This window comes from Anas platyrhynchos, chromosome Z, assembly GCF_047663525.1.
Source record: "Anas platyrhynchos isolate ZD024472 breed Pekin duck chromosome Z, IASCAAS_PekinDuck_T2T, whole genome shotgun sequence".
NCBI classification, from domain to species: Eukaryota; Metazoa; Chordata; class Aves; order Anseriformes; family Anatidae; genus Anas; species Anas platyrhynchos.
Window position 1 is genome coordinate 29,168,057 of NC_092621.1, and position 247,483 is coordinate 29,415,539.

At 37.1% G+C, this 247,483-nt stretch overlaps 2 protein-coding genes across 15 annotated transcripts; both read right to left on the bottom strand.

Annotated features, from left to right (window-relative positions):
* Positions 1-2,661: 2,661 nt before the first annotated feature.
* Positions 2,662-73,056, bottom strand: LOC101797104 (histone-arginine methyltransferase CARM1). 7 transcript variants are annotated; one of them, XM_038171130.2, is made up of 13 exons: positions 72,746-73,056; positions 59,634-59,759; positions 40,948-41,054; positions 40,638-40,715; positions 33,037-33,147; positions 20,111-20,288; positions 13,809-13,899; positions 10,622-10,703; positions 9,247-9,332; positions 7,688-7,777; positions 5,849-5,986; positions 4,019-4,108; positions 2,662-2,851 (listed from the first exon to the last, which is right to left on the bottom strand). In XM_038171130.2, the coding sequence occupies exons 1-13, from the start codon at positions 72,909-72,911 to the stop codon at positions 2,842-2,844; spliced, it is 1,353 nt and encodes a 450-aa protein (XP_038027058.1). In that variant the 5' UTR covers positions 72,912-73,056; the 3' UTR covers positions 2,662-2,841. The 7 variants fall into 7 exon arrangements, with proteins under 7 accessions (XP_038027058.1, XP_038027056.1, XP_071887416.1 ...); XM_038171128.2 differs by having other exon boundaries at positions 40,638-40,742; positions 72,746-73,054; XM_072031315.1 differs by lacking the exon at positions 72,746-73,056 and adding an exon at positions 56,552-56,667.
* A 9,703-nt stretch (positions 73,057-82,759) lies between these two features.
* RFX3 (regulatory factor X3) lies at positions 82,760-208,839 on the bottom strand. 8 transcript variants are annotated; one of them, XM_072031664.1, is made up of 19 exons: positions 208,539-208,666; positions 155,235-155,327; positions 146,552-146,676; positions 141,356-141,397; positions 138,614-138,711; positions 126,747-127,005; positions 117,633-117,707; positions 113,366-113,547; positions 112,660-112,779; positions 105,457-105,578; positions 104,123-104,235; positions 103,250-103,365; positions 102,604-102,758; positions 100,411-100,508; positions 99,942-100,091; positions 93,516-93,724; positions 91,292-91,445; positions 87,994-88,036; positions 82,760-87,134 (listed from the first exon to the last, which is right to left on the bottom strand). In XM_072031664.1, exons 3-19 carry the CDS (start codon positions 146,666-146,668, stop codon positions 86,896-86,898), a joined length of 2,292 nt encoding a protein of 763 aa, XP_071887765.1. In that variant the 5' UTR covers positions 146,669-146,676; positions 155,235-155,327; positions 208,539-208,666; the 3' UTR covers positions 82,760-86,895. The 8 variants fall into 8 exon arrangements, with proteins under 8 accessions (XP_071887765.1, XP_038026168.1, XP_038026170.1 ...); XM_038170240.2 differs by lacking the exon at positions 208,539-208,666 and adding an exon at positions 157,108-157,203; XM_038170242.2 differs by lacking the exon at positions 155,235-155,327 and having other exon boundaries at positions 208,539-208,839.
* Between the last annotated feature and the right edge of the window lie 38,644 nt (positions 208,840-247,483).

The following is a 247,483-nucleotide window of genomic DNA, read 5'->3' on the forward strand; positions in this document are numbered from 1 at the left end:
AAATTGTGACTCACTTGCATAATTGTGTATTATTCCTTGAACATGAGGTTTCCAACTTTATATCACGAACATGGTTTCGGGTCCCTTGGAAGATGTGTCAACACACTTGAACTGCCTTTCAAATCATTATCTCTCTCCACACTTCCTCCAGAATATAAAAGGTGGTTTTTTTGTTGTTGTTGTTTTTAGTCTTTCTTGCCATAACAGCACAGAACTCTGCATCACAAACACACTTGTTTGCATCTCTGCTTCTCCATTTGCAGTATGCCAAGGACCTCTTCTCTGGACCATTTTTAGGCATTGTAGGAAGAATTGAGAAGGGGGAGGAGGAGGGCAGGGCAGGGAAATATCATGTTTCTACCCAGAAAGTTCTGTAAGCTGAAAACAGTGCATTGTACAGGTTAAGGGTGGGTTCCTGAACACTCAAAATCACCAAAGCTTCAAAGCAGGAAAGAAGATACTGGAGATATTCAAAAGCTGTCTTGAAGATACTCAAAAGTCATTTGGACATGGTACTGGACAAGCAGCTCTCGGTGGCCCTGCTTTAGCAGGGAGGTTGGACCAGATGATCTCCACAAGTCCCTTCCAACAAGAAACTTGTCCTCTGCTGTATTAAATGCTACTGGAAATGTCTTGTTGAGACTGTTGAGACAATTACATTCAGACGCTAACTTCAATGGCTTCACAGTCTTAACCATGAAGTTCATGTTGCATTTAAAAGTTTCACAGTTTTAGAGACTACTTTTGATAATCTAATAAACTATCTTTAAATGGCTATTGTCTTGGAAAAATGAGAAAAAAAAAAATCCTAAACTGTTTCTTAATTACTTTCAGCAGGGCTCCTTAGCTAACAAGGTCTTTTGATCAATGTTGTGTATTACTTCCCAAAAGAAGGGTCAGCCTTGGTGCAGCTTTTCATTCAGACCAGCCTTGCATCAGCACGTGAAGGGCTAGCAGGTGATTATGTTTTGCTAGAGGTATCATGGCAGTTATGTTTGTGGTAGTAAAATTATGTATACGTTTCCATAACAGTTCTCACAGAGATACAAAAAAGTGAAAGTCTCACATTCTATCATACTTTTTCATTTCACTCTATGCTGAATTAATTTACGGATATGTCCTGTTACACATCTATATGCTTGGAGGAGTCTCAGAACATTTGCAAAGTGTATGCAAGATGATTTCTGGTTCATGGCTCAAAATGAAACAAATTAAAAAGCCCATATATAGAGAGAAAATTGAAATATTTAACACTACTCTGGTGAATGAGAATAAAAATGCCTTGAAATTTCTGGAAATACATGCTGAATTTTTAAAGCATGGACAAAACACACTGCTGGCAGATCTTCTGATATATATATCATCATGAAGTAGGTTTTGTTTAATAACCTAGCATGTTGTTAAGAATATATATATATATATATATATATATATATATATATATAAAGAACAAATGTCAGCTTGCTATAAAACAAATGAATACAAATTAATACTTTTTGATCTTTGCAAAAGATAAAGTCCCCCAGGTGTTGGTACTGGGGCCAGACCTCTTTAACGATGATCTGGATGAGGGCATTGAGTGCACCTACAGTAAGTTTGCAGATGACACTAAGTTAGGTGTGTGTGTCGATCTGCTCGAGGGCAGGAAGGCTCTGCAGGAGGATCTGGATAGGCTGCACCGATGGGCTGAGGTCAACTGCATGAAGTTCAACAAGGCCAAGTGCCGGGTCCTGCACCTGGGGCACAACAACCCCAAGCTGAGCTACAGGCTGGGAGATGAGTGGTTGGAAAGCTGCCAGGCAGAGAAGAACCTGGGAGTGATGGTTGATAGTCGGCTGAATATGAGCCAGCAGTGTGCTCAGGTGGCCAAGAAGGCCAACGGCATCCTGGCTTGTATCAGAAACAGTGTGGCCAGCAGGGCTAGGGAGGTGATCGTCCCCCTGTACTCGGCTCTGGTGAGGCCGCACCTCGAGTACTGTGTTCAGTTTTGGGCCCCTCGCTACAAGAAGGACATCGAGGTGCTTGAGCGGGTCCAGAGAAGGGCGACGAAGCTGGTGAGGGGTCTGGAGAACAAGTCCTATGAGGAGCGGCTGAGGGAGCTGGGCTTGTTCAGCCTGGAGAAGAGGAGGCTCAGGGGCGACCTTATCGCTCTCTACAGGTACCTTAAAGTAGGCTGTAGAGAGGTGGGGGTTGGTCTGTTCTCCCACGTGCCTGGTGACAGGATGAGGGGGAATGGGCTAAAGTTATGCCAGGGGAGTTTTAGGTTGGATGTTAGGAAGAACTTCTTTACTGAAAGGGTTGTTAGGCGTTGGAACGGGCTGCCCAGGGAAGTGGTGGAGTCACCATCCCTGGAAGTCTTTAAAAGACGTTTAGATGTAGAGCTCAGTGATGTGGTTTAGTGGAGGACTTGTTAGTGTTAGGTCAGAGGTTGGACTCGATGATCTTGAGGTCTCTTCCAACATAGAAATTCTGTGATTCTGTGATTCTTTGAAATTCTATTTTCTATTCTATTTCTAATTCTATTCTGGAATAAAGTTGTAAATGTCATAAATGTAATAAAAGTAATCATTGTGAGTGCAAGCTAAATTTCAGTTAAAAAAACACACACAAAACAAAAACAAAAACAAAAACAAACAAACAAACAAACAAAAAAACCCAATATTCCCTTATTATGCCAATCACTTTTTTATTATTGTTACTATTACATACGTGTACAGTTACAGGTTGATTTTACACGAAGACCAGTAGGTGTATTAGGTACTGAACAGATTTCACTGTTGTTGGTTGCTCAGCTTGGTGAGAATCTCATTTTTGTTTTCATGTGCCATATTATACTATGTTCTAGTCATATCTAAAATGGATGAAAGAATAAGATATTTATAATAAAATACACAGTTCTTTGAAACCTGACAGAATTAGCTAAATTAAAAAAGTGAATAAATTCTAATACAGCTTTTCTTACTTTACTCTGAAGAAAAAAAAACTATTGACAGCTTTATAATATTTAATATGGGTTTTTATGAAATTGGAAGTATTGTAAACATAACACTCAGACAATGCATGGCAGAGAAGTCTCATTGGAGTAAAAACATGTGCTTGGAATAAAACTTTGTGTGGTTATTGTATTAAATACAGTGTGTTTTCAAATTTATATTGTAACTTTTCATCTATATCTGCAGCTGTGCCACAGGTGTAAAATGCTGCCAAATCCACAAACAGCTTATTTTACAAAGGCAGTGACTTTTTATCTGCTTACATGTATACCAGTTCAGGCCACTGGTTTACAGAAATAAGTCTACTCTAGTTTATTTTTGCCCTATGTTATAGAATTTGTATGGAGTTTTTCCGAGTGAGCCAAAAATGGTACAGAAATAAGTATTTGAATCAGGCACACTATGAGGCAGTGATGTAGAAAAGCATTGGGCTGTTTGTGTCAGCTACGTACTTCCTTCCCCCTTGAAGAAGTTGTGGAAGCTTTCACCTGAGATCTAAATCAAGTATTTCCCACCATGCATGACAATTTGCATGTCCTAGTCTAAAATACAGGTTATACTTTATTTTTTTTAAACCTTATGAATGCTTTTAAAGCTATGTTTATAAATAAGCACTTATTTATGTTGATAAATAAGCACTTTTCTTTGGGGAAGTCTGTCACTGCTTTTTCAGCTCTTCAGCTGAAAAACTCAGCTATGGGAAGGCAGGGACAAAATGAAGAACGATCAGTAAACAAACAAGCAAACAAAACTATAATGAAGACTCACACGGGAAACCCTGTGTTTTCTATTTTTCTATGTGTTTTTCTATTTTCTATGCAGCCTAAATAGAATAATGATTATATAAATAACTACTGCTAACACAAAACAAAAATATACTCACACCTGTAGAAATTAAATAAATCACAAGTTCAAAAACTTTTTTTATATAGTAAGTGTGTTTTGCTTTCTGTCACACAAGGTCTGACAACTCTACTTTGATTCATTAAATACAATGTTGTATTTTAGTCAAATGCATTTCTTACCTAAATAATGGATTCTTTAAATCAAGAGTGTTACCAGATTTAAATCCTGTCTGGTCCACCACTGCCACAATGTGAATATCATAACTTTGTCTGCATCAGAAATACAAGTATAAAATGGAGATAATGGAAATAAATTATAGTTAAAACTGTAATATCTTATGTGAAAAATATCAGTGTAGTCACTGTCTGAATAATGACCATTTAGTATTACAATCAAACAAAATTACCATTTAGTATTACAATACATTTATTTATTAGTGCCAGGGCATGATTTTTTAACCATATCTAAAGAAGAATAATTTATAAGATGCGTAACTGGTATTTAGTGTTTGCATATGAAAAAACACCATCATTTTACATTACGGTATTCAGTAGTGAAAGTTCTTTTTCTCTCTCTCAAACAGAAATGCTATAAATTTCTAAATTATCTGAGTAAGTCTTCATGATCAAAAATATCTTATTGGCCAAACACCGTTAGGTTCAGTCTTTTTATAATCCCAGGTTTCATCTGAAAAGATATTCTTCGCATACCTTTTTGCAAGAAACCAAATTTCTGAAATGTAAACAGGAGTGACTGAGCAATGGAGAACATACAAAAAGGCTGAAGCTGACCAAAGCTTCTCTTACACAGAACTGCAAGTGCAGAATTACATAAAGATGATATCTTGATTCTAGAAGCAAATTAGCTTTGTAGTGGGTTTTAGCTCTGTGCGACAACTTGGTTTAACTGCTCATTCTAAATCTGACAAGGTCAGTAGTGCAGGTGTCTCTGAGCCATGCTCAATTGTAGATATGCCTTACATATTGACATGTTTACAGCAGTGGCTGTGTGATCATTTTGTGGCATATAGTGTTTCTTTTGTATATTAAAATACTGAATAATTTACTTTTGAAAGAAACATATGAAGACCTGTATTTGTTATTTGTTCCATGAGGAGTTCCTAACCAGATGTTGACATTTGCCAAATGTCACATAAAGCATTAGTTGCTTGCATGACTGAAGAGCCTTTGAATATTTCCTTCTTTACCCTCATCCCTTCCCCACCTCTGCCCACTACCCCCCTTTTTTGGCGGAGGTGGGGAAGGGGATTCACCTCTCTGTATAGAGAAGGTTTTGGTTTGTTTTCTATTAAACCCACATATATATGTAAACAAACCAGGCTGCAACTTGTATGGTACAGGCTCTTGACAATAACTTTCAAAGCAAAGTATTTGAGTGGAGTTTCCAAATGCGATTGATAGCAGAAGCAGAAGAGAAGCACTCTGGTGAGGAAATATGCCCTTCCAAAAGCAGTCATTGTCATTAGACTCAGTGGAAGGACTAAGAGCATGTGAAAGCACTATTAAAGAGGGCAGCTTGACTATAGGATTTTTTTTCCCCCTCAGAATTACAAAATATCATGGATTGGAAATCAACCCCACTTCTGCTTATCTTGCATGGAACTTGGTGGGAGCTGAGGGATTATGTCAGGGCTTCAGGCAAACAACTAGGCTGATGACTTAGACATAACGCTAACTGAAAAAAAGGTGTGGAAAATGATTGGACATGACCTAAGAAAACCGTTGTGTGTGATAAGAGAGCTGGCAAAAGTTACAGGTAGCATTGTGAGGGACAGCAAAATTTCACAGGTGTTTGTGGAGGAATTATGTGAGAAAAAATATTACACATGAGACCTTTTGGTGAGTAGAGTCTTGCAAGGCCAACAGTGCTTATGTGGATTTATCAGTTGGATTGATAATAAACATGGGTACAAGCGTGCTGAAAATTAACTGTTATTGCTTGTGTACCTCTAACACTTCAAAATCTGCTTAGGAAGCTTTTACACTTACCGTTTATTTGCAACAAACAAGATGGTGCCTGAGAGAGTTTCCCCTTCTTTAGCAAAGAGTGGCGTCTGAAGAAGGCAGCGTACCTGATACCAGTGAGTGAGAGGTTCTGTTGGTGCAGTTGACAACCAAACAGTTACCCTAAAACAGAAGAGAGGAACTATGTAGAATGACTCTCCAATCTTCTTTCAGAAATGATTATGTGCATGTGGCTTTTCATAACTGCTCAAAATGAAGTTTAAACTCTAGTACAGGCAATAGGGCAAGCAATTCTATGGAATCACTCTGTAGTGAGGAAATAGTGAGGAATTTGTCTGGAAATTAATACATTAGGCCTTAATTTCTTTCTTAGCTCATGCTGTGCACATCAACACAAGACCTGGGAACCAATTATGTAGATTAAAAAAGAGACTCTTCAGACTCCTATTCTCTCTTCTTTCTATGCTCCCAGGACAGGAAATACTGATTTTTCTCCCATTTCACCACTTAGATCGTAGAATCTTAGAATGGTTTGTGTTGAAAGGGTTTCAGTTAAAGATCATCTAGTTCCAGCTCCCCTGATGTGGGCAGGGACACGTTCTCCTGGACCTCGTTGCTCAAAGCCCCATCCAAATTGCCTTTAAACAATTCCAGGGACGTGGCATCCGCAGCTTCTCTGAGTAACCTGTTCCAGTGCTTTACTACCCTCTGAGTGAAGGATTTCTTCCTAATACAAATCTACCCTCTAAGAAATTACAGGAAAGAAAGGTTTCTCCTGAACATGGCAGTAGAATTCTTTGCAATGGTAGTTTTACCCTTAAAAACACTACCCAAGAAGCTTCTGTATCTAGTTTTCTCTTGGAAAACATATTACAACAATTTTCCTGAAAGGTCTTGTAGGTGTATAGAAAAGCATAACACAGGTCCTAGTGTTCTGAGTCTGATCCACTGAGATTTCAAATAGTAAGGCAAAGAACTTCTAGAGTTCTACCAACATGAAAGAGATGCTGTTTAATCAATTTTCTACTGCAAAATCGAGGCCTTCTGACCTAAGGATTTCAGTTAGTTCCTGTAAGTCTGCTATTTTGTCTTTTGTTTTACATCATGTGGAGTTTCTAGAGTTTCTTTTAGGATTAAAACTGTTACTATCAGTTGTTAAAATAAATATAAATGCCATATCATTTTTCTCTTTTAATGGGTATACTATTCTGAATTCTTGTAAAACCTTATTTCAAAGGCTTATAAAGGGCATTTATCAACACAAATAAATGAAAGTGTATTTTAAAATATTTTGAAAAAAAATACCTCATCTAAAACTAGACCTATTTAACTGGAATATCAATAAATCTTATCTAAAAGCTAAATATAGTTAACAGAAATCTATATACTGACTCTAATTTTAGCTATTTTTCCCTTACTTCCTATACCAGTTCTCCGCATTTTGAAATAAGCACCTGGTGCTGCAATGAAAATTTTCCCAAGACTGGTGAAATTCTCTACATTTCCATTCTGTCAATTGCAACTTGCAATCAGCTCTTGTTTTTGCCCACAAACAAGACCAGCACAAATAAGAAAAAACACCTCATATTTGAATGCTGCTTCTTTACTTACAATGTAAAATATAACATAATATATAATATTATGCAGAAACAGTACTGTGTGGAACAGTATAAATACATGCATTTTGACCCTCAACAAAATCACTACCATCTGAGTTTTGCTGCTCAGAGTTACCATATTTCTTGTTACCTCTAGAAGGCATTATCTTAAAATAACAAAGGGCATGGGTAATTACATTATAAACCAGCTCTGCAACAGATAAACTTCTCATTATGGCACATATTGTATGAAAGAAGTACTCACAGTGACCCTACAAATGCCACATCAAACCAGAAGGCCAGGCCGTGTATTAGTCCAGACTGCATCATTTGGAAAACGAAAGGGATTTCCACTCTATAGGAGGAAAAAAAAAAAACAAAAAACAAAAAACAAAACCCAACAACAACAAAAAAAAAGAAAATCAGAATGCTGCAAAAGTAATTTCAAAAAAACAAAAAGTACTGGAAACAAAAATCCATCAGAAATATGTTAGTGAAACCTACCCTATATTAATTTATATATTACCATTCGTAATCAGTTTATGTCTCAATTTTCCACATATTAAAAAAAAAAAAAAAGTTTTTTTTCTCTATATCAATAGATCTAACCAATGGCACTGATTTGGCCTTATTTGCCCATAGAATCAAAAATGTCAGTATGTATGTGTTACTGCATCATTTGTTACATCACTGCAGGATGTTAAAATTCAGCAGTTCAGTCTTTCCAATGGAAAAAATCTTATTCCCAGTGAGGGATTTGAATTTAGTTTTGAACAGTAAAATGCTCCACTACACATTTAACAAACAGGTCTACTACTGGAATCAAAAGCTAAAAACTGAGCTACCCAAACGAGCTGGAACATTTTCACTTCCAAAAGAAGTATTACTGGCTATGCAGTTTTAGCCAAATCTCACTCACTGTTGCAGAAACATATAAAAACAAGCATTCAGGTAGAACATATTAGTCCTCCTGAGAACGACTGAAATAAGTCAACACTAGCCAGCTGAAACTGGAAAGCAGATCTCCAGCTGTCTTCCCCTCTCACAACAATTCCTTTCCTTCACTAGACCATGCAATTAGTTAGGAGTCAGGTTGAAAAATAAGCAGTTCAGAGGTTCAAAGACAGTATATGATATCTTCCTCTGATGACGATGTCTTGCAAGTACTTGTAGTACTCCCTCAAGTTCTCCCATAAGATACATTTTATTTCTCTAAGGTACCGAGGACGAAGCTTCTCTCTATAACTCTTGGACACAATGAATGTAGGTCAGTGCAAATATAAGACCTTCCAAGTAAAGATTTGAAGGATCTCTGGAGGGAAGAAAAGAGGTGCAACTGGCCCCTCTTACACAATAAATGTTATAAACAAAAAAAACCAACAACACTCAAACAAACAAACAAACCAAAACCAACAGAAAACACACACAAGCACTCAGCAAAGTGGCTTGTGATGACCATCTTATCCAGAATATTTGAGGTCTTTTAGGATGTCTAGCTGGAAAAACAACTACCTTGCCACTGTATCCTAACAGACAAAGCTTGGCAGCAAACTGACTTCTAGAGTCCAGTTTATCCCTTTCAGTAAGAATCTTCTAAACTTCTTTACTGTTTCACAGACTCACAGACTTCTCTGCTAACAGTAGACAAACCATCCTGCAGATGAATGTTCTGGTACATTACCAGAGGTGTACTAACCATCCTGGCATGCCACCTTCCCTCCTCCACACCCTCCGCTAATCAAAACTTTCTCTGTCTCCCATCATTAACCATCAAAAGCCAATCACAAAAAGGAAAAAAAAAGTAGGTTGCTGGTGTCTGCTAACCTACGCAAATCTTCCTCTACAGCTTCTTTGAAGTTAATGGTGTACTTCACTGTCTGGGCCATCAGAATTCTCATGTCAAAAGTATCCTAATGGGGGAGAGAGGAGAGGAGGAAAAGGTAGTATGTATTACCATTCAGTTTTGTCAGCATATACTTGTTATCTGTTAAACAAAATGGGAAGAAGACACAAATCAAACTTCACCCCAATAAACCCATTGTAAATGTTTTTTCATTTTTTTTTATAAATTATTTTAATTGGCCATGAAAACACTGTTAGATGTGAAAACTCCATATCATCATCAGAATTCAATATACTAGATATCTTATGTTAGCTATTTGATAGCAAAGAATGTTTTATTAAGCCAGAAAACAAACAAACAAACAAACAAACAAAAAAAAAAAAACAAAAAAAAAATCTGTCCTCACATTGCTTAGATAACTTATAAAAATGCTGTGATGTTTTTTTGTTCTTATTTTTTATTTCATTAAAGCACACAGTTTGATGTGTTCTTATGCACCACATAGTTGGATAAACCGAACTAAGAGACTATGAAAAGACTTGAAAATTCAATAGTGAAGTATAGGAAGCAAAATTAATGCAGACTGCCTTCTAGAAACATGTTAAGAGCAGATAGTCAGCAAATGAAACATTTCCCTACATTTTTCTTTCTTCAGTCACATGCACTCACCCTTATTTTAACCATTACTGTTCACAACCAAGTAAACAACTTGACAAGTAAAGCAAAGCCTTAACATAAATGCTTATATCATATCCTGCTGAATGAGAATTGAAATATATCTATAGAATAAGAGGAAACCAAAGAGATGAATGATTATTTTAAAGAAAAAACAATTTAACGAAGCTTTTATTGATACATAACTTCATGATCTTCAAGGGAAGAAAATGCCAAAAGCCAATTCTCTAATTGAAAGCCAAAGAACCAGCACTGAGATGACCATGCTATAATCAAAGATATGGCTGAAATCTATGAATACAAATGAGAGAGTTTTCTTATTTCACATAGTAAAAGCAAGAGAGTGCAAAAGATGGCAGCAGTAGGCTGATTATCTTTCCAGATTCCTTCATGCAACAGCAGTTATACCTCTATCATTACTTAAACTAGTTAGCATAAATCCAGCCCAAATTTGCTGCAGTCAGATTTCTGAGAGAAGACCTTTACATTGTGCCTACACTAAAGCACTAAACTGGGCTGTGGTGGTGGGGTAACTGTTTTGATTTGTGGGTGTTTTGCTGGCTCACTATTCAGCAGCCACAGAGCTCTGTTAAACAGGGAGTCTATGGTACATACAGGATTTTGTGGAGAGAATAAGAGAGGGGAAAATTTAAGAAGCACCCCCCAGACAAACAAACCTACCACAACAGGTTGTCTGAAATATTCTTCCACAGCTGTACTGCGTAGACTGGACAAATTGATCCCATAAAAGCACTCTTGGTACCTAGAAACAGTAACACATTTTAAAATTTTTAGTGGAAAAATGTTTTTTCGGGCTCCAACCAGACCCAGGAAGAGTAACTGTAAACAGCAGGTGAACTACAGCTGGCCACATCTTTCCCTTTTTCCATTTTGCCAAGAGACAAAATAGCAGCCCTCCTCAGTTTACTTTCCCTATGATACAGGCCTTCTAGCCAGCACAGTTAGGTGACCTGACCCCCTCAAGTGGACATTATGTAGACATTTCACACTTCATTTCTGAAAAACAAACAAACAAAAAAACACACGGAAACAAAAGAACAGGAATTAGACTGTCAGTTAGGCAGTTTAAAACTACTTTTGCAAACTTGATCTATTCCAGAAATGGGGGTGGACCTCATGCAGATAAAAGTGGTGCTCAGTTTGCCTATATTACAGGTCCATTCACTTTTATTGATATAAAAGGGGAAAATAAAGACCATCTGATATCAACTGAAAAGAGGAAACAAACAAACAAACAAAATCCTATTTTTATTTTACAAATTTTTCAACCGTTCATTTAATGTACATACAGGCTACTCCCAGTGTGAACTTTGAAATTAAAATGTACATGTCTGCAGAAATCATACCAGACCCTGGGTCTAATCAACTCACTGAAAATTTTAACAGGTATCTTTAACCCCAGATAACATAAACAAAATGGAATAGAAAGGGGAAACAGAAAGAGAGCTCAATTTCTTGTGATGGAAGTATCATAAAACTATGGCAAACCTTCTTCTGAGTCTTCGGAAACACATAAAAAGGAAACCTTGAAAGTCTGTTCTCATGGTTAAAACATCATACAATTCCTAAGCTATCATCACTTTTTCAAAGTGGATGAGGAAGTCTATACTAATCTGGCAACACCCATTTAACACTAATAAATTCTACATTCTGTGCTAATTGCATAAATGGGAAATGCTTAGGTGACTACGGCTGATAAAGTATCTTTAAGGAAGGAACTCAAATAAGCCCAACAGCAGAAATCACCTGACACCAACTGCAAGTGATCTTTTATCCATATGTTTGCTGCACTTTGTAATTGAGTTGCATATTTATTACTGATGAAAACCAGACAAAATGCATGTTATTTTTAACCCCTTTTATATTTATGCTTTGTATCTTTCTATCTTGGCAAGATTTTTCACAACAAAAATAGCAGTCTGCTCTTCTATGGTAGACTATATACATGTATTATAACACTTCTAAGAATGATTAGTGGTAAATACAAATTAAAACACAACTCTGAAGGACAACAGTAAGCCAAACTACAGGCCTGAAGAGGAACAACCTACTTACGTCATAATTTTTATTACAATAATTGCAATAATTCTAAGAGTATGAGAAATATGTAACCTTTCCTTTGTACAGTAAACAGGCTAAGCTATCTGCTGCACCTAGCATTAAATCACACACTATGATTTTTCAGTATTATTTTGAAGATTTTTCCAAGGTCCTGGTGCCTTTACCACAGGCAATTTCAAACTGCAAATCCAGATATTTCTTTCAGTATTTTGGCAACTATTATCATCCAGTTGGTCCCAAAAACACATCCAGTCTTTAAGACACAGGGATATGCAGTTAGCTATATAAGAAATCATTTGTTACACAAAAATACATCTTCTGTTCCAGGTAATAAAACTGGACAATGAATTGAGGCTGTATTTTGAAGACTGGAATTCACAGCTTACAAAACTTCCAGGCCGTCAACAACTGGTTCCTGACAGTACACTTCAAACACCCAAGAAAGCCCAGAAAGTGCTGTCCGAAGTAGGACTTTTATAGTTTGGGATCTAGCAACATTCCCAGTCTTTTTAATATTAAGAACATGAATGTCCTAAAGTGGTGCTGAAGCAGAACTGCTGCACTCTTACTCAAAAAATGTTGATCCCACATTTGCTTGAAGACACTAGAAGCACTAATATTTTGGTCTGTAGAGCACTCACTGGGCATATATCCATCCAAAACTACAACCATATGGGATGACAGAAGGATAGATAGAAGGACTGATAATGTAGTCCTCTGCATAGGGAACATTTCAAGACAGCTATAAATTATATTGTGAGTGCACAAACTAGGAATATATCAAACAGAACCTGATATAAAAGGAGTATCACTACAGGTAATTGTGTCACACTTCTGTGATTAATTTGGTTGATCCATTCTCATCAAAAATCAAATGGAGGTAATGCAAAGATCTATAAAAAATGAGAGACATCCTTCTGCAAAGATGGGTGAAGGGGAGACTGCAATACTTTGTGATTTAGATACCAACCTGAATGCTCTCACAATTATGAAGTATTACTACAGTTTGTGATAATAATGATAAAAACATTGTTGGTGTGAAGAGAAAGTAGTTACTAGGGAAGACTTGAGTGATCCGTTTTCCCCCTTCCTCAGAAAGCCTTGCAGTAGTTGACAGATAATTCATCTGATTAAATGCAGAATACTGGAGATGCTTAGAAGGCAACTGGAATTTTGCTGAAATGTTATTATTTTCCTCATAAGAATATCACTGCTAATGTTTTCCCCTATATACAGCATAGCAACAGCTCAACAGTGGAGAGTTGCAGTGGGACATTTCAAGGGAAAAAAGAGTGCAACTGCTCGTTGAAGCTGAAAGAAAAGTTCAGGTGGACAAAGTAACTACCAAACTGGAAATTGCTCAGGACACAGGAGTTAATATTTGTTCTCTGTGATGACACCCAAGGAGTTGTGGCCATGCTCAAACAGCTGGGACTTGAAGAAATAAAATAATCACCATCTACAGCATACTCTACTCTGGTATAGCAAAGGAAATACCAACAACTGATTTACAGACAACAGTTTCTCACAATAGATGCTCCATAGAGTTAATTTCTTTTTCAAGAAGAGACTCAGACAGCTCTAGCACTTTATGAAAGATCTCCCAGGTTTGCACAATAAACAGTATGGCTCTAGTTCAGAGAAGTAATGAAGGAAAATATAAAAGTATTCTCTTCCAATACTGACAGATACTATGAACCCCTTAGGCTGAATCAAATAACTGATTGATTTTTTAACCTCTACTGAACCCTGGGTGATAAAACAAAAAAACATAAATAACCATTACCAAAAATTGGCTCTGGAGTAGTATTCTGTGTACAGCTGCTCATCAGAAAAAGGAGCCAAATGAATTTCACTAAACGTTGGAAACATCATTCCTAGTAAACAAAAGACAAAATAAAGTAGCAAGGCATAGTCCCACAGGCAACTCTATAGGAATGTCTTAACTGCTTAAAACCAGCAGTTCAAATATCTTAACATTTAGTTTTATTAGTACAGGGATTACTGATGTATGAATATGTTCAAGCATTAAGTAAAACAAACAAACAAACATACAATACTTCATAAAGTCTTCATAATTTATGGTCCTATATTAATTATTTGAATATTTTAACTCCCTTCAAATGAAGCAAAATGCTAGCTATTATATAGCTTCTCAATGTTCTCTACAGGAATTATAGTGGCTTACTCAATAGATACAATATTTGTGTGAGGGACTTTCATTATAGTTCAGACCTGATCTCAAATTAAACTGAGGATGGTGGTTCATCTGGCTTGGAGGCATCATCAAGGTTGTCGGCCTATGCTCTGCCTCAAAACAGCTTACACAACGAAAAACAGATAGGTCATTATCATAGCAGACTCCCTCCCAAAGAAAACAAGAAGCCTAACATGCAGACCCGACCCACTTCATAGCTAAGTCTGCTGCCTCCATGGGGCCTGGGTTAGACATGTGAAGAGAAGCCTTCCTGCCCTGTTGCTACCCTTAGATTATTATCCATTATTGATTTTTCAGGTAGACAGCAATGAAATTCCAAAAAGTCCAAGGGCAATCAAGAGAGACTTCAGGGCCATGGTACAACTGGTTAAGGGATCAGGAGCACAAGTAGTGTTCCCCTCTAACCCTCCAGTTGCAGGGAATGAGGAGGGGAGAAAGAGAAAGACCCACCAGATGAATACATGGCTCCAAGCCTGGTGTCACCAGCAGATCTTTGTTTTTTTTGATCATGAGTCGTTTCAAACAATAGCAGCCCTACTTGTAACAGACAAGGTATACCCGTCTCAAAGAGGGAAAAGGAGTTAGCAGGGCTCACTGAAAACTTGAAACTAGATTTGAAGGGGGAAATGTGGGGCCAGAGGTGTATGCGAACTTGGACAGCCACCAAAGTCTTATCGCTTTGGTAGGCAGAAAGCCCTGGGAACATGGCAATTAGGAGAAACTTGTGAAAGCACCGAAAGACTGTTTTTGTAATATAAGTGTTACCGTGAGATTGCTTAACCTTTGGCAGTGAGAAAGTAACTGAGAGCACATAGGCTATATTCTGTTGCTAGGAGGTTTCCATGGTATTGTGCTATCTCTGGACGGATATAAAAGAGCAGAGGTAGAGACAATAAAAAAAAATCTTTTCCTTTGCTTGAAACGTGCATCAGAGTCTGCACATTCATTGCCACAGGGAAAGGGATAAAAACAGGCTCACTAAATATAAGCCTGGGAGCAGTATGCCAATGGTTGTGGGACGGTTTGCTAGCAAGGTCCTCCTGTCTGCCATCCCAGTGAAAGTAGGTGATGGAGAAACATGCTACAGCAAAGACAAGAGGGATATTGGTGGGTTAGAAATCACAGAAGTGCCTAAGAACGGTCACATAGGAATTAGGGTTTCTACCCCCAAAAAGTTGATGGGATCATTAGCCAAACTGAAGTGCAAACCAATGCATGCAGTGTGGGCAGCAAAAAGGAGGAGCTAGAAGCCATTGCACAGCAGGAAAATTATGACATAGTTACCATCACAGAAACATGGTGGGATGATTTGCACAACTGTAGTGCTGCAATGGATGGCTTTAAACTCTTCGGAAGGGATAGGATAGGAAGGAGAGGTGGTGAGGTAGCCCTGTATGTTAGGAGTATTTTGATTATCTTGAACTTAATAATGGGGACAATAGGGTTGATCCTTTATGTGTAAGAATCAGGGGGAAGGCCAACAAGGCAGATGTCATAGTGGGAGTCTGTTATAGACCACCCAATGAGGATAAACAGACAGGAAAAAATATTCTGTAAGTAGCTCAGAGAAAGTCTTATAATAACCAGCCCTTGTTCTTATGGGGGACTTCAACTTACCAGATGTCTTCTGGAAATACAGTACAGCAGACAGGAAACATTCTAAGAGGTTCCTGCAGTATGTGGAAGATAATTTCCTGACACAACTGGTGAGTGAGCCAGGTAGGGAAGCAGCCCTGCTGGACCTCTTGCTTGTGAACAGAGAAGGACTTGTGGATGATGTGAAGGCTGTAGGCCATTTTAGGCATGGCAATCACAAATGAATAGAGTTTTCAATTCTTCGAAAAGTAATGAGGGATGTTAGCAGAATTGCCACCTTGAACTTCAAGAGGGCAAACTTTGGCCTGCTTAGGAGAGTGGCTTAGAAAGTCCCCTAGGAGGCAGTCCTGAAGGGCAATGGAGTCCAAGAAGTCTGGACACTCTTCCAGAAGAAAATCTTAAAAGGCCCACAAGCAAGCCATTCTCATGTGTCTAAAGGTGAGCTAGTGAGCAAGACGATTGGCCTGGCTGAACAGAGAGCTTTAGCTAGAACTCAGGGAGAAAAAGAAAGTTTATGACCTTTGAAAGAAGAGGCAAGCCAGTAACTAGGACTACAAAAATGTCATGAGGCTATGCAAGGAAGAAATTAGAAGGGCCAAAGCCCAGCTGGAAATTAGTATGGCTAATGCCATTAAACACAATAAAAAGGCTTCTAAAATTACATTAGCAGCAAAAGGAGGACTAAGGAGAATCTCCATGCTTTATGGGATGTGGGAGAAAACTCAGTAAGAAAGGATGAAGAAAAGGCTGAGGTATTTAATGCTTTCTTTGCCTCAGTCTTTACCAGAAAGTACTCCATGTACTAAGCCCCCTAAGCTGAAAGATAGGGACAGGTAGCAGAGTGAAGCCCCCATGATCCAAGAGGAAATTATTGGTGACCTGCTAAACCAATTAAGTGCACACAAGTCTATGGGGCCAGATGGGATCCACCCAAGGGTACTGAGGGAGCTGGCAGAAGTGTTCACCTAGCCACTTTCCATCATTTATCATCAGTCCTGGCTATCCAGAGAAGTCCCAGCTGACTGGAGGCTAGCAAGTGTGATGCCCATCCACAAAAAGGGCTGGAAGGAGGACCAAGGGAGCTACAGGCCTGTCAGTCTGACTTTTATGCTGGGGAAGGTTATGGAGCAGATCATCCTGAGTGCCATCAAATGGCACGTACAGGACAACCACAGGATTGGGCCCAGTCAGCATGGATTTATGAATGTCAGGTCCTGCTTGACAGTAACACACTCAGTGGACGAGGGAAAGGCTGTGGATGTTGTCTACCTAGCCTTTAGTAGAGATTTTGACACTGTTTTTCTTAGCATTCTCCTGGAGAAACTGGCTGCTTATGGCTTGGATGGGTGTATGCTTTGCTGGGTAAAGAACTGGCTGGGTGGCCAGGCCCAAAGAGTTGTGGTGAATGGAGTTAAATACAGTTGGAGGCCAGTCATTAGTGGTGTGCCGTAGGGCTGAGTGCTGAGGCCAGTTCTCTTTAAAATCTTTACCAATGATCTGGACGAGGGCATTGAGTGCACCCTCAGTAAGTTTGCAGATGACACCAAGTTAGGTGCGTGTGTCGATCTGCTCGAGGATAGGAAGGCTCTGCAGGAGGATCTGGATAGGCTGCACCGATGGTCTGAGGTCAACTGTATGAAGTTCAACAAGGCCAAGTGCCGGGTCCTGCACCTGGGGCACAACAACCCCAAGCAGAGCTACAGGCTGGGAGATGAGTGGTTGGAGAGCTGCCTGGCAGAGAAGGACTTGGGAGTGATGGTTGATAGTCGGCTGAATATGAGCCAGCAGGGTGCTCAGGTGGCCAAGAAGGCCAGCGGCATCCTGGCTTGTATAAGGAATAGAGTAGCCAGCATGACCAGGGAACTGAATGTCCCCTTGTACTCAGCTCTAGTGAGACCAAACCTCAGGTACTGTATACTATTTTGGTCCCCTCAATACAGAAAGCTTTATACATACTGGAGCATGCTGGAGCATGTCCAAAGACGGGTAACGAATGTGGTGAAGCGTCTGGAACACAAATCGTATGAGAATTGCTGAGGGAACTGGGGTTGTTTAGCCTAGCAAAATACACGTCAGGGGAGACTTTATCACTCTCTACAACTAACTCAAAGGAGGTTTTAGTGAGATGGCAGTTGGTCTCTCCTCCATCTCTTCACATGTCCTCTATCTCCTCACAACAAGTGATAGGACAAGAGGAAAAAGCCTCAAGTTGTGCCAGGTGAGGCTTAGGCTGAATATTAGGAAGAATTTCTTCATTAAAAGGGTTGTGAACATTGGAACGCGCTGCCCAGGGCAGTGGTTGAGTCACTGGAGGTATTTAAATCACATGCAGATGCGTTGCTTTGGGACCTGTTTTAGTGGTAGACTAGGCAATGCTAGGTTAACAGTTAAAGTTGATGATCTTAGAGCTCTTTTTCATCCTAAATTATTCCATGATTCTATTCTATGATTCTAAATTGCTGGGTATGCTTTTTGTTGAGATCAGAACTGCTGTTAATGACTGAGATGGTCATGTATATATCACTCTGAAGCCTTTATCCAGGAAACTGATAGCACTTAGGAATAAATATTATACATAAATAAAAATCCTACTATCATAAAAAGTCTTTTTTTTTGTTCTTTTTTCCCTCCATAATGAAATTGAGGAATGGAGAATTTTATTTACAGTGTGGCAAATTATTTACAGAGCAGGGAGTTAAATCCTGATCTATCTTTTTGCAAGAATTCATTTTTATTGGGAACTCAAACTCAAATGGCTCAGAAAACCACAGGAACTATTTTCCATTATTTTCAGTGGACAGTGATTCAGACTAACTAGCAGCTTTAATAGAAGCCCTTGTATTCTACAGTGTATTCTAATCATCTTGTAGCTTCTATAAATGTGGTTGTTTTGAACTACATTTGAACATACTTCATCAGCTGTTTGTTTACCTGGTACAAAACATGATGTATACCTAAAGGGGAGGACAAGTAAAAGATGGTAGGGAAAAGGAAACAGCTTTTCTGTATTCAGTACATACAGGAAGAGACCACAGGAATTCAAATAAAGAACAACACCCACTCACAAAAAAGATGTGCATTTTAAAACTGGTCATAGGGAGAAAATTAACAAGTTTACAGATGAAAATGTAGGATAGAAAGTTTACAAACTTAACTGTTTGGAATAACTAAGTATTTGCAACTTAAACAAAATGTCAGGATTTCATCTCACTTCTTAGATAATCATTAAGTTTAATAATCACTATGTAAGGTGATTCATTCCCATTGTGCAAGAGAGTAACCAGGAAATTTGTAAAATATGGAAATCTTTGTATTCATTCACTCATATTTTTAGCTGAAAATTAGATGCCTACAGATCAATTTTCAGAAGCCTCTTTGGAAACCAAGTCCTAACAATGTAAGCAGGAGACTTCAAATCAGTGGCTGACTTTTGAAAAATACTACCTGAATGTGATTTGCAAGTTTGAAACAAGCAAAACCAGTAGCTTTCTGCCTTGATGTACAGATTCACTCCATACTTCACAAATTTCTGATCTAATAATTTTACTTGAGAAAGAAGTCTTTTAAAGAGAGACTTCATAGTTCATTTTCAGCAATTCACACAGATTTCTCATTCAGCAAATGGATGCCCAGATTCACCTCACAAAGAAGATTCGCAAGAGGCCCAGGAACTCATAGATTCCCTTCAAAACTCCTCCAAACACAGGAGAAATGAAATAAAGAGTACCAAATGCTCTGAATCTCTGATATGTCTCTGAAAAGGTAAGATTTGAGTATGAGAATAAGGTATCTGGCAGAAGCCCAGTGAAAGGATTTCAAAACAATTTGAATTTCAGTTTTCCCAAGCAAAATATAATAATTTTCCACTAAAAAGCTCATCCTATTTGACCATTCTGCTCTCATCCACTTTCTTCTGTGTGGCATATGAGGTTATTGTGCCATCATCTATTGTTATATGTTGCAACAAAGATGCAATCATACAATATACAATGTCACGTTAAGATTAAAACACAGGAAGAACTTGGCAATGCAACACCAACATACTCAAAAACTATTTCCACTGTGAAACAGCAAGAAGTCACAGCATAGTACAATAGCTGTATCATTATTTTTATTCCCTTGGTCTGTCTAGATGTTGGTGCTAGAGCTAGAACCATAGTGTAATACCAAACTATCAATATCTAGGACTAATAATGCAGGTCTTTGATTTCTCTTTCAGAAGCTTTTTATTTTCCTTTCTATATGCAGTGGGGTAACTGTGGTGGCACACTCACCATTTGACTTCAGCCATTTCTTAGAATGAAGGTAACTTTCCAACATCCTTTCATTGAACAGCAAATAACCCATTGGTTCAGAAATTACCACATCAACACTCTCAGGCAGGGAGATCTCCTCAATTTTCCCTGTCAGGATTGTGATCTTGTCAGAAAGGTTGTTACTTCTCACCAACAGCTAAAGAAAAAAAAAAAACAAAAACACAGAAAGTGTTGACTCTTTTTACTAACAGACTTTATATCAGAGATTTTTAATTAACATGGAAACCCCTACAGTGTAAAACAGCTACGTAAACCTGATAATCAGATTAAAACATAAAAGTAAGATATTTTTCCTTGCTGCACCAAAATTTCCAAAGATTGGAGCTCACTAGAGCAAACTCAAAGAAACGTATCGTGCAGGATCAGAAAGCATCATTACAAGAAAAGTCACATAAGAAATAACTGTAAAATCTACAAGAATAAGAGAACTACCAGGAATAATAATAATAAAAAGTGGGTATTTTATGACAATCAGAAGATTGCAAAGAAAGCATTTTCTGACTTCTCCAAGTTGTTAAAGACAAATAAATAAAAAAAAGCAACCACAACTGTTCATGAATAAGTTATTCAGTTATGAAAGAAGAAGTAACTCTATAGCTGAAAAGTTTGAGGTGAGTCATTTCTAAACGTAAGTGGAACATAGCTTTACATTTGTATAAATGCATTCAAATAGCTAGTAGTTACAACCAGTGTACTGGAGACTTATTCACTTCTATTTGTATAGTGAACCTCAGAGCAAAACATTTAATGAACAGGAGAGATGGACCTCAAATTTCATGTTCAATATAGCAAGTTATTAAAGAAAAGAATACCTTTTCAAACTCTCTATACATCTACACATCGATGTATATCCTACCTAGCTGTGCTGTAATCAGACATACAGAGAAGTAGCTAAACCCTCAAGTTCAAATTACGAGTAGAATCTGGTTTTGGGGGGGAACAAATGTATAAAGAATCACTTATTTTGCACTAATCTACTCTAACAGAGGGAGGTGTCTACGAAGAGACTCTTTAAAATGAAATACCCTTTGCAACAGCACAATAGGAACATAGAAACATTAAGGTTGAAAAAGACCTCCAAGATCATCTGGTCCAACCATGCCTCTACCACCAATATTACCTCTCTAAACCATGTCCCTAAGCACCACATCCAACTTTTCCTTAAACACCCCCATGGACAATGACTCCACCACTTCCCTGAGAAACACTTTCCAATGCCTAGGTATCGATTCATACTGATGTCTAGAGATACCAGGAAAACCAAGCATACACTATTCAGTAAATACTAGAAATCATTTCCTCACAGACGTGCATGCATTGGTATAACTATAACATCAGTACAAGTGCATAATTACTTCAGCAAACCTTTTCCAACACAGTCTGGGCCCTAGGTAACAGATACGAAGCTTATACCTCATTTTAACTAGGGAAAGAAAGACTAATACTGTTATTAGGTACTAAGGGCTACTAAGATGATTACAGGACTGGAGCACCTGTTCTACGAGGACAGGCTGAGAGAACTGGGCCTGTCTAGCCTGGAAAAGAGAAGACTGAGGGAAGACCTCATCAATGCATATACATGTAAATATCTGAAGGGAAGTTGTCAAGGGGATGGGGCTGGACCCTTTTCTGTTGTGCCCAGTGACAGAACAAGAGGCAATGGGCACAAACTGAAGCACAGGAGGTTCTGGTTGAATATGAGAGGGCACTCCTTACAGTGTGGGTGACAGAGCACTGGAACAGGTTGTCCAGGGAGGTTCTGGAGTCTCCTCTGGAGACATTTAAAACCTGCCTGGATGCCATCCTGCACAATGTGCATCTTGCTTGATCCTGCTTGGCAGGGTGATTGGACTAGATGATCTTCAGAGGTCCCTTCCAACCTTGGTCATTCTGTGATTCTGTGATTAGCTAAACCAATCATTTTAATGAATAATAAAGTTAATTATTTTCAGCCAAAACACAACACTATATACATGATAATGTGGTAATTAAACTATTGAATAACCCCCAAAAAAACATCCTACACTGACACACTAACAATTAGGCACATTACACTGCTTCTTCTTTTAGTCTCAAGTGTTTTTGTAACCATTCCTTAGAAAAGGTTGACAAAAAAAAATACTTATTTTAAAATTCTTTAGACTGAAGACTATGCCAGAAAACATGCAATGTGATTTCATTTTGGAAATGTAATTACCTTTTTACTCACAGGTGAATTCTTCATCTAAGAACAGCTTGGCAGCAGCATGGATGAATAAAGGAAAGAAGCCTAAATCATTTCAGACCATCATAGACTGTCATAGATACCTCACAGTTGGCTAGAGGGCAGCAGAATATTGCAATACCTCTCATATGTGGTGGAGATACTTAAGTTGTGAAAATTCTTACTTTTACTGGAAATAAGGCAGAGAGACAAGTAGAATAGAAAAGGCTTTTCATTGCTATTCCATGTTATTATTATGCAACTTAAAAAAAAAATCGCCACTGTTTATTTGTTTTCCTACCCTCGTATACAGCAAAACCAAACAAAATACCAAGAAATATTGTCAGTACTAATTCTGTCCTTCAGAGTGGAGCTACATCTTGGGAAAGCTAAAGCTCTCTGTGCATTCAGTCCTCCAAAGCTTAACAGAGGCAAAAATTGCATTATTTACAATGAGTTTAAATGCTGTAGGAAGGTTTTGCCTAGAGAGTCTCAGGGAACAGAAACCTCTTCTTGTCACAGAACATTCTTCTCCATGTTCTACCAAACATGCTCTGACAGTACTCTGAAGAAGTAAAGCAATCCTGCATCCGACAAATTCTAGTCTGTGTACCTTGACTTTCAGGATGCCAGTGAATACAAGTTTAAGTATTCTTTACAAGCATATCTGAGAGAGACTAGAAAGCTAGTTTTTCATTGTTTCCAACATTTGCTGCATTTAATTACTATTTTTTTGTTTAAAAAACAGGTTATTTTTCTGAAACTAGAATTTATCATGCATTGATGAACTACGAGTAGTAGCTCATTATCACAGAAACAGAAGCAAAAATCAATTAATTGGCATTAAGTAGTTCAGCGCTACAGTTTGCCACAAATATCTCTTTTTTCACATGATGAAGATTCTACAGAGGTTATTATAAATAATTTAAAACAGATACACAACAGAAGCGGGAAGTACAGAAAACAGTGTTAATTTCTAATCCCACACACTATTAGTCCAAATCAGATTAAACAAATAAAAGGCTACAATTAGCAGCTATAAACTAATGCTTTGTTCTAGCAACTCCGACCTTGTTTGAACTGACCTTACTTTTCACAGAATTATTAATATTACATTAACACAATCTCTGCTGCACCTTCATAAATTGAAAGTTTTAAACATGAGAAGTTATTTCTGCCATCACCAGTATGACTTGCTCAGACAGGAATATCAGCTATGCCTTTTAAACACATCAATCTTTCATCTCTTATACTGAACCCCACAGCACATATCTTATCTCCGCAGAAAGGGATCATAGAATCATAGAATATCCTGAGTTGGAAGGGACCCAAAAGGATCACTGAGTCCAACTCCTGGCACCACACAGATCTACCCAAAAATTCAGACCATGTGACTAAGTGCACAGTCCAAATGCTACTTAAACTCAGACAGGCTTGGTGAAGTGACTACTTCGCTGGGGAGCCTGTTTCGGTGTGCGACAACCCTCTTGCTGAAGAACCTCTTCCTGATGTCTAGCCTAAACTTCCCCTGCCTCAGCTTGACACCATTCCCCAGGGTCCTATCACTGGTGACTAAAGAGAATAGATCGGTGACTGCCCCTCCACTCCCTTTTGTGAGAAAGCTGTGATGAGGTCTCCCCTCAGTTTCCTCTTTTCCAGGCTAAACAGGCCAAGTGACCTCAGGCACTCCTCATATGTCTTCCCCTCCAGGCCCTTCATCTTCATTGCCCTCCTCTGGACACTCCAACGGTTTAATGTCCTTTTTGTACTGTGGTGCCCAGAACTGCACATAGTACTCGAGGTGAGGCCACACAGCGCAGAGCAGAGCGGGACAATCACCTCCCTCGACCAACTAGCAATGCCGTGCTTGATGCACCCCCGGATACGTTTGGCTCTCCTTACTGCTGGGCACACTGCTGGCTCACATTCAACCTGTTGTCAACCATAACCCCCAGATCCCTCTCTGCAGGGCTGCTCTCCAGCATCTCGTTGCCCGGTCTGTACGTAAAGCCAGGGTTGCCCTGTCCCAGGTGCAGGACCCAGCACTTGCCTTTGTTAAACTTCATGTAGTTGGTGATCGCCCAGCTCTCCAGTCTGTCCAGGTCTCTCTGCAAGGCCTTTCCACCCTCATTCGAGTCCACAACTTCTCCAAGTTTGGTGTCATCAGCAAATTTGCTCAGAACACCTTCTAGTCCTACATCCAAATTGTTTATAAAAACATTGAAGAAGACTGGCCCTAAAATGGAGCCTTGAGGGACCCCACTGGTGACCGCCCGCCAGCCTGACGCAGCCCCATTTACCATAACCCTTTGGGCCCTGCCTGTTAGCCAATTGCTCACCCATCTTATGATGTTTTTATTTAGCTGTATGGTGGACATTTTGTCCAGTAGGATCCTATGGGAAACCATGTCAAAAGCCTTGCTGAAGTCCAAAAAAATCACATCAGCTGGTTTCCCTTGGTCCACCATACGGGTGATCTTATCATAAAAGGAAATCAGGTTAGTTAGGCAGGACCTACCCTTCACAAACCCATGCTGGCTGGGACCAATGACTGCTTTGTCCCCCAGGTGCGCCTCAGTAAGTTCGAGAACCATCTCCATGATTTTACCAGGCACTGACGTGAGACTGACAGGCCTGTAATTGCTGGGGTCTTCTTTCTTGCCCTTCTTGAAAATTGGTACATTTGCCAGCTTCCAGTCTACCGGGACCTCTCCAGATTCCCAAGATCTTTGAAAAATAGTTGAGAGAGGACCTGCGGTGATGTCAGCCATCTCTCTAGGCACCCTGGGATGAATCCCATGTAACTCATGAACTTGTATAGATCCAGATGGAGCAGCAAATCCCGCACACATTCAGGGTCAGTTGGGAGTTTATCATTCCCACCATCATGGTCCTCCAACTCAGGGCACCCTGAGTCCTGAAGCCCATCATCAGTGTTTAAGATGGAGGCAAAGAAGGCATTAAACGTCTTTGCTTTGCCTATGTAATTGTGTGTGAGGAGACCTTCCCCACCTTCCCCATCAAGTAGCGGACCTATGTTTTCTTTGGTCCTCCTTTTTCTGTTCACACATCTGAAAAAAAAACCACTTTTTTATTGTCTTTCACAGACCTGGCCAGCTTCAACTCTAATTGGGCTTTAGCCACATGAATTTTCTCCCTACAAATGCGAACAGTGTCCCTGTATTCCTTCCATGTTGTCTGACCCTCCTTCCAGGAGTTGTACATTTTATTTTTTTCTCCAGCAGAAGATCCCTGGTCAGCCAGGCCGGCCTTCTGCCCCACCTGCTTGCCTTCCAGTATTTTGGAATTGCCTGATCTTGTGCTTTTAGGAGGCAGTGCTTAAAGACTGACCAGCACTGATGGGTGCCAATGCCCTCAAAAGCAGTTTCCCGGGGGACCTTGCTAGCTAGTTCCCTGAGCAGCCTGAGGTCTGCTTTCCCAATACCCAGGGTTGAAGTTTTGGTGGCAGTTTTCCTTCTGTCACCAAAAATTTTAAACTCAACCATGTCAAGGGCACTATAACCAAGATGGCTGCTGATTGCCACATCCCCCAAAAGACCCTCTCTGTTCTCCAGCAACAGATCTAGGAGAGCACCTTTCCTAGTTGGCTCTCTTAGCACCAGCACCAAGAAGTTATCACCTAGGTGCTTCAGGAACCTCCTGGACTTGCTTGTGTCAGCCCTGTGGTAATCCCAGGATATGGGAGTACTCATTAACAGCAGGCTCAACATGAGCCAGCAGTGTGCCCTGATAGCCAGGAGGGCAAACCACATTTTCAGGTGTATTAAACGCAGCATGGTCAGCCAGTCAAAAGAGGTGATTCTCCTGCTGTATTTAGCATTGGTGCAGCCTTACTTCAAATGTTGTGTGCAGTGCTGACCTATGCAACACAAAAAGGATATTAAGTTGCTTGAAAGCATAAAAAAAAAAAGGCAAAAAAAGCAAAAAAAAAAAGCTGTGCAAGATATATGTGCTGGGCAGAGGCTGAGGACACTTGGATTGTCTTGTTTGAAGAAAAGGAGGCTGAGAGAGCCTCATTGCTCTCTGTAACATCCTGAGGAGGGGAAGCAGAGAGGGAGGTGCTCATCTCGGCTCCCTGGTGACAGGATGCATGGGAACAGCACAAATATTCACCAGGGGAGGTTTGAACTGGACATTAGGAAACATTTCTTTACCATGAGAAAAAGAACAAGCTTCCTAGCAAGGTGCTTGATACCCCATGCCTGCCAGTGTTCAAGTGGTATTTGGATAATGCTCTCAATAATATGCTTTAATTTCTGTTTAGCCCTGAAGCGGTCAGGCAGTTGGGCTAGATGACCTTTGTAGGTCCCTTCCTATTGAACTACTCTATCCTATTTTATGATATTCTTATCTTGACAGTGTGTTGTTTTTAGAAATATCACTAAATAGAAACTTCTTTTATAAATATAACATTATTATTATTATTATTATTATTATTTCAATTTGACTGACTGGTTAATGAAAAGCTAAGGGTGATGGCAATAGAGCTTTTTTACTCAGTGCCTTGGGGAATCTTTAACAAATCTGTGGCAAAAGGAAAGGAGGTATATCTGAGTGGGTGTGGTGACAATGTTTTCACTTCCTACAAAGTATTTCATAATTCCTCCAATCATCAAGTTACAGTCAGCACAATGTGCTTGAAGAAAATTATGTGGCTTCAATATTTTATAGTGTAATTTTTATATTATAGTGAAAGAAAAAAAAAACATCTTGAAGAGGAAACAATATTTAATTCCACTGGTGTCTTATTTTGTCGATGATTGAAAGGAACATGTTTTCAAGAGCCTCGCTATTTCATGATTCTCCTCAATTTCAGAAAACTTTGAAAGCATGGCATGATTACAGTGATGGAGGATAAAATACCTTACATACCTTAAAACAAAACACAAGTAGTTAAATTTGTATCTGGAGTATGCTCTCACTCCAGAAGAGTTGCATCTGACTGCCACCAAATGTGGCTATATTAGTGTTCTGTTTTTTTTTTTTTTTTCTTTCCACTTTTTGCGTGTAGCATTGACAAAAAAATAACCTCTCAGAGTCTTTTATGAAATAGTAAGGGTTTGTTTGACAAAACCCAGATCAAAATTGATCTTTGCAATATATGCATGTAAGCATATACATGTATACCTCACAAAAGCCAAATCTATATCTAGATGTTTCAGATCTCTCACCAAATTAAACAGACACAGAAAGAGGCCCAACTGTTCTGTTCATATCATCATATGCCTTATATTTTTACAATGGAATCCACCTTCAATGAAAAGCAAGAGTCTATTGTATTTGGAGATCAAATAAAGCTTAGAAATTTCTTCATGGAACAAAAATAAGTTATTAAGCCCCAAAGACAGCAAACAGATCAAAGCATTTCACACAGATATAAAAGCTGATCTGTGCGTGTGCTGCTGTATGAACACTGCCAAAACAGTAAATACCATAGCAGCATCCTTAATACTGAAACACAAGTAGTCAAATGGCTACTTATCTAATGGTGCAGCTACATACTTTCTAGGGATGCTTAAGAACTACATATTTGAAAATACTGTTGTAATTAATATAATACTAATAATATATAATATAAATACTAATATAATATAAATAATAATAATATTAAAAATAATATATAATGTAAAATTACAAATACTATAAATAATATAAATATATTTATTTATATATTTATATATTTATAAATATATTTATTTATATATTTATATATTTATAAATATATTTATAATATAAAATACTGTTGTAATTAAACTTTTTATTGAATGCTGATGAATATAGAGAAAACAGAGTAACTTCTCTGTAAATAGAAGACTCTGAGAAGGACTAAATTTATTGAGAACGTACATGTTAAAAACATGTCTTTGTGTGACACTTCAAAAAACCCAGACAGAAAAGTAGAGTTAATTTGATATACACATTCTCTGTGCATTTTTTCAAGAGTTGACAGTAAGACTGACAGATGGCTCACCCAAAATCCTAACCAAAAGTGTGGCAGAGGCTTTAATTGGCTGTGATCATCAGCTGTCATAGACAAGAGCACAGTTAGTCAGCTGCAAAAGAAATTTGACAATCTGTAGAGTTAGTCTATCAGGAACTATTCTAGTACTCTCTGCCTGCTCAGATTTTGCACCTTAGCAGCAGCTGCACTTATCTAAGCATGCAAGTCACTTCTCTGACCTCTCTTAACAGAGTCAAAAGGAGTAATTACATAATTATATAAGAACTTAAAATATAAGGTCTATATCTTAAAGTTTATCTGAACTGCCAAGTCCATTAAATATTGAGGAAATCTAAGAGTGTCTAAACAAAATGTTTGTTCTCTGTTAATTCCAAAGAATACAAACTTTGTGTTCTGTGATGGAGAAGCCTTCTTATGAAGCTTTGTACTTCCATCACATTGTTTCTGAAGACTATCTCACCAGATTCTCAGCAGAAATTGCTGAGTTTATTTGAAATGGCTAACATTTATATATATGTATATATATATATACACATATATATGTATATATATATATACACATATATATATATATATATAAAAATATACATATATATTTATATATGCATTCAGCTGGACAGCTGACATACATCTTCCTTGACAGAGAAACTGCTGTGCTCTCATTTTTTTACACAGTTGCCCCTCGCAACAGCAGCATCTAGCCAGTGTTTTCTTTTCCTCTTTTCAATGTATATCATCACCGTACTATATAAAATCCATCATACAGCATCTGGCAAACCAGATAAGATAGCAGGCACCTTACCACATAATTAAATGCAGTTAAAGCCTACTAATTTAAAAACAAACAAACAAACAAAACAAACAAACAAAAACAACAACACAGAAACAGGTGCAGTTTGTTTGTTCCACAGAAGACAGCATGGTGCATACAAATATCACCTAAACACTACACAGCAAACAGGTGCAAACATTGTGGTGACTGAGACAGAATCTTTGCAAAAGTAGCTGTCCTAAGAGCATGTCAAAATGCCTGTCCAAACTCCTGTATATGTCTTATATGCAGCCTGAATCCACACATAAATGGGCATTCTCACAGGAGTTGTCATTCAGTCTGCTCAAGGCTAATTATCTTTAATTAAATCTATTCCCTTGTGTTTGGCTGTTTCAACACAATAAATGGCAGTTTTATATATTGCTATGCACAATTTATGTCCCTTATCATGGCAGACTGACAAGCATTTCTGGGACATTTGTAGGGTTATTACTAGAGATTCAATCATACCATATGATTGAATATGCATACATACTCAGCAGTTTGTCAGGCTGCACCAGTACTGCTGCACCTAGTTCTGGTCTTCACAATTCAAAAAACATGTTGACGGGCTGGAGAGGATCCAAAAGAGGGCCATTAAGATGATCAAATGGTTCAAGAACCTGCCGTGTAAGGAATGACTGAAGGAGTTAGGTCTTTTTGCCCTGAAGAAGTCCCCAGCAGAATACGAATATGTATTCCAGTATGTATTCTAGAGCAGCTACAAAGAGGATGGAGGCTCACTCTTCACAAGGAGCCATATGGAGAAGACAAGAACCAATGAGTGCAAGTTGCACGGGGACAAGTTTTGTCTCGATATAAGAAATACTTCTTTAAGCTGACAGTAATCAATCAATTATGGGAAGAACCTCCCCAGGGATGTGGTAGAATACCTGTCACTGGAGGATTATATATACATACAAACATAGCAGAAACTCATGTCTGTTTAGGTTTTCTGAACACCATAATGACACAATGGTACAACACAGAAATACAAACATATTGACTTGCAAACCAATGAATTGCAAACCAATGACTGATGCAGACATGAAGTATTTTTTATTGAATATCTAAAACAAATGAGTGACTAAGCACAGCCAGTATGTTTCCTAATAGAGCAGCTGCTATAATTTTTCCTTTTAACATAATTTTCAAATGTTCTGCCACTGCACATCTGTTCACTGTACAGTTTTCAACACTGTCATTTTTTTAAAAATATCATTCTTTCAAAATAAACCTCTAACCATAAAGAGGAATCTATGTAATATCAACAAATTTCTTAGTAAGTAGTACTACAATATTAATTTTTACTGCTCAAGTATAATTTCACTTCAGTCAGTAGTTCATTGTACTGGAATACTTGCTTTGTACTAAAATATAAAAAAATGAAAAAGACTCATTAATCTCATATTCAGCTTACTATATAGTATATATCTGAAACAGATGTTAAATACAATAAATCCATACAGAAACGAGAGAAGAAATCAATGGAAAGTAACATTCATTTTATAATCCAGATACTTGATAAACCATACTAATGAAATCCCATTGTGGAAGATGAGGAAATGACAAATAGTATACTGAATATGCAGTATAGGAATTTAATTGACTGATCCAGCTAAGCATCCTTTTTTGAAAAAAATAAATAAATTCTTAAAATATGCTATGTGTTAATAGGTCATCTGATCTGCAATACAATTCATAAGAGTGAACAAGTTTTCATAAGAAATGATGACCACAGAAATCTATTATACTTCTTATGAAAACTGAATCCCATGTGGGGAAGTAGAAGGAGAAGAAAATAACCAAAAAGCTACGAATTGTCAAACTAAAAATAACAATTTAGCCAATAGTCCCAAGGATCTACAGCTATATAAGGTTCTTCACATCTCTATCAATCCTAGTTTTTATCATTTTAGCATTTTATCTGCCCCAGAAGAAAAGCAATTCAGTTCCCAAAGCCAATGGTTTCATGCTGTTTCTCTGTCAAGAAGTTGACATATATTTTACTCATATTTATATTGCAATATAGTTACATACTTGATTTGATAGACTACAGATGCAACATGTACCCTATCACAACTAGTGATTTTGCTGACTTCTGACTTGGGCCAAGTTTTGAGTGAACAAAGACTCAGTGAGTGAGCCAATACCCACTACCTGCTAGGATAAGCAAGTTGTCTTTTGCTATTTTTATTATGTTTTTGTAAAACCTGTGTCTATTATGAAACAAAGATACTGGACAACATTGCATCTATTTACAAAATCCTACGTGAACTAAGAACCACTCTTCACCATTCCCCCTGATAGACACCTTCCATATATTAACCTTTGCTTAATGTTGTCAATCAACACCAAAAAAAAATCCTTTTAATTAGGTAGATTTTTCTAATTATCCAAATTATAATAAAAACCAGAAATCTTCTTTTAGTACTTAGCAGATAAGTCAGGCTAGTGCTCCCTAACCAATACCGAGAGTAACAAACACATAATAATAAAGCCTTTTGTCAGCAGCAACATAAATAAGATGGAAGTAGGAAATGACCATATGAAATTTCTCAGGTGAATTCTATGTATAATAGTATATACACATATCTTAGAAATAGAAAAGAGATAGTTGTGCTACAATATTTTATTCAGTATATGAATTAATGAAAAATGTATATGGGGAGATTATTAAGAGTTTTGTATTTGAGATGGAATGAAAAATGCATAGAATTTATACATTTCTGCCTGGAGAGAAATAAAAATGTCTAGTATCTACATTTTCTTCCTTAAAATCTAAATAGATTATCTCAATTCCAATAACAGTACATTTCCTTTACAGTATTACAATTAATAATTGGTCTTCACTAGCCTTTACCAGGAGGCTGGGTTGCTGAAGGAGCGTAAGGGAGGAAGTTCCACTGAACTACTGCATACTCTTTGTGTGGGCTTTGAAGAACTGTTGACTCCCAATCCTGCTTATGGACATTTATAATCTACATCAGCAAAGCAAAAAGAACAATGGACATCTGGATACTGCAACTTTTTTCTAGGTGTGGGATGAAAATTCGTTCACTTCTCTACTTTTCACCCTCTTTTACATTAAAGCTATAGTAAAAACTCAGATGGAGGTGATCAGCATTAACAAAATTTGTAACAATAATGCTCTCACTCTCCCCACACATTCTGATTTTCACCTAAACAAGCAGAGACAGCGAGAAAAGACATGGAGATTTTTGCTGTTGCTGCTATTTAGAATTAGCGCCTTATAGGTACCGGACTTTTCCTAAGGCATTTAGTTTTCTATACCATTTTCAGTGCTTAACTTACTTTGACTGATATTATAATACTTTGTAAAAGCAATGCCTGAAAAATGTCTTTTAAAACTGAATACACTCTACAGACATGCCTTTTGTTAACATAAAAACATGTTTTTTCATGAGAAGGCTGAATGAGTAAAACGGTAATGCTTATCAGAAAACTCAGTTAACTACCTGATCACATGGATGTTCAAGAAACTCAGGAAAAAACACCCTGATATTTTTGCACAGAACCCTTAAAAACAACATCTGTTTTTTTTTTTTTTTTCTGTTGATTTTTTTTTTTGTTCTTTGTTTCTTTGTTTTGCTTTGATTTTTGCTTCTGAAAGTAAAAAACTTAATCACAGTTAGAACAATGAACACAAGTTTTTCACAAAACCAGTGATGCTATGTTTTACAGACCTGGTATAATATTTAGGTCACCTTCAAAAATTACCATCCAAGACGTGTTGCCACTAAGATCTGATTTATTAGAAAAATCAAAATCAAATTTTTGACATTAGCCTTTTAGAGGCAGAGTACTAGATCTCTAATGTTTTCACACTATACCATTCTATCACTTGCCTCAAATAAAGCACTTACCTCTGCATATTTTGTCACTGAACTGGCGTCAACTGCATAGACTTTTCTAGCTCCAGCCTGCACTGCAAAAAATGAAAGGATTCCTAATCCAGAGCCAACATCTAGGACCACCTTGAAAACAAAAGGCACACTGAAAGAAATGAAGTATTTAAAATTCACTTTTTGACACTTCTTTTAAGCAACAACATTTTTGTTTGAATTTGACATGAAAAAATGACGTGAAAATTATGAATTTGACATGAAAAAGTCAAAAAAAATAGTTTATAAAGAATCTGAATACCCTTGATCTGCAACAGCAAATTGAATTCTAGCAGCAACAGCATATTTTTAAGAGACCATAGACTATTTTCAAGTGTAACTACATGCGTATATTTGGACGAAATAGGTTTTTCTATTAAACTTTCCTTGGGAAGACAACTTCAATACTGAGCCTAAGCCAAATACAGGGACGGAGGGATGACATGACAGCAATTATTATTGAATAAAGAACTATGTATTTTCAAATGAAAAATCACTCCATGATGTGGAAGTATTTTGAATAAAACTGAATTATATATCTTTGTTCTTATTATAAATAAGAAGAATTATATATATCAATTATATACTTGTTCTGCTTACTGGATTTTTTCCCATTTTGCTTATTCAATTACTTTGATTTTTACATCTATTTCACATCTCTGGAATGAAAATGGAAAAAGGAAATGGGCCATCAGACTAAAAAAAGGATTCCAAATGTAGTTACAAGATGTCCACTGGAGAGTAATGAACCTATATGCAGGTCAAATTAGATCCACTGTTGGATGGCCTTTGGGCACACGCTGAGGTGCTACGTGTTGTGACCTGTCCAAATTCATACACTTGTACTACTTTTCTCAGGAAGCCAGCTACAGAAGAGCTGATGGAAGATGAAGATGTCTGTGGCATCCCTGGGGAGTGGGAGGATTTGCAAGAATCTTCTGTCTAATGCACTTCTAGAAATGAGGAAGAAGAAGGTAGAGTATCCCCTCACTTTACGTATTTAAGAGGATGACTGTTAAGATTAAATGAACTATATACTCATGACTAGATTGATCATTTAAATCTCAGCAAGATGTTTCAACTATCACACACTTGTGCTGTATGTTAGATTACATTTATTTTTTGTTTATTTTCAATTTAGTCATTACTGGACAGATAGCTACAGCATTCAACAAAAGCCCTCACTTCTAAGAAAGTTAGAAAGAAGTAAGCTGTCGATTTCTTTATTTGCTCTCCAGGTAACTTACAGATCTCCCTTGTATTTCTCCAATACTCATCCAAACTTTTTTTTTTTTATTTTAACTACTCAAAACAGAGGTTTCAAACCTAGGCACCAGAGAAAGAATTTCCACTGTTGATTCTTCATACTGAAATTTCAGACATCCCTGTGTCATGCTACACATGCATGAGTTTAATGTAGAGGAAGTTGCATGAAAAATGCACATAACAAGGTCATAGTGACCAGCTATATATTTATGATTTTCTTTTTTTTTTTTTTTTTTTGTCTACTTCTATTAATTTAGATATCTTATTGTCTTATAAATATACTGTATGCCTTCTCTGGATGAATGTATATTGTCCTGTGAGTATTTTATGTATTGTGCGTGTTTCTTTACTGGATAACTTTCTCAGAAAAGCTTTCACAAACGACTCAACCTAGTCATGCAAACTTCATAAAGATATAAAGATAGTATCAAATTTCAAAAGTCCTGGTCTCAAAAGTCCTGACTTTTCAACCTCTGTTAGTTTTCAGTAATGATTTCCAGGTCTTTCTTGTAGTTCTTGAGAATTCTTAATTCTAAACGAATGAAAGAGTTAATTAAGACTGATCATACCATCTTGGCAAAACTAATAACCTTTGAAAAGTTCCATAAGTTCACTAAATCTTTCTTCATTGTATACTGAAAATTTTCTGTAATTACTTTGTGAGTATGTAAAAATTGTGTGGAGGTTTGAAAACTTTTCAAGCTACATATAATATTTTTCACCATGTGTCCTGACTCTTTCATCCCTCTACTTCTTTCATCCTGTAATTCAGAGTTTGGTTTATCTGCTCAAGATGGAACAAAAATGCATAAACTCTGTATATGTAATGTTTTGAGAATAAAGGAAAAAAAAAAAGAAAAATATGAAGATGTCATGTTGGTTGCTACAGAAATGCCTTAAAGTTTTCAAAAATTCAAATGTCTGGAGACTGCATCTGAAAAAAAAAGATTCCTCTTTGGATAACCAAAAATATATAGAGGTGCTGTACTGCATTTTCCTTCTTCTTGTGCTACTGCAAATCGTACAGCAATTAAAATCACCTTTTTAATTATTTATTTATTTGCATTCTATATAGAATTATATACAGAAAACATCACATGGGGTCAAAGTAGAATGGAAATTGTTTTAATTCATGCAGATTAAAGTTGAGTTTACTTTACTAAACTTTACTACTTGACTTTACTTACTTTACTAAACTTTACTACTTTATTTACTAAAGCAAGATTTTTGTCAGAACAAAGCCAAGTTGCTGTTCTTCAAATAATAAAATAAGTCTTTGATGGAGATTAGATGAATGATACGTGGATCCTGTTAACATTAATGACAACAGAAATTCTTGCTGAAAACCTGTTTCATGTTAAGCATCAGAAAAAAGTTTTGTTATATCTGTCCTGCCAGGAGTATTCTGTTGGGTTAAGATCCCCCCTTTTTTAACTGTAATTACTGATATTTTTTACTGATATTTTGATGTGTATACATTAAAAATATGGATCATTTAGAGTATAGAATATATAGAAAGATGAAAGAGGTGAAAAGTATTGAACAATATTTTTTTGTCTACCTGAAGGCCCTTAATAAAAAATGATTATGTTCTTTGTTTTGTTCGAAATCCTTCAAACTTTTTTATGATGTATGACTTAGCCTTCACTTTATTATTTTAGCAACTTGAATTGTCCTAAATAAATTCAGTCTTTTGTAATTACAAAGCATCTTATTTAAAATGCATGGATTACTTAATTATTTATTTGGATGATCTTTTTCTTCTTTGTTCTTTTCTGATTTTTGAAGATTAACTCCTGGGCCAAGCTCTCCTTCTACTTTGGCTCCAGGCAGAACACAGTCCTATATGTTCAGCCTTTAAGATTCTGAAAAGCTTGTCATCATCCTCCTGTGGATTCACTTCATGAAGACCTGTTTTTCGTTTGTTTGCTTGTTTGCTTGTTTTTCCTTGAGAAAGAGTACATAACACGCCTGTAATTCTTAGTTGCTGGAGAAATTCCAGCAACTTCCCTTATCTTTTAATTCCTAATTATAGTAAGGTCTTTCCTTTCAATTAATTAGAAAGGCATTTTTACATCTATAAGTGTCCTCTGGCTTAGGATTTAACATCTGTGTCTTCCACAGTCCACTTCATGCTTTCAGTGAGAATTTTTAATATTTTCTAGAATGTTTTCTTTTAGAGACTGAACTGGTTGCTCACAGAGTGTGGAATCTCTATTCTCAGATCCATTCAAAACGTGACTAGACAGATCTCAAGCACTACGTTTGTATTAAAGACCTCCAGGGGTCCTTTCCAAAGCAAAGCACTACAATCCAATGATGCTATACCACACCTTACTCCCCAACTGGCATTGCTGCAATCATTGCCATGTCCTACAGAAAGCCTTGCTTGCTTCACATAGGAAGAGCATTCTATCACCATACAGAAGAGAAGGCTCTGGGGTGACTTCACTGCAAACTTTCAGTACTTGAAGGGGACTTATAAAAAAGATGGAGAGATAAAGAGTGACTCTTCGCTCAAACAGCATGAAGGGTAATGGCTTTAAACTAAAAGAGGGAAGATTTAGATTAAAGGTTAGGAGGAAATACTTCACTCAGAGGGTGGTGGCATTGGAACAGTTTGCCCAGAGAAGCTGTGGATGCCCCATCCCTTGTATTCAAGACCAGGTTGGATGAACGTTGAGCAATCTGATCTAGTGGGCTATGTCCCTGCCCATGGCAGGGGGGTTGGAACTAGATGATCTTTGAGGTCCCTTCCAACCCAAGCCATTCTAAGATTCTAATTCTATGATTCTAAGATCAGAGCTGTAAGAGCAATCAAGATGAAATACTGTGAAATTCCGTATGTTGTACTAACATACACATTTCTGAAAAGTAAAATTTTAAGATAGGTAAGAATTTTAAGATAGGTGGCTGGGGCATGATAGTGTCATTCACATTTAGAGTAAAGGTGGTAGATTGTATGTGTTTCGGTATTTACTTTGAAATCTGAATGCAGCTAATTCAGTATTACCAGAAATCGTAGTCAGGAATAGAGGATACCTTACCCTCCTGAACACAGTTCAGTACTGCTCCTCTTTCGCCTGCACAGATGAATAACATGCCAAATGTGAATTTAATGGGAACTACTCACATGTGGTAATAGGCTTGCATACTTAAGTACTTGCATAATTGAAGCCCTGAAAAGGACTTTTGCAAAAAAGGGGTGAGGAGTTGAAGAAGGAAGACTGTAAGAAGGCAAGCATATAAAACTAAAAGCAAAAATGTCATACATCTACAATTACATTTATCATTCAAAATTACTATATATCAGCAAGATTATATGAAGAAAATATTCCTTTTTAACAAACAACAAACAAAGAAACAAATGAAAATACACACACACACACAAGAACCAAACTATGTGCCTTTCCATAATCTGAATGGTTAATTTCTGTGATCCTTCCTCCAGGATCACTAAAGATATTCTGATTCAAGTTGCTTTGCTTTTAAGTAAACTATTTGTAAAAAGATTATGAAGAAAAAAAATAATGCATGTAAAAAGGGTCTGAAATTTAGACTTGTTTTAGAAGAAATACAGATGTGTCAGCTTGTACTCAGTTTGAAACAGCTTTACATGCTGCTACTGTATTTAGTTGAAAGCCTTTTTTTCATTTTAACTAAGTAAAACACCTTAATTTACCTCTTTTGGCAATACAACTATTCAAAATCCAAGTTTTACTTTTAAAAATAGTGAAAGTTCTAAGAAGTTTCCTTCAAAGGGTAAACATGAAAAGCATATGTCAGTAAGGACTACAATATTAATGTGCAGTATCCAACCTTAGATTCATTATATTCTGAATGAGCTCTCCTTATTCCTTTAAGATACAATATACATAGTCAACACAAGTTCTGTCCCAGTTGGTTCCATAGTGCCTTACCTCTGAGACACAGTATGTTTAAATTTATCACCAAGAACCCTCTCAATGGGTCAAGCACAACTCATATTACCTGTTGCATTTTCTCATAAAGATAATTCTTTAGAAAAAATAAATAAAGTCTGGAGTAAGAAAAATATACCTTATCAACAGATAACTTTTGACTACAAGCAAAAATGTCAATGTAATAAACCATCTGAGAATCTAGGGAAGAAGGCAAAGAGAAAAAGAATAAAAAAAAAAAATACACCGAGGGAATGCAGAGTAGGTAGGAAACAGTAAGTCAAATAGCAATTGAATGAAATTTCTTTCAGTAATGAAGGTATGAAAATAATTATGTACTTTTTGCCTTTTTTAATCTCCTCACTGCCATCATTAAACATTTGTCTGCCCTGTGTTTCCTGGATGTAAGATAAATGTAGCTGCAGTATTTCCAAATTGGCCTGCTCCAGTCTCAGCACAACTGGATTCTCAGGTTCTCATGGGAACTTTTTTTTTGCCACAATGTAGATAGTTCAAGTTTTTTTTCAGCTACATTTACTCTGAAAATTGCCATTTCTCAACAGAATCAGGAAAAAGAAAGATCATTTTCTACGTGGGTGGCCAACAACACCCAGTGTGTAATAGTTTTACTAATAGGTATGTTGAAGAGAAGCCAAGGCACCTCCAACAGTTGGGAAAACAAATAAACCAAGAAAAAGTAAGGAAGCTATACTGCTGTATAGCAGCAACATTTCCCAGAGAGGCAAAGACTACAAAAGGCCTGAATTCCTTACTGCAGGCACAAAAATGAAATTAAGATATGTTACCGACATACAAAAATCATCCTTTTGGGTTATAATATGTGAGTATCCTAACCGGCAAGAAGTGAATTGCAAATAAAATCTTTTCTCTGTTGTTTCTTTCATCATATACTAAGTTCCATGTTCCAGTACAAAATTTAATCCATTAATGATACAATAGCTCTGCTTACCGAGCTGCTATCATCCAATACCACATGCTTTGGAGTTTGATTCTGATGCCTATAGAAAACTGGCACAGCCCTGTGTACAACACTAGTTTGCTAACTTTATTGAATTAAATAGGAGAGAAGAATTATCTCAGGCCAGAAAGAAATTACAGAGACTGAAATCTCTTTCTAAGAAGGTAAATATTTAAGTATAGTTTCTAAAGAAGCACATTTTGCCTAAGTCACATGACAAAGAGAAATCATCTGACTTGAATTTATTACTAAAAATAATTAATATCTAAAACATAACAATCTTAAAATAATCAAAATAGATTTCATACTTACAATTCTCCTCATTTTGGCTCTAAATATGCTACACTTTTAGAGGGAAATGTTTTTTTCAATACTTGCTTATATGTTATTAAAGACTCATTTTGGTGATGTAGAAGACCATTTGTGCTGGTATGAGTTGAAGTAAGAGGCTCCTTTTAGAAGATGAGAGAAGGAAAGGGAAAGGGAGAAAACACAAGAAATGACAACAGGGTAAAAATATATATACAGAAATTTAACTTCATTCTCTCCATCTTTATTTGCAGTATTCTGTCTGGACATCAGAAGAACAGCTCACATGATCTCAGTGGACATTCTGAGCCCTTGAACACAATCTTGCTGGGTGGCTAAGCTGCTCTTTACAAACTGCCTATTAGTTTACAGAATGTTCAATGTGGTCTAACATTTTTTGCTATTTTTCATTATTTTTATTAATAATTTTATTAAGAGAAGTGAGCAGTGTCATACAAGGATCTGCAGATGACACAAACTTCAGTCAATGAAAGAACGGATATGTACTGAAGGTAACTGACAGGTCAATACAAGGTAAACTCAACTCAGTGCTGAATAATATTACTTTTGGAAAATCTAAACTATTCTCATACCATCCAAGTTCAAACTGAATCGCATCAAGGCCAGGAAACAGAAAAAAAAAAAAAGAGTGAGCCTAAGCACCATTATGAATTCTTTGGTGAAGATCAATGCCCAATGAATAAATGTAGTCCCAGGAAAGAAAGTAAATAAATACAAGATTTATAAAAAGTACAGTAAAGAATAACTAGAAAGTCAGAATTCTGCAGTATAAATTAATTGTATGGTATTGTCTTCACTACCATGTATAAGTCCTGCCAATCATTCTCAAAACAGATGCCACAGAATTTATGGTGACTGAAAGATAGTAAGAATAATAATGTGTCATGCACTACTTCTTCCTAAAGAAAAAAGCTGAGAGGACTGAGAATGTTGATCTCAGAAGCAAGATTACATAATAAGAAATGACAAAATCTCACCAAAAATCAAGGAATGATTAGCAATTTCAATCAAACGGTGTCTCACAACATAAGAGCAAAATGACAAAATTAGAAATCACACTGCAACGTTTAAGACTTAACAGAGCTTACCTTGTCTTTAAAATCTATGTGGTTCTGCACTATAGCTCTATGGTAAGTGGTCGTCCTCACAAAATCCTGCATCATAACCTGTTGTTGAGACAGACTGCCATAAAACTAAAAGGAATGGAGGAGGTGAAGAAAATGAGAGAGAGAGAGAAAAGATAAATCCCATTTCTATCAGTGTTTCTGGTACTTAAATTACAAAGATCTTGACCAGTCTGAATAAACCTAAGCAATCTTTCTAACTGGCCTGGTGACTGAAGTCATGAAAATAATAGCAATTTAGATTTCACAAACTGGCACTGAAAAATTTCATTACCTGAAAATACTGAGCAGCAGATGCTTCATCTGTTCTCTGACTGAACACAGAGGTAGCTTTCTTTTGCTTCCAGCCTATCTTCAGTACATCTGAAAATATGTTGTATTCTGGAAAAGAAAAATAGAAAAGGCACAAATGTAGAAAAACATACAAGGATAGTAAATTAAGATGAACATCCAATGACAAGATAGGAACAGATTCACTCATACTTGAGAGTAATGTTTCATTTGGCTTATGGTATTCTTAAAGACACAGAAAATAGTTTTTAATTTCATTAAACAGAGAAGAATTTTTGCGAAGATCAGCCTCTACATTTTTAAGACGTACCTGGATGAATGCAACAATATTGTCAAGGATTCTTCATTCATGTTAGCTAACTACTGTAAATAATTGCAATGGTGAACTCTTATCAGAGGAGTAGCTGAACATGAGACTCCACCTACTATTTCAGTTAAACTATACTAATCCAGTCTCCAGAGAGAGAGAACCACCTAGGGTTATTATGAAATACATATATTTGAGTTGGGAGATTTAAAACCTATAATAAAACACTCAAAATTTAATTGGCATAAAAAGCCAGGCTGAGCATCAATTATCTTCCTTTAGAAGCAGTCTAACAAAAAAAAAAAAAAAAAAAAAAGTTCAGATTTATAACATTTAGGCTTCTGTGGACAAAATCAATTCTGTTATTATCAAAGTAACAGGAAAATTCTAGTTGACCTAAAAACAAAACAAAACAAAAAAACTTGAAAAATAGTAAACAGAAGGGCTCCTGTCCCAGTCTTAAAAAAATATCTGACCAACCTCTGACGCAAAGTAATTCCTTACATCCAAAAGACAAGGACATGCCAGTAAGTAAGCAGAGACAGTATCTACAAATATTGAAAAACTGGCAGGTGAGGGCAAGGAGGAGAGGGGGGGAACAGTGGCAGGTAGGGGGAGATCTTATAAATAGAGAATAAAAGCAGAGATGGAAACTTCTGCTTATACAAGGAAAAGAGAAGATAGAGAAATCAAGCCATTTCCATTTGTAATTTGCTAAATACAACAGGAGACTCCTGTACAGCTCACAGATTTTCAATGAAAAATAACAAGTGCCTGGAGCATATAAGTATGTGCACTGGGAAGCACCTGTTAAGTGCTCTCGTTCTTTGGAGATAATTTGATAACAATTTGATAATTCTAATAAAAGCCATTTGAAGTAAAGGGTTTGAAGTAAACATTAGAAATGACTCATTAGTAAACTTCTCAAAATAGTAACCAAGAAGAAGGATTTCCCTCATCATTTCAGGAAATTATGAAATCTGCAAAACAAAAATTTTGTTGCGCTGATCCTTCTCCAGCGCAGGAAGCTGGTATATCCAAAAGCAAAGAGAGGCAAAAGATAGCAAGTCACTTCCCATTTATCTTTGGAAATCATGACAAGTACAATGTAAGGATATCTGGGAATGAAATCAAAGACCCATGTCTACAGGAATTGACATAAGTATAGTTAATGCAAAGCTACCTTTACTGAGTCAAAAAATATTTTTGAATAGGGCAAGACCAACTGTAGAAAATTTTAAATACTTGGTAAAATTGTATAATAAAGACAGCAAAGACCACAGTAAAAGTTTCACAGCCTATCATTATTTTTATCCAAGCCTTCCATTCTTTGCACAGCTAGGAATCACTAAGGCTTGAAAACTGGATAAAAAAGCTCCACTTCTGAGGTAGTCATATGTTGTTTTGAAAAAATGACAAACAGCCATAGTTCATCAGAGAAATTTGAATGAATTGAAGACATAGCCCCTTGAAGTTCTTGAGCAACTCCAAGCTAGACTAATATAACAAAGTTCACTCCTAAGCCTCTGGAGAGTAAGGTCATTTTTCCCAGTTGAGATTATTAGCATTCTAATAGCTGTAACGATATGACTTGTCAAAAATCTGGAGCAATAATATCATAGAATCATAGAATGGTTTGGGTTGGAATGGATCTTAAAGACCATTTAATTCCAACACCACTGCCCTGGACGGGGACACCTCCCAACAGAACAGGTTGCTCAAAGCCGCATCCAACCTGGCCTTGAACACTTCCAAGGATGGGGCATCCACAGCTTCTCTGGGCACAGTTCTTAGAAGCATTACAGCATTAGTTTGCTACAAACAAGTAAGTTTAACCCAACCACAGCAGAAAACAGTAGGGCAGCGATATTCTAAAAGAAAATTCATACACCTATTCTGTAATTTGTTGTAGACACAAGCACCTCACCTACTGATTAAATCTGCTAGAGTGCTCAACTGTAATCACTATGTGCATTATCCTAGACCATTACTAGGTGAGATAAAGTAATCCTAACTCATTTCATAACTTCTGTCATGTCGACTCTAGTGGGAAAAAGATGTCACACATCTGAATTTCAGGTGATATGAGGACTCAAAATTGCTCAAGTTGGTCCAAAAGTAATTGTAAACTCCAGTGAAAATGTACAGATACTTTCAACATGCCCTTTTCACTCACATATACAAGGATGATGGCCAGAATGTAACAGTAAGTGATTGGATCATGACAAAAGATGAAGAAAAACACAAATTGCAGCATCAGTTTTCTACTGCAGGAATCAAGAAACAGCTTAAAATAAATCAGTCATTCTGTTATTTCTCTGCTTTAGAGAGACACCACCAGAAAAGCAACTAACAGAAGAAATATTCTTAAGCTTATCCTTTTTTTTTCCTTCTTCGACTTGACAATAAGAGATAATGCTACAGTTTCAACAACGTGCTCGTCTCCTTTCAAGTTGCACGTCAGCACTATTTTCATACCTCTGCAGAGACTTTTTGGCAACGCAGAAGAACATCTTTGGTGTCCTCCTGAAGAACTGATTTCAGAACCAGGGCAGGGTGAGAAAAATAGGAATATGGTACCCAGAGAGGTTATGCAGTGAACTTTTTTATCCATGGAAGTTTTCAAGACATAACTGTATAAAGCCGTGAGCAACCTTGGGTGGAACCTGCTTTGCAAAGCAGATTTGACCAGGTAACCAAATGAGCTCTCTTCCAATTGAATTATTTTATGACTCTATAAAAAAAAAAAAAAAAAGAAATATGACTTGCTTGTGGTATACTACTCCTCTATATACAAGTAAGAAGTTTGTACTTGGCGCTCTCCAAGGTGCTGGCAAATGACACAATTAATATTCACTGAGTTGAGGAGATATTAACATAATAGACATCAAAATAGAAAGAAATACCAAGAGACTGGCAAATTTCCTCCACAATCTTTCATAACGAACCTCAGATGCCCTCAAAGTTTTTATAGTAGAAGTGGTCTTTTGTGGTCTTTATAGTAAGACCACAAAAAGCTCTGACAAGCTATAACAGAAAATAAAAAAGTGTAATTTAATTAATCTATTTCTAGAAAAATAGACACTAAAAATCCTCTCTGTTAGATGGCAGTAAAGATTCAGGAATAAAAGAAGGAACAGCATTAGATCTAATACAGCTCAATCTTTTCACAAACTTTTAATCCCAACGCCACATTCTACACACTTATCCATGACTAACACTGTCACAGAATCACAGAATTTCTAGGTTGGAAGAGACCTCAAGATCATCAAGTCCAACCTCTAACCTAACACTAACAGTCCCCACTAAACCATATCCCTAAGCTCTACATCTAAACGTCTTTTAAAGACCTCCAGGGATGGTGACTCCACCACTTCCCTGGGCAGCCTGTTCCAATGTCTAACAACCCTTTCGGTAAAGAAGTTCTTCCTAACATCCAGCCTAAAACTCCCCTGGCGCAACTTAAACCCATTCCCCCTCATCCTGTCACCAGGCACGTGGGAGAATAGACCAACCCCCACCTCGCTACAGCCTCCTTTAAGGTATCTGTAAAGAGCAATAAGGTCGCCCCTGAACCTCCTCTTCTCCAGGCTGAACAAGCCCAGCTCCCTCAGCCGCTTCTCATAGGACTTGTTCTCCAGGCCCCTCACCAGCTTCGTCGCCCTTCTCTGGACCCGCTCAAGCACCTCGATGTCCTTCTTATAGCGAGGGGCCCAAAACTGAACACAATACTCGAGGTGCGGCCTCACCAGAGCCAAGTACAGGGGGACGATCACCTCCCTAGCCCTGCTGGCCACACTGTTTCTGATACAAGCCAGGATGCTGTTGGCCTTCTTGGCCACCTCAGCACACTGCTGGCTCATATTCAGCCGACTATCAACCATCACTCCCAGGTCCTTCTCTGCCAGGCAGCTCTCCAACCACTCTTCTCACAGCCTGTAGCTCTGCTTGGGGTTATTGCGCCCCAGGTGCAGGACCCGGCACTTGGCCTTGTTGAACTTCATGCAGTTGACCCCAGCCCATCGGTCCAGGCTATCCAGATCCTCCTGCAGAGCCTTCCTACCCTCAAGCAGATCGACACATGCATCTAGCTTGGTGTCATCTGCAAACTTACTGAGGGTGCACTCAATGCCCTTGTCCAGATCATCAATGAAGATATTAAAGAGGACCGGCCCCAGCACCAAGCCCTGGGGAACGCCACTAGTGACTGGCCTCCAACTGGACTTGACTCCATTCACCATGACTCTTTGGGCCCGGCTATCCAGCCAGTTTCTAAGCCAACGAAGCGTGCGCCAGTCCAAGTCAAGAGCAGCCAGTTTCTTGAGGAGAATGCTGTGGGAGACAGTGTCAAAAGCCTTGCTGAAGTCAAGGTAGACCACATCCACAGCCTTTCCCTCATCCACCCAGCACGTCACGTGGTCATAGAAGGAGATCAGGTTCGTCAAGCAGGACCTGCCTTTCATAAACCCATGCTGACTGGGTGTGATCGCCTGCTTACCCTGCAAGTGCTGCGTGATGACTCTCAAGAGGATCTGCTCCATGAGCTTCCCTGGTACTGAGGTCAAACTGACAGGCCTGTAGTTTCCTGGGTCTGCCCTCCAGCCCTTCTTGTAGATGTGCATCATGTTTGCTAGCTGCCAGTCAACTGGGACCTCCCCCGATAGCCAGGACTGCTGATAAATGATGGATAGTGGTTTGGCCAGCTCCTCTGCCAGTTCTCTCAGTACCCTTGGGTGGATCCCATCCGGCCCCATCGACTTGTGCACATCCAAGTGCCGTAGCAGGTCACCAACCAGTTCTTCGTGGATGGTGAGGGCCACATCCTGCTCCCCATCCCCTTCCACCAGCTCAGGGTACTGGGTATCCAGAGAACAACTGGTATTATAGAAGGTATTTTGAGCAAGTTTGCTGATGACACCAAACTTGGAGGAGTTGTGGACTCGAATGAGGGTGGAAAGGCCTTGCAGAGGGATCTGGACAGGTTGGAGAGCTGGGCGATCACCAACCGCATGAAGTTCAATAAGAGCAAGTGCCGGATCCTGCACCTGGGACGGGGAAACCCTGGCTGCACGTACAGACTGGGCGATGAGACGCTGGAGAGCAGCCTAGAAGAGAGGGATCTGGGGGTCGTGGTAGACAGCAAGTTGAATATGAGCCAGCAGTGTGCCCTGGCAGCCAGGAGTGCCAACCGTGTCCTGGGGTGCATCAAGCATGGCATCGCTAGTAGGTCAAGGGAGGTGATTGTCCCGCTCTACTCTGCGCTGGTGCGGCCTCACCTCGAGTACTGTGTGCAGTTCTGGGCACCACAGTATGAAAAGGACATGAAACTGTTGGAGAGTGTCCAGAGGAGGGCTACGAAGATGGTGAAAGGCCTGGAGGGGAAGACGTACGAGGAACAGCTGAGGGCACTGGGCCTGTTCAGCCTGGAGAAGGGGAGGCTGAGGGGAGACCTCATCGCAGTCTACAACTTCCTCGAAAGGGGGTGTCGAGAGGCAGGAGACCTTTTCTCCATTAACACCAGTGACAGGACCCGCGGGAACGGGGTTAAGCTGAGGCGGGGGAAATTTAGGCTTGACATCAGGAGGGGGTTCTTCACAGAGAGGGTGGTTGCACACTGGAACAGGCTCCCCAGGGAAGTGGTCACTGCACCGAGCCTGTCTGAATTTAAGAAGAGATTGGACTGTGCACTTAGTCACATGGTCTGAACTTTTGGGTAGACCTGTGCGGTGTCAAGAGTTGGACTTGATGATCCTTTAAGGGTCCTTTCCAACTCAGGATATTCTATGATTCTATGATTCTATTGCCACTAAAGGCTGAGGCAAAGAAGGCATTAAGCACTTCCGCCTTTTCCTCATCTCTTGTAACTAAGTTTCCCCCCACATCCAGTAAAGGATGGAGATTCTCCTTAGTCCTCCTTTTTGTGTTGATGTATTTATAAAAATGTTTTTTGTTACCTTTAACAGCAGTAGCCAGATTGAGCTCCAGATGAGATTTGGCCTTCCTAATATTGTCCCTGCACAGCCTCGCAACATCCTTATAGTCCTCCCTAGTGGCTTGCCCACTTTTCCAAAGATTATAAACCCTCTTTTTTCTCCTAAGATCAAGCCACAATTCTCTGTTCAGCCAGGATGGTCTTCTTCCCTGCCAGCTCGCCTTTGGGCACGAGGGGACAGATCGTTCCTGCGCTATTAAGATTTCCCTCTTGAAGAGCGCCCAGCCTTCCTGGACCCCTCTGCCCTTCAGAACCGCCTCCCAAGGGACTCCACCAACTAGTGGAGAGAAAAAACATCTGAGGTTAAACAAAGAACTTAACTTCAACTACAGTTAAAATAGTTCTGTAAAAGAACTTCACTTAACTACTGTTGTTGCATGAGAAGTGAAAAATACACTTGTGAAAAGCAAAACAAAAACAAAAAAACAACCAGCAAAACAAACTTTATCACTTATCCATGAAAACGTAGTGAATAAATATACCATGAAAAGTCCACTCCTGGCATGAATTTGCTACTCTTCATCTCTTCAGTGATATTCTTTTCTTCTAAACACTTAGAAATAAAGCATTCATCAAAAACCTTTTAGTTACTTCTACTTACTACATAGCAATCACTAAATAAATACCAGGTTTAGGGAAGGAATTATTGTTGCAGATGCGAATTTAGGATTTTGTTTTGCTTTTGAATGCAAACAGTTAAAGGATTCAAAAGGAAATCACTTAGGGCATCCAAAATTGCCCAGGAATTTTTTGTAAGAATTACTACCAGTTTCAAGTATTTTCTGAGAAATATTTCAAATATTTTCTGAGAATTCAGACATATATTCATTTACGTGACTCTCAGGGAAAACTGCCAAATAGTACATTTTTGCATATTAAGAAATACACATAATTATGCATATTAAATACAGAAAAAAAAGGAGTAGGCTATTGTGCACACTCCACACATGACACAAAGTACATAAACCATTCTGTTTCTCTTTAGCGCAGACAACCAACATTATGTTTCTCCCTTTTGTAGACTGTCCCAAAAGAAAGCAAAGCATTTCTCTTGAGTCTGTGTTTTATATCCAGCAAGTCTATTTCTTATATCCAACAACTATTTACAATAGCCTATCTTTTCTCCATTTGCTTCTGCATGCAAATACACTAAGCTGTTATCTTGTGTTTTCTATAAAGGAAATTCTTTATTTGCTTGGACATCATTCTGCTTGTGATATAAAATATAGTTTTATGTGCATATTGATTAAGGTCCTTAAAATGAAATTTTACTTTGATCTTCCAAAGAATCTGGAAACTTAAGCTGTCATACAGAGAAATACATGAAAAACTGTCCCTAGCTCTTATGAAAAATGGATTTTCTTCTTTCTTAATGGTAGAAGGGAATAAGAAAAGAATCTACACCAAAACCAGACAGCCTGGACTACTGGTGGGTCACTTATTTTAAAACCAGGAGTTAAGCATACAAGACCAAAAATGAGCAAAGTATTTTTCAAGAACAGACAAAGGCTATTTGCTGTTAATCCTCAGTCCTATGTTCTTCATCAAGTTTCTAGCACTCTACAAATCTTTTCCTTTGAGGCTGTAGGGAATTGAATTTCTCATCTCAGGGAACAATCAGCTAATCTCTTCAGATCTTTTATCATCTTTACAAAATCAATCTTGGCTATAATGCTTCTTTATTGGAGGGTATTGCCTAGTAATCTGAGTGTACTGCTTAGAATGTCACCACTTTTTATTTAGTTCTGACTTTTTGCTTGTTTATCTATATTAAAAAAAATAAAATTTTTAAACAGGAATCTGTTTACTCATGAAATTTGTGGGGTTATCAGGGGTTATACCTGGAAACAAAAGGTCTTCTGCAAAATCCAAATTCATGTGCTTTTGTCTGGGGGTATGGGCACAGGTACTTCTTGATGCCATGCTAAGGCTTCTTTCTAACCTCCCAACTATTTCATTAGCTTTATTGTCTGGTAAAACTGTAAACTGGGAAGAACATAGGAACTCTTCTTGGCTGTCTTCAAAGAAATATCTTACAATTTTCACCGACTGAAAAACAAATCTCTATGCTCTCATTGCCCCAATCACTTAAATCAACCAGTAGGTTGAAAAAAACCCTCAAAACTTTACAAGACTTACAGACATGTTGCAATAGTGTCATATTAATGGCTCAAGATTTTCAATTAGAGAGGTACGAAGAAATATTTATTGTCTTTTCATTTATACTTTTCTGTATATTCCCCTCTCACCTTAATGAATGCATTATTAGATTTCAGAACAAAACTCTCACTTACCCAGCCACTTAAAAGGCAAGAAGAACTTCCACTTTTTGTAGACCGAAATGCTTTTGCAAGATTCTTGTTTAGAAAAAATAAAAGGTTTCCCTTGCAATTTACTTCATAAAAGAACATTAAAAATATAACTCTTAAACATTTTCTTTGAAAGCCAGGCTTGTTAGGATTTTGATATGTTTTCATTTCCCTACTTTTTTTTTTTCATTTAAGTCTTATAACAGGTACACCTCTGAAAACTTTCACCTTGACAGAAAGCTATATTTTGGTGAAAAATGGGGGAATTCGTGTGTAAAGTTTGACTAGATATGCATCTCAGCTAACTTGTATTTGCTGTTAGATATTGAACCTGAACTAATCAATTGTACAGTCTGATAACTTGTTGGAACTATTCTGCAGATATTACTACAGTGATAACCTAAAAACTGCACTGGGTAGACACTGAATTAAGGCCAGCTAAAACTGATTCTCATGACCAAAGAGAACAGGAATATCCTCCCAAAGAGTTCTGCTCCTTCTCAAAAAGGAAAGAAGCAGCTCTAGAACTCTAGCAGTTTCCACAGGGATATTCATACCCTGTTCCTGGTAATTTGTCACTTGAATGGTTGCACACTGCATAAACAGAACTTCATAATTATTTCTCTTTACAAAGCACTTATCCTTACAGCAGAAGACGCATACAAAACCACGAGATATTAAAGTAGTGCATCTCACTCATCTGCTCAAAATAGATGGGATTCTATTACTAGTCCAAAGGGTGAAGAGTGTGGAGTAGTAGCAAAACAAAACAAGTCAAAACATAACAAAACAAAAAGATCTAACATTAAACTTGGATGGCAGATAAGGGAGAAATGGAGGGAAAATAAACACAGAAAAAAACAAAAAATCCATGCAAAGAATAAGAGAAAAGAAGCCCAGAGGTGAATAAAAAACAACAAAACAAAACAACAAAATAAACACAACAGAAACAAAACAAACACAAAAACACAAAACACATAGAGCATCAATCCAAAACAACGATACTTTCAATAAACCAATAAATAAATGTATTTACCAACAAACATTTAATTTTCTGATCTAGGGAGTTTTGCTAAAAGCCTTATAGAACTGCTATTCCCACAACATTTTGCATTATGTGTTACAGGCTACTACTAAAATGCAGTACTTATATTATGCAGTCAATTTGGCCTACAATCGATGACAGGTATATAGTAATAACTTTGAATGGGTTTGAAAAAAAAAAAAAAGAAAACACAACATACAATCATAGAATTGTTTGGCTTAGAAGGGGACTCAAAGATCATCTAGTTCCAACTCCCCTGCCATGGACAGAGACATCTCCCTCTAGACCAGGCTGCTCAAAGCCCCATCCAGCCTGGCTTTGAGCACTTCCAGGGATGGGGTATTCTCAACTTCTCTGGGCAACCTGTTCCAATGCCTCACCACCCTCACTCTGAAGAATTTCTTCCTTATATCTAATATAAACTAACCCGATTTTAGTTTAAAACCACCACCTTGTCCTGTCACTATAATTCCTGATAAAGAGTCTGTTCCTAGTCTTTCTTGCAGGACCCCTCTAAGTATTGGAATGTCAGTGTAAGGCATCCCTGCAGCCTTCTCTTCTCTAGGTTAATAACCCAAACTTTCTCAGCCATTCTTTACACTGGAGGTGCTCCTCTGATCATCTTTGTGGCCTTCCTCTGATCCCCCTCGAACAGGTCTATGTCTTATGCTGCAGGTTCCAGAGCTGAACACCGTACTCCAGGGTAGGTCTCCCGAGAGAACAACAGAGGGGAAAATCACCTCCATTATCCTGCCGGCCATTCTTCTTTTGATGTAGCCCAAGATATGATTGGTTTTCTGGGCTACAAGAACAAATCACTGGGTCATGTCAAATTTTTCATCCACCAGTACCCTCAAGTCCTTCTCTGGAGAGCTGCTCTCTATCCACTTATTGCTCAGCCTGTTTCATGTTTGGAATTGTCCCAGCCCAGGTGTATGACCTTGCACTTGGCCTTATTGAACTGCATGCTGCTCACATATGACCACCTCTTAAGCCTGTCCAGGTCCTTGTGGATGGCATCCCTTCTGTCAAGCATGTTGAACACACCACACAGCTTGGTGATGTCGACAAACTCACTGAGGGTGCACTCGATCCCACTGTCCATGTCACTGACAAAGATGTTAAACAGCACCCGTCCCTGTATTGACCCCAAAGGAATACCATTTATCACTAGTCTCTACCTGAACATCAAGCCATTCACCACAATTCTTTGACTGCACCATCCAGCCAATTGCTTATCTACCTAGTGGTTCATCTGTTAAATCCACATCTCTCCAGTTTGGAGACAAGGATGTCATGTGTCAAATGCTTTGCACAAGTCCAGGTAGATGACATCAGTTGCTCTTCTCCTATCCATCAATGCCATAACCACATCATAGAAGACCACCAAACTTGTCAGGCATGACTTGCCCTTAGTGAAGCCATGTTGGCTGTAACCAATCAACACACCTTAGCAGTTTCCAGGAAGATCTGCTCCATGATCTTGTTGGGCAAAGCAGTTAGAATGACAGCTCTGTAGTTCCCTGGGTCTTCGTTTTTTTCCCTTTTTAAAAATTGGGGTTATGTTTCCCCTTTTCCAGTCAGATGGAACTTCACCAGACTGCTACAACTTCTCAACCATGATGGATAGTGGCTTAGCAAATTCATCTGGCAGTTCCCTCAGAATCCTTGGATGCAACTCATCAGGTCCAATGGACTTGTGCATATTCAGGTTCCTTAGATGGTCTCAGACCTGATCCTCTCCTACAGTGAGCAGTTCATCATTCCTCCAGCCCCTGCCTTTGCTTTCTGTGACTTGGGCTGTATGGCTAGAACATTTCCTGGTGAAGATGGAGGCATAAAAGTCATTGGGTACCTCAGCCTTCTCCATATTCTGGGTAACCAGGCCTCCTTTTTCCTTTCAGAGAGGGCCTACATTTTTCCTAGTCTTCCTTTTATCACTGACATACATACAGAAGACCTTCTTGATACCACTGATGTCCCTGTCCAGATACAATTCTCTCTGGGCTTTAGCTTTCCTAGTTTGATCCCTCACTACATGGACAATTTCACTGTATTCCTTCCAGGCTACCTGTCCTTGCTTCCACCCTCTGTAGGTTTTGGTTTTGTATCTGAGCTTGGTCAGGAGATCATTGTTCCTCCATGGAGGCCTCCTGGCATTTTTGTCTGACTTCCTCTCTGCTGCTATGCATTGCTCTTGAGCTTGGAAGAGGTGATCCTTGAACATTAGTCAGTTCTCTTGGGCTCCTTTTCCCCCCAGGGCTTATCCCATGATACTGGGAGGATCTACCAAGTAGATACTTGAAGGGACCAAATTCTGCTCTCCCAAAGTCCGCAGTTGTGAACTTGAATTGTGCCCTTCTTGCTGTACCAAGGATCTTGAATTCCACCATTTCATGGTTACTGTACCCAAGGATGCCTTTGGGTTTTTTATTCCCCAGAAGCTCCTCCTTGTTGGTATGAAAAAGGCCCAGCATAGCACTTCTCCTCATCGACTCCTCTGTCACTTGAAGAAGAAAGTTATCATCAACGCATTCTAGGAACCTCTTGGATTGCTTATGCCATATTATGTTGTCCCTTCAACAGATATTGAGTTGGTTGAAACCCCCCAAGAGGCTCATGAATGTGAGGCTTCTCCTACCCGTCTTCAGAGGCTTTCATCTACTCGGTCTTCATGGTCAGGTGTCCTGTAGTGGACCCCCACACTATAATGTCACCTGTCTTTGCCCTCCTTTTAATCTTAACGCATAAACTCTCAGCTGGTGCCTCATCCTCCTCCAGGCAGAGTTCCATGCACTCCAGCTGGTCATTGACATAGAGGGCAATATCACTCCCCTCATCTGTATGGTAGTCCATGACTACGTCAGACAAGACTACGTTACAAGACTATGTCAAACAATAAGACTGGTCAACCTGTCTCCTGTTATTAAGTGGGACACAGTCTGCCATTTGGAACAGAGTTGAACACTATCTAAATAATAAAATGCCTGCTTTGGAAAAAAATTAGAAATGGGAAATAAAAATACAGTAAACTGATCAAGGTTAGATTACCATCCAAGATGTCCAAGGTTGGAGTATCATCTCTAAAAAAGGAAGAACATCTTTTTGTTTTTATTTGCTTGTAAGGAGACTTCAGACATTCACAGTGACACCTATTATAAGTATCTTAGTAAAATTCCAAGAATGTTCACCACACAGCCAAAAAAGCTTCCAGAAATCCTTGAATTTACATCTGTTTGATAGCATTTGCTCAAAAGATTTTTGATACATCTTTTAACAAAATATACAACATTTCATAGTCATAAACGGAGCAGAATGGACTAATAAGATTCTGTTCATTTTAACAGCTCATTTACAAATACTTCAATCACCATTAGAAAATTTTGCTTTGAACATGACTGAATATTAAAACACAATTTGCAGACTGGGTCACTTAGCAGAATACTACTTTAAGATTCAAATTCTGCAGTGTACTTTTAAACTCTTTTATTAGTCTTGATTTCTGTAATGGGAATGGTTTGTTCCACACGTACTATTCAGGGAATCATTTCAAGCATCAGCACAATAGAATTCAATGCTTGGAAATTCAGTCAGCACTCAAGAGACTCAATCAGTTGTACATTTTTACAGGAAACATGACTTATGGCATTGCGTCATGCATCAGAAGCTGGATTCCACATGCTCCAAATCTCATTATTAATTTCCTAAGTCACACTTTTCCCAAAGCAAAAATCTTTTATATTTTTAGCAACAGTAACACACACTTTCTGTGGTAAGCAGAAAGCAAAATACTGTCCTACCTCCAACCTAAATATTCTAACTAAAATAAATTTTCTTCTACCAGAACATTCCATCCATTAGTAAGTAATTCACATTTGAACTAAAATAAAAATGAAGCCAGATTCACAGAGCAGTCAGTTATTATCAAGAAGAATATTAAAGGAGCACCTTTAATTCAAGCTTCAATCACAGCCTAAAGCAATGTGAATTAGCAGATGCTAAAGTTTCCCCCCGCGTCAGTCTCACACTAAAAATATTACCTAAAGAATATTCATAATTCATTAAATGACTTTATGAAGTATCTAAATTTAAATGTTTCACTTTCTTTAGAACAACCATTAGAGTTGTATTAAACAACAGAGAGACAAATGGGTTTTAAAGCTGTAGTTAGATTTACATAAAGGTTGCAAAGATTATTGTCATATTGCAAAACTCAACATTGTATTTTTGGAACTTTTAAACATATTAAGAATTGGATCTTTCACTTTATTCATCTTCAAAATGTGATTTTTATATAAACAATTTTCCTCAAAATATACCTTAAACTTTAATGAAAAATGAATGCTTTAATCATGCTTTAATGAAGAAAGATTATTTGGCTTAATACAGTACAATAGGATGAAATGGAAATATTGAGGCAGATATGGTTGATGTAGGTGGCTTACTTGTGCCTACTAGATGTAAACAACCACAGTATTGAAAGTCTTGGTATATGAAAGGTCTAGCAACACTTAGGGAGAGCCTCGTTGAATGGGTAGACACAGACATGTCTTGCTATCTGGTAGCACAGGTTTAGTGGCAATTTATTTTTAGAGTATTACAAATTGCTCAAAAGCTGGGGATTGATTTTTTTTTTCCAATCCCCTTCAATTTGTCCTCCCAGGAATCAGAATAAACAAGCATTTTAAAATGCTAATGCTAAAAAACATTCCCACAGAAATGTTCAAGGAAAGTCTGGAGAAACAAAAAGTACTGAAAACAGTGCCAGAAGTGCTCAAACCTTGAGCTTTCCCTTAGATTCTACACCTTGAAAACAGTGAGTCAGCTCAAAACACTACAGAATTTTTGTACAGCTGCCTTTAATTGGATGAAGAAAAGCAATGCCATAGAAAATCACAGACTGAGACAGTGGCAAACCCAAAGGTCTGAACAGCAAGACTAATGGATATAGATACAGCAGCAGGCACAGTCACTGGTAGCCTCCTGTGTTCAGATTTACAGATAGATGAACAGTCTCCAAAATCACATGATGAGTATTTGTTCTTGCACACCATAGTCCTCAACTCCAAAAACAACCTGGAAAATTATTAACAGACACCTATTTCCTTGGAATCTGAAGAGGTCAAACTGATGGCTGCATATTCCCAAAGACCATCCAGTGTTTGGGATAGACACATACATGGTTTAACTCAGGGAAAACACCTACAAAGCTTACAGCCACTATATGACAGTGGACAAATGCAAAAACTGAAGTGCAACACAGAACCAAACTCTATGCCCCAGAGGTGATAAGTTAAGGATGACAATTGTGCATGCAGTATGGCTTAAAAATCAAACCTTTTCTGATTTGGGAGTAATTACAGTAGTAGAACCTCCTACTGCTTCTCTGAGACTAACAAATGCTAGATTTCATGATTCCTGTTAGTTGCAATTACAGTCTATGTGTTGAAAGTTCTCTTAAAAAGTTGCACCTCATTGTTCATGCTGTAAAACTCTGCACAAGTTTCAGGCTGCAATATTAAAAACATTTGTGAATTTTACTGTATTTTAAATTGACTGAAACAAAATAAGACTTAGGCAAGCCAAACTCTTTATTTTATTTCTGCTGAAAATTCAAGTCACTACTTCACACAGAATCTAGTGAGCAACCACGGTGTCATTTTGGTTGTTTACTTCGTGAACCTTATTATTAGGTACAAATTCTTACATTTAAACAGCTGAACACCTTTCTTCCAACTACTTGGCCTTCAGGTAAATCCATTAGTTGTCTCTACTTACTGTGCTTTGGATTGCATGACTGTGCAGTCATGGAGTCACACTAAGCTGAGTTCTGGATGAAATTAAAACAAAATATGCATTCCAGGAATAAACTTCAACAGTCAATGTGTATTAAGTATATGAGAATAGTCTAGATCTAGTTCAAAGTATACACACCCTCTATTCTTGCTTCCTTCTCAGGTAAGTACAGTTTGCATACCAGGTCCTCGGCACCAATTTGTTTCTTCAGGACTGTCTGGTTAATGGGATCATAGCTCAACAGATATGTCATTCTGAGAAATAATAATTGAGGGGAAAAAAATCACCATAAGACATACTACGTTCCTTTGCTTAAATTATACTACACTAACAGCATGTGCAGTCTATATACACAAAATAACTATGTATACCTTTAGTATATGTATTACATATATATTAATATGTATATACAGGCACACACTTTTATGTCTCTATCTCAATTCTCTGTGTGGATATCCACAAGTAATATATGTTATTTATAACTACAAACTGTAAGAAGCCCATTTTTATTTTCCTCTATTGTGCTTCTATATAAGTGGCACACATAATTAGAGCTGACAACTTTTAAGATGAGTTTTGCTAGTAAATAAATATCTGCAAAGTACTGGTATGTCTAATGTCTGGACGCACTGTGAAAGTCGTTGGAGAACAGAGTTAGGTTTAAAAGAGAAGGAATCCACATTCTGCCAGAATCAGAAAGAACAATTTATCCTTGCTCATGAACGAATTCTGTGCTAAATTAAGCAGGGCATTTCCACCATGGAGTAGAAAGCTACATACCAAATCTTCCACAGATGAGTTACTGACTGGTTGGTTGATCTGTTACAGAGAAACGATCTTTGTTTTTGAGGGGGGGGGGAGTGGGGGTGGGAAGCCTTTAGGCTACTAACTTTCATATTTATTGCCTGCATGATCCTTCTCAGATGTTTAACATATGTTCAGCAGGAAATGGAAGATACAGTCTGTGATTTATGATGGAAGCCAAACAGCAATTCTCTGTGTGGGCACAAGCAGGGCATTAATTTCCCTCCCCCCTCATTCCTCACTCCTCATCTTCCTCTATCTTCCTAAATGACAGAGGACTTAGGATTTTTAAGGCTTTTACATTGCATTTTCATAGTTAACACTTTTAACATACCAACAAGGAGTTTTCAGACCTTTTTTTTGAATTACAGAATAATTTTCATTTATATACTATATGCATATAAACATTTGAAAATTCATAAAAGTGAGACTAACACCTGCACTTGTATGCAGTTAAAAACAAACAAACAAAAGGTTGGCTTCTTCTTTAAAGGCTTGTCTTCTTTGTAAAAGCAGATACATTTCTCAAGATTAGGGACTACTAGATATACTTAACATGTAGAAGGACCAGAAAACTATTGCTATAGCATGAGGAAAAACCATCCTATCAGTGACTTTCAGTTTAACACAGCATGCAAGACAGAAATATTGACGCTCAATTTTGTCATGTTAAAAAACGATCAGAAATAATAAATTAAGAGATTATCTATACTGTTCTTATCTAATTCATGATATTTAGCTATATAAATTAACTAAAGATAAATCACCAAGGAATACAGCTAAAGAGGGGATTGAATTTACCACTTAATCTTCAAAGTACTCCTCCCAGGAATAATACCATACAGTGTGAAAACTATTTTTTTACAAATACTTGTTTTTAAAGGAGGACAAGAGAACTAATTGGAACTTCATTTGTCTTGGGGTCCCAAACAATCAGTGCCTTTTGGAATCAGGACCTCCATAGGTAAGTAAGCCATGGTAGAGATTGTAGACCAAAGAGTAGAGAAAAACTTGTCTGTCTGCTACCTTAATCACTTGTTATTAGCTATCTATGTAATAAGCCAAGTAAATCACTGAACAACCTAATCTTAATTATCTCCTCAGTTATGATATGGTACTCTGTAGATGCCAACACAAAATTGCAGGCTCAAGAGAAAGAGATCAATGAAAACACAATGCTGAATTGTAATTCTCAAACACGTAAGTTAAAAACAAGCAAGAAAACACGTAACAGCAGCACAACACTAACAGTCATTCTTAGGTTACATTCATATTGTTTTGTAAACTAAGACATTGAAAATGTGAAAAGTTTTTCTTGATGAATACAGATGAAAGGTAGGACTTTAAAGGCCACCAAGATTTGTCACCCAACTGAAAAATTGGGTGAGTCTAAAAACTGCGTTTTCTCTTATAGAGACTGAAGAGCGCATGTTTTGTGTCTGTGTGACCATTCAGAGTTTCTATGAACTCATTGCACAAACCCATATATGTCAAAATTCTCAGCCTTTGATACTTCGAAACACGTACGTATGTTTAAATAAGCTGACAAATAGCAAATATACTTGTTCTGTGACTCAGCTTCCACACAACGTAGAATGGAAATAACCATAATGGATTCCTCTGGAAATCACAAGTCCTGCTATTGTAGTTCTGCTATGTAAGAGCTCCTGCTTCTTGTTAAAGAGGAAGCTGTATGTCACCTGTAGTTATACAATTTCAAAATGAGTTGCAGCCATGCAACTCATACACACTACTCAGAATATTCTAACAGGCAGTCTTTTGAATTTGCTTGCAAAAAAACTAAGAATACTTTTGAAAAAGCCAGTAAGAAGACGTGAAGATAGTATGTAATAGAAAGTAGCGGTTGTTGGATTTATTAAAAAAATGTGACTTAGAACCATAAAAATATAGAGCCAACATTTTACTAAACTAGTTATGTTTCTGTAACAGTGAGTTTGTTTTTACCATCACTACTCACAAAATATCCTGTGAACTACAGGTGTATATTAAAGTACTTTGATTAATTATTCAGATGAACAGATCTGTAAGACAACATCTGAAAGTGGGACAGTAAGTGGCAGATTGCTCATATAGAGTATTACATTTACCAGTTATTACAGTTCATTAATTTAAGTCACATGAATCTGTTATCTACATGTGCTTTTTCTTCATAAAATGAATTTGCAGTTGCTTTGTTAAAGACTTATATTCCCCATGGGAATAGCCCGTACTCCAAAAAGAGACAGTTACAGTGGGTCAGAGGCAGATGAAGTTGTGCAAATCATAACAAAATGTAATATTCAAAAAGCCAGCATGAAACAGTAGTAGAAGACAACAACATGTCTTAAAGCAAAATTTGCCAATACAGTTGGACGACAGGACAGAGAAGATAGCCACAAATATAAGATGTACTTACCAACTTGTGATCTGAACCGAAGCAAGACACTCTTGAATCCCAGTGTAATTAACAAAGACTCTTTTCCCACACGACAGTATTCAGTGTTTCTGTTAACTAAGCATCTAAGCACACAGATGCCATCATCTGAGGGAAAAAAAATACTTTAGAAAACTTCAAGTAGTTAAAAACAAAGACATATAAAGAACTAGATGTCTCTTTCGATTAACAATATACATAAACATATATCTGAAGTATACAACTTGGGGGGCAACGAATATTCTCTAAACTGTTCTTACTTAAGCCGATTTTCCAGTCATCTACAGCTTTGCAAAAAATTCATCCAACTTATCATACATACTTTCTTGAAGTTGCCCTGTCCTCAGAAGAAGGAAAGATAAGTGCCTAAATTAATTTTTTACCTCAATCCAAACAAGGTCATAATTGAACATTATTTCTCCTTGTTTTGTTTCCACAATCCCATATGCACATTTCTTGACAATCTCTAGAGAACCTGCTCAGGCACATGAAATGGCAGGGAAAAGAGTCAGGAATAAATTACATCAGCTAAACAAGACATAACCCATACCTTTTCTTTAAACACACACTACATCCCACCTCATGTGTGGCAACTATCAACAAACCTACCATGTGAGGTAAAACAATGTAATTTTTCTGAAAATGAAGAAAACACGTATGTTAGAGCTAGGTGTCAAAGCATCAGAGGGCAAGCTTCTGTGCTGTGCTCCTTAAGGAGTGGGATCAGTATCAGAAGCTTAAGTAGTACAGTCAGCAAACACCATGCACTCAGCAGCTACGGACATGGGCTAAACCAGGCAAAGCTTTTAAATTATGCTTTTTATTTTTCTTTGTTATATATGTCTTCATCCCTCAAACAGCAAAGCTCCAAGATTCCATTTCCCTGGACAACTCTTGAATTCATTTTAGTCAACTCTGCTGCAGAGAGTTAAGTTCCTCCCATGCACATTTTATCCTTATGGAGAAAAATGATAAAATAAATAAAATAAACAAAAAATAAAAGGCTTAAGGAAAAACAGAAATAAAATAGAGAATTAAAATCAAAAGTACAGGAATTAGCAGCACCACAGAAAAGTGATATACTGCAATATGTTTGAAAGTACAAGAGAAAAACTGAAGGACAGCCAGAATGAATTTACACACATATCTGAAGTAGTTAAAAACAGCCAGAAGAAATCATACATCTTGAAAAAGCAAGAGACATGATAAATAAATTATTAATAAAAGTTCAGTGGAAAGCTAACTATGCAATGCTCACTATGTTATTGTACTAACAATGCTTGAAAGACCACAGAGGGCAAGAAGGCAGACACAGACACATGGAGGTACCACAGAGGTACTCAGTACATTTTGAAACCTTACATTTCACAGCACTTGCTGTAATGATAAGTGAACAGAACAGATAGAAAGATCATTGTATAATGCTCCATATCTCAAGCAAGGTTTAATCAGGAAAAAAAAATAAAAAAAAAAAGATGTGTCCCACCTGTGCCACACTCACAAGTGGGTGAGTGTGGCACACACACACACAATTGCATCTGTAGCCTCTTCCACAATTTAGGCTTGTAAGCAAACTGAAGGAACACCAGCTTTGTACTTCTGCTACAGTAGGTCTAACGCACAGCTGGCTACTTTTCCACAGCTCAAGGACTTTTTCCTTAGCATTAGCACTAATTTCCAAGGCTTTATTCACATTCTACTATTTTTACAGTGTTTGCACCTATAGTCTTGTACATAGGTCTCAGACTTGGATAATGAAAATTCTTCAACTAAGGAACCATTACATATTCATGCATGTAAAAATTAAAAGTATCCTTCAGTTGATCTATTACACAACTCTATCCTCAACGTTCAAATGTTACTTCCATTGTAAATCCCTGGAGTACTCAAGGGACAGACTAACCAAAAGGAAGCAGTAAGAAGACTTGAAATAACACTCACCACTTCCACAAATAATGGTGATGAATATACCCATATACATGCTATTCCCTACTCGCCAGCTGCTCTTTTGTTTTTAGCCTTCTATTCCTTGGGCTGAACAAAAGCCAGCTCCCTTAGCCTCATTTTGTAAACCATATGTTATAGTTCCCTAACTATATGGGCTTACTATGGTTTGCCAAAACATTTCATAGATTTGCAAAGTGGTAAGCATGTAGTCTTCTGGAGTTTTGTTTGGATCACACATCTTATTTTTCCCCAAACCTAAACTTATCTTTCACCCATATCCAGCAACACTACTCTCCTTCCTTCGAAAGAGTTATATATACTCCATCAGCTATTTAAAATCATCAGTACTGAAAAAACAATCAAGTTAAGTATAAATGCAAAGCACTCTATATATACAACAATACAATGTGAATGAACCGATTTTTGGTTCACGCTGTCTATAAACACCCACAAAAATTGTCTTTTTACCTGTACCTCAATTCATTCATACTGATCTGATTGACAATTCCTAAATAGGCTGGAGCAATGAACCTTCTAGAAACATACATGCTTTCTAATATTATTTCTCTACCTCACAGGTACAAGAAAAACATCCTTTCAAAGTCTTCCAGTGGACCCTTAACACTTACTCTCAGAATCACTGCATAATTCAGGCTATAAGGGCTCCAGTCCAACCTTGTATTAAAAGCAGAATCAGGTGAGAAATCAGACCGATAGCTCAGTGCTTTACCCAACAAGGTCTTTAAGACCTCCAAGGATGGAGATGGCAAAACTTTTCCAGGCAACCCATTTCAGCACCTTGTAACTCTTGCAGCATGGTGTTTTTACTTGAATCCAGTCAGTATCTCCCCCATTGTCAGACACCCTCAACACTATGCCTGAATTTTCAGGGCCATTACTTATTGAACTCAAAGTGTAGATGGTAACCATGATAAACAGGAAGGTCTCAGGATAGACCTCTGTAATATAGGTAACCAGCCTCCAGATGGAATACTGGAATGCACTCATTTTAATTAGTGATGCAGCCCTTCTTTCACACACCTAGCTATCCAATCAAATAGCCATAATATCCCAAGTTAGATACAAGGATGGTGTGTTAAACTGTCAAAAGTCTTGATGAATTTGAGATAGATAATATCTACTGCTCTCTCATCATCCACATATCTAGCCATCTTATTACTGAATGCGACCAGATAGATGAAGGATGAAGACTGTTGTTCCCACATTCTTATTCTATGCACTTGGAAATGGTTTCCAAGATGATTTCTTCCACTGTCTTCCCTAGAACCAAAGCAAAGCTGAACTTCCTGAAGGTCTTCAGATGATCCTTTCTGCCCTTGCTGAGGAAAAGCGTAACATTCCTTTCCCCATTTTTCAAGGTCCTCTCTGGAGCTCCATGACAGAATGCCTTCACAATGACACCAACCAGTTTCCTCAGAACTCTTGGATGCCTCTGTCCTCTTTATGGTAGTTTCTTTCAGCTTAGTACCGCATGTAGACACAGAAGACAGGTAAGCCTTGTTAATGAAGACTGAGATAAAGGGACTAAAAAAGGACTAAGTACCCCAGTCTCACCTATGCCTCCTATCACAGAGTCACCACCCCATTCAGAAGCAGGATGAAACTTTTTTTTTTTTTTTATTTAAATGATAGTGCAGCAACAAAAGCTCTTGTTATCCTTGACATCACTTGCTAGTTTGAAGTCCAGATGAACTTTGTCTTTCCAAGTGTCATTCCTTCAGGACTGGACAAAGTTTCTACACTGCTTTTGTGTAGCCTGTCCCTGCTTTCCTGTACATATCAGCTCTACACTGCATCTCTGTCATGAATTCCCTATTTAGCCAAACTGATCTCCTGGTTCTTTTCTTCATTCTATCTGGATACACTGTTTGAGTGCTGGGAGGATGCTGTCCTTAAAGATCTGTGAGCTCTTGAGCTCTTTCATCTTTCAGAGTTGCTTCTTATGGGATCATACCTACCAGTTCCCTGAGCAGCACGTCTGCTCTCTTCTATCCATAATCTGTCCTCTGCTACTCTTCTATCTCCACTCCAGATCTTCAAATTGTTATTCCATGACTGGTACAGCCAAGGCTGCTATTGATAATATTGTCCCCCTTTCAAAACTTGAAAATATGGATTTGTTGCGGTACTCCTGTAAGACTTCTACTGATATCACCAGGCTTTTGACTAGTCCTTAAATATGTAGGTATGCATATTAAGTGAACTTAGATCTTGACTTTCACTAATTAAATGTGCTAATTTACCTCAGTATTTTTTTTAGGTGCTTGACCTTTTGTATGAAGAATGAGGATAAGTGCCTGCATCATCTCATGTGTGAGGTACAAACACAGAGACATTCAGAGCTATTCAGAAAACTACACAGAAAGCAATGTTGGAATGAGTCATGCTTGATAACATTGATAACAAAAAACATAATTCGTTTTACAAAAAAAAAAAAAAAAAAAGAGGACAGCAAGTTGATATAGTTGATATTTAGAACCAAGGGCTCTGTTTTTTTTTTTCCAATACGCAACCCACCTTACCCAACAACTTCCTTTTGCCTGTAATTTCAGTAGTGATGACTGCTCTAAGTATTAACTGCACGATTTAAAACCTAATAGCCTAATACATGACAAAAAAACAGCATCAGAAAGTGTAGTGAATCTTTGTGATATAGATTCACAATGCTGACAGTTTAGGACTACTGCCCTCTTGGTATCCTGACTGGCTTGGATGTAGTTTATAAGAGCTCAAGCAAGTATTCTAAAAATAACCACCCCAGGAATGTGGTTTGAGGGACAGAATATAAGAACTGCTTTAACTGAACTATACTGACCTTCAGAGAAATTACTTTTTATTATTTACATTTTACATTTACATTATTTACATTTAAATTGTTATTTACATTTAAATAACATTGAACTTTCTCAGTCTTTCCAGTCTGAGAAATGAATAATGAATTATACACCAGTATCTCTAACAGAGTATTAAGAATTACTGTTGTCACTGTTCTGCTATAAACAAACAGTTTCATTAACTTCAAATTAGAAAGTATTAATCATAGTCTACTATGCTAAATTACTGTAGATTAGTGACATGGAAGCATTATAGCACTGAGCTGTCAAGCGAGACATGTGAATACAATGGTAATGTATATGTTACTTCCTTGTATTTTTAAAGGACATAGAATAAAAAAGTCAAAAATAGCATTTCATAATACCTCATAGTGCTAGTGTCATGCTACTGGTGTTTACTTGGCTTGAAATTTAATGGGTCAATGAATCTCCTTTTTTATACAAAAACTTCTTGGAGAGGAAGGGCCTGGTGTAAAGTTACCAAATTTGCAGAAAGAGAAGGCCAGGCTTGTTTCCTCACACTGCAAAACCTTTTCTAATTTCAATAAAATATATTCACTTCTGCTTAAATTTTGCTTGTTTTATGTCCATACATTTTGAGAGTATCATTATAATTCAGCTACACTTTTATATAAATAAGATTTTAAAAGAATAAAATACCATAAAACTATCAAAGAAAAGCTACAATGATACATGCCTTTTGACCATCTGTATTTAAATTATAACAAGACTGTAGATTGAAAAGCACAGTGTTCTCTGGACTGTACACCACAATTAGCAGCAGCACTTTTAAAAGAATTAATGGGTGCAGTGCAGCAAAAAATGCCAGCAGCAACTAATCTATCACCTTGATAATTAAGCTTCTTCCATTTTGTACTGAGGAGTAAACTAACAGATTAAATGCCTAAATATTTATTAGCCAATGCAAATTATTATAAAATATAAATAATAGAATAAATAAATAATAATAAAAAAGGTTGTTTGTTTCTTGGAAACTTCCTCTTTTAATAGTGATAAAGAAATGAAGGAGAGCATTAAATTAAGAATCTCTTATCCATGAGTATCTAATGAAAGTAATCTTCTGTTTATGACTAGCAACTTAAAATTAGGGAAATTAAGAAACTGTAGTCACTGCCCAATACATGAGTTAAACAAGAAAACAAGACAGTGTTTTAAATTTTTATGAACTGGTGAGAGGTATCAAGAAAGAAAGAAACAAGTCCCAGAAATCCCCAGGACAACAGTAATTTTTATTGCCTTACCTCAGAATCCTGTAGTTTGCTAAGAAGTCTGTAATTTTCAGTCATTTATGGCTGCTGCTTCCAAAACAGCAGAAATAACTTATTTTATTAACTTAGTACATCTTAATTACACGTGATATATTTGAAGTAGTTTTTTCATTTTAGAAATATTTTATTTGCTTCATGAATGTTTTTGATGTATGATTTGACAAAAATTCATGCAGACAACACAGTATTACTTTCTACTCAGAAAGGCATAGTCGCTGTGTATGGTGGAGTTACGAATTTTTAAACACAGAGCATGGTAACTAGTAGATATTCAAGAATTCCTATATCTGGACAAATAATTGGAACTTCTTTCTATTAAATATGTCCCACACTTGTTTGGACCTATTATTGCCTCCACCTGCACTGCCTTGTACACATTTACATCATTAGGAAATCAAACAAGCAGACATGCATTTAGGAAAACTAAGCTGTTAATACAGCGTTTCTGCTACCGTTTTAGAAAACACCTTAAATTAGGTCCACATTCAGCAAAACCCACTGCATAATTGAAACATTCTGTGCATATGACTGTGTGAAATGTATGGAATGCCTCTCTCTAATGCACACTCTTTAGCTGCCAGAAGAATATGTTATTCAAGCAGATGGCACCAAAATGATCAGGCCATGTTGGCCTCAGTGCAGATGGTTTGCTTTCCAGATGTCTATTATTAAACAGTTGCAATTCGTTTTCTGGCTACAAAGAACCTGATCCTATGGACACATGCAGAGGTAATGACACCCATGCTACTTTCAAGAATACTGCCAACTGAATTTAATGGCAATAAATCACAGAGACAAAATAACTAGTGTAGATTTTTACAGAATGAGGGTTTCTGTCAGCCTCACTGAAAACTAAACAGCTGAACAGAGAAGGATATAAAATGTTCATGTTGTGTTTTCAGGTGCAGAGACCTTAACTAATTTATACATAGCATGTAAGATTATTGAAAGGGTAATATAATTTACCTTGTACTTACTTACCTCACAATCTAAATGTATATGTACACAGAGTCAGTTCTACCCAGAGACTAAATAAATGAAAATTCACCCACAGAAAATTCAAGACAAGATAGGAAAATACCATCAAAATGCACCAGTAATAGGACTTTTATTATGTTAATACAAACATGTAGAGGTGACCTGTGAGGGTACAGTTTTGACACCACAACTATATAGAAATCTTTTTGTGTTTTTAGAAAACTAGTTCAGTCATCTTCAGTTCACAGGACTAAACGAGTAGAGACTTTTATTGTATGAGAGAGGAGTACAGGTTCACTGCACTAAAATGCATTGCAGTGCAGAAGCTCTGCCAGCTATGAAAACATCTCCCTGACCAAAGTTTTCAGTTGACTTTTTATCGCTTTTACAATAAATACACTGATCCTTTTACTTGGTTTTGGTTGGAGAAGAGACAGGCAGAAGCATCATAAGGCTCCCTTGAAATTAGTGAAAACTTTCCCACTAGTATTACCACGTTTTGAATGAAATCCTTTTGGCATCTACCCATACATTTTCTCTGTGTATGCAGTTCAACTGAGCAAAATAGTGCACCTGGATCAGGGCACAAATCCCAAGCACAAATACAGGCTGAGAATGGATTGAGAGCAGGCCTTATGAGAAGCACCCAGGGGTGTTGGTGGATGAGAAGTTTGACATCAGCCAGCCAATTGTACTTGCAGCCCAGAAAACCAACCATATTCTGTGCTGCATCAAAAGATGCCTTGCCAGCAGGTGGAAGGAGGTGATTCTTCCCCTCAGCTCTGCTCTTGTAAGACCCCACCTGGAGCACTGTGTTCAGCTCTGGAGCCCCCAGCACAAGAAAAACACAGAAGTATCGGAATGAGCCCGGATAAGGGCTACAAGGATAATCAAGGGGCTGGAGTTCCTTTCCTGTTAAGACATGCTGATGGAGCTGGAATTGTTCAGCCTGGAGAAGAGAAGGCTACGGGGAGACCTTATAGTGGCCTTCCAGTACCTAAAGGGGGTCTACAATAAAGCTGGGGAGGGACTCTTTGTCGCAGAGTGTAGTGATAGGACAAGGGGGAATGGCTTTAAACTAAAAGAAGGTGGGTATAGATTATATATAATGAAAAAATTCTTTACTCAGAGAGTGGTGAGGCACTGGCACAGGTTGCCCAGAGAAGCTGTGGATGTCCCATCCCTGGAAGTGTTCAAGGCCAGGCTGGATGGGATTTTGAGCAACATTGTCTGGTGGAAGGGGTAATCCCCCCCATGGTTGGGGATTAGAACGGGTTGACCTTTAAGGTTCCTTCCAACCCAAGCCATTCTATGATTATATGATTCTAAATAAACCAATCCCCATAAAAACCCGAATAACTTCCCTTCTTTCCTCAAAAACAAACTCAGAAAAGTAAATGTATTTCAGAGGGCTGACAAATGTTAAACTCAACCTAGATTACTGTGACACTTAATGGCTGACTCATAGATTTTTTAAAAACAAACAAACAAACAAAAACACAAAACTGTCTAGTAAGGCATGCTTCTTTGTTAGTTTTGCAATCTAGAGGAAAACAAACAAACAAACAAACAAAACAAGGATCTCCTCCTTTACTCCCTACTGGCTTTTTAAAATCCCTATGTTCTAGTTAGGCTCTGAACTCCTTGAGAAATAACTATTCTGTTTTTTTTAGGTATCTGAGCAGCACTGCAAAACATTTAAAAGCAAACATACAAAATTTATTTATTTTCATATACATAAGTGTATTTTCACCGTGTTTCAGCATGTTGCCTATCTAGGTAGTGAGGAAAAAAATGCATACAAAATATATTATTGTGGAAAATATGTATAGTTTTCCATGGCACCTATTTCCAACCAACCTATCTCTTCTTCAAATGAGCACTGGATGTTCAAAGTCCTAATTTAGTTCAGATTAAGCTGCAGAAAAAGGAACACAATCTAAAAGTACTTTTATTCAGTAAGGATTTTAAATATTACCTGGTTCATTTAGGACTATTTATTGTCGTGAAAAAAAGTTTCCAGCCTTGTCACCTTACTAGCACATAGACTGGACAATTTTGACTCATTCTCAAGATCCTTCCTCAAAGTTTAAGTTCATAAACAGCTGGAATCATCCCATAAACTCCCTCAAGACATATCTTGAAACCTTTGCAAGACAGTTAAAGAAAGTCAGGAAACAATTACAGTTTTGTTTTGTTTTGTTTTCCTAGAAAGCTGTACTAACAGCAACAGCATAAAGACCATCAAATTGCACCTTAAAATTGCAGGCATGTGAGAAGGAACTGGTTCAGAGGGCAAACACACTAACAGGATAATAAGGTTGGGCAAATATAGTGGCTTCTCATCATTATAGATGATGCTATTTACAGTACATTAAGCTCTAACACTTCCAGTACCAGCATCATACACTATAAAGATATTTCAACCCATCTACAAATAGTCTCATTGCCACTGTTTCTAAGCACCACACAACTTTAAACATTTAGCTTTACCACATGGCTGATGGGTCAAGAAGTTTTATCACCATATTTTTACAGACAGATTAGCTGTATTGTTGAGGCAGACACTTCATAGGAGAGCACAGAACTGAGATCAGGCTTCCCTATTCCCCAGGTATCCCTAGCCAGAGCACCACATTTAATATACAGCACATGCAATGTGATGGTTAAAAAAAAAGCCTAACAAGAGTTAGTTAAGATGGGAGAAGCAAAATAATAATCATCATCATCACCAAAAAGTAAAAGAAAAAAAGAGGAAGCAAACAAAACACACGTACAAACACACAAATAATAAATACATTAAAAAATAAAATAAAATAAAATCCCATCAACAGCAACAACCACAAACAAGCTACCCAGAATCTACTGTAGTCTTTCAAGTTAGTTATCGAACTTCTTTATTCAGTCTTTACTATCTCTCTATATACTTACCTACTTACTTATAAAAACACACGCCTGTGTGTGTGTATATATATATATATATATATATGTACATCTATATTCATGCAAATACAAAAAATGAGTGCTTTTTATTTTAATGGTGAGTCATGCTCCTACTGCAAAACTGACACTTCTCCTTTATCTACATCTCCTTGCAGGTACAACGAGACCATATTGACTAGCAAGCTACTTACATACTTCAAAAAAAACCCAACAAACTTCTGTAGGGAAGAAAGAAAAATTTGCACTGGAGAAATAACAAAAAGATCCTTTTAGAACTTAAATTTAAGGATTTATCTACTCAACTAACCACTAGAATACTTAGTACTATGATATGAAACAGTTAAAAGAAAACAAACAAACAAACAAAACAGGATTACTGTTTCTAATCATACCACGTTCAACAACACTACAATTCCTTCAAATGCACTATTCTGCTTATGCAATATCCCTTTAGGAGGGGCAGGGAAAATGAAAAGTAAACAAAAAAGGCCTGAAAATAACCATTATAATTTATAGAAATGTTAAGTGCTTTCTTTACCACCTCCCACCTACCCCTCCAAACCTTTTGTGCTTCCCTGATGGATATTGAAACAAGAGGGAAAGGACAGCTAAAAGCCTCCATATCACCTCCATGTCAGAGTGTACATGACTTTTATGTATAAAATGTTAACTAAGTGATCTATTCAAACTTTCTCTAGCAATTGTGATCTATTCAAACTTTCTTTAGTAATTGATTTTTCCACACTAGAAAAAAATGAAGATTTTCATGGTGGAAAAAGAAATGTCAAACTACATCAGATCTGCTGTTTAGAATGGTTCACAGTGGTTGCCCTGGTCCTACTGGGTACACTATTCCTGGTACAAGCCAGGATGCCATTGGCCTTCTTGGCCACCTGGGCACACTGCTGGCTCATGTTCATGGGAGCATCAACCAGCACCCCCAGGTCCTTTTCCTCTGCACAGCTTTCCAGCCACTCTGCGCGAAGTCTGTAGCACTGCATGGAGTTGTTGTGACCAAAGTTCAGGACTCAGCGGTTAGCCATGCTGAACCTCATCCCATTGACCTCTGCACATCAACCCATCCTGTCCAGGTCCCTCTGCAGGGCCTTCCTACCCTCTGGCAGATTGACACTTCCTCCAAACTTGGTGTCCTCTGCAAATGTACTGAGGGTGCACTCAATTCCCTCATCCAAGTCATCAGTACAGATGTTAAAGAGGATGGGCTCCAACACAGATCCCTGGGGAACACCACTGATGACTGGGATTTTTCATATGCTTCTTCAGGCACAGTATTACTTTCTGAAGAGTATGTGACAACTTAAAAAAAATTATCAATAACTCAAACAAAAATGGTTGTTATTTTTCCTAGAGTTCCAAAGTTGGAATTCAGAGAGGCAACTTTTTAGATGATGTGATGGATCTTAAACATGAGTGACAATGTAAAATGCAACTTTCTTTGGGGCTTTTACTTACTGTATTAATTCTTCCAAAATTCATGGCCATCCACAAGATGCATCAGTTTCCAGCTCTCCTTGGAGAGGAGAGGTCTCCAAGAAAGTGCTGGACAACTCACCAGAAAACCTGATGGACCTTGCCCTCAAATGGCTGTAGCTCCAGATCAGCACTGGGCCCACTGTATAGCATTCAGAAGTGTACTTGCGTCCTGCCTTTGGTGCCTGTACTTTATAAAGTCCAGTGCTTCTTCTCACTCTACATGTATTAACAACGCATTGTGGAGTTTCGTTATCTCTCCCATCAGGGAGATGGGAGAAAGTCTTTGCCTGGTAAACCACAATCCTTCATTCTTTCCTGTTTCAACACCTTGTGTTTATCTGTGAGTTTGTGCATCTCTCAGGGTCACAACCAGTGGTTCCACTTACAGAGAAATTCTACAGCTTCCAACTCCTTCCAGAGGACATAGAGTAGTTGTATTGATTTCTGAGTATAGAGGTAACTATAGACAAACACACTACATTGGTAAAACTGGAGTATTTCAAACTAGGTGTTTGCAGATTGTTTCTCCCATCTAATGCACAAAGCATTCAAACATTGTTACTGAACTCCCAGATACTGCTGAAAAGATTTGTGTTATGTATATGTCTGTGTTATGTCTGGTAGGGCATAGCTTCAACATCTTCATATGAAATGAAGAAGAGGAAAGAAAATAGCTTGCACCTTAGAACAGGTTTGCAATTCCCCCCTTTTACCAAGAATAGCACAGCTGTATATTGATGTTCAAAGATGCATCCTCTTTCAGAATTTACCAGACAAGTCTTCAGTGAATGCCTGGCAACACTGAAGTGTTAAAATAAATACAAAAGTATTTTTTAAAATCCCTTCTGCATCTTCAGAGTTTTCGGTTGTGTTCTATGTGAGCCCTTCCAAGAAAAAATCTGGTAACAATGTTACCCAGTTCCAGCAGGTCTTTCATACGCTTGCATGCAAGAATGAGCAAATGTGAAATGAAAGACCAATACAACAACATTAACTACATCAAATTAATACAACCTAAGTTGGAAGCAGATCTTGTGGTTAGTGGTTAGTTTATGTCATTCACACTTCCTTAAATGGCATGTTAAGTGTCTGATAATACAAGCAAACATTGAGTATATGACATGGCTAGTATATATTGAATTTGAACTGTTCACATACTGGTTTATTCAGATGGAATCAGAATCCTTTAGATTGGAAAAGACCTCTAAGATTATAAAGTCCAACCTTTAACATGGCTGACCCAAGCCTAAACTAGACTGTAACCCGTATATTTCAGCAATCTTGTCAGAAGTCACTCAGCTCACTCTTCACAAATCAGTCCCAACAAGCGCTGTGTGTCTCGACCTGTGTAGGACTGCGCTCATATTCACCCACCTCGTTGACAGCATATTTCATTACTTCCTATAGATACAGCAGTTGCTGCTTTTCCCCAGTCATCCCACCGTGAGGAATCAGGGAGAGTTTGTTTCAGCTTTCAGTGCCAGCCCATTCATTTATCAGCCTGCAAAGACCAAAATCTGAATGGGGCTCTCTCTGCCCGGCTCTACCCGCACAGCTACGAACCCCACTGGCGGCGGAGGCACTTTACCGTCTGTCACGGTCAGCCTGGCGTCCTCTCCCGGCTGCAGCTCCAGCTGCAGGGCTTTCTGGCTGGGGCTGGCGAGCCGCAGCCCCGCCAGGAGCTCCTCGCTGAGGAAGAGCAGCCTCACGCCGCACCGCAGCGGCTGCTGCGCCTGAAGAGACGCCGCGGCCATCGACACCGCCACCGCCGCACGGCACCGCCTCGGCCACCAGCCGGAGCTGCGGCTGCCTCCTGACAGCGCCGTGGGGAGGCTGCGAGGAGCCTGCCCCGAGCGGCGGAGCCTCCCCCCGGCGCTGCCCGGCACCTGCCCGGCAGCCGCGCCCCGCCCCGCGCCGCAGGGCGCTCCTCAGCCCCGTGGCGGAGGGCACGGGCGGCAGCGGGCTCCCGCGGCCCGGCAGCGACACCTCGCGGCCGCAGCGCCGCCACCGCACCGCGGGGACACGGGGACCGGCGCGGGGCCGGGACCGGCACGGGGGGAGGCGGCGCGGCCCGAGCCGGGCTCCGCCTTCGCACCCGGCCCCTTGGGACGGAGCCCGTGGTGGGCGTGTGCGGGGAAGAGGCAGGGAAACGCAGGCGGTGCGGGTTGTGCACCCCCCCCCCCACACACACACCTCGATGTTTTCCGCTCTGTTTTCGAGGAGCTTACCCGTGTACCTGGCGTTAAGCAGTAGGTGCCGCTATTTTGCTATAAAACGTTTTCCGTGGTTGTTCTTTTTAAAATTATTTATTTATTTTTTTAAGTCCTGGTGTGGGAGAAAAAAAATAGCATCTTTTTTTTTTTTTTCTTTTTTTTTTTCTTTTTTTTTTTTTTTCTGTTGGAAGTTTACACGGGCTCACTTCCCAGGCACTATTGCAACACGTGCATCGGTGCATCCAGGCCATGACACGGGCTAGCTTGTCTCTAGCTGGCTGGAAAGCCAGAGGATGTACCTGCACTGGCTGTGTCAGCAGGTCGGCCGCCCAGATGGACAGGAACTTGTTCCACTGAGCCACTTAACCCACACAATGTAGTCAAGTAGCACACACACTGCTGAGCGTTTCTTTGCACTGATGACTTGGATGTTTTGTCTGTAAAGACAACAAAGTTCTGTCACTGCAATAGCCTCTTTCTCTGCCTCGACTTAATTAACTTTCCTAGGAAGGAAAAGGAGACATTCCCACTCCCTCCCCCCCCCCCCCCCTCCCCCCCATTCTTTTGTCAAGGAATTATTATTGTTCCTGTACAAAAAATTGACTTTGCCTTTACCAAGGGGGAATAAGACAGTCTGCACATACCATCAGGTGTTTGTGCATAGCAAACTGCATGTGAAGAGATAGGGCTTTCCCAGTCAGCTGGACTGCTTGCATCCCTCTGCTCAGGAAGGGGGATGTTGTGGGTACCACATGCCACACTGTGGTTTTACCTGCATGACCATGGAGAGGACATGAGAAAGTGGGATGGAAAATGGGAGGCATTTGTGAGTTGCAAGGAAAGGCAATCACAAAAGGGAGTTTTTCTGAGAAAATTGCAGCTCCAGCTACCAGTGGTCGGTCCCCCAGACACAGTAATGAATACTCTGATCAGTACTAGAGGGGCCCTGCCTCCAGCCAAAATAAGGAAAGGGACAATCAAGTTTATTGGACTGTATGGGTTCAATGTTCTGGCACGTCAGACCCTCAGAAGTATAAGGCTCTGGTGGACAGCAGTGCACAGTGTACTGTAATACCATCAAACTATAAAGGGTCAGAACCCATTTATATTTCTGGAATGACAAGGGGATCCCAACGACTAACTGTATTGGAGGCTAAAAACTGTGTTGGAGACTAACTGAAATGAGCCTAACTAACTGGGAATGAGTGGCAAAAGCACCCCATTGTGACTGGCTCAGAGGCTCTGTACATCCTTGTCAAAGACATCCTCAGGAGAGGGTATTTCAAGGACACAAAAGGGTACTGGTGGGCTTTTGGCACAGATGCCCTGGAGACAGAGAAAATTAAACTACTAACTATGCCCAGTCTCTCAGAGGACCTTCTGTTGGGGGGCTTCTGAGGGCTGAAGAACAGCAGGTGGCAATCGCTACCACAGAGGTGCTCCGGTAGCAATATCACACCAAGTGAGTCCCCCTGATTCCCATCCATAAGCTGATTGATCAACTGGAGAGCCAAGGAGCGTTTGGCAAGACTCACTTAACCTTTAATAGTCCCACATGGACAGTGCAAAGGTCTAATGGTGAGTGGAGATTAACGGTGGACTATCATGGCCTGAATGATGTTACACCACGAGTGAGTGCTGGACATGCTAGAACTTTAGTACAAACTGGAGTCAAAGGCAGCCAAGTGATATGCCAAAACTGGTATCAGTAATGAATTTTTCTAAACCCCTTTGGCAGCAGATTGCAGGCCACAGTTTGTTTTCAGTTGGAGGGACATCCAGTACACCTGGAAGCAAGCTGGGTGGACACACAGCCCTACCATTTGCCATGGACTGATCCAGACTGCAGAGGAATAGGGGGAAGCTCCGGAGCACCTGCAGTACATTGATGACATTATTGTGTGGGGTGACAGACAGGAAGAAGTTTTTGCGAAAGGGCAGAAAGTAGTCCAAATCCTCCTGAAAGCTGGTTTTGCTAAAAACAAAATAAAATCAAAGAACCTACACAGGAGATTCAGTTTTTAGGAATAAAATGGCAGGATAGATGTCATCAGATTCCAATGACTCATGCTGAAGAAGCCCCACTGTTTAACAAGCTACCAGAGAATGAGAAGCAATATGCCCTGTTCACAGATGGGTCCTATTGTATTGTGGGAAAGCACTGGAGGTGGAAGGCTGCTGTATGGAGTCCTACATAACAAGTTGTAGAAACTGCTGAAGGAGGAGAACTGGAACAATTTGCAGAAGTGAAGGCCGTCCAGCTGGCTTTAGATAGCACTAATGATAAAAGTGACCATTCTTTTATCTTTAAACCACCTGATGGATTGTGGCAAATGCCCTGTGGGGGTGGTTACAGCAATGGAAGCAGAGCAACTGGCAGCACAGGTACAAACCCATCAGGGCTGATGCATTGTGGCAAGATATTGCTGCCAAGATAGAGAACTTGGCTGTAAAAGTATGCCCTCATGTACCCAAGAATTGGACCACTGAAGAACATCAAAACAACCAGCAGGTGGATCAGGCTGCTAAGATTGAAGTGGCTGTGTTGGATGTGGACTGGCAACATGAGGGTGAGTTAGTTACAGCTTGATGGTCCCATGACACCTCAGGCCACTGAGGAAGAGATGCAACATACAGATGGGCTCATGATTGAGGGGTGGACCTGACCATGGACACTCTTGCACAGGTTATTCATGACTGCGAAAAATGTGGTGCAATCAAGCAAGCCAAGCAGTTAAAGCCTCTCTGGTATGGAGGATGGTGACAGAAATATAAATATGGGAAGGCTTGGCAGATTGATTAGATCACACTCCCTCTGATCTGCAACAGCAAGCACCATGTAATTACAGTGGGGGAAGCAATCAGCGGGTATCTGACTGGAAACATACCCTGTGCCACACATCACCACCAAGAACACTATTCTGCGCCTTGAAAAGCAAGTTCTGTGGTGACATGGCACCCTGGGAAGAATTGAATCAGACAATGGGATTCATTTCCGAAACAACCTCACAGACACTTGGGCCAAAGAGCACAGTATTGAGTGAGTATATCATATCCCCTATCATGCACCAGCCTTCAGGAAATGTGAGCAATGTAATGGACTGTTAAAGACTACACTGAAGGCAATGGGTGCTGAGACATTCAGACATTGGGATACACACTTAGCAAAGGCCAAATGGTTAGTCAACACTAGAGGATCTACCAAGCACGTTGGACCTGTCCAATCAAACCTATTACGTACTGTTGAAGGGCATAAAGTCCCTGTAGTGCCTATAAAAAACTAGCTGGGAAAGGCAGTCTGGGCTATTCCTGCCTCAGGCAAAAGCAAACCCATCTGTGGGGTTTCTTTTGCTCAAAGACCTGGGTACACTTGGTGGGTAATGCTGAAGAATGGGAAAGTCCAATGTGTATTTCACAGGAATCTGATGTGTGAGAATAACCCGTGATTTGAATTGTATGATGTTAATTGCTGTGTAATACTGTACATAATCACAAAGAAGATTGCTACATGTCACACTAATGGTATCACAGTAAGAGTCGCCTAGATAATGACAAATGAATTTTGATAGAACTGCACAAACACAGCAGTGATGGGATCAGAACTGGCTTCAGCATGTAACAACACCACACACCATCTGACAAACTAAACTAACTCAATGGACACCATGTATCTGTGTATATGTATATATACAGGAAAAGTGATTAATTGGGATATTTTGGAAAGTGTGGGACCCGAGCATGACATAAGTGTTATGCAGTAAGGGGTAGATAGTGTCCATGTTTCAGCTAGGATAGAGTTCATTTTCCTCCTAGTATCTGATACGGTGTTGTGTTTTGGATTTGGGATGAGAATAATGCTGCTTACATGCAGTTGTTGCAGAGCAGTGCTTACACAAAGCCAAGGACTTTTCAGCTTCTCGTGCTGTCCTGGCAGTGAGGAGGCTGGGGGTGCACAAGAAGCTGGGAGGGGACAGAACCAGGACAGCTGACTCAAACTGGCCAAAGGAATGTCCCATAGGTATATCTCATAACATATGACATTATGCTGAACAATAAAAATGTGGTGGCTGGCCGAGGGGGGGGCTGCTGCTCAGGGACGGGCTGGGCATCTGTCAGTGGGTGGTAAGCAATTGCTTTGTGCATCACTTGCTTTGTATGCATATATGTAAGTTTGTATCCATTATTAATATTTCTCTTCATTTTCTGTCCTATTAAACTGCATTCATCTCAAACCACAAGCTCGTACTTCACCCCCCTTCCTCCCCTCACCCCAACAATTCTCTCCCCCATCCCACTGTGGGTAGGGGATGTGAATTGCATGGTGCTTAGCTGCCTGCAAAGTTAAACCATAACACACATAAATTCTTTGAGTACTACAAGCTGCTTTATACCTAAGTCTTTGTGTCCATCACTTCAATCAATTTATTGTTAGCACAGCTTCTTCAGCAGCTTCTACAGTCTTTCAGTATTGGTGAAAGACAATATAACCTCAGATTCTAGCTTCTGCAAACAACCAGTTCATGAACCAGTTCATGGTCCTTCTAAAGTGCGTATTAAATGATTTTCAGGTATTTCTGTTCACAACAGTACTCCCAGTAGCTAACTTAACTCTGCTTTAACACCTCAAGGATTGTAAATATCCTTCTGCCATTACATCGTTAAAGAAGATAAAGAACATGAGCACTTCCATGCTTTCAGCAGGTTGTCAGGACTTTCTAACCAACAGCAGCAGAGACATTAATACATTAATACAAACCACTTTTAGCAGTAGTTTGAACAAAGGTGGTTAAACCAGAGCTGTGTCAGGACACTGTCCATTAGTGTGGTTCCACTGCAGGCAAGAGTTATATCCAATCGAAAAGAGAACAGCTTGAGGCAGCATTTTTTTTATACCACTTCAAGCTGCATTTCTGAAAGTATGTCTGATTTACTAACTACTAATTACTAAATAAGCACCGACCTACTATGTCTGCCCTAAACTCTGATAATGAAAGCAGCAGCAGATTTTTCACGCAGTATGCCAGTGGAAAATATCAATATGTAGAGAAATTCTTTTTAGAACAGTCCTGCTTATAAAATTGGTTAGAATAAACTGCCTTCAGCAGCACATTGTAGTCGAGGACAAGTAGTTTTAGATTTTTAATAGAAAAAATGTACTGATTAGGTTAATACAGGTATTAGATAAGAACATATAAAATAGGATTTAGCAAAATTTAGAATGAAATCAGAACAGCAGAATCTAGTAAGCATAAAAACACTCTCTGGTGTACTGTCAGCGTGCCAAAAATGGATCAAGGATTCTAACTTGCCTTGGTTAGATGCCTTTTTGGAACAATAACTGACTTTAAATTGCATGTGGCTTTTGGCATAGACCTTAATATGGACATAAACTGATACAAATTGGATAGCTGCAGGCTATATGACATTTTGTAGAATAGAAACCAGTGCTTTAGATAAGAGAAATTAAATACACTTAAATAACTGATATAGAATGTATCATATTTATTTTGTATCATTAACATCATGCAGAAAATTACTTCACAGAAGTAATAATAATAAAAATAATCTTCATTTGTAACCCTTACACTAGTGTCCTCTCACAGCACCTGGTCTGTCTGAATTTCTCCTATATTTCTGTTGTGGTTCAGGCTTTAAGTGCTGGACTGTAGCACTTCAGGATGCTGAACAAAACCTTACTCAGTTAATTAAGACATCAACAATTAACATCAGCAACAGCAGAGGTTGAATTCTGCAGGATCTTACTGGTAATGCCATCACTGGAAAAGAACCAAATGATACAGCCTGTTGGTTCTATCAACTGTTAGTTGGCATGAGAGATATTCCTCTATGGATTGTTTTCTCCTGTATGTGTGCTGGAGCAAGACCTTTTCAGTGTCAGCAAGACACCAGCTAGGCAATGGAGACTTCGTGTTCATTAACAAAACAATTAGGAGCATTCTGTAAACACAGATATATGTGGCTGGTCACTGTAGCAGAAAATCTGTAGTCTTGTTTGGTAGGATGCATTGCAGGAACCAGTACTGTACTCTATTAAGCTTATGGACTATTTGAAATGAAATGATAGACACAGTTCAACTACAGTTCAACTTACAGCTGAACTTTCTGAGAATAACAAAGCTTTCCTATCCTTACCATAATTTTGGGAAAAATACCTGTTCTATATTTTGTATCCAATAGCCATTTTGATTTTTTGTCACCTATTACTTGGCAGGTCCTCCCCAGTTAAAATAACATTCTGCATTTTATATGAAACCATGGCTGGAACACACACTAGAGACCCACGAGAAAAATAACCTGATAAGATTAGGCCTTTGTATTTGTTTTGTGAAACTCCAAAAACATTCAGTGCATCAGTATATTGTAGAATACTTACAACAAATCCTTCAGAAGTAGTTTCTAGTTGCAATGAAAATTAACACCCAATAATTCCTGAAGGCCGAAGTCTGCAAGCCCCCTCACTGACAGCTGTTAACTAGCTAAATCTGTAATGGGGAAGTATTGATGATATTTAAATTAGTAAGCATTTTACTATCTGTATTTACTGGGTAGATGGACAGTCTGAGACATGTTCTTACTTACTTTTGTTGCTGCTAAGTAAGTGTTTGCGCTTTTATTTAGAATTCATAAGTAGAAATAATCTTCTTTCTCAAAATCTACAGTATTACAATCCAAAATAGCTGGCTATATAAAAACTGAAGCAATACAGTTATGTTTGTAACAAGAAAACAAATTTATTGATTTTAAAAGACAAGACACAATTTTGTTTTGAAAAACACAAAAAGCTAGCCTGAGTTCAAGTCTGAAATATTCAGAAAAATCCTACTGTCTTTAGTATGTTCCAGTCATTTTTTTAAACAACACACTAAAAGTTAATATATATTTTTATAATTATAAAAGTTCCCCAGTTATTGTACAGTACACAATACAAATTGCCCACAAACTATTATTTAGCTCCTGCCAGTTTTGAGAGGACATGATATACTAAAAGATTTAGCATTTCTCACAAAAATCACATCAGGAAATACGTATTTACAAAATCAAATACATTATACAAAAAAACCATCACGTTATTCTGTAAAGATGTCTTTTTTAAATAATTAAAAAGTATATTCAACTGTAGTCCAAAAACTGGAAAAGAACATTACATTATCTCACACATACAATCTACAAAAAGTTGCTTACCTCATTTACATAATATATTCAGTCAACTGGAAAATAAAAGTTTGAATATGTCCTAGTGTTATGATGTTTCTGTGCTGTGGGACTGAATAATGTAATCTGCCACTTACTAAGTGAAAATTTAAATGATGGCACTTTAAAAAAAAATACAGTATAAAATAAATGCAAGAATGGAAGTTTCCTAGAAGGTAAGAAAGCCCTGAGTGATGACAAAATTACTGATTGGTAGCTCTAGAATTAACCTAATTAAAGTTTACCACCTCAGGCACAATTTTCCAAGTTTTTGAAAGGCACTCGAAGTTTCTTTAACAGCCTCATTGGTTACTAACTGTAAATCCAAATTTTCAGTGAAGATGCATGGAGATGGGCAACTTGCTTTGGTACGAAGTGTTATTTTTTCTGACATTGTAAATTGCTTAATTGGGTTACTTTAAGATGGATATAATGTTTAAATGCAAAGCAATCACATTAATATTGTATTGAAGGAATCTTTATTTGGGGAACCCTTTAGTACTCTTTGTGGAAAAAGCTCTTACTGACATCAGCAAGTCAAAAATAATTGAAACGAGTTCCTGGTTAATACCAATCCATGTGAGGTTGGCCCTCCAAAATTCCTGTGACAAGGACATTTATTGTTTCAGAGTAAAATTCATCCAGAACTGAAAACTCTTGTAAGACAGTTGCACCTGAATCAAGAAAGTGCTTAAGAATATAGAAAAAAATATTTTTTTCTGATTTAGATGTGAGGCTCATTTGATGCTCATTGTCTTGTTCTGGGCCTTCTTTTCTAAAATAAATTTCACCCTTAATGAGCAACCTATAAGAACATTTCTTAGCAAATATTTAACTACTCAGGGCTTCCAATCCCAAATTGTTAATTTATTTTTTCAAAAGGAAAAGGAAAAAAAATCAGAAAAAACGAGTTAAAATGATCATTTTCAAACTAAGGCATATTTTACTTCAAACAAACATTAGGCAGTCACTTTGTAAGTGGCTTTTACTATTTCTCAAGTTAAACTGGTAAATTAAACTCAGGTCTACTGGCACATAAAATCACTAGCAGCAATGATCAAGGCATGCAAACTCAGAAGCATTTACATTAAATTATGAATAAAAAAGTTGTTAAATTAAAACCCTTTGAGTATTGCATTTATGATAATTAATTCTGCATGAATTTGCATTAACTGACTAAAAATGTTTACAGCTTACTTGCATTATACTACTGACGTAATTGCATTAAATAACTTAAAAGGAGACCTTTGTTTTTGCCCTCAGCTAGACTTAAATAAGTACAGCTGCATTTAGTGTTTGCTGACTGATTGATACTGCAAGAAACCAGTAGAAAATGTACAGTACTCTCACTTAGTAAGGTGGCATTTCTCTCTTCAATTTCAAAGAATCTGTACTTGCTACTACACTTGTTCCCTTGTTCTTTCGAGCAGTATTTGTAAGAACTAAGGGGCATTTTAACATGGCAAAAGGCTGGTGCAGTTTCTGGGTTGCTTTTAGAATTCTGACATTCAGTAAGGGCCATCCAAATTGTACCCCTATAGATGAAGCTGAAAAGAATACCTTCATCTTTCCAATAGTTATTATTGCAATGGCTGAATGTTAAAAGGAATACGAACATAATTGTGTTCTTGCTAATCAAAAAAGACTGCAGAAAATTTTAATGCAAACATATCAGATATTCTGTAAAATTTTTCTTCTTCACTAATCTTTCTTTTAATCCTAAAGATTCTCTTGTACAGTACCAGAATATTCCAATACTAACCTACCTAAGGAGATTTTCAAAATAGGCTAAATATAATATATTTTCTAAACCTTCATCTTCTAAAGGCATCTTAAATCAGATATTTTCATGTCTGTAGAAACACGTTTGATTTTCTTTATGTATTTCTACAATTATGAAAACAAGGGAGCTGAAGAACTGTTTTCCATTAGACAGTACACATCAATGGCAGTGAATATTTTGGCTAAACCTATTGAACCTCCTACCACAAAATCATTCCTATATAGTATGCAAGTATTTACTTTAGAAATTAAACAAACAAAAAAAAAATCTACCATGCTATCAGGTATTTCAAAGTATATGTTCAGTGACCTAACTAAATTATCTAAAAAGCTTTATTCTCATCATGTGACTTACAATGCTCAAAGGGTTAATGCAAGGCATTACATTAAATTAATTTTCTAATACTAGAACTAAGCACTGTGTGTTTATGCTCCTATTCCAGTTTTTTTTTTTTTTATTTGTTTGTCTTAGATCACCAAACAAATTAGCAGAGATAGTACAATTCCATTTACTGATTTGTTTTAAACCATACACACAGAGGTTGTCCCGTTAGAGAGACAAGGGCCCAATTTTCAGAAATTCATGCTGCTCTCTCAAATGAATGTTTTAAACTCTGAAATTACTGTTGCAGATAAGTACCAAAACATACTTACATTATTAATGAATATATTTTTCTTCCACTTTTATGGAAGTGGATAATTTATGGCTAATGACAGTTACTTTTATTTTGTAAAACCATTCTGAATTAAATCGGATTGCAGTGCATCTCTAATAAGTTTTTCTAAACAGTGCAGATGTCAACGAGTGATACTGACAAAGATATCAGATCATGTCTCTTAGGGAAAAAAAGTGAAAAACAGAGGTGTTTTAGATATTTAAAAATACCTCGCTTTAAATTAAATTTGTATATAGACCTATACATTCCTGAATGACCATACACCAGAACATTATCTATTTTCTTATTTATGAACTAAAGGCTGTAATGCTGTAAGTCATCATTTTACAAGTAAATGATTTCAAATCTATTTTCCAAATTTTTATGGAAGTTTTATTTTAAAAGAAGGTGCTTATAGCATGCTACAGTACATGAGTAAAACACACACATAAAAAAAAAAATTGAAAACATAAAAAAAGAAAAGCTTTAAAACTGATTTACCATGAGAAAGATGGAAATGTACCAAAAATTATCATAAATATAAAACTTTTGAAAATTGGGCCCTGTGCTTTGAAAAGGTAGTTCAACAATACCCATTCCCTCACACTGTTCACTGTGCCTTTTGTGCTAATGGAGAAAATGCCTGTAAATAATTATTTTCAATTCTACGTCAAGATCAGATAAAACACATAAATCGTTATCAGATCTAATAATGTCTATCCTGTAGATACATGCTACACTTCTCCAGAACACTAGCATTCAGAGCTGGTGTGCCAGTGCAACCGCATGATACACATTATAAGATCTGGACTGAGGTATTCATATCTCTGTCATATAATCATTACTAAAATTATTAAAGATAGTAGGAGTGTGCAAAATATTTTGCCTAAGTATGTTCAATTCAAATTTCAGTAAATGTAAAAACAAAACACAAGACTCCCAAACTTGTAACTATACAAATTAGCTTACAGTAACTTAGTTCTTTTAAAAATATGGTAAAAAGGTGGGGGAAAAGAGTGTTTAAAAACTCTACAGACTAATCAATTGATAAGAATAGGAATATAGATGCCATTCAGTTTTCTAAACCTGGCATAGCTCTAATTTGCTTTGTTAACTGATTGTTATAGAAGCTATGAAATACATTGCAGCATTCCAGCTTTGTATTCGTCTTTCAGAGTTTTTATTTTTTTGTTTGTGGGTTGGTTTTCTGTTTGGTTGTTGTTGTTTTTGCACTTTGTGAACAGTGAACAACTGGATGGGAGTGGGGAGCTAAATAATTAAAGATACTCAGGTCCCACCTGTTTTAACGATCTAGATTTACCTATTACAATCATTCTCTTTTCTCAGCAACAACAAATACAATATTAAACCAATAAAAGACAATAATAGAAAAACATTATAGGTTTGTCAACACAAAAAATTAAAGAAGTACTACAGAATTAAAAAAAGTTGAAAATGAAAAAAAAGTTTAATTATGTCACTTTATTTTAATTGTAAACATCTTATAATGCACAATGAAGGGGAGTAAATATTTATCACAGCTTAGTTTTAGCATTTTTGGTGAAGGGTACAGATGTGCTGATTTCCAAGGAAAAATCAGGACACACTGAGTGATATATGTGAGAACAAAATATATAACGAGATTCAGTGCATTTATGAGTTTAGAAGTAATGAATATAAGCCTCACTTTCACTTTTTACTGAGGCAAAAGCCTTCTACTGACATTAACTAGGAATTATGCCTACACAGAATAAGCAGGATGGATTCACCTCCCCATTCCGTAAAGGAATTTAAATTGAATTTTGTACAACAATGTTAGGACGTTTCAGTTCACATGTAGCTGTCTTTGAAGCATATGTAATTTATAGCAACAAACCTGTTGCTATAAGTACACTATTCATTTCACGTTATTCCCCCATTTGGTATATATTACTTTAAAGTCATTTTACAGACACAGTAGATAACCCAAAATAAATGAAATCCTAATTTTCTTACACAGTCTTTTGTATAAAGTTGATCTTTTTGTGCTCTCCTTTAGTTTTTGGCTTTGTTTCTTATTTAATTCCCTATTTTAGTGTAGCAAATTCACGTGTCCGCATAATGAAATGTTTAAGAAGAAAAATCTGATTGTTTAATGTCAATCAATATGGGCTACATAAACTGTCATTATGAGATTTAACCATTAAAATGTAAAATCAGGCTGATACCCCACAAAATATACATATTGAAAACATGCACTGCATTATGTACCTGCTCATTTATTTATTTTTACTTTTTAAAATTAAAAGTAGACAGGGGTCTAAAAAATATATAATCATGCTTGGGACTATGGTCAATCTATTTTGACATTTGAAGTTGGTATTAAAGCTAGTTTTGCCTTCTAAATTCCCAAGCAAATTTTATTTGTAATAAAGTGAAATCCAGCTAGAAATGAGAAAAAATAGGTTTATTGTCATTCTAAGAGGGATATTAAAATCATTTAATAATAAAAAATCATTTTCTTCTTTTGAAGGCTATGTAACCTGTCCTTACTTCTTAGGGAATTTGAAAATGACAGGCACACCTTGTTGAATTAATTTAAGAATTAAGAATAACAAAAAGTACTAAATCTTAGCTTCAGTTCTGTTTAAGGCACCATGTAATAGCCGAGGTACAATGATCCCTGATGTACATTCTTAAATGGCAATGGTCCATCTAGCCACCTATTCAAATTCTACACAATTGGGAATAAGTACAAGTGAGGTGTGCCAGTTACACTGCCTTATCTAATTTTTTTTGTAAAAATTTAATTCCCCTTTAACAACAAGGAAATATTTTTGAAAGGAAAATGATGCAGGTTGCTACATTCCTTGCACTCTATAAATCATCTTCTCTAAGAGCAGCAGATTGAACCACTAATATGAAAAGACCTGGAATAGAAGAAAGTCATCCAAATGGAATGTTTTCCTATATGTCCAGTTCAGCTTAAGTAGCATGTACACTTAAAAATTAACAATAATAATAAAGTCACTTGTTTTTCAGCTTCAGCTTCTAACAACTACAGTACCACTCAACAGCCAAACGCACCTGTTCAGTGGTGCCACATAAAGAATCAGTAGTCTTCAAAACAGAGGAACTGGTAAGGAAATAATATCTGGAACTGTTGATTTTAAAGGAACCTTGCATTGTTAATATAATGGTCAGATAATTAGGTACGTTTATTACGTACATATTATCACATTCTGTTACAATTCCATTATTTAAACTTGCTTCTTTCTTACAGAAAGAAACTAGAATATCTTCCCAATCCTCCAGCATTATTACAAAATTTCCCCCTGAATGCTCACAATTTTTTAAAAATAGTGTCTTTTAGTTGTCCAAGGAAAAGCACCTTTTATAACAAATTTGATACATCTGCTGTCAAATAAGTATGCCTCCAGTGTAAATCAAAGAAAATAGTTCTTTTGATATTTCACAGAAGTGCATCTAATTAGAAACCTATGTATATGAAATCATTGTCATAACTAATAATTAACATTAATTTTTTTTAAAAAACTATGAAAAATTTTAAATTATTATAAGAGGACAAAAACATTAACATCAAGCTTTGCAAAAATCTTCCTTGCATTTGATTCTAAGAAAACTCTTCATATTGAGTGGCCAATGTAAAATGATTCAGTTTACAAAAAAATCTTGTTTTTTCTTTTTTCTTTCTTTTTTTTTTTTTTAAACAGATCTGGCAAAATACATACATCCATTCCATTTAATAACTCCAATAAAATTATGTTCAGCACAGTTAAAATTTGACAACAGTCAACCTTCAGACTTTTTCTCTCTTTATTTTTTTTCATATTAAACCCAAAGGGCTAATGTAATGGTGGGGGGAAAGTTTCATATTAGACTGCAGTATATGTATTTCCAGTAGCACTGCATTGTCTGATAGTCTGAGTAGTTGCAACAATGTGCTCGTTATGAATTGGGTTCAGGAGGTTCTGCTGTACTCCACTCTCAAGCACAGGCTGCATGCAGCCCACCTGAAATGCCTGGTTTATCTCTGTTTTCTCCCTCTTGGCTTGTGGCTCTCCATTTTCATCCATCTCTTCATCTATTTCACTTTCAACTTCACTGCCCTCATCTGCACAAACAAACAACCGTAAAAGTAGCACAAAGGAAAAAAAAAAGTAATACAAGGACTTTTGTTTTGGAAATAGTATTTGAAATACAAAGATACAGGGAAGACTAGCAATCTCATAGAGTATAAACTGAAGAGTTAAAATTTTAATGGAAAACATTAATGATTATTTCAAATAGATTAACAGACTACCCCAGTTCTGATCACTTCAGTTACATGCTATTCATACAGTAACAAGAAAGAGCAATTAGCAACCTCAAAATCAAACTCTAATTAACTTCATAATTGCAAAATACCTCTCATCTATAAAACTTGATAAACTTTTAAAAGAGTTGTTACTCTTACTTATAGATAGGGAAACTGAGGTGAAATGTGGTTATGACTTGACATCAAATTACACAACCAGTCAGTATAAAAATATATGTCAAAATATGGCATGAAGACCTTATAAAAAACTCTTTTCTTCCTATCTTTTTCACTGACAAGTTATTTAGCAACTGTATGTAATCCTGACATCTTCACTTAGCAGTAATAAAGATACATGAGCATACTCTTGGCTTTCTTCCCATGGCTGTTCCCCTTCTCTGTCCTACCAGAAACAACTAAATGCTGGGTTAAAAATTTGAATGTTTCTTGTGTAAATAGTAAACATCTTTAAAATAAATTCTGATTAGGAAACATAACTAAAATATTGTAGTCATTACATGATGCAATATCCATATATTATTTTATCCAAAATACATATACACGCATTTTAAAATCATAGTATGTATATGTATTTATGTATATGTATTTTTAAAATCTAAGAAGCTACTTTGCTCGAGACTCTATACAGAATTACTGGACAGATTAAAATGCTTACCTTTATCCATATTTCCAGGGGACACAGCATTTAAATCACCAAACTGCAAAATAAATGGTAAAAAAAAATAGACACCATCTTATGCAAATATAAACTTAGAGCATCTGTGAAGGAGCAGGTCCATGCTCTACTGGTTTGAGGCTAGCATATGAACACATGGTATTGACTATAGCCACATTCGTTACACATCAATTCATTTTCGATTAGACTTAGACTTCCTTGTTTTATTTCAATCATAGGAAAACAGTAAAAAGCATATACTTAATGAGAATTCACAACTTCTGTCTTGCCTGTTTCACCTCCAAAAGTTCTAGGTTACTTATTTCCCAGTAATATATCCATCTTCAATTTGCGTAATTTTTTTTGAAGACTCTACACTACACCAAAAATGTATGTACAAATATATGATATCTATTAAGAAGAAAAGGATGTATAAACAATATAGTTACGTAGTATCTTGTTGCAAATATAAGGCAGAGATTAAGCAAATATAATATTGGTGGGTCACTAAGCAGAAATTTTATAATTTATTTTTTCTGAAACCTTATGCCATATGGTTTGAAATTATTTGACAAATAAAGTAAGAAATCATAGAATCATAGAATATCCTGAGTTGGAAGGGACCCTTAAGGATCATCAAGTCCAACTCTCGACACCGCACAGGTCTACCCAAAAGTTCAGACCATGTGACTAAGTGCACAGTCCAATCTCTTCTTAAATTCAGACAGGCTCGGTGCAGTGACCACTTCCCTGGGGGGCCTGTTCCAGTGTGCAACCACCCTCTCTGTGAAGAACCCCCTCCTGATGTCAAGCCTAAACTTCCCCTGCCTCAGCTTAACCCCGTTCCCGCGGGTCCTGTCACTGGTGTTAATGGAGAAAAGGTCTCCTGCCTCTCGACACCCCCTTACGAGGAAGTTGTAGACTGCGATGAGGTCTCCCCTCAGCCTCCCCTTCTCCAGGCTGAACAGGCCCAGTGCCCTCAGCCGTTCCTCGTACGTCTTCCCCTCCAGGCCTTTCACCATCTTCGTAGCCCTCCTCTGGACACTCTCCAACAGTTTCATGTCCTTTTTATACTGTGGTGCCCAGAACTGCACACAGTACTCGAGGTGAGGCCGCACCAGCGCAGAGTAGAGCGGGACAATCACCTCCCTTGACCTACTAGCGATGCCGTGCTTGATGCACCCCAGGACACGGTTGGCCCTCCTGGCTGCCAGGGCACACTGCCGGCTCATATTCAACTTGCTGTCTACCACGACCCCCAGATCCCTCTCTTCTAGGCTGCTCTCCAGCGTCTCATCGCCCAGTCTGTACGTGCAGCCAGGGTTTCCCCGTCCCAGGTGCAGGACCCGGCACTTGCTCTTATTGAACTTCATGCGGTTGGTGATCGCCCAGCTCTCCAACCTATCCAGATCCCTCTACAAGGCCTTTCCACCCTCAACAGAGTCCACAACTCCTCCAAGTTTGGTGTCATCAGCAAACTTGCTCAAAACACCTTCTATTCCTACATCCAGATCGTTTATAAAAATATTGAAAAGTACCGGCCCTAAAATGGAGCCTTGAGGGACCCCACTGGTGACCGCCCGCCAGCCTGACGCAGCCCCATTTACCATAACCCTTTGGGCCCTGCCCGTTAGCCAATTGCTCACCCATCGTATGATGTTTTTATTTAGCTGTATGGTGGACATTTTGTCCAGTAGGATCCTATGGGAAACCGTGTCAAAAGCCTTGCTGAAGTCCAAAAAAATCACATCAGCTGGTTTCCCTTGGTCCACCATACGGGTGATCTTATCATAAAAGGAAATCAGGTTAGTTAGGCAGGACCTACCCTTCACAAACCCATGCTGGCTGGGACCAAAGACTGCTTTGTCCCCCAGGTGCACCTCAATACGTTCGAGAACCATCTTCTCCATGATTTTACCAGGCACTGACGTGAGACTGACAGGCCTGTAATTGCTAGGGTCTTCTTTCTGACCCTTCTTGAAAATCGGCACAACATTTGCCAGCTTCCAGTCTACCGGGACCTCTCCAGATTCCCAGGATCGTTGAAAAATAATTGAGAGAGGTTCCGCGATGACGTCCGCCAGCTCTTTCAGCACCCGGGGATGAATCCCATCCGGACCCATGGACTTGTAGGGATCCAGGTGGAGTAGTAAATCCCGCACATGTTCAGGGTCGGTTGGGAGTTTGTCATCCCCACCGTCCCGGTCCTCCAGCTCAGGGCACCCTGGGTCCCGAAGCCCATCATCGGCATTGAAGACAGAGGCAAAGAAGGCGTTAAGCGTCTCTGCTTTGCCTATGTCATTGTCTGTGAGGAGACCTTCCCTATCAAATCTCCAGTTTCTCTTGAAAGTATATCTGTTTATAGTATGGGGTGATACTATTAGCGTATCTTGAAGGAAGAATGACACCTGATGTTACATCCACACACAAAATATCTTGGAAGTAATCAGTCATCGTTATCATACAATGACTCCCAAATTTAAAAATGTAACAAAGCTACACTCATTAAGCATTAAAAATGTAACAAAGCTATACTCATTAAGCATTGAGTATATTTTTAAATATATCAATTTTCCAGCACTTTTAATATAAATTTATTTTGAAAAATCAAGCACCTCACTCAAAAGGTTAGATAGATGAAGTACTGGAGCACAGAGGGATGAGATAACCTTTGCCTTGCAGATGCCACTGGTTCTCAAACACTGGTTCTCAACTGAGACTTTTGTGTTTTTTAAAGCTTATAATCTTTGAAACACAGATATGAAAATCAGCTGTGTCACAGACCTCTAAGCATGCTGGCACTGGTGACATGAGTGTGAACAGTACCATACAGACCAAATTTCTGCAAGTTAGACACCCTTCTCAGGTCAATGGGGGCAGTCAGCTCACTTGTGTTAGCCTTTGTGTTGAAATTTAAAATGTGTGTAAATACTTGTAAACAGATCCATGTAAGCAACAGGGTTTGGTTTTGCTTTTTATTTTTCACACATTCAGTTGTCAAAAACTGAAGAAGTATTTTATGTTGAAAAACATTTCTCAAACTGTGCCCAAACTTAGGCACATGAATCTGCGTGCAGGTTTATAAAGGAGTAAGCTTGTTAGCAAAGATTTGGATGTTAGAATTCAGTGTGATTTTAGAACTCTGAAAATCAACGAATTAGTAGATGTACTAGTAACCCAATCTATTCTTACACTGCAGAACTTTCTACAGCTCCACATAAATGTTTAGAAAATTTGCAAAGATACATACTCAAATTCATCACTAAATCCATCAGTGTAGTCTCTTACATGTTCTTACCTCTCCCATAACTGCAATAGGTGTCTCTCCTGTTGCCTGAGCAACACGATGTTCTACTAAGTAAAACATGTATTCATCATAAAGCAAGCGGATCAGATGAAAAGAGCCAAAGCTAGCAGCACTGCGCAAGGTTAAATCTCGAATCACCATTGAGCTATTCAAAAATAGAAAAAGATACATTTCTGTTATATGTTATAGTCATTTTAAGTTATCCATACACACATTTCACCTCAAAACCAACATTCCTAAAAGCAACATCATCCACAAATGTCTGATTTATGGTGTCTTCAGAAAGAAATGTCCAGGAAAAAGTATTTGCTTCTCTCCTTTTGCTGAAGGTATTGTTGGATACCACATTATATTAAGAAATAACTGGATTGTTTTGGTTTCCATTTTCTTTGTTTTCATATATGTGTAACTACCAATACTTGACTATGCATAAAATCTAACCTGAAGGAAAAAAATTGTTAAGAACACACACACAAAAAAAGAAACAAAAGTGTATGAAAACTGTTTCACTTTAAACAAGCTAATACTTAAATAATGTATGTTGAACCCACCGCCCCAGTACAAAGGTTTTAATTGTCAGGATTTTAAAACTTTGAAGTTCAAAAACAGAAAGAAAAAAAATGAAAAAAATATATATATGATATTGATATCCTCAGCAACTAGCTGACAGTCATTTTCAAAGAACTAGGTTACTAGGTTTATTCTGGTAACTGTTCGTAGTGAGTTTACACAGCAAGGGTTTTGTAGCAGGAGGGCTGCAGGGGTGGTCTCTGTGAGAAGAATCCAGAAGCTGCCCCATGTGAGATAGGAGCCAGTTCAAAAGGGACCCACTGCTGGCCAGAGACGATCCAATAAGCGATCTTGATTGCACCTCTGGGAGGTGCAGATTTAGGAAAGGAAAAAAAAACCTGCTGTACAACAGCAGCTGGGAGAGTGACGAGTGAGAAGCAGCCCTGTAGCCCCCAGGTGAGTGCAGCAGGAGGGCAGGAGGTGCTGCAGGCAGGCAGCAGCGGTTCCTCTGCGGGCTGTGCAGGGAGAGGCCCCTGGTGGAGCAGGCTGTTCCCCTGCAGCCCATGGGTCCCACATGGAGCAGATCTCCATGCTGCAGCCCCCCCATGGGTGGAGGAGCCCCCAGTGGAGCAGGTGGATGTGGCCTGGAGGAGGTTGCGGCCCATGGAGAGCCCCCGCAGGAGCAGGCCCTGGGCCAGAGCTGCAGCCCATGGAGAGGAGCCCACGCAGGAGCAGGGGGTCTGGGGGGAGCTGCCGCCCACCTGTGGGGGACCCGTGCTGGAGCAGTTTGCTCCTGGGGGATGGATGGACCCCGTGGGACGGAGCCGTGTGGGAGCAGTGCTTGGAGAGCTGCTGCCTGTGGGAAACCCATGCAGGATCAGGCTGTGAAGAATGGCATGGGAGGGAACCTATACTAGAGCAGGGGCAGACGGTGACTGTAAAGGAGTGGCAGAGACAAAGCTGCTGACCGCAGGCCACATTCCCCTGTGCTGCTCAGGGGGAGGAGGTAGGAGAGGGTGGATGGGGGGAAGATGTTTTTTGTTTTTCTTTTTCTCAGTGCTCTACCTTGTTAGTAATAGACAATAAATTTTCTTGATCTTCTTATACTGAGTACATGTATGTTTTGCCTGTGACAATACTTGTTGAGTGATCTCCCTGACCTTATCTCAACCCCTAAGCCCTTTTCATCGTATTTTCTCCCATTTCCCTTTGAGGTGTGTGAGTGAGAGAGCAGTTGTGCGTTAGCTCAGCTTCCCAGCTGGGTAAAACCACCACACTGTTTCAATAAGCAACTAACACAGAACGCTCGTCTTAATGAGCTCTCCATACATTAAAAAAATATTTTGTCTTCCTTACCTAATAAACACAGATACCAGTGTTTCAATGAATAATATTAAAAATAGTGACCTAATAATTGTATAGTTATTCAACCTGAAGATTTCACATGATCTTTCTAACTCATAACAAAATTCTACCTGCATTCTTTTTCACATGGACTTTAAAAGAATAAGAGTATCACTTAAGTTCCTGCCAAGTTACAAGTGTCCCTGAATTTGATGTGAACAAGATATATATATATATATTTTAATAAGTTTTTCACGACTTAGTGAGTCAGTAGGATGTTACATCTGTCAACTTCGCTACAGTGAACAATTCAGCAAATAAGAGAATACTTAAAATGTTTTAGATTTCTAATAAATACTACCTGTAGAAAGACCACTTTAACAGAAATTGCCGTGCTGCTTTAGGAAAGCTGGGTCTTCCTTCATATGGTTTCAGTGCTTGCATCATTACATTATCAAGCCAGGCAGCCCACTGCTCCAGAGTGCTTTGCTGTTGAAGAGTCATTTTGAAATCTGTTTCTAGCCTCTGAACCATGTTGTCATCACACTGGCACACCCAGGAAGCCTGCTCCTGTTATAGCAAACGGCAACTCTTGAATTAACAATACATAAACCAAAGCAGAGAATGAAATTCATTCTTAAAGGTTAAGCAATTCAGTGGATTAAAAGGACAAACAATGCTTATGACACAAACTCATAAATAGTTTTTATTTTTATATATGTCACAGTTTTGTTGAAAGACAGTGGGTGGGGAAAATACAACATGTAAAAGCAAACATTAAGTACGTTGTAGTTTTCTGCGTTAATCTTCAAAAAAAAAGACATCTCTCACTTTCCTCATTCATAATTTTATTACTGAAATATTTGGGAATTGCCAGTTTTTGCTGGGACCGTAGGCATGCCAATCAGAAAGAATAGTTAAATGGGAGTTTCATGTAATAAACTCCCATTAAAATAAAAATGATAATAATTTAAAATTGAAAAAAAAATAAAAAGAAATCAAGTGCTGGGTTCCTTTAGTTATGACAAAGTTAAGCCTAAAGACAGTTTCTGTTATATTGTCTTATAAAAGAATGCTTTGTATATAAACAAGGATTGCTTTGTTTGCTGACTATAGGCAGCAATAGGTTACACATTACCTAAAGTATAAAGTAAACTGCAAGCAAATGGAGAAACGTACCCTGAAGGCAATAATGAACAATTTAATTTAGTCAGTGTTACCAAGTTTAAATGAGGCTAACAGGACACTTCAGAAACTAAGACATAACAAATGGAGACTCACTGAAGCCATGCTCTTAAACTATAGCAATGGTGCCAAGTTAACACCTCAAAATTCACAGACTGTGTCTATGTTACCGTTATTACCATAATTAATATATTGCATTTTTGGTCAAGTACACTACCCACACCAACTCTTGCATGTAGATATCAATGATGCTGTAACAAGAAGTCTGAGGTCAATCACAAGAGATTTAAAGGCCCTTGGAAAATCACAAAAGTACTCAGGAGCACAGGCAATGTTTTCCTCAATCCTCCCAGTAATGAGAGACATGAAAAGAAACAGATGAGCCCAGGTCATCAGTGCCTGGCTCCAAGACTGGTGCCCTAACCAGAACTGTGGATTTTATAATCACAGAGGAGTCTTTGAGACACAAGATTTGCTGGGGCCTGACAATATCCACTGTCTCAATGAGGGAAATGATTCTTGGCTCATAACCTGGCTATACCAATTGAGAAAGCTTTTAAAATAGGATAAATCACTAGGATTACTGGACTCAAGTCAAGGGATGCACTGGAGGGTTCAAAGGCACATCTGAAATGCTCATTTAGAAATGGACACTGAGGAATAAATTGGACAAACTGGAAACTTTGGTCCCTTCCCAAGTTATGATATCACTGCCTTGTAGGAGGTGTGACAATACGTGACTGTCTTGGCAGCAATGATCATGGAACAGTGAAGTTCAAAAGTTTTGGTGTAGTGAGAAAAAAGTTCAGCAGAATTGCCATCCTGGATTTTAAGAAAGCAAACTTAGAGCTACTTATTTTAGGAGCTACTTAGGGAGCTAGTGGTGTCTCCTGGAAATCTGCTTTAGAGGGTTCCGAATCATAGAAACATTGAATGGCTTGAGTTGGAAGGGACCTTAAAGATCATCTAGTTCCAACAAACCCTGCCATGGGCAGGGACACACAACTAGACCAGGTTGCTCAAAGCCCCATCCAGCCTGGCCTTGAACACTTCTAGGAATGGGACATCCACAGCTTCTCTCAGCAACCTGTGCCAGTGCCTCATCACTCTCAGGGGAAAGAATTTCTTCCTTATATCTAATATAAATCTGTCTTTTTTGGTTTAAAGCCATTACTCTTTGTCCTACCACTACACTCCCGGATAAAGTGTCCCTCTCCAGCTTTCCTGTAGGCCCCCTGTATGTATTGGAAGGCCACTATAAGGTCTCCCCTTCTTTTCTCTATGCTGAACAACCGTGGCTCCCTCAGCCTGTTTTCACAGGAGAGGTGCCCTAGCAACTTGATCATCCTCATGGCCCTCCTCTGGACTCATTCTAATACTTCCATGTTCTTCTTGTGCTGGGGGCCCCAGAGCTAAACACAGCATTTCAGGTGGGGTCTCATGAGAACATAGTGGGGGAGAATCACCTCCCTCCACATGCTGACCACGTTTCTTTTCATGCAACCCAGGATAACAGTTGGCATTTTGGTCTTAACGCATGCATTCGTGGCTCATGTCGAGCCTCTCATCAACCAACACCCCCAGGTGCTTCTCATAAGGGCTGCTTTCAATTCATTCTCTGCCCAGCCTGTAATTTGTGCTTGGGATTACCCTGGCCCAGATGCAGAACCTTGCTCTTGGCCTTGTTGAACCTCATGAGGATTGCACAGGCCCACTTCTTAAGCCCGTCAAGGTCCCTCTGGATGGCATCTCTTCCCTGTAGCATGTCAACTGCACCACACAGTTCGTTGTCATTGACAAGAGAGTGCACTCAATCTCCAAGTCCATGTCACCGATAAAGATGTTAAATAGTTCTGGTCCCAGTACTGACCCATGAGGAACACCACTCATTACTGATCTCTACCTGGATCTTGAGCTGTTGGCTGAAACACTTTGTATGCAGACATCCTGCCAATTCCTTACCCACCCAGTGTTCCATCCATCAAATCCACGTCTCTTCAGTTTCGAGACAAGGATATCATGCAGGACAGTGTAAAATGCTTTGCAAAAGTTCAGGTAGATGATGTCAGCAGCTCTTCCCCTATCCACCAATTTCGTAACCACATCATAGTAAGCTACTAGATTTGTCAGTGATGACCGGCCCTTAGTGAAGCCATGTTGGCTGTCAACAATCACCTCCTCATTTTCCATGTGCCTTAGCACAGTTCCCAGGAGTATCTGCTCCATGATCTTGCCAGGCACAAAGGTAAGGCTGACTTGCCTGTAGTTTTCCAGGTCTTCTTTTTTTTTCCCATTTTAAAAATGGAGGTTATGTTTCCCCTCTTCTAGTCAGTGGGAACTTCACTGGATTGCCATGAATTCTTAAATAAGACAGAAAGTGGCTTAGCAACTACATCTGCCAGTTCCCTTAAGTCCCACAGATGTATCCTACAGGTCCCATGGTCTTGTGCATCTGGAGTTTCTTTAAATGGTCACAAACCTGATTTTCTCCTACACTGGGTGATTCATCATTCTTCCAGTCCCTGCCTTTCCCTTCTGTGACCTGGGCTTTGTGTCTGGAGTTCTTGTGAATGAAGCCTCAAGCAAAAAAGTCATCAAATACCTCAGCCTTCTCCATATTCTGAGTGACCAGGTTTCCCATTTCCTTCAGGAGAGGGCCCACAGTTTTCCTCACCTTCCTTTTATCTCTGAGGTATATATAAAACTCCTTCTTCTTGCCCTTGATGTCCCTGTTCTAATTATTTATAAAAGAGCTTTGGCTTTCCTAACCTGATACCTGGCTGCTTGGACAGTATTTCTGTATCCCTCTCAGACTATCTGTATTTGTGTCCACTCTCTCCAGGCATTCTGTTTCTATTAAAGTTTGGTCTGGAACTCCTTGTTCATCCATCCAGGCCTCCTGGTGTTTCTGCCTGACTTCCTCTTTGTTGGGATGCATCGCTCCTAAGTTTGGAGGAGGTGATCCTTGAATATTAACCAGCTTTCATGGGCTCCTCTTCCCTCCAGGGCTCTGTCCCATGGTACTCTAACAAGCAAAACACCAAAGAGGGCAAAGTCTGCTCTATCAAAGTCTATGATAACAAGCTTGCCGTGCTTCCTCCTTGCTGCCCTCTGAATTTAAAACTGCACCATTTCATGGATCACTGCAGCCAAGGCAGCCCTTGAGTTTTACATTCCCCACCAGACCATCCTTCTTGGTGAGAATAAGATCCAGCACTGCACCTCTCCTTGTTGGCTCCTCTAACATTTGAAGAAGGAAGCTGTCATCAATGGATTCCAGGAACGATTGCCTACACACTGCTTTGCTGTCCCTCCAACAGATGTTGGAGCAGTTAAAATCCCCAATGAGAACCAAGGTTTGTGAATGTGAGGATGCTTGATTCTGTCTATAGAGGGCCTCATCTGCTTGGTCTTCCTGATCATGTGGCCTATAAAGCACTCCCACTATAATGTCCCCTGCCCCTGCCCTCCCTGTAATCCTGACCCATAAGCTCTCTGTCAGCTCCTCATGCATCCCCAGGTAGAGCTCCATGCACTCCAACTGCTCACTGACATAGAGGGCAATGCCCTCTTCTCACCTTCCCTGCCTGTCCTTCCTAAAGAGCCTCTATCCTTCCATCCTAACATACCAGTAACCGACCCACCACGTCTCTGAAATACCACTGAGGTCACAACCCAGCAGGCGTGCATACATGGGACCCATATATAGGATCTTGGGCATGCATTTAGGGATCCACAAGAGCTGGTTACTTTTTAAGAACCACCTTTTAAAGGCCCCATTGTGTCACAAGTCAAGCAAGTGGGGAAGACTAGCTTGGCTGAACAGGGAACTCTCCTGGAGGTAGGGCAGAAAAAGGTATGATCTCTGGAAACAAAGTCAGGCTTCACAGAGATTTACGAGCTGCAATTCACATCTGCAGAGAGAAAACAAGATAAGCTGAAGCTCGACTTGAGCTGAAGTTAAGTCAGTGTGATGTCGGACAACACAAAAGGCATTTTAAGTTCATCAACAACAAAAGGAGACCTAAGGAGAATATTGGACTGACTCTTGATGCAGATGGTCACCAAACAAGTTATGATAAGGAAAAAGCAGAGGAATGTAATGCCTCTTTTGCCTCAGTTTTGAATATTAATGATGGATCTTGGGCTACCTAGTCCTCAGAGCTCCATCCTGTCAGTGCTTGAGACACATTTGGACAATGCCCCTGGGAATACGCTTTAACTTTTGGTTAGCCCTGAAGTGGTCATGCAGCTGGACTAGATGATCTTTGTAGGTACATTTCTACTGAACTCTACTGAACTCTCTTATTCTATGATATTCTATTGTTATTTTGACAGAATGCTCTTTTTAGGTCTCTTCCAACTGAGCTATTCTAATACTATCATTTATAGTTTATATTTATATATTGTTGCATAGTGTAAGTACATATGTTAAACATTATTCATTAAAAAGTGTATGTCAAAACCAAAAAGAATAGAAATGTTGCTAGTAAACTGTTTTTTATTAAGACAGAGTACGTAATAATATCTATTCACAAAGAAAAAATTCAAACATAGAACTACTAGTAACCTGGAATATTTCACTTTGCTGGGCAAAAGGAAAACAACCAACCAACCAACCTTTTCCTAACAGGAGCAGAAATATTTGGGAAACCTTTTCTGAAGGTGCCATGAAATTATAAACTTACACTTTATAGCTAACTGGAAACCAGTACTAATCTAATCAGCTGCTCTAGAGATCTTGTGCACTTCAGCACAGACACTTAGATGAAGCATACTAATGGAATTGTCTTTGAACTAATGAAACAGTCTCTTCTAAAAACAATGCTGTGCATTTAATTACTTTTAGAGACATTCAAACACTGCACTACTATCTTTGATGTAATTGTGAAGTATCATTTAAGCTATTACTAAGACATCATTCATGATACCCATTCTAAGAATGTACGTGTGACACATTTGCAAAGAATTTGGAAGAATACAAGCACTTGAAGACAGTAAATGTAAACAGACAATGCTTTTAAGTTTTCACTTTCACAGAATCACAGAATGGTTGAGGTAGCAAGGGACCTTTGGGGATCATCTTGTCTAACCCCACTGCAAAGCAGGATCACCTACAGCACATTGTGCAGGATGGCATCCAGGCAGGTTTTGAGTATCTCCAAAGAAGGAAACTCCACAACCTCCCTGGGCAACCTGTTCCAGTGCTCTGTCAACCTTACGGTAAAGAAGTGCCCTTTTATATTAAGCTGGAACTTCCTGTGTTTCAGTTTGTGCCTTTTATCTCTTGTCCTGTCACTAGGCACCACTAAAAAAAGTCCAGCCCCATCCTCTTTACAACCTGCCTTCAAATATTTGTACACATTGATAAGATCCCCTCTCCATCTTCTCTTCTCCAAGCTAAACAGGCCCAGCTCTCTCAGCTTCGCTTTCCTAAAGTGTGACCTGGCATATTTGAAATAAATCAGTGCATATATGAATGAGCAAAACATTATCACTTCACTTTCTTAATAGAACAATGACAACTAACATGAAAGTTCAAAATCTTGGAGGAAATAAGACATTGTTTTTTCATAGCCCGTTATTTAAAGCTAAAATTTACCTGAACATTGGCAAAATCAACACGGTTAAGATCATTGAGCATCTGGTTGATTTGAGAAGTATTTTGAAGAACAGCACGAGCTGCTTGAGCCAGGTGATTAAGAGATGTGTATCTTCGCAGAGTCTGGGCAAAGGCACTTACAGCGGCAACCTATGAAAAAATCGTTTTCTTTTTAAATATTGTACTCTCTATCTGCAGATCAATTCTTTAATCCTTTACTTTAATTTTAATATTCCATATTAATGATCCCTGAAATGTGAATTATGTTAATGTAACATCAAATTCCTTTTAAGGAATTTAAGGAATTCCTTCCCTTTAATTCTTTTACAAAACTTAAGTTGTTTATTCTCCCATTTGACACAGTGCTGAATGTGAAATTTAGCATTAAAGTTAAAATGCTATTTCTTTTAGATAATACTGCCCACTGGGTTTGCCATTGCAAGAATAATGCTGCAATAATTTTGTCTACCTTGGTTTGTATCATCCTCTGTGGAATATTGTTCATGGCATTTGAAAGCCAACCTTCAAGGCTTTTTGCAAAATTGCGAATGGCTTGGGTCAAGGCACCTGTACATTAAAGAATAAAAACGGAATGAAAAGAAAGAAATGTACCTGTTTTGAAATGGTTTGCATCCTCAGTACTTATATACCCAATATGCAGATCTGCTGCTTTTACTTTCAAAAGACAAATCCAATCTAGGTTCAAAATGCCTCATTCAGATATAGATTATGCAATAACGATTTTAGTTTTGGTTTAATAATCAGTTCTGACTTCCACATCTAATCTTTCAAGAAGCTGATGACCAAGCAGTATTGTTTTGGACATTCTTATACAAGAACATCAATAATCACAGCATTTGTTTCTTGTCCACTGAAAATATCCATAACAAACATTCAGCTTTCCATTTCATCTAAGTACCTCTTCTAGAAGAAAGACTGGAAAAATTCCTATTATTCAAATACTGCAGTTTCCTCAAACAAGCTCAGTATAGCCAGGAATACTATCATGGTGCCGTTTACTTCAGTTTTAAAGAACAAAATCCAACATGCAGAATTTAAGGATATCATCAATAAGCAAAACATGAAAGTGTGTTTTAGTGACAGAAGGTTAGATTTTTCAAACAGGTGTGAAATCTGTGTGTATTTTTTTCCTTCACTACAGCATCCACAGAACTGCTGAGTGGGTGACAGAGATTTTGAGAGATATTGAAGCTCTTGAATGATCAGCAGTACTCAAAAGATAACTTTTGTTTTTTCAAACATTTTAACGTAAGGAACTGCACCTGGAAAAAAAGAAAACCCTATCTCCTGAGTACTAAAAAACTGATTTTCTATTACCTACCACTTGCTTGTTGACATCACTGCATTTACTCAAACAGCTGAAAAGGAGACAAAAATAAAAACTACATCTTTCTAAAGGCTAATAGAGAATGAATGCAGCTTAAAAAAAAAACACACAAAAAACAACAACAACAACAAAAAAAAACAAGTAAAATAAATAGAAAACTACATTTTCTTTCAAATGATTTTAGTTACATGTGAGAAGAAACTGTCCAAGTACAGATTCACTGGATTCTGTTTATATGGCTGAATACGTCCTGGTAGACTAAGAAATGAATGCTTGTCTTTTAGAAATGCTCTTTTTACCATGTGAGTTACTGATGATTCAAATTCTTTTGTATCATACTTAATTTACTGAAATCTTATTTAGTTTTACCGACATGCATAGTCTATAAAACTTCTCATGCAGTATGTGGACATCTTCTTATGAACTGCTTATCACTGGGTGTTTACAGCATGAAAAAAATAACTTTATTATCTGCAAAGCTACTTGAGGTCCTAGTTTTTAAAAACATATTAATCCAATTTTGTAAAGTGACTTGGTTGTTTCATGGAAAGGATATAACACTTAGGACTTAAAAGGATTATACTGTATTACTAACATGATTTTGTTTTAATATTTAACACAATACACATGAGATAATAATAAAGGTTTTATAAATGAGTTAACTTCTCTTTTTTTCTACCAAAAAATAGCCATAAAAATACATTGCTGGAGCAATGATGGATTCTAGTAAAATTCGCTTTCAACAGAAAGATGCACTCCTTATAATGGTTAAATGGTCAGACTGTTACTGACTCTTTCTTGCAGGATATAAGAGAGAAAAAATACTGGGTCAGAATAATAAATTGGACTGAAAAATTCAGAGTTAATTCTTCATTGCCTTAACAGCCATTAAAGTTGATTTCAGCAGCCACTGATAAGGAGCAAAAGACTAAATGTCCAAAAATGAAATCACAAAGCTCACATACATTTTTTTCAGACATTAATTTGTAATGCTTAAACTAAAAGCTACTGAATTTAGTGGAAAGACTGATGGACAGTTCACATTGTCTCAGGGTCACAGTGTGTCTAAGCTCCTTTCATGGGAAGCTTGATCTTGAGAACTAGATCTTCCAACTGTTCTAAGATCCTTAGTTACTTTTAAAATATAAAGGCATGCATCCAGTCTCCTAACCAATAGAATTAGGGATAAATGATACGCAGTAGTTCTCTAACCCAGAAAATCATTTCTAAAACTTCCCCGCAAGCCACAGGACAACCACCACTACATATATACACGCACAAAAATCCTTATGAAATATTTTGTTTTCAACTTACTAGGAATAGGTCTAAGGACGTCAGGAATGAGAATCTCCACCAAAGCCTGGTACATCACATGATCACAGTTACACATCCATTTCAGAATAGACTCATTTTTGCACAGAGTAATCAGCTTTGCTTTTGGAAGTCGACTTTCTATTTCACTCAAATTGCTGGAGTGAACAAATGCAGCAAATGAATAAATGAAAATGCATTTGCAGAAGATAAAAAACAGCAACTTCTGTTAAAATTATTATTTAATAAAGTTACAGATGGCTCAACTACAGTGAACAGAACTTTCATGTGACTTGTGTCACATGAAACTGGATTAGAAAAATGCTTTCATAGAACTGCTCTAGCCCATAAATTATGCAGAGGTATGAATGATCGTTTTGTCTTAAAAGAACTGGAAAAGACACTGTGAAAACACACCTTTACTGTAGTTGGCTAATCAGAATTAAAAATGGAAAACAAAAGTATTTCAGATCTGCAATCTGCCATAAAAACAGCTTTAATGAAAGTGAAAGAAAACGTACATTTAATTTGAAAAAACAGTATATGAAAGAAGATTACTACTCTGAAGGTAAAGCCAATAACGTTTTGTATTATTATTATTATTTTACACTTCCATTAAGCAGTAAACAAAGACAAAATATCTTCTGACCTTGGTTCATTAATGGTAGTGCCATCAGGTGGAGTAGAGGGAGAATAGCGCCAGAAAGTTTGCCACAATTTTTCTATCAGGCTGAACTGAAGATTTACTACCACATCCAGTATTGCCTGAGAAAATAAAATGCAAATACTGTTTGTCTTCTACCCAACTTCTCACTAACCCCAGCTTCAACTAAAGGTATGGCTTTTTTTCCTTCAAAACGTAGTGGAGCATGTGCAAACTTTTTATTTCTGAAGTAATAAATGTTTTAATATCTTTGATATCCATGTATTATCCAGTAGTATAAGCTGGTGTGCACTGACAGTAAGACCAAGTGCACATGCAAGGAAGCCTCCAGAAATGAATGCAGCCTACATAAACGCATCACAGGAATTCAAGCCCAAAAGACTGTTCATGCAAACATAAAGGAAACCTGCTATTTTATTCATTGTAATAATTCAGATAGGTTTGAAAACACATTTGAAATAATTTTAAAATACATATTTTTATCCAATATGAAATGTGTTTTAAACTTCTCAATGTTTCTTTAATGTGAAAAAAGTATTGTTTTTAAATGTAAAAAGAAAACTTTTTTTTTTTTTTTTACATTTTCCTACTAAGGCAAAGATCTACATGTACAGTGTGAAGTTTAGTTTCTCTAAAATTTTGAAATCAAATATAACTACTTTTCATTCTCCAGAAAATTTTATTTATATATTATTCCCTGTGAAGACCTTCCAAATAATCATAGAATCATACAGAATCATATAGTGGTTAGGGTTGGAAGGGTCCTTAAAGATCATCTAGTTCCAACAACCCTGCCATGGGCAGGGACATGTCCCACTTGACCAAAGCCCCATTCAAAAATATATATATAGGAGATACCTCACAGTGCTCTCGATAAAGACTCTGCAGTGATTTGATGTCCTCAAAGGTAGTACCATCTGGTAGAGAAGATATTTCAACTTCTCCAAACTCTGGAAGTACTCGAGATGCATCTGTTTCCATGACAACATAATGAGAGAATACTATTGTGAACAGTGCCTATTACAGTATGATCAGGAAAAAATTAAAGATGATACAAAGAAATAAATGCCAAAAGGCCATAATAATCAAAGTGAAAATTCTTTCATACCTGTTTTATGTTAATATTGTAAAGAAATTCAGACAGCATTTAAAAAAAAAAAAAAGAAAAGAACGATTCTTAAAGATATAAAAGCCAGGTAAAGTACATACTACACCTAAATAGAAAAAGTTAAACCAAACATGCTCAGGATGTTACAGGATGAAGAAAAATATTTATGTCAATGTATAAAAGATTAATTGTTGAATAGCTTTTATCTTGTACGACTTGTAATTTCTACGTAGTCAGGCATGAAGTGTCTTAGTAGACTCAGTAATGTATCTTTTGTTTGAAATGTTTGATTTCTGTATTTGTCACAAATGTTTCCAAGAGAGAAGCTGATCTAAGGGAAAACTGCTGCACTAAAACACATCTGGAAAGGGCAATTCAAAGTATTTTAACAGCATCCTTGTGTACTTAATGATTTCCATAATAACAATACTAGGCCAACTCATTCAGTGCTTGAAAATCCTAACCGCTTAAGTGCACAACAATCTGCAGTAACATAGACAAAGAGTCTTTTTACATAAACAAATTTCTAAGTTACTATTTGTTTTCATTACTGAGAAATTTAAATGCTTAACTGGATCAATGAATGCACAATTTGCAGAGTTTTAAACATGAACCCTGAGGTTCTAGTTGCAACTGTTTCTCTTTCCACTTGAAACACTGAAGTACACTTTCAAAAGAGGGTGGTTAAACTACAACTGTAATATACCCCCCCACACACATACACACGTTATTAATCATCAAAATGCACTTTAACGACCATGCAAGGAACAATTGTTATCACAGGAATTTCAGTACACATGTCTACATAGAACTGCACAGCAACTGTATTGTGATTTATACAATGTTAAATACACCACACAAACACCGAACGTGCATATTTTTCATTTCATACTTACATGATGCACATTAAATGTTACATAAAGCTCACAACAGAAAACATGTTATGTAATTTAAGTACCTTTTTCTGCTGTTGTCAGTAAAAATTGTAAAGAGGACATTATAACGTTAGAAATAATTCCTGTGACTTGATATCTGCAGTGGAGGTCATCTAATTTATACAGCAGAATAAAACATGCTTTCATACCTAAAAACTGTTGATGATGTTGACTTTGGGCAATTACAGTTTGTTCAACAGACGTGCCTGTCTGTTGACCACTTCCTGTGAAGCCATCTGCAACTCCATCCACTTTCTGCATAGGCTTATACCTACAAAAGTATCAAGTTTGAAATTAACCCTTTTGTTCATGTCTTCATAAATGAGCTCATACAGTCTATGTTCATTCTGATTTCTCCATCTCAAAATAAAATTTTGAGGAAAAGTAATAAAAGAATGTATCAAAGTTTATTTACTTTGTAAATAACAGAAGAAACAATTACTAAGGGAACCTAGAACATTACCAACAGAATTCATGCAAGTGATATTACAGCACTAATACCAATTTATTCTTCAATTCAGCTTAGGAACAGCATACCTATAAGACCAGCTCATTTACACCAAAAGAAATGAAATATTTCCCTTTCCAAATGGCACATCTTCCAAGGAATTAAGTATTATAAAACAAAGTTCTTGTTACCTTAAGAAAAACAGCACTACTATCTGAGGACAAAACTGAAAGATCTTGAAATGCAACAAACATATCTTATAAACACAGAAGGCCTGAGAAAGCTACTTGGAAAACTAACTCCTCCATTAGTCACATATCAGAATCTTTTATAAAGGTTAAAAATCACAAGTATTAAAATGGGAATGTTAGATTGGATGGTCAAGTGTTGTAAGACATCATTCTGGTAGGCAGAAGATCCTGCCTGTGACTTGCATTAAAAAATAAGAATTTACTCTGTCCCAGTTCTTAATGGTACCATGTTGAATACTTTGCACTTCAAAACTGAATTGTAGCCAGCAGAGAAGGAAATAAGTGAAACTCCAAAGCTGAACAGGATGTGTTTTAACTACCACTCAAGCTTGAATTGCTGTGCAGACTGTTCAACTCCATGCTAACTTCAGAATAGTGAAAATAAATTCCATACTAGATGCACTACTTTGAGAAGCAGTTTAATCATTTGGGAACTTTAATTTTGTTCCTGGTAAACATACAATAGCAATGCACTGCGTAACTACTAAGACTGTACTTTAAAAGCAAGTTCCCATGAAAAGCATCCATTCAGTATTCTAGGCATTCTTGAAAGGAATTTAACTATACAATAAGAAAATACAGAGAAAGTACCCTTTTCAAAGAGAAAGACTCTTGGCCTGATTAATAAGAAGTTTTATAACTTCAGGAATGTCAAATGCTTAGGAAAAAAAAAAAAAGAGAGAGAGAGAGAGACACCCATACCTATCCTATCGCTAGGACATTTATATTAAGTTTCACATTCTGTAATCATCCAGTGTAAAATCCTGAGCCTACTGAAGACAGAAAGGAAGCTTTAATTGACTTTAAAAAGACTAAAATTTCACTTATGGTATCATGGTAGCACTAAACTCAGATGGTAAATCTCCCTGTAATCCAGGCCATTCAATTCATCTAGGAAGAATTCTTAACTTCTCTCTCATTATGTATTATAATTGCAAATACCAGGCAGACCAACTTCTATAAATATTTGTATTTCAAAACCTCTAAGACAGTTCCAATACTTTCTTTAAAATTTATCATTTTACAGACCCTTCAGCTTTTGAAACATGATTCAAAATGTTTTGAACTAAAAATGACACTCCTTTAAGAGTTTTTCAGTTAGGAAAACAAAACGAAACAAAACAAAAAAACACCTTTAATTAAAAGTAAAAAAGCCAACTTAATCCTTTGGCGCTAAGAATCAGGATTATCCACCTTCTTAATCTGCTGTGCTTTACTGAAAATATGCCAGGCAAAAATCCTAATTCTGGCACTATGACAGGGGACTTGTAACAGGAATTAACCATTTTCATTAGAAAATCACTTAAACCAAGGAATGAAAAAAAAAGAAAACATTCTTTGCAGGAGTATCAGATGAAACATACACAAACAGTAGTTAAGATTTTTAGATCTGCTATTGTTTATGTACAGATGGAACTTCGTCAGTTTAGATGAGAAAAGGCTCTCCACAAACCATTAGTTAAATTCTATCTTTTTTTGATGCATTGAAAAAAATGGTTAGAATTTCTTAGCTAGTAAAATTATTATGAAAAAAAAAAAAATCTAGACTTTCAGCTTTGTTTTCCTATTCTAGCCCCCTACTAACCTATAATTTATTTAATCTTTCATCCTTTTCTTTTCTTTTAAACTACAATGTGCCAGGAGACCCGGAGTTGAAAATAATACCTGATTTTACATGAATATTAAAACTTTTTAAGATATTTGACCCGGAAAGGACACAATTTTAATTTTATATAGGTTAACATAAACATAGCAAAATTTAGCAAAGTTTTTAGTTAATATCAGAGATTTTCTCAATTTGTGAAAAGCTATGGAAATCCCTCAAAAATCTGAACATCTGACATCAGAACATGAAATTCAAAAGTGATGCAGAATGATATACTGGTCTCACTACGCACCTAATTTAGAATACATCTCCATTGACTTCCACCGTCTAACTCTGAAGAAAGGTTATTAACAGAAAATTCTTCTCCCACTGCAGAACAGATCAATAAATACTGCCTAAAATTATTGTACAGCAAACAATTAATATTCATTAATAAGGCAGAAAGGGGAAGAATAAGAAAATATCTGCTTGATGTGAAGTGCACATACAGGACAAGAAAAATCTGTAGGTCAAGAAGCAAACAAAAACAAAAATAAATTAATAAAGTAAATAAATAAATAGGAGCCAAAACGGACCGATTAAGTCACAAGACGGACACAAACCAGCAGCTTTTTCAGTTAAGTTTTCAGCAGATTTGTTGTTTGCTTGCACTGTTGCCTTATTGCCAGTATTTGGATTTTCCTCTAAGTATTAGAATCTAATATATTTCTGAAAAATTCAACTCATGCTGTTATGCAATTTATAATATTCTTTCTCTTTTTTTGTTAATAACAAAAATTTCTATCCTTCTAGCTTGCTCAATATATGTAGGCGTTGTAGAAACAAAGAGAACTAAGCTCTAAGAATATGCTTGCATTTCTCATTTTAAATCTATTATTGTGATTTATCACTAGGATTTCAGTGTCACCCAAGTATGTAACAAAGTGGTGACCTTATGGATAACAGTGTGTAACGTATGGTAAAGCATTTTAGTATTGTGTACAAATAAAATGTTCCCATTAATGCCAGCAGGGGGAAAAAATAAACTTTTAAAACTAGCAGAAAACAAGATATTTCAAACGGTTTTTAATACAAAAGGCAACACTTACTAGAGTTAACTATAGAAAAATCAAAAAAAGCCAAATACTTTAAACATTTATTGCATAAAAAGTTGCAGGTAACAAAGAAATAACTGAGGAATGTTAGAAGTTTTTGGTATTGAGATCAAGTTTATACCAGTTGCTTTCTAGTATAAAGGAAATAACACTTCCAAGTACACTGTTGTGAAACATTATAAACCCTCAAAAACATGCAGGCAGTATTTTAATTAAAGCATGGTTGTCTGAAATCAAATAAGGTAGAACTGCACAGAATTTAAAAAAAATGCAAATTCAACGTGTGCACTTTTTAAAAAAAGTCCTTCTTGGTTGCTGAGATAAACAATCTAGAAGGTGAAGCAGACCTTTCTAATTCCTTAAGCCACAATCAGCTCAGCACCCAATCATACTATATACAAAAGGTATGTCCTTGATCAAGAGAAAGGCTGTGGGTGTTTTCTGAAGTATTCCATTTGGAATTTGTTTAGTAGTTTATCACTAAGTTCTATTATTAATCATTTTAGAATACTGTCTCAAGAAAATTGTAGATGAGTTTACAGATACTGGTATTTTGGGGCAGTGATGCATTGATCTGTATCTTCAAATACAAAAATGCTATAACATGTAGTTTCTCTGCTGTTCATAAATCCAAGCCCTCTTTTAAAAGATTAATAAATAATTGTTGCTTTGGACTCAAGATAGCTTGGTTTAAAAGTAATGTTTGACTAAACAGTATATTTGGGGAACACAAGAAAACAGGCAAGAGAACAGTACCAAAATACAGATTATTTTCTACATAAAATAAATATGTAGGGTAAACAGCATCTATAGAAAGCAGTGATTGATGTGTTCTGATTAGAACACTAATAAATGTGTTAGCTTAATGTTACAATATGCAGTATAAAACAATATATTTATTGTATATATTAAAAAATATCTTAGCTGACTGTGGAGCTCCCATAAATAAAAGGAACTACAACTTGTGTATAGAAGTACTGAGATATATATCTGAAGTTAACCCGGAAAGCTGGAGGTTTACTCATGAAAATAAAAATGGAAACATGAAGAATGCCGTAAGGAACAGGTAAGTGTGTCTATAACTATTTGCTGAGAGTAAAGCATAAAGATAACTCACCTCCTCCTAAGCTACAAGTTTCTGCTCATTATGAGCTAAGAGAGAAAAAAATAAAAAATAAAAAAATAAAAAAATGGAACTTGACTTTAGGGAGTGAGTCTCTGATACAACTGTCTGGAAAGGACAGCTTATGGAAAAGATATCATAAGACTATACTTTAAAGTTGCAAGTGTTTAGTGTCAGACATAAAATTGTACAAGTATACCCGGCAAAATATTTGGGTTGGATATTACTTCATCTCTTCTTAATAATCTTTCTGGTTTCTTGGTGTCCATTTACCATTTGTTAGCCTGCATTTGACCCAGAACTGATGGATAATATAACCATTTAAATATCCTGTTTTTTCCTACCCTGAAAAATGTCTGTGAGCAGGATAACAGAGGCAAGCCAGACCTTCCCTTGCAAGTCTGAGCCATACAGCAGGTTCAGCTGAAAGGCAGGGTGTTAGCTATTATCTTCCAGCCAAGACTAGTCGTTAACTGCAATTCTTCACCCCAATTCATAGGTGCTTTAAGTCTCTTGATCTATGGTTGTTGTCTCCAAACCACTGTCTCAGCTGGAAGATATGACTGTTAACATCTGTGATTGGTAGTTACTGTTTTTTTCCTCTTACTGGAACAGAGAAAGAGTACTCCCACAGCTAACACTGATCACAACCAAGACTAAGCAACCAAGTGCATTACCTTGCATCTTAAAATTTATGTCTGATAAATCTCAGACCACGAATTCAAGCCCAGGACAAACTGAACATGACCATACAGGAGTACTTTGGAATAGCCAAGTTACACAAATGGAAAAGGTGCATGACCCTCAACTTAAGAGCAGGAACGAAGGAAAATGATTGGTAGCATATATTCAGTCTGCATTTTTTGCAAGAAAGGACTAAAAGTGTTTATCCAATTAAGAGGTGATTGAGGTGGAAGAATTGGTATGACTAAACAGAAAAAGTACTGCCTTGTACTTTCCAAAATGTACTGTCTTACTCACTGCCTTGTACTTTCCATCCTTAATAAACATCTTTACCTATTATCGCAACAAAGTTTAAGTGTGGTATGAACTGAATATGAAAGGGAGCATGCATGTGCACATGTGCACACATGAATCATGGGTTGAAGGAAAGATAAGCACAAAACGCTACACAATGTATGACTTCATTCATAGGCCAAACTGACCTAAAAAGTTAAGAAAAGTTAAAAGAGTTTTAAAAGAGTTAAGAAAATGCTGCCAAACATCCCTAGCTAAGGAAAACAAGAGAACTATGCAAGATATATGGTAGTACGCAAAACATTAAGGCAAATAGTAAGGAAAAATTGTGTCCACTCCCAAGAGTCATAAAATACAATTTCAAAATCACTCTGTCATTGTGAATTAAGAACATAAAAGAGGTGGTGATGATTTGTTAACTGGCATCCTTTATCTTCCATGTCCCACACAAACAATTCTGGTTAGGTAACTGTGGCATATATCTTGGGGCATGCATTTGATTTTGAGCATGAATGAATAAAAACCTGTAAGTGAATGCGCTTAAATGGATAAAACATGCTTTTCTTAGAGCTTTTGTAAATAACTATCACCATAGGATCCTGCAGTTAGTTTTCTAACAAGAACCTCCTGCATAATTGTATTGGAAGAAATCTCATACATCCGTATTATGCTCTGCACAAGACGGTTAAGACCATATACGTTACCACGATTATGTTATTTAGTGCTTTTACTACTTCAGGAAGTGATAGCAAAATCATTCCAGATCAGAGTGATATCTGAAGACAAAATATGCTTCATGTACTATACCTAGACATTCACTCAAATGTTTCTTTTTTTTTTTCTTTTTTTTTTTTCTCCAGTGTAATAGCTCTAAAGATGCCTTCCTTGATTTGCTGCTGTTGCACTGAAATCATGTTACATGAAATCAGGCATCTTAGATATTTCACTTTAGTGTAATACGGGAGGCTAGTGACATCATTCAACGAAAAAGTAATTTCAAAGAAGTGTACTGACTTCCATTTCCCCCCCTAAAAATGTCTGTTCAATACAGGTTTTTCTATATGCATATCTGCACATTCTTTCACCAAAAGCATAGACCTCTGCTGTCATTTTGACATTTGTGAAAAAAATTAAAATAAAAATCTCCTTCAGTCTTCCCAGAAAAGTGCCACTGCTTTCAAATACTTCAGAGATTTCAGAAGATCCCCAGTAAAAATAGATGCTAAGAGAAAATACACTTACAGGCAAACTGTTATGGTCATCTTTGTCCTTTGCAGGGAAAAGAAATAAATGTCAAACTGAACTTAACCATGACCTCAGTTAATAAGCAGCTTATATATAAAATTGTATCATATTAAAAACAATAACATTTAAAATTCAAGGTTTTAATGCTTTTCATTAGATTGTGGTAAAAGAACTCAAGATAGTTTAAAAGAGTCTGGTTGTATCACATCTCACTTTTTATTATTAATTTTTGCAGGTTTATTATGATTTCCAGGTCAATATTTTTTTATGTTGACTGATGTGTGACTTGAGTGACGCCAACTGTGTATCTGCAGTTGCATAACAGCGAACTTCTGTTTTTCTATTGCCCATAGAAGCTGTGGAGGAAGTATTTATGACCAGGTTCAATGGGGCTTCCACCTGGTCTAGTGGAATGTGTCTCTGCCAATGGCAGGGGGGTTGGAATTAGATGATCTTTAAAATCTGTTCCAACCCAAACCATTTTATGATTCTATGATTCAAAGACAGGAAGTGAACAGAATTCTCATTCGAATTTTCCATGTAAGAGAACATAAGGCTTTATGAAGTAGAACTATTAATAAGTATTCATCTTCATTTCACACTTTACCTCTGTTTCTGCTGCATGGGCTGTTGTCTCATAGCCATATATTGCATGTCCTCTTGTAGTCGATTAAGAGGAGAGTCTGGCTTGACACGAATCCCATAATAATGATATTTGGAGTTGCCCCTTTATGAGAGAACAAGCACTGTAAGAACAGTTTTATGCATATATATCACATTACTTTACAGTTTACATTGACAGGAATATTATATCCACAAATTAGGCCTGACTCCCCTTTTATACCTGTTTTTTTTTTTTTTCATAGATGTCATTTTACAACCTTTGGGCAATTAGTTCACTCTCTCAAATATTACCCAGAACTTTACACTTAAGAGAAATAATCATAATTAAAAAAAATAAATTAAAACCCACAAAACTAACACAAACAACAACAAAAATAATAAATGCAACTTCTCGAAGTCATGAAGAAACACAATCCTGAGTAATTTCCAAACACAGACTGTATTTTATTTATGCTTATAAGAACATGCAGTGTAAATATAAAAATGTAAGTATATTAACCATCAAAATCAGGAAAAGTAAAAATAACATCTGGAAAATCATAAAACTGTTTGAAATTAAGAGACAGACCCGACATGCTGAAAACCACTGTAATGTTTAAACAGCTTGTTTCTTGAATAGCAGACAAGTTTGTTACTCACAGTTATTGCTTGCATTTTCTATTATAGTTCATAATTTCATTAACACAAACCTAGTTCCAAGTCTTCGTGTCCGTAATCCCATGAAGATTGACCGTATGAGTTTTCCAAAGGAGGCAGCATTGACTGGATCCAACTTGTGCTCCTGACAATGTCGTAAGTAATGGTTGTAAAGGGTACTTCTTGGGAGGCTCACTCCTTCTGCAGTTTCGTAATTGTCCAAAAGCCACTGAAGCTATATGACATATAAAACAGGTGGGAAACAAAAAGGTAAATTCATTATTAATTCACTAAAACTTTATTATTATTACTTTATTATTATCTTAATCATACAACATTAACTTATGACAGTTTTGAAGTCACTCCTCAAGTCTATTGAATAATAACTTCATTTCTATACAGGGATCCCAGAACTGCTAGCTACATCACAATCCTTTAGGATCTCCAGAATTACCAAGAAATAGTGGAACTCATTGCACTTGTGATCTCAAGTAAATGTCTATTTTGTAAAATACTTTTGGTTCAGTACCACACAGCAACTACGGTTTGGAGACAAACTGTTAATACTTCACAGAAATACAATCATCAAGAATGTAATTCACATAAATTGCACAAATAAACTCATTGGATTAACAATAGTTAGCTGATGCATTAGAAAATGTGTTTTTCTTTCCCTGCTAATAAAAAGACTTTAGAATACATAACTGAATAGGATTTATATTTTTTTTTGCTCTTGGATTCAAAAAGAAAAATGCTATTGCATATAAACCAAAGAGCAATTTAGATAATAACATTGAAAGTAGTAAGAGGTACAATACTCCTCGGTTGTAGTCTGCTTAACTTTCACTTCCAGGAGGAACAGAGTGAGGTGAGGTTCTTGGAAAAACATGAATATTTTCTTATAACAATGGTGGGTAATTTTGGCAACATGAAAGAAAAGACTTTAACATCACTGGACTTTGCAGACAGCAAACATAAAACACCTCTAGCTGCCAATAATGTGCAAAATAGATTTAAAAAAAAAAAAAGTAAAAAATGACAATTAAATACTTCTTGATTTAACGATAAAGGACAACAAGAAAGGAAATTAGAAATAGGTAGAAAGAGGTTGAAGACATTCTTAAGTTTCACTGTTTCATTTTTCTGGCATATTAATATTTTCCCTTTCTTTCTCCAGCACTTGCTATGGTTTCAGTTCTCTGGAATCCTTTTTTAGATTTACCTTGAATGATTTGAAAATTTTGTTTTCTGTTTGGATTTTATTTCCCTTTTTTTTCCTAACTATTTAAACCAAAATATTAAAACTGAAGAAAAAATGTAATTGTTAAAATAAACTCTTGCTCAATGTGTATTGAGCTGCTAATTTCACTAATGACCTGACATAAGCCTATGTGAGCTTAGAAACAACTGTAATTATCTTTTAACTTTGCATTTTATCTTTGTTTTAAATCTATGAGTACATTTATATTAATTTAAATATATATTAATTATAAATATATATTATATAACATGTCATATATTATTAAATCTATAATTAAATCAGAACAGATAAGAAATGTGAAGTACTCTTATTTTATTTTACTTTGGTTTTCCCCAAAGGGAAAAATTGTTGGACAAAAAATATGCATATTTCTTTCCAATTGAGTTCTGTATGTAGTATTAAAGACATTTTCTTCCAGATGGCTTATAACCTATTAGGATTCACTTTAAGTGCACTTCATTAACAATATCATTTTCCAACATATGTTATTCAACTGTATCTTGGCTGCCAAAACCACCACCACCAACACAAAAACAAGAACAAAAACAAACACCTCCTACTCCTACCCCCCAGCTCCCACACAAAGATATGTACAATGTAAGAATTTTTGCTCCAGGAGTTACTTCAGTAGCAAAGGTTTGGAATCATTTATTAGATTATAACCTGGAAGGAAAAGTGCAGTTAATATATGATTTTAAAAAGAGAATTGTTTACAAATATTACAAATTTGCTGCTAAGTAGCTTTTAAGGTTTATTTTTTTTTTTTCCTCACAAGAAGAAACATAATTCTAAAACTGAGCTTTTCAGGTTTGAATTCTAGTTTTTTAATTCATCGTGTTTACCATACTGTATGGGTAACATTGGTAAAAGTATGAAATATTTACAGAGTCAGACCTGTTAAATTGATTCTGACTCTGATTGAGCTGTAACATTCACAAAACATTAAACTACCAATTAATTTAATAAGTCAGACTCATGCAGAAATAAATCAGGAGAGAAAAGAAGAGGAAATGACAAATTCCCTACAGTAAGCACACGTTAATTCAGTCAAAAAATCCCAGAAAAACCTAATACAGATATCACAACGTGAAAACCCAAAGACTTTGTATTTCCCACAAATTAATACATCACCTGCAAAGTGAAAGTTACTACTAATTAAATGTACAATTTAGAATTCTATTTTAAAACCTATTAAAGCCAATTCTTTTAATAAATGCCAACCACCAGTAGAAGACAAAATTAATAAAAGCTTAAAGACACAAAGATCAAACCTGTACTTAAATTCCCTCCATATTGCCTTTACTTGCGTTTAAAGTCAATAAGCATTGCTTTAAAATAGGTAAAGTGGCCAATAAATCTCATCTAGATTGTATTAACTTATTTTAAAATGACTGAGGCTAAGGAAAATTTGATTGCCAAAAAAATACACACAGGGGTTGTTGTTTTTTTCCACTCCACAGAATCAAAGATAACATTCCCATCAGAATAATTTTGAAAAAAAATTAAGAGTCAAGAAAGGAATAGCATGACGACACTTCTGTAACAGTTGGATGCACATAAAATTAATAGTGATGTTAAGTAGTAAATAGTCCAGAGAACTGGGAACTAGTGGAATACAGTAGAGGGTTTACAGGACCTTATTTTATATTTAGTCTCAGTTTTGTAACAAATTCTGGACTTTGTAATGGGATTAAACATAAACTTATCAGCTAGTGGATAAATTCAAGTGCTAACACAACCTTCTGAGATTTTGGCAAAAAATGTAATGGTCTCTTAACAATGATATTTAAATAATTTTAATATTTTTGGTTGTCCTATCTCCAAAGCAATTCTTTTATAAAATCAAAGATGTTTACAAAAGAACTAAAATCTAGAAGATTGAAATCTAAAAGTCCTTCTGTTTCATAATTGTGTAGTATGATTTTCCTCATTAACTTTTGTCATTTTCTAAACAAACTAAAAAACCCAACCAGCCAACCAATTAAACAAGAACAAAAACACACAAAAACTTAAGCACAAAGCAACAAAACAATTCTAGCTTTCATTACAAAATTGCCAGACCCATTAAAAAAAAAAATATCCTGAACTAAATCCTACTTACATGTACATTTTTAATTTGATTTTTGAGTGACAGGCTCTATAACCACATTTTTAAATTAAGACCACAGACCAAATTTAAATTTCTACAGTAAAGCAATAAAAAAATTTGAATAACCTACATAAGTTAGGCTGAGAAGTAAGAAAAGAGGCAAGATGAATATGAACCAATCAACATGGAAAAAATATCAAATACAAAAATAAAAATACTGACAGAAAAAAAGCATTTGAAGAAAGACTAGGAACTAACAAAGTAATATTATTTTTATACACAAAGTTTTAAACTAACTTCGGTCCTTTTTCCTTTCATGTCAAAGTTACATTTAATGGTTTTATCACTATATTTGTTTTTTTACACATATATCTTCTAGCTTCCTATGTGGAAAATTCTTAACTGTTAAGATTTTCAAAGTATGAATAAAGAGAAAGACAGTTAAGTGTACTTCAGTCTAACACACTGCTTTCATTTTTTTTCCATGTCATGATACGGATCTTTAGAATTCCTAAATCATTTCATGGTAAATTGTCTAGTTAGAATAAGTGAAGAAAAATCTAAAAATAATCAAAAGATATTTAGTTGTGTTGTTTGCCTCTTCACCCTTCACATGCCCCCAAATTAATACAGAGCACACAGATTGTTCTTGGTAGGCAACTTTCTTGAAAAGCTAGCTAATGAAGGATCATTTGAACATTACCTTGACTTTTACACTATAATCTGCAAAACAAATTTGTTAATTTGTGTTAATGCAGGTTTAGAGCCTTCGAAACAGATAATACAGTGCTATATACCACAAAGACATTTAACCTGACAAAATAAAGCCATGGGAGATGTAGTATAAGGTTACAAGCAAATAAAATGGGAAGATTAAGACTGCAAAGTAGTAATAAAATAAAACATTTAGAGGCAGGCTAAGCATGCAGAACAAGCAAGAGAGAGTGTATGTGAAGAAGAGACAACTTACATGGCTGTTGAGAAGAGAGCTTCTGTGAGTGGACAGACCATCAGACTTTTGCAGTGTCTCAATCGCCATTTCAATCTGATAATAGATGTCATTAAAAAAAGGACTCAAGACAAGATAGTAAAAAAGCCTGATCAGAGAAGTTTTGACAGGTTGCTTACAGACCAACAGAAATGCCTCCTTTTTTTCCTGGCTAGGACATACGTTCTAAAAGGCCTCATTCCAGGGTCCCCTTGAACACAAACTTCCCCAATGAGGTCAGAAAGGCATGTTGTTTGCATTTATATAACAGGATCACAGACTAAACCCATTTTACTTTCCTTCCTGCTCAGGAAATTATTTGAAACATATTAAAAAAAAAAAAAAAGCAAAACAAAACAACAACAATAAAGCAACAATGACTGACTGAACAAAGGTATGACTAATAAAACAAAACAAAACCAAACAAAACCTAAGCAGAATTTTAAGAAAGGTGTCCATATGTTTTTCCTTCCAAATCAGAAAGAACAGTGTACAGCTTGAAAAAAAACACAACTGAATTTGAAACAAAACTTCTACTTTTTGCAATAACAAGCACATCTCATCAACCCCAAGTAATTCAACTGGTTTTCTGTCATTAGCTTCAATGGGACAGGCTATTGCTGTAACTGACTACTGCAGCAGCACATTCTGAATATTCCCAGCTGTCAAAACAAATGGAAACTCAGGAGTCACACGGACTACAGGATCTAGCCTTTGGAAAAAAAGCTTTGTTCACAATAATTTTGTCTTTTAAAGGGAAAAGAACATCACACCGCTAATTAAATATACAGTAGTTATTCTCCAAATGCAAATGTATAAACACTCTCACATCCATTCCTCTTCTTTTCTCTTTGAATATCAGCGGATCTTTTGATGTTCCATAACAACAGCATTAAAGAATAAAATTGGAACCTAACTGTAATTTAACCGAGCAAAACCAACATCGAAAATGACAGAGACAATAGGATGTGCAATAAAAGGCATATAATTAAATAGCTACATTAAATGGCCAAAACAAAAGCAACGAAAATGTCACCTATATTTTTAAAACCATTTGTCATTCTCCCTGTACTTTTTTCACGAGCCCTTCCTATCCTACTTCAAAAATCACAGCACTATCCAAAGATTTTAGTCATATCAGTATAAGATTAATTAATTCTCCATATACCAGAAACTGAAAAATACTTTGATATTCCAATTTACTGTACATATAAAATTAGCTTCTCTCGTCTTCTTAAGAGAATGACTGACCGATATTTTTATTGTACTAATTATAAGAAATCATTTATTGTTTCTTTCCTATAACTACTTAATATTAAATATATTAAACTTTTATAGAAGTGCCTTGAGAATATGTTATTATTGTGTAAGAAAATATACTCTGGCAAGGAAATAATTTAATATTCTGATTTATTCCTGTTTCAGTGGAGAATACTAGGAGGTTAAAGTACTCAATCACATAGAAATGTTCAAATTTTAAAAGCATGCACTATGATAAATACAAGTTTAACACATCATCGTGGTAAGATCAACTCACTACAGCTGTAGAATTTCCCTTCTACCATCAAACAACAAAGAATGCATACACATACAAATCCTAATTCTGAAACACAGGTTATTTGTTCAACAATGCTTAGTCTGCAGCAATACTACAACACTAAAGTTACATGTCCTCTTTCTCATTCCTTTGTACTGCTTGTTCCACTGCATTACTCTCATTTTATTGTTGCAACGTGTCCCACTGGTTTACAGAACCAGTATGTTAAAAAGTAGTAAAAATTACACTTATAAAGAAAAGAGGCATTACAGATCACATTGATTCCTCACTGCCGTATTTCTTCAATGGTTTGTGGTGCTATGCAATTAGCCAAATATAGAAGAACTTTCTCTGTTGTCATTTGGGGGAATGTTGTGGCTTGGGTTTCTTTTTAAAGTAGCTTTCACCATTAGTACCATTGAGGACAATAAATCTATGTTTACCAATCCTCAGATTTTAAAACAAGATTTTCACTTTGTTAGGATCATCTAGTCCACTTTTTCTGCATAATGTAAACTCACCATTGTTGGCCAACACTAACCCATGTTACTTAACTCAAGCACAGAAAGATACCAGATTTGTATTTAAACTGAGTAATCATCACAACCTTCTCAACAGAAATTGTCCTTACTACCAATTATTTTGTTCATTATTTCTAGTCTAAATTTTTGTAAAGTTAAGTTTGTTAAATTTTCTAAAGATCTCTCTCTCTTTAATAACAGAAACCTTCTTCCTAAGTAAGCTATACACTCACCTCTTCAACGTTTTTAGCATAAAATAAGTTTAATCTGAAGACAGATTTTCCAGACACTAATTTATTTGTAATTTCATTTCTATTCAAAACAGCACATAAGCACATACGAACATCAATTACATAGGTAATGTAGGTTTTTTTTTAATTACGATATTTTGCAGAAAGAATATGAAAATAATTTTAACATTTACATTATGTACTGCATACATAGAAGACTGATATCCTTGCATTTCTAGCAATATGCACTGAGAGATTCCATGCAAAACTAACATTATTCGCATCTAAAATGCTAAGACACAAAAAATTACATTCATTTATTTGAGTGTATATTCATTTATTTTGATCAGTCATACATTTCTTCTATTTTTCTCTTAAAAAGACCAAAATATTTTTTATTAAAATGTTCTGACTGATAACTTAAATGTACAGTATCATTATCACTGCAAATCCTACTAAACTATGCTAAATATTGCATAATAATCAGTTTTTACAGTAACATAAATATTGAGGGTGAACTAAATTAAAGCATGGTAGCCATGAAAACTATCATTTTGGACTTAACCCTCAGTTTACTTTGTTTGCCATCTAAAATGTTGCCTTATATTCCGACACAGTTATTATCGATTAAGGGTATTTCCCTGGTGTTAACAAATACTGAGTCTGATCCCAGTACATGCATCCATAAACCTGCAATGTTCAGTCATTATGTGAATGACTGATTTGGAAGTTACTCTTCTTGTTAGAAGAGTAACTGCATTAGTAACATGCATTAGTGTTCATTAACTTATTACTAGATAAACATAATATGCATTATAATTTCAAATGTGTATAAAATAGACATAGCAAATAACTATCCCAAATCCACTTACAAAAAAAAAAAAAAAAAGAAAAAAAAGAAAACATCCACAAACAAACAAACAAGCAAAAAAAACCACCTGCTTTCCTAAGAACCAACAACATAAGAAGCAGTACTTTTTCACGATTCAGCTAATTAGCACAAATCTGTTCTGAGGAGGTGAAGACATATAGATTGAAGACAATCAGATGAAGTTTAAAGCCTGACATTTTGTGATTAAACTGGAAAAGTATGTGTAACAGCCATAGGTTGATAAAAATCCAAAATGTTTAGGTCAGATGACTTTCTCCTTCCTGAATTTACAACTGAAAAATTGTTTTCCATGTTTCTCTTCCATGATGGTGGTTCTCAAACAATGAGACCAATTCCACTCTCTCTCCCTATGGTCATCCAGTTCTTTCTATGTGTAATAACTATTATCTACAGCTTCAAATAGATTCTAAACTTGTTTTCTCTCTGGTAATATCTCTAATATATGATACAAATACTTTTCAGAAAAAAAAAAAATCAGGTTTAGGTGAGAACTTCAGAGAATGCACATTCTACTTAACTCTGAAAAACATGAAAAAGTCATACACATTTTTAGGAGTTACTCAAATAAGAAAATCAGAAGTGAAAAGCCAAATGGAAAGCTGAGTTCTGATTATTGTTAAAACCAAACCTGAAAGCATGTATGTCAAAGCAGAGAGGGAGATTGGTTGTTTTAGAACAAAAAAAGGTATTTAGAATCAGAAAGATCCAGTTCTCCAGAAAGATGATACCTTCACACCACTGGTAATGACTGTTAAAAGAATATTAGTGGAATGTCATCTTGCATACAGCTAGTGCATTTTCAAATAAAAGGAAATAATGGAAAATTTTCTCATGGATTCTGACACACCCATTTTGAATATCTCAGTATCACAAAATCATTGTGTGTCATGCAATGACTTTTATCAATAATTGGAATGCTACACTGGAATAAATCTTGTTTCCAAGAATACTCCATCTTCATTTTTGATATAAAAATACCAGAATAAATATTTGATTGCCAAAAGTGGAAACAAACTATGAGAAAATCTTGCAACAAGGCTTTTTACTTAGAAAACAGACCAAAAGCCAACGAACGAAAGTTGAAGCCAAAGCCAGCAAATGGAAGCTGAAGCCAGACTTAACTCAGAAGAGGAACAAGGCGAATACGAAGGTGAAGAAGTGAGACGCAGGACAGGGTAGGTATGGCTGACCTTAGTTGGGTCATTCTCCCTTTCCCCTTATTCCTTGTCTTGCGGAAAGGGCACAGCGTCAATTGAAGACATACATTGCAAGGAACTCACATGGGCATAGCAAGAAAAATTATTATGGCCACGCTGCAACACTGAAAACTATCTACTGTTCTGAGTAGAGAAGAAGCCATGATGCTCCAGAGTTCTGAAGGAGAAACTAAAGCAGGGGGTTTATAAAGGCACAGGATCCACAAATCCTCCAATTATTATCTTAGTTAATTCACACTACATATGTTTTTATTTATTTATTTATTTTTAATCAATGGTAGTGATTAACCATTGTTATGACTCATTTAAAAGAAATAAAAAAAAATATTATTTGTTTTCTGTCTGAAAATGGATGTTCTTTTTTTTCTTTTCCAAAAAAGGCATGTTAATGTGCTCAGTTGAAGAAGACATAAGGAAGTATCTTGCCAATGTAACAGATCAGACCAGACGATCTAATATTCCTTCGCAGCATAAAAATCTATGCATCTTCTATTTTATCAGAAATGGTTTGTTTTTTGTTAAGACAGACAGATGAATAACAATTCTTCCAAAAATTATCAGAAAAATTGAAGAATGGAGGTGGAAAGTGTTCCTCTACTGGGAAAGAGATTAATGAATAAAATTTAATCTCCAACTATTTTCCAAATGATAACCGCTTCAGCTTAGATGAAACATTTTAACATTTATTGCTTTTTTTCATAAAACAATAATATAATTTCAGTAGAGCTATTATAATCAGGATATGATGTCTACACTAGGCTTCCTTACATCATCTATTATTCTCTTTCATTAATTACATGACACATTTTGGGTAGGTATCATCCCTTATTTAAGGATAGGAGCATACTCTACTGCTACCAGACTACTTGCTACCAGAAATAATAATTTGTGGTGATACATGTCCATATTAATTTTGGTTTTATTTTAATGCATATTTAGATCTGCACTGAAAGTATCTACATCTCTGAAACAGCATCAGTGGAGACTTCCTGTAGTTGGTGATGACTGATGAATGACAACTGTATCTGCAGCACAATCCTAAAGGTTGTTAGAAAAAAAAAAAAAAAAAAAAGACTAAAGTTGAGGGGGGGAGGAGGAAAGCCTCTCACTGGCTGACAAGCATAGCAACACCTTTACTATTAAAAACTGTATTTTTTAAACTCATAGTATTATGACATTTGCTGATCTGATCATTTTATATATATACATATATACATATATATATGTATTTTATCACGAGATTAGCCCTTAGACACTTTTAAGTTTCATTGATTTAAGTTTCATTATTAATATGGCAATTCAATTTTCAAGCTAGACTTTTAACTCTAGCTGCCACGTCTTCAAGGATAACTACCAATTAGCCAAGACCTTTCAAACAAATTGAAACATGTAAACTCATTTCAAATGGTCAACCAGCTAGGGTGAATCACTTCTTGTTCAATGCATTCACAATCTATTTTTGACCTATCCACATATACTGAGATCAAAAGGGTCAATTTACAAAGCTGTTTATCTCCCTAATATTTGATATAGGTCTTAGGATCGGAACGCCTCTATACTGTATTAAAAATATACATACATTTTTAATAAGTAGAGAAATAATTTAATAGGTAAGCACAGGATATCATGGGAAGAAACAATGAAATCAATGGAAGTGAGATGATAGAAGAAAATGCTAAAAAAATTGTCTTTATGAACTCTAACATAAGCCACTATAGTATTTATGCTGTAACAGTTAAGAAAGTGCACAAACCTTAATATTTTGGCTATAAAAACACTGTTATCACCTCCTATAGCTTGTGCAGGAGATCTTTCTTGTATAAATGCTTTAGAGAAATTAATATGAATCAAGTTATGAACAAATATTCACCCTTTATTAAACCCCAAACTGAACTCAGCCACAACAAAATAAAGTGAAGACAGACTTAAACTAAAAAAAAATCTATGAGTCTATTTTATTGAATACTGCATAAAAGAAATAATGTATATGTAGTAGTGTACAAAAAGCACTTTGTATGTAAACAAAACTATGGCAAAAATAAACAATGTTTGGTTTGTTTACATGTGGCAATAAGTAACTTCTCATTCATTCCTATATCCTTTTTCTATTCTTCAAATTTATTCAATGTTTGGAAATATTTGCTGAAATTTGTAATAGCAAATCAGTTTGCATACATGTTATTTTGATTTCTCCAATATCTTTTCTATGCAAGAATGAAAAATATTATGATGATGAAGATCAAATGAGGATCACAAGTGAAACGAGCTCTAGGTCTCTAAGGTATAATCCAGATAAAACATTACATTGCTCTATTTTGCATAGTTTAATTAAGTCTTCTAGTAAAATTTAAACAGATTTTGTGTTTTAACTTTACAGTTTTAGTTGAACCTTTAATGTTTCAGCTGACTCTTCAATACTTCAGCTGAACAATACATATGAAGAGCCTAAAATGATAAAATCTAAAGTAAGTGTCCCACTTAATTAGAAAGAAATCCACTACATCTTACTTACAGAACTATAGTATACAAAATAAACAGTACCTTAAAAAGAAAACAGAAGATATTGTTTTAGTGTAAAAAATGCAATTAAATCATTGTGATTTATATATGGGCATTTTTAATATTCTTAACAGTTGATATTGATCTATAAAGGTTATTTAGAGCAACTAAAAGAGGCTGATTTTTGATACATGAAGACAAAGTGTTGTTGAAAGAACGAACCTCAGATTTTGTTAAATTTGGCAAATCTGACTTCAATTCAGCAACAAAATCCAGTTTTTAGTCTTTAAAATGAAGAACAGAGTTTTGATATCATTCAAGTGATTCTAGCATGTCCAACTTAAAATTAAGTTTACTACTCTTCATTTGTGTTTACTGGACACATTTATACCTCACTTGATTTCACATTCAGATAAACATTTCATGTCTTTATTCTGTTGTCACAATAGAAAACTAAACTTGCAATGTGATATGTAAACCACAAAACTGCACATATTCTTGTTTGAACTTACTTGAAGGAGAAGACTAGCATGACTTCTAAAAGAGGCAATATTTGTAATCAAATGTGCAAAAATTTAAATCAACTACAAATACTTAGGAATATCACCAGTATTAACATATTTAAAGTAACACCACTTTTCCAATTTTACTCGGTCTAGAGACCCACTTCCTTACTTCTGACTACAGAAAGATATTCTTGTTCTACCTATGCTTGGTAATCATAAAGCCATGTAGAAAGTTGCAAGACATATCTTTAAATAAGCCAAATGAACCTTTTAAAAGAAAAGAAAAAAAAAAGTATTGATTTAATTAAATAAATCTGAAAGAGGAATGTTGCTCTATTCAGAAATACTTTTTTTTTTCTATCAAAATCATGTAAAGTGCAGGCAAATGTTCAAAAACACTGTTTTTCATTTAGTCACAGAAAATAAATACAAAATTATCTGTTGCCAGCTGAAGGCTCTTGCTACATTATTGATAAGTATGCTCTTCACTCATTATGAGTCTTCATAAATTTTACTCTCAGAAAATAATACTACACAGTTAAAGCATTCTCAAAGTTTATATGAAATAATAAGTTTACAGATTGTACAAAACCTGTGTATTTATCTATACCAACTGCTAAGAATTAAACTTAAGATACTTTATTGGATCATATAAATTATCCAATGCTGTAGTAAATGTTCATCATTATTCCAAATAAAACTTGGATAAAATAAAAATAATAATATTAGATTTTTACTTGTTATACTAGTTCTTAAAAATAAAGTCCCTTCATTTCATAGTCCATTAGACTACTGATAAATCAGTATTATTAATCATGTGTTATCTCCATTGGGACATTATTCAAATCTTCTTACTCTGTATCTCCCAGTCCTGTTCCCCATTACTTCCAAATCTCTGCAACCACATCGAAATACCCTGAAGGAATTAGGTAAAAGTATTCCTGATGACCATTTCTTAATAGGAATAAGGACTAACTGAGAAAGCTCTTAAGGAAAAGGTCTGTGTCTATGTTTAAGTGTCCACAATAGTATCTATCACAATTATAATAGCGTGCACCTTCCCATAGCATTGTAAGACACTTCCACAATGAGCTTTTTTTCCACACCACACGTTTAGGAAATGTCATGGATGAGTAAAAACAAAGTAGTATTCTGAACAAACAAATGCAAATATTTTGAAATAAGCTACCAGACATACACTAATATTGAGAAACAAACAAACAAACAAAACTACAAATGCAGGGAAGTTACTTATAAGTTACATTATTTTACATTTACATAATATTTACATATTTTAACATAATTATAATCAACAAGATTGTTTTTCCTTTTTTTTCAAAAAAAAAGTGTTAGGCGAGGCTGGTTGAATTCCCCTACAATATTCATCTCAGACATACTACTTTGTGAGCATTCACGAAGTTTTCACATGTATTACTTGCATGAAAAAATTTAACCTTGAAGATGTAAATATTTGCAACCCATCAAGGGAAAGGTCTCTGTGTTTAGGTTTCACTCCTGTATCTTGTTTATACATGTATTTATTTCTTATATTACAAAGAAAGTACTGTATAGTACTTACTCTGCTAGCATAATATTGCTGTATCTTCTGTCACAAACATTATATCAGCCTGAAAGAACATCTTAGTGACTAAGAAACTAGTCCCAGAGATTTCACATCAGTCTGAAATACTTACTGTAGCTGGGGAAGTCCGCGTTGTATGAGTCACTGAATGACCAGAATTTTCCATTGAATTGCCAATCAGATAGGTCCCTCCTGAGCTGCTAATGAGTTGTCCTCCTGTGACACCCATCTGAATCCCTCCAGTGCCCACCATGCTATGAGAGGAGACCACTGTTGTCACCTGTGCAGAACTTCCTTGAGTATCAAAATAATTTCCCCCAGTGTTTTGGCTGTACATCTGGGTTTCTGTGTATGGATAAGTTGTAGATCGGCTTCAAGAAAAGAAAACAAAAGGAAAAGAAATTATTTGTATTGTTCATTTAGCTGAGGGAAATGTTGTATTTCTAGAAATGTGTGTGCAATAGATATAACCAAATTAAGTATGGTGGGCAAAAAATCCCTGCCTCCTCAGAGAGTAACATTTCATCACGTCGAAGAACTAAATAACTAATTCAGTGACAACATTAAACCAAGTATTCAACAAATCTTATGGACAAGTTTGTTAGTCTTACCTGAAGAGGAGCAGAGAAGGGAAGTATGACCAAAATTGAGGAAACAGAAAGAGCTCATACAATTATTAATAAACTGTAAAGCAATTTATCAAGCTCCATGTTTTTTTTTTTATTTAATTCTACCATAAGATTTTGAATTTTAGTCATCTTACACACTTTTCATACTGTGCATGTTGAAAAATTGTGAACACATCATACAAATGTCAGCCAAGAAAATCCACCATTCGGGAATCTTATGTTAACTATGAATTTTAAATTTTTCATAGTCCTTTGTTGAAGCTTGAAATTCTGAGCTCACTGGTATTTTAGTGTGTGCAGTTATTTTTACAGGGTAAATTTAAAATTTTACATGAACCCATATTAAGATGAAAAACTGCATTTAAGAAATAAAACCAAACCAAAAGATGTAAAAAGGTCACAAAGTTAAAGGTGTGCAGTAGTAAAATTTTTTAATCACTTCTAACTATGAAACATATGCCTCATTAACCAGTTTACCACAAAAAAACTATTCAGCTACTGCAACCTTTTATCATATGTTTCACATATTTAACCACTCATCTTGAATCATTATAATCTATTATAATCTATATAATCTATTTAATCTATTTATAGTTATTGAATATGTACTTGCTTCTGTGTACAGTTTGATCATCACTATATCTGAAAATTGTTAATTCTGTAGCACTCATTGGTTCAAAGCCAAACTCCTTATTCTGGAAAAAGTCTGCCTTAAAATTTTATCTTTTTTTCCCAACTGCTAAGATTTGTACAGAATCATAGAATATCCTGAGTTGGAAGGGACCCATAAGAATCATCAAGTCCAACTCCTGGTACCTTGGCAAGCATGACAACAGAAAAGTCAAAAGGTAAAAAACTTAAACTAAGTTTCCTTAACTGTTAATTTTCTGGCTTAAACATAAAATTCTGTAGTATTGCTTGTAATCAACTTACAATACTATTTAGAATTTCCGAGTTTCCCATTAACTTGTATTTGCTTATGCTAAGATGCAGTCTTTCCAAGTAATTACATTTTAACAGTAGTATGATTCAAAAAAAAAAAAAGATGAGAGGTGCCCAATCTCTTCATAAGTCTTCAACTTGTTTATTATAATCATATGGAATACAAAATTATATGAAAACATGCAATGAACAAGTTCAGCAAAAAAATTCAGCTGCTTTTATCCAAGAGTACAAGAAGAGCAGGAAGCAGTATTCACTCTTTTATACAGTCAACAGGTGATTAATACACTTGTCCAAGAATTAGATGTATTTTTTTTTTCAGTTAACTAAGTAAGAATTAGTTTCTTACCTTAATATAGAAAAGGTAATGAAAATTTACTGTTTGTTTTTCTGTCTTTTTTAATTATGGAAACTTACACAAGATTAATTAATTAGTTAGTTAACAATGGAGATTTAGTTAGTTAGTTAGTTTATTTAGTTAGTTAACAATGGAGTATTTCAAAAGCTTTTTTATCAGCTGCATGAAACTTGAAGTTAACCTAAAATAAATGCCTTGCAGTCTACTGAAAACAAACATAAACAGTTTGTTTAGAGACAATGCTCATGTGGGCAGTTAATTTTTTAATATTTCTTTTGGAAATCTAACATCAGTTCATGTTTGCATTGCAATAGCTTATGTATGTGTTCAGCAACCATGCAGGTACTGATTTACCTGTTTAATCAAGCCAAGGTATTATTGTGATATTGCTTACCTTGTGATGAACAAGGTAACTGCTAGCAGAGTTGATGTTGCATGTGCCTTAGAGTCACACTATTTAGATTATGAACAGTGATATCACAGAATCACAGAACTGGAGGGGCTGGAAGGGACCTCGAAAGATCATCGGGTCCAACCCTTCTAGATATGCAGCATTTAGGAATGGCGGAAGCTCAGGGTAAAAAACATTTCACCCTAATGTTTGTGAAAGGAGTGAGCACTGTAAATCTACTCTCTCCCCACTCCCACCCCCAAAGAAATACTCTACTACAGCACAGTAAGAAAATGAATGAAATGCAAAGCCACTGCTGTCAGTAAAAATAGTTATGGCTAGAGGAAATAGATTGTCCGAAGGACGTAAGCAAGATGTCACATATGTTACTTGCAGAAGTTTCAAGAAGCAGTTCTTTGGAGCAATGCAAATGCTAGAGAATGCCCAATGTTTCACCAAAAAAAAAAGTCACAATCTTCCTGTAGACGGAGAGGGAAAGGGAAATGCTTGTTTGCTTTTACCTTGTTCAGATATGTATATCATACATAGTCTCTAAGTAAGGACTGATTGTATCACAACACCTACATCTGCTTATAACTACTCCTTATCACTGGATCAAGTGCAACCTTTGGGGTAGATCAACAGGTCAGATCCCAAGATAAACACACTTGTCTTTGTTCTAACAACCATATTTACAGCTGATTCTTTAAAAACACATTATTATTGGAGATGATTAGCAAACCTTCAGCAACAGAGATCAAAAGGGTAATTAAAAGTCAGGTACAAGTGTTATTACTACATGCAATAATGATTGCAATTTACCAAAGACCCTTTTAGCTTAACCAAAATACAAACTAATTAAGTTGCAAACAAAAAAGCATATCCCATACCAACTGGATAAGATGATGTTTTGGAAAGCAGTGACTCAAAGATTTTAATTTCAGTGCATATGATAATATGAACTCTCACCATGAAATTATGCAAAGAGAAAAATACAATGTTATATCCTTTAAACACACACAAAGGGTAATTTGAAATAAGGGAGTTATCCTACCTCTCCACAGCACTTGTAGTACAAACATGCGGTCTATTCTCAAATCATCTGACATAAATCATATAGACATTTCTTTCTTGTTACAAAGGTTGTCACAATCCTCCTATGCCTTATTTTCTTTAACAGTTGCATATAAAGATCCTCTAGGGATTAGATTAGCTCAATGTAACTGAAGTCTTTTGGATCTTTACGAGAATACCTTGGTGATATACAGGGGCTTGAGATACAAGGTAGTAAACAGAATCTAAATCCACTGAAAAATTATGAAATTCAGTGTTTATTAGAATGTAATATTAGAAAATTCATCAGAATTACTAAAACACTTGAAGAACTTCCAGAAGTTGTGCAAACTAGGCAATATTTACACCAAGAGCATGCCACACAAAGTTAGAGACATTGCATGAATTCCATCTAGATTCAAGAATCTGAACATGTGTCCAATGTTCAGATCCCACACTGGAAATTAATGAGACCAGCATGAGTTGGACTAGGACTGTGAAGTACTATAGGTTGGGGCACCATCTATTATACTTTATCACTTACAAACATTTTACAATGATTTCCAAAAAAAAAATTAATGCTAGAAACAAAACATGTGGAGTTGTGTTATAAAGTTGTTAATAAAAGTCTACTTCTGGCAAATGAAAACAGAAAGCAGTAATTTCTAAATTCAGTAAGCCCTCGCACTGACATTGCCAATTAAGTGCAATGTCCTCAATTTTATTACAGACATTGACAATAATACTACTAAGCTTAGCTTTTAGAGACACTTCAGTCTGTTCAAAGACACTGACGTTTTGAATAAAGGAGATAAATAAGACAATGTTGAAGAATGAGTAAATCTTGCTATCACTCTCCCTTAGTTTTCAGAGAGCACATGCACACATGGGAAATCATTTATTCCCAGCTGCATCTATTATTCGGTTCTATGTATATGTCAAAACTCTGATCTATTTACTACTACAAATCTGTGCTCCTGCCACCCCATCATGTCTCAGTATTTACATGAACTTTTCTTTGAACAAATAGTTGATGTGATAGACTCACCTTTACCATATTTATATTTGCCTAGAAAGCATCACCTACTGAATTATGCCTGTTTTATTTATGGCTTGGAAATGTTTGCTTTGGTGAAGGATTTTTCCATCACTCTACATCTTAGTACAAACAAACAAACAAACAACAACAAAACAAAACAAACACCCACAAACCAGAATAATTTCCTATTTCATGAACTGTTTAGAACTCCAGACATATTAACTCAAGTACAGTTTGTGATTGTTTTAAATTAGGTTTTAATTTTAAATTATATTCCAGTAACTTTAGTGACTTGCAAAATAAGGAATTAGGAATTGACTTCTTGTCATCAATTACAGGCACTGATGAAGAAATAGCAAGTATCAGATAGAATACACATTGTCTTTTAGCTAAAGATATATACCTTCATACTGTATAACTTGAAATATTAGCAGCCCTTCACAGTGGCTGTACAATGACTCAGCGTCAAATGTTTTATTTTTCTGTAATTTTATATTGTAAGCAAAGAAGTAGTGTAATAATCATCTTGTTGATCTAGTAATAACATCAAAAATACTCAAATGGGTTTTCTTATGGATTGCTTACATAGCTTAGCAGGCAGGCATCTAAGTATTTTTTGCTGTCATCTCTGTAATGAACTCTAGTGAAATCATAGTTAACGATACTTAATTAACTATGGTATTATTTACTGGGATATTAATATAATAATCAGTAGATGAGAATTAACATTTCAAATATTTCAGCTGTGTACCAATATAAACATGCCATTATTATTTAAAAACAAAGGAGCTAATACTTATGATCAATGTTGTGGTATTACAATATGGAAGAAAACCTCTGCGCATGAAAGCCAATAAAGTCAATTTCCCATCCGAACAATATTCTGAAATTTTTTTAACATTTTAGCATATTATTGTGGTCCTGAAGCTAATTGTGAATTTCATGGAAACTACTAAGAACAGAATCAGTCATCTAATGTGCATGTGCAAGACAATTGGTGGATCAGACCCAGTCAGCATGGGTTCATGAAGGGCAAGTCCTGCCTGACCAACCTCATCTACTTCTATGACTGGATGACCCACCTGGTGGATGAGGGAAAGACTGCTGACACAGCCTACCTAGACTTTAGCAAGACCTTTGACATGGTCTCCCACAGTATTCTCCTGGAGAAACTGGCAGCCCATGGCTTGGACAGGCACACTCTTTGCTGGGTTAAAAACTGGCTGGACAGCCAGGCCCAGAGAGTGGTGGTGAACAGAGTGAAATCTAGCTGGTGACTGGGTCACCGGTGTTGTTCCCCAGGGATCAGTGTTGGGGCCCATCCTCTTTAATATCTTTATTGATGATTTAGTTGAAGGAATTGAGTGCACCCTCAGTAAGTTTGCAGATGACACCAAGTTGAGGGGAAGTGTCGATCTGCCAGAGGGTAGGAAGGCTTCTGCAGAGGGACCTGGACAAGATGAATCGATGGGCAGGGGCCAGGTGGGATGAGGTTGAACATGGCTAAGTGCCAGGTCCTGCACTTTGGCCACAACAACCCCATGCAGCACTACAGGCTTGGGACAGAGTGGCTGGAAAGCTGTGCAGAGAAAAAGGATCTGGGTATGCTGACTGATGCTCACCTGAACATGAGCCAGCAGCATGCCCAGGTGGCCAAGAAGGCCAACAGCATCCTGGCTTGTTCCAGGAATATAGGTATATACCAGGTACAACCAGCAAGACTAGGGAGGTGATCACCCCCCATACTCAGCTCTGGTGAGGCCATCCTCAGGTACTGTGTTCATCTCTGGGCCCCTCACTACAAGAAGGACATCGAGGCCCTGGTACATGTCCAGAGAAGAGCTACGAAGCTGGTGAAGGGCCTGAAACACAAGTCCTGTGAGCAGCGGCTGAGGGCACGGGGTTTGTTTAGTCTGGAGAAGAGGAGGTGCAGGGGAGACCTTATTGCTCTCTACAACTACCTGAAAGGAAGGTGTGGGGAGATGAGGGTCTGCCTCTTCTTGCAGATAATTAGTGATAGGACTAGAGGGAATGGCCTCAAGTTGTGCCAGGGGAGGTTCAGGTTGGGAATGAGGAGACATTTCTTAGAAAGAATGGTTAGGCATGGAACAGGTTACCCAGGGAGGTGGTGGAGTCACCGTCCCTGGGGTTGTTCAAGGAAAGACTGTATGTAGTACTCAGGGACATGGTTTAGTGTGTAATAATGGTGGTAAGGGGATGGTTGTACTAGATGATCTTGGAAGTCTTTTCCAATCTTGATGATTCTATTACTCCATGATTCTTACATGAACAGAAGGCCTCATTGGAGCCAGTGCATTACTGCAGCCTCTGGAGAGTGTATCTGGAGGTTATGTCTCCTTACTCCCCAGAAAAAAATCTACTCCTGTAATCAGAATATTGATTCAAGGCATTTTAATAACAGATCAAATCCCAGTGAAGTCTTCCACAAAAGCTTTCTCAATTGGTCTAAAGACAGCCAGAGATAGAAGAACTAATTAAACTGTAAGTCATTGTTTCTTTCCATCAATCAAGTTAAATTGCCAAAATCAAAGTTTAAAACCTACATGTGTAATACATTTGTAACCAGAGAACTAAAATCCAAAGTAAGCAATTTGTTCCATAACAATGAATAAGTGACCTTCATTGATGATACCTAGTAAATTAAGATGCAAGATGGAAATCGAAATCACAGAAGAATGAATGAGGTGTATGTCCTGCTAGAAAATACATAAAATAGCTGCAAGTGGATCCATCACACTTTTCCAGGCATAGCAACTGTGGTGGTGATAACTGGCTCTAACCCTTTCTTAGATGAAAGTCATTGGCCATCGTATACACAATGGTAGTGGAAGGTTAAGCGTAACACCAGAGAAAAAAAGAGACGAGCAAGTACAAGAAAGATACTTAGGAAGCTAGTAATTTTAACTGCAGTCGTAATTCTCTGATCAGACAGTTATACTTCAATTAGAGTAATAGTAAATTCTTGGTTTCACCCATAGTGTACAACTGTTGTAGTACAACAAATTGGTGAAGAATGACCAATTCAATTTGGATATAACAGCATTATCAATTCTTAGACAATGCCAGTAATTAAATCCTTCTTTGCCACACCAGAATTATCAGAAAAAAAATAAGTCTGGTTTTGGATTAATTAATTAGATTGCATACATTAGTAAATATTACAGTTTGAGTAGGAAAAAAGTTCATGCCTAGAAAAAGGGCCTCACTTGGCTTCTTAATCTATGTGCAATGACAATATACTTTCCCTATCTATTTTAAAACTCCAGGTAACCTGCACATCACAACAATGCATTTTTGCTTTAAGATAGAGTGACATGCTTGACAAGCAAAAGTGTTATTAACAAGACACAAAGGTAGATAACATCATTCAAATATTCTCATATTTTAAACAAAGTATGTGACAAGCTGCAGGTTACACCCCTTGTATCATCATTATGCCCACAATTATAATAAAACCAAATAGTGTTTAAGTGTAGACAAATCATGATATAAAATGCGTAGGAAGAACTGTGTTATATGAATACTACAGTTGCACCTGACAGACTGTGAAAGCCAACAAGCTTCCTATCATTAGAATCAAAAGAATCAGTAACTATTTTCTCCTAGATATTCAAAGCGCATCCTTTGTTGCTATCATATATGGGCTTAAATCAATGTTAGCACATGTTCTTTATTTTGAAATAAAGAACAACTCATTCACCAGACATACTGTAACTTTTTACTTCATTAATCCCTGTATAATAAATGAATGTCTTAATCCTTCACTATGTGTTGCAGACTTCTTATTCCACTGCAAAGGCAGAACTATGATTTGATAGATTATGCAGTATATCCTGTATATATTTTCAGTTAGAATTAAGACTTTGATTTAACATAGTCATAGAATAAATCAAATAAATAATCATATGAAAATAACCAAAAAGACAAAGTAGTGATCACTCTACTCAATCACATCATTTACAAACCAAAGTCTATTTTCTGAAAGTTAAATTGACAAATTCTAGAGTAGGAGTAAGGAGATAAATTGGATCTAATACACTTCTATCAATTTTTCAGGATCCAAGAGGCTTGTCTTTCACAGATTTCAGTATGATGGATAGAAAAGGATGAACTGCAATCTGAACACTTGCCTAAATATTTTTAGCAAAAGAAAGGCTGGCCCCTGTGTTTTCTATCGCAGCAAAACTCAACACAGTCTATGCCAGCTTTGTTTAGGGATGTAGTGAGCTTTTGATTCACTTCCAAAAACTTTCAAATGTCAATTCCACATTGATATAGCTCTCAATAAGCAAATCTAGTGGCAAAACAAGAAAAGGAGAAACAGATACGATTTTTTATTTTATTTTATATAAATCACGTAACTTATGTTAAAAACAGCAAATAGAAGAAGAATTCTTTATGCTCTGAAGGAAGCTAGCTACAAGCAACCTAGGGTCCCATTTCTGGCAAATGAATGGCATTTCAACATGTAGTATGTATACTCAATAACTTTAATTCATATCAACAACTTTTTTCCATTCTTAATCTGCAGTATAAGAGTATAAGGGAAAATGAATTTCTCAAGAGACAGTCTTTAAAACTTCTGAATACAAACACAGACTCACAGACTGGCCCTATTCTCCACGGAAGAAGCCAAAATCTCTAGGCTAAAGTTCCTAAAAATTTTGGACCAGAAATCATATCACTGGCAAAGTCTTCTTCTGTGTGAGAGACAATCTGGATTAGGCTCGCTTGCTAAGAAGAATGCTCTTATTGATTAGTGAGATTTTTTATTTCCGATTGACTGATTCTACAGAAACTAACAAAGGGATTCGGATATAGAAACACAATAAAATAAAAACATGGACACCCAAAAGTTCATACTGAGCAGTCATTAACATTTTTTTTTCTCCAAACACTGCAAGCATGTAGATCTCATACACTGCCAAAAATGCATGTGCCGACAGCTCATGTGAGAACAACCTTTATGTGGTATATCCGGGAGAAGCTAGTGACCATGGAATACTTCAAACCCGTAACTAAATCTAGTAGAAGTCTTGAACTCTCGTGTTTAAAAAGGAACAACAATGTGGTGGATTCATTCTTTTTAAAAACTTGTATAAAGGGACATATTTTCTTTGTCCCCTGAGAGTATATTACTCTCAGGGGAAGACACTTACTGAAACAATTATGTTCAGTATATAATATAAGTATATAATATATATATAATATTATAATAGTATATATAATATATATTATATACTTATATAATATATATTATATACTTATATAATAATATATATAAGTATAATATATATACACACTTATATGTAAGTATATATATATTATATATTATATATAAGTATATATATATTATATATATACTTATATCATATATAAGTATATATTTTATATATATATATATATATATATATATATATATATATATAAAAGTATATAATATTACAGGGCCTATCTTATAATATTTATAATTAGTTCTCAAATTACCCTTTATCACCTAGGAGAGAGGAAATACTCATCAACTTTTCTCTAGAAAAATTTTCCACATGATATCTTAGCTTATTCAAAGCTTGCTAGTGTTGAAATATGTTTATCTTAGTTTCATAGAAAACAAACAGTTACACTTTTGGAAACATACTGATCACATAAAAATCATTTAGTCACTAAAACAGTACAAGCTACATTGTACCAGCAAGCTCCTCCTTCTACCTATTTTTGAAGTCACAGTTGTTAGACTGTAAGCAATGTCTAGAGGAGTAAAATGTCTAGAGAAGAAACTGTAAGCAGCTATATCAGCAAAACTACAGCAACATAAATAAAAATGTGCAGTCTCCTGCATGAAACAGTTTTTCAGGGCTATTTATCCATTCACACCTTTTTAACACTTTTTTTTTTTCCCCCCCAGCCACCCACTCATCCTGGATTTTTGTTAGATTTGTCATAATTTTCTGCCTTCTGTCTTCTAGAATGTGGATACCACATTCTCAATACCTTCCACCAGTACTCTATCTAAAATTAACGGCCACTGCCTAATTGACCCCAGTCCAGATTTTAGCATAGATTTTTTGTCTTTCACTTACTGCTATTAGTTGTACTGTTTGACAATTTTATTATAGCATTCAATAATTTAACATCTCAACAGAATAAAACATTTTTATATAAAAAAAATAATAATCTAGAAATTCAGAAAAAGTTTAAACTGCAGCAAAACACGCATTCCTAATGCCACTGCTCAGATTTAAGTTTCCAGCTGAAAGTGTTGAAGTGCTAGAACTTTTAGAAGAACAGCTAATTAACATGTAGGAAAATCAGGATGTTTTCCTTTATCTCAACAGCTGAATGTCCTCAACTAAAATGCCTTCAATTTTCAAAAACAATGTAAGCCAAACAAATTAGCTCCAAGAAAAGTAGCTTTCTTCACAGAAAATGGAAAACCTAAATGCTTACAGTTTAACAGTCGTATGAGTGACTTTCAGTTGTGATAGCTTAAACTAGATAACAGTCAACACTCATTCTTAATAACTGGAAAGTCTAATGCATATTTAAAACATTGTTTAGGATTTACAAGTGAGAAAAAAGCAGACAAGATAGTAACAGTAGTGATTGACCAAAGCAGGCTGCTAGTGTTAACATCAGAAGTCTCTGAATCAAATTACATTGCTCTTTTGAATCATTTCTGGATTAGCATCAACATATACTAAAAACAGTAAATAAGCTTTCTAAATTATTTTTGTTTCCTCTTCAATCCAGTAACATACCAAAAATAGAAAAAGGCAGGTAAGTGAAAAAGACAGGTAGGGAAGCTCCTTCCCAAGCAACATGATCTTATTTTAAACTAACTTCAGAGCTGGCCCTACTCCAAACCACCGATTAGACTAGATAACCTCCAGAGGTCCCACCAAACCTAGATTATCATTCTATGTTTCTAAACTTGTGTGTTGAAGAAAGGAATGTGATGTTGAAAAAGCACATTCAGGGAAAAGCAGGAAATGCACGATAATGGCCACAAAAGAGGCTAGAGAAGCAGCAAAAGAAGATAGCATTACTCTCTTTCCTCTGCCTCTCCTCATTCTTTTGAATTTTTTTTTCTAAATCATTTTATTAAACAAAGGAATGAATTACATTATTACTTTCTCTGAATAATAACTGCAGCCATTGAAGCTTTTTATGGATTTTCCACTACAATTGCAGCAAGGAAGACTGAAGGCCTATGAGAAGATAACACTACCACCAAGTTACACAGCACTTCCTATGAATAGAACTTACTCATAAACCTAAAAGGTGCTTCTTCAAAGAGCACTATGCTGTACACATGTAACTTCATTTAAGTCCAACTAAAACAATCACAACAATTCTTTTCACACAACAATTATACCTTTATAAACAGTGAATTTAGCTTTTCATACAAAAACTATTTCAAATGATAATAGCAAAAATTTTGATTCAACGTTTTTTTTTCTTCCAACAGTTGTTGGTAGAATCTTACTGAAAATACACATTTAACTTCACATTTTAATAAACAAATTCTAATCATTTGCCAACTTACATAGCTCCATTAGTGTAGACTGTGTCACTTCCTTCCACATACTGAACCTGGGCTGGGTAGACATGCTGTACCTGTTGCACAGTCTGCACTTGCTGCACCTGAAAACAAGAACACCCTAAAATTGGGATGCTGTCATAAAAAGACTGAAGAATTACATTTACTAAGTATCCTCTGTCTATATTTATGCCTTTTCTTATTTCATTTTAACCATGAATAACAGAAGCCTTAATATACTTAATGTACCGTAACACACAGCTTAAATGTGCTACAATAAATTTAGAAATATAGGTTTACAACAAAATTATTTAGGTCTTGTTCAACTGGGGTTAAACTAAAGTGGTTCAAGTTTTTTTTTCTAGTAATGTTTTTAACCCAAAGGTACAATTACAGATCAAGAACCCCAGTGTGTCACCCTCTTTCCAGAATACCAGCAGCTATAAGATGCTCCAAGAAAAACTTTTTATAATGCCAATGAGTTAAACAAGAAGCACTATAGCATTTTCATCTATATTGCTGAGAATGTATGCCTGCCTTGCAAGAGTGTATCTTGCAAGAGCCACAAGACAATTCCTTTGACTCATATACTATGTGTAGCAGTTCAAGGTCATGAAAATTTCCTGTCCAGTCTTTTTTTTTTCTTCTGCAACAGAGATAAAGAAACCCTTATTTTACACATGATATTGTCCAAAGAAGCCATATTTCAGCAGTCCTAAAGCTAAAAGAAGCAAAAGGATTTAGAGACTTCTTAGACTAGCACAATATTACCCTAGAACTGAATCAAGAAAGTGACAATGCACATATTTATTCAATAGATTTAATATAAACTACATGTGAATGACTGCTATTTTTCTTGGATACTTTGTTATGAGGCAGCTTTAGCTTGATCCAGATGTTCCTAAGAACAGCAAACAACATAATCCCAGATCAAACTGCATCTCTTACATTTGATGGATCATCTCTAAGAGCTCTTTGAGAATATCTTCATTGTCATACCTTCACCCCACTATATTCTAAAGGTTTATTTAAATAAACACAGTTCTCCTAGTCTTTTATAGTATTGCCTCGGACTGTGAAAGGACAACCTAGCTTTTGCACAGAAAACTTTTCTTAGGTTGATATTAAAATTAAAATTCTGAAAACAAATGCAACAGTGTTTTGAATCCAGCTTTACTAGCATGATAGCAATGGTGTGATACAATATGGTGGTTAAACTATCTATTAAAAGGCACATTTTTCTGACTTGCTACGTAAGTCATTATCTAAATTGGCACAAATTCCTGAAATATGATTTACCCACTTCCAAAAAAAATAATAAAGACTTTAAAAAAATAAATAAATAAAGACTATAAAGGTATTTCTAATTATTATTCTAATTATTAAGATAAAGTGTATATATGACTCTAAAAGTATTGACTCTAAAAGTATTCTCCTCGGGTGACTCTAGTTCTATGATGACCTGTAATCAATGGGAAAGGAAGAGTCACTGTTTAGCAGAGCACTGAACTGATCTACTTAACCTATACAGAGAGAAAACATCTTTAAAACAGACTTTGTTCTTAAAACCAGTAATTTGTCACCTGCCATGTAACAGCTTAGTTCCATTTTCTGTCCCAGTAGTACACCAGTGGAAACACTGGGGAAATAATGCAATTATCAACATGCTTCTGTCCAACCTCTCTGAAAAATCCCTTTTTTCCCTGCTCACATGCAGTGAATATGGCTTACACCCTATTTATATTAAAAAACAAACAAACAAAAAAACAAACATTGTGTTTTATTAATAAAGGGAATTGATTTTTTTCCTAAAACCTCCAAATGGTTAAACTGGAACTTACTATACATATAAATGCAAGGTTAAAAACTTCCTGCCAGTAAATGCAGGTCACGTTCCCATTCTGTACAAGCTATTATGGTCTTCTTATAAGAATATAATACTCTTGGATGCAGGCTGCTACCATTTCATAAACTGTGGATTCAGCACAATGCAACACCTGTAACATGGATCTGAGAGGAGACTGCAGGAAGGAAATGGTATAGCGTGTATCAAAGCTCAGACTGAAAAATTTCAAAACATACTTAATTTCTGATTTGGAATGACAAAACACCTGTTTCATTTTCCACAGGGAAAAAAAAAAGTTTAAAAGAAAGTTTTCATTGAATAGTTTCAAATTTTCACCAATTTTTACATATATTATCTATGGGCCTAATATGCAGTACTGCCAGAAATATAACTTTATGCAAATAAAACAACATTTTTTAAATTGGCATTTAAGAATGGTTAAAGTGCAGGGCTAATAAGAACATCTAATCTTCATTTGTAGATCAAAATGTTTTTCTTTTAAATTTTAATAATGAAGCTCAATAATAAAGCCAGATTATAAAAAAGAGTTACTTCGCTTCAGGTTCTCCAAAACTCAGTACTGCTAAAGTTAAATTGATTCTGGTGCTGAAATCTTTAGTGACTACACCGTATTGCACTGTACATACCTCTGACTTTCTCTACCTCAAGGCTTTTAAATATTTTTCCTGCCAAGGAATATCAAACAAGTGACCTTTAGAGTAGCCTTGCATTTGAAAATTTTGCCATGCTGAAACTCTTTGACATGTAATAACTTAAATTCTACTTCTATTTCCCATTTTACTTCATTTTGGGAAAAATGTTTTCATTAGAGTTATATTAGTTTAAGTGCCTGTGGATTTTTTTGTTTAATCTTCAGGGACAGGAAGAAATCAAGTGCATACCTGTACTCTCCATGAGCACACCATTATCTGAGAAGAATTTAGCTATGAAGAAACAAAATACCACAGGAAAAAAAATCAATTTTTATGTAAATTGTAAAAATCGTTTTGTTTTCTATTTATCATTTTCCTTGCACATTTTATTAAAATAGTTACGGAATTGCATTAGATACATTCATTAGCTTTGGGGCAGAACAGAAATTGAAGATCACTGAGAGAACATTGAACAGATACCTAAACCAAAATAGACTACTTGCATAAAAACAAAGAAACAAAAAAACAGACAACACACACACAAAAAGCTTCTCAATAATTTAATTAAATGATTAAGGCTGAAAACAGAAAATACAATGAAACATTTATTACAAAGCAACAGTACTCAAGTTCAAAAATTTTATGTTTGTGGGGTTGACTGGTGAACTAGTCATGGGAATTGTTATTGTCTGGCCAGAAAACAGAAAATTAACTGGCTGGCATAGGAAATAATGAGTTAAATAGGGTCAAACAGAAGATCATTCATTCCTCTTGCTTCAGTGATTCTATCCTGAAATAACTGGAACAGGATTAGAAGTAAGCAGCTGAAATGTTCCAGGAGAACAAGAGGAGCATGAAAACTTATTTTGATATACATGTGTAATTATAATCACTAGTTAAAGAAAAAAAAAAAAGAAAATTAGATTGTTAATGACACTACCTCAAAGGAGCAAATGAGGGACTAAGTCATACTGTATCTATGAGAGTTTGTCAACAAAGGAAATTGAATAAAAGCACATGGAAATACAGAAAATACTTTTAAGCATAAAAGCAAAATTTAAGAGAAAATTCTGATTTGAAATTTGATGATGTTCAAAGCACTAGTAATCAAAGAGTAGAAAAATACAGTAAAACATATAAGGATTTTTAAACCACATTTAAAAGAGAACACATAATTATTCATGGTGCCTATGCAAAATAGTTGTATATGCATCTTCTGTCCTCATATATAAAAATAATGTTTCTACTTTCATTAGTATGGATTACTTTTGGCAAGCAATATATAAATAGCATATGCTGTAATATTCTAAGCACATTCATATTTATATAATGCTTAATGTCAGCTCGTGATTATGTTTTTCATATGCCAGGCATGATTTTGCATTGAGACTAATTTTGATTACCAGAATTCTGCATCTTCATTTTAATGATACAATTCTTTCTAAAGGTGATGGCTGTGGTGTTTTTTGACTACAAGAATTGCTTTGTTCAACTTCTGATGCATTGATACACCTTTGTAAAACAGATTATATGATTATTTTTAGTTTTATTTCTCCAATCTTTCTACTGTGCATAACATAAACTACTAAATGCAGATAATTTTTAATCTTCAGAAACTTTCTGCTCTGTTAGGGCACTTGTTGAAAAAACAATGATAGATTACTGAAAAATCCCCCTATCTGAGGAAGCCTGAGAAATTTCTCAGGCTATTAAGACAGTTTAATTACACTCCCAACATTTTGGTCTTACCCTTGTTGCTTTTTGCTTACACATGTGTATGTTTGTCCTCTCACCATTCCCCTCCATTCCATCTCAAGAGTGACAGTTGCTGTGCTGCATATAAATAACTACCACCATTGCAATGTTTATCAGAAGGGAATCCTAGGTTTTCATTAATGGTATCTGTGTTTTTTTTTTTTCCTTTCTGTTTTGAAGTACCACAGCAGAGTTTTATGAAAGCCACATATATACTAGCTATATGCAAATTAGGGATTTGTTTAGTTGAAAGTATCAGGGGGTACTCTTTTGTTGTTTGCTGAAAAGACAGGATGCTTCAATACAACACAGCTGTAAGAGAAAGGCTTTCATTACACCCTTTCACTAATCCAGTTGGTTCTTCTGCGCAAAAAAAAAGTTACTTTGGAAAGATATAGCATACATTTTGTGGGCAATGAAAACACTGATACCATGAAAATAACCTCAAATTCATACAGGCATGAGATGTCATTTAAGTATGGTGTACAAACAGCAAAACAAATGTCAAAAATAAAGATCTCAAAGGAAAAAATGAAATATTATACACAGCTTTAATATTAATTAAAAATTAATCTAAAATGGTCTTATTCAGTAAAAAGTGTTAATAAATTACTATAAACATAAAAAGAGAAAAGATTCAGCTTACACCAAACTGCTGTATATACACAAATACATATTATAGTAACTTAGAATTTGCTAAATTTCTTAGAATTTGCTAAATTTCTTAGAATTTGCTAAATTCAAATTCAATATTATTTTTGTAAATTATATTGTATTATACTGTAAATTATAAGACTATAAAATGAATGTGAATATTCACATGTTTTGTGGATACCGCTGGCATTATTATCAAGTATGTCTTTTATAAGCCATGCAAAAAAAAAAAAAAAAAAATTGAATATTGTATATAGCATTCACCTAAAACCTTCCCTCACACTTTCAACATCGATAACTTGGAACATGCAAAAATAATAAGGCCTCTATCTCCCATCTAAATAATGACATAATCAAAGTAGTGTTTGTTTCTCCTGATTTTCTTTAGGCAAATTGACATGCTCCTAATGAGTATACCTAATGCCGAATATTTAGGCAAATGCAACCCATACACAGAGAATTCTTCAGGGCAGATCACACCTACACAAGATCTTCTCTACACAACGACTGTTTCAATGTTTGATATTCTTTTTTTCCCCCCTTCACCTTACAGCTGAAAGTACCTATCCCACCCGCATTCTTCATCACATTTCTCAATGGCATAGCATGCTCACATCTTCACTCTTCTGTTTCTCCTCACCATACATCCACATCTTTTAAAATTCCTAATGTTTTCTCAATAATTCTATAATCTATTTTCTTTCTCTATATGTATGTATCTCCCACATACCATGTTTTACTCACTGCAATACTGTCTATATTGACTGGTCTAACATTCTCATTGCCTATTCAATGCCTGCAAAATTTTGCAAAACTCCTCTTCCTTGGCTGCGTTGATCCACTTAGCTTTTCTTTCTGAAACATTATGTTGATCCCTACTGGCAGAGTTGGAGGCAACTGGAAAAGTATAGTCTAATATTACCATGAGGAAAAATAATCCAAAATACTGATAGAGTACTGAATGCAATGAAAACTCAGAAAGCAGTAGTACTAAAGAAGACGTAACAGTTGATCAAGGAGAGTTTTCCAAACTTGCATACCACCACCACAACAACAATGGTAATAATAATAATAATTAGTTCTCATTAAGGCCTAGTAAGGCCAAAACAATAAAACAATCCACTCCTTGGCTTCTGTCTTTTGACATGAGTATTCTATTGATAAACTGGAATAACTTCAGAAAAGATACAAATAGGTGACAGAGATAAACGTGTTAATTATGTAGGAAAATAAAGAGCCAAATCTATCATACAAGTTTTCAGAAAAGTAGCAGTTTTACACAACAAAAATTTATAAATACCGAAGCTATATGCATTGTCCATTTTCTTATGAAAAAAATACAACAGAAATGCATAGAAGATTCCATCCTTACACTTAATCAATTTAATGATTAGAACTAAAATACTATAAAGTATCCTGTATGCCACTAAATGATTTTCAATCTTCAATCCATCACAGTGATCAGTATTCACATGGATCAAATTCAATATGTAAATTAGCCCACCATATATTTAACATATTTGCTTAAATAAACAACTGTGTAGAACTAACAAATTGTTGTATTTTATCTGAAAAACAGAAATACAGCAATAACAAAGAATAAATCACATAAGCTGCAACCAACAAATATGTGTCATCATATGAGAACATAAAAACACGTCAAGTTATCCAGATCATATTTTATAAGGAAAAAAAGTCCTGTACTTTACCGTGCTTAAAAAATAATTAGCCAGACAAAATCTCCTACAAAGGTTTTCTGAGTTGAAGCATCACTGAAGCATCAATTAAAACTTAGCACACTGTTAAAGAACCTCTATTCTAATCAACATCAAGTTAGGAGAGAGCTGTACAATAGTTTGAACTCAGGAGAATACTTCAGACAACTGTTGATTCACTAATGGTGAATTCTGAGCAAATACACACAGACAAAGACTTAAATAACATTTTTAAGTCCAGATTTAATGCTTTGAAACATTTTTGGTTTAAAAACAAGCTTGCATCCTAAAAGATACATGAATGTACAAGCAGTAGCTATAGTACTGAAAGGCATTTGAAATGTAGCTTGTACATCAGGTAGAAAATGTTAGAAAAATGTAGGAGTGTGTGGAAAAATGTTACAAAAGCACATACCACCTGGAAAAAATATAGCACCTGGAATTAAACTTGATAAAATGCCAAAAAAATAATTTAGGGAACAGTGGTTCATTGACAGAGACTGACTACACTATTTAATAAGTTATATCCACTCCTCAAATTAATGATTTTCAAATTAATGATTTTTGAAGTCAGTTTTTGATGAAAACCAACATCAGTTGTCACCTAGAGTACTTGTCACACAGACAGCTAATTTCTGTATAAACAGGAAAAATCTTAGACAGTTGTTACTGCTTTCACGTCCAGTCCCCGTTTTCAACTTCACAACTTTTTCTTTTTTCCTTCAGTCACCACTCACAAAGCTTGTGGGTGCTACATAAGTGAGTGACAATCTCATGTAACAGAGGTGTAAATTGTGCTGGCTGCTACAAGTCTTCTTACTTTCCTGGCAAATGTACATTATGAATTACATATGGTCACAAATACTTTCATGACATTGTGTAAAGATCTGCAGTGAATCAAGGCTAGAGATTAATCACTTTACATTGCAAAATTTATATTGCACTTAATTGGAACTCAAAACTAAAGGAAAAATGATACAGCCAGTAGTATCATAAATATACTCATTATTCATGATTCAAAGGAATAAATGTAATATTCAGAGATATAAATTAAATGTATATGAGCTATTAGATAAAGTACATAATAACATACTATTAGAATCATGTATGCTGGTGCTTTTCAAGATACTCTAGTTCAAGGAACAGACCTTGAAAACAGATTGCTTTTCTACGTGGCTACTTTAGTTCCAGCAAAATAAAATCATTAAAGCAAAGCAAATCAGTTCATTCAGCAGCCCCATACAAAATCAAGTTCTTTATTACATTGTGAAGAACTATCCCTCAGGATTTTTTATTTCTTCCCAAAACTAACACCACCTACCTGTTGCTGAACTGGTACTTGCTGTACTACCTGCGTGGGCACTGCTGCCTGGCTAGCCACAGATGTCTGTAAAGTCACAGTTGAACCTGTATCCGACCCAGTCTCTGATGTCTGCATCGTGGTCTCTGAATAAAATTAAGAAGTAAAATTAAAAGGTTAGTGCATTTATTTATTTTTTATTTTTCATTTTGACACTTATTTTGGCACCCTAATTTGGTGGTTTTGTCACTTAGCCTAATTGGATATCAAAATCTGCTAATACCAATCTTGGTATTAGCTAAAAGGCAAATTTTCCCCTGCTAGCATGAGTTAGTGCAAATGCTTTCCATCTTACTTTTTTCATCCTTATATTTAAAATATCTTTTATTTACATATGCAGAGATACCTCACTTTGTTACTTTAGGAATAACTCAGAAAAATCAGCAGCAAGTAAAGTCTTCTCAAAGCTTTTAACTGGTCATCCAAAACTTTTTATTTTCTTTCTTACTGAATTATACTAAAAACTCTATACAAAGTTTAAAGTTAAGCTTATAACACTTCACAAAATGAAGGGCTGTAATCTGGAAAGCAGTCTCTGAAAAGCATTTAACGAGTCACAGTGAAAAAGCAACTCAAATACCCTTCAGCAGAAAACATTAAAGCAACCATTGTAGTTGTAATCTGAGAAGAAATATTACCACTAAAACCATAGAGTACATATGCAGTAGAAAAGCAGCTAAAATTGTGACAATGACATTTTAAAGGGAACAACAGAAAACTGGATACAATATAGTGAAATGATTTGTGAGACAAGGAAAATGCTTTACAACGAAAACTTTATCAGAAAGACAACTGAGAATGCCATTTGTTCTCACAGGAAATGTATACTGGGAACTATCGGGTTCCTCAATTTTGCGCAGAAGATACAGCAATACAATTGACTGGAAAACAAATCAACAGTATTTGAAAGCCAGGAAGAAGACTGTTTTGTTTTGTTTTTTAATCAGTATCTTTTATGCAGTGGGTTATTAACCAGTGAAAATAACAACCAGATGAGGCACAGTTTCTTCTTCACCTGGTACCTTCAAAACAGAAGGCTGTATATTTCTGTGAAGAATTACAGTAAACAAATATGAAATAGTAGTCTCTAAACTAATCACTATGTAAAAGCCTTTCTTAATCCGTATTAATCTATTTTAGCTACAAAATATTTTGGCAACCCAAGTACCAATATCACCAAAACCGAGTAGCGTTACTATCTAGGTTTCTTTGAATAATCTACAGATCTACTAATACTTACAATGCCCTAACCAAGTAATTTTTTAGCTTAACCAACCAGACACAGATGGCTGGCAGGAAAGAAAGTACACTTTAACCTCCGCCAGACAAAGAAGTCTCTCCCCCCAAAAAAACAAGCTACAATATTTACTGAAACAAAACCATAATCAAAAATGTATCTATTCAGGGGCATACTATTTCATAGTAGGAGGAATTCATTATTGCACAAATAAACCTTGGAAGCTCCTCAGAAAATTCAATATTCTCCTTGCTTGACTACTGAACCAGCTGCAATAACAGACCTTCCTTTCAAGGCTGGGTTCCAGAGCAGTTTAAGCTGATTTAAAGCCAGGTTTTTGCAGCCCCTCCCTCTGACTGACTGTGCATTCAAATGTAGTCCATGCAGAGCAGGAAACAGGCATATAAATTTGGGATAGGGACAGAAGACAGGCAGGAGTTTGCCAGCTGGGAACATTATTGGCTTAAACTTCACTGAGCCATGTCTATAGTGCATAATAGATTTAACTGCTTTTCCAATATTCAGAAAGGCTGAAAAATTGTTGATCAAACTTGTTCAAGATTGATCAATAAGCTCAAAGTTACTATGACAACTGAACCCTATACCTCTTTCCAGCCTGCCTAACAAAAATTAGAATATAGTAAAGAAAAAGAAAAACTAAGCTTCACAGACTATGACTGAAATATTAAAAGTCCTAATTAAATTAGGATTTAAATTCCCAATTATAAATGGATGTCCTCAGCATAAATACACTTACTGTGAAACAGTAAATTTCATACTTTTATTTGTATCTAAAGAAAATGCAGTACAAAATCCAAAATAAAGTTATCTCAAAGAACAGTGCTACATTTTACATATCAGTCTATCCTAGCTGAAAACCAATAGTTTTGCCCTTAAGTCGAATATTAACAAGAGCATTCATCTTCCAGTAGTAAAGTCCTGAAAGAAAATTTTATTTACTTTCCAATATGCAATCATTTTTGAAGTTTCTTCAGGTAAGTTAACTTAACGTTGTTCCATACAAGACCATAGATATTAGCCCAAACTCCTCCACAATGTAAATGTATGATCTTAAATAAGCTCTGAGTCGAAGGTTTGGAAAACTATTTTCTGCAAAGACAGGCAAAATGGGAATTTATGTTTTATATACATATGCATAAATTTATAAATGGAAATAGTAAGCATAACACTGATTATCATACGTTGTGAAGAGACACAGCACAATGGGATAGCAAGTGCTTTTGGGGGTTTTCGAAAACATAACACATGACATAATAATGGCAACATACCTAATGGAATACTGATAAAAGGAATACTTCAGTTTTATACTAAATGCTAACACTATCTTTTAAACACTATAACCATTTTCTAAATTTGCGCAATTCAATTTTTACTCATCTCTTGGTCAGCACCAAGTCACTGCTAACAAGAAAGAACCTAGGCTGTAATAAGATCTACATTCTTAAAGGAGAATGCAATTGAACTGGCTATTACAGGAAACTATGAACTTCGATTTACATTTAATTCATTTACAGATCTAATATCTGATCATCTCAGATTCATTTACAGATGATCTTTCACTTTCTGAAGTCAAGCGATTTTGATAAAGAAGTATTCTTACTACTTAAAAAGCAAAGTCACTATAAACTATTTTTTTATATTGAAAATATTTAGAAGAAAAAGTTTCCTGTTTTGCATAATCATATGTAAAAATCATTGGGCAATTTTATACTCATTATGGATCCTGCATAAATATAGAAAATAAAGAGAAGACAAAAATGTGTAGTGCAGACACAGTGCTGCCTGGTAAAAGCTACTTTTCAGCCAATTAAGAATTTAAAATTTTCCAAAAGTATCAAAACAACCCTGTGGATATGTCTACTCAGTTAGTGATGAAGCTCCGCCCTTAACTCATAAATCATATGAACTTTTGTCTCAGCCCATTGCCTTCAACTTGATAAAATCCTTCAGATGTGAAGTAAAAAGAGAAACAGCTCATCTGAGCCAGCTGGAGTTTACTCTTACACGTTACCCGGGCAAAAACATTGGTAGGCTGACAGAATAGTGGAAATCAAAATGTTAATGTTAAGTAACTTCCTAAAGCATCTCTCTGCTATATAAATGCACTTCCAGTCTGTTTCGTGGCTCAGTTAATAGGGTTATTTTAAGCCACCAGTTCCAACAAACACTCATACAAGGCACTGCATGTCCAGCAGGAAGCAAAAGTGGAGAGTCCAAAAGAATTAAAAGGCATTATTTCGAAGCACCCTTTAGCTTCACTTGACTGCATGTTGTTTCCTGGTTACAGTGTACAAACATGTCAGTCACTGAAAGGGAGGAGGAGTGCTGCTGTAGTCAAATACAGTTGTGACTGGTAAGAAGCCGTTCCAACACTGTTAATTGCTGTGTCACATCTCACACTGTACTTGATCATTACATCTGCAATTCAAGATGAAGTGAAGTCAGAGGGAGGTTCTCTAATCTGAGAGAGGAACCTAACGTCTTCCTGTCCTTGTGGCAGTTGTCATGGAGTGTGCCTGACTGCCGTTAGTGCCAGCCCTTTTAGAAAAAGGAATCGGCTTTCTCACAAGAAGAGAGGATACCCTGCTTGTAAGCCAGCCGCCAGTCACTGTGCAAAAGCCTTGAGATGGGCAGACCACAGGTACCACTGACAGCCTGCTGACAGGCACTGAGGGATGCTGAACAGGGGTAGTCGAGAATCAGGTACTCTGCCCAGTCCTATAGGTGAGTGTACAAAGTCACACGAGACCTCACAGGGACATAGGAGAGTGGATCCAGGGGCACGTGAGACAGAATCCTCAAGAACTGCAGACACCCCATGGCCTGTCCTACAGCTGGCACTATGACAGTGACCTGCCAAACTTCAGGCCTCATCATTTCATCCACAGGACAGTGAAGCTGTGTAACTTGGTAAACTGCACCTACATTTCAGAACAAAGTGGTTTGGTGACCGAGCCCATTTCATCTTTACACTGTCCATTTGGTGACAGACCCATATTTAAGCATTCAATTTGATGTGCTCATCTAGCTCAGAATCATAGTTACATTTTTCTTAATAATCTGATAGGCTAATTGGTAGCTCTATAGACTGATTTATCACTAAGTAAATGAGGATGGCTGCAGCATGGCTTGGGAACATAAACTTTGCTGTTTGTTTTCCCTATGCAGAAATAACCAAATGATTTAATACTGACTTATTCAATAGTATTTTTTTCATCATTCTGCTCTAAGTCTTCATCCCAAATGCAATTCCTTACCATACCACGTTATACATGATTGACTTTCCTTTGCAGATGCCATATAATATGTTTGAAAGTAAACTTCTATCAACTTCCTATTCACTAGTAGTTTTTGTAACTGCATGTTTGTGAGGCAGTCAGTGTAATTCTTTTACATTGCATCGATATTACAGGATCACATTTTGATAATCTAATGGAGTCTCTCCATTTCTCACTGATGCTACATATAAGTGCAGTACTGTATACATGTATTACAGCAAAAAGACACCATCCTTGCCTAATGGGAGTCAGGTGTATCACAAGCAACAGATGCATGTTTGACAAAGATCCTTTTTATTCTGGCTAATTAAGCAGTTGGACACACCCACCTGTTAATGGTTTTGCTTTGTATAGCCAGTGCTTGCTGTATCATGTGAATGTAAAGCAAATAGGGCACATTCTGAAAGAAGGCTAATTAACCCCTCCAAGTGGGAAAAAGATATTGCCCAAGCCCAGCTGCTGAACGTGACAAGATTAGTATTTCTTCAGTCTAGCAGTACTCAGGCAAAGCTACTATGCTGAAAATTACCCTTTTCCTGCATATTCTGTAAAATTTCATGTTGTCTGTTAAGTTCCCCAGAGACTTTTTAATACACTGAAATTCACAATTGGAATCCTTCTGTCTTCTAGACTTGAAATATCAAGGCTAAATAGTTGAAAACTATCTAACTTGATCAATTAGTTATCAAATAAGATTGTTAAAATGTGTCATATTAACGATTACTGTTTATTTTCTTACTGGACTGCTTCACTCTGAACTAATTGACTTTTTTTAAAGTTATTAGAGTACACCAAGTTTTGTTCAGCTGCATATGCATTATTGCCTACACAAAATGATATAGCAGGTTTTAATTTAATGCAGAAAATAAAAGCTTGTTATTTACTTTCAAGTGCAGCAGGAAATTTCTTTTTTCTCCTCCAGAAGGCTAAATAAAACATCCCAGAAGGTAAAGTGAACAAAATCTTGTAATCATACAATAATGACAAGCTTTTAATGGTCAGAATAAAAAGCTAATCTTCAGATCTTATGTATTTATAACGTTGAAACACCAATATACTCATTAAGAATTTCTGGCCACATAATGTGTTTCACAATAAAGGAAAGCTTCTTAGAACATCTAATTTCAACATGTAATGCAGAATGCTTGGTTCCTGAACAACAGCATAAATTGAAACAAGTCTTAATAATACCCTAGAGTTTTAGATAAGAATTCTTTTTTAATATTTGTGCAAACATAAATTTTATGAACAACTGCCTTCAAACAAGAGATATTGAATGAATTACAGGGAAGCAGTTATTTGTATTAGCAGTAAAGCAGAAGGCAGTTTACACATGCTACTCACAGTGGGGGAAAAAAAGGAATATTGTAAGTAATTTTAAGATACTAATGTATTTCATGTCAGAACACCAATTTCTTACTAAACATTATTTGATCATTTGCCTTTTCCCTGGTTCTTAGGGATACCAAGGTAGGCAGCTAAACACTGAAGATATAAAGACTGGTTCCTAAATATTTCAGTTAGCAACATGCATTTCATTACTCTTTTCAGCTTTTCATGGATATATGGGTAGAATAGTGGTCTGAATGGCACTGAATAAAGTATATAATCTGATTCTCTGGATTCACATATAACTTCCAGTAGCACAACCCTATAATAGCAGAGTAACAGCAAGAGGAAGTATGGAAATGCACGCAATAAAAGAGACCAATGCAAATGGTAACTGCTGGCAACTCCACCAACCATCTCTTTTACCACTGCTCTGGTTAAAAAAATGCAATGTTTTTGTTGAGATTAACAAAAAGCAGTTTTATGATATTCTGTCCTGGGCCAGGGAGGGGTGGAGGGTGGACATAATCTAATACTTCAAGCACTGACAATCACCACTTAAGACATTTTGCCTAACAGACAATATTTTCTGAGGAAGAAAGTGAAAGCAGAGCACCACCTGTAAAAGATCATTCCTCTCACTTCTGTATTGATGATATGATACTGGAAGTAGATTCAGATTTCACTTCAGAGGTGAGTTGGGTTATTTTTTGCTAATGTGCTGCAATACTTTTGTCCAAAGAGAGTGTATGTAAACCTGATACTAATGAAAGAAAGGGAGAAAATCTGATATGAAAATGGAAATGACACTTGTTTTCATCACTTAATAGATCAAAATATAAAATGAAACAGGTAAAGCATTATAGTCATTGGAGAAGCTACTTAACAGAATGAGCAATTTTTACAGGAAGTAGTTTCTGTTCTCTGTGTGTTAACTCCATGTTACAAATTTTCTGTTGTGATGCTTCCTGTTATATTTTCACAGAATGGTTGAAGTTGGAATGGACCTCTGGAGGCCACCTGGTCCAACCCCCTACTCAAGCAGGGACACCTAGAACAGATTGCCCAGGACCATTTGGATTAAAACAAATGAGCAAATTAACCCAAATCCTCTCCATATTTGAATATTTGTAGGCTTGCTACAGTGATAATTCTATGTAATCATTTAAACTATTCCAGGTTGAATGGACTGGATAAAATCTCACCAGTTTCTTCCACTTTGTGAGAGAAGGATGTATGTCTTGCAGAACAGCAGATGACTTAGTGATTACCTTCTCCTGTTAAAAACGAAGGGACTAGATATATCTTTCACTGGTGCTTTCTTCTGTAGTGTGGAGGCCCACTTGTGAAACATACACTTTTATTCTTGCCCACACACATACCATAAAACTGTTGCCTCTAAAACAGAAAAATGAAAATATCTTGTTTGACTTACACCCAGACTCCTGATTAGACTGTTTGATTTAGAATAGGAAATGTAGTATTTTGTCTTATTTGCTCCCTTGGAATACTCTGCAACTATCTGACAGGAAACAAAACTGAAAAGCAGTTTGTAAATATGTAATGATCCTCTGAAGAAGACAGAACAGATCAATATCTATGTAGTGACATCTGAGGATAAATAGTGCCTTTGGGCCAGACTGTTCTTGACCCTCAAAGAGGTGTTCAAGTGCCAATGACATCTCGTGAAAGCTGGAAAAGAGAAGAAAGTCTCACGTTTGCTCTATGTTTCCTTATCCAAGAGTCCAGAAGCTTGGCCATCTTGACCTCAGAGACTAAAACCTATGAATGACTGTGGATATCAGAGCCAACAATAACCATTATGTTTATGGGACTGTACACCTATGACTTGAACAATCTTCAGTGTGGTACAGAATAAGCCAAAGTTTTGTGAATGGAATTACTTCAGTGCAAAGCTCCTTTCCTTTACTGATCACACTCAGACATGAATTATCTGGAACAGTCTGGCAGGGTATGTGAACACTTCCTTGACAGCAGAGTAATTAACTCAGCCATGGAGCTGCAGTCGGCACAGAACACCTACATAGCTTGCTCACCGCTGTCTGAAGTACATCATGTAGATGTGACCTTTGAATTGCCACAACTGAAAAGCATTTTTAACTGTTTCAAGAAAACCACAACTTTCTGGTGTAAACGGCTGACCAAATAACTCACAGAGTCTGGAATCCCAAAACATGAAACCTATACTAGAGGAATTTTTAAAAATTAGTATTTTGAATAATTCTGTGTCTTAAACCAACACAAATTGATGTTTTAGGACATCTTACTTACCAGGAGGTTTGTATGTTTTTATGCTATAATCTACTTTATAGATTATTTTCTTTATATAGAGAGAATCCTTCTCCCTTCCACTTATTATTGTTCCTGGCTTGACAGCATTTGCTGTAGTAGCACATCTATCTCTGCAGATACTTAGGAAGTTTTGTTTTATGTTTCAAAGAGGATTCGTAAGGACTGAATGGTTTAATGGACAGTGCAACATAGACTAATTTATTTCTGAAAAATTTAAAAGGTACAAATCTTAGCACTTTATGTGCTGGTTATTCAGATAAGATCATAAAAAAGTTTCTCGTATCTTTTTTTTTTTTTTTTTTTGTGGTGCTAATTGTAATTATGCATGATATTAATTTAAGTGAAACACTGATACACGGAAATTTTTCTGATTAAGCTCTTTCTCTTCAGTTTTCATAGTGCTACATTTTCAGACACAACCATTACTCCATAAAGAAAATGGAAAGCAAAGAAGACCAACAGTAACCTTGACTGTATTAGGAAGGGTGTAGCCATCAGCTGCATCTGTTCCACTCTTGAGACCACTTCTGGAAAGGTCTGTCCAGTTTAGGACTCCCTACTACAAAAAGAAAAATGATGCAATTAAGTCCAGCTGAAGGTCACAAGGGTGGTCAGAGGGCAGGGGAATCTGATGTGGAAAGAAAGGTTGACCAAACAGGATTTATTCAGACTTGAAAAGTCTACAGAGAAATCTTATCACTATCCATCTCCTTCACAATGGGAGCGTATAGAGGTAACAGCTAGAAAACTACGAGAGATGCACAGGGACAGGATGAGAGGCAACAAACAGAAGTTGGAACACAGAAAATTTTAAATAGATACAAGGAAAAAACAATTTTACTGCAAGAGTAGTCAAATAATGGAAAAGGTGATATAAGTTTGGAATCCCCATTCCTGGAAGTATTCAAAACTGAACTGGACATGCACTAAGCAACCTGGTCTACTTAGCCTGGTTTTGAGCATGGGATAGATTAGATAAACTCCAGAGGCCCCATCCAGCCCATATTATTCTGTGATTCTGTGACTGTAATTTCTATAAAATAAATAAGGACTATAGTCTAGTAGTAGAAATAAGAGAAAAAGCGGTAAAATACATTTTTTTTGCATTTAATTTTGAAATAAGCAGCAATGTTGAGCAATATAAAATAATCACATCAAAAAGGATGTTATTTAAAGCTGTGTAGTCTTTCAGAACCTCCAGTACTCTGTAGGCTATTATCAGGTTGGAGATGTGCCAGCTTACAGAATTAGTCTGCTTAAAGAGCACTTAGACCATCTCAGCCTTTACCAGTACTGTTAGTCATTCTAGGGTTATATTTTTTCCTTCAATTTCTCTGGTTAACTGTCCATCTCTGAACTAACTACACAATCTCCTGAAGAAAAGACGCACAGGTAAATTATTTCCCTCCTAAATGTCATGACATACCTTTATAACTTCAGAAAAGGTACACCAAAGTATTTTTAGTGGTAAACAAGATTATTTTCTGGTTACCAGTTTCTCTGAGACAGACTCCCCACACACTCAGTCATAAAAAGTAGCAATTTCCTGATGTCATTTGTAGCAAATAGTACTCATTGGAGAAATGCTTGCATGTTCTTGTTTCCTACCCTTTCAAAACTGACTGCAAGACTTTTAAAAGTTACATGGCACTCCAGTCAATTTTCCCTCCTTCCATAAATCTTATAATATTAGGATTCCAAGGAAAAAGAAATCCCAATAGGAATTTTCAACATGTATAGCCCACTCCAAAGAAAATGAATTGCATAAAAATATTCCTTATTTCTTCAAGTGTCCCTCAAGGATTTCTTGATATGATAGAATAGGAAGTGTTCCTCAAACACAGGTTAAAAACTGTATTAACCATTGTCATAGACAGCCAGCGAGCCAAATTCAAAGTTACTAATTAATAAAACTATGAGGAGGAGACCTTTATTTTGGTATTGTACTGTGTTTTTTTGTTTGTTTGTTTTTCAGTGGGACATCTTCTAAATACTAAAGATGATGTTTATGCTGGAGTGACTCTAGTTCTCAAATACATCAGTGATCTAATAATGTAAGTCTAAAACAACTTAGACTTTCATTGAAAAAGGTATGCCAACCTAAAAATCCTAACAACATTCTTTCCACATCTCATTTATCTGTTCTTGACTCATCTAACATTGAGGGGGTAAAAACTAGAAAATTGGTAGTGATCAGTAGGTGCATTAACCTATTTTCAGTTTAACCAGCTATTACGATGTCTAGTTATCGCTATTTTGCTATTTTCTAGGCATCAAATGGGAGATAATCTATCAGAAAATCTGGAACATTTAAGTTTCCTCTAGATAGCTTCACTTACATTTAAGGAGTCCATATGCAGGAAGTGAAAAACCATCCTAACTGGCTGCAGCAGCGGGCACGATCAGTTAAGGAGAGAACACACTCAAACTCAAACTACAAGAGGTTACTGACAGTTTGGCAGCAGATTCTACCGGACTGTAAGAGTGAAAGCAGTTTCTCTGCATTTGCTGCAGTGTGGTGTGTGATACACAAAAGTATAATGGGATATAAAACTAATATGAGTAGACTGGAAGCTTAAGTTTGAACAAAGAGTTTAGAAGACAAAGATACAAGTCTTTAAGGTAAGAATACCAACAATAAACTAGAAGAAAGAAAGACAGTTTGGATCTGTACATCATCTTCACAAATAAAAAATGAAAAGAAAGCTCTTAGAGGAAAACAGATATCTCAAATTTCTCCACCACCATACAGATGGAAATAATAAGAGCTAGTTCAAGAACAGCTGGTAGGGTGTATGAAATAACTTACTCAGTATGCTTCATGTAACTTTGCCTCATTAATAATGAAGTTCACTACTACATTGCTCATTTACCTTGTTTGGAATATATCATGGTATCTTCCTGCCTCCACCTAACAGAGACAGGGAAGTATTTGTGCACTCACTGCAGAAAACCTTGCAGCATTACAGTAGCAGGCCTGCTGTCCTTGGTGAAAACAACACCTGTCTGATTCCTACTGCATTTTTTCGCACAGCTTTTATTCTATAAGATGGCTTCATCCCTTGAGTCTTCTTTACATTACAAAAATTACATGAATTATGCTATGCTGATTCTGTTCACACAGAAAGAGCAAATACACTGATGACATTTGGACCTTGCACTGTGTAAAACAGCATGTACAGACTTTCAGTACAAAAATCACTTTTATTCCTATGGAGTTAATATACCAAATCTCCAATTCTGCCCTTATTTCAGAGAGCAAGCTACTTTCCTTTCCTACAAATAGAGAGCAGTTCTTACATTATCTGCAACACAAATCAATGTGTATTTTATTTTGTAACTTTAGGAGGACAATTTTAACACAGCTGAAAGCCACAAATGGTCACAGCTACTCAGTTATTTAGGATATACAGATAGACATTACAGGCACTTCTGCCAAGATTCAACAAAAGCATGCAAAATCTCAACCACTGTATGGGGAATTTCTTGACTGCAAAAGAATACTCACCTAAATGTCAGACACTACATAATCAGATATGTGTTTTAAACAAGTTTGTTGAAGTGTTACTTCTCACAGTATATAGACCAATTCAGCTATTATATTTACATTTTTGTATCTGAGATCAATTCATAAATAGAATAGTGACAAGATCATGCCCAGAAGAATAGTCTTTTTGTTTGTTTGTTTGTTTAAAATTTTTGGTGAAAAGCAATGATTTTCATCTGTTTTATTTCTCTAGATTATAATTTAAGTTTCTAATACAGACTAGAACAAAGTACCAAGCAGAAGTATTTATTTTTGGCTTAAGTGTTTGTTTTGTTGTTGTTGTTTTCAACATTGATATGCCATGTTCCATTGTGTTATTCCAAAGCATACAATACTCTCCACGTACCAAATACTTAATAGCTTTCTGCTCCAGATTTCCTTAGTTGTAATTTTTGAAGTCAAAAACTAAACAGTTCCCTGTATTACAATAATATCAAGCAAACAGAATTCCCTTTTTAATTCCAAGAAATAACAAAGAAACAAAGCAATAAACAAAACCCCTGAACTCTGCCACCACAATTAAAATACAGTCAGTTAAAATGTCAAAGTCTAGTATGTTCCCAAGTGATTCTTCATTTTTGGTGAATTCGGATAATGACAAAATTACATCAATTGTTTTGGAAAGGCAAGAGAAAGAAATGTAGTTCAACTGATGCCATATATATTACACAAGCTCAGTGACCATACTTGGGGGAGTTTAAAAAATGGACAGATTCATGCTCTGATTACTGCTGTACCCATTGTAGATCCATAATGAATATGTTTACAAATAAGCCAAGTCTAAATGGTTTATTCACATTTGAAATGTTAGGGCTGCTTATTAACCACTACAGAAGCCAGTCATATTTGCTACTTTTTCAATTACTGTATTTAAACACTTCAGGCAAAACAAAATTTCTTTCTGTGCAAATTACACAAATCAAGAACACCAGGATGAGCTGCATGCTTTATTACACACTACAAGAAAAGACTATCAAAAAACAATGAAATGTTCTTCCTAACTTTTAAACTACTTACAAAGACAGATGCTATGCATTTTCTAGAAACAATGAAGTCATAGGAACATCCTTATTAAAGTTTAGTCATGTTTAGCAGAATCAGTGCTTTTTTCTTCCTTCCTATCCCACCTTTCTCTCTACCTTCCCAAAAGTCTCAAGTTCCTGACGAAAAGTTCTCTACCTTGGGGAACACTACTTGCACATTACACCTACCTAACTCAAACCTTAGAAACAGAGTAGTTTTGCATTATGGAAAAAAAAAATAAAAATCCATTTCTGTATTTTCCCTCTTGATATCAGAAACATGGCTACTTCTGAGACACAACACGAAAAAAATCAGTATTTACAGGTCTACATTTACAGATGGTGCATGCAAAGGAATTACAATGTAATTATCACCTCTGCAGACATGGCACATTAAGGTGAAATAAGGCGCCTGCAGTCTTCAGGCCAAGGTTTATATAGCAAAATTAAGGTCTTTTTCTTAGGCTTTGCCAAAATTTTGCTTTAAAATATAAATCCATGCCCCATCCCTGGAGGTGTTTAAGGCCAGGGTGGATGGAGCCTTGGCCAACCTAATCTAGTGGGTGGCATACCTGCCTATGGCAAGGAGGGTGGAGCTAGGTGACCTTTAAGGTCCCTTCCAGCCTGAGCCACTCTATGATTCTGTGTATCATTAATAACACCAGCTGTTACACAGAATGTGAAAATGCTAACAAACAATATAAAGTTATATGTATTAACATACGTAATGAAATATTAAAAATATGTTCCTGAACTACTAGACACGAAAAATAAACAGGAACAGTTATACATGTATTTAGGTAACACCGTGTAAGCTAAAACAAATTTATGAAGTTATTTTGTAAGTTGTCTTCTACTAACTTTAAACAAATACTAAAATAATGCAGATACTCTGAACTGACTCCTCTCTACATTCAGAACAATGAATTAAATTGAACATTGATATAGCCTCCACATAACCTGGGCTCTTCCTGTGCTATGGGAACACTTCCACATTTAAACTGCTGACATGCAAATGTTTATGTACCACAGAATCCCTCCTGAATTTAAGAAATATTTCCAGTATCAGCTGTCTTGAAATAAAGACTATCTAGGGAAAAATGCAGTTTCAATAAGCCGGGTGTTTTCATCAGAAAGAAAAGAAAAAACGTCAAAAAGAGAATGAAGAAAATTCAACCGGTATAGGTAACAGAGTTCCATAAACTGCAGCCATGAAATTTTATTCAGCAAGTATGCTGTAAACAGTTATTAGTAAAAAATCTAAGTGGCAAACCTTACAATACCAAAAGGACTATATGACATAAATTCCTATTCTGCATTCTCCAGAATATTAATAATGATGTGGAAGCACCTTCAATATTAGGATGATACAGACACACTATGCTAGCTGTTCTGAACTGAGTGTATGTGGACATTGCTAGTAACTTAATGAATGCTAGTGTAACACAAAGAAGCATTATTTGCCCCACACTTGGTATCCTATGTGTGGACAGAAGTAATGTGTCTCACACTTCGTGCTCTGTAAGTGAACACACTAAACTGGAGGTGTGCGTGAGTGTAATTTTATTCCATGCTCAAAAGAGAATAGTTAGATCCGTACAACATAACCTATTCCATAAAAGCTATTGTTAACAAAGGAGTATTGTTCACAGGAGAGAGTTACCATAAAAAAATCACCCTATAAAATGTAACTCTGCACCTTTTATAATGAGTTGTAAAGAACAAATTCAACACATGCAACAATGCTCACACTTGTAGCACAGCAACCTGTTGAGGTCCAGTACACTTTGCAAACTTCATACACTGTATCACTTTTATTTCTCATTTCTGAATGAGAAATATACACGAAAGATAAGAAAATTAAACTAGGTTTACAAATAGACACATTTTATGAGTGAAATTACTTATTGTAATGACAGCCATTTGGCTCACTGTGGCAAAGCGTGCAATGAACTACCTTTGAAAAAGCAAACATCCTGCACCTTCAGGCTGACTACCACATGCACGGTTCACATGGACAGGAGAAGCCAGACACTTATTTCCCCCTTGGGGGTCTGTGATCAGTTCCAAAACAAAAACTCCAGAACGTGGTAGGACAGGCATATCTGGGGTGGTGGAAAAGGCAAGAGGACAGAGGGGATTGTGATGAGGCTGGAGGGGCACAACCAAGTGAGAGCATCCACAGGGCCTATGGACCTGTCCCAGGAGTCAGTCCGTCAGGGTTCCCCATGCTGGCCCATGTGCAAAGAAGAGCCCAGTCCCGGACTAAGAAGCCCCGCTGCTGGCACCAGACTGCCTGCCAGGATGGCCATGCACTACTGCTGATGCAGCTGTGGGGCTTTGCGCGGTGCTGCAAGACACAGGCATTGCTGTTCACAGAAGTGGAAATCCAGAACAAAATGCCAACTTTACAAGAATGTGTTGAAGGAGGTAAGGGGGAAGGGAGATGGTAAGGAAAAGCCCCGGTGGAAATCCCTAACAAGACCACGCAAAGCAGAAGAACCATCTGATGGGCTCATGAATCAGGAACTCTTCTTCCAGAGAAAGGGCAAGTCCTGATGGGAGCTCCCTTTGCCCAGTGCTTTGGGGGAATCTTACACCTCCTTCTTATACCATGATGAGGTGCTCTATGTTGCCTTATCCTTAATTGCATATACATGTAAGAAGATGATGGCTGCCTTTTTAAACCACAGTTACTGTGAATACAGGACATATTTTCCATTACATTTTAAATGCAGCCTGCAGAACTATGCTCTTGAAAAACAACAGCTACTTAAGAAAGCGTAAGGAGGTGTTGCAGAGCCGAAGCACAAAGACTACTTTCAGGTGCAGTAGAGCGATAGGCAAGATGGGTAAATATATGAGCTGGTCTGTTAAAAGAAGACTATTGATCAGGAGAACTGAATTAATTTTGCAGCACTCTTAGGTGTTTATCAGCAAGGAGCTGTGGAAACTAAAATGTCCCATAGATGCAAACTACATTTCTGAACTTACTCAAGCAGTAGGAGGATATCATGCTAGGTCACAGGGTTGTAACCTGCAAAGTCCTTACTAGCTACTGCAACCCACAGCAGAGCAAGAGTTTGTGACCACAAAAGTTGAGTGAGTATGAGAGGATGCCTACAGGAAGAGCATCACTCAAGTTGCTCTCTCAGGCCTCAACAGGGTGTCTAGAAATCCAGCTTTCTCCTCAGCCTGAAATGTAGCACAGGAGGAAGACAGAGTAGCAGAGTGATTCATGGAAGCCACATGCAGCTGTGAGCATGGCTGATCCAGAGGTTTGGGGCTTGGAGATTTGCAGAAGAATAAAGATTTGTTATATGAGATCAGGTATTTATGAAACATTTGTTTGGGGTCCAGAGAAAATTTCTGACCATTTATGTTATTCGTTTGAACACTGTGATTATGCTCAGTGCTGTCTTCATGTTGTCAGCAAGCTGAAGCCTTTATTTTCACACTATTAATTTAAGCAATGTAAATGCACAAAGAATTTTAGACTGTGTTAGCACTCAAATAGTAAAAGCTGTGTTTCTATGAGACTTTCTACTTGGCTATCATTATTATAAAAGCCATTAGGGGTGGGGTACACAATACAATCCCCCATTGTAAAATTACAGGCAAACAGCTGCACTATTTAACCTATCTGAGTAATGGTGACATTAATCTTTTTTTCTGGAAGTCTCAAAGCACTTACTGGTCTGACATGCAGAAGTGTGAAGTGCTGCAGAAGCTACAGAACAAACAGGGTGGTCTGTGCACATGAAGATGATGCTAAGATCCCCTTGTTTGAGGGTCTGTTACATATTATAATATATATATATTTATAGCATTCTTCTATTTGAGAAGAAAAAAGGTTGTACAACTTAAAAGCCAAACAACAGCCTCATATTTCCATAGATCTGTTTTCTGCTTTATATGTTGAATATAATTATGGTGTAAGGGACATCAAGAAGCTATTTGGTGTAAGAAACTTTTGTGATCATTATTCTATACTTCATAATCCCATACACACTTGTAAGTATTATAGATGACTGTGCAGTTAATACAGGTATGAAGATAAGCTAACCATGCTGATAAATGCCTTGCAGGACTGGGGAATGTTTACAGAAGTACAAGGCCCCAGCTATTAAAAAGCAAATTGATTTTTCTATGGGAAGCATCATAAATGTAACCACTGGCCTTAAAGTGTAGAATATGCTATGAAGAGCTCTGTAACATAAACCAGCACTTCATGCTCATGATCCAGAAGTACAGGTCTGTAATTTTTTATGATATGAAATGCATGCAGGAAACCAGGACACATGTCCCAGATTACATTTTGACTCTGAAGTTAGCATCAGATGCACCGTGGGATAAAGAGGAAGGGACAGAAAAGCAAACTGAGGGAGAATACGAGATTGAAGGGAAAATATGTTCTGTGGTATTTACTTTATTGTTTATGGACACAAAGTTTAAGGACTACATTTTGCTAGCACCTAATTGCAAAGGCTATGATGGCTACTTCATTGTTATCCAGCTTCTAAAGAAAAAAAACTGACAAATGATCCCCCAAAGTGGTAAACATGTGCATAGAGATAAACAGCTTGAATATATACAGTTCATAGACTCTCTAAATTTTTGCCTGTTAAACTCAGTAGTGGTCCCCATGCTTTGGAAATTAAGTGCTGCAAATGTTATTTCCTCCTTTTTTTCAGCAGTGCTTAAAACCAAAATTACACAGCCCCTCTTCCAACTTGAATATTATGGGGTTGACAGCATCATGTTTTGAGGAGAAATAGCAATTCTTGGCATGGTACACAGCTAATCAAAAGATTTTTGACTTGCAAAAAGGATGCTATTACTGTAGCCAACAGGATGCAAAGCCTTTTAGGTATGCTTGTAGAATACACAACAACGAAACTGTGGTGATGACTTCAAGCAATATGTGCATTCTACGAGAAAAAGGAAGGTGAAGAGATTAATGTTCACCTCTGTGTAGACTCCTCTCGGCATACTATATTCACCTCTCCTTACTAGTTTATGTTTCTTAAACATAACATGGTAGCATTTCTCCCTCCAGAAGGCGATCATTGGTGGAAAAAGATATGCAGCTCCCTAAAATCAATGTCTTATATACATGGCTGAAAAGGAAAACATTCAAATCAATCACATACTGCAAAGCAGTGAATATAAAGTAGGTGCCTACTTGTATTGTTATGCAGTCATTGACAGGGTGCCAACAGCTTTGAATAGCTTTTTTTTTTTTTTTCTTTCTTTTTTTTTTTTTCTTTTTCTTCCATGGCTGTGTCAAATGCTTCTACGAAAATGACCAGAACCTTCTGACAGGGATCACCTTTGGGCATTTTTATGGCATGTCACAGCAAAAGATGGACCACCTGAAGTGTACTGACATCAGCATCAGATTTATGTGGGAGCATGAGAGGACTGCTATGATGAAATCAGATGGGATTCTCACAGAGTTCTTAGCCAGGACCACACTGGTGATATTGCTGATAATCAGAGGTGCACTTCTTGCAGCAAGACAAATGCTATATGTCTTTATTACAAAGCAGACCTCAATAAAGGCATACTACTATGATTTTACTAGCCTCTATACCTTCAGCAACAAACCAGTTCTCAGTTGGACAGACTGAAGTTATTTTTGAGAATGTCAACACTTTGATGGGCTACTTGTTCTGATCAAATTAAGATGTATCTAATAAAGTTAGGGTGCCACCAGTATCTGGGGAAGGCACTGGATGATGAAATGAAAGATATTCTCAAAAACACAGACAGCACCATATAAAAAAGCTGAAATGTATACAGCTGCTCTGCAAAAACACTTGGAGAATACAGAACAGAGAAATCAAAAAAGGGGGAAAATAACTCACTTTTCTAGAACAGAACAAGACAGAAGTGGAAAAGCCACCTGAAACTCCTGAGGCCCCTGACCCTGTTGTTCAGGAAGTGTTGGATAATATGAATCCATAACATAGGAATGTACAAGTACTGCTACAAAAGCTAAGGAACGTAGACATATTTCTTCTTGGGAAAACAGGGTAGATTTTTACACAAGGACAGCTTGCCCAGTTTCGTCTGAGATGCCCTTGAGATGCATGCCTCTTTAACATGCAGAATACCTAAAGATTGGAATGTTTTTCCTGAAGCCATGGCTGTGGCAAATGTCCCATCATTTGTCACAGGTAATGCAGCAGACCACACTCTCTTGGAACAATTAAAGTTGAATGATGAGAACAAGAAGCAACACACAAACCAATGTCAGGAGAAAGCTACCTAAAACCGCAGCAACTCACCCTGTAATATTCACTGTCATACATCAGTTATCATGAAATTTTAAACTTTGCTGTCTACATTGCCCACTTAAAAATAAGCATGTGGTGGGATACTTAAATAACACACACACAGCCTTACAGATGGATTCCAAGCTTTATTTACACAATACATTTATGAGAATCATTACAATAAATAAAGGTAATTTTACACTTTGTTTTCCTTACAACAGGATCACAGGCCAGGACTACAGCTGGAGAGTTCATGGCCGAAGCTCTAGTGGAAGAATCATAATAAGAGGCCTTCTGCAAAACATACAGCCTTCTGTTACCCCATTTCTTACCTGGCTATTTCAAAAGGTTACACCTTCGCTGCTGTCATTCTTACTGTGCAGTTATTGTATTTGTCAGCCTCACCTGCTACTTAACAGATAGCTCTAAGATGCTCACCAAGTCTATGGTGATGTTCCAGATGATATTTTGGGGGAAAAATCTGGTGCTGGTGTTGCTGGGTAGCACAAGGTGGAACCTGACACCTGCCATCCTTATTTTCCCCCAGTTTGAATTCCAGTCACTACATGTCCCGGACTTGGGCTGCTGTTTCTTTCTTTTTACTTTCACAGCAATGATTTCATAGATTTTGCCCTCACTGAGATTCACTTTTAAAGTTCTTCAGGATAAAATGTTCCCTCAATGGTTTTAGGATCATAGCTTATTAAACTGCACAGGTGAGTAGGTACGTGTTCCCCCAGTTTCAGCTACTATGAAAACTCCATCCATGAACATCTGCTGGTAACCTTTCTCAAAACACTTTTGTTATAAACACTGTGATATGCTCTCCCTTTTCAAGCAAAGGTGCATATTCTTTAAGTGAGTCCCAGGATTCGATTTTCCAAACCCTCACAGAGTTTAAACGGATCACATCCACAGGCCTTGCACTAATAGGTCTGTAGATACTATGGTTATAGCCCCTTATAAACTCTGATAATGTATCAATAGAATGAAAAGTGTTGCACACCAAAGTATCTCCACTTCTCAGTTTTAAGCATCCTATTAAAATGCTCTGTAGTGAAGGCTTTTAATTCATTACTGTAAGCAGACAGCGAGTATTACACTGCTGTTACAGCTTCTTTAAAGGCTGCTGTAAAAATCCTTTCCCTCATCAGTCTGTAATTACTGGCATGTGCAACACCTGATAAAAATTGCTTTAAAAGCCCTGGTTATATCAGAACCTATTTTGCCCTCTAGACCAATAGCAGAGACATGCTTGGATAATATGTCTGTCATGGTACTTAAGCTGTAATAAACCCCGCTGTCGTGTTTCAAAAGCTACAGTACATCCACCAGATCTGTTGATATTGAGCATGCACCTCTTCACAACCACCTTGTTTCTTTTAAAGTGTTTTCATGGAAACTTGTGTAATCTGCAGGCATTCTAGTTAACAAGCCAAATAGCCATTTGGTTTTGCTTTGTATCAACAGTTGGATAAAACAGGATTTACGTCCCCAAAGCTTCCCACTGCTCTGGGAACATAGTAACTAAGAGTTTGAAAAGATAAGGTAATACTGATATTTCTGCTGACATGCCATTACTACAAACATGTAAGAAATTGAACACTTGGCCATGGTTGAATTCATTAACAGAGAGACTTTATTAATAGGTTATGATTCATGTGAGTCACTGGTCAAACTGTTCCAGGTTATTTTTTCACTTCCTTGAAAGCCACTGTCCACTCTCTGTTCTACCACTGCTGTAGGCCAGGGTAGGAACACTTCCTTCTTCTGCCTCCTCAGATGGCCAGGTGGAGCTTTTTAAAATGTTCTATAAGGACATCGACCTACGGATAAGGAAAACACATGTAACACAAGCCTGTACCACATCATGGTATAAGAAGCTGTAAGATTCCCCCTAAGCATTGGGCAAAGGGAGCTCCCATCAGAACTTGCCCTTTCTCTCTGAAACTTACCTGGAAGAAGAGTTCCCGATTCATGAGCCCATCTGCTTTGGTTCTTCTGCTTTGCGTGGTCTTGTTAGGGATTCCCACCGGGGCTTTTCCTTACCATCTCCCTTCCCCCTCCCCATCCCTTAACACATTCTTCTAAAGTTGGCATTTTGTTCTGGATTTCCACTTCTAGAGACAGCAAAGCCTGTGTCTTGCAGCACCGCGCAAAGCCCCAAAGCTGCATCAGCAGTAGTGCATGGCCATCCTGGCAGGCAGTCTGGTGCCAGCAGCGGGGCTTCTTAGTCCAGGACTGGGCTCTTCTTTGCACATGGGCCAAGATGCATGGGGCTCCCAACAGACCGACTCCTGGGACAGGTCCATAGGCCCTGTGGATGCTCTCACTTGGTTGTACCCCTCCAACCTCATCACAATCCTCTCTGTCCTCTTGTCTCTCCCACCACCCCAGACATGCCACGACTTCCTCATTTGACTTGCGGAATGGGGTCCCCAGCCATACTTTATCTTAGAATTTAATTTATACATTTAAGTGAATTTAATACGCACCCTTAAACTTTATTTAATTTTATTAATCCTTACAATGAACAGTGTTGCACATTTTCTATGTACACTTTCAAGGAGAAAGATTAATTTGATGTATCTTTACACTATATGTATAGTCAACATATATTTATGCAATAAACAATACTTGTATAAAGCACACTATGAGGTTGCCAGATGGGACAGCCTCCTGCCATGCAATGTTGGAGGGGGCAAAGCCTAGCGAGGCCCCGCACCTGTGGCAGGAGGGGGTCTTCTGCTCTGCTCTGCTTTGAGGAGCCAGCACTGACAAAACGGTGGCTCCACAGGGCTACGAGTGGTGGGGAATGGTCGGTGTGAGCCCCGGGTGAGGGGCTTTGGGGCAAGCGGAGGCGATGTAGATGAGGCCAGGGTGCTGCCATGCCTGGTGCAGGCTGAGCCCTGGCCTTGTGCTGCTCTCCACCTTGCCGGTGGCCTGATCCTTTCACCGGTTTTCAGAATGGTGCATGGTGCTAGCCATACAGCATGTCCTGTTCTGCTCTGCATTGGGTAAAGCACCAAGAGCTGCAAGAGCTCCAGTGGTCCCTGGATGCTCTGTATCAAGTTGGGGAGTCAGCAGTGACAAAATGGTGGCTATAAGAGGCAATGAAGCAGGATGAGATAAACCATTATGAAAAGTTTTAGACAGCGTATTAATGTTTTGTAAGAATTTCAGTCTGTCTTCTCCAAAGAACTTTCTATGGTCACTTGATACTGAAAAAATTGCTTTTGGAATGACAATCACTTAAAAAAAAATTCTATCGACTTGCATTAGGTTACTATTAAATTAATTGCACAGGTTACAAAGCAGTCATGCTGTTTTTGTTGCTTTCTGTTTTATCAAGACTCAAGTTTCTGAGTTTTACTAAGCAAGAAAATAAATAAAAACTAATAAGCTGAGTGATTTGAACAGGAAGTACACAAGCAGTACACAAAATGCAAACGCAGAATCTGACCTCGGGTAAATAGAGGTATACTTCCTTTAGCTAGTCATCATAAATTAAATAGTTACTGTTATCACATCCTGTAATAAACGTCAAAGAAAAATTCATTCAGGAGTTAATATAGAACAAAGTCAAAGTGTATTAACAGTTTATCATCACAATTATTGAGAATTATAGTCTAGCTTTTATATGAAGATTATTATTACTGTATCATTACGATAATGAAGTCACTAAAAACTTTTGTTGTGTATTGGTTTATGATTAGCTGTACATTATTTGGAGCATTACATTAGCAGAGCCAGCTCAAAGATGGCTGCAGGTCCAAACCTAGTGAAACAGGCAAGGAACAACTGTATCATCTACAGTATGTCTTTTACACTAGACAACATGAAGTTAATTTTACTCAGATTCTTAAAGCTAGTAGAAGAACAAAAGCACAATAAAATATAATTGAATTTATGTTAAGTATATTGACTAACTTAAAAAAAAAAAAAAAAACAACACACTTTTGAGAAAAATAATTAAACTAATACTTGGAAGATCTAACTAAGGATTAGCTAAGAGTAAGTATGGTCCTAATGGCTTTGGGTACTCAGGTACAAATAGCTTGTTCTGGACAAAACAGAGAACAGACTAAGTCTCCAGATTAAAATGCTTGTTTCTGGATCTTCTTTCCTCATCAAATAGAACTGACACACATTAGAGATATGCATACAATTTATAAAAACATGATAATGTAAATCAGAACCATCTTTCACAAAATAAAACTACGTATCTTGAATTATTTCCTATCAAAATGGTATGTCATTGATATACTACTTTATATCCCATTGCCTTCCAGGGTACATATTTGGATTAATTATGAAGTTAATTGGTTTATTTCAAAGTGGGTTGAAATGTATTTCAGAATGTAAAATACAGAACCTCTTTTCTTTAATTTCCATTGCTGGTGATGCTAACAAATTTTGAACAAGAACTCCTTTTTGAAAAAAATATTTTAGTCATTGTTGTATCCATACTAAAAGCAACTGAAGTGGTAATCACTTTTCAAAATTAAGTTCTGAAGTGTTAAGGATTATACATTTAGGACAATTTTTTAGGTTCTCCAACATGGCTTTTTCTTGTAAAGAGGAATGTAGCTGTCAATCATTCCTTCTCTTGCAATACAAATATGCTTTGCAGCTTTTACTTGTCACTCCCATTATATGTAATGTAGGCAGCTTAGCACTAAATCAATTTAAGAAACTGCAGAATTTAAATACATACATTATTATTATGATGACAGAAAAGGCAATGAATGTCTTGCAGCTCCATTTGCTTTCTTTGTTAAGGAAGAAAAAGCTAATTACCTGCAGCTGTCAGCCATGAAGACCTAGACCTATTTAAATCAACATTAGCCTTGGACAAGCTAAAATATTTGTCACATTTAAATTCCATTTTTCCCCCCTTCCTGAAAAGCAAGATTTTATTATAAAACAATAAGTGTACATAGAAAAGTGAACAAAAGCATGATCCATAAGAACTCTAAGGATTTAATTTTTCAAAAACAATTCCCTATATTATTTTAAAGATATATGTGACATTCAGTGAGAATTACTCATTATTTCACTATTTTATCTAGAATTTTGACAATTGTAAAGAAACTCTATGTATACAAGAGCATAATCTAAAGTCACAAAAAATTGTTGCAAAATTATACTTCATGTCGCACTGCTCAATATTTAAAGGCTGTGAATCTCACAGAAAATGTAAATATTAACACATTTAAATTCAAACTTCAGAGAGAATCTTGAAGTCTTGTAAAACCATGAATTATACGTAGAAGGTTTCTTTTATAAAGTTTTAAGTCACTCACCCAGATGTGACCTTTTAAGACTTGGTTCTTTACTGTCTCCTTCTATCACAATCTCTTCTCTTCAGCCAAGTATAAGAAAAAAATGGAGAGAGGGGAGGAGGAAATGGATGGATGACAAAATCATACGTTCTGTTCTTGTTTTTCTAACTGGCTGAACTACAGAAACTGACACATCTGGAGCTTTAGGGAAACCTTATTTATTTTTCCTACGTTTTTGTCAAAAACTGAACATGACTGTGTTTTGTAAGAATCCACCTAAGATATAACAGTATTCATATTCTTTTCCACTCTTCCTATCTGGAATGTTTTGATACCGTTCCCCATTTCTTTCCCATTGTCATCTATAGCACATAATTTATCAAAATATTCCTTCTCAATTCTCTATGCTGTATATCAAGTCTGCCCAACTGTCTTCAACTTCCTTTGTGTACGCTTCCACAATCAGTCATTGATTCCCTGTACAAAACTTCTTCCCCAACAAGAATCTTCCATTTTCAAGACCCTGTCATATTCAGTCAATTGTCAATATAGAATATTATCTAAGTACAGTACTACAAATGAATGGACCAATTTGTCAATCAATCTGCTATTTTTAAACTTCCATTTTTAATTTGATGGTATTTCCTATGAAATTAGCTAAATTTTGTTTTGTTTTGTGTTTGTTTTTTAATTCTTTCAATTGCCATCGATGCCTTCATTTCAGATGGAGATTTACATCACACAGAGGAATGAAAAATACAGCAAAGTTCCTGACTTCCGTTTATAAAGTGAACCTTTCTAGCACTCATTACAAGGAATATTCACTGAAGGTATTTTGCTTGACACAGATTTGCCAAAATTCATCATTTACTTCCATGTGTTTTTTCAGCCAGCTCATCAGCAATGCAGTCTAGAAACCTCACGGATTACAATGAACTATCATTCTACTGGCATGCATATTTAGACATCAAATTCAAAGCTTTTAAACTTCACATATGTGAAGAATCTTACACCATAAGTGGAGAAAGTTAATTAAAATCTTGATGTGTCCAAAGGAAAAAGAATTATCAGGAAGATCTAAAATTAACAATTATATTATTTTTAAATATAATTTAGATTAGTCTACATTCATATATAGTGAGCACGTTACCTTGTATTAAACGCAAATGCAAGAGTCTAGAGTCTCTCTAGATCACATAGTGAAATGTAACTTGAATGCTTTCACAGGACAACATCTCGATTCCAGAACAAGAAATACTTTTTCCAGCTTTTTTGCCTTCTAAATTTACGTACATATTTTAAACTGACTGGATTAATTCTTGCTGAAACACTCAGTAAGAGGAATACAGACTAAAATGTTTAATTCCACAGTGGGTGAAATGAAGGCAAATAGCACAAGCAAATTTTAAGTGTTCTTTCTTATCCAAGAATTTTATGACTACAGAATACTTCCAGTTAGACATCCAAATTCATTTCTACGTTACACAAATAAAAAATAATAATAATAATAATAAAATCTAGACATATCTCATTCAAAGATTTCTGCTTGGTTTGTTCTAAAAAAAGTTAACATAACATTTTAAAGGTTATTGTAATAAATCATAGAATCATCAAGGTTGGAAAAGACCTCCAAGATCATCTGGTCCAACCATCCCACTGCTACCAATATTATGCACCAAACCATGTCCCTAAGTGCTACATACAACCTTTCCTTAAAAACCCCAAGGGATGGTGATTCCACAAACTCCCAGGGCAAGCCATTTCAGTGTCTGACTGCTCTTTCTGAGAAGAAATGTCTCCTCATTTCCAACCTAAACCTCCCCTGGCACAACTTGAGGCCATTCCCTCTAGTCCTATCACCAGTTACCTGTGAGAAGAGGCTGACCCCAGCTCCCCACACCTTCCTTTCAGGTAGCTGTAGAGAGCAACAAGGTCTCCCCTGAGCCTTCTCCAGACTAAACAACCCCAGTGCCCTCAGCCACTGCTCACAGGACTTGTGCTCCAGGCTCTTCGCCAGCTTTGTAGCCCTTCTCTGGACATGCTCCAGGGCCTCGACGTCCTTCTTGTAGCAACGGGCCAAATGAACTGAACTACATACACTCCACTATCTTGATGTGTATATTATAAGAACACTAATTACAGATTGTATTTTTTCCTCTTGCTGATCTGCTTATAGAAATTCAGAAACCAAAGAGTGTAGGAGATGAGGTCAGTAACAGAATTTAGACTGACCAGCCTTCTATAAAAGCTTATCTGTGATTTAAAGTGCTAGGAGAAGGTTTGTTATATTTCAGTTTTAAAAAACAGTAAGTAGAAAATAATTGCAGAATAATCCATGTAAGAAAAACAAACAAATGAAAAATAAATAAATAAATAACTATTCTTTATCAAAAAACAGAGGAAGAACTCATTCTAGAAGTAAAATAAATGGGTCCACAGGGTGGCAGAATAGAGACAAGGAAATGTTTTGTTTTTTGTGTGTGTTTTTTTTTTTTTTTTTTAAATCATGAATGATACTTGCAGAAAAAAACATCTAGTTTTAGTATCACTTAATCTAGTAGGTTGACAAAAAAGATAGTTAGGGATAAAAAAAGGAGGGAAGTACCAATTTATCCATGTGAGAAAAAACAGTTCGGTTGTATATCATAATGCAGTAACCGCACAATTTAAGAATTCTTCCTACATAGTGTAGACATCTAGACATGTTGTTTAGTAAGTACAGAAGTTTTCATAAGTACACTCTGTGTTACCTTTACAGTAATAAGCACTCACTCCTAAATTCTAAGGTTTCTGATAAATCTTCATTACAAAACAGTGAATGTTAGGTAGTTTTAGTTTTACTTCTAATTCTAGTATTGGTTTTCCAGTTCAGCCCAAAAAGAATCAGGACTGGGGTCTAATTGTTTTCAAGCAAAGCAGAAAAAAATAAATGTTAACATAAAACTTAACATTTCCTAACTAAATCAATTGCACATCACTATCCTCATAGTATCTCAGTGATGTAAGTATAGAAGTAGCACACAGGAAGCAAAGCAGTTACTCAGACAATCATCTCTAAACTATCATGGTTTAAAAGCTTAGAAATCTTTATGCTCCCTCAAACCATAAAAATCAACTGCAGAAAAATATAATAGGCTAATGAAGAGATTTCACTTGATAATAGACTCCCCTATACTCATGTGATTGTAAGAAGTTAGAAACTCCTTGTTTCTATTACTACCATCTGTTATGAATACTTCATACATGTAGCAGTCTACAATTTCAGGTGCAGTCTGTACAAAGTCTATTGAATATCTCCTTCCTTTCTCATCTTCTAATGAATACTGATATGGACGGATCATTACCAAAACAGAACTTGAAGCCACCTGACAGATATTTATTTAATTTGGATGGTCTATTTTATTTTAATTCTATTTTGTGGCAGCATGCAGAAATTACTTAAAAACATGATATACCTGATCTTAATGAAATATGTTTGAAGATTAATTAAAAAAAAATACTGTCATGCTTTTTCATATCCACATACCATTTCAAATGCTTTTGATCACACTGTTAAATTGTTATCGAGACATCAATTAAAACTACAGTGCATGTTCCACCACAGGGGCTATGCATTTGAAACTTATTTCTGACAATTCAGCTAACGAAGATGTTGCTAAGTCAATTCCAGCAATAGTATCACTGAAGACAAGGAACAGATTTAGCTCTTCCTACACTACATGAGGATCAAGGACAAAGATAAATTTTAAAGATCTCTCTAATAATGTTAGATTTTGAAAGTTATGTATGAGCATATGATTTTAGAGACCTAAATATACTAAGAATGTAGCTAAACTGTAGATAATCCTGGAAGTACCAGTCAATGGACTAGCTGTGGTTGCTTGCTTCTTGTTCCAATAGAACTGCTGATTTAGAAAACTACAGGATCATTACAGAAGGGATGCACCATGCAGCATAATAAAAATAAAGACCTAACTCAATAACAAAGATTTGGATTATTTTAACCAATTTACCTAGAATGCAATTGGTGTATTAACCAATATGCTTTTAACCAATAACCAATATGCCAATATAACCAATATGCTTTTCTCATATCTTTCTGGAAATTCACATTCCAGAAATTTAGAACTCAAACCTCTAGTAGGTAATACAGAAGAGATGATATTCATCTCTAAGTGTTGAATTCTAACCTAACATCAGAAGAGAGTCTCTTCTTTTCAGCTCTAGACTCCAATAATATACACAATAACACAATATACACAATAGGTATCATCTAATGGAACATAAAAGTTTATGTATTTCACTAACTTAAGGATAGAAAGGGAATTAAAAATTTATCCAGTAAATTTAACACATTCCATTTCCTATGTTGCCTCTGGAATAGAAAGTTCAGGAGAGTTCATTCAGTAACAATCCTTGCTGAAGAGTTGGGATCTTTAAATTCCGTATTCAGCCTTCCCACATTTTTCTTTCAGGACTTTTGAGTATGTCACTTAGCCTGCCTGAGTTTCAATCTTCTCTGAAATGGAGACAGCTGTACTTCTGTCTCCAGGAGAAGCCGTACTTCTCTCACACACAAGTCTGAAGAAATACACTGAAATCTCTGATCTACTGAGATCCTATATTAAAAACAAATGTACAAACAAACAAACAAAAAACCAGCATACAGCACATGAAGTAGACTATTCTCAGATTTCTAGGACTGACACTGCTGACTGGAACAATTGAGTCTTGACAGATATTTCCTATTGAAATATGCTCTGGCTAATGTTCAGGACTGATGAATCAATTCCCAAGTACCTTGTCATTTAAACTCAAATAGCCCCAGATGGGTACAAGACACTGATAGCAATTATATAATGTGTAACACTTAGATACCCATTTTAAATCAAATTGGCAAGAGGAATAAGCTCAGTGCTGAGCAGCAGATCACTTAGTAAGACATCTAGTGACAAAGCCTCGAGTATGTTGAAAAGTTCAGTGATTTATTTTTTTCCCATCAAAACAATACAAACAAAATGCAAGGAATTGTACTACACACCTATCTAGATGACCACTGTGCTCTCCTTTGACTCTGGCATTTAATCAGACTTAGCTCAATAGGTTTTAAAATTGATTAAAATTATTTAACTGACTAAAGTTCATGAAAAGCAACCTATTACAGAGAATGCTATAGCTTTATTTACTTGCTTATATTTGTCTTTTATTTGCAGTGGATAAACTGTCATGAAACAGTTTTAATAAACTAAAACCAAATAGCAAAACAGCTTTGAAAACACTGACTGAATCATATCATGTTACATTCAGAACAAACTTCAATTTTCTGAAACTTTGATAAGTGAGTAGTTGAATAAGTAAATGTTGTAACAGCATGATGAAAAGAAAATAGAAAAAGTCAAGATTACCAGTACATCTCTCTTTTTAGCCTGTGTGGTGCCAGAACAGCAAACCTGATCCTAAGCAAAAGCGTACACTATAGATAGATATCTATTTCTTTCTAATGAGAATATACAAAAAGCAATTATGCTTCTGTGGTAAGTATATACAAACAACGGCATTCACCAGAAGTACAGTTAAAATATAAAATACATATTCCCATCTGCACACTGCATGTTTTATGAACTGATCTGAAGGTACAGAATAAACCTTGAGTAGGTGTGTTACACCAACTGCAGTTGTTGGATTTTATAAACAGAAAATCAACCACTTAGGCAGGACTTTTGGAGAGTATGCTCCAAAGCAGTAGTGTTCATTTACAAAAAAAATATATTAAAGTTCTCAACATTACGAAGGCCATTTTGAAATAAGAAAAATTGTGGAGAGGAGAAGGGAGTGGAGAAGGAAGCGACCTACAACGATCATCTAGTCCAACTCGCCTGATCACTTCAGGGCTCACCAAAAGTTAAAGTGTATTATTGAGGGCATTGAACACTGACAGGCACAGGGCATCAAGCACCTTGCTAGGAAGCCCATTTCAGTGTTTGAACACCCTCAGAGTAAATAATTTTTTTCCCTAATGTCCAGTCTGAACCTCCCTGTGCAGCTCTGCTATTCCCACACATCCTGTCATCAGGGACCAGGGAGCAGAGGCCAGCACCTCCCTCTCCACTTCCCCTCCTCAGGAAGGTTCAGTGAGGCCACCTCTTAGCCTCTTCTTCAGACTAGATATCCCAGGTGTCCTCAGCCTCTCCTTATAGGACATGCCTTCCAGCCCTTTCGACAGCTTTGTTGCTCTCCTCCGAACATGTTTGAGTATCTCAATATCCTTTTTGTAAATGTTGATCCCGGAACTGCACATAATATTCAAAGAGAGGCCGCACCAGTGCTAAATATAGCAGGAGTATCACCTCTTTTGACCAGCTGACTATGCTTTGTCTAATGCACCCCAAAATGTGTTTTGCCCTCTTGACTTCCAGGGCCTGAAGGCCTGTTGAGCCTGGTGTCAACCAGCACCCCCAGATCCTTTCTGCTGAGCAGCCACTGGTCCCGTGCGTCCAGCATTACTCCATCCCAGGTGCAGAATCTGGCATTTACCCCTGTTGAATTTGATGCCACTGATGACTGTCCAGTGCACCAGTCTATCTCGATCTCTCTCTGCAGGCCTACAGGTAGTCAGCAGCACCTACCAAGTTAGTAACATCAGCAAACTTGCTAAGGAGATATTCAATTCCTGCATCCAGATCACTGAGAGAAAAAGGACTGGCCCTAGGACTGTGCCCTGGGCAACAACACTGGTGACCAGCCACCAGCAAGATGTAGCCCCATTCACTGCAACCTTCAGCTTTACCTTCAAGCAAGTTCACCACCCAGCATAGTATGAATCTGTTCATCTCACAGTTGGATTATTTGTCCAGAACAATACTGTGTGGGACAGTATCAGTGGCCTTACTAACATCCAGAAAGATTACATCCCCCACCTTCCCTTCATGCACGAAGCGGGTGCACTTACCATAGGAGGAGATCAAACTACTAAGGGAGGACTTTCCCTTCATGAAGCCAACCTGACTGTGTCTGATAATAGCTTTGTTCTTTAAATGGCTTTGCAGGTACTGAGGCTTGACTAACACATCCACAGTTTCCTGGGTCTTCTCTCACGCCGTTCTTATAAATCAGAATAACACTGGCTAGTTTCCAGTCAGCAGGGACCTCCCCAGACTCCCAGGACCTTCGTTAATAACTGGAGAGGTGTCCAGCTATACCCTCTTCTAACTCCTTCAGTACTCTGGGGTGAATCCTGTCAGGCCCAATGGCTTTATGAACATTCACCTGATACAATTTATTCCTTGCAATTTAGGTGGCAAATCACAAATGGCAAGTCACTGCTCACTGCTCCTCAGATCATGCTCCTCCAGCTCTGAGGACTAGGCAGCCCAAGATCCATCATTACTATTCAAAACTGAGGCAAAAAAGGCATTACATTCCTCTGCTTTTTCCTTATCATAACTTGTTTGGTGACCATCTGCATCAAGAGTCTGCATCAAGACTTATCACTGACTTATGTCAGCTCAAGTTGAGTTTCGGCTTATCTTGTTTTCTCTCTGCAGAATGTGAATTGCAGCTTGTAAATCTCTTTGTGAAGCCTGACTTCATTTCCAGAGACCATATTTTTCCTTTTTCTGCCCTACTTCCAAGAGAGTTCCCTGTTCAGCCAAGCTAGTCTTCCCTACTTGCTTGACTTGGAACACAATGGGGTTGCCTGTTCCTGGGCCTTTTAAAGGTGGTTCTTAAAAAGTAACCAGCTTTCATGGACCCCTAAACCCTCTGCATACACTTCCTTAACAGCCAATAGCCATCCATCCCAGCTCTCCAGATGTGGGACTTGTTCCACCCAGTCTCTCTAATATCAATGATATCATAACTTGGGGAAAGGACCAAAGCTTCCAGTTCATCTCATTTGTTCCTCATACTGAGCACACTGATATACAAGCATTTCAGGCCCCTGAATCCTCAGTGCTCCCTGGAGCGTCGTTGATGCTCCCATTAGTTTAGCCATCCTCAGATGGTGCCACTGAAATCCCTTGCTTAACTTCAGTGTTCCCACTGGTATTCCACCTCCCCAAGTGATCCTAGTTTATAGCTTAAAGCTCTCTCAATCAGTCTTGCCAGTTTATGTGCCAAGGAACATTTTCCTCATCTAGACAGGCGGATACTGCGAGGATCCAGCAGACCTTGCATCTCAAAGACACTTCCATGATTATAAAGAGATGACACTTGGAGACTGACACTCTCAGTCAGACTGAGATGATAGTCTGATGGTATGAAATGCCTTTTATCTCAATCAGCAATGCAAGGATCTCCGTCACGTATCCATGGACTCCATCCATTCTACCCAACTTTCCCGTCTCTTGATTTGAAATGTTAGCACCCAATTCAATGAGTTGAAGAATTCATAATTTCTCTCTGTGTATTTGGCCTGGCCTTCCCCCACCTCTATAATGTTCACATCACAGCAAGATTTCTTCTAAGTGCCCCTTACCTTCCAACTTGGAATGGGATGTGGTATACTGTTCAATTGTCCAGGCACTAAGTCTAGACTGCAACAAAACAAGTATGCTCAGACTTACTGTCAGGAAGCAGCTGAACAAAAAGTGTGGACTTATGCTGACACTGACTTATTTAAGAATCATTTGGAACAGACAACTAAATTGACTAGAAATTCTCATTTTCCTTAATATACAAAAGGAAGAATACAATACACCTACAAACCAGGAATATGTGGCAAAGTATGGAAATCATAGAAATGGAAGAGCTAAATTACAGGTACATCTCAGAGAGCTAGTATTCCAAATGTAGTGCTGTCTTCTATGCAACTGGTGGGTAAATCATGCCTTTTGGTTGCTAGAAATGTCCTCATTTACAACCTCACACACAGGTGTCCCTTTGGTCCTTCTGCCAACTATAATTTAATATTTCAAGACTTACAGAAGCAGAATGATATAGACAACACACCTCCAAGAACAAATTAAAGTAAAATAAGTAGCTTTTTGCTTCAAACAACACTATGTATTTTACAGAAGTTTCAAATGTGTTCCTACTCAAAAGAGCTCAATATAAAGTCTCAGTTTAAACTGAATAAATGGAAATTCAAAGACGAAATCTGTTTCAGAATTTTGTCATGTTTATGGACAAAAGACTGAACACTAAGAGCAGATCTACGTATCTACTAGACTATTAAATTTCTAAGAGGCCTCCAAGGCTTCTGGAACCACAGCATTAAAACATTCAACCCAGCCTAAAACATTCAGAAAACCCTCCCGATAAACTTTGAAGGGCAATATGTATTCCCTTCAACTCTTTTTTTTATTCATTACATCTGTCTTCAAAAGCATCTGAATGTCTTATGTCTAAAAAAATGTATTATCTTCACATTATCACACAAGGCTGTCTCCAATGAAGAAGTCACAGCTATAAACAAAAAAGTATTAGTAGTAAAAGCAATTAATTATGTTACATCACTAAAAGATTCTGACAAGTACGAAAATACGAAAAGCTGATAGGAGATTCTACTGCTGATGAACAGTCTGGTTTGGAATGAATTTAAGGCACAAAGTCTCTCTAGCCCAAGTAACTCAACACTGACTTTGCTAGTGGTGACAGACTGTACTGATGAAGGCAACAAAGATTTCAACACAAAATTTCAGTGAACATAGTCTTATTATTACAAGGTGTTTCTTCATCAGAATATTAGCATGCCTCTTGTCTTAAAAAAACTTTATTAGAAAACTCAAGAGGGTTCTAAGAAAAAAAAAAGAAAAGTTCTTCTATTCCCCACTTAGCAAAGTAAAGGAAAAAAATATTGTCTTGCTTTAATAGAGCATCAAGAAGTCCTACCTATTTTGCAGGTCCAGCGACCAGTACTGTCTGCCAAAATACAGAGTACCTGTAGCACACTTTCAGAGAAAATAAAATGTAGAAATTCCTACAATGCCTCTGAATGGCATCTCTTCTCTCCAGAATGTCAACTGCACCACACAGCTTGGTGCCATTAGCAAACTTGTTGAGGGTGCACTCTATCTCACTATCCACATCACCAACAAAGATGTTAAATAGTGCCAGTCCCAATACTGACCCTTGAAGAATACCATTTGTCACTGGTCTCCACCTAGACATCAAGACATTCACCACAACTCTGAATGTGGCCATCCAGCCAATTCCTTATCCACCGAGTAACCCTTCCTTCAATGTCTCTCCAATCTGGAGACAAGGTTGTCACACAGGACAGCGTCAAATGCTTTGCGCAAGTCCAGGTGGATGACATCTGTTGCTCTTCCCTTATCAAGAATGCTGTACCCCATCATAAAAGGCCACCAGATTTGTCAGGCATAATCTGCTTTAATGAAGCCATGCTGGCTGTCAACAATCACTTCTCTGTTCTCCATGTACCTTAGCATAGTTTCCAGAAGGATCTGGAAATGATCCTCCTTCATGGATCCCAGGACCCATGGATACATTCCATATGTTCCTACGGACTTGTGCACCTTTAGGTTCCTTAGATGGCCTCAGACCTAATCCTTTACAGTGGGCGGTTCTTCATTCTCCCATTCTCCTTCACTGCCCACCAGGAACCCAGCTCCTTTCTAGCCAAGCTGTTTTCCAGCTGGCCAGTCCCCAGCAAGTACTGCTGCATGGGGTTACTTCTCCACAAATGTCAGACTTCAGTATTTCCTTTTGTTGAACTTTGAGATTTCCTGTTGGCCCATTTATCCAGCCTGTCAAAGTTCATCTAAATGGCAACTCATCCATCTTGTCAACAAAACACTCCTCCTAATTTTGTTATCACTCACAGAATTCCTAAGGGTGTGCTCTGTCCCAACATCTCTACGTTATTAATGAAGATATTCAAAACAACTGGACCCAGGATCAGTCCCTGTGGCACACTTCTGTTGACTGGCTTCAAAATGGATTTTGTGCCACTGATCATAATACCATAAACCTGGCAGTTCAGTCAGTTTGCAGTTTAGCTCAGTGTTCACATAACCCATGCTTCATCAGCTTCTTTACGAGGATGTTATAGGACAGTGTCGAAAGCCTTGCTAAAATAAAAATAAAAATAAATAATAAAAGTACTATGCTCTCTGCTAATCCACCAAGTTAGCAATCCTATTTTAGAAGAACATCAGGTTGCTCAGGCATGATTACATCCCAGTGACCTTCCTCCATACAGTTTGGCAATTGTTTCCAGAATTACTTGCTCCATCACCTTCTCATTGATTGAGGTGAGGCTGCCCAACTTCTAGCTCATTAGGTCTTTCCCTTGAACAAAGGTGATGTTTGCTCTAGCCATGTGATTAATTCCATTAAGTTTCAGTGACAGTGTTTAGATCATAGCTTTCTGGCTGCACAATGACTTCCAACTCCTCCTGTCATACATGGTATGTGCATTTGTATGTAGGCGCTTCAGCCAGGCTATTGACAGTGTTACCTTTTTAGAGGAACAAGCTGTAACTCCTCTGAGGCGTTTCACAGGTGTTTTCCTGTGGTTCCTAATACATCAGCAGCTTCTGAATCATCTGATGCTCAAAACTCCATCCCTTTCACTTTCCAAGTATATTTTAAAGCTCTCCTTATATGTCTGGCCAGCTATTTGGCAAAAATGTGGTCAGGTGAATCCCAACAGCTCCCAACAGACAGAGCTTTCCAAAAGTATATCCATCATAGAAATCAAAACCTCAACTATGGCACTGGCCGTGCATTCACTTGTTCAGTTCATCTTCTCCTTCCTGAACCCCTTCCTCTGACTACAAAGATAGAGAACATCACCTCTGCTCCTAACACTTTTAACATTGCTTTGAGGGAGTCTCTTTTGATGGTTCTGAATTGTCTTATTGCAGCATCAGCACACTCTTCAGAGACATCATGAAACACACATAACCTGATTCTCTTCCACCAAGGGCAAGTCTTCCTTGATACAGGCTTCCTAACTGGCCCCAGGAATCTGGGACTCCTGAGCCCAGATCTTACCAATACAGACCAAGATGAAGAATGCACTGAGTACCTGCGCCTTTTCCATGTCTTTTGCCACCAGATCTCCTTCCTCAAATTGTACCCACAGAATTTATCCTCAGTTTCTGTCTCACATTTCATTCCCTCTTCTCCTTTCCACAAATTTCAATATTTAAACAATCCTTGAAGAGATTGTTCAAGTGAACTTATTCCTTAAAATGGTCTGTTTTACCCTTGTAATCCAGCTCACTGTGGCATATCTAGGATTGTGACATCACAAATGTTTATACAGCTACAATGAGAATGATACTTTGCTTATATAACTCACTTTATCCACTTCAATCTAAACAATTCATTTTATCCATGACACATTCATCTCACATGCTGAAGAAGAGAAACAGAATTAAACTGACAAGTACAGGAAAGAACTGTAGTGTGAAGGAACAAGTGACTAACAGTACAATTTGGGATACAAACACTAAACATTTAGGGCATTAGTACCTGGTATAAGACATCTTTTCAACATTATAATTGTTTCATTTCAGATATTAAAATCACCAATAACAAAGAAAACCAAAATAGTGTTTGAATTTGGAAAAACACACAAACTCAAATGCATGTCACGACTGACACGTTAAGTTTTGATAATGATAACTCAGCCATATAGTCTTAGGAAGCAGCTGCTGTTTAAAAGGACTGACATTTGTCTGAACCTACAACACTAATTTATTTCACTGTACATAAATGCATTTATTTTATATGAACAGTAGATCATATAGTAGCTCAATGGGCAGCACTGTAAGAAGTAACCAGAATGATGAGTAAGTGGAGAGCAGGAAATAACGATCACAGGAACACATGCACAGATAATCTTCCTCAGCACAAAAAGTCAAGAAAATGGATTAAGATAGCAATTACTAGTTTATAGCAGCTGTTCTTGTTTACTTTAGATTTACACTGTCAAAGGCCAAAGCAAGGACTGTTCATATGACAGAAACCACAACTTCCTTTAGCTGTAATGCACACCAGGAAACTTAGTACATCCAATCAGGCATTGCACTTTAGATCACACAATTTTTGGTACCCAAAACACGCATGGTGATGAATGTATTTATTTACTCATGGCTTACAATACAATATATATACCTAATGCTATTTTCAAAATAAGTTTATATATCTGTAAAGAATACCATTCACAATTGAATTTTACAACGATTATTGACAGTTGAACATAGGTTTCCCCAGCAGAAGGTCCAAGAAAAGCCTACGACTTTTGGATACATGTTGATCATCGCTTACATGTTTGAATGGTTATTCCACCCCTTCCCTAATTTCTACTTCAGTATATGTTTGGAAATAATTTAAGATGTTTCCTGCCCCTGTAAGATCTTTAAATTAAAGTTTGTTTCTTAAGTCTTCTGCTCGTCTGACTGCTACGGATACAGACATCACCATTCCTCCCTTAGATTTTCATGTTATTCTCTGCTTAACATGTTGGAAATTTAACTCACAAAGGTGATAGGTATGCCTTGCCGCATTTTAAGACTACTGGTAATACCTAACCCCTTACTCTCATCTATAAGCCTCTACCCTGTCATACAAACGAAACAAGGAAATTGCATATTAGTAAAATAGGGAAAAGATCACTTCTTTCACATACATCATGCCCTAGATTCTGTAAACTGTGCCATCCCAGAGGAAATCAGATGCCTTGATGCAACGATTATCCCAGATTAATGGAAATGAGAAAATTATGGCTACTACAGCCAAACCACGTTAGAAGATCTGAGGCCTCAATGAAATAAATGCTTCTTCCATTAATGGTATCCAACTATTTTGAGTTAGCATGGAGCAAGAAAGACACACTTCCAGTGTCTTACGAAAATAATTTACTGCCCCTACTTATAACCTGAAAAAGTGTTGTTACTTATACTCTAGGTGCTTAAATCATGGGCACACAATGACACATGAGGTTGTTTGCGTAATCAAGATTTTCCCTTCAGACAGTGTTAAGAGTTACATACCATTTCCCCTTCTAAGGTTGGTATGGTAAATACATAATGTTAAGTAACCAACATAATACCTTTTTTTTTTTTAATAAAAAAAAGAAAAAAAAAGAGTATCATAACCCAACAGAAAATTTTGTCTCCATTAGTCTTTGAAATGTCACCACTTCTTAGCAATTGAGAAGCTAGAAATATTAAGGAGACTGTTTTCCAGAGAACTCGAATGAATGTGCACGCACACAGTTCTGCATTCTTTATGCACTTTTTTCTATATAGTTTAAAAATAAAATCGATTCAAAAATAATTTATATTTTTAGTTGCACAAATGTGCATTCTGAAAATCCTACCTCCTTTCTGGACAGGTCCCAGGTCCTCAGCAAACTGATACTTGTTGTGTGTGTGTGTATGTATGTGTGTATATATGTATATATATATATATATATATATTTGGGTGACAGAGCACTGGAACAGGCTGCTCAGGGTGGTTGTGGAGTCTCCTTCTCTGGAGATATTCAAGGCCCATATGGACGCCTACCTGGGCAATCTGCTCTAGGGAACCTGCTTTGGCAGTGGGGTTGGACTTGATCATCTCTTGAGGTCCCTTCCAACCCCTACAACTCTGTTATTCTGTGATTCGTCCATTTCCTGTAACATTATTTATCATTTTTGAACTAAGGGACATACATCTACCAACTTGAAAGTTCCATCCATCTCTTCAAAAGGCCATCAATAAAGATAATTTTTGTATACTATATATTATCTAGATAAATGCAGGGATGAATCACAGAAGCCTCTTACACCTACCTTTTCCACACAAGCCACTCTAACTTTCAAATCTTCAAGGGCACATCACTAAGAGAGATACTAACATACACAAATATAGCTTCAATACTCTAATAGCGTTCTGTACTTATATCTCATTAAGTGCTATGTTTATGTGATTTAGACTCATTAAGTTGGGTCTTAAGTATTTAATTAAGCAGAAAAACAGCTCATTTATGTTCTTCGCTCTCCTTGGCAGATAATTGTGCCATAAATATAGTATATGATCCCACAGTGAAAATTGTATATGGGTAAATTCATTGAAGAAGAATACTATACATGCTCTAGTGGCACATAAATAGCAGCTGGTTCCCAGAAAATTAATTACATTCTGTAGTCATTCACAAAACAAGTACATTTAATGCCAATATTGGTTTTGACTTCGAAAACATTAACTACGGGAAACTCATTGTTTACACATAAAATAAACTATACTTTTAAACATGTTGTAATTTTACAAAGCATTTCACTAGTGATACATAAGCTACATAAACTTTATTGTTTGTATTTGTTATTTGTTAGTTTTGCTTTCACAGACTTTTTTTTTTTTTCGGAATTAGTATCTGGCTTATTGTTTTATGCCATGCTTTTCAACATTCAGACATTAAAAAGATACATAATACTTTCATCTTCAGCACAAGTGTTTTGACACTAGATCAAAATGAGAATAAAATACATTTACATGAAATGGGAAATTCTGGAAATGAAGTTGTTCATCAACAGTAGTAATTAAAAAAAAATCAGGAATAAGTATGTGATATGATGACATAACACATGGAAATTCATTGCACTGAATTCGTAACTTCATGGAAATTCAGCTGATTCTATGAAACACCTTCTAGTCTAAATAAACATCAATAAAATATATAGTATTCTAGCTACTTGGGAGAGTAGATGGGAGTAGCAGAACAAAGATAACAACTGGAGTTCTGGAAACTAAACTGCATCCTTACAGAAACTTTAAGAAATTTTGAAAGTAATCTACATGAATTGGGAATTCATGTTCACCATAGTGAATATCAGATTGTGCTCCTTGTATTAGAAAATAAAAATGCTTCAGACTCTTTGACTCCTTCAAAATGTCACTACTTTACTAAATAACTTTTAGTAAGAACACCTATATAAGGTACTGTCTAAGAATATGAATACTGCAGAAGGTATGTTCCTGTTTTGTTTTTATTTTTAAATTTCTGCTCTCTACTTATTAGCTGTAATTTCACTATCACACTTTAACCTTTTTTAACTATAAACATATATATATATATATTAATCTTTCAAAGTCTCATGGCTCTCCAGCTGCAGGAGCAATAGTTACTTTGCCATATAAGTACCTCTGAAATACATACAGCGAGTTATCAATCCACAGATTGTATTTTAAAACTGTGGAGTTTAAATAAATTGATTTTCTAAATTAGGAACCCCATAGTAATTCAGAATGTTGTTCAAACTAGTGCTCGACTCATATCTAAATTAATAGAACTCCCGTAACTGCAGTTCACCAGATGAATATTATCTCATGAGGATTCCAGTGTTAAATGATGTCAAAAGAAAACATCATGACATGAACAGTTATGTTGGAGGATACACTAATCACATAGTCAGATCTAAGAGGTCCATTTAAAAAAAACTTTATTTTTTTTTTCTGTATTCTATATATATTTGTTAGAAAAGGAAAAATACTGTTGATCTACATCTCAATCTACAGAAAGAGTAGACACCAGTAAAAATCCCAAGTCAACTCAGTAACATCAAGTTGTTTGTATTTCACAATTTTCTGTTCTATTCTATGTAGCCACTAGACTGTTGCCACTTTTGTGAGCAACTGAAGATATTTTACACCCTTAGAACTGCTTTCAGTTTTTCAGAAGACAATGGTTCCATTTTAATGGAACGTAAGAGGTTCCAAATAACTAACTTGGGCTTTCAGTTGACATAATTGTCCTTCACCATGACAAGACTTCAACCACTCCAAAAAATCAGACAGGGAATTGAAGAAGAGTGTTTATCTAGAGTACAGTGTATTTACCTTAGCAATCAGTGTTTCAATTTTTAACTCAAGCCAAAACATTTAAATTTAGATGTAATTGTACAGTAATATATATATTACTATTCTGCAAGAAAATTTCTTTCATCCCTGATCACCAGCTTGCCCACATATTTCTCTTTCATGCATCACAAGTCTTGAAAACATGACATGCTGAAAGACTAGTATGACGTAAAATTAATTTATGTAGCAACTACTCGCATTTATTCAGTTTTATTCACTACCCCATTTTACATAATCTTCACAAAACATTTCCAAACTTTTAAAAATAATGTTAGATTTCTAATGATTTAAAGGAACCTATTTTATTTGCTTTGTAAGAATCACAGACCTTCACAATATGATTTTTATTTTTAACAACTTGCCTCCAAAAAAAAAAGTAGATGCACTGTTGCATAATACCTGCTAGCTGAATCAAGAAAAGATAACAGAGCAAACACTTAAGTTCAGAAAAGCCTGACTATGACTAGCAACCACTCTCCAGTGGTAGCTGATACCACATGCTCCAAAGATAGACACTGAGAATCCAAATAGTAGGGAGTTGCAGAGTAACCTCCGTAAGGGAAGTCTCTTTCCAACTGCACCAGTTCCAGAGTGACTCATTCTATTCCTTCTGTAACATATATCTACTTGCATAGCTAGGGATTTCTGTTAAGTTCCTGTACAGATCAATTTATATAAAAAAATGTCGGGATTTACAAGCCATTTAAAAGTGAGCACTTGATAATCCATTCAGTGTTTCTTTGTCTTCTCCTAGGTTTCAAACTATTATTTCAAAATCACTCTCTCTAAGAAGCTTTGTTAACACCAAAACTTTTCAAAAGTACCTTCATTTTGCAAAAAGGTTTGCTGTGAGAAACAGAAACTCCTGAAATTCAGAATAGTTTATTATGAAAAGAAAACCATGACAACTGTTTGTACTCTTGCTTTATTATTACATCCGGCCTGGTCACTATTGGAAATTCAATCTATTATTGTTGCTAGGAGTCTGTTGCTATGCAACCTAAAAGGGTTATGCAGTGCTTTCAGGCTAAGAAGCGTTAAAAACCCCGCAGGCCTCCTCCTATGGTTCCACACAGTTTGTTTAAATAGATTAACACTCTTCTCAGTCAACCCCCAACTCCAAGCATATCCTTAAAAAAAAAAAAAAAAAAAAAGTTACAATGACAGACTCTAACAATATAAACAAACATGAAACCAGAAAAATTACACAAAAGCAATATATCTGATTTCTCCTGCACGCTTACTGCAAAGTAAACAACAGTATTTCCTCTTATTCATCAGTTTAAGCAGGAAGGCTACCTTCCACAACTAGCTAACCCCCTCAAAGTTAGTTTCAACTGCTAGTACAACAGAGTTGCACAATGTGGTCTATGCAGACAATTTGCAACAAACTTCAACAGAACAACACGTTAAGTTTCATAGTCTGATCATAAAGTGGAACTTATAATAACAATAATTTAAAAATTCCAAATAGTGCCTAGTATTTATTCTCTATGTTAGAACATGACCAACCAACAGGCCTGAAAGTTGTATCTGAGACATCCATCACTGTCAAACAGAGCTCTTCTGTGTCATTGTCACCTATACAGATGCTGCAAGGCAAAACAGACATCTAGATTCATCTCTGCAGATTGAGCTCTTTCAACATCATTTTTGCATATCTGCTGGAGAACAGCTAAGAAATGACATGTGAGTATTCTCTACTCTTTCTAATAATCTGAGGCTGTTCCGCCTGCACCAAAGAACAAATTGTTCTGCAGTAACAGAATTAAGAAAGCCATGTTTTCTCCAGATTTGTGCTTTAATGCATCCATACGACAGCACACTAGCACAGGGTGTGAATGTTTGCAGACCAACTCAGCAGGCTGCTGTGAGTATAAACTGAGTAGTAACTGCCTTTTCTTCAGTGGAAGTTTACATTTTGGCTTACCTTTGAAAATAAATTACCTTGTTGACATCTGCTTTTCTGAAACATCTATCCCTCTTTTGAATATGGCCATACCAGGAAACAAAAAATCAAACAAAAACACATCACTTTAAGACTACAAAGGAAGAAATGTAATGTTTCAAAAGTTATTGGAAATGCATGGCAGCCCATGGAGGATCCCACGTGGAGCAGGTGGATGTGGCTTGGAGGAGACTGCGGCCCATGGAGAGCCCCCGCAGGAGCAGGCCCCAGGCCAGAGCTGCAGCCCATGGAGAGAAGCCCACGCAGGAGCAGGGGGTCTGGAGAGAGCTGCCGCCCACCCGTGGGGGACCCGTGTTGGAGCAGCTTGCTCCTGGGGGATGGATGGACCCCATGGTACGGAGCCATGTGGGAGCAGTGCTTGAAGAAGTTACACAGCCAAAAACTTAACCTGAAAGTCTTACTGTGTTAGATCACTGCCACTTTACTTTTAGTATTTTTATAATGAAAAGATCACTGCAATATTAGGTGACCCAAGTGGCTGTGATCTCAAAGACAGCAGGCAGCTTGGAAAACATCAACAGAGATGCAGCTAAAAAAAAAAACAAAAAACATGCAATGCTGTAAAAGTACCTACTGGTTTGTAATTAAAATCTAAATATTGATTGTCTGAATTAAGTTACACAGTCATCATTTTGTTACAGCTTGCTAAGTGTCTGTGTTGCAGAAGGATGTAGTAGAGACAGGAAGCACTTTGAAAATGAGAACAGAGATCCAAAACTTCATCTACCATTTTCTCCACAAATGACCCCTTGTAAGCATCATATGATATTCCCTTCAATGTCACTGAAAAAAATGAAGTTTGCAGACACCACAGTTTGTTTACATAGAACAGGATAAGGACTAGATTTGTTAAAGTTGGTGAGACACTGTTGTTGTCTTCATTAACAACCCAGTAAAAGAAATTCACATAGAACCTGGCCTGAGTGGGCCTAATGCTTTAACCTCTACCTCCGTCTTAGGAACATCTCTCACCTGTACGAGTGGCTATTCAAGGAACTGTATGTTCCCTTGGCAGGTAGCAAATTAGCTCTAGGAAACAGTTCCACATTACTGAACTGATTTAAGAAGTTAATGTCTCCTGTAACTCTACAGCTCCAATTCTTAGGATATAATTCACTACCACAATTACACCAGAAAAAATGCACACAGAACTGCTCCAGTATGTATTCTGTTCAGAATTTAAAAAAATAAAAAAAGAAAAAAAAAGAAATGTAATGAAAATAAACTGATATTCTGTGGGTACCACTGCAAGTGGGGAAAGAAGAAATGAACTATCTAAAGTGCTCAGAAGAGTTGCTTCAGCCTTCAGAAAGAGCACGTGGAGCTAGGAGTCCTGCAAAAGTATTCCCCACTAATTAATTCTCTCTCATACTTTCTAAATGTGAAATCATTTACTGCTAGTGGAGTAGATTTGGTTCTGCATACGCTATAAGCAAGCACAAGATACACGCATACACACAGTCTCTCTGCATACACATATACAGTATTGAAAACATATATATATAAACATACACATGCCTATACTCACAGTGTATAATCTATTTGTACATCTATCCAAACTAAGCAGCATAGATATTGCCAACCGTACTTCATATTATCGAAGCTTTTCCATTATAAGTGTTTTTATTTAATTGTATCTTTAATATACATTAATTTCTCTAACCCTTACAGGCAGTAATAGGCAGTTTTAGAAGATTAAATTCTCATCGATTCTGAGAGTAAGGTACAGAAAAAAAGTTTTTTGACTGTATTTAAATACAAACATTTTATGATACTCAAAACCTGGCCAATTTGATACCAAGTTTTTGTAAACGCACAAATTTCAAAAGTAACATAAATGCGGCACAGCCGTAAGACTTCATTACTAGAAACTGTTAAAATCAAGCTTTTAACTGACTGCTAAATTTCTCTGGAGATGTTGGTTAGTAATGCATGAATTGCTCACACCATCATCTTCTTCATACAGACTACTGACATCACAGCCTCACATCAGCAAACACACAGCAAGACGGAGATGAGTAAGATTTTTTCCAAAACTGCTCTCCTACAAATTTATTAAGGTGTTTAGCCCTAAGGTCAACGACTGAGAAATTGTTGTTCCTGTATCTCCAGCGCATCCACAGCTAATACAGAAAAACCATGAAGGAGAAGTAGTAGACAAGGAAAAGAACAAAAGAAGGATGAGTAATTGGAGCACTTAAGAGACTAATCAGGAAAAGAGGTGGAAAGGATATGTAAAGGACCAGCTATTAGCTGAGAAAAGAAGCAATCAAAAGCTAGTAGAGAAAAGCAGGGAAGATAGACAGAAATAATGTGTGTAAATTAATAGTTCTCCCCTTTCTGAAAATTTTACTTTTAGACAGTTAGAAAGAAGCAAAAAAACTTTTAAAGGCTGTCCATACGTCCAGAGAATGATTGCAAAATCAGAGCACCGTATACAAGAATAGAAAGCAGACAAACTGAACACAAGTTTAATCAACCCTGATGTAGAGAATACATTGATCATAGAGATCAGAAGTATAAAAACTTTACAATAACAAAACTATATCTTGTTTGTTTTAAAGTAAAATATGTTCCATTTAATTGCTTATAATTCTTAATGAAATCTACTACATTCTTAGTATCATTTATTAAAACCACATGATTGTGTTCAATCCCATCATTTGCAAATTATTAGATTTTCAACATCACAAGAGCTAAAAATTTCATATTCTGAAATAACAGACCTAAGAGTACATACAACCAAGTGCTACAAGAACTAACTGCAGTGAAATAAAAAGTGTGTCCTTTCCTCTATAAACATATCTAGGTGAACATACAAAAACACTATTTTTACAGCTCCTTATACCTTTGTTTTTAAAAAATTAAAAAATAAATAAATTATGAAGTGTTTTTTTCTTTTTTTCATTAATACTGTGAATTATATGAAAGGAGATAGTATCCTTTTGTCATCTCCAAACATAAATGGCTGGCCTGCAATAAGACCTGTGTATTTTTAATAGATAAATAACAAAAAGAAATGTAGTATGTTATAATTCCACTGAAAACTTGAATTCATCATTATAGTAATGAAAGTTATCATCTAAATTACCAACCTAATAATAACATTACAAAAATAATACACTCCTTAGGAAATAAATTAAAATTGTGATTGTAAATTTTCCCCCAAAAAAACTTTCTAAACCTTCTATGCATGGAAAATGCACTCAAACCTGAGAATATAGATGTGAATTTATCACATATAAAGGATAATGGATATGTATATAAATACAAGGGGCCGAGAGAACCCAAAACAACCAGGTAGCAGAAACATGGATCTCTAAGCAAACACAACTTCTCATACTATCGCAAAAGAGCTCCAGATTGAAACAGAACTACCCAGTCTGAACGCTTCAAACCTTAATGTTCAGTTTTTCCTGAACTGAGACAGCAAGACTATACTTTGAAGCTAATCAATATGGTTGGACTTCCTGAAAGATTTATATATTACCATGAACAAACTGGTCTAAAGTTTGACCAAGAAACAACTAAGTGTGGAAATGAGTGATGAAAATCATGGTTGTAAACAGAATAATAACTGATGATATCTTGGGAGGACCTGGACTCCCCCCTCCCCCCCAAAGTTGGCCTCCTTTTGTGACGGAGGACTGTGAATATTTTTTTTTTTCCAAGACACATTCTGACAATCTTACCGCTGCAAATAGCAGCAGCTCTTCAGCCAGGTCCACCAGTCATGGAAGCTTAACACTGTGACGCCACTAAAATAGCAAATAAATATTAACGGGTTTTGCGGAAATCTTAGCAGGTGTCAACTGAGCACACTTTTATAAGTTCAAAGTAATTAATAACAACAACAAAAAGAATTTTAAGATCTTTGGAGTCTTCCATTCCTCAGTGCATTTTTTTCCCAGGGGTGGGAGAGATTTACCTATTCTCAGGTTGCTAAACAGTACAATATACATGTATGCTTTTTGCAGTGATAGAAAATTGGCCAAACGAATCTTCCTCAGAGTGTATTTTCAAAATGTATTTTTTTTAAGTGTTGAATTTGTATACATTGACAAGAAGCAGGCAAAAGACCCTGGCATCTGAAACTAGTAAAGAAGGTAGAAAAGTGGCTGCTAGCAAAGGCCGCACTGTGTAGTCCCTGAAGGTGAAGATCACTAGCTGTTGCAGGCTAACCCACCACCCAGCTGGATCTATGTCGGCAATGCCCCATGTGTGATGCTTAGCAGCTTTGTCACACCCTACTATCTCAGGTAAACTGTTAAATATTAAACCACATACAAGCCAGGCTTACAATCTGGAACAGGAAAAAAACAGTGGGTACTGAACTGAGGAGCTTTATAACTGAAAACAAGTACCAAAAATATTACAAATAGAATCACAGTGGCAATATTATATATATATACACACACACACATATATATGTGTGTATATATATATATATATATATATATATATATATATATATATATAAACAAACATCACTAAAAGCAATAATATACTAAGGCAACAAAGATTAAGTCATAAATCGCAAAAGAAGTGAAAATGTTGACATGAAGGAAGATTTAAAGACGGATACCTACTTTAATTTGCTAAATTAAAAAAAAAAGGAGAAAATAAAAATGAACAATATTTAAGTATATATATGAAGAAAATATCCCATTATTATTTTTTTCTGTGATTTTCAAACAAGTATTCACAAAGAAATGTCAAAATTTGGTACATTTTGGCTATTTTTAAATACTGCTTTATTGTCCAGATATCCTTTACCTTCTCCCTTGAATCACCTGAATTGTATTTCCTTAAAAATCTATTGCTTTGCACCCATATATTGAAAGCACAGTAATTGTAAAATTAAATTATATTTTTGTAATAAAGTTATCTCAAAAGGAAATCAAGCAGTATCATTCTGCAGTGGTAAAAGATTATGAAAAAGAAAATGGAGATAGATGTTAACTGATGATAGAAGTATTCCAATCTTCTGCCACCCGAGTATAGGTGTAAGAGGTTATTATCACTATTATTATCACAGTATTATCACTATGTTTATCATGTTCTTTCTTTTTAAAGATATATTCAAGTTAAGAGTAAATCCAGCAACAGAAATTCTACGTGAAAGCATAAGAACTGTATTATGCTGTATGAGATGAAAAAAAATATCATATTACCAAACATGTCCGACATTCAGTATCACACTGGACAACAACATTTAAGATATTTGTTTTAACCCTGTTTGCTTTCTCATGTAACTTTCTCTTAACGTCTTATCTTTCACAACCATATATTTATCCACAAATCTGTGTTATTGCCATAAATGTTTTAAAAAATAAAACTCAATAAAAAAAGTTATTAACATCAAAGTTTCAAAAAATAAAAATCAATTCTAGTGTCTCAGTACTTTATGAAATGAAAAACTTTTTGAATGTAAAAACATACACAAATTCATAAACACAAAATGAACTAAAAAGCTACATAAACTAAATAATCCAGAAAGCACCACACAAAACCTAACAGCACCTCCCACATGGCTTTCTGTCCAGCTTTCACTAAAAGACATTCCCAGACAATGCATTCCATTCTGCTTTTATAACCTGACAGTAGTCAGCACCTTAGAAGACAGTGATTTGAACAAGTTTCAGCTTGCGTTTCTTGGGCAGATACCAATATTTTTTATTTTTGTTCCATGTGTGACTTAAAAACAAACACTTCAACTTGTTTGTTTTTAGTTTGTAGGCGTATATTTGTAAACAATATTCTAAAATTATTAAATCCTTACTTAACACTGCACTTCTTGGAGAAACAGTTCTCTAGGCTCCCATTTAAGACTGATTCAATAAAGCATGTGGAAATAAAACATTGTGAAAAAACACAATGGTTCTTGTAACAGAAATGCTGAAACTAAAAAGTATTGAAAACAAGTACTTGGCTTACTTCAAATAGGCATATCTAGTTGATATGTTTTATACTGGAAATTATCTTGCATGGCTTTTCATCTCCAAAAACAAAACCACTGAAATAGAACTGAGATAGAACAAGAAGAAAGGACAGCCTAAAGGCCAAATAAAGTGATGAATGCTGAACAACATACCAGCAGACAGAATTGGAAAAAAAAAAAGAGAGAGAGAAATCCATTAATTACAAGAAATAATTAAAAAAAAAAAAACAACGAACTGAGATAGCACTATGTGATTGTGACTAGTTAGCAAATCCCTACATTTATGAGAGTTCGAGAGTTCTATATACACACAGTACAAATGGAATATACAGAATCTCAAAACAGCTAGATCCAAAGCATGGTTTGTTTGTTTTTCTGGCTTATAAAATCAAAGAACATTCCTAACAAAAATTTTCAATTAATCTGTCAAAAAGCTTGAGCCTAATGTTTAGGTAATGTAAGTGCCATTACTTTCAAAAGAGGGTTTAATTAAAGGTAATGTTGATAGACTTTTATAATTGCTTAATAAAATTTCTGCTCCATACTTGTGCACACATAGGATATATGCCAGAAAACAACCGATATATAAAGAATATTTAATGACATATGCATTGAAAGTATACATAATGATTACTGAGAGTGATTTGAAAATTTTAAAAGGATGTAAAGCTATGCAATACACATATATGTGTGCGTATGTGTATATACTGTATATACAAATGTCTCCTTTGTTTTTCAGAATTGCCAAAGAACAGTAAAATAACCCTATTAAATAGGTACCCTTACCTATCCTGTTTATAATGTGGCAACATCAAAATCTAAAATACGACATACATCAACAACACTGAATACAATGAATATATGGTGTTAGATCCTTTAGGTCATTTCAAGTTTCACAATGCATTCAGTTACTTAGTTCACATGGAAAAAAAGAGGTATTTTCCACGAAAAAATGCGCTGTGAACACCTTACAGAAATCTTGTAACTGTTTCAAGTGAAATTCTCGAATTTCAAGAAGTAAATTTAACAAGTTATGAACACAATCAAAATGCAGGTTCTGAATCATGTATTTGCTTGTTTATGCCTTAATTATTCAATTTTATTCAAAAATGAAACATCGGCATTTAAATAATGGAATCAGTTTCTAATACTGTCTTGACTATCACAGCTGTATTTATCACAGTTAGCAATATGTACAATACTTCTTTGCGTATCCCTCAAGCAGTCCTGAACTTGAGTGATACATTAATATTGCTATGGACTTTGGCATCTGTATGTCCCACAGTGCTCAACCCCAGCCAAAACAATATAGTCAGGACCACTTCAATCAATAGGACTGTTGACTCAGAAAATATTTTTCTTAGTTCACCAATAGTAGATACTGACACACGCTTCTTCAGATCACTGATCTTCACCTCCATCACCACTGCTATTTATATTTGCAGCTATATGATAAAGCTAACTTTTTTTTTCTAAACAGACATCTCTTTTCAGACACTCAGAAATTGTCATCCTCACTTCCCACATCCTTTATCGAAACAGACCAGTTCTTACCAAAATTAACATGAACAGAGGCAAGTTGTAGCCAAATATTTTAGACTTCCTCATCACAAAGAACTCTTATACTTTTTACATATCATTTACAGATCACCCAGCAGCTAGTCAAATTTAGACTGCTTCATCAATAACCTTTGAACTGGAGTTAAAGTATCATCCAAAATTATTAAAATTACTTTGAAATTTAAAATTCTTATTTGAAAGTATTTAACGTTAAAAAAGACTCAATTTAATACTTTCAGTTATGAATTAAATTTAAACCTTTTTTTTTTTTTTACCAAGAAAACTTAGTTTTCTTTTTTTCTTTATTTTTGTCTTTTATCACAAGAGTTAAGAACAGCAAATTAAGACCTTAACAAACAAATACAAATAAAAGCAAACACAAATTAACAATTGGGATTTGGCTTTGCCAGGTGCTTAGTCCAGGTCTTTCCTCTTCTTGCTTTTTAAATCCCTTTGTTTATAGTCATTTTGTCTCAAAGAATCATAATAAATTTGTTTCCCTCTTACTGCATTTTTTTTCTACTGCTATTATTTTTGCCTCTACAAGGCTTTTTATTGAAAAGCATTTTATAAATAAGTGCACAGAATCCAATCTATGTCTAGTCCTAAGTCTGTAAAGTCCAGAGAATAAAGCATCAGAGCCAAAGTAACATAACCATAATAACACACTGAAGGAAAAAGGAACACAATAGTTCTGAGCTGTTGGGAGACACTCTCTTGTGCATCCAATCTATGTCTTTGTGATACATCTCAGAACTACTATTTTGTGCTTTTATCCCTACGACACCATTCCTCCTCTTTTCCCTCCACAGGTGACAATTCCACTGAAGTCCTACAAAACTGAACTGTCCAACAAGAAAAGAAGACAATCTAGATTACAGGCTAGGAATTTCTGCTTTATAAGAGGAATCACAAGCAAAAACACAGTGTAGTTCAAGCCACCAGGGACCTCAGGTCCTAAATCCAACCTCCTTCCCAAAACAGGCGTGGGGTCAGAGACCAGCTCCTCAAGGCTTTATCCAGTCAGAGCCTGAAGATCTCCAAGGACAGAGAAGGCAAAACCTGTCTTGGTCCCAGCTGCACTGCTGGACTATCCTCACAGGGAAAAAAATTTCCTTTTCTCCAGTGTAAACTGCTTGATTCAACTTATGAACATTGGCTCTCATCCTCCCACTGTGCACTGTTATGAAAAGCCTGGCTACATCTTGAAGGCCTCCTTGCAGGTATTAGGTAAGGCTGCTGTTAGGTCCACTGAAACCTTTTCTTCTCCAAACTGAACAATCCCAAGTCCGTCAGTGTCCCTCATAGGCATGTGTGCACTCCTGTCTCTGCAGCCCTCCTATGAACTTACTCCAGTTTACTGTATTTCCTGTATTGCTGGAAAGGTGAGGGCAAAACTGCTCATGGAATGGATGTAGATGTTGCCTAATAATTGCTGAATGGGGCAGGATAATCACTCCTCTCAGTTTTCCCACTGTATCCCTGTGCCTATAACCCGAGAGATACTGCTGACCTTCCCTACTGCCAGGTGCACTGCTGGCTTATGTTCAGCTTATTGCCCTTCTCCACAAAGCTGCTCCCCGGCCTATACCCATCCCAGAATCAGAATGGCAGGGGTTGGAAATGATCTCTGGAGGCCATCTGGTCCAACCCACAGCTCCAGCAGGGACACCTAGAACTGCTTGCCCAGGACCATGCCTAGATAGCAACCACTCAGGGCAAGCTGTGCTCAGTGCCCTGGGCTCAAACTGTGCCAGTGCTCAGTTACCCACACAGTGAAAAAGAGCTACCTGATGCTCAGATTTGTGCCCACTGTCTCCTGTTCTGTCTTCTGAGAAGAGCCTGTCTTTGTCCCCATTGTACCCTCCCTTTCGGTATTTATATAAATTGAGAAAATCCTCCCTTAGCCTTCTGCAAGTTGAAGAGACCCCCATTTCTCTCAGAAGAGAAATGCTCAAGTCCCTTCATCATCTTTGTGGATCCTCTGAGCATGCCATGTAACGAGCAACACAAACATACTGACACGAGAACTTGTACTGTTTGTTTTTTACAATACTGAGGACTTAAGCCAGTAAGAGATGCCAGGATTTACAGCACTGTGTTGTTCTGGGTCCCAGCCGTATAGCCTAAAAACCATCTTGAAATTAAGCAGTGGAAACCCTCGAAAGGCAGTCTTTCACATGCAAACAAATATCAAAGCTCCCCTTCATCTCAGTTACCTGAAATATGTTTGTGATAAACACCTGTGACTCATGGAGATATGAACAGCAACCTTCCTAAGGTTGTGAAAGTTGGTTGCAGCACTAAAGTCATGATTCTGTGGATAGCAGTTCCCATACGACAAGAAATGTCAGTTCCTTTGGAAATCAATCAGGACACCACAGAGATATTGTACTAAAATGAAGGCAAGTGGTGAAGATACTGAGCACCTTCATGCCTTCTTGGAAGTAGGAAACTAGACACAGTGGTATTAGGAAAGGTAAATTGAGTATCTGAAATTCAAATCGTAATAATCCATTTCCCCCAACAGCTATTGATATGATGTGGCAACTGGATTCTGAGTATTCCAGACTACGCAAACTCAAGTTTATAAATTCATACTGTTTGGCTACTGACCATCTGGATTATTTGAGACAGTAATATTAAAAAGCACACCAAACTGTTGCAACTGAACCAGCAATAATAATAAATCACACAATGTTTAAAATACTGGAAGACCCATTCCATAAATCAGAATCACTACGTGTATGATAAATCATACTATTGCTTTGTAGGACTAACTCTGATTCTAAACCTTAAAAAATCTTTCCTCATTTTGACTTAATTTTGTATCATGAAGCATACTTCAGTCACAAAAACTTGTGAATTCTTTTTGCAAACCAGCCTGAGGTGATAAACCTCTTTCATCTCATATAACAACAGATGCAGTGCACCAAAATCTCTACAAATCTACCTGCTCATTATTGTTCCCAGACATACTCTGTCAGGACTACTGTTCTTACTGTAAAGAGCAGTTGGGAGAAAAACGGTGTAACTCAGGACAACCTTCAGTCAGAAGGTACCTGATAAGCTAAAAAGAGACAATGCCACAAAGAGCTGTGCCTTCATCCTAGCACATTCTCACTTGCCTCACCTCAAGATACAAATCTGACCATGAAAGAATTTCCAGAAAATAACACAACAGAGCCAGGTTTCTGTGCTGCATACCTCCACTCTAAAGCTGAGCATGTTTTACTCCCTGAAACAAGAGAATCAATGGTATAGCTCACAGAAAAGTTTTCAAAGCCTTTCAGAAAGTCAGAAGAAAAATCCTTCTAGAAGTTAGCGTAATTGCTATTACTGTGAAACAAAAGGAACTCTGAGGAGGCGAAAACATTTACTGTATTCCACATTTTTCCATTTACTAAATCCCATGTAAAATAATAAAACAAATATAGAAGAATTATTTATCAATTATTTTGCAACTTGCCACTCAGATGAAGTGGTTGAATAGAATGGACCACATAAAATAGTGAACTAAATGCTAAACAGAAGTCTGCATGTTGGCATGGCCTTAGCTACCACTTGCTCCATAAACAAACATGTTATCTTCATCTTATGGCTAACAATTAATTTGAGAATACAGCTACTATGCAGGTAGTTCAACTGTTCCTAACTAGCTAAGGCTAATATAACTTTAAATATAGTCAGACTTTCCTGCAGGTGTAATTTAAATATATTTCATAAAACATTTATTCATGTTATAAACAGGTGTGATAGACTATGCATACATATATATAATTAGTTAAACACTGATTAATTTTCTACAACTTGACACAAAAACATGTATGACCCAACCACTAAATTATTTCAGATTTTTAGTCAAGAATTTTAAGTAAATTTAGTTTAAATGTGGTTATTATAGAACAACTGTTTTCCTAAGAAAACTACCTGAAAAACAAATACTGGTTTTTAATTTTAGCAAGTAAATTCCTTTCTGCTTTACATCTTTACTGCAAAGAATGCTGAATAGCAATAATAAATACAGTGTGTAAAAACTTAACCAAAAATATGGTTTGTCAATCCTTTGCGTACAGCCACACATGCTTCTTCATGTTTCTTCTACATTGTACATTTAATCAACAAGAACATAGAGGAGGAAACATTCTTCCTTCAGTAGGTTTGTAAAGCAATTTTCTCCCCTGCTTATGTCAAGGTACAGAACTACAAAGAGATAAGAATACAGCACAGATGTTATTAGAGAAGAGGGAAAAGAGGAGGGAAAGAGAGAAGGGGAAAAAAAAAAAAAAAAAAAACAAAACACTAAGAACACAGGCTCTAAGAACACAGAAAACTTTTTTTCTTTTCTTCCAGCAGTTAAATACAATCTTCAGATTTGAGACATTTTGACATAAGACAGAAATCCTGACATTCCGAACTCTTTCCACAGTAACGGCAATTATATTGTTATTTCTGCTTTCACCTGCCTGTAGACTTATCCCTCCCTAGTAGATAGGTACTTTTTGTACTTCAACTCTTCTAACACTTGCACTTTCGGTCTGTACTCTCAGCTGTTAGCACCTGGAGATGAGGAAGATAAAGCTCGGCCAACAGTGTATTGTTTTGTTTAGATAGTCTACCAAGACAAATACTAACTCTTCTAGATGCTTTACAGATAATGTTCAGCAGGATACACCAAGGAGAATTAGCTTAAATTCACAATCCTGATCATCTAACCACTAGCAAAAAAAACTTTCGTATGGCCTATAAACATCCAATGTCATTGTCAAAGTAACTTAAAAATGTGACTCTGTGACTTAAAATTGTGACTGAAGATCAACTCTGCTGCCTTCTCCCCCAAAATACAGGCACATTAGCAAAAGGAGACCAATTGTACCTCAGACACTATATACAATTCAACACCTGAAAATTCAGCAGATAGGAACTAGCTCATATGAGATAAAAATATGTTTTTAAATTTAAGCTGTTTTTTATGATTTTGTGGAGCTATCTGTAACCTTAATAGCTATAGTGTAAATTGTTCTGGCTCAGACTTCTATTTCATTTTTCCATCCTTTGTAAGGAAAGTATAGTTAACGTACAAAAAGAGGTAATCAAAAAAGAAAATAGTACTTAACTGAAATAGAACAAACTGACTCAACAGCATCTGCAAAGGGACATCCTGTGCTTTTTTAGGGATTTGCTCGTTTTTATTTCTGCTTTGCAATGTTGCATCAGGGACTTAAGTATCCTAAGTTCAAGTGTTTACAAAATGTACTGGAGGAGGTATGTAAGAGAAAACACAGCTAGAGTAATTGTTATGAAGTAATAAAACAGAAGATAGAAACCCTTTATTTAGCAGATGAACAATAAATGTGGCTCCCGGTTATTTATTATTTGTAGTAGCAGTATCCAAAGTGTGAAAAAAAAAAAGAAATCTAAACACATTGTTCTCGCCTTAAAGAGATTACAAACTTATTTAAAATAAGACTTCACTAAGAAGAACATGAAAGAACTAAAGAAATAGTGCTACATTATTATATAGTCTACATACATTACACAATGGTTGCTTTACGTGTTTACCCAAAGATCAAAAAAGATGAGCTGTTCTCAATGTATTGGGTTCATGGGGGGATGAAACGACCTTTCAAAATACTGCCAGATACTTCCTTCCTCTAGCTAATCAATCAAGTCATAAGTCACAAAGTATTACAAGTACATTAGATCAAATTTGTGATTAATATAGAATCTTTGATATTCACATAGCATTGTTATGAATGCCATGTAAGAATTGCAACAGGAAAGTAATGTTAGAAATATGTTGGGAATTACAGAGCAACTTTGACTTGCTAGAATTTAAACCTTCAATCCTTATTAAAATTTATATTATAAATCATAAATCCTTTGTTAAATTCAACTTGCAATATATTCCATCCACCATCTCTCAGTTTTGGGGCACTAAGTCTGAAGGTAGGGGACTAAAACTAAACAACTTACCATGGTATGACAGAAGAAAAAGCAACTAAAAGTAGTGTGCAAAACCAACCAATTTAAGGTAAATTATCCCAACTTCCAGACTGCAGATTTTCACGTTTCCAAAAGCAAATTATGTTGAACTGGACACCGTTATCCATCCACATACATAAAAAAATAACAATAGTAAATAAATAAATGAACAACATTATTTTATTAGTCTAACAGTGTACAGAACAACAATAGATATTACTAAACTACAGAAAATACAAAAATGAAATTCTGATCTGTCAGTCTCATATATTCATAGAGGAACTTCTGAAATGGAACAGAGCTGTCATCATAAATATGTAGACATTTTTTTTTTTACTTGTGTTTGTTTCTTTGTTTTTGTTTTGTTTTGCTTTTCCCAGAATTCAGTATCAGCAGAGAAAACTATCTATCCTGATCAACTAACTTTTCTGTTTACTTCTTCAGAAGTAAACAGGTAAGCTTTAACCTCAATGTTATTCAGGAAGAGTTTCAGCAAAAAAAAAATACATGCAGAAATATATTTTTTATAAAAGAATTCAGCCATAAATAAATAAATTACATATAATATGAATATATTTATAAATGAAAAATATAACTACAGTAAACCTCACTACACAATGCTTGTCTCAAGCAAGTTCACCTCGCTTTTCAGATGAGCAATAATCTACGTCAATAAATAAAAACTGTTTCAGTTGTATACTATACAGACATAATTTACATATAACTATTTGTTCAGTTTCAGTGAACACAGATTGTATTTTGAGTGTACATACATGTATTTAGACACACACTAGAATACGGAAGTCAATTTCTTCCATAATTTTTCACAAAGTAATACGTTTGCTATGTCACTATGCATAGAAAAAAAAAGTAGAAAAAAAAAAAAGATTTATTTAAACCCCATATACATTATCACTGAATTTCATTGAAAGATTTGTTAGGGTTTCTTTTTTTTTTTTTTTTTGTATTTCAAATAGCATAGCACCCTCTGGTGCATCTACTAGAGGGAAAATAATTGAATAAACACCAGTCATTGTTATACAAAATGCAGTGTTAAAAAAAAAAAAAAAAAGAAAAAAAGAGCCCCAATAACAGAAAAATCACATGCCTAAGAAACGTTAGGAAAAAAAAAGTCAAATTTCAGTATCATTCTTTCTTGTTGCAATCTTTTATAACAGGGTTATTATAAATGTTAAAGAATAAAAGAAAAAATGAAAGAAAGAAAAAGCACAGCTGTGCTAGAAGTACCAAGGAAAAAAAAGTTGGAAACTACTTCTGTGTCCTTAATAGTAGGTCATTTTTATTTTAAAAAATCCTTAGTGATATTTAACAAAGTTAAAAATCAGTAATTTGGTGAAACAAATGCTACATCAAGCTGTTTTTCTGTTCTTGGTCTTGCAAACAGGACAATTATTAGGACTACAGCTGTCCACATAGTCATAAAACGTGAGATTTCACACCCAAATAGTTGCATCTCCTCTATAGGTTCGATAATAAAGTTTAAAATATTATATGATTGTGCTATACGGAATGCTTAGAACTGTGATACGTTAACTATTAAAACACATTTAGTTTTTCTACAAAAGTAAATTTTGCTAATCACAAAAGCAGAGAACACCACCTGCTTTAGACAGCTCTTTTGTGAACCTCTGGAAGTCTCAACACAATGCACAAGAAATGAAAGTGACACCTGTTTAAACCAGCCATCTGTCCCTAGCAAACTAGATTTAGCTAAATCAGTGTATGTGCTGCTCCTTAAATTTCCAAAATACGAGTATACATCGTATCTGCAATCACAAAGAGATAAAAGCACCTTTACCAGAACAATGAAAATAACGCTAAACTTGTGGACAAGAGTAAAACATCATCTTAATAATTATCTTACGTGGTTCAAAAGACTCAGTAATTTTTCATTCTTCTTTCTGAGTAAAAAATAAGTAGTTTCATTCATAATTTCAAAAGATACTTCTTTTGGTATTCTAATACGCCCATTTGACAAAAAGCTTGATTTAAGACCTGAATTCCATCTACAAGAATGCTACGCTATCATTGGAAGTTTATTTTTCATTCTGTTTGCATTTGTGATGGATTCACAAGATGTCATTTCAACTCAAAACAATTTATAAAAGGATTTTCAGAGTCATATATCTTAAAAAATAACCTTTTAAAAATGAACATATTCCACATGACACTATCTGAAGCTGGTAAGCTTTTGGAGACTACACGTAAAAATGTGAATAATGTGGAATATTAAAAGAAAGTCTTTTGTAAGAGGGAAAAGTAAAACATGAAGACCAGACCACTAGGTAGAACACCAAAATGAACTGCAATGATAAAAGATTATTTCATTTCATATTCTTGGTTAAGTTTCAAGTAAGAAGAGAGGACAAAAATTAACAGCCTTTCTTCTCAATGTGAAGTTTAATAAGTGAAAAGAAATAGTAACATATATATCTGGAGACAGTTTTGTGATTAACAAACTCCTGTACCAGGCAGAAACAAGAAATTGGATACTGCTAACAAAGCCAAACCTAATTACCAAATAAAGCACCCAGACTTTAAACTCTCTAACAGCATTGTACCTTTAATTCCCATTTCATTTATTTTCACTACATCATGAAAACGTTCCTCCACTGTAGCACAGTCTAAGTTTGCTAACAACACAACAGAGCCTATGATCCAGAAAGACTCATTAGGATGTGCAGAAACAATTGAAGCAAAGATGTAGTTACGAAGTCTAAGTCATGAAAATGAATGAATACAAAAAATCACAGGTCACTTCATTTTCAAACACTGGTTAGCATCACAAACATAAAACTATTTTGATAGCTGAGGGCATTAGGGAATCTGAGTGCATAATGCAGATCTCATCTATGACCACTAAAGCATTCTAAAATGAATAGGGTCAATAATTTTCCCAGTGAAGTCCACAGTATTAAAAGAGGTGACAATGGCTGCATTACTACTTCTCAAACTGCAGCCTGAAACAAATGCAGCTAAATAATACTAAAAAAGTCTTTGGTTTAGAAAAAAAAAAATATATATATATATGTATATATGTATATATATATATATATATATATATATATATATACACACTTTTAATCTGACTTTAAAACTTCCTTATGTGTCCTCTGAGAGAAAAAACAAAATTTGACTCATAGCCTGTGCGCTTCCATTGCTACCAGGGATCTGGATGCATGTTCTGCAAGGACAAACCTCAACACCCAGGAAAGGAGTCCATCCTGAACCGCTGTAAGAACCTCTGTCCCGTTGTAAGAGGGCTTCTCAACAAAGGCATGGTGCAGAACTGACCTCTTAACTTTTCCACAACAGTAGATGCAAGGAATCATTTCACAACTGATGAATCGCATATACCACCTGATAAAACTAATAACAACTACATTAAGATTTAAATGTGCCATATAACTGATACAGTTCTATGACCTACTGACTGCATACATACATTATCTGACTTGATACTCACACTGAATATTCTTAATATCTTTCAGTCGTATTTCAAAGCACTATCTAGAAAGTTAGCTCTTAACAGTTTCCTCTTGAATAAAATAAAAAGATGACAATGTAGATGCCTTTGGTCATCACCCAAAACAATTTATTTTCTACTTTATTTTTTTTTCTCTTGAATGTCTCGGAGGCCAAATATGTAAAGAGCCAGTACACCTTACCTCAAGATATATTAATATCAACATAAAATGTTGATAGCAACTTGGAAGAATTGATGCTGTCACATTTACTGCCAGTTCCAATGCCAGATAAAACAACATATTCTTGTTAAATTTTGACAAAAACCATTGGGTTTTATGAAGGGCTCCTCTAGAGATATACAAATAGAAAAAGTATATACACAATTACATTGTGGGGTTTTAATTAAAAACAAGAACATTGTTTTGATTAAGCTTCTTCCTAGCAGTTTAACTAAATAAAGCAATACGGAAATAAGTAAGTCATCACTTCAAAAAAAGAAAAAAGCCTGCCACACCGACAGGTGATTTGACATGTTAAGGAAGAGAGTGCAATGGGCTATAGAGATGCTAAAAGAGAATTTCATTGCCATAATAGATACCAAAAATAGACTTTATCCTAAATATTTCTGAAGTGTATAAAGTATGATTTTCTGACAATGGCAAAACAAATCTTTATATGTTAATAAGCAACCACAAAAACAGATTAATAGAACAAGCATTTTGCATGGAAAAAAAAAAAAGAAGAAAAGCACGCTCATTTATAACAAAATTTCTAGTTCAACCCCTTGAGAGGTTAAAAGATGCCTCTTCCCTTCTTCCCCAAGAATCCTCCTGAAATACAGTCGCTATAAGAGAAATCACAAAGACTTATTTTTTTTATCCCACAGCTTCTTCGTACACAAACTTGAAGTGGCAGTGAAATATCTTGGATTTCCTTCATTGTGGAGAGTCTAAGGAAGATCAAATAGACCCTCTCCACATGAACATAACTCACTATGAATGAACTAGATCTACAAAGGCACTGTTCCATACGACACGAGCGGTATAAAAGCATCATTATAGTAATAATAATAATGACTAACAGAAGGACTGCCATAAGGAAAAAAACCTGTGACTGTATGTTTGTATTGGTGGGGGTATCGGATAAACGGGAAAACACCTCACAAAACAAAGAAAATACAGCGTACCCTAAAACAAGAAGCAACATTAATTACGAATGAAAGAAAAAGGCAAAAAGCTGGGCTCCAGAAAGCACGGAAAGCGACTGATAGCACAGGAGTATCGTTAAAAGACATCGTCGGAAGTTCACAAACATCTGCATCTCCAGCAGCCACCCGAACCAGAACAAGGCCCCTACAAGTGCGAGCAGAAACACCCCCTGCCTCTCGGCGTGCTCCTGGCCGCTTCTCCCACCCCCCCCCCACCAACCCCCCTTCCCCGGGTTTTGCTGATTTTTTTTAATTTTTTTTTCCTCCTTCGCGTACTTAAAACTACACCATCTCGATTGTGTCCGAAGCCTCGCCTCCCTCCCCCCCCCCTCCGCATCCCCGCGATGCTCCGGGCGCTCCCCGCAGCGTGCCGCCGACCCCAGCCTCGCTCCCCCGACCCAGGGCCACCCCATCCCCGCCGACCCCCCCCCTCCCCTCCCTTCCCCTCCAAACCCTCCCCGCAGCGCTCTCCTCGCACCCAGGGGCGGCGGGGCCGGGCCGGGCCGTGCCGGGCCGGGGCAGGCGGCGGAGGGGGGGGGGAGCGGCGGGGATCCCGGCGGAGCGTCCCCGGCCCGGATGCTGCGAGGCCGGCTGTGGGCAGGCAGCGGCTGCGGGAGGCAGCGCGGAGGGCAGGAGGGCCGGCGTGCGGCCGCCGGGCATATTCACCTGGGCTGAGGCGGGCTGCGGCGGCGGCGGCGTCCCCGCTGTCGTCGGTGCCGGAGGTGGCGGCGGCTGCTGCCGCGGTGGCGGTGGCGGCGGTGCCGGCGGCGGTGGTGCTGGTGGTGGTGGTGGTGGCTGTGGTGGTGGTTGTTGTTGTTGTTGTTGCGGGTGACGGCGAGGAAGGGGGTGAGGACGGGGGTGAGGAGCGGCAGGAGGTGGAGGAGGAGCAGGAGAGGAGCGGTTGTTGTTGATGGGTAACAGTCGCCAGGACTACGGTGACTATGGCGCTTGATTCACAAGGCAACGGTTGCTATAACTCACAAAAGGGAGAGCGAGCGAGGGAGGAGGAGGCGGCGGCCCAGGCGGAGAGGCCCGGAAGAGGCGGGGCCGGCCCTGACTGACGGCGCCGGGACGGGCGGGGGCACCTCCCCCCCTCCCCCCCCACACCCACCCCTCCCCTCCCCTCCCCTCCCCGGGGCTGGGCGCGGGCACGCGCCTCCCGCCGCCGCCGCCGCCGCGCGGGCACGCGCAGGGCCGGCGGGCGAGGAACGGCGGCGGCGGCGGCGGGCCCGTGGCCTGGGGCGTGTCCGCGCGGGGGCCGCCCGGGGCCGCCCGACGCCACATCCGGCGGGCGGGGAGGAGGAGCCCGGCCCCGGCGCGCTGCCCGCCGCGGGGGTCGCGCCGCGCCCGCCGCAGGCTGAGGGGGCTGCTGCCGGCCGGCCGCGCAGGAAGTTAACGCCCGGCGGCGGCCGCTCCCCACGCCCCCCCCCCCCTTCCCCTCCTCCACCCCCTCCTCCTCACCCCCCAAAAAATGGCAGCGAGGGGCCGGCGGCGGTGGGGGAGCTGTCCGGCTGCCGCCATCTTAAAGGTGGGAGGGCCGGCGGCGGTGGCGGCTGTGCCTCCCGTGGGGCCGGGGCGGCCGCGGCTCCCGGCGCCCTGTGCCCTGTGCCCCCTGCGCCCCCGCTGCTGTGGGGTGTGGGTGCTTGGGGGGCGGCGGCGCGGAGCTCTGGGCGGTTTTTGGCTGGGTGCGGTGCCCGCGCCGCTGACGGCCGCTGCTCCGTGGGTCTGTGGCCCCGGCACGTCCCCGCCTGCCGCTCGAGTGACTGCACAGCCCGTGACCGCTCCTGCCATCTGTGTCGCCAGCAGCGCTTGGCCGTAATCGGCCGAAAGCCGAGGATGCGCTCTCTTCACAAGCTCCTACTTGCTGTGCAATATCCCCGCATCTGTCTACGGCTCGTATATATACATGCTTTGACAGTCTTTGACACCTTTTTATCATACCTTTTTATCATAAGCACCTCATACTTGTCTCAAACTCTACAATTACTCAATTACACAACTCCCTACAAATTGCCCTTGTGTACCAAACAAGCGTTTTCAAGCCATTAATAGATTTACTGTGATTTTCAAGGCGCCATGTAACCATCATTATAGCTCCCTGTTATCATTTTTAACAACTATCTACAAAAAAATTACTAGAATAACTGTAAATATGTAAAAAAAATAAATACTGAATTGACAGAGCTGTAAGTATATCAGAACAATCTTGAATCACAAAACGCATTTTTACAAGTGAAACTACTACTTCCTACTGGGGAACCTAATCTTTCTGAGCTGCCAAACTAGTAGCTGCTCGGTAGGATCTTTATTTAGCCTCTGTGAATCTCTGGGTGACTATAGAGCTTGCATTCACTCACCTGCAACAGTAGCTTTGAGATATAAGCATAAAGAGTTAATAAACATAGCATGGCATTCAAATAGTTCATGTGAAGGAAAATTAATGTAAATAAACATCTCTCACCCTATCTATCCAGCAAATGCTAGCAGTTTGGTTTAGCTGGTAATACACTGAAAGTTTTGAGGATTTCTGTTTCCATTGAATCTAAGTTTCATGTGAACAATGTAAAGGGCCAATGACATTATTGGACAGCAAGTAATAATTCCAAGAAAAAAAAAATGTTGCTAGAAGGATCTGACTAATTCCATAATGTTTACCAACTTTTCATCCACTCCATGATGGTAAAGATCTCAAGAATTTTACATCTTGGTACATTACTGACCATTCTGTTCTGTCAGTTGTTGTTCCCATGCTTATTTCTTTTGCAAGATGAACAGGGTGACCTGTCATAACGTTGAAGGATAAAAGCACAGGGCTGTTGGTTTACATTCTCAAATCATGGAACTTTACATTTCTGTCCTCGATGAAGGAACAAATCAAACTTATTTCAGGCTTTGGCACAATTTAAAATATACATGTATATATATCACTATCCTTGAGTTAATATGTTTGCAGAATATTTTAGTCTATACTAACACCTCAGTCTATAATGACATAATCACTTGCTGTGGCAGAAGGAGGGTAGTAGCTTCTTTTGTTGCTGGGAAACTATGGAATCACTTCAGTATTTTGACCCTTACATGTATGAAATCAATTTGCAGAAAAATCCACATTGATCAGTCAGGGCCTAATAGAAACTGAAGTTTTGTGTCAAATCATTGCAAATACATATATACAGATTTTTCTCTCAAAATTTAGAATTATTTTTTTATCAAAGAACACCTCACACTTAATGTCTTAATATTTTTAGAAATTAGCTTTTTTTTCCCCCGAACTTGACAATGTTACACATTTCTACATAATCACTAGAAACATAGATCACTTCATACAACTGCTGTAACTAATGACAGTATTAAATAACCTGCCAAATTGAAATATGAAATGTCAACTCATTCAAAGTTGTTTTATTATTAGAAGTATCATACTTTATGTTTGGATGCAAAGTACTCTGTATTCCACAAAATAATTTGTGCCTTCTCTTGTGGGCAAGTAACAATCAAAATAATCCAAGTTTTTCAACACTGAACTAAAACAGGATTAGACAGAAGTCACCTACACTTTGAAAAACATCACATTTTGTTATGAAAATAAAAACATTAACATCTCTGGAAAATATTTGGTTTCATACGCAGAAATTTTAGTGAAATTACTTATGTAGAGAAGAGTAAGCCTCCATAATCCAAGAGGAAATGGTTAGAGACCTCCTTGGACACACTAAAGGCTATGGGGCCAGATGGGATCCACCCAAGTGTACTGAGGGAGCTGGCAGAAGTATTCACCTAGCCACTTTCCATCATTTATCAGCTGTCCTGGCTATCCAGAGAAGTCCCAGTTGACTGGAGGCTAGCAAGTGTGATGCCCATCTACAAGAAGGACTGGAAAGAGGACCTGGGGGGACTACAGGCTTGTCAGTCTGACTTCTGTGCTTGGGAAGGTTATGGAGCAGATCATCCTGAGTGCCCCACCACATGGCACATACAGGACAACCATGTGATCAGGCCCATTCAGCATGGATTTATCAAAGGCACATCCTGCTTAATGAACCTGATCTTTTACGACAAGGTGATGCACTCAGTGAATGAGGGAACGTCTGTGGATGTTGTCTACCTAGGCAAAAAATGCTAGTAAAGCTTTTGACACTGTTTTCCATAGCATTCTCCTGGAGAAGCTGTCTGCTCATGGATTGGATGAGTGTATGTTTAGCTGGGTTTAAGACAAACAAACAAACAAACAAACAAAACCACTCTGGGTGGCAGAGCCCAAAGAGTTGTGGTGAATGGAGTTAAATCCAGTTGGAGGCCAGTCACTAGTAGTGTCCCCTAGGGCTGAATACTGGAGTCAGTTATCTTCAATATCTTTATCAATGATCTGTTTGAGGGGACCGAGTGCACCCTCAGTAGGTTTGCAGATGACACCAAGTAGGGCATACTGTTGATCTGGTTGAAAGTAGCAAGGGTCTACTGAGAGGTCTGGATAGGTTGTTCTCATGAACCAAGGCCAACTGCATGAGGTTCAGCTAAGCTAAGTGCTGGGTCCTGCACTTGGGGCACACCAACCCCACGCAATGCTACAGGCTGGGTAAAGAGTGGCTGGAAAGCTGCCCAGTGGGACCTGGGGTTATTGGTCAATAGCTGGCTGAATATGGGCCAGCAGTGTACCCACGTGGCCAAGAAGACCAACAGCATCCTGGTTTGTATCAGGAATAGCGTGGTCAGCAGGACTAGGGAAGTGATTGTCCCCCTGTACTCTGCTCTGGTGAGGCCATACCTCAAGTGTTGTATTCAGTTTTGGGCCCCTCACTGCAGCAAGGATATCGAGGTGCTGGAGCATGTCCAAAGAAGGGCAATGAAGCTGGTGAAGGGTCTAGGGAAGAAGTCTTAGGAGGAGTGGCTGAGGGAACTGGATTTATTTAATCTACAGAAACGGAGGCTCAGAGTAGACCTTATCATGCTCTACAACTACCTCAAAGGAGGTTGTAGTGAGGTGGGGACCTCTCTTCTCCCAGGCAACAAGAGGAAGGCCTCCAGTTGTACCAGGGCAGGCTTAGGTTGGATATTAGTAAAAAATTGTTCACTGAAAGGGTTATGAAGCATTGGAACAGGCTGCCCAGGAATGTGGTTGAGTCACCATCCCTGGAGTTATTTAAAAGATATGTAGATGTAGTGCTTAGGGATGTATTTTAGTGGTAGTGTCCCTAACACTTGGCAGTGCTACATTAACAGTTAGACTTGATGGTCTTTGATGAGGTCTTTTCCAACCTAAATGATTCTAGGATTCTATAATGGAGGAGTTTATACTGCTATGAAATACTTATATTCTGATAATAGATTTTAATACCTTCAGTTTTTGATTTCACAAAAATTATATTTGCATCCCTCAGGGCCTTTCCAAAATAATCTTACAGAGCTTGGGTATTTCTTACATGTACAAGGTCGTAATTAGTTCGTCTAGTATCTCATACAACCTAGTCTCTTTTTTTTGTTATTGTTGGTTTTTTCAGATGTAGCCTGTCATTTGCAGCATATCTGAAACATACTGTAAGACAGTACTCTCAACCATAGTGTGCAGAACACTATCTATATATTTTGTGAAACAGTATAAAGACAAGACAAAATACTGAAGTATGTAACAGCAATCAAACTGGTACACCAAGAGTAAATCTTATCTAGTATTCTTCCTGGCCCAGTTAGTAGAAGGCATGCAGGAAAAAGCACATACATATATGTGCTTGTCACTTGGTAGCTTTGGCACCCGATGACTATTTTCAGCCCAGGGGTTTTCTGAGGTTAGCTTGGACCATAATCTTGGTCGCATGCAATTTTTGTGTACAGTGTGTCCTTTTTAATGCTGCTTTTTTTTTTTCTTCTTCTTCTTTTTTTTTTTTTTTCTTTTTTTTTTTTCTTCTTCTTCAGTTAGTGTCTTGGAGCGTCCTTGACATTTGTTCAGGAACACTAATGTCTGTGTCAGTCTCTACTACTGTACTAGATAGCCGAGGAATGGGGTCTCCTTTGTCTGTTCTGACTCAGCTACCAGCACAGACTGCATGTTTGACCTTTGGGATGAACGCAGATGGCCACACTGCCCCTCTGGCCAGAAGGATCAGTGGTGCACTGACCTTCTGGGTTCCCAAACCCTCTGTTATTTGGACACTACTGCAATGCTGCTCTGGAATTCATGGGTTCTGACAAAGATGCATTTATATATTTTATCACATTAGCAATATATCATATGCACTCCAGGAATACACATTCCAGATAGTTTGCGTTTGAAAGGTGCATTGAAAAGGCAAGCGAAATTTGTGTGGAACCAAAACTGCATGATGAAGAAAATGAAAGCATACTAAATAAGGATAATAAGAGATTTGCCTCAACAATGCACTGCTGCAATGAAATACTTTGCTATTGTAGTCATATCCTTAGTCAGTTTAGAAACCTGACATGTTAATCAGTATTTAAAGTCTCTTACAGCGTGGTTACATTAAGTTTGTAATAGACCAGTATCATACACAGAAATAATAGTAATGATTTTTTTAATGACATTTAGATAAATCCCTACTGCAGTTTTACCCATCTTGTGAGTTAAAACAACCCAATAAACAACGCATTCATCATCCCTCAGTATCTGATATAAAAAATGTAAAAATATTGAGTCAGTGTATGTTAAACTAAATTATATCATGAATAAACAAATACAGATTCCTTTGGTTGCAAGGTGAATTCTGAGATTACACCAGCTACTGCAAATCCACTTTTCTTTATGAAAATGTGTTTGTATTTGTTTAAACAAAGTTAGGATAGTCGTTTAAACAATTTATTTTAAAATTATGTTGCTCCAGACTTCTAATGTCAATGACCTTGTAAATGTGACAATACCAGAACTTCCTTAGTCTAAGCACTGTGTTTTGTACAGACATCAGGGAAGGTGTCCAGCTGTCTGGCCTCACATGAGGCTCTAAAATTTCTTCCCTATGGCCTAAAAGGCCATGGCAGTAGAGTCTGTGGATTGGATGGAATTATCCCTTTGATCAGTTTTGATTAAATCAATCCACCCCCAGCAGTGACAAAGGATAAAATAATTAATTGTTCACCTGGAGCTGGTTAGGAATTGTCACTTCCTACATTCTGGTGTCCTGAGGGATTAGATTAAGAAGGCCTTACCTTTACTAGACTGTGGCTGGACTTTGTAACTACTATGAAGACTAAAACCAAACCAAAACAACACACAAAAAAAAATAAAAACAGCTGAAATAGGGTTATTTATTTATTTATTTATTGAGAATGCAACACACAGTACACTTTGTGAGGAGTGTATTACCTACTTTATTAGCACATAAGTTTTACATTTCTGCAGATGAATTAATAAATGTAATGGGGGACATATTTAATACAACTACCCATTCACAAGAACTTATGCCCACTATTCAGCATTCAGATATAAACCTATTCTTCATTGAAGTCAAAAGCTTCATCAGTACATTGGTCTAGAGAAGACCAATATAAGGTCTTTTGGTAGGTGTGGTATTTGTAAACAACAACCTGTGTTTGTGATTTAATGCCTTGTATGTGGATTCAGTTGGCCAAACATATACAATGTTATGGAAAAAAAATGCAGTGGGAGTTACAGTATACAATCAGGGACATTGTGAACTGCTTTGGCATAAATATACTCAGTTTTGCATGACACTATTTTACCCCATTGCAATGAGCCAGAGAAAACATGTATTCAAGCCTCTTATGTGTATTTTCATTCCTTTCTTAATTTATATGCTGAAATCTGTCAAACTCAAAACCTGTTACATACTAAAGCTCACAAACTGTTGCTATTTTGTGATATACTTTTGGGTTTCAGTAGTATTTAGAATTACAAGTACATCAAAAGACTCACAAGTGCATGGCCCCTTCCATGCGGCTGGTCTCATTTACCTGTCTGTGAAGGTCTTGAGTTCATTTTCACTGTCCTGTGATCCTGATCAGTTGGAGGATGATCCTTCACCACGGTCAGATCTGGCACTACTGTTTTTTGACCAGACCACAGGCTTTGTGCACATCATACGTTGCAGGAGACCTTGCAGTTCCTTGCTGTCCCCAGGCTGCATCCCAGCAAGCCAGGTATGGGTTTGTTTGTGGAGGTGGGGAGTAGGTGAAGGCACTGGTTGTGCCCATTGGTGGTATCTTCAAGGCTGTGAAACAGCAGTAGGTATGTCCCAGCAGCAGTGCTCAGCAAGGCTGGCTGTGACTGTCCAAAACAGCTGTCCCAGGAGGTGGAAGGGGAGACTTGCTATCAGGCCTGGTAGTTTTTAAGCAAGAGGAGGCAAGAAGAGCAGTAATATTTCGAAGAGCCAAATAATCAAGGCAAGTGTGGGTGCTGCTAGTAGCCTGTTCCTTAACCTTGTCTCACTACAATCTCCTACAGGCTCCAGTGGCTTTACAAATTTGTGTGTGACATCTTTCCCTGCCAAGAGCATTACAAGAGCTTCCTCATCACAGGAACCCTGGCAGTGTGGGACCAGGCATGCAGAGGCCCCTCACCAGGCTGCCAGACACAGGACCACTGGTGGGATTGGTCAGGAGCCTAGTGGGGTGGCTGCACAATGGGCAGGCCGGGACAGGGCAGATCTGGGCACCATGTCCCCTGCCATCACAAGCAGGAAAAGCAAAGGCCAAAGCTCAAGGAGAAAAATGAATTGTTAAGAAATATGTTATAAACAGCCATTAGAAGACAGAGGCAGGAAGAAAATTTGGTCTTGTCCTTCTTCAGGCTATACCCTTTTTAGTTAGTTTGTTTTCCCAAGTGCTGTCTGAGTATGCTCAAAGCACATGGTGCATGAATCTAAGACTGCAGACTTCTACAGCAAGTGCTACTTTATCAAAATATCATGTTCGTCTAGAAGTCTGTATAATTTTACTGACTTACAATCAGTTAAAAACACATTTGCTTATTTGTAAGTTGTAATCTGAAATAGTTTATTCACATATATCCCTAGAATTTAATGTATTACTTCACTTAAGAATATAAATGTGTTTTTTTTTTTCAAAAAATTGAGAATTTTTAAAATACTAAATGTTACTGTTTTCCTTCCTTCCTTCCTTCCTTCCTTCCTTCCTTCCTTCCTTCCTTCCTTCCTTCCTTCCTTCCTTCCGTCCTTCCTTCTGTAGATATTTATCAGAAACGTGCCTCTCTGGTGTTTAAAAACAAAAAAAAAGTGTGGACATTTGAGTCATGAAGATCGTACAGAAAGAGTAAAGAAAATCCAAAGAGAGTAAAAGACATACTTTAAAAGATATTTAAAAGAATAAAAAGAGATATATTAAAATAAATAAATAAATAAATAAAATCATTTGAGGGCCTGTAAACTCAGTATGCTGAGAATTAATTGAAATAATTAAATTTCTGTAATAGGGAAACAATATGCTCAGAAGTAAGTTAAAATATTTGATTACTCATATAGGATTTTATATTTTTTTTTCAGATGATGATAGCAGTTTTAATTATAGGCTTCTTATTGTAATATAACTTTATTAGCCACTTAGAAGAAATGACTTTTTAAGAAAGAACCCTCATTTGAACTAGTGATTGTTGAAAGTGATTGAAATGATGATGAAAATGATGAACTAATGATTGAAGTTAATATGAATAAGATTATGGATAAACTACGTATTGTTGGTAAAACATTTCTCATGATACTAATTCTGTAAGTCTGCTTTCTGAAAAATAACAGAACATGTCTGCATTTATCAGTTCATGGTATCAATGTGGATGAATTTAAAAAAATGTAAACCCTAAGTTCAATAATTTAGCAGGTAAGTCCCACAAAACTTGTACACTGTAATGTTCTTAGAGATGTTGTACTCCAAATGTAAAGTTCAGGTCCTATTCCTCCTTGTTGGGACCACCCTGGCAGCAGCACAAAGCAAATTTTTGTTCTTGCAACTGTGCTGTGCCACCACCAGCTCTCAGTTAGTTTCCACCGACAGAAAAACAGCAATGCCAAGGCTAGCTGGCACCTCTGGAAAGTACACTTGCCTGGGGCAGGAATAGCCACAGCAAGTTGCTCAGGGCTATGTATTCTCAAGTTTATATCTGCATGGTTGGAGAATTCACAGCCTCTCTGGGAAATCTCTTCCAGTGTTCAACCACCCTCACACTGGTGTTTGAAAAGAAAAAGGAAAAGAAAAAAGAAAAAAGGAAAAGGAAAAGGAAAAGGAAAAGGAAAAGGAAAAGGAAAAGGAAAAGGAAAAGGAAAAGGAAAAGGAAAAGGAAAAGGAAAAGGAAAAGGAAAAGGAAGAAAGAAAAGTAAAAGAAAGTAAAAGAGAAAGGAAGAGAAAGGAAAAGGAAAGGAAAAGAGGAAAAGGGGAAGGCAAGGCAAGGCAAGGCAAGGAAAAAGAAAAGAAAAGAAAAGAAAAGAAAAGAAAAGAAAAGAAAAGAAAAGAAAAGAAAAGAAAAGAAAAGAAAAGAAAAGAAAAGAAAAGAAAAGAAAAGAAAAGAAAAGAAAAGAAAAGAAAAGAAAAGAGAAGAGAAGAGAAGAGAAGAGAAGAGAAGAGAAGAGAAGAGAAGAGAAGAGAAGAGAAGAGAAGAGAAGAGAAGAGAAGAGAAGAGAAGAGAAGAGAAGAGAAGAAAAGAAAAGAAAAGAAAAGAAAAGAAAAGAAAAGAAAAGAAAAGAAAAGAAAAGAGAAAAGTAAAGAAAAAAAAAGAAAAGAAAAGAAAAGAAAGGAGATGAAAAGAAAAGAAAAAAGAAAAGAAAAGAAAAGAAAAGAAAAGAAAAGAAAAGAAAAGAAAAGAAAAGAAAAGAAAAGAAAAGAAAAGAAAAGAAAAGAAAAGAAAAGAAAAGAAAAGAAAAAAGAAAAGAAAAAAGAGAAGAGAAGAGAAGAGAAGAGAAGAGAAGAGAAGAGAAGAGAAGAGAAGAGAAGAGAAGAGAAGAGAAGAGAAGAGAAGAGAAGAGAAGAGAAGAGAAGAGAAGAGAAGAGAAGAGAAGAAAAGAAAAGAAAAGAAAAGAAAAGAAAAGAAAAGAAAAGAAAAGAAAAGAAAAGAAAAAAGAAAAGAAAAGAAAAGAAAAGAAAAGAAAAGAAAAGAAAAGAAAAGAAAAGAAAAGAAAAGAAAAGAAAAGAAAAGAAAAGAAAAGAAAAGAAAAGAAAAGAAAAGAAAAGAAAAGAAAAGAGCTTCATCTTAAACTTAAATGGAACTTTGTGTATTTTGATTTGTACTCAGTGCTCCTTCTTCTGTCACTAGGCATCTGTGAGAAGAATCTGTGTCTGTCTTCTTTACTTCCCCCATCAGCCACCTATATGCAATGATAAGATCTCCCTGAGCCTTTTCTTCTCCAGCATAGAGCCTCCCAGTGCTGTCAGCCTTTCTTCATATGCTCCTGTCTGTTATTCATCTTTGTGTCTCCCTTTGCTGGACTCACACCAGTGCAACCATGACTCTCTCATACTGGTGAGCCAACGATTGCACACTGTACTCCACATGTCTTTCACCATGGCTGAGCACAGCAGAAAAAATATCCACCACCACCAGCCTTCCACCAGCTGGCAATGCTCTGTTGTAGCCTAGATGGCTATTGGCATATACTACAAGGGTATATTGCTGGCTTATGGTCTACTCATCCTCCAGGACTCCCAGATCCTTTGGGGATTATTGGCTTTCCTCAGCCTATGAAGTTGTAAAACAGTACAGGACTCAGTATCAATCTCAATGGCAAAGTGGTAGTGACTACAACACACCAGCTGGACATTGTGCCAGTGATCGTGACTGTCTGAGCCTGACACTTTAGTCAGTGTTCAACCCACCTACATTCTTCTAGTCCATCAGTTTGTCCGGGGATGGTAGAGATGATAGTGTCAAAACCCCAAGGAGTTCAGATGAACAACACCCATGATTTTCCCCACATCCACCAAACCAGTCATCTCATTATAGACAGTTATCATGTTGGTTATGTGTGATTTACCCTTCACATATCCATGCAGACTATTCTTAGTCACCTTCTTTCCTTTATATGTCTGTAAATGGTCTCCTTAATTATTTGCTCCATCACCTTCTCTGGGATTGACATGAGGCTGACCAGTCCATAGTTCCCTGGATCATTCTTCAGGTCCCACCTGAAGAAAGAGGTGACATTTGCTTTTTCCAGTCTTCAGAAATCTCTCTTGATCTCTCAGATGTGCAGAAGATACTTGAGAGTGATCTTACAATGACATGGACCAGGTCTCTCAGCACTTGTGGGTACAACCTGTCAGGTACTAAGAGTGTGTGAATATCCAATCTGTTTAAATGTTTTTTAACCTGATCGCCTCTACCAATGGTAAATATTCCTTGCCCTGGACTTTACCACTATCTCAGTGACCTGGGATTGCTTTACCTCTAAAGACTGAGATGAAGGAGGAATTCACTACCTTGGCCTTTCACACATTCTTCATTGCTGGATCCCTAACCCAGTAAGCAGTGGACATTTCCTTCCTGTCCTTTTCCTATTGATGTATCTATAGAAAGGTTTATTTTTGGACCTGTTCCCTCCCTGCTTCCCCCCCACCAGATGAAGCTTTCCTAATGCCATCCCTGCATGCTCAATGTCTTTATATTCCTCCGGGGTCCCCTGTCCCTGCTTTGACCTCCTCTTTCCTTTCTTTTTATCTCTGAGTCCAGTTATGAGCTCCTTGTTCATCCACACTGGCGTGCCACCTTTGCTTTTTTTTACTCCATTCTTGATCTTGGAGAATGTGATCTTTGAAAATAAACCAGCTTTCATGAACCCCAGAAATACCACAGAAATATTCCAATTTGGTCCTTGAAGAGGCCAAAACCTGCTCTCCTAAGATCCAAGGTTGTGATCCTACCTTTTGTCCTCCTCCCTCCTTTCTGAACTCTACCATCCCATGGTCTCTACAGCTCATGTTGCCCCTGACCTTTACAGCCCTGCCCATTTCCCTGTTTGTCAGTATCTGCTACAGCCAGGCACCTCCCTTTCATGGCTCCTTGATCACTTGTGTCAGGAAGCTATTATCAGTGTACTCGAGAAACCTCTTGGACTGCTTATGCCCTGCAGGCAACTCACCTTCACAGCCCGTCCCTCCTAGAGAGCCTGCATCCACCCATTGCAGAACACCAGTTGTATGAGCTACCCCAACACGTCTCTGTGATTGCTAATTCTCATTTCAGGCCATCCATAGTGCTGCTTTTAAGCATTAACTGCTACTCTCACAGTAGCTGATGTGTTTTCATAATCTGTTGTGCTTAACCTGATGCACTTCGGAACTTGGTCTATATTTTACCATATTATGAGCAATATATGTATAAAAACACAATCTTAATTTCCATTACTTTTGAGAAAAACATGGGTTTAACTTCTGCATTTAAGCATCCCTTCTACAGAATTTCCTGTAAGTTTTAAATGAATGCATTTCAAAACAACTGTGAATAAGTGGATGTATAACAAATTAGAAGTTTTTTTCAAGTAACTGTAGCATGCTTTGTCTTTTATTTTTGGCTAAATGTAGGGGGAACAGTAAGATCTAGATGGTGCAAGATGGTCGCTGCCAGCTTCAGTGTCTCTTCAAATACAGTCTTATCACCCAAAGGAGAAAAAATACAGTTTTTAAAGACAGGAGAACAGAAGTAGGAAGTGCTAAGATTTTTTCCAGGATCGCACTGAGACAACAGAAGAACAAGAAATTTGGATCCACATGTTCTGCATCATGGTTATAATATTTAAATTCTCCTGTAACTTGGTAAGTATGACACAAATTTGTAAGGCATTACTTAAAAACAGTCTTTTCCTGGTGTTTCTGGAATTCTAAACTTAAGTTCAGAAATGTAATATTCTTTCGCTCCTTTTTTTTTTGGGGGGGGGGGGGGATAGAAAATTTCATGTGAATAATCATCAGAGCTAATTCTACTGTCATTCATATTCATAAAATATTAGTCTCTTTGACTTTTAGAATACATACATACATATAGTTATGTGTACTTCTCTGTCTGCAACCCCAGAGCCAGGAGAATGCTTTCAGACAAATATATAGTGTACATATTTGTATACTTTCTCAGTAGTTGAGGGAAACAGTAGTAGGTGGAAATATTTAATAATGGGATTCTAGAATGTAAGTACTGTAAATATATATATTAATGTTGTTATGTATTTTCTTATAAATATAAGGTATCATGTTTTCAACAATAAAAAACTTTTATTTTTACAAGTCCCCATACAATAACATTTCTTTTATAAATACTTGGCATTTTTTTCCCTTCTCTCACTCTTTCTCTTTGGAGTGGTGTCCGTGTGAGTCCCTTAGAGATCTCAAGATTATTCCTCTTCAGTCAATTTCAGCTGAAAATAAAATTTTCCACATTTTCTATTTTAATATGTGATGCAAAAATCAATGTTATTCTATTGGATTCTTCACTCAATATATATTGTGTTTTCCCTGTCTGGGTTCAAATAGATTTAATCAAAATGTAAAAAGTAATATCACTGATGTTGGCCCTTTTGATTAAGTCTCTAGGCTTCATTCTTAGGAAATCTATGAAGTTATTAGTTTACTTAGCACAATAGTTAATTTCAAAGTATTATCTTTTCACTGCATACCAAATAAAATTTCAGTTTATACTAATAATTAAAGTACAACCCTATCTGAAAAGTGACTATATAATATGGCACCTTTTTTATTAGACAAGGACTCTATGTGTACAGACAAGACACAGATGTGGAGTGAGACCTGGAAATCTCATAAGCAGTATAGAGATGAGGAAATAACTAAATGAGATGGGAGGAAAAACTAGCCTTCACATTGTGTGTAAGCGCTGTAGTACTGGTCCTTTTACAAAGAGAAGAGTATAAGGACTGTTGCCCCAAAAGAGAAAGGAATTAAAGGCAGAGCCTGAGGTTCTGCAATGTTTGCTTGCTTCTTTCTATGCTTCAAGAGGAAATGGCTTGGGGCCTGCCTCAGGTGCACATGACCACTGCAGTACGTAGCCTGCCAGGCACTGACTTTATCCAGTGCTCCTTGGCCTTCTGTCCTTATTGGCATATAGTTATGCCCTCTTTGGAAGCATGTTGACAATGGCAGCTAAAGCATGAGTGAAAACAGTAGTATGAAGGCAGAGTCTGAGCAGCATTTGAGAGCTATCATCATAAAAACAAACAAACAAACAAACAAACAAACAAAATGGAAAATTAAAAAGGAAAGTACCTGTGTGCTACTGCAGGGCTGGGCAGCTTCATTGTGGATGTGTGAGCAGCTGCATGCTGCTTTTTCTATCATCTTGCATCATCTAAGTCCACCTGGAACTCCATGAGAGCCAAGATGTTCTGAAGTTTTGAATGCATAATGCTGCAGGTAGTCTGAATATTCTTTTTATCTAAGGCATGTTTGTGTGAGTAAACCTCTACAGACAGTGACTGCAACCCAGCACACAAGTCCTTTTCAATTCTTTAGTTGTTGTGGCAGTAAAGGGAGAACAGGGAAGCCAGCTCAAAAGTTTCATGAAGCCTCCCCACGGGACTCTTATATTTTCAAAGCCTTCTGGTGGCCTCTGTGAGTAGATTTTCAAATACGAGAAAACTGGATTCCTTAGATGAGTCCAAAGCAAAATAAATGTAAATTTGTGAAGCCTTCTGGACAAAAATTCCATAGCATGTGAAGCTTTAACCAAGGAAAACTGCCTTCAAGGACAAATAGTTTCTTTAGCCTCTGCTGCTTCTACAGCATTGAAAAGACCTTTTTTTTTTTTTTTTTTTTTTTTTCTCTCTCTCTGAAAATTCATACTGTGACCTTTCTGTGCAAGTTAAAGTGGAAATAATGCATCTAATTTTCTGGTGTTCCAAAATACCTTTATATATACCTAGATGTATGTAACTAGCAAATATTAATGATTAACATTAAGGAAATGGTAATAATGAACACCAAGTAACGCTGAAACTGCAGGAGGCTGTAAGGAAGCATTTTGAGTTATTATAATTTCAATTTTGACAAGATGGCAGTTTCATATAAAAAATCCACTAGAAACATACATAAGATGTCATTAATATCTATTTTATATTGGATGAAATAATATTGCCATGGTATCCAGGATCAGCACCATCAAATGACAGAGTAAAGAACACACCAAGAGAAGTACAATGATAGTGTCTCTTTCAGCCAGTGTCAAAAATGTATATGCCAGCCTAGAGAGTCGAAAATAACTAGTGGCAGAGTGTTTAAGAAACTTCCAGAAAAGCTACATAAGAAGCTAAACTTCATTTGTCTTGGTGCTACTAGAACAATTTATCTATTTTTACCTTTGGAAATCTAGTGTACGAAGAAATCATTACTGACATGACAGTGTATCATCATGTTTTTCTTAACATATTAACTATCCAAGAAAGGTGTCTGCTGTAAGAGAATGTTAGTTTAGTAGTAATATTTCCACTTCCACAGGAGTAACAGCATTTTACAAACTACAGAAAAAAAAATAATGGAATGACAGAAACTGTTGATAAGAAAATGCTTTTTCATATCTTTTGCACAATACTGTCCTTATAATGGATTTCATAGAATCACAGAATTGTAGAATCATTTAGGTTGGAAAACACCTTCAGGTCATCAAGTCTATCTGTGCCATTGGTGCTGATTTCAACCAACAATATCGCCAAAAAAAAGACTGGTAGAAATCTGTAAGATTTTTAAAGAGTCCATGCTTGTACAACTACAAATTACCTTTACAAGTATTATCCCTAAGATATGTGCACTCAAAAAAAAAAAAAAAAAGTATCTTTTAAAGGTCAAAATCTAGTCTTAAGAAGCATTTAGCCATTTCTCTTTAGCAGATTGTACAAATTGCCTGAGTGTTGAGGCAAAAACTGATGAGACAATGGAGAGCCTCCAAGAAAGGATGAAGGACCAAGCAAATAAAGCAGATGTCATTGTGGGAGTCTGCTATAGACCACTCACCCAGGATGATGACACTGATGATTTATTTTATAAGGATCTCAGAGGTACCTCTAGATCAGCCACCAGATGTAAACTGGGAATACCACACAGCTGATACAAACAGGTCCAGGAGATTCCTAAAACACCTTGCTGATAACTTCCTGGTATGGGTACTAAGGGAGAAAACTAAGAAAGATAACAAAATCCTAAGTTTGTTGCTTATAAACAGTGATGGTCTCATGGGTGAAGTGGTGATTGGTGGCCATCTTGGCTATAGTGACTACAAAGTAGTTGAATTTAAAATCTTTGGTGATAGGAGGAAAACCGCCACCAAAGCTTCAGCCCTGGTTATCAAGAGAGCAGAATTCAGACTGCTCAGGGCACTAATTAGTAAGGTCCCCTGGGAAACTAAATCACTTAGTAAGGTCCCCAGTGAAAACACTGGGGTCCATCAGTGCTGGGTAATTTTTAAGTACCACCTCTTATAAGCAAAGAAACAGGCAATTCTAAAATGCCAGAAGTCAAGCAGGCAGGGCAGAAGGTCAGCTTGACTAGGCAGGTATCTTATTCTAGAGCTTAGGTGGGAAAAAAAATGTGTATGGCCACTGGAAGCAAGGTCAGGTGACATAGGAGGACTACAGTGGTTCTGTTCACCATTGTAGGGAAATTGATTGTGTGACCAAAGCTTAAGAAGAGTTGAAGCTGGCCTATGTACTATGTACTATGGGGGGAGAATAAAAAGGACTTTTCAAAACGTGGTAACAGCAAAAGGAGGACCAGAGGAAACATTGGTCTGTTGCTTATTAAACATAGTCAGCTCAGAAACAGGGGCATAGTCAAAGCCCCTGTCACATATTTAGTGACTTCTTTGCCTCTGTCTTCAATACCAGTGATGGGCTTGGAGATCCCTGGAGCCTTGAGTTGGAAGACTGTGACTGTGGTAACAATAAACCCCCTGCCAGCCCCAAATCTGTGCAGGATTTGCTGCTCCAGATGGATATATAAAAGTCAATGGGACCCAGTGGGATTCATTCCAGGTTACTCAGAGGGCTGGCTGGTATCATCATGAGACCTCTCTCAATTATTTTTCAGTGGGATTGAGAATCTAGAAAGTGAGGAACTGTTGACTCCCTCGAGGGTAAAGAGGCCTTGCAAAGACATGTTGACTGACTTGATGGCTGGGTAATCACCAACAGTATGAAGTTTAGCAAGAACAAGTGCTGGATTCTGCACCTGGGACTGGGCAGCCTTGTCTATATGAAAGTAGACTGGGGGATGAGAGGCTGGAGAGCAGCTCCATGGAGTAGAATTTTGGGGTTTTGGTTTACAGCCGGCAGTGTGCCCTGGCAGCCAGGAGGGCCAGCCATATCCTGGGGTGCATCAGGCACAGCACTGCTAGATGGCTGGGGGAAATGATTGTTCTGCTCTGCTTTGCACTGGTGTGGCCTCACCTTGAGTTCTGTGTGCAGTGTTGGGTGGACACAATATAAGAAAGATATAAAACTCTTAGAGAGTTTCCCAAGGAGGGGGAGCAGAGGGGCCGGCACTGCTGTCTGCTCTCTGGTGAACAGTAATAGAACCTGAGGGAATGACATGAAGTTGCATCAGGGGAGGTTCAAGTTGGATGTTAGGAGTAGTCTTCTCACTGAGGGTGTGGTTAGACACTAGAACAGGCTCCCCAGGGAAGTGTTTATGGCACCACACCTGCTGGAATTCAAGAAACATTTAGACAATGCTCTCAGATTTATGGTTTAATTTTTAAGTAGTCCTGTGTGTAGCCAGCAGTTGAACTCAGTGATCCTTGTAGGCCCCTTCCAGCTCAGGATATTCTATGATTTTATGAAATGACAGCATTTATGTAGGTCTTAGGAAAGCACTGAGAGTTAAAATAGTTCTGAACAGAAAAAATTACAATGGTTTTCTACATGCTACAAAACAACATTAACATAGGTTGGAGGAAGTCCTGCTACGGCTTGCTGTGATTTAACTGGTTACCTCAGCACTTGATTTATGTCACCCATTTTCAGCTGTGATTCGTAAAGGAACAGCTCATGGCCTGACAGGCTGCTTTGGAGCCTACTGCCCATTCCTAACCAGTTCAAATGCAAATAGCTTCCATGAAATGAATCAGATTTTTTTTTTTTGAGTTAGTGGAACAAAAGCTGTTACTATTATTGTTACTGTTGAACCACTCTTCTTTCATAGGACTTAAGAGCCTTCCATTAGCCCATATAAAAAGCCAAATCACAACCAAAAGATAAGAAAGGTAGACAAAACAAAATCAGGTAAGAGTAGGAATATTGTCATTTTATTACCCTTCCAATACAGAAATATAATTAGACATTTTCTTCCCCTAAATTTTATTTTTATTTATTTTTATTTTTTATTTATTTATTTTTTCCCTCCTACAATGACAGTAATGATAAACAGTAAATGATATGAATGAAATGAAATGACAGTAAATGATATGAAATGACTAAAAGAGTGAAGAGAAGTGGGGAGAGGTAGAAAAGGTCTTACTACAACCATCAAAAGCTCAGCACATCAGAGTTAGGTAAATGGTGAGGTTCCACATGGGTCTTTCAGTTTTTCATAGCATGGGACTCTGGCGGAGGCTGGCAGGGCAGTGAGGAGGGGGCATGAGAAGGTGTATTTTGCAGCATTCATGATCAGTCTGGGCTGGTCCTGACTGTGCAGAAGGAACAGGAAAGCTTCCAGGGTGCAAGCAAAACCCCGTCCTTCACCTTGTTCCTACTGTTTCCCCTGCAGCCTGAATCTGATCTTTTCCAATTACTCCTCTGTTACATTTAATATATATATATATATATATATATATATATTTTTTTTTTTTTTTTTTTTTTTTTTTTTTGTAGTAGGAAACTGTTTGGCCACAGATGTGAACTCAGTAATGAAACAATTAGCAGAGACATGCTTTCATTTCCTTCACGGTATTAAAGTGAATGGTAGACTGATACTGATGTGAAGTGAATGGTAGACAAATACTGATGTGAGGGTAAAGGCCATGATGTGATATTAAAATGGTGAGAAGCAAAGTAGTTGAATTAAGCACTAGCCTTCACCAGGGAGCCTGACCTCTGCAGTCTTCCATGGAGATGTGTGAGCTTGCTGGCATTACACCCAGTGGGCTTACATCGCAGAGGAGCTTCATGACAAAACTGCCATCAATTCTGCTAAGACTCAGACGTGCATAATTTAAAGAACATGAACAGCTGAGCACAGGGGAATAGCTACGGTGTTTCAAGTAAAAATAAAGTAAAATAAAATAAAATAAAATCACAGCTGCAGATCTTAGCCTTTGCAAATTTTGGTTGAATATATTATTCAATTTTTGGAATGAAAAATAGAAAAATCTTTACTTAGGTCAAATTCAAAAATTATTTGGCCTTCCTTTCACATTTAAATAAAGGAAATTGCCCTTTAACCTTTGCTAGCCCTCTTTTTTGTCCTGACAGCACGTTTTCTTTCTCTCAGGATTATTAGTTTATTTGTAGTGAAGCAAGTTCTAACCCTCCCGTGTAAAACCATAAAATTGGATTGTGTTTTAGCTTCAGTCAGTAAACGCATCCAGTAAAATTCCTTTCATTTCTGGACATCTGTAATTGATTCTAGAATTATCCTCAAAGTATCCTCAAAGTATTTATAATAACCTTCAACTCTAAATTTATAGTATCACATTTATGAGAAGTGTTCACAGCACACTGCTAAAACTTATTTCAAATTTATACAACCATTCCCAAGCAAGACTAAATATGGAAAAGTTTTACCTGGCACACTAGTAACCCACAACAGAGACACATGCATGTCAGAAAAACAAAACAAAACAAAAACAAACAAACAAACAAAAGTTTAGCTACCTGTATGCTTAAAAAAAGCAGATACCTGTATGTTTAAAAGTCATAGTACATGTGTAGTCGTTCATGTGAATTTTGATTCTTGTGTAGGATATTATAGTACTTCTGAGCTTTGAAACAAAGATCTAAAGGTAAGTGGTGACCTCTTATATACTAAGACAGATTTTATTTCTAAAGTGTAGTCTTTAAAGCAAGGAATATTTAAATCTATAGGATTAAATAAGAATGTGTCTGTTTAAAAATCTGTTCTGATTTTTTTTTTTCTGTTTCTCATGCCTTATTCTCATACCTCTTTGAAAAATGGTGATGCTTACAGATATTGAAACCTTTTATGCTTTTGTAATAGTAAAGCTAACAAACATACTGCACAGTACATAAAGAAGTAATCTTAGAATGTTCATAGATAACAGGTCTGTGTGATATAACACGTGTGATATAATCAGATAACAATAAATTAAGAGACTAGGCTTCTATGTAAATGTAGTTTACCTAGTCAATTGAAATTGAAACCTCCTTTGATTCTTGTGGGTCCTTTCTTACCTGGGTTATTCTATGATTCTCTGATAAAATTTCTCCAAAGCTTTTCAGTATAGAATCATAGGATTGTTATGGCTGGAAAAGACCTCCAAGATCATCTAGTCCAACCATTCACCTACCACTGACATCACCCTCTAAACCATGTCTCCCTAAGCACATGTCCAACCTTTCCTTAAACACCCTCAGGGACAGTGACTCCACCATATCTCTGGGCAACCCATTCCAATTCCTGACTACTCTTTCTGAGAATAAAATTATCCTAATTCCCAAACTAACACCCCCCACCCCTGGGACAACTTGAGGCCATTCCCTCTAGTCATATCACTCAATGAGGGACCCTAAACTGGCACAGTACTCAAGGTGCAGCCTCACCAGAGCAAAGGGAGATGACCACCTCCCAGGTCCTGCTGGCTACACTATACACTATACAAGCCAGGATGCCATTGGCCTTCATACTGCCAGCTCATGTTCAGGTGAACATCAATAAGCACCCCCAGATCCTTTTTCTCTGCACAGCTTTCCAGCCACTCTGCTCCAAGCCTGTAGCTCTGCATGGCGTTGCTGTGAACAAAGTTCAGGACCTGGCACTTAGCCATGTTGAACCTCATCCCATTGGCCTCTGCCCAGCAACCGAACCTGTCCCAGTACCTCTGCAGGGCCTTTCTGTCTTCTGGCAGATCGACACTTCCCGGCTCGGTGTCATCTGCAAACTTACTGAAGGTGCTTTCAATTCCCTCATCCAAATCATCAAAGTTGATTAATGAGGATGGGCCCCAACACTGATAGTATATTGACAATGATTCCTAGAATACCTAAAACTCTCATGAAAGGAAAGAAAATTAAACATGATTTTAAAAGAGTACCACCCAAGTTTCAGACAATTATCGTTATGAAACTGAAGAATTTCATTTACACATTTAAAATTGACTTTTGGCAAGACAGTAGTTCTACAAAGGGAACTTGGCTATTGAACAATAATGAATAAAGAGCTCCACACATTTCCCCATCTGTTTTTCCAATTGTTGAAATAAAAATAACATATCTGAAACAGAATAAAATGTTATTTTGTGTAACATTGGTCCTTTCAGCAAAGGTTTTTGGAATTTTTAAGCTCAATTTTCTTACCTAAAATCTTCCTCAATGTTGAACCCATTTTCCCCAACTCTTTCCTCTTGAGATTGGTCCTAAATAATAGAGGTGCTATTTGACAGATGATTAAAAAGCACCTTTGTATTATCACAGTGTCACAGAGGTTTTTGGCCATGTCTCCCAAGGTCACCTGCTGTCACCTGTCAGCTGGTGACCTGTGATGCCTACTCCAGCTTCTCCATGAAAGAAGAAGAAATGGAGAAAGGTGCAGAAAATATTTCTACCGAGTTGCTGTCAATGTTTGGATTAATAGCTGCAAGAGTGTTACTGCAGGATGCTTGATTCAGAGAGATATATTTAACCAATAGCAATGAAAAGTCTGAAACTGAAATGTTACTTACACTGTCCATATAAACTAAATAACCAGCTAAACAAACTGAATATGATAAATCAGTAGCCTCATAGAGCGGCCTTGAGCAGTAACTGTGGCCTCTCAACACGTTTCCAGTAATTGCTAGTTGGAATGAGGTTAAATGTGGAACAGAAGTTACTACTCAAAAATGAATAACTCTTGGAGCATCCTCAAAAACAAAAATAAAGTTATGTCTCCTGGGCTGGAATTGACCATCTCTTGTACAACTACTAATCTTCTTGATGTTTGGTGAAATCAGTACTTGCTGGAGACTGCTGAAAGAAGCTGGTACCGCTGGTTCTGAGGTATTCATGAGAGAATCCAAAACCGGCTATGACTAGGAGACAGCAAAAGCAATCTAAAACCAATGTTCATTAGTAGTAATAATTTACATGTTCCAGTACATGGAACTGTAGTTCTGGAGCATCATTTTTCCCTTTAAAAAGGCTACCTATAGGAAAAATAACAAAGCTGCATAGTTATCGTTGCTGTCCTTACCTTCTGATATTAACCAGGCTATAGTTTGGTGTGCTATCTGCAGGTCTTGCACTCATGCACAGGCATCTCATATTCCCTATCCTGGGCGGAGTGCTGCACATTAATGTTTGTTACGAGAAAAAAAATGGAAAGTGGCTTAGCATGTTTCCCAAGCCTAAGCAGGTGAATAGCACTTTGAGGGTAGATGTATGGTCAACTCTGCATTTTCAGTCAGTGGAACACTGGTCTTACTGTTCAGAGCTGCCTTCAAGCACAGTCTGTTGTAACATGATTTTGCATTCCAGATCCTCGTTAAAAATAAATAAATAAATAAATATATATATATATATTATTATTATTATTGTTGTTGTTGTTGTTGTTGTTGTTTTAGAAATGGTAGAACGGAAAAGGTAATAGAAGTTTTCATATGAAAGGAACTGAACATAACTAACACAGTAAAATAAAGTAGCATTCTGTGCATATTTCTGCTTATCATAGCCATAAATTAAACACTCCATTGCACTAAAGTGTGCATTTTGCACTTCCATGATAATATTAAAAAAGATAATTAAAAAAAAAATAATCAATGATTTTGACTGACTGACTTTTCAGATTTGTAACGTGTCCTGGTTTCAAACAGTGCTTTCCAATGGTTTCTGCACCTACAATCATGTAATGACTTGAAAGGCTTGGCTTTCATTACAAAGATAAGTTTCTAGTCTTAATTATGTGTGCAGCTGGAAGGTATAATTCCTATTTAAACTAAAACAATGACACACAAATGTCTAAAAAATCTCAGAAATGTGGGCCACTACAGTATTGGAATGATTCAGCTGGCTATACTGAATATAATCTATGAAAGATGGACATATATGTGATAATCAGCCTCTTAGTTTTTGGCATATTGAAGGAAAAGTAGAAATCAGAATGCTGGAGAAGGCCATATGGTGATATATAAAATCAGAAGAACAAGTATGTTCTATGTGACTTGTAAACACTCAGAGGAGCTGATTTTACCATAACGTCCACCACTTCCAGGGCAGGATCAGCTGAGATCACTCACTTTAACGTTAGAGGTTTGGTCTGTAGCCTGACATGTGAAAAAACTGAACTGCAGTCACTCAAGGAGGTTCAAACATGAAGATGGCAAAGTCAGAGAATCTTCAGAGAAGTTTCCTTGGAATGCTACTTCAAGACATCAGGAAAAACAATGGGCATGAAATTCTTCATATGAAATAAACTGCAATTCAGACGTGTTGTAAATTCTTTCTGTGATAATTCTTCACCTTATATGAGTGATTTTCAACATTTTTTCATAACACATGCACTCTTTTCAGTTAATCATATTCATGAATCTACTTTCTAAAATAACGAAGACAATAGGTTGATCACAGCCTTCTTATATATCCACTATAACTTCAAGTTGAGAGACAAAGCTTAAGTACTCTTAAACAGGGTACTTAAATAGATAATTTGCATATTTATTTCACCAGAACAATGATGAAAGAGAAAGCTGTCAGCCTGATTGTCATCTGCAAAGATGTACTTCAAAGTACATCTGAGATATCAGCATTGAAGATGATGGAAATAGATGTATTTACCTTAGTACCACCTTCAGTCCAAGCATGAATAATTGGTTGCTTTACCACTGTGTACAAGATGATCTGGAACTAAGTGTATCACTTTAGAATGACACCATTTCTCAAAACTGAAAGAAAGAGAGAGAGAGAGAGAGAGACAGAGAGAGAGAGAGAGAGAGAGAGAAGAAGAAGAAGAAGAAGAAGAAGAAACAGACAGCTTGTGCTGACAAACACTGTCAGTTGTGTTCTCTCTTCTCGTCCCTTGTGCATTTTGGTAACATGATGTAAAAGCCACATTCTTGCATGTTCATGTTTTGTTTCAAGGACCATCTGCCAGGGACCAGGAAAAACTGAGTGCCTGTTAATGCAACTTCTTTCTGCAGAGAAACTTCTCTCTCAGCTGCAGGAAAGCCAGCTACACCTACTGACATTTCTGTCTGTCTGCTCTTCAAAGGGTGGAGGATTTACTCAGAAATGGCATCTACTCTCATTTCCCATGGGAAATGCTGTTTCCAGAAACATGGAGAAGGTATTCCTTGGCTTTAAATCTAAGGGTCAGTTTACCCCGTGTTAACTTTATGTATGGTTTAAGGGGGGAAGCTGTATTTTTTGTTTTAGTACTTCTCAATCAGTCTGTAGACTTGCTGTCCCTTAAAACACATCTTTCTAATAGTATGTCTGCCAAAAAATGGTACCACTAAGTATATGTATAATGAGCTATTCATTTGATTTTAGCCATTCTTTCTTCTGAAATGTCATTCCTATCTGTTATTTTTTGTCATGTTTTTCTATGTTGCAGATACTCAAATATTTTCATTTTTAACCTAGAGCATATTGTGTCTTCCAATGTATTTTTCCAGAACTGCAAAATTTGTTACATTTGTTCCCAAATCAACGTTAGTGTACCTGGCTTATAAGGTTTTTTGTTTGTTTGTTTGTTTGTTCATTGTTGTTTTTTGATTTAATACCTAATGCATGCTCAACTCCATTGAGGCAGATAACACTTGAGTTGAGTGGAATCAGGATTTGTGTGTTTGGATGTGGATGACTCACAAATTCTGAGCAAAACTTGGTTTGCAGTCTCACAAGGACTGATTCTGGCTGCTGCAGTGCAAGTCAAAGCCACTGAAAACACACCTTTCGAGTGGACAAATTTGGAATGTATGAGGAAATCTGTTGTTCAGTGAAGAGTCTAGACTGACTGCTGTAATAAGCTGTTTGGGTGGGAATGAGAGTTAAATGAGCTTGATCTGAATGCTAATGTTGCTCTAAGCAGGGTTGACCTGAATTCTACTGACTGAGTGAATAGCAAATGAAAAGCAAACTTTACTCTGACTTTTCTGGGGGAGGATCAGGAAGAGGAATACTGTTATTGATATCAAATACACACATGTACCCAACTTAAAAACAAATCCATTAATTAATTTTTAGAATTCTATATGACACATTTGTCATGCCCCCAGGTTTCACAGAATTTTGGATATTATGGTTTAAATCACTTGCTTAAGCAAAGTTATCCTCTAAATCAAAACAAGTTCACCTTACTGATTTTTGTTCCCTCTGCACTTTTTTTCATTAATTCAGTGTTTTTGCAGAGTGTGATTCATACTGACAAAGGCGAAAATCAGTTTAGCCGGGTTCTATGATACTCTGATTAGTTATAAAGCCTGCACTTGTCAGACACATAAAGTGTTTAATAGATGGCTATTCAGCTAAAAGATCCCATTTGTAGGGACATATGATCATAGCTGGTAAGAGTTAGAACTTTGACAGAAACAGGGCTATACCAGTGACAGAAATGGTGGTATAAGTATCAGTTGGAAAAACAATACTCCACTAGAATAATGTCCAACTCCATGCAAATAAAGTGCTCTCAGTCTGAATCTGTATATAAAGATAAAAACTGAAAAGTGTTCTACAGGTTGAGGCCAGGTGCCTGGTAGCCTCACCAGCAGAGGGAAACCTTACTACAGGAGTGTCCTGAGCCCGTATTTGAGGAATGATAACAGCTGGAGATATGTGGCTGGGAATATTTGGCTGGGGATATCTGAAGTCTGCAGCTACTGAAGGTTACAGCATTTTCAGAGAAAGGAATAAATGGAGTTACCAACCAGAAGTGAGGAGAGACTGGAGTTACCAACCAGAAGTGAGGAGAGACTGGAGAAGAAGAGGAATAAACATAAATACAATAGGGAGAGGTGAGGCATCACAGAGCTGTCATGAGACTTCTTGCTGCCATCAGCACAATTGAATATGCTGATGGTGCTTGAGATGACAAGGGCATGGCTGCTCCCACTGTGGGAAAGGGAGGGGAGGAGGAGAAGGGTAATGCTGGAAACGTGAGGCAGATGCTGGGTGAGCAGGAAGGGTCAAGGGGAATGTTTCTGGCTGTCTCACAGACTGCCTATGCACCTCTCTTGCATGAGCTGGACCTCTGCCACTGTCTCCTTTGTCAACATTTCAATGGCAGCTAAAAAGTGCTTCTGCTTCTTTTAACACTGACAAGGTACAAGGTACCAGCACCCTTTCCCAGAGAGGTATAACACCAGTTGTCAGGTTGGCTTGCAAACAGTCCAACTACGCCACTGCTGGAAGCAAAACTTAGAAGAAACCTTCCATTGCTGTGCCTTAGAGACACAGAAATCCCATTCACCAAGGCTGATGCTAGTTTACTCAGTAGTTTTATGTGCATTTGTTCATTATCATACTGAAACACAACCCGTCAAGTGCTTAGCACAAGAGGAACCCATTACAGTCCAAGGTTGAAATACCACAACAGTATAAAGTTAATGCTTGCTACTTCTCTGTCACAGTTTGCCATGCAGACATGCAGACATGGTTTGATCTCTTTCCTAGGGCACAGATTACATATGTGGTAAATGTAAGTATCTTTGAGATACATATGGCAATTCCCAAAGGCAGATCAATCTTTTCCAATGTGGGTCAGGTGATAAAAAACAACTGTGTTGAAACTCCGCTATAAAGGAGTTGTGTCACTGTCCAATAATTGTACTGAGTTTATTAATTGAACTAAAACCTTCATTTTCAGGGGGATAAGGCATTTTTGCTTGTGTGTTTGTTTATTTTTTTTTCCATGTTTAAGCAGTTTCAAAAAGCTGATGTTCACAATAATTTCAGAATAGATCCAGTCATTAATTAAATTTAATTTAATAAAATGCAGTTGCTAGAGAGTAAGGCAGAACTAGCTGACAGGCAGACTATGCCAAATGATATCATCATGGTTTTGGCTGGGATAAAGTTAATTTTCTTCGTAGAGGATTGTCTAATGCTGTGTTTTGGATTTTGGTGAAAATAGTAGTGGTAATACACTAATGTTTTTAGTTGTTGCAGAGCATTGCTTACACAGAGTGCACAGGGAATGCTTTCCTGCTTTTTATGCTGCCATGCCAGCGAGAAGGCTGCTGGTGTGCAAGAACTTGGAAGGAGAAGCAGCCAGGATAGCTGACCCCAACTGACCAAAGGGATAGTCTGTACCATATGGTGTCATGCTTGACTATAAAAGCTAAGGTAAAGAAGGGAGAATGGAGGCATGTCAACAGTGATGGTATTTGTCTTCCCAAGAGATTGTTATGCATGATGAGCCCTGCTTTCCTGGCAGTGCCTGGATATCTGCCTGCCAGTGGGCAGTAGTGAACAAATTCCCTGTTTAGCTTTGCTTGCATGTATGACTTTTGCTTTGCCTAATAAACTGTCTTTATTTCAGCTCATGAGTTCTCTCTCTTTTATCTTTTTATTCTCTTCCCCATCCCACCTGGAGAGGATGAGTGACCAGTTGTGAGGTGTTTAGCTGTCTGCCAGGTAAAACCAGAACCAGGTTAAACCAGAACTGTGTTAAAACAGAATATATAAATATAGAGCTATAGAAAAAAAATCTGATTGCTCCATAGAGGGGTCATCTGTGTGAAGTCTGCTACTATCACTGATCAATCAATATAATTGTGTTTTTGCATATCTTATTAATATTTTTTTTTCCACCAAAGTGTACAAAATTCTGTCACTAGTTTCTGAGCAAAACACCCTTGTAGATCTCTAAAAGTTTCCTCTTACATGAATAAAGGATATAGCAATTAGTAAATGCTTTCTCAGACATATTAATTTTAGAAAAATACTTCTACTTCATACTTCTTTTGTCCTGTATCTCTTACAGTTCTTTTTCCCCTTCCTCTGTTGTTCAGTGTTACTATTTCCTCTGCCATTAGAGTAAGAACACAAACATACTGAATTTTACTGTTAGCTTCTATCCTGGTAGTATTAAGTCATAGCATGCAATAGCTTAAGTAGGTCTACTGAACTACAGAAGATACTTCTCCAGAAGAAGATACTGATTTAGAAGAAGGTACCACTTCTTTGCAGTGCAGACTGTAGCAAACATGAGAACTGCAGCCTATTTCCCACAGAAATTTTATTAAACAGCTTCAGAAAGATTCAGAAAATAAACGTTAACTGTATTCCTGAAGTTGATGGGAGTTCGGAGATCACAAATAATGAAGAGTTAAACTCTGAGTAAGTTTACCTTTTACATGTTATTGTATTACATGTCAAAAGACTGAGGGTGCAAAAATTATTTCTGCATTGGCTTGTAAAAATCTTTTTTCTCTTCTCTCCTCCTCCCACACCCAAACAAGACATAGATTTCATGGTTTATTTTATACTCCTACTTTGCCAGGCCTCTGTTTCTTGAGCATCTTCAAACTACTAACAATATAAAAATAGTTTGAAATATGTGACAGAGAATCACCCTCCAAATGGTGTACTCCATCATTATTTAAAATCATTTGGTTTTTGGTTTTGTTTCCTTGTTTTACTTACTTCTTTATTTTTCATTTTTGCATATAAGATTGTTGGTTGTTTCCATGGCAATTCTAATTGATTTCTTTCTACAATTTTTTACAGTCTTTCAAAGGGAAACCCTTCTTTATACCCAATTTAATTACTGTAGAACAAATGATCATACCAACCGCTATTCAGGTCTATAATGTGGCACTGTCTTGAACGCAGTCTTTTGTTTAGATGCCAAAATTCTTGCTAAGATAATTCTTGCATATCCTTCCTGAATAATATCTGTGAGGTATGGCCTGTCTTATCTATCCACACAGGTAAGGAATGTCTTTTGACATCTAAGCCATCATCATTTCCATCTGTAATTATGTCAACACTCTCTTCTCCCTGAAGAAAGCAAATGTTATTTCCATTAATCTCTCTTCAGTGTGCTGATGCAAATACACATTTACAAACTGGTGGTGTTAATCACCTTCCTGTCTGGAAATTTCTGTCTCTCTCTGACCAACTGTAAAATATTCATCTTCATTTTCATTTCTCTTTAGAGCTATAACCTCAGTGTGTTTTACTTCTTCAGCCTCAAGAAGCCATCTCCCTCCTCTACTTTGTCAATGGTAGTAACATTGGTTGTCAGTTATTTATGTATACAAAATAAACATTTCCACATACTTCCTTATGAAGTATGAGAGAACTTATAGTGAACATCTGTAAGGCTGATATATTGCAAATGTAACCATAAAACTAAGGACATCTTCAAAGACCTTTGTAGAATTGTCCTTTGTTATTTATGGTTTTTAAAATGTTGTTGAACATATTTTTGTTATTATGTCCAACACCAAATAACAGAAAGGAAACAGAACTTCTAATAGATTGTGCTACTCTCCACTTTTTGCAACCTATTGTGATTTGTGTACTGTGAGCATTTTAGCTTTTTGTATGTTTATATTTATATGTACATATAGACTGGAAGACTGGCAAACCGGTAGACTGGAAGCTGGCAAATGTTGTGCCGATTTTCAAGAAGGGTCAGAAAGAAGACCCTAGCAATTACAGGCCTGTCAGTCTCACGTCAGTGCCTGGTAAAATCATGGAGAAGATGGTTCTTGAACTTATTGAGGCACACCTGGGGGACAAAGCAGTCATTGATCACAGCCAGCATGGGTTTGTGAAGGGTAGGTCCTGCCTAACTAACCTGATTTCCTTTTATGATAAGATCACCGGTATGGTGGACCAAGGGAAACCAGCTGATGTGATTTTTTTGGACTTTAGCAAGGCTTTTGACACGGTTTCCCATAGGATCCTACTGGACAAAATGTCCACCATACAGCTAAATAAAAACATCATACGATGGGTGAGCAATTGGCTAACGGGCAGGGCCCAAAGGGTTATGGTGAATGGGGCTGCGTCAGGCTGGCGGGCGGTCACCAGTGGGGTCCCTCAAGGCTCCATTTTAGGGCCGGTACTTTTCAATATTTTTATAAACGATCTGGATGTAGGAATAGAAGGTATTTTGAGCAAGTTTGCTGATGACACCAAACTTGGAGGAGTTGTGGACTCTGTTGAGGGTGGAAAGGCCTTGCAGAGGGATCTGGATAGGTTGGAGAGCTGGGCGATCGCCAACCGCATGAAGTTCAATAAGAGCAAGTGCTGGGTCCTGCACCTGGGACGGGGAAACCCTGGCTGCACGTACAGACTGGGCGATGAGACGCTGGAGAGCAGCCTAGAAGAGAGGGATCTGGGGGTCGTGGTAGACAGCAAGTTGAATATGAGCCGGCAGTGTGCCCTGGCAGCCAGGAGGGCCAACCGTGTCCTGGGGTGCATCAAGCACGGCATCGCTAGTAGGTCGAGGGAGGTGATTGTCCCGCTCTACTCTGCGCTGGTGCGGCCTCACCTCGAGTACTGTGTGCAGTTCTGGGCACCACAGTATAAAAAGGACATGAAACTGTTGGAGAGTGTCCAGAGGAGGGCTACGAAGATGGTGAAAGGCCTGGAGGGGAAGACGTACGAGGAACGGCTGAGGGCACTGGGCCTGTTCAGCCTGGAGAAGAGGAGGCTGAGGGGAGACCTCATCGCAGTCTACAACTTCCTCGTAAGGGGGTGTCGAGAGGCAGGAGACCTTTTCTCCATTAACACCAGCGACAGGACCTGCGGGAACGGGGTTAAGCTGAGGCAGGGGAAGTTTAGGCTTGACATCAGGAGGGGGTTCTTCACAGAGAGAGTGGTTGCACACTGGAACAGGCTCCCCAGGGAAGTGGTCACTGCACCGAGCCTGTCTGAATTTAAGAAGAGATTGGACTGTGCACTTAGTCACATGGTCTGAACTTTTGGGTAGACCTGTGCGGTGTCAAGAGTTGGACTTGATGATCCTTAAGGGTCCCTTCCAACTCAGGATATTCTATGATTCTATGATTCTATGTATATGCGCATAGCATGGGAAATAAACAGGGGGAACTGGAATTTTCAGTCCGGTCTCAGGATTGTGATATCATAGACCTCACTGGGATGTAGTGAGATAGCTTGCATGACTAGAGTGCTGTGATAGATAGTTAGAGGCTCTTTGGGAGAAATAAGCAGGGAAGGAGAGGAGGTGGGGTAGCCCTCTACCTTAGGTGAAGGTCATGTCTGAATGCAGCTTAGCTGCGGTGGTGTCAACTGTCTCTGAATAAGAATCAGGAGAAAGGCCAACAAAGGAGAAATTATGTATGTTCCATACCACCCAACCAAGATGAAAAAGCAGATGAAATATTATCCAAGCATCTTGGAGAATTGTCATGATTGCTACTGCTTGTTCTCATGGGAGACTTCAGCTTCCCAGGTGTCTGCTGAAAATACAATACCACAGAGAAGAAACAGACTAGACGATAACTGCAATGTGTTGAGGATAATTTCCTAACACAGGTGATGAGGGAACCAACTAGAGAAGGTGAACCGCTTGACCTGTTGTTTAACAGGAAAGGTCTCATGGGTGATGTGTTGGTTGGAGCTCATCTCAGGCACAGTGATCACAAGACTGATAGAGTTTTTGATCCTCTGGGAAACACAAAGGTCAGTCAGCAGAGTTGTGACTTTGGATTTACGTAGTGTTTGCTGGGTAAAAAAATGGCAGAATGGCTGGGCCCAAAAGGTCATTGTGAATGTTGTTAAATCTGGTTGGCAGCCACTCACAAGTGGTGTTCCCTAGAACTCAGTACTGGTACCATTTTGTTTAATATTTTCATCAGTGTTCTTGATGAGGGAATCAAGTGCAATCTCGGTGAGTTTGCAGATGACAACAAATTGGATGAGAGTGTTGACCTGCTTGAGGGAAGGAAGGCTCTGCAGAGGGATCTGGATAGGCTAGCGTGATGGTCATGGCCAACTGTATGAAATGATTGTCCCTCTACTCAGCACTGGTAAGACTGCACCTCAAATACTGGTGTTCAGTTTGGGACCCCTCACTACAAGGATATTTGGTTGATGGAACATATTCAGAAAGGAGCAACAATGTTGATAAGGGACTAGAAAATGAGACAAATGAGGAGCGGCTGAAGGAACTTACATTGTTTAGTCCTGAGAAGAGGAGGCTAAGGAGGTTGCAGCGAGTTGGATGTTGATCACTTTTCTCAGTTGGCAAGTGATAGAACATGAATAAATGGTCTCAAGTTGTACTGGGGGAGATTATATTAGATGTCAAGAAGAATTTCTTAACTGAAAGGGTGAATTAATAATTACTTAATTAGAATTTCTTAATTAAATGCCACCTTAAAAGTGTGACTAAACACTGCAACAGGCTGCTGAGGGAAGTGATGGCATCACTGTCCCTGGAAGGGTACTTAGGGACATTATTTAGTGGTGTACTTGGTAGGTCACCTTGATGGTTGATGATCTTAAGGGTCTTTTCCAACCTAAATGATTGCATGATTCTGAATATATATGTATACACATTTGTATTCTGTATCTAATATAGTTAATATAGTTAATGTAGTTAATATGTGTATAAAAACATGTATGTAGAATATATATCTCTATATATTCTTATTTTTTATTTTTTTTCAGTTCAAATATAAATTTTAATTTTTTGATATAAGGAAAAGCAAAATATAGAAGGAGTTTTTTATTTTTTATTTTTTGTCAAAGCGGAGCTCATAAACAGAAGAGCCTAGACATTTTTCAAAAAGAGGTGATAGTTGCAATAGTACAATTGAACCAGAAGTTGTGCAGAAGGCCTTGACAGAAGGCAGCATTGTTTTCTTTATTCATTTTCTCAGGAGGGTAAAAGAAAATGAGGTGTATATTGAGACCTCTCTTCAGATTCAAAACCAAACCACTACAGGTGTGCAATGTCTGTTCTGGTATTTCCTGTCCAGAGCATTGCCACTGCAAGGCCCTTTCTTTCCTTGGTCCCTGTGAAATTAGTCTTCTTATCCTCTACCCAGTTCTCTGACTCTTGACTGAGCTACACACTCTGCTTGCCTCGAAGCCTATCAATACAATCTTACGTTTGCTTTTCACTATCTCACTATCAGACTCGTGTCCCTCCATTTTAGAGTCCTGCATGCCTGACTTGCACACTCTCAGCTCTTGCCCTGAATTAGCATTGCTTTTTTTTGTGTGTCACAACTACAAAAATGTACCTTGTAAGCACCCTGTGCAAGGAGGCATGGTTAATTTTTTGTACTTCTGGAGTGATGAAGCTTTAACATCATTAGTCACATTATTGCTCAAAATATGAAGATAATTCTTTTTAGATTCACAGAAGTTTGTAAAGGGCTTTTTAAAATAAAGCTTGAATGTCTTATAAATAAATCTGAGGCTTTAATGCTCTGTAATTATCTTGTCTGTTATCTCATATGCCTTTTAATCTGTAATATCTTCTCCCCATCTTTTAAGTATATGGGATGATTGTCATTAAAAACAAATAAACACAATAACAACAACAAAACACACATACACACTTCTTCTAGCAAATTCTGGGCATTTTTGAAAGTTTTTCTTCTTATGAAAATTCACTTGGAGAAAATGAGTTTTGAATCTTCATACAGAGAAGATCACTGGCTATTTTAAACTTGAAAGTAGTACATAGTTATGCTATTGCAAGAGGGTTCTTGAATGTAAGCCACAAATGTTTTTCAACTTGCCTAAAACACAAAATGATAATTCTGTTGCTTTCCTGTGTTAATCTGTATACATTGCTTTTTCTGCTAAAACAGCATTAAACAGACTCTGAGAGTTGGGAATGACTTTCTATGTGTATCTGAGGAGGTAAGACTTGAACTGGTCCTGGATACCATATAGAATTAGGTGAATTGGTTCAGGAACATTATCTTAGAGGCAACATATCATCCAAGCACTGTTACTTGGCTTCATTCCATGTTTTAGTGCCTTTTTTTCCCTACTTGTATTTTGTGATAAGTAATATATAATCAAGCAACACTTCATCAAATGTTCTTTTAAGAGTGTAACGGTCCCATTACTTGGTTTCTGGCTTGTTTTGACAGAATAACTTTTCATGTCCGTGTACCTAATGAGGTGGTAGAAGGAAAAAGATTATGTTTTCTTCATGACACTGAAGGCCAGAGATGATGATTAAATGTGTAGACAGCTTATTCAGCATGTTCACATTCTAATAAGAGACAGGTGAACTTAGCAGATGAACAGATGAAAAAAACACAGAAACACAGAGCTACTGAGTTTGGCTGTTTTCTCTGGGGAGTCATCAGCACCATCCCAGCTCTCACCAGGTTGCTCAGGGCTGTGTTAAGGCAAGTCTGAGTATCTCCCTCTGAGAGGAGTCCAGTTCCCTCTTTCTTACTCCCCTTATCTGGTATTTATACCTAGTGACAAAAATCCCATGAGCCTTCTCTTCTCCATGATGAATAGTCACAGCTCTTTCAGCCTCTCCTTACAGGAGATGTTCCAGTCCCTTCATCATCTTAGTGGCTCTTTGTCAGACTGTGTCCGGTGTGTCCCTGTCTCTGTTCCACTGTGGGGCTTAGAACTGGACATGGTACTCCAGGTGTGGCTTCACCAGTCCTGAGCAAAGAGTAAAGATTAACTCCCTTGACCTGCTGGCAACAATCTTCCTCAGGCAGCCCAGGAGACTGTTGGCCTTCCTTATCACAAGGAAGGGCTCATTACTGCCTCAGGAGTAATGGTCAGCTAGGAAACCAATATCCTTCTCTGTCAAGCTATTGTCTGGCCAATTGGCCCCCCTACCAGCACATGGGATTATTCCCATGCAGATGCAGGCTTTGCTGAATTTCATGAGGTTTCAGTTGGTCCATTTCTCCAACCCTTTAAAGAGAGTGGTTAAAAGAGTGCATTTGCTGTGGAAAATGTGAGTAATAAGACAATGGTAAGAAGATCTAGATTAAAAGGTATAACATGGCAGGGAAATACTATTTTTCCCTTTGAGGGAGATGGGAGGAAAGAAGAACAAGGTTGTAAAATTTATTTTATTTTTTTCATGGACAAAAAGATGGACAACTTCAGATCCACCCATGTCCCCCGCTGTCTGGGAAAAAAAAACATATAAACAAACAGTCATTCTAGTATTTCAATGTTGTCTTCAACATGACTGCTGAAATACTTTCCACCTGAGATTTTACCTTTAGAAGACACAGACATCACTAAATTAGACACCGAACCCTCTGTTTAAGTGCCCTCCTTAAACATTTCCTTCTTTCTTCTGGTGACCTGAAAATGAAGAACAGTTGATTACAGCCAAAATGCCATTGGGTCGTTTGGTGCAGGATGACAGAAACTCACTTGGCTCTACAGATGGGGATGCAACTGCTGTCATTCATAACAGAGGCATTTTACCAGTTGCTGTTCCCAGATGTAACACCTGCAGTTTGGGTGACAGTTTTCTTAAATCCAGTAGTACCACTTGTTTTAGTAATCAAAAAAAAAAAAACACAACATTTTTAATCTGGACCCTCTCTGTAAGATCCAGCAGTCGTCATGCGTGAAGGGAGACGACAACAATTATGGTGACGGCCAGTGGAGATTAGGCCATGACTAATGCACACAGGAAGGGCTGTGTGTGAGAAACCTATTATGAATGAAAACACACACAGACCTGATCTGTGTATAGACAGATATATTTCAGTTTGCAGAGTAAAATCTGCCACCTCCCATAGTGGTAAATTATCAACCAATATTTTATACCTACTTATATGTATATAATCTCTATAAATTCAGTCATGCAACCTTTGGTGAGTGAGATTGTCTTCACCGAGAAAAAGGATGCATTTTGTGTTAAAAAGAACCACCTCAAATTGTCTATCTAAATATAAATTCTACTTAAAACAATATATTTTTAGCCTACTACCTAATTTGAGGTAAAGGCAACCTGTGTAATGCTTTATTTAGGACTTCACATTGAGGTAGCTAATTTCTCTTATCTCCCTTAAAATCAAAACATGCCTCTTCCAGTAAATAATTAATGTTAAAGAACTCCAGGTAGCACACAGCAACAATAGTTTGTTGACACTTATTGATCAGGATGTTTGTTTTTTTTTTTTTTCTCCTACAATCTTTCTGATGAAAACTCGGTGTGAGAGAATTTGAACCAAAGACTGACATAAAAAGAGATTTAACAAAAAAGGCAAAGAGAGGGAAAAAAAAAAAAAAAAAAAAAAAGGAATAGGGAAAGAAAAGGAATATTTTTTTCTAAGAGAAATTTATTTTTTTTTCATCAAAATCTGTGTGTTTTTTTTTTTTTGATAAAAACTAGATGTTTATTTTTCATTAAGTAAAGGTCTTTGACATGCGGCAGAGTTTCTCACTAGTTTGTATAAGAGGTTTAGATGTGCATTCACTCTTCAAATTTTCCCTATTATCACAGCACAATCCTTTTACAATTCCATTTTTTTGCAGATGAATACTGTTAAATAGAATGTATGTCAGTGACAGCGGCAGATTATACCTTTAACACCTGACTCTGTAGTGTTCACAGCAAGTGAATTCTTGAACTGGGCTTACAGTCTACTACCTGTTTTGAGGTTTAAGCTTCATGTCAACAAGCTTGAATTATAGTAACTGACTACCATTTAAAACTGTGGGATTTAAAAACTGTGTAACTGACTCATTTTAAAAATGAACCTTTTAAGAGTATTTTTGTAGATGCTGAAAGATTTATGCAGGCTTAGGGCTGCATAAATAAAATTATTTCTTTGCATAAGGATATTTTTCTAAATAATAAGCATGTATTTGGAACAGTGCTATGTATTTCTAAAGTGCTTTAGCTTCAGAAAAAAATCCCTTCAAAATATGAAGTTGATTTTTGAAAAGAAGTTAGATGACCTGTAGAGTCCTGGTTTATTTTTTTTTTTGCATGGATCACATGAAAACATGCACTTGATGAGCTCTCCCTGAGGATGTATAGCAATGAGGTCCCAGAGTACTATAAGACTCTTTTTATTCAAAGAATACTTGGATGAGTACCACAATGTCTTTTGCACCAATAAATAAATAAATAAATAAATAAATAAATAAATAAATAAATAAATAAATAAATAAAGGCTCATAGTAGAAAAGTATGTTGCTTGGCACACACAAATGCACTCAATCACTTTACAGCGACTTACAGATGACTTTTCATTTTGTCTTGGAGCTGTAAGCAAAATGCTGCAGCCGACAATCAAGTCTAAACTTTATCATCAACTTGCCATGGCACCTCCAAACTGGACAAGTTGCCTCAGTTGTTGGTCATATTAAAAATTTCACTTTGGTGGTATACAAATACCTTCCAAATACATTAAGAAGGGCATGAGAGAGAGAGAGATTTAAGAAGATAAAAAGAAAAAGCGGGGAGGAGGATATGAGGTTCTTTGAGGTACTACAAGCAGCTACTAAGATACACTGCTAATTCTTGTTGTTTTGCAATAAATATTTCTTATCCTTTTAAAGTACTTTTCTGTACAATTTCCATACAATCAGCCTGGGAAGTTGAGGGAATATAATGAGGGAAAGAAGGTGAAGAAGGAGGATAAAATACCTCTTACTAGTGAAAAGATTCTCTCACTTCATTATTTAAAAGGATGTTCAATGATACTTACAACAAAAATATATTAAATTTGGGGAGGGAGAATTAATTAATTGCAATTTCTACTTAACATTCAAAAATTTTTGAAAGACTGTTACAGTAGATGGTATTGAAAGTAAGAATATTCCTGCAGGGGATTTCAGCTCAAATGCCATAATATTGTATCATCACATGTGAGGCAGCATGTTAAAATGAATACACTCAAATTAGGCTACCTGGTCTGCTTTTATTGTTGAAAATTAAAGAAAAGAAAAAAAAAAGGGGGGGGGGGGGGGGGAGAGAGAGTGAGAGACAGCCAAAGTTGTGCAAATAAAAGGTATTTTTACTATGCAACTATTTACAATGGATTTTTAAAAATGCCATTTTTAGTCTGACAGTGTTCTTTTCAGTTTGTGAGATCAGGCAAAACACTTCTCACACCTACACATCCTTATAAGTATTGGCACAAATTACACTGCCCTGAAGGATGGTAATCAGCAAGATAAGTATATTTCATTTCGCAAAAAATATTTTTTTTCCACTTTTGTTTCTCTAGAACCTTCTGAGAGAGAAATTGTCTATATAATCAAAATATTATATTTACTTCTCATCACTAAGTAGAGCACACTCTAAAAGAAACTGAGGGGATGTTATTGTTCTATTCACAGTATGCTTTAAAGACTTAAAACTAAAACTGAACTACACAGGTCATATAAAAGTAATACAAATATTTTGTATCTTAGGCATGCTTAATTCAATAAATCTATTTTCAAATTACAACAAAAAGCCAATTTCTAGCTGTAAGAGAAGCCTAACATATTCAGGGAAATAGCTACCTTATAGAGCAAAAAGATGGTATTAATTTCTGTTGTTAGAAACATCAAATTGTTTCTCACAGTAACAGAAAACATGGAGTGTTTGGTGTTTCTAAATGTCAGTGA

Excerpts from the sequence above, each read along its gene's own strand:
- LOC101797104 (XM_038171128.2), bottom strand. The coding sequence starts at position 72,911 with ATGGCCGCGGCGTCTCTTCAGGCGCAGCAGCCGCTGCGGTGCGGCGTG. Across the intron at positions 41,055-59,633 it reads TCGGTTCAGATCACAAGTTG|AATACAACATATTTTCAGAT; the intron begins GTAAGTACATCT and ends TTTCTTTTCCAG. Across the intron at positions 33,148-40,637 it reads ACATAGATTTTAAAGACAAG|GTGGTCCTAGATGTTGGCTC; the intron begins GTAAGCTCTGTT and ends TTTGTTTTCAAG.
- RFX3 (XM_038170242.2), bottom strand. The coding sequence starts at position 146,668 with ATGCAGACATCAGAGACTGGGTCGGATACAGGTTCAACTGTGACTTTA. Across the intron at positions 112,780-113,365 it reads ACACGAAGACTTGGAACTAG|GGGCAACTCCAAATATCATT; the intron begins GTTTGTGTTAAT and ends TCTCTCATAAAG. Across the intron at positions 87,135-87,993 it reads CCCTGGAAATATGGATAAAG|ATGAGGGCAGTGAAGTTGAA; the intron begins GTAAGCATTTTA and ends TTGTTTGTGCAG.